The sequence below is a fragment of the Acipenser ruthenus genome, chromosome 5, assembly GCF_902713425.1.
Source record: "Acipenser ruthenus chromosome 5, fAciRut3.2 maternal haplotype, whole genome shotgun sequence".
Lineage (NCBI taxonomy): Eukaryota > Metazoa > Chordata > Actinopteri > Acipenseriformes > Acipenseridae > Acipenser > Acipenser ruthenus.
The window spans coordinates 80,023,932-80,297,513 of record NC_081193.1 but is presented as its reverse complement, the minus strand read 5'-3'; the positions used below and the strand labels follow the sequence as shown (position 1 = coordinate 80,297,513).

The 273,582-nt window shown below is 38.6% G+C and overlaps 4 protein-coding genes across 19 annotated transcripts; 2 read left to right on the top strand and 2 right to left on the bottom strand.

The window, feature by feature from the left end:
- Nucleotides 1-30,337: 30,337 nt before the first annotated feature.
- Nucleotides 30,338-74,305, top strand: LOC117402775 (protein dopey-1-like). 6 transcript variants are annotated; one of them, XM_034004219.3, is made up of 38 exons: nt 30,338-30,647; nt 31,506-31,696; nt 32,791-32,972; nt 33,949-34,119; nt 34,782-34,971; nt 35,148-35,246; nt 37,346-37,445; nt 38,423-38,505; nt 38,962-39,076; nt 42,392-42,512; nt 42,897-43,016; nt 43,457-43,571; nt 49,156-49,185; nt 50,811-51,044; nt 52,801-53,404; nt 53,927-54,201; nt 55,642-55,794; nt 56,450-56,550; nt 58,064-58,344; nt 59,092-60,988; nt 61,423-61,534; nt 62,118-62,300; nt 62,903-63,028; nt 63,583-63,717; nt 63,870-63,925; nt 64,475-64,579; nt 65,020-65,086; nt 65,425-65,569; nt 66,083-66,162; nt 66,878-66,987; nt 67,703-67,852; nt 68,483-68,544; nt 68,756-68,908; nt 69,577-69,713; nt 71,655-71,710; nt 72,110-72,274; nt 72,674-72,803; nt 73,989-74,305. In XM_034004219.3, exons 2-38 carry the CDS (start codon nt 31,559-31,561, stop codon nt 74,280-74,282), a joined length of 7,275 nt encoding a protein of 2,424 aa, XP_033860110.3. In that variant the 5' UTR covers nt 30,338-30,647; nt 31,506-31,558; the 3' UTR covers nt 74,283-74,305. The 6 variants fall into 6 exon arrangements, with proteins under 6 accessions (XP_033860110.3, XP_058880586.1, XP_033860107.3 ...); XM_059024603.1 differs by having other exon boundaries at nt 62,115-62,300; XM_034004216.3 differs by having other exon boundaries at nt 38,396-38,505.
- A 382-nt stretch (nt 74,306-74,687) lies between these two features.
- Nucleotides 74,688-91,418, bottom strand: pgm3 (phosphoglucomutase 3). Of its 2 annotated transcripts, none has more exons than XM_034004221.3 (13): nt 91,053-91,418; nt 85,606-85,814; nt 84,775-84,959; nt 83,951-84,018; nt 83,127-83,260; nt 80,994-81,189; nt 80,183-80,340; nt 79,999-80,082; nt 79,522-79,620; nt 78,987-79,106; nt 78,393-78,515; nt 75,307-75,480; nt 74,688-75,155 (listed from the first exon to the last, which is right to left on the bottom strand). In XM_034004221.3, the coding sequence occupies exons 1-13, from the start codon at nt 91,165-91,167 to the stop codon at nt 75,066-75,068; spliced, it is 1,755 nt and encodes a 584-aa protein (XP_033860112.3). In that variant the 5' UTR covers nt 91,168-91,418; the 3' UTR covers nt 74,688-75,065. The 2 variants fall into 2 exon arrangements, with proteins under 2 accessions (XP_033860112.3, XP_033860113.2); XM_034004222.3 differs by lacking the exon at nt 91,053-91,418 and adding an exon at nt 86,762-86,866.
- Nucleotides 91,419-96,025: 4,607 nt separating this feature from the next.
- On the top strand, nt 96,026-176,759 carry snap91a (synaptosome associated protein 91a). 10 transcript variants are annotated; one of them, XM_059024593.1, is made up of 28 exons: nt 96,027-96,986; nt 127,978-128,120; nt 130,182-130,257; nt 131,973-132,075; nt 135,075-135,168; nt 136,496-136,607; nt 137,320-137,426; nt 138,482-138,523; nt 143,781-143,851; nt 145,358-145,373; nt 145,834-145,937; nt 146,192-146,286; nt 147,553-147,567; nt 147,782-148,012; nt 150,925-151,035; nt 153,130-153,336; nt 153,718-153,801; nt 153,991-154,062; nt 156,374-156,460; nt 158,016-158,084; nt 159,934-160,071; nt 161,943-162,074; nt 162,743-162,770; nt 163,766-163,865; nt 165,964-166,068; nt 168,638-168,745; nt 172,389-172,490; nt 175,399-176,759. In XM_059024593.1, exons 1-27 carry the CDS (start codon nt 96,857-96,859, stop codon nt 172,479-172,481), a joined length of 2,673 nt encoding a protein of 890 aa, XP_058880576.1. In that variant the 5' UTR covers nt 96,027-96,856; the 3' UTR covers nt 172,482-172,490; nt 175,399-176,759. The 10 variants fall into 10 exon arrangements, with proteins under 10 accessions (XP_058880579.1, XP_058880576.1, XP_058880577.1 ...); XM_059024592.1 differs by having other exon boundaries at nt 96,029-96,986; nt 161,928-162,074; XM_059024594.1 differs by lacking the exon at nt 168,638-168,745 and having other exon boundaries at nt 161,928-162,074.
- A 12,989-nt stretch (nt 176,760-189,748) lies between these two features.
- Nucleotides 189,749-197,805, bottom strand: LOC117402685 (inactive serine protease 35-like). The gene is made up of 2 exons (XM_034004065.3): nt 197,575-197,805; nt 189,749-192,126 (listed from the first exon to the last, which is right to left on the bottom strand). Exon 2 carries the CDS (start codon nt 192,105-192,107, stop codon nt 190,980-190,982), a length of 1,128 nt encoding a protein of 375 aa, XP_033859956.1. The 5' UTR covers nt 192,108-192,126; nt 197,575-197,805; the 3' UTR covers nt 189,749-190,979.
- Between the last annotated feature and the right edge of the window lie 75,777 nt (nt 197,806-273,582).

Genomic DNA, 273,582 nt, shown 5'->3' with positions numbered 1-273,582 from the left:
AACAAATACATTCCTTATTATTGTTCCATTCTAATTTAGTATTGAATATTTAGATAATTAGTCCTAATTATCTGTAGCTGGTATCTGGATATTGATTAAAATCAAATAGTAGGCATAGCGTGAGGCTACAGGCTAGGTTTGACACTGAGCATGAGAGTCACAATGGGAATATAAGGCAGCAGTGTGGAGTAGTGGTTAGGGCTCTGGACTCTTGACCAGAGGGTCGTGGGTTCATTCCCAGGTGGGGGACATTGCTGCTGTACCCTTGAGCAAGGTACTTTACCTAGATTGCTCCAGTAAAACCCCAACTGTATAAATGGGTTATTGTATGTAAAAAATAATGTGATATCTTGTAACAATTGTAAGTCACCCTGGATAAGGGCATCTGCTAAGAAATAAATAACCACCATCCAATTAATACTCTAAGAGCCTAAACACAATCAACCATGACAGGATAAACTATTAAAGGGAATCTTTATATCTACAGTTTCATTTTACATGTTAGTAATTTTTTTTTATATGTGTTCTCCATCATTCTCTATTGTTTTTGCTTAGATGATTGCTTACCATGCTTATTAACTATTCCACAACAATTATTTTTATAAGGTACCTGTTGGTGGGGAAGCATACCAGTGCTGCACTGGTTTCACCGATGGGGCGTCAGTTCGCTGCACCACTCTACTATGATTCCTCAACTCAATCCAATCATCCTTGAGAAGAAGCAATGCTTTAACAATGCTGGTTCTATATGAGCTTAAAACAGTCACTTTAAAACCACAGAGCCACCAAGCTTCTTAGAATAGTATAGAAGCACACATATTCTGCTTGTCTATGAATACCTAAATACAGATATGCACCCCCACCCCCAGGGATTCAAATGGGATGGGGATAGAGGGGGTGTCGAGAAAGGAGTTCATGCACCTTCTGCTGTGTTCCTTATAAGATGGAATGTGGTTTTGCTGTCTGAAAACACAGCAGTATTGTCTGTATTTCACCGCAATGTTGTTCTGCCTTCTCCAGCACCCAGCTACCCCTCTGCTATGGAATGCAGCTGCGGTCGGAGAACTTTCTAAAGATACATTGATCTGAATTATTTCTTGCTCAGCTAGCAGGATTTTTACATTACATGTATTTATATAGTTAAAACAAAGTGCCGCTTGAGTATAAAGTCAAAGAAAATGTTATAAATTACAGCTGAACATGGAGAATTTTTATTGCCTGTGAATCTACACTGAATGGTAAATTGTAATGCTATAGTGCGACTTTGGATGTTCATTTATTATTTTGTGTTGTGTTTTCACACTGGACACTGCAATTTCTTACTTGCAGAGATTATGTAAAGTATTTTATTTTAATGACAAAACAGTGGACATACTGCAGCAGCTTTGAATTGTATTTCACCAGTCATTAAATATGTTAACAGCACTTCTGGATTCTTTATCATGACTGTGTGAAGTCATGTCCGAGCATTTCTTTAATTCTTTAATAGAATAAGGGGAAGTAAACAGGACAAATTAATTGCATAAACTCCTATAGTGCGTTGTTCGTGTACTGGCTTACAGATTTTCACATACCATGACAACAGCTAAGCATGAATAATCACACAGGTATTCAAAGTTTAATGAATCCAAGAATATATTTACTCCTTTAGTTTATTAACGTTTAAATGGATTGAGTGATCGTAGGTCTGGTGTCTTTGTAAACTAACAGCATTAATAATATATACAACAATATGGTTACATTATGCACCTCAGGCAGTCTAAGGCACCCAAGTACATTATTATTATTATTATTATTTATTTCTTAGCAGACGCCCTTATCCAGGGCGACTTACAATCGTAAGCAAAAACATTTCAAGCGTTACAATACAAGTAATACAATAAGAGCAAGAAATACAATAACTTTTGTTCAAGTAAAGTACAAGTTTGACAAACCACAATTAATTAACATTAATCGTAAGCAAAAACATTTCAAGCGTTACAATACAAGTAATACAATAAGAGCAAGAAATACAATAACTTTTGTTCAAGTAAAGTACAAGTTTGACAAACCACAATTAATTAACATTAATGCATACAATATAACAACATCTCTAAAGCTAATCCTATAGCATCATGCTTCAATATAGGTGTGTGAATAGGATGGCTGGTGGATGATGTCATATGTATAGGATTTCTTCTCTCCCTTTGTGCGTCAAAAGTCTTAATTTAGCCTAAAACATCTGGTTTGTTAGACAGCCTTTATCTCTAAAAATATACTTTTGGTACAAGGCTATCTCCCACTTTTCTAAGATTGGAAAACCTTTTCTGATTCTGTTCTTAAAGGTTCCTTAAAAACCACCACATGGTCTGGAATCCAGCACTGAGAATTGCAAGTGTGTGTAACAGTCTCAAATACCTGATACCTGCAGGATACCTCAACTCTGTTAGCAGGCTTCCCATCTTTGCATTCTAACTTTACCAAATAACCTCATCTCATCTGGCGAGTCTCATAACATCCCAAACATTAAATTCTCCTTGCATCGTCTAATTTAACATTTCAATGTGAAAAAGATAATCCCTGTGGATCATCAGGGGTACACTCAAGCATTGTACACACAGGATATGGTTTTGGTTCTGCTAGTAACAATCCAGTTCTGCATCTTTGACATCCATATATTAGTCTGCCCCCATTTTCAGAGAGAGTTTCCCACAGGGAGTAATGGTTCTGGACTGATAACTATTTCATGTATACATTTCAATTTGATCACAGAGGGCTATTTTGTTAGGTATTCCTTCCGTCCAAAATATCTGGGTGGTCCAGAACTCACTATTGTTCATGTCAGAGGTTTCCCAAGCTTCTGTTTCTTCTACTTCATCAGTAGGGGACCCCGTGAGAAATGAAGTTGGTTCTATCGAAGGACCAGTTACTTTGGCTTCATAGGCCTTCCACTCAAAATTATCCAATACCTTATACAAGAGAGAAGGGGTGTGAGGTTCACTTGTGACAGTGCTGTGCTCTACCTTTGAATTTTAAGAGTGCCTAATTGTAAACGTAATTGATCTACCTAGTTGACTCGGCAGAATCCGGTACATTTAAACTCAAATGGGAAGGGCAGGCTCCTGACCAGTATGATATACAGGGCGGGATTTTCAAAAAACAGTGTTATTGTAATAAACTCATGGAATAGTAACAAGAGCTTTAGTAGCAAACAAAATGTGTTAATTAAATCAATCCGTTAATTTTTTTAAATTGAGTCGATGAAGTCGTTAATGAATGCATTTCTCGTTAAAAAGCTTAATTGTCGCAGGTCACGTACATCACTTCCTGTCTCAATGACTACATAAGGGGAGCTTGTTAATCAAAATGCATGTTAACGAGATCAAGAAAAATGAATGGACGCAGAATTCGTTGTTATGGAAACTACTAGCATACAGGGAGACGGCTCTCCCACTAGAGAGCAGCAGCCAAATGGAAATCAAAAATAATGGGAAAATCTATGTATAATTTGTAAACTTCATTTAAAATTGTGCATTTTGTCATGCAGAATGTACATTTATTTAGATAACTTCACATATAAAATGCTGATTTACGATTACATGTGGGTAAAAATCGGACCACACAGATTTAAAAAAAGATATATATTTATTTTTTGGATGACCGACACATGCAAATTATTTTTATTGAGCAATTCTGCACATATAAGTTGTACAGTGGGTTCCACAATTATATTATTCCACATTTATTATTCATTTATTACCAGTGCATCAGCTGTTCTTGCCCAGTTAATTCATTTCAAAACAAGCCAAGAGTGTGACCGCCAATTGCGTTTCAGAGATGTGCCTTTGAAATAACAGCCAGCTGGTTTTAGCAGCATCTCACTTTGACATTAATTAACTCCCTATTTTTGGTGTGTTTATTAGTTCATGGATCATAGAAAGCAGTCGTTCAAAAGTTATTTCAATATGTTTTGGAATCTGCACAGACACACACACACTTATGCATAGTATTCGGTACTGCTAATAAGTTTTAATTAAAACATGTAATTATAATATCTTCATTTTTATATAGTGCCTTTCATAGTGGACCACCATCACAAAGCGCTTTACAGAGGTAGGCTGTGAACTGTGCATTATTTGCAGAGTCACTTACAATAGGACATTGATTTAACATCATATCTGCAGGATGGAGCACAAGGAGGTTAAGTGAGTTGCTCAGGGTCACACAGTGAGTCAGTCAGTGGCAGAGGTGGGATTTGAACCAGTGACTCTCTGGTTACAAGCCTTGGACTTTAACCACTGGACCATACTGCCACCATGTAGAAATCTTTTCTCTGATACACAGGTTAAATCAGGATAAACATACTATATAAACACAGCTTTCAATTAAGTATTTTTGTGTCTTATTAAATTCAGTTGAATACAGTTTTAAAATGAAGTGATGTGTGGCACATTTGTCCCTTCTGGTGTTCAGTTAAGTGCACAATTAGCCTGTTACAGTATGTCTAGTTTTGCAAATCCGTCTAGTTTGCCACAGAAGTAGTCACTTTAACCAGAATACAGAGTGGAATCATCTGTGTACATGACTGCCGAAGGAGTGGTGTGAGTTTAAAGTTCAGAAACTACGGAGAAGGAAAGGAATGAAAACTATGAAATTGTAAATGTTTAGGGAATAAAGCCGATTATGGTATCACACAGCGGCGGATTTAGTAAGGACCACCAGGCTTTATTACGATTTTCCTTCAGCTGCTGTGTTAAATACTGGCAGCTGAACCTAGTTACATATTTCCTCCTAACAGCTGAAAGGGGTTAGAGATAATAAACTTAAACATCCTGGAAGAAAGAGGCACAACACACATGAAAAGGGGTCTTTTGCTTGGCCTACAGTTATCAGCAATGTCAGATCACTTAGCTATAGGTTGTCAATAGAAACATTTGTTTGATTAAAAATTGCAAATACTGAGGTCTCACCTATTGCTCTTGACATGGTAGTGGAAGTGAGCATTATACAGGGTGTCCTATAAGTCAGGCATCTGAAGCCCCTTTCACACTGGCACTCCTACCCGGGTCCCGACCCGGGTTCTGGCTAAGCGGGTCACAATCCCACGTAGTGTGAAACCATGTACCTGGGTCATACCCGGGTGGGTTGACGTACTTTGACCCGGGTCGAGCAAGACAAAATGCATGACGGCTGTTTGTAAGCCGACAAAATAAAGAAACAACCATGCCTGCATGAAGGTTTTACTTCCACAAGGAACATTTCTGTTTATTCTGTTTAGCCATATTTTTGTTGATTGAGACACACCATGAGCCAGATTGCAGCAGGGATGAAGAAACATTTGCTCTAATCAACATTTGGGCTGATAGTTCAAGCCAGAGAAGCTTGGATGGAAGCGTCAGTAACAAGTGCTTCCGGGGCATTGATACGCGTGTTGTGTATTTACCCCAGTTGACCCTGCTTTATTTAAAGCAGTGTACAATCACGTAGCCGACCGGCATGACACCAGGTTCCGACTCGGGTAGAGCATGCCAGCGTGAAAGGGACTATAGGCATAATTGTTCATTAAGGGATTGTCGTGGCATTTTACAAGGGAATTATGGGACTTCCAAAGTCAATAAATTACCTCGGAACATGTCACAGCACTGCAATTATTAATATTGTACTACAACCAGCGCTCCAGATAAGGTTTTTGGTCATTGAGTAATTTACTTAAAGACTACTATGTGAGTAAAATGTATTTTGGGTGAGGAAAGTGCTATATTACCTTGAAGTCATGAGTACTTTCAACAAATGCTGTACCTACTTTAATGCTAAACTATGGCGTGTGCATTAATTACAGCCTTATATTATTGTTATGTTACTTTGAACTACTGTACAAAAACTTGGTTTTACATTAAAAACAATTATTCTTATTTGCTTAATTGACCACACACAATGTGGAGCAAATAAACACAGAAACATAACTTTTTTTTTTTATTCCAGCGCTACAGATGGAATATACTTAACAAAAGACCTGCACATACCATATATTTCCAGTGATTAAAACTAAAACAAAAAAAATAGATTTCTTGTGCTCTCCCTTTACAAGTCAACAGACATGCTCCCTAAAAAAAATCTTGGTTAACACTCCTCTAATCCATAGTAAAGTAACACAAAACAAACAATAAGTGCATAATGCAAGCTGTTGGTCAGGCAATTCAATTTACGAATGAGTCCTAAAAATGAGGTCCTAGACTTGAAATAAAAATGTTGTATCATGCAGAAACTGCAGGATTTAATAACATGATTCCAATAATGTTGTGGCTGCAAGGCATTATGGAAAATGTACACGCTGTGTTATCTGCAGATTCAAACTAAAATGCTAAAATCTCTAAAACCAAAATTACAGTTTCTCTTTGCTTCATTTAAACTGTAATCAGTAAAAGCCAGTAAAAGACAACTCCAGGCAAGAGACTGGCTGCTTAATATTTAATATTACCAGTCCACTTCAATATACTACAACAATGCTATTTATCATTTGAAAACAAATATGTCAAACACTTTAATAATAAAATGTGCAGCCAAAATACTTCAGTCATTTAAGAATATAGCCTAAAAAAATAAGCTACTGTTTGTGTTTTCATCTACCAGCTACTCTAGGAGTATATTAGAAAAGCGACATTGAAGCCGTGAGGAAAAATAGAATTTATTATATTGTTTGGTGCCATTATTGTATTTATTGTTATTTTTAATGACAGTGTTCCATCAAGCAGTACCTGTTCTTAGGAAAGTGTGCAGATATCTACTGTTATTAGAAATCCATGCATTTTAGATTCAGCAGCATAAATGTAGCCATGTTGCCGTTGTTTAGGTTGGGTATACAACTGAAGCATTCATTTTGAAAATGTATCTGTTTCAGCAAAGACTGAATCAAATGAAGAATCTGCCAACAAGCAGCTGAGAAAACAAAGAAAAAAAGGGCTGAACTGATCCAAAGGTCTCTTTTAATGCAAGGCATTTCTTTTTCATTGAAGATACAGCGATGTGTCATGGAATAGACCTTGTAAAATATTACTGAGTGGTTATAAAACCTGTACTGGAAGTTTCCTACACCTGGTCTGCATCATACAATTACTAGTCTGTTCTGCTATCTTTTTAGAGATACTGTAATTGATGTAAGGAAAGAATATGTTAAGTCTAGATTGAAAATGTTTTGTGTGTGTGTGTGCTTTGATCACAGTTGAAATGTATTATACAGGGTAGTTTATATTTTTTTCATTTTTCAATAAATTGCACGTCTACAGTAATAACCAGTGACGTAGCTAGGGGGGTGGTTTTAGAAGTTTGAACCCCCCCCCCCCCCCCCAAAATGAATTATTCAACTATGTGGGACAATAAAAAAATATCAGCCATGTGCAAAAATCTCGATCCAACACCAGCAACCCCCCCCACCCATACAACCCCACCACCTCCGGAACGAAATCCCCTGCCCCCCCTGCCCCCACCCCTGTAGAACGAAATCCTTGCTACACCAGTGTTATTAACCATCATCAATAAATCTCAAACCACCCCCGAAACAAAATCCTGGCTGCGCACTGTAACCAACTGTGGCAATGCGCCCCGCCCCTGTGTGCATTTGTGTGTTATGTGTTGTATGGTGCGTGTTTTAATGTTGGTGTATAGTCATTGGTACACGGGATATAAACGGGTCTGTGTTTCACGTGTATTTAAAAAGTGTAGATTTATATTTAGGCACGAGGAGGGCACAAATCACTTCACGTGCTGGTTAAATGTAATATGTGAGCACGGGGTTGCACAGAATTAATTCACGTGCTGGGATTCAAGTGAATAATTAATTAGTAATTGAATCCCAGCACAACAGTATATATAGATGCACGTTTCATTCAGTCAGGGTTGGGTGTTCGGTGAGTGGAGAACGGGATTGGAGAACGGGATTGGAGACCGGGATTGGAGACGGAGGTAATTGTGAATTATAAAAGTAAATAGTGTTTTCACTCACCGTGTTTGTTCGTCTGTTTGTTAAGTGTTAGTTTGTTTTGTTTGTCTGTTTATTTTGGCTACAAGGGCCGTGTCCTGTTTTGTGTTCTGTTCAAACCTTTTATTTTCTGTTCTGTTTATTAAATGCTGAGCGAAAGCATTCGCTCAGCTTCACCAAACCACACCTCTCTGTCTGTTTATTTCCTGCTTCTGGTCTGACGCCACCCACTCCGGCCATCTTTGTGACACCAACATATAAATATTCTATATGCTTTGATGTAAAAACAACTAATAAAAAAACCCTACATATATATTATTACTTCACAACAGAACAGTCTTCATTTTCAGTTTGTTTCCATTTTTTTACTTCTGCATTTAGAAAGTCAGTTTTATTATTATTATTATTATTCATTTCTTAGCAGACGCCCTTATCCAGGGCGACTTACAATTGTTACAAGATATCACATTATTTTTACATACAATTACCCATTTATACAGTTGGGTTTTTACTGGAGCAATCTAGGTAAAGTACCTTGCTCAAGGGTACAACAGCAGTGTCCCCCACTGGGGATTGAACCCACAACCCTCCAGTCAAGAGTCCAGAGCCCTAACCACTACTCCACACTGCTGCCCTTGTGCAATAATAATAGTTTTGCGCTTATACTGTACTTATATCATAACAACTAATTATTATTTATTTATTTAGCAGATGCCTTTATCCAAGGCGACTTACAGAGACTAGGGTGTGTGAGCAATGCATCAGCTGCAGAGTCACTTACAACAACGTCTCACCCGAAAGACGGAGCACAAGGAGGTTAAGTGACACACAATGAGTCAGTGGCTGAGATGGGATTTGAACCGGGGACCTCCTGGTTACAAGCCCTTTTCTTTAACCACTGGACCACACAGCCTCCTAATTAGCTGCAGTCACAGGCAAAATAGTGCTATTGTGACAACACAGAACAAGGGGGGCTGTCATAAGGCCAGGTTTTGGCCAATTCATTAAAACGTGTTTCCAGGAAAAAACCCATCAAGATGAGTATCTGTATTTTCATGGGTTTCACAAAGTGACAAACCTATTCCTAGTCTGTACTAAATTAATTGGAATTTGCAACCTAAGGGAATACTTACTGCCCAGTAGGTTTGGAACTTAATGTGTCTCTTATCGTTTTGACAGTAATACAAAAAGGCTAACTAGTTAAGAAGTTTAGGAAAGAGGTGGCAAATTATTGTCCTGAGGAGCATTCAACTTCAGCTTTAATAAGCTTAGTGAAATAATGAACTACTTTAGAACAGTTTGTACAGCATTATACACCATCACATCCTTTCCAGCCAATAAAATTGCTCCGTTGCCATAAGATATGTCAAGCAAAAGAGCAAAACACATTTAACATTCTTAAATTCCAATTTCTAAAATCAACAAGACTTCTAGATCACTACACTTTATCATACAAATCCAGTGTACATTTTCCAGTTACTCATTTTCACACTACTGTATTTTCTGTTTTTCTTTTATGTGCTATGGTGTGGCAAGATAGCTTGTGTGCTGACGTCAGACCAGGAAATTGATGGATACAACACACAAGGACTGCAGGGGTAAGTAGCAAATGCGCTCTTTTTTAATAACAAATAAAAGGCTTGAGCAAAACAAAACACGTTTCATAAACCTAAAAGCCACGGTGGCCAAAACATAACAGACAATAATTAAACAGAGACAACCAAACAAATATTGGGCTGGTTTTGACCCAGCACGCGTAGCAATTGTTTTAAAGCTTTATCTTACTGGCACTTTCTTTCTGCTCTCTCGTTTCTACTCTCCACTCTCATCCCATTTTCTGGAGCGGCTGCTTCGCTTTTATATATGTGGCCACCTCCCCAGTTGGAAATGACTTAATTAATTTGGGAGACGGCCACATTACGCACGAGTTTAATTATAAAACAACAATAACAAAACAAACACAAAACAGTCCATTTAAACAGTAATATAGCAAGATAACATATAATACACACAGTGGTGTATGGTTATACTGAACATAATACTGTAAGATCTTTGATTTATGTACCCAACTTAAAAGTAGAACATCAATTGGACGCTTAATTTATTTCCTGTTTTTGTGGCTAACCCCATTTATCCTGCTTAATGAAACATAATGTTTAATGGGATTTGTATGTAAGGTTGTGTTCCATGTTTTCCATTTAAAGGATGAAAGCAACATACAGCACATACCCCAGCAGGTCAAGGAGGTAATTACACATTTCAGACATTAGTACCATGTATGTCACCAGACAGTCACAGCAGATGGTATATTATAAATCTTATGAGAATCAACCATCATCGTTAAGGATTTATCAAAATTCCAGATGCCTCTTATCCTTTGTACAGCTGTCATCCAGTGCATAGCACCAACTTCCCAACGTTTCGGTATGTTTAACATACCTTTGTCAAGGAAAAGTGTGTTTGAAAACAAACATTGGAGGTATTTATAGGCTTTTGATGGCATGGTAGCCACACATTTATTTGATGTCATTCACTATATAGCTAATGATGTAACAATCTGCTGTTCCTTTCTATTTAAACCTTCAGGCACCATGGTATCTAGTCTATTTATCCATTTATTTTCTTTTATTCTTCTATACTGTACATGATCTAATTTTATTTTTTTTAAACCATAAACTGGTGTGTCTGTTCCTTGTGAAGTGCTGAACTACTGGTTCCTTTACTTTTTAATTTCTTGTATTTGATAGGTGGTTCTGTATTCTTTTATATAATGACATACCTGTTTCTCTTACATATTTTATTGTATGTATGGAGAGAGAGAGAGAGAGAGAGAGAGAGAGAGAGAGAGAGAGAGAGAGAGAGAGAGAGAGAGAGAGAGAGAGAGAGAGAGAATAATCAGACAGGCGGTTCCCAGGATACAGTCTTAAAATACAGGTCGCTCAGCCAATCAGGTGTCACATTTGTAAGAAAAAAAAAAATAGATAATTATAACTGACTTTCATTGTACATTAAATACAGTACCTTCTAACAGTCCACACAAACTTTCATACATTTTTAATTATAGCTAATAAGGTATGGAAAACATGAATATGGTCATTTTTTCCTGCAAATATGTTCAAGCAATATTTGATTGAATATTCAAATACTTTTCCTTGTAATAACCTCATATTATGGATATTAAATGATTAACCATGTTGCAAATTCAATTAAGATATAATGAAAATATTCCAAATAAAGCTTGCTCAAGTGTCACCCAACATTAGTTACTCACATGTCTTTAACAAGGTATTGATGATATCACCCATCTGTAAAACACTCAATAGTGCTGAATTTTGGGATAGTAAAAGAAACTTAAATTCAAAATCTGACTAGTAGAAATATTGATGAGTGTACTCTTTCCTCGATGTCGCTTACCTTTTAATAATAAATCATTAATACTCAAAGTCCTGAGTGAAAGCATGTAATGTACTGTGATTCAAATATCATACAGTTCAATCAAGCACTAAATAATCATGAATCCAGCAGCAGTTACAAAAGAACTTCAAAAACGATTCCACAGATTAAAGTGCTAGTCCCAGTCATCGTGACTAAGAGTCTGAAAGACAGATAAGTGTGCAGTGATGCTAATGACTGCTGGTGGCTGTTATGTCACTTACACTTACATTAAAACGTATTGGATAATTAACACAGGGCACACTTCAGGTTACATTGTGATTTGACTTAATTGCGGCAAGCATCACTCTAAAAATTAGCAAATGATGATATATTATGTTTGAAGACTCATAAAAAGTGCCTGCAGCTGATGCTTCATAAGCTTAATAAGAATTACCATTCATTACATTTAATGCCACCTACACCAAGACAGATTGGATCAATTTACTGAACCAATAATGTCATAAAAGAATTGCAAGCTTGTTTTTCATTCTGCAGAAGAAGTGGGTCAAACAAACTTTTCAACTGTGGAGTGAGCAATGGGTGCTTTGCCCTTCCCCAATCCCATCCATTTAATTACATGTGAAATGCTTCTTCTGCATGTGTTACAGCAGCGCAGAGCAGCGTGCTTACAAGGCTACGGAATTGAACCTGTGGTACGGTAGCACCAGCGTTGAAGTCCTATCAAGAGATCAGGGTTAATCTCATAATGGAAAGTGCCACATTTTAGTTTTTAAGACACTGAAAGGGGAAAGCCATGCAGGTAGATGTAGAGATGACAACTTTCTACCACAGCTGCCTGCGAAGCGCATAGCATGTGTGTGGGACGGGGACTACAAGCAATCATCCTTGTGGATGTTTGTACCATAATGCCAAGGAGAGAGCCAATGATTTTCTATTTCACAAAGCAGTCATTTCCATTTTTTTTTCTCGTTTTCTACTTATTATTATTATTTATTTCTTAGCCGACACCCGTATCCAGGGCAACTTACAATTGATACAAGATATCACATTATTTTTACATACAATTATTCATTTATACAGTTGGGTTTTTACTGGAGCAATCTAGGTAAAGTACCTTGCTCATGGGTACAGCCGCAGTGTCCCCAACCTGGGATTGAACCCATGACCCTCCAGTCAAGAGTCCAGAGCCCTAACCACTACTCCACACTGCCACCCTTACTTGACATATGTATTTTTAACTTTCAAACTACATTGTTCAAGTAAAGGCCAATATATTATTTATTGTTGTTTGTGTTTATTGTAATCAAGCAACAGTTCATAGAAGTGAAAAACACTAAACGCACAAGTTAATATATATATATATATATATATATATATATATATATATATATATATATATATATATATATATATATAATGAATGCAATTGAACAGCATTTTAAAACTTTAACACTGAAGTTTAACTTCACTAGATATCCCACTATAACCATCACAATAACCTAGATATCCCATAAAGTTTGATCCTGAATAGTGAGTCACGGTAGTGTAACTATTTACATATTTTTGAGGATGAGGAAGAGGGGTGCTCAGGAATGCATCGAAGCGTGTTATCTATGATTTGTTTTTCAAATTTGGCCCGTTTTCCGTGAATGTGCTACAGACTCAGGATCTTTGATTTTCATGACCTTGGCAGTTAATCAGACACTTTTTAGATCAATTGAATACAGCCCATAGATTGTTATGCTGGATATTTACATATTACCATTACCTGACATGCTTTCAACTAAAAATAAATAAATAAAAGTAACGCTTGAGAGCTCAAGATTAAATGCAGGAGAATCCTATTTGGTGTCCTGTGCTATAGATTTATAAACTCATTTGCATTGTAATGGGACTCTTGAGTGCTGTTCTGTCATTTCTGTAAATTGAACATAAATGGGCCCTATTTTTAAGAAAAACAAACAAGGGCAAAAGCAAAATCTCTGAATGAATCTCAGTAATTTCTTGCTAGTTTTTATTTGCATTCCTTTCTGCTAATTTGCATTTTTGGCTAGGAGGTCACAGCAAAGACTTTGCAGAGGTTCTGAGGGTGGCTGCACTATTCTCTGGTTAGATACTTAACACCGTGCAATTTGGATGGATCAAAGTGAAGAGAATATGTGCTTAAAACCATTAACTACAAAAATGAATACACTCATTTCATGTCTTTTGATGTCGTGCTTGTTTTGGCATTATGCTGATTTCCTCAAAAAGTAATCGGTTTCCAAATTGATAATTACCGCCCAGCTGAACAACAGCAGCAGAGGGAAAAGATGACAGTATTCCTGGACGGAGCCAATGCAGATTCTGCTTCACTGGAGCTGCAGAGCAAATACACAAGCGTACAATGGTCACACAAATGTTTCTCATTAATAACTGATGGCTGGAAACTGACCAGTTTCCTGAACATAATGAACTGCAATTATAAGGCCGATAAGCAGTATTCAATCCACTTTTCTTCAATGTCTACAGAACGCATTTTTTTAGGGTTTGGTCATGCTTCAAAGCGTCTGTTTGGTGGAACCTTAATGCATTATTGTACTTCAATATATATATATATATATATATATATATATATATATATATATATATATATATATACTGTATATAGAGAGAGAGAGACAGAGAGAGAGAGATAGAGAGAGAGAGAGAGTAATTTAAAAGGATTTATTTCCTCTTTGCCATCCGTGTTATGTTTGATTTTCCACTGTTGTTTCTGCTTAGAGCAGTATTTGCCATGCATACAAACGATGCCAAAAAATGCATCTCTTCAGGCTGACAGTGGGAAAATGAGTGGGGAAAGCATATCAGTGTTGCACAGGCTTCAATGCGTTTATTGTGCAACGCTAGCATACTTTTGACCCTCACTTCCACAAATTGCCTTGAGTTGGCTTTTCCATAGTCTCTGTAATAGTTAGTAAGGATGGCAAATAACAGTCTAACCATAAACAACCGAAACAACATAGAACCACAATGAACACATAATAGGTAAGAATATTTTATTAGATGAGTTACTTTCCATTCCGATGCCCAGAGGAAAGGCAAACATCTGTGATGGGTGACGATTTCAATGGTATTCCTTTTCTCTGAAAACGGCTTTTGTCAGGAAAATAAAAAAAAAATACATAATACTAATCCAAAGGGGAGTCTTATGTTGCCAGTGGCAACAACAACTGACTTTTTTCTTATATCACGCAATAAGTCTTTGACAGCTCTATCTGCTCTGAGGTTTAAGCAATATGGTCAAAGGAGATTAATAAATAGTTTGGCAAAGCTGTGGGTAATTTATGCCACACAATATATGATCCCTGTGTCATTCCTGTTATGGAGGGTCTTAGTGCTATTGCAGTGCAACCCTAATTCCAAATTTAATTTTTAACATTAGACTGTATATTTAATTAAAATACAACACTAAAACACTTTTCTTTTAAAGAGCAAACTACAAGAAAATAATTAGCTCAGCCATCCTTTGGGTGGTAAAATAAATGAAGATTTAGAGCTGACAAAACAACTGAAACCAGCAGGATCTGTTAAAATGTACTTCTAACGATTCCCTGTGCATACAAATACATATATCACTGACTAACAAAAAAAAAAAAAAAAGTTATTGTGGATTTATTGAATTAGAGCCCTGAGGTGTTGTTTGTGTCACATTAAAAAAACAGAATGACTTTCTCCTAGTTCTCTCTGTGAAAATAAAATAAAAGTTACAATGTTTAAGACATAAACCAAGCAGTTCCTCAGTTTTATTATTTTTCAGGAGTGAATTTAGTGCTGGACAAAAGGTTATTCTGTGCAGAGCAGTAGCTCAACATGATGTGTATCTCTCTTATCATCTGTATCTAAATGATCTTTTCCTAAATTTGGTCTACATAGAACTTACCTAGCTGTTGCTTCTATTTCTTCACTTTGTTACATGACAATGTCCTTGAGTTAAAACATAATATGTATGCAAGGAAGTAAAAAAAACAACAACTTGAGGCCCTTTTCTTTATCAAATGTGGCACTAGGGCTGCCATTGCTGGTACACTAGTGGCAGCACCTGTGTTGTGATTAAATCTGTACGCCTGTGCGGCGTGTCAACACCCAATGCTCTGTGTCTGACTCAGTATTTATCAGTGACGACCCACGCACGTAACACTTCCCCCCGTTACAGGCCCCCTCAAGAATTTTCTTAACAATGATCACAGCCTCCAATACACCTACCTCCAATATTTGCATGACAGTATAACAAACTCACAGTCTCTATTTTTCTCTGTTTTAAAACCCACCTCTATTATCTTGAGCTTAGGTAACTTGTATCAAAGCTGGAGGGAAGTCTCTGTGTATGTCCTATATATCTCTGACTCATACTGTCAGAGTGAATGGATGTGCGTGGCGTGGAAAATATATGGAATCATTTTTTTTAGCTACAATCAATTTAAGTTATACATATCTTGGACTGCATAGAAACCCTTTCTATTTTAAAAAAAGTGTCTAAGAGTAAGCAGGAAAATAATGTTATGTTTTAATAACACTGAAAAGTAGGGTTTGGCTCAGTAGAGCACTAGATTTTGGCTGGCATCTCACTTTACTGACTTTGTATTTAATTGCAGTTCAGTTGGCAAGGTTTTAAGTTCCCTCTTACAGCAATCTATTTCAGGTTGCTATGGCTTGGTAAACTTTAAGCAAACAAGCTAGATATATACCGGTAATGTGACAAAGAGTAGGACAGGGAAATAAAACACAAAGCTCTTTCATATTTGCAGTGTCCAGGAACTGACATCATTCTGTTTTGCTTTTGGATGGCGTGTGTCTCAAGCAAACACAATTCCCAGGATTTGAAAGGATTAGGGCTCAGGGATGGAGAAACACCCCCTGAACATCCTTACCAGTCTACCGAACACCGAGCACATCTGTTCTTTATCAGATATTCAACATGGTGTCCTCATGTAAAGCAATTATTCCGCTGTTAACAATGAAAAGCAATGTGCTGGTACAGTGTTATATAAAACAGCAAATATGTGCTTGGATTAATACGTCCATCTGACCTTAGTCCAAAAGTCGCCATCCTCTACCTGCCCTTGCTCAAAGTCAGTGACTGTTAAACTGGTCCCAATGTAATACCAAAGAAGCAGTCAGATTTGTACATATTTCTTGACTAGTAAAAACTTTTGATATCCAGGACATACTGTTTTTATTGATGCCCAAGAGACCTTAAATTATAGAAAACAAAATCTACCTGTGGCACTGCATCATGGCAAAGCGTAATATGCGAGGGAGAGCAGGAGGAGAATGCTACTTCATCTCAGTTTGGATACTTCAAATCTAATCATTTCTTATAAAGGTCTTCTTTTATTGGGTTGCAGTAAAAAACAAAAGGGAAACATGATAACTGTGTGATGCTCAGAGCTTTGCAGCATTGGTTTGTAGCTACTCCAGTACATCTGTAAATGTCATTTACTCTTTTGTGCCTGCTCTTTATGCAAGGAAGGTACATAACAGTATGATTTATGTTCATTGCAGGAACTGTCTTTAGACAGGGTGAAGGCACTACCACCAACACATGTCTTTGAAGACACAAGGATTTCAAAGTCTGCTGAAGCGCTGTGGCTAGCTTCAAGATGTAATCTCTCCTACTGATATTTTCCCTGGTGTTTTCCTTGTACAAAACGAAGGAATTGATGGCTGCCAGGTCCAGTAGAGATAACAACAGGATTGTAAATACAGAGCAAGGCCGTCTAGATAACATGGTCCACACCCAACAGCAGCTCATACACACACACACACACACACCCACACTACTGAAACTAGTGGTATGGTCCCACACTGGAACAATACAGATAACGTGAATGCACAGGACCAGATGAAACAAATGTCTTGCAACCTGAATTGACCAGGTTACTACAATATATTGAACTTACATTCATGAAGAGATTTTATTTAAATGTTTTCGAGTACTCTAGTAATAAATTAGTGATCAAGTAATTATAATTATTTATAGAACTCTAACCCACCACTAACCAATATATTAATTATTCCTTCTACACTCAATTTTATTAGATTTTTTAAATATTATTTAATGAAGCACCGACGCTTGGTTTTACATGCTTACTGAAGGCAAGCAACTGTTTTGGAGACACTGAAGTGTCCGATGCCCGGGCCCCCTTGTACGGCCTGCAGTACTTCAGGGCGAAGGCTCCGCGGGACCACCAGCTGCCAGCAATGGTGATCCTTGGCCAGGTCTCACCAGCGGCAGTAGAGGACTCCTTCCTTAGTTTCCAGGGCGTTCCACTGGCAGTAGAGTGTTTTGACTGAGGGCGAGACCCAGGCGAGGTCTTCTTTGCGGGACTGCTGTGCTGGCAACTTTCACCGGAGGATGGGGCCCACCTCCGGGTCATCGCGCTGCCATTGGCTGAGGGCTGAAGGGGCGAGGGATGCTGACGGGTTGTTGCTGAGGTCACTGGCAGCCCTCACCTCGGACTCTTGTAGTCGCTTGTGACAGGCTGAACGAGGTAAGGAGACTCAGAGTCAGGATGTGCAGGGAAAATAAAAGACTTTTAATGAAACAAAATACACAAAACAAAAGGCACGATGGCCAACCAAAAAGACAAACACAAAAACAGGCTTTAAACAAACTATACCCAAAAAACCACTCACTCTCTCATACAGGTCTACTCACAAACACTCACCAACTAACATACCCAACCACTCCATTAGCCCAGGCACATTCCACATATTCCTCACACAAACTCACTCACTGAACCACACCCCAAACTCACTCATATCTACTCTAAACAATACAAAAAACACAAAACCACCACAAAATAGGCTGCACCCCATCACATCGCTCCTTTTGTTTTAGGCGGGAGCAGTATTGGCACTGGGTATCTGCGCAGGGGCGACGGCAGAGGGCATCAGCATTGGCGTGCCGGTGGCTAGCTCGGTGGTGGATGCGGAGTCGAACCCTTGCAGGGCCTCTATTCAGCGGGCTACCTGTCCCTCTGACTTTTTAAAGGCCAGAAGCCACTGTAGTGAGGCGTGGTCAGTCCGTAGATTGGAACCGCTGTCCGTACAGGCGGAAGTGCTTGATTCCTTTCACCACAGCCAGCAGCTCTAGTCGATTACGCTGTAGTTCCGTTCCGCCTTCCCCAGAGTCTTGCTGAAGTAGGCCACCACCCGTTCACCTTCCAGCATTTCCGCTACGTTGCTAGCGTCGGTGTCCAAGATGAACTCTTTCTTCGGGTCAGGGAAAGCGAGAACCGGAGACCAGTCACCTGTTATATATAGCTTTAGAGTATCTAGAACAAAATAATGTATACAAGATAAACAAGTCCTGTCCTTCCTGTCAGGAGACATTATCATAATTGCCAATTTTTTTCATACCTGAAATCCAGTTACCAAATGCCATTGCAGCTAATAAGTCCAGCATCACCGCCTGCATGTGGGATATTAATGGGCTGGCCTAGCTACTGTCAAAGTGGTGCAAATGATTGTTATACCTTGAAAAAACACCAGAATTTATGACAGAATGCAACTTTAACAATGCCAACCTTATTTAACTGCACAATACAATAAATACAGTCCTACTGACATATATACAAATAAATAGATACAGTTCAGGAGATTAATCTTTGTTACCAATTATGTTTTGTTTATTTAGAAGTTATGTCAACTGAGATTCAACATCCAAGTTCCAGTTTCTTATTCAGTTTCTTAGCTTCAGTTTAACACTGTCCCACAAATCAACCAATCACGTCAGAAGGAATTGTCAATATTCTTATCATGTGTGAATACTATTATTATTATTTATTTCTTAGCAGATGCCCTTAGCCAGGGCGACTTGCAACTTATCACATTATTTTTAGATACAATTATCCATTTATACAGTTGGATTTTTACTGGAACAATCTAGGTAAAGTACCTCGCTCAAGGGTACAGCAGCAGTGTCCCCACCTGGGATTGAACCCACAACCCTCCGGTCAAGAGTCCAGAGTCCAAACCACAATTAAAAAACACTTTTTTAATGCTTTATAGCAGTTCCAAAATGAAATCTTTGTTTTTTGTAATTTATATGTAGAAGAGTACAACGGTTGCAGTAAATTACACACAACTAAATTGCATACAGGGATTCTGATATATTACTTCTCCAAGCATCCCCCTGCCAGACCTTCAAATCACTCTGACATGTTTGTTTGGTTTCTACAGGGATGAAGAAAAAGATAAATATTTTGGAGGTTTTAGCCCCCTGGGGGTTGGGAGACAGCTACTCCATCTTGGTGAGGGTGGCTGCAAGAGGCAGCTATCTTGGGAAGGAAATTGGGTAATTGTTGAATTAGCTATGGGGTTAATTATTAGTTAATTGAAACACCTGTGCACACAGACCCTGCATAAAGGGAAGGGAAACCCTGTGGATGGGGAAGAGTGAGGCAATGGCCGAGAAGAAGGAGAAGGAGAAGGAGAAGGAGAGAAACAGAAACACAGTGAGAAGCCAACCATTCTGTGTGAGGATTTGGGTTTATTAGTCCTGTGTGGACTGCAACCTATACTTGTGTGGTATACTTTGGCTGTGTTTGTGGTAACAAAAACAGTTTAGTTAGTACTCCAATGGGAGTTTGGTTTTTGTTTGTTTACTTGTTTGTTTTGTGCAAATAATAAAAGTGCGCAAAAGCGCTTAACTACAGTTTTGTCTCTGAGTGAGTGCTATTTCTGCCACTGGCCAGCCTTGACTGCCTGTCATGTTACCACATATGGTGGTAGAAATGGGATAGTGCCACCTAATGACCAAGGACAAGCGGTGCACAAAAAAAAAGAGATCTCAGCGAGATGGATTTCAGACCCCAAGACCATGGTCAGATTGCACTTTGAGCAACAATGATGTGAAAATGATGTCTCTTATTGAATGTATTAACTTTCGTATTGAGACGCAAGTTCTTTGCATGAGATGACATCTGTGCACAGGAAGAGATGTATTGGTTTTTTTTGACATATCCTTAATATGTGATTGCTTATATGTGATTACCAGTTAAACACGGCTCTCCTGGCTTATTTGCTGTTATTCCTCAAGTTAAGAACACAGACATTTTATCAATACTGTACACATATGTGTAATTCATGATATATTAACTCCCTCAATGTCCAATGTGCTGATACTTTACTGTAATAAAATACTATAACCCAAGCATACTGCACACGCAACCCATATATAACATGCAGAAATTCTTCTAGAAGCTTGTAGAAGTACAGAGGGCTGATTGGGCAGCCCGCATTTAGGACACAACTAATAGAGAGATTGGTCAGCTCAACAGTAGGCATTGGTTGCCTTTGTTTTGTCAATTGGAGATAGTTAAGCAGTTGCCATCCAGCATGCCCTTTACATCACTTTTCTTTTTTTTAATGAATTAGATACAACTGTTCTAGACTGTTGTTTAACAACACATTCATGAATACCAAAATGTGTTAAATAAAAAATCTCCCAATAACTCACAGGTGAATAGTGACCGTTATGTCACCTTTCATATTAATGGCCCATTTCATGTACAGTATATTGTAATGTATGTGGATAAAAGATAGCAGAAGGTCAAACAACCTGTATGGCAGGTGTATGGATCAAGTGTTAGCTTTTTGCAAAATAAGCAAGCACCAATATTCTACTGTGTAAATGACAATGAGGCCACTGGCTTATAGTTTATTTGTTGAAGAAGAGTAAACAATTCTATCCAGGTTAATGATTGTGTTGTTAGATGTGAATGGAAAAAAAGGTAAACTTTGGTCAATAACCTGTCTTCTGGAAAACAAACTGGCAATTAATTAGACTTTATTAACAATATTTAAAATTTCTGCATATTTCACCTCTGTTTTACACTCTTATTCATACTAACTCTCAAACTTAACAATATTTAACATAAACGAATGAATTAATTACAGGTAATTAAATAACTCTATCTATCTATCTATCTATCTATCTATCTATCTATCTATCTATCTATCTATGTGTGTAGTCAAAAGTTTACATACCCCAATGGAAATGTATAATTTCTAGAAATTTCTCAAAAACAAATAATTATAGGAAAAATCTTTTGTAGCAAAAGTTTTGCTTTTGTGAATGAGGAAAAAAGTTACAAGAAATAGATGTCTACAATTATTTATTTCAGCATTTTTTTTGCAAAACTCCAAAAATGCTAATTCAAAAGTATTCATACCCTTTGATGCTATGATAGTATTGTCTACAAGGTGCTAGAAATTTAAATATGATAATGCAGAAGTCTAGAAAATGCTGGACTGTAAGTGAACATTCTTAGAGAGTATAAAAGGGTTAGGTATAGGATGATTGCTGTCATTACCAATAGGTCAATATGGGACAAAGTAAAGAGATATCTTAAGATCTTAGGCAGAAAATCATTTATTGTCATAAAGCTGGAGAAGGATAGAAGAAGATTTCCAAGCATTTGAGTATCCCAATTTCAACTATTGTTTCTATTAATTTCTGTCTCAGTGGTCACATGGCAAGGAAAAAGCCACTCTTAGGACGTCACACGGACAATTGCTTAAAATTTGCAAAACGGCATTTGAATGATAGATATGAGTTCTGGTCAAAGGTTTGGTGGAGTGATGAAACAGAAATCGAGCTATTTGGTCACGCTGATAGTCATTTACATTCTTTGTACGTCTGGTGAGGCGTACAAAGAAAATAACACCATACCTACTGTCAAGCATGGAGGTGGTAATATCCTTCTATGGAGCTGTTTTTCCTCTAATAGCACCGGAAATTTAGTTCCAATACATGGTAAAATGCATATTCATAGCATACCAAATGATATTGGCCAATCATCTGAAACCTCCACTACAAAACTTAAAAACTTTAAAGCGCAACTGGACGTTCCAACACGACAATGATCTAAGGCACACATCAAAATCTACTTCAGAATGGTTAAAGAAGAATAAAATCAAGGTTCTGGAATGGCCTAGTCAAAGTCCCAATCTAAATCAGATTGAAAATCTTTGGTATGAGTTGAAGAAGGCTGTGCACAAGAGAAGACCTCGGAATTTGAATGAACTGGAAAATTTTGCGTTGAAGAATGGTCAAAAATCACTAAAGAATCATGCCAAAAGCTAATTGACAAATATCCTAATCATTTGAAAGAGGTTATTATTGCTAAAGGTGCCTCAAGTAGCTATTCATTTCATTTTCCTTGCCAGGGTATGAATACTTTTGAATTAGCATTTTTGGAGTTTTGCAACAAAAAAAATTGTTGAAATATATAATTGTAGACATTTATTTCTTGTAACATATCTATCTATCTATCTATCTATCTATCTATCTATCTATCTATCTATCTATCTATCTATCTATCTATCTAAGAATCGTGCTAGCTTCCGGCACCTCCAGCGGCGATTCCACGGGTGGACTGCTGCACCTCCTGCTCCTCCAGCTGAGTGCAGTGTCTGCAAGACCGGGGCATTCACGAGGGCCTTGCACAGCTCTCCAAAGGCAGCCATGCAGTCAGGGGTCCAGGTGAATCGGCCCACCTTCTCGTGAGGCTGTGCAGGGGAAAGCTCCTCACCTCCGCTGCTCTGCTGCTGCTACCTTGGCAGGGTCTGTTGCGATGCCGTTTGCCCCAATGATGTGCTCGAGGAAGTGCACTTCTTCCCATAGTAAATTACACTTCCCCTGGTGCAGTTTCAGGCCTGCCTCCTGGATTGCGCTCAAACACAGTCCTCAGGTTCTGCAACGCATCCGGGAAGACATCATATCGTCCAGGTACACGACACAGGCGGCTTGGGGAACGTCGGACAACACTCGTTCCATGAGCCACTCAAACGTCACTGGGGCATTGCACAGTCTGAACGGCATGACAGTGAATTGGCTGTGCTTCTGGGGCCTGCACAACTTGCCAGTATCCACTGCGTAGGTCGAGGGAGCTGAACCAACAAGAGCCTGTGATGTTGTCCAGGCCTCATCGATTCAGGGGAGTGGGTACGAGTCTTACTGGGTCCTTCTTCTTTATCAGCACTGCCGGTGTGTCCTACAGGCTGGTCGATGGTTAAGCAGCGTGGCCACTTCCGGACTGGGCCCGCGTTTCCCTTTTTAATGCTGTGCTGGACCAGGCTGGTACAACTACAGTCCTCCACTGTGGCTGCAAAGATGTTTTTTCACCCCCTCAGCGGCTCCTGTAGCTGGTCCTGCTGGCCCCGGGACAGGCCCTCCCGACTCTGCCGCCATAGTGCCTTCACCGCATCTTCAGCTACTACGGCAGCTGCTGGATACAGCATACTTTTTCATTCAATTATCTTTCATTTTCCGCCTCCTAGATACCTGTGTATTGACCAGTGTTTTTCTCTGTGTGGGATGCATATGCACGGTGACAGGGACACACAGTACAAATGCCACACCTACATTTTTAATTACATTTAGAGAACCGTTATGCAGTTTTGACAAAAATTGGTAGGGACATTGTTTTACAGTTATTGAGTGTGTCAAAATCTTATACTGTAATATACTGTAAATGGAGCAACTTTTCCATTTGTTTTTAATTTTAATTTTATTTTTTTTATTATGTATTACCTTTTTAAGTAATTGTCAAAAAATAAGCAGGTAAAATTATGATAGAAAATTATTAAAGCGCTTGCCATTTTCAGTGTTGCATAAAATCAATAAAGGCATTAGCAGAAACATTGTCAAAGCATTTTACCCAAAATAAGCAAAATAAGTAAATACACATTCCTGAACCTCACCTGTGTCATGACCGTTCTGGAGCTGCAGGCATCCCCTGAAACCCTTTGCATTTCTCTGCAGGATGGAGGGGTAATGCTGACCCCTTTTGGTAGATCTATGTTACTGCAACTGTTAGCTGCCTTAGTTCATACATGATGCAATATTAAAGAGAAAGAATCTCTTAATCTTCTTCTTTTTTAAATATATATATATATATATATATATATATATATATATATATATATATATATATATATATATATATGAATATGTCCGACTAATGTATGCAAAAAATGATAGATCTATTTTCATGTTGAAACATCTGAAAGCACTTCTGCTTAATTATAAGAGTAATATAACAAATATATTGGGAATTAAGTAATTCCATTGTTCCTTCACAGTCAATTTACCTCCTGTATGTGTGTGAGTGTGTGTGAGGGGAGCAGTCTGGCTTAATACACATTAAATTAATATTTTGAAAAATTCATTCTTTCTGGACAGAATTCAGGATGCAGTTCATTTATTTCCACAATCTTGCTGCATACATGCCTGCTCCTTGCTGTGTCACTGGGCTGGACTGAGTGAGGCCAATGCCCCCACTAGCCCTTAGCTGTCAAGGTCCCTCTGTAATTGGCCACCTATGGTTTAATAGAGTGGGATATCCCTTTTATTGTGAGGAATTAGATTATTACATGCCCTTATTTGCTGTTTTAATAAGCTACTTGCCAATTAAATTTTGCGTGGAGCAGGAGGGGTGATAAATTACTACAATACTGCGCATTTTTCGTTTAGGGCATTCCCTGTCCACGTAGCATGGTTTGTTTAGTTTATATAAAAGTTTTAAGGAATGCTTGCAGGAGCTGCTGCTGCTTCTACCTCCACCGCCAGAGAGAGAGGAGCTGCAGCTGCTTCTACCTCCACCACCAGAGGGAGAGGAGCTGCTGCTGCTTCTACCTCTACCGCCAGAGGAGCTGGAGCTGCCTCCCACCACCAGAGGGAGAGGAGCTGCTGCTGCTTCTACCTCCACCACCAGAGGGAGAGGAGCTGCAGCTGCTTCTACCTCCACCGCCAGAGGAGCTGGAGCTGCCTCCACCACCAGAGGGAGAGAAGCTGCTGCTGCTTCTACCTCCACCGCCAGAGAGAGAGGAGCTGCAGCTGCTTCTACCTCCACCGCCAGAGGAGCTGGAGCTGCCTCCACCACCAGAGGGAGAAGAGCTGCAGCTGCTTCTACCTTCACTGCCAGAGGAGCTGGAGCTGCCTCCACCACCACAGGGAGAGGAGCTGCTGCTGCTTCTACCTCCACCACCAGAGGGAGAGGAGCTGCAGCTGCTTCTACCTCCACCGCCAAAGGAGCTGGAGCTGCCTCCACCACCACAGGGAGAGGAGCTGCTGCTGCTTCTACCTCCACCACCAGAGGGAGAGGAGCTGCAGCTGCTTCTACCTCCACCGCCAGAGGAGCTGGTTGCAGGGAGACAATTGATGGTAACACTCCAGTGATCCAGATTAAATTAGCCATGCTTCTGGAGTTTTAAAAAGTCACCAGGATGCAATGACTTTAATAAATTATACAAACTGGATCTAAACAAGAAGAATACATTAGATAACTGTGATATTAACACATACCAAGTGGCTATTAAAAAAAAAGCCTTTACATAACTCACAAGTTAAATCTTTGCGAACAAGATCTATAATATTGCACAATAAAAGTGTGATAGTGTAGCTAATGTCCCATGTGATGTTTTGGGGTATTGAATTTATGTAGTTCCATTCCAGTCAGAAACTGTTTAAAAATGTACCATCTTCAATTTTTACTGAATTTGTCAGAATTTCAGATTCATCATTTGAACATTTTCACCCTAAAGGTTGTTTCAGATTAATATTTTTAATTTTTTTGGTGCATAATAAAACTCTGGGAATAATTAAACTAGCCAACTGACCTTTTCTATGAAAATGGCCGAGTGACAATGTCCATTGTTATTAACAGTTTATGAAAATATTTTATCACAAAAACTTTAGGCTACTTACAATAAATTGAGATTTACCTTTACATTTGGTTTTGCTTCCCTGTGCTACAGCAAAGCTTGGAGGTCACATTTATAACCCCTTCTGTAGCAGGTGGGTCCAGTAGCATGCCTGTTACAAACCATCTTGCCTGACTTATGGGACACTATGTAGTTCACCAGCCACTCAGAAATAATATATTTACTTTAAAATTTGATTGTGAGAGACTGCAGCTTTAAGTAAGCAGAAACTATTTTTTAACACATAATGGGACACAAAAACCTTTAATATATTGACATACTGTAAGCCTTATTTAAGTAATCTTGTCATTATCACAGCAGATGCTTTACATTCGGAAGTAATAGGTTCCTATCCCCCGTAGGGGGTGACTCATGTTAGATGAAATGCTAAAATTAGTCATCTGGCACAGCAGAACTGTCTTGAAGGAGTGCAAGAGAAATATTAAATGATAAAAGGAAATCTATTTCACGGATCCAGTCAGCTGTTCGGTCCTATCCCTTATGCTTAAGAGGAGATGATGCAGGAAAGTCCATTGGATGAAATACTGCAAGGCCCAGAGCTTCAGCCCTGTACATTCCTTATATTCAGTTGGTCATGTTGTCTTTGTTGGTAGAAGCTTTAATTTTTCTATATAACATTTACTTTGTATAATCTATGTGTGTTTTATCTGTTGCAATAAGCTTCATTTTCTATATAACATTTACTTTGTATAACGTGTGTATGTGTTTGAAAACACATTGTTACAGATATTAATTTGTAAAACCTGTTTTGTATAACCAGTTTGGGTGGCGTCCTGTGTGCTGAGAATGTTTACAGTTGGGGGAAGGGAATCAGATCAGAGAAATCAGATCAGAGAAGTCAGAAAGGCTGCGGAAAAGAACAGGAATGTCAGTCCCTGAAGGTAACCACACCCATTCTGCATGCTCTAAAAAGAACCCTCTCACTTGAGGGCATATTCTGGAACAAAATGATTTGCACCAGAGAATTCTAGCAACTATTTTGCACAAACCAGGCAATCAACATTCCTCCAAAAAAAAAAAAAAAAAAAAAGCAAACCAATTGTATGTGAATATTGTATATTGAGGTGCAACCTGAACGCTTTACATCAGGGATGGCCAAATCTGGCCCTTCTTGACTAGGCCTTTGTTCCAACCTGTTTTAGTGGTTTTAATTGGATCCATCTAGGTCCTAATACTGGTAACTACTAATTATACCCGTTACATTTGGTGTAGTATGGCCTTCCAGGATCAGAGTTGCCCATGCCTGCTTTACGTACTTTATAAAGTACTGCACGATCTGTGGCAGGTCAGTAGTAAATATAGTACTGCTACATATACTTTATAAATCAAGCAGCTGTAGGGTTTCTTATCAAAGTAATTGATACAATGGAGATAGGATTCATTTCTAATTATTATTTTTTTTTTCAATTCAGAAACTTCTTCCAACCAGGTACTATGTAATTATTAATTATCTAGGTTCAATTTGACAATTAACAAGGGCAAATTCATGTGACCAGCTACACAGGAAGTGACAATATACCAGGAAGAAAGAGTTTGATCTTCAACACAAGGGGAACCAATACTGCGGCTGCTAATGTTAAAGAAAAGAACATTATTTTATTTCAATTACTGTTTCCAGCCTCAATAGATGCCTAGATTATGCTGTGCACTTTGAAACAGAACTGGAGGAGACCCACTGCTGGGGTTGTACCATTGCATCTTAATGTAAATACAATTGATACATTTTTTATACCACATTCAAATGCAATATTAATATTATTAGGCTTAACTAAACCTATAGGCTAATTAAACTTTGGACTACTTCAAGTGGTCTGACATTATTTTCTTAACATCTGTAATGGGCAGCATCTGCAAAATGTTATCAAACAAATGCTTACAAAGTAGAACAGAACTTGTACTGAAATATACTGAAATAAAAAGTAAAATTGATTGATCATTTCTACACCTTGATGTTTTAAATGGTACAGCGCCATGCTCACTGAGAGCAGTTTTCAGAAAGGGTTTAAGACAGTATAGATAAATCTGTGCAAATATGCTGGATATATAGAATTCAGGGTTCAAATGTGAAAAAAATATCGGTAACTGTTTTTACAACATCCAGAAAAAAAAACCTTATTTGCATTGAATTCATTACTAGGATTTATTATTTGGACACTGTAAACTACTTGATGTATACACTACCGGTAACTGTATTTTTTGTGTAAAGGTGTAGAACCAGAAAGTGGTACATCATCAGAAAGTTCTGCGCATACCAAAACCTGACAGAAAAAAGGTACGCTGTCGATAGTGTGATCGATGACAGCACAAATCACTACGAACAAGACAAACTGTAGATCACCCACAACATCGGATATGTCTACAATTTTAGATAACCCAATTTGTTGCTCATCGGTTAAAGTCACATACATCTGCTAAATTGTGAAAAAAAAATTATATTAAAAATAACTGTATGGGCCAAGCCAGTACATCGTACCGCTGTTTCCTTTTTTTTTTTTTTTTTTTTTGTTAAAATCCTTTGAGCAAGCGCAGTACACGATGTACCACTTTTTAAAGTGTACCACGAAATAACATAACAACAGTATTTATTGTTTCTGTACTACAATGTTATTGGCTCCAGGGAACAATCAAATTAAATAATAAAAAAATAAATAAAAAAAAGTGAACGCATAAGTAATATATTATTGCATCTGTATGTAAACTGTACAGTAAATTATACACTGACATGTTTCAGCTACCTTAAAACTAAATCCCACTCTGGAGTCTTTTCCTGTGTTCCAAGAAGTATTCTGCCTGGTATCGCAATCGTCCATTTGAATTGGTAACATTTCTTACCAGTTATGCAATTAATCTAAACACAACAAAATAATTGAAGCAAACAGTGTTACGATTCGTAATACGAAGCAAAGCTTCACGTGGTTCATTTGAACCACTAGGTCATGTGACCCATGAACGGTGTTTAGCAGTAGCTTATTTTTACCCAATACATACCCTTTTTGTTAACAGTGCCCACAGTGAGGTGTTTCAGTCGAGCTGAAAGGAACATTTTTGTTTTTTTAAATCAAGCTGCAGCTTTTTGTTTTATATTTCATAAAATTACGTATTTTTTCAAATTAACCACAAAAAAAAGCATTACATATGTACAAACAAAGCTCTTTATGAACATTATAGGTAAAACAAAACAAAAAACTCAGAGATATTATAAGTGTATAAAGGATACAGAGTACACAATTTCTGTAAAAATGGAAACAGCAGGGATTCGAACCCACTATTTTCCACGTCTCTATAGCTCGAGTACGGAAGCGGGTGCCAATTAAAAAAAAGTATCTCCGACGTAGGCCTTTTTTATCTCCTACATTGGACTTTATATCTGCTATGAGGTCTTAAGTAGAGGGTATAAGTCCTACATATGAGACGCATCCGTACTAGAGCTATACTACATGCACCACCGAAAAATCTGTATGTATTGAGTTGTGCAGATGGCACTGAGAAGCATGAAGCGCTTCATGTGGTTTGGCTCAGTGAATCTTTTTGCGAACCAAATGATCAGAGTTCAGTGGTTCAGGAGGCTTCACTTTTCCCATCACTACAAAATACAAGTGCAAATGCTTAACTTTGCTGAAATTACATCCACATTCTTGTTGTAAACACTGACGCGTTAAATATTACTGTGCAAGAAAACCCTCGGAGGAAACTGACACAGGAACCTAAGACGTCACAAACTAGATACCAGACGGCGCTGCAGTGACACCTATTGATTACATATTCAATGCCTCGAGTGACAGTCTGTCTTGTCACAGTGCAGTACCTCCATAAACTCCTGAAAGTTTTTATGACGAAAACCAAATTAAAGTTAAACATTGGATTGTCAGAACTATCCCCCCATACCCCGTATTACTGATGCATTGGTGACCTTACAGGTTGCACTGAATAGAAAAAGTGCATCTCCCAAGCGTTGATAAGTGCAACTTAGACTGTTTTTAAAAACCACATAGTTTGTATTCTAACAAAAAAAATAACGCATTTTACTTCTTTCTTTCTTTTTTTTTTACACTTGTCACTTAAGAATAGTAACCACGAGGAAGATACTAGATTACTAAACATGAATAACTTGTCTTTTCTAAATGCATAATGAATTAGGGGGAACCTCGATGCAGGGAGTGAATGTTGAGTCCGTACTAAGCACCGATCTGTAGTCCGCAGTGCAGTCTGGGAACTGTCAGGTGGTCTTGTGTGTCACAGATACAAAACACATCCTACTATAAATCGTTCTGTGGTATGTTACGCGCACCCTGTTTGTGACTCAAAATGATGATGTAGCAGAAGACATGATTAAATAAATACCTATTTTGTTTGCTTCCTATTAAATTGTTAATGCTTATCAGAGTGATAAGGGCCCAGTGTTTCCTGGATACTGTGTATTGCTGGATATTCAGACTCCCTTACTGCTTAGCTGAGACAACACAGCACACCACCCCATCGTTTGCATTTGTATCATTTGTTTGAGTGAAATAACGTAGAAACGGTAAGCAATCTCTATATTTGGTTAAAGACTCAGGTCTGCAGATTCTGTTATTTGAAACACCATTGTTGTGAAACTGAAGCGAAATCCTTCATTGCGAATGGCATTGATTTCATCATGCTGAGACCAGTCGCACATTCATTATCTAGAAAAATGTGAGGACATTCAGTACAGAGTTCAATCGGAATTCGGGCGACATCCATTTTTACTTTTCAAAAAGCCTTTTGTCATGTTATGTTTCAAATCCAACGGCACATTAAAGAAAATATAACGTTCCGCACTGTTTTCTAAATACACTCTTTAGTGCTGGGGCAAATATCCGAATATTTGAACTAACACTTTTTACATGTATTCAAAGTCCAACATTCATATCTGTGTCCGCCAAAAATTACTGTACATAATTGATAAAAATTAAAAACGTATAACAACGTGTTTTGCTTTGCTAAAATGTGCGCGACAGTTTCTAAAATTGAAAGAAAAAAGAGCAGTTTGATGTGTTGGATTATATATATATATATATATATATATATATATATATATATATATATATATATATATATGAGCATCAACACAGGTTCTCTTGACCCACTATTTAAAAAGTTTTAGACAGCAAGAAGTAAACAGTAAACAGCGTGGGTTAGGATGCGCACAAGTAAGTGACCACTACCTAAACCAGAAACAGGTAGTCTACGTCACTCAGAAATGTCTCAACAGCAGTTTTCGCTTGTTTGTGCATCTAAACAAAATCATAAATAAGCTTCAGTAAAGGATATTTAGGAAGAAATACATCTGAATTCATGATGGTGGTGACTATTTACAAGGTGTATGGTTTTGTATCGGTGTTTGTTTCTCTCTTGTCAGGTAATGATTTTGCGTGAGTGAGAGGCTTGCCAGTAGCAGAATTCTACAGGAGGATGAATACAGAGGAATTGGAGCTGTTGACTGACTCCAAATACAGGAACTATGTAGCAGCTGTGGACAAAGCCCTTAAAAACTTTGAGTACTCCAGCGAATGGGCAGATTTGATATCCGCTCTGGGGAAGCTGAACAAGGTTAAGCTTGCTCTAGTAAAATGATCCTCGAGTGCATGTTAACATATGCAGTGAGACCTGTCTATAAACATTTTATTTAGAACCAGAAATGTGTGCATGTATCCTAGTGGGGTCAAGACAAATCTGTTCCACTCAAACTATACATTAGGGGCATATGCATATCCTGACTTACTGTAAATTGCACTATATGATGAAATATAGATGATAATGTTATGGGCAAACCTGTTTTAATCAAAACACTATTAGGTTTTCAGGTTTAATTTACTAGACAAGGATAATATGGGGTTTTTTAAAGTTATTTATCATCTGTTTTATATGTCTGCAATAAGACCTTTCAATATTGGATTACTGAAAGCTTAGACTGTGGTTTGAAAAATTTCTTCTACAGAATAAATCCTATTACATATCAATGGACTGAGAATTGGCATGGGGATTGGCTAAAAAAACTATCCTAAATACATTAATAACCTTTCTGAGAGAGGTAATATTCCTACACAAGGAGAGCAAAGGAAAATAAATATGCCTACAAAATAAAATGTAAAGCATATTGTAAGTAAAATGCACATTCCATATCTTCATCAGCGTATAATAGCAATAATACTCTCCACATCAGGAATTACGGACAGGTAATGCAAATAAAACACAAGTCTGTCTGTAATCTATGGTATTGCTATTTAATTCTACTGCTTAATAATAATACAAGAACAGTCCTGGACTAAGGAGAATGAAGTCATTAAACTAAACCACATATTACATTACAGTGTGCGTCCTGTGTGCGCCTCTTTTACTCTACACATGTGCATTAACTGAATACTGGAAAATGTGAATTATCACAGCATGGCTAAATCACACCAGAGTGTACACTTGAGCTTTACTAATAGGAGTCTAAGGGAGTAAACATTTATGTATCGTCATACTCCTGGCTCGTGATCATTTCAGAAATATACTTAATTGAAGGTCGATCTGAAAGCCAGCACTGGCTGCAGGGCTAGTCTGAGTTTCAAGCCCATGTTAACTGCATTACATAGCCGGTCCTATATTTGTATTGACTACATTCTTAGGATGATTTTAAATTGTATTTTTGTTGTTTCCAGGTTTTGCAGAACAACGCCAAGTATCAGGTTGTTCCCAAAAAGCTCACGATAGGCAAAAGGCTTGCGCAATGTCTTCACCCAGCGCTGCCCAGTGGAGTCCACCGCAAGGCTCTGGAGACCTACGAGATCATTTTCAAAATCATCGGACCAAAGCGGCTGGCCAAGGATCTCTTTCTGTACAGGTAACGGTCAGCTGTGCCTGATTAGTACAATCAAAGCAGGTCTATAAGTATGTCTTTTTTTGTTTGTTTATTTTAAAGTCTGTTTTTATGAATTCAATGTTTCATGCATATCTTTGCATAGCAGTTTTATCCACTCCTGGTTTCCTTATGAGCTTAGGACGACACATCTGATTGACACCTATAAACTGTGTCAAATCAAGCTCGCATTAAAACCTGGAATGGGTGAAACTGCTATGCAATAGGAGTCTTATTTCTGTCCTTGTATTTAAATAATGAAAATAGACACAAAAAAAACCATGGCTGGGGCTCCCGAGTGGCGCATCCAGTAAAAGCACTCGCTAGAGTGCAGGATGCGCTCTATAGCCTGGACGTCGCCGGTTCCAGGCTATTCCACAGCCGACCGTGGACGGGAGCTCCCAGAGGGCGGCGCTCAATTGGCCGAGCGTCGCCCGGGGGGAGGGAGGGTTAGGTCGGCCAGGGTGTCCTCGGCTCACCGCGCACCAGCGACCCCTGTAGTCTGGCCGGGCGCCTGCAGGCTTGCCTGTAAGCTGCCCAGAGCTGCGTTGTCCTCCGACGCTGTAGCTCTGAGGCGGCTGCACGGTGAGTTCGCAGTGTGTAAAGAAGCGGGCGGCTGACGGCACACGCTACGGAGGACAGCCTGTGTTCATCTTTGCCCCTCCTGAGTCAGTGCAGGGGTGGTAGCGGTGAGCTGAGCCTAAAAAATAATTGGGCATTTCAAATTGGGGAGAAAATAATAATAATAAAAAAAAAACTAATTGGCAACGACTAAATTAAAAAAAAAACCAAAAAAAAAAACCCATGTCTCTCTTGCGCAGTGGTTAAAAAGCTGACTTGTGCCAGCTTGCGCGTAGCCTCCACCCTGTTACACATGCAGCCCAGACCCTTTGAATAACCAATGATAAGTGCGAATGAATTTTAATTCAGGATCTGGTGTGTGATTCATGTTTTCCTTCAGCTCTGGACTGTTTCCTCTTCTTACCAATGCTGCCATGTCTGTGAAGCCTGCACTGCTCGGCCTGTATGAGGTCTACTACCTGCCCTTGGGTAAAACACTGAAGCCAGGTTTGCAGGGGCTGTTAACTGGAGTGCTGCCGGGTTTGGAAGAGGGATCAGAATACTATGACAGGTAGGGAAATAGCTGTGTAAAACACAGAGTGCACAGCAATGTGTTGCCATCAAAACAAATGAAACTTTGTCCAAAGTGACAGATCATTAGATGGAGTAGGGTCTTATGAGTTACTTTGACTGATAGCCTATGTTGCACATATCCATGGTAGAATCCTAGAAGTGAAAAGCAGCTCCTGAACTCTGATGAAAGCACCATAACACAGACACAGCATCTGAGTATTTCATCTAAGAACCACTCGATTGCAGACATCGTTATAAGGTATTGGGACAGTAAAAAACTTTCTTGCTTTTTTATGGCTATGGAATGCCTCCTACAAACTAATCTCTCAGTATTTACAATGCATATTACTGTAATAATTGCCATTCACACGTCTGCAAGGTTTTTGTATAATACTGCACGTGCAAAACAGAACCATTAAGAGATCCTTCGCATTTTACCACTTGGTGGTGGAGTCCGCATCACCTAATGATATAAGTATGTGAATCAAAACTCATTTCAACATTGAAGACATTTAAAAAAAGTCTTCTAGTCGAATCTTTCGTCATTGAAACTGTTACGTTTCTTTGAGCACTTCACTTACCACTACAGATTGTTGTATAATTATTGATGAAATGCAGTACACAGTTTACTAACTTTCTTTCCTGTTCTCGTGCCATTAGAACCAATACCTTGCTGGAGAAGGTGGCTGCAGCTGTGGAGCAGTCTGCTTTCTACAGTGCTCTGTGGGGCAGCATCCTGACCAGCCCTGCAGTCAGATTGCCAGGAGTCACATTCGTGCTCTTTCATCTTAACCGAAAGCTTTCAATGGAAGACCAGCTATACATCATTGGCAGTGACATTGAGCTAATGGTAATGCCTCCCCACGAGCTAAATGCTCTCATATTTTTTATTTTGATGTAGTGCCGGCAGTGTACGCTAGATGGCAGTTGCAGCAAGCCATTGCATTTGGTGATGATGGATTAATACTGCCTGCTCTTTTAACATTGTCCAAACATATCTTTTTTCTTTTTTTCTGTTGTTCTCAGGTGGAAGCAGTAAGCGTCTCCGTACAGGACTCCAGTGTGCTTGTGCAGAGGAGTACGCTGGACCTCATACTGTTCTGTTTTCCATTCCACATGAGTCAGGTAGTTAAGTGCGAAGCGAAATAGATGTTTTTAGTTTATTTCAATTAGAAGACCTCACAGTACTGTGTGTGTGTGTGTGTTTTACCTGTGTAGTAGCAGAGGTTTAGTATTTGAACTGGGAGCTAGTGTAATTTGAAGTGGTTGCATAGCCAGACTGTGGAGTGGCTTATATTGTGACTTTTTTCCAACCATCTTGGATATCTCCCCACGTTTTTTACAGACAGTTAGAAAAGAACAGGTCAGTTTCCAATTCAACATGTGTGCTAGTTTTTCATTTGCAGCCATGGTTGGGAATGTAAGTTACTGACATACTAACATGCTTGTTCCATCTTTGATTCATTCGTGATTGGTAAGGCAGGAGATTTGACAGGCTTTGATAAAGGGCCTCACTTGGCAAAGGCTTTAGTAATCCTAATCCCTGATTTTTCACAAGGGCTCAATGGACTGCATTCTGCACTGCAGGCAAAGTATCCACACCATAGTAAATGTGTAATGTGGGAAATTTGCTTTGTGGCCCAATTTGTTATTTTATAAGGTTATAAAAGTAGCCAGGAAGCAACTCAGTGCAGTAGTTTGCCTGCTCTTACCTGCAAAGTTGTTTCTTGCTAGATTTGGCAGTAAACTTTACTCTTGTTTATCAGAGGTGCTGTCAGCAACCAGTTTTCTAATAGAATACCAGTCAGGTAATAATCAGCAATAATCAATCCATTGAGAACATTTTATTATTCAAAATCAAAAAGCCCAAACAATGTAGACTCTAAGGGGCTGATGCAAGCATATGTGCAAAGTGATTTGCGGCTGCAAAACACCCATATTGCATCCAAAATCTGCGTTTTGCACGTGCAAACCATGTTTAGTGGACATAAAGTGGGACTTTAGCGGCCACAAAAAATGCGGTGTATGTAAAGAATGTTTTTCACCTGCCGTTCTGCACCCGCTATTAAATTAGCACTTCATTAATGAATTTAAATGATATTGACATGTATTCAAATGAAGAAAAGAGCACAGAGTTGAGCGGAGATCTGGAATACTAAGCGGGCACAAACATTATAATGAGATGTAAGGATCTTGCCTTTTTCCACTACGCCTATCCTTACATCAGCCCCTTAATATGGTGCTCCAAGTAGACTTTTCGGAAACGGCTTCAAATACATAGTAATATAATCTATGCACTGAGAAAGAAAGAAGCAAAATAAATGTACTCTCCAAATGTAGTGCTCCAAGTAAGGCACCAGGATGATTAATGAATCAATTACCATTTTCACACAGAAATGCAGCTACTGTGCCATCTCTGAAACATTTTAGCGAGTGTGTAAAATACCCTTTCACACAGCATGAAATTGCACAATCTATGCCGGTGTAATACCGTCATAACCCTTTCACACAGCCAAAGAGATTGCGTGAGTACAACTTTGAAACCTGTCAATCAACAGATTTTTCTCATGGCAACCTGAAACCAAATCATGGCGCTATCTTTTGTCGAAGAAGTACATTTGGCTGCATTTTGTTTTCTTCTCATTTTAAGTTACATCATACAATCTAACAACTTGCTAAGTGTGAAACTGCCAGAGCTTCAGTCACAATGCAGGTCGCGCAATTTTGTGCAATGAAGGCATTACAGTATCTGCAAAAGAAAGAGGGTCCAGCACTTCAGGAAAAATCAGAAAATCCGGTGGATGATGGCATTTGCTGTACTTGAAGGAAGCTCGTGCAAACGCTCTACTTGGGCAATGGAACCTCCCTACACTATAGTGACGTGGCATGTTGACTTTGAAACCACACCCGCTATAGCGCTTCAGTGGCGGTATAGCCTTTCACACAGGCAGTTATGACGGTTCAGTGCCGTCTCTGAACCAACTCTCGCGAGGTGGTTCAGAGACGGCATAGAATATGACGGTTCTGTGGCGGTATAGGCAACTCACACAGACCTATAAACCACTTCAGTGGCAGTTCTGATAACTCCTCTGTGTGAAAGCACCTAATGAATGTTAAAAAGCATCGGTAATCAATATTAGACTTGTTGCATCTCTGCATATGTTTTTTTTAAATACATGTTTATTTGTCTCTTTTATATACTATATTTGTTTTTTTTACATCAGGCAACCCGTACAGATATGATCTGGATCCTGTCGGCAGCATTGCATGTTGTACTGCGCAGAGACATGTCCCTCAATCGCCGGCTTTATGCATGGCTTCTTGGTAAGCTTTACTTCTCACCTTGGTCATTGTGATTTTTACAAATACAAATACAGTCACACCCTGCTTTTCATGACAGGTAAAGTGATGGAGGCTCAGTAACCTGTGTTTCACGTCCATTAGCTACATAGATGTCAAATGTGCAGTTTCAAAAGAAACACATGTTAAAGCAAGCATGTTTTTTTGGTTTTTAAACATGATATCTGATATTGCATTAGGTTAAAGAAAGTTATCAGTTTCCATGGCTTGCTCTCAGGAAATGTGTTGTAGTTCCTTGGTCATTTCACCTCGGCAGTGCTTTCTGCATAACCTTTTTTTATTCCATTCAAATCGTGTGACATTGTGACCTTTGCTAAATCCTCCTTTATCCTACTTTACTCTACTCTACAGCTATGGCCAAAACATTTGCATCACCTAGAATTTTAGGATTGAGACATTAAAAAATATTAACATAATTTTAGATATTTTAACATCATTTAATCAAAGAAACTACAAAATGATATCGCAATGAAAACTGCTAATAAAGCCAAACAAAAAAAAAAAGAAAGAAAATAAAATCCTGACCCTTCTAACGCCCCCCCCAAGATACAGTCTACCCTGCCCCCACCTCCAGTTTGAGAACCACTGTTCTAGTGGTAAGTGCTGAGGTCTTTGCTTTTTTAAGGTCTTTGATTAAAAAAAAACAAAAAACACACTGCTTCCTCTCAGCCTGACTTCAACAAAACGTGAGCCTTTGTGACGTTTGTTTATTGAAACTAGTGTGTGTTTAATTTGTAAAATGAAGAATAGTGCAATTATTGTTCAGTGATTTATTTTTGTTTTGTTTCTTGATGCTGACTGATTGTGGCCCACCTCTTGGTAAGTCCTCTGTGCTTGCGTGACATGTACTGGTTTAGAAGAAATCCGATAGGTGTCTCAATCACAGACTAAATGTAAGATTTTTCTTTGTGTAGGCTTCGACAACAACGGTGTCAAAACAGGCCCCAGGAGTACACGGCACAGTAACCCTGAAGAACATGCCACCTACTATTTCAATACCTTCTCTAAGGATATGTTGGTTCAGGTATCTTTTTAAAATTTAAAATGTATAATGTATTTTTTCTCTTTCTTTTACGTTTCCTTATTTCACAGTTTTGCAATCAACAGCCGTCCTCATTCTTTTGTAATCATGTGATGTAGTAGTGGCCTTCAAATATGACAGCCCTGCCTGCTTTTTATATAAAAAGTTAAAAGGCCATATTGTCACATGATTATATGGAATGTTATCAAGTCCTGTTACTGAGGATTCACCAGACAAGTTCAAAGCAGATATATAGTGGATATATGTATTATAAAACTAGAAATGAACACAGCAAGTATTTAATTTAGGACTGTATTTATTTTATAATTATTATTTTTTTTTTTTTGCTTTTGAAAATAGCATCCCGTTGTATTTATTACATTGTAATGAATGGAACAGTTTTTGTTTTTTGTTTTTTTTAAACTACTATACCTGAATTGCATTGTTTGTATTTCTTAGGCAATGGTGGGGATTCTGCAGGGTAAAGCAGTCGGAGGAGAAGAGGAGAGTGTGCTCATGCATGACCTTAAACCTTTCCGCATCTTAATTAGTCTTTTGGACAAACCAGAACTAGGTATGTACAGCCAATAAATATCCTTACGGACAGGTCTGTGGTTTCAACAACCCCAACAGTCACCGAGCTCTGAATACCAAGCCCTGGTTACAACAGGTGTAACTGTCTAAATGCAGTCATGAATATTGTGACAAATTTAATACAGGTCACAGTTTTTACAATATGTGAACCCTTTATCAGTATCGCTCTCTGAAAACGACACTAAATTTACGTATCTAATAAGTTTGTATAACTGCCTAATTTTTAATTTTTTTTCCCTCTAAAAATGTAGTAGTCGCCATTTTTTAACCAATTTTTCCACCAATTTGGAATCGGCAATAGTATGCATTAATGTCGGTCCACCGCTGCAACCCCCGCGCCGACTTAGCGAAACGGCGGCAGACACACGCGTCCTCCGAAACGTGCCCTGCCAAGCCGTCTTTTTTCGCACTGCAGGTCCACAGCGAAGCCATCAGATCTATAGTGCCAGAAGACAACACAGATCTGAATGGCTCCTGTCAGCCACAGGAGTCGCTGGTGCGCGGTGCACCGAGGATTACCCTGCCGACTTGAGCCCTCCCTACCTGGGCCAATTGTGCGCCACCCCCTGGGAACTCCCGGTCACAGTCGGCATGACATAACCTAGATTCGAACCAGCGATCTCCCGGCTATAGGACGCATCCTGCACTCCACACGGAGCGCCTTTACTGTATGCGCCACTCAGGAGCCCTGCATAACTACTTAATTTAAAGTTTTATTACACAGAGTGAATGAACTTACAAGGAATCTGTTCAAAATAATGGAATTTATTAAACATGCAGTCATACAACAATACATTCAGAAAATCTAATAAAACAATTACACAGTCAATATTACACTAAAACTAAAGCTTTAGGCAACCATTGTTCTTCATAAAATGGTAGTTAATTCAGCCATAGTATGTACTGACGTTATAACAAAGCACACACAAATCACACCACACTCTATGATTATGAATTATACTTGGTTTGTGTGAAACAGTCCCTAGTGGTCAGGATGGTGTATGGCACCTTTGATACAGTTATTTAAGACTCGGGTTCCCAAACTGTGGGCCGCGGGAGCAATGACATTCTATGTATTTTTTTCTATTAATAGCAAAAAGCAGGCACCGGCGACACATGTAACTACAAAAATAAAGTGTAGCAAGGGAGTCTTGTTGGACTGTCAATCAAAGCAGAAATGAACAAATCAGAGCCAAAAGATTGCCTACCTGTAGGCGGGGTGTAATGCGAGAGCTCTGACAATAGGGCAGTGTTAAGGTCATGTGATCGCTCTGCAGGCAGAGTGTTCAGTATTTTATAAAATTACAATATGTCGAATCTGCTACCAAAGAATAAGTTTGGCAAAATATAAAGAACAAAAAAGGCAGCTACAGGAGTTTGAATGCATTTGTACCGTGGGCTCAGTTTTGAGGTGCTGGAATGTTTTTTTTTTTTCTTTTGTAGAAACATTTTCATACTAACTTTTGTTGATAACAACATTTGTTTCAAAAAATTCAATTGATGCTTATGATGAATACGTTTTTGTGACTAATTAGCTATTAACATTTAAAATATTGAGCACTTTGATATATGTTTCAATAGTAACTAAATCAAGTTATTAATCAAACTCATAAATCCTGTTGCATACCAGTAATTGATTTATTAAAATGTTTGGATATACTGCTATTTTATTAATTACTGGCTCGTTCACAATCGTCTTAAAATAACGCTAGAATATGTTTTGTTGGAAAATAATAATAATAATGATAATAATAATAATAATAATAATACAATTATTTTTGACTGATTCAAATTTTGCTGCAGATGGATTTATTTTCATAAGTTTTCTTTTGGTTAAATGGCGCAGCTGCGCTCTGATATTGTGCGCATTTGTCTTTTTTGTGCTTGACAGTTCAGCGTGAGAGGTAGCTTTTAGTTAAAGTGTTCAGAAATTAGAATTTAATTTCTGTTTTTGTGCACATTGTACTGGTTTTACTCAAAGTGATTCCTGTTCAGGTTTTTATAAATGGGAATAATAAGAGACATGCACTTCTTTCTTGTTTGATGACCAAGAAAACTAACTTCATTTCTAAAATGTTCAATTATACAAAGGTGCCTAATTTAAAGGTTTGATAAAAACGTCTGTTTAGTTTGCATTATTTTATTTACTAAAATTAAAGTGTTTCTTTTTTTTTTATTTTCACTCACTGCATATTCTATATGATTTCCATCTTTCACAATATTTATTCAAATGAATAAAGGATAGTTTAGATTCAGTTTATTTACAGTGTTACAGGTTTAAACATATAAAATGTTTTTAATTTGACATTTTCCCAAGGAGTGCTAATAGTGGGCCCAGTTCCTAATGCAGCTGAACAGGTGGGCCTCAGGTAAGAAAGTTTGGGAACTCCTGCTTTAAGTGGCAGAAAGAACTTTGAAGACAGAGTCTCTTTCAAAGTTTTATTGAAGAATTAGGCTGCTGGCCTTTTAAGCTTAAACAAACAAAACAAACACTTGCTTCAAACAGGGAGCCTTATAAGCACTTAATTGAAACAAAGATATATCTGTACCTAAATATTGCAGCAAGCTGAACCTTACTTCACACAACTGAACAAATCATTTTCTTTTCTTTTACCAGTCTTTGTTTTTTCTTTTATCAGAGAGCTACACACAGCAAACCTTTCTCCTGGTCTCTCACATCCCTATTGAAACCCAGCCTTTTAAATATAGGCAGCCCTGTTTAGTCATTTACTACTGGTTACAAAGGACTGTGTACACTTAACCTGTTTGAATTTCAATCAGTTTACAGGTAGCATGGCTTCCTGATAAAATACTTCAAAAACGGCTGACCGTGGCACTTTCTTCTCCTGGGTCCTAATGCCTTCAGTCATCTTTATTTTAATGTGTGGGGCCTATGCCCTGCCACAGAATGATTTCGATGAGACGGTCAGGATGAGCGGCACAGCCTTTTGTTGTTTTTTTTCCTTGCGTCAGGGGCAAAGCAATCTTAGAAGATGACCAAAATGTGGCAAGATGCATTTATATCAATTAAGAAAAACATATGCTAAGTATTTAATAGTTTATCTTAACATTCTTTTACATTCCCCAGAAGAAATTGCCTTTCTTTTGGTACTAAACATGTCAGGGAATGTTTTAGGTTGGGGATTCTAAATTATTTTTGACTTGTGTAAGGGATTCTCTAATTGTGATAGCCTGCGTTTGTCAGGAATATGAGAGTAATACTTTGTGCTCGTAGTGATTATACATGGAGATGATATTTTGTATCCCAGTTTTATACATGTTAATGTCATTTCAGGGCCTGCCATTTTGGAAGATGTGCTGATTGAAGTATTCAGGACGCTGCATACACAGTGCAAAGCTGAATTGGACTTGCAAACGCAGTCTCCTTTCTGTAAAGACCGCACACAGTTGAGCAGGTAGATATTTACAGCTATATGTTGGGTTACATTCTGTTCTGTTTCCGGTGGGAAGCTATTTGGCAAACTATGTAACATCAGTGTTTCCTGTCCCCTTCAAAGGGTTTTACCATGTTGCATACAGTTGGCCCTATTTCCAAAGCTTTAACTTGTTAGTTATTTCATATTTTTCAGTCATTTGCTTTATGGATATAATTAAGGTTTCTGTGCATGACACATTTCTAATTCTGTCATGAATATCAAACTTTATTTAATCTATCTTTACTTTCTCTCTTTGACCTTTGTCCTGATCCGATGTAAGATGTGTCATGTTAGTTGGACTTCTGTATGTCTTTCTATCCTCTATTGTTTTTTGAGAAATATATGTTTACCACGCCTTTTTAGCAAGCTGCGGGAGAATAAGAAAACTGCCGAACTGATTAAAACTGCGAACCTCCTGTTCAACTCATTTGAACCGTACTACATGTGGGATTATATTGCTCGCTGGTTTGAGGAGTGTTGCAGGTAGGCACATTCATAGTGATCATAAGATATTACATTGGTGAGCATGACGGGTGTAATACTGCTGTATGCAAGTAATTCAGCTTCTACACAATAATGGGCCTTTTTATTAACTGCATACATAAGCTAAGCTAAGTGCACTGATTTACTGACTGGTATATTATGATTTTTTTTCGTTTAACATGTGAGCCCAGTTGCACAACATGTCAGGGTCTTGCAGCCCAACAGTCAGAACATGCGGAAATCAGAGATGAATTATTTATTTATATATATTTTTTTGTGATTGGAAACGTAAATATTGTATATTTATAATTACAAATCTCTGTTGAGACTTTCCCTTTAAAATGTATTGCTGTACATGATCTGTGTCTCGCTTTAGTATTGCTCAGTAAATTAAATTGAATGGTACTGTATATAATACATGTAATAATTGATTTTTGTAGGAGGACTCTAAATGCAAGGCTGCAGGCTGGACCTGGTGGCACCAGTGAAGCATCAGAACTGACCCTGGTAGAATTCTGTCAGCTGGTCGACTTCCTGTTAGATATAGTATCCTTGGTAAGAACTGTTTTTTAAGTTCTGGTTTATACGACATGGTAATGTGCACAAAGACTTATTTAGCCCTATGTTTATGTATTGTGTTTTTTAACAGCTGTGAATGACACCTGTTCAGATAAGGTAGTGCAGTACAGTTCTATTACCATTTTGTTTTGGCCAGATAAATTAAGATTCCGATTTGTATTGTTGGGAAAATAAAAATGTCTATTACAAGTAACTTGGAAGGTTATACAGGGACTCAAGTATAGAGTGCATTTAATTGTTTTATTTTCTTATACTGTATATATTCTTTGCAAAAAACTTCATTAATGCATCAGCTAGGGTTGATATTAAAACGACAAAAGTAAGGAAATGCGATGTTAGGTTTTTTAACCCTAACTGCATTCCTTCCCACCCCCTTACAAGCAGCAGAAGGGGCAAGGCAACACAAGCAACCACAGACAGCCATCATCAGTTAAGACGAACAGCATACAACTCTCTGCAGATAATGCATGTGTGTGCTATCTGCCAATATAGTCCTAAAACACTGGCGAATACAGAACATGCTGGTATTACAGCACAACGTATACAGCCCTGTGACAATGAGGCCATCCCTCCCATTAAACTGTATTCTGTTGCTCATCCAGTATGACACTGAAAAACTCTCAAACTGACATGACACCGCACATTCTACCTATGTAAACACATTTCATAACAGTGTACCTCATACAATTCAATTTTTGCAGGTGACAGTACCATTGTGTCATATATCTGTCGCATGGGTGTCCTGCTTTTAAAGTTCTCCCATTCCCCCTATCCATGTTACTGTCAATGCTAATGCCGGCCATCACCCCTTTCTCCCTTGCAAAAAATTGTATTATGCCATTGAACATCTGCAATTCCATACAACAGAAAGTTATGCTCGGCCATAGATTCATATTACAGCACTACTGGTAGTCCTGTTATGTATCTCTGTCTCATGATTTACTATACATATACACTTCCCCTCATGCTGCCTTGTATGCAGTTCCCCACCCCCCACCCAACAAACTGATGCACATCAAACATGTGGATGCCACACTAGGGTCATGGCAGTGGAATTCATGGAAGTACAGTGTGATGTTGGTGCCACTGTTATGCATCCGTCTTCTATTAGCTTGCATAAGCAGTGCCCAGATATACACAACCCCCAACACACTGGCATGGCAGTAGGCCTCATACACCTAGTGGACCATGATGTGTTTTCTGCAGAGAGTTGTATGTTGTTCGTCTTAACTGATGATGGCTGTCTGTGGTTGCTTGTGTTGCCTTGCCCCTTCCACTGCTTGTAAGGGGGTGGGAGGGAATGCAGTTAGGGTTAAAAACCCTAACATCGCATTTCCCTACTTTTGTTATTTTAATATCAACCTTTAATATCAACCCTAACTGATGCATTAACAAAGTTTTTTGCAGATAATTTGCTTTTTGAGAATATATGACTAGCTAGAAAGCCTGTATATTTTATTATAGAGCTCAAAAATTAAAACTGGCTATGTTTGTAAACTTGTTTAAATACGTCACCGGTGGATATATGTTAAACACTGACACAGGTTTATATGTAATACACAGGATTAGTTTTTCTTCACTTATTGACACAAAGTGTTTAGCGATTTTAACCCAACCCCTGCTGCAGCACAACCTAAAGAAAACCTTTTGAAAATAAATACATCAACAGCAAAATCTGAATTGGTCAAAAATGTATTATTTTTCAACAAAACATATTCTAACGTTATTTTAAGATGACTGTGAACAAGACAGTAATCAATCAAGTAACAGTATATCCAAACATTTTAATAAATCAATTGCCTAACAAGATGAATCAATCTGATTAATATTAATAACTCAATTTAGTTAATATTGAAACATATTTATGGCTTCAAATTAGTCACTTATTAAAATAATAATAAAATAAACACTTATTAAAACCTTTTAATCATAGGTATCAATTGGATTTTTAATGTTATCAAGTACAAAAGTTAGTACGAAAGCGTTTCTATAAAAAAATAAAAACATGTGCATGTCAAAACCTAGCCCACAGTACTAATGCATTCGTTATAACTCATAAGTGAAAACATCATTCTATGAACAAACAAGAAATTAATATCCCAAAAGCATGTGTTTTTTATTTTTTTAAATACTGAATTTTGACCATCTGTTAGTAATATTCAAAGTTTGAGGGATTTTGTGAGGCAGGCAGACTCCGACATGTTCAGCTTGTTCGATGTGGAAACATGAACACATTTTATCCTTTTGGCTGACAGCAATGTGGGGATGCTGTTTGTGCATTGTGGATATTTTGTTTATACAAAAAGGTATAAGCAGTAGTTACATAATATAACTAAAACATTAATATTATGGGTCAAATATATAAAAAAAAACATCTTGCTATACAGTACAGACCATCGTAAATCATTTATTGCATGTTGCCAGTATTGCATGTACAGTTGTCATTTATCTGTTAGAATACAGTGAATTAGCAATATGGCCAAAAGTTTTGCATCTCCCAATATAATCATTTTGCTTCACGGGAGTCGAATAAAGCCTGTGGAATAATGGTATGTTAACATACTGAATTACATACTGCTTTGTAGTTTTCCATACTTAACGAAAAACTGTGACATTTAAAAATGTGACATTTCAAAATCCAACATGCCTTAAGTACTACTGTACAACTATTATGGCTTCCGGTAGTATCGTTCTGTAGTTTCTTTGATTACATGATGTTAAATAAAACATCTACATTTTGTAAACTTGGTTGTTTTTCTGGAAGGAGAATCCACCCCTAACCAACATGTCATCAGCAAGCGCATAAAGGCTCTGTATGTTATTCTCCCATGTCACTGCTTTTGTTTCGGTTTCTCAGTCACGCGCTGGGAAGCCAAAACGGGAGTCGACCGCTTAGAGTCGAGAGGAAGGGCTACCCTCAGCCCAGGTTCCCTGAGGTTTCCCCTTACATCAAAAATTAAAAATATGTGAGGTAGGGAATTTTTCCTTACCTGAGAGCTGAGCAGTTCGTATTTAGTTCTGCGGGCTGCGTGGTCAGGCTCGAGAGACTGGGCTCTTCCCCCGGCGCATTCATGCTCCTGGGGATGGGCTGTGTCTCAGCTGCTCATTTTCATTAACTTGTCCGTATTTTGGGGGGTAGGTGGCAGTGCGTCATTGTGGGGTGCGTTAATTATTATTATTTTTCCATCATGGTTTGCGGCCTCGCCTTTTGGGGGGAGGTGGCCTGTAGCCACTTCCTATCTGCAGCACTGGGATGCATGTAACATGTTTTTCCAGCCAGCCTCGTGCAGGTAGCCGTCGAGTACCCACGGACGAGGACTTTGGCCAAATTTTATCTTTCACTCTGAGCACCCATCAGTCGTCGGGCCCTGAGCGCCCATCACCGTTCATTAAATCATCTGCAATTTCAAACAATAAATCATTCATTCATTGCGGATTCTCCGTGCTGAAATGTTAATATAGGCTCTTTTTTAATTTTTTTTTTTTTTAATTGTCTTAGTCCAAAAAAAAATATAGGTGATGCAAAAAAAAAAAAAAAAAAAAATGTAAAAACGTAATAGTTGATCGTTTTCGGTTTTCACTGGAAAACTAAACAAACCATTTCTATATTCCAGAAGGGAAGGGAGGTTCCTCACACTGCTGCCCCGGGAAGTGCTGTCTGTCTTGGGCAAACCTCTCCCGAGGACTCGGTGGTGGCTGTCCACATTTTTTTTTTTGGCGATAACGAAAGAACCTCACAAAAGAATGTCCCCCTCACGACAAAATAAATGAAATTCTAAATTATTTTTTCACAAGAGTGGCGAAAAAAGATTTTAAAAGATAAAATAAACAAATTTCCCACTCACAAAATGAAGACAATGTTACAGTCAATCTTATGGAGTCCCAATTGTATACACACATGTCATAGTTTACTAAAGATGTATGATTTTCAGGCAGTTTTATTTATTTATTTATTTTTTTAAACTGAAAACAAAATGCCAACCTCACGAACAAAGATTTATTTTCTGACGAAAAAGGATATTTTGTCGTGAGGCCAATTCCTTTTTTCGAGATCAAAAATGGCACTATTCTGGGCCAGCCCCCTTGAACCCTAAAATTGTCAAACAAAAATTCCAAACCTTTTTGGAGCTGGAGACTGACAAAATAAACTGCAAAAAACTCAGATTTCTTTTTTTTTTTTCTCACTATTTGGCTCTCGTAATCCTCATAGCCTAGTAGAACAAAATGGCCCACATCAAGAGATCTAATAAAAGGGACCACACATCCAAATTTTCGTGCAAATCCATTGAACAGGATCAAAGTTATTAAAGTACAGAAATTGGGGTTTAACACTCAACCGGACCACTATATAATATATCTTTAGGCTTCTCATCTATCACAAGTGTAGCTCTTCTATAAATTCTTCAAATCAAACAATATTCTTTAAAAAAGGAAACTGGTTACAGCTATTCAGCTCATTCTTCTGCCAAGATGATGGGTCATGCTAACACCTGAATAGGGGTAGATGTTACTTTGGGATTTAAACAACAGAACATGCAGAGGCACTTATAGAGCCCCCCCCCTACGATATCTAGACCCTGAAATTAGTGTCTTGGGGTCAGAAGAAATGCATAAGTACATAAATACTGTAGGTTCAAATTTAAATACATTTATGTACAGTGTTTAGTTAGTTCAAAATTTAACTGACAAGCTCATGGATAAACAAGGGCAATGACGGGTAAGAACAGTAGACCATGGGAGGATAGTGGGGGTGATATCCTGCTTTATAGGAGGTGCTATTGAGCGCTGTTGACATTGAACACAAGAGTGCTATGTACCACCCACTTTCTGTTATGTTAACAATTGTAAATGACTTGTAATGCAAGCTGTGTTGAATAGTGCTCTTTCACCTGCCTGCTTCGTTTCAAACAATCATTTTTCAGTCTTGTAGTTTCAGACGGTAGGGCTATGAAAAAAAAAAAAAAAAAAAAAAATTGTGTTTTTTGTCCCCAGGTTATAGAGTGCTTTCTCAGTATCACACAATTTGATACTTTACAGATTCAGTTAATTCACGGTATGACCATATTGATGTTCTGTGTAAGGGCATTTCACTAATCTTAATATTTCTTTAGGTGTGTAAATCAGCTAGTGAAATAACACTGTCATCTATATAATGTAGATGTTTATATTAAGGTTGTATTTACTTTTATTGTGCTCTGGAAAAAAAAAAAAAATCTTGTGTGAGTCTAGGATTACATTTGATTTATGGTGCTACTATTCTTATATCGGCTGAAGGTACAAAATAAGTGTGTTTTTTGCCACATTAGCTGCATTTGGGATTGTCTTTCATCGTATTTTTTCTTACTCTGTACTTTTAAGACAGTAGGAATCATGGCTTCATAACTAAAATGTAATCCCAGCCAGAGATATCTTGCTAATCTGCTATACCGGAACCCTGTCTTTTATATCTGATGTGTACTGAGGCAGACAAGTTTCCTCATTGTAGCTGGTGCTTCTGTGCCTTGTGGTCATCTGCAGATGTGTCTTCTCTATTCAAGTCTTTGCTTTCTTGTTTTTCAAGCCTACTAGAAGTATGAGAGTGATCTGTCAGGTACAGTACTTCTGCCACTTTTCTTCCTGTCCATTTGCTTCGTTGTGCTTTGTCTTTGTCTGTCTGTTTGTTACTTTTTGTAATAATTTCAGAAATTGGTACGGGTTCTGAAAAGTTCGGAAACAAACAAAAAAATATATATACATGTGTTCAATAATAATTTATTATTATTTTGATTTGCAGGCATTTTCTCAAATTTTGTCTCTCTGGTTTTTTATGTTTTGTATTTTTTTTTTTTTGGGTAGAAATATTTACTTCCCATCTTATGGATCTGACGCTAACACTAGCATAATAAAAAAACAACCTAGAAGTGAAGTGTCTGGAGAAACTTTGTCTGCGTTGACAAACAAATTGACGTACTGACAAATTATAACCATTGTGAAATGTAATGCTGACATCTAGAGATTGAATTAAAATAGTTTCCTAAATGCCTTTGTTAGTTACAGTATATCCCGACATAATGAAATACATTAATACTTGCAGCACAAACTTACACTGTTCTATGTTTGCTTGTAGTAAAGCACTAAGCTGTACTATAGTATATACAGCACTTATAGTACTATACTGTACTATAGAATATACAATAGTATGAGATTACCAATACACATGCATACACAATATACATAATTCTTGGTGCTGCATTAGGTACTACAGAATTCTATAGATTCCAAAAAAATAACCAGTGTAGTTGTGTAGTTACTGTAGTGTAGTTTTTTCTATAGTATAGCACAAATAAGATTTTGAAAGAATACCATAGTATAGGTTTGTCTATAGTATATACTATATAGTACATACTACAGTTTTTAGGTACTAAATTCTATAGAATTCTATACATTCTGCAAAAATACCATAGGTACATACTACAGTAAATGCTATGGTACTTAATATAGATTGTTTTCATATTGGTGGTAAGGTCGCTGTACAGCCGTGTGTGTATTGGCTGGAACATTCAGTATGACGCGCATTATATTATTATTTATAACCCGTTTTTTTAAAAGAGACCGGCTTCTATTTACCATATTTCCCAGCAGCCCCGACGCCTATTGTAGACCGGCGATTATTTTTAAGTTTTACAGTATACACAATATTTCACTTATTCATTATATAGAGTCAGTTGACAGCTACCACCAGCAGCATTTACAGTATTGTCTACTGTACAGTAATGTTTCTGTAGCCATCTGCAGTTACAAGCTTTTGCCACAAGATGGCAGACAGAGAATGTTTGGCATAAAATTGTCATTTTTCTGGGCAGCCCACATTTCAAATCGGATCACTACAAAAAGTAATAGCAACTAAATTCAAATATATTGGAAGAGCTAAGCGAAAGAATCGAGTTGATCGGTAGAAAACTGTAGGAGGAGATACCGTTACAAAATTAAGGTGGACTGATAATAAAGAAACCGAGAGAAAACAATGTCTGCGTTTTACAACACAGACAAAAAAAATAACAGCATTGTTTAATTCTTTTTAAACTAATATTTCATGACAAAGCCAGTACTAAAATGTTGATCATTTCACAACAATTTTCTCGTGGTGGGAGGAAAGCATCCTCCTAAGTTTTTAAAGGAGTCAGTGTTATTTACTAGAGACGACGTTGCTACAATGGATGTCCTTTCGACCCCCAGGAAACATACATTGAAATCCAGACAGAGCACCTGCCCCAGCTGCTGCTGCGGATGGTCTCAGCCCTGACTAGTCACCTCCAGGCGCTGGGGCTGGCGGAGCTGACGGACTGCTTGCGGCTCTGCTCCAAGATCCTTAGTAAGGTCCAGCCACCCTTGGTGTCGCCCGAAGCGGAGGGCAGTTTGCCGTTTACATCTGGGCAACCGAGCTCTGCCAGAGAGAAGGAAGAGAAGAAGGTGAGTGAAGAGTAACTATTCCATTCTTTTTAAAGCCTATTCCTAGTAAAGGTAATTTAAGTAATTTAATATCTTAAAATTGGCTATACACTGCCTGTTCACTTTATTAGGACCTGTACCTAACATCAGGTTGGGCCCTTATTTTGTTCTGGCTACAGCCTTGATGAGACTCTGCAAGGTGCTGAAAATGTTTGGAGAGATGTTAATGTATTCAGATTTATTTTTCACACAATTGCGTCATTCAAGTTCAACCCAAAGATGCTCAGTTGGATTGAGATCCAGGGATTATGATGGACATGGAAGAAGATCCTCAAATCATTTGTGCACAATTCTGGCTGGATGGGTGGGTGCAGCATTGTCATAATTTTAGCCATCGACATCAGAGTAATGGTACATTACTGGGTGGACTTGATCCAGTGCTTACTTACAGAGTAATCAAGAGAGCCAGGGTATACCAGAGAACATGCCCCACAACAGGGCAGTGCCAAATCCAATGGGTCAACGGGTCCTAAAAAAGTAGTGATGTATAGCTGAAGTATCTCTAACTCTTACTAATTACATACATTTTTTGTTAAAAAAAAAAAAATACTTTCGCCTGAACCAAAAATGATTATTGTATACTGGACTTTATTCTGGGCAAAATTGATTTCAGGACACCATTTCAGGATTATTTTGCTTGGAAAACATCCTTGAAGCTACCCAACATAGACACTTTATACCAGGTGTTTTAAACTTGCTTGTCAGCGTAGTAACAGCTGATATTGCAAACTTCCCATATTGATTTCAGCCCTTCGTGTAATCTTTAAATTAAAACGATAATGATTTATTTCTAGCCTCTCCCACCAAAAAAAAAGGTGTATTTTATAGTACAAACACGGTTAGCCATTTCAGCATATTTTTCAATTTTTGGGCTTTAGTGAGCCGTTAAGTAGTTCTGGATTTCCCAGGGTACTGTCACACTGCAGGGGTCCAACAGCTGAATCCTTCAGTGCGCCTCCGTTCATGCTGAGAATGAGTAAATCCATATTACAGGGCCTGACCGCACGCATCAGTGTAGGTCTGGGTCGTGTGGCTGCATATCACACGAGGTTTCAGCTTGTTTGTCTTTTCCTTTTGTGCTTGAGCTGGCCTGGCCTGGGGGGACTGAGGCACTGTAATGGCCATCTGAGCAAGTCTGCCAGCTGGAGAATGGGCCTTGTATCTGCCTTCATTGAAATAAGCACAGGCAGACCTGAATACTTTAATCACTACCATTAGACCAAACGGTAGTATTTATTCCCCTCCTGTTGTTAGCGAAGAAACTTCCTCTCCTGCAATTGAGTTCAAAAGTGGGAGGCAGAGATGAAGGTCTACAGGTTTGCAGTTTTCATTCTGCACTAAGCATTAGAAGTGATTTGCTTAAAAAAAAATGAAAGAGCCTTTCCAATGTGAATTTTCTATTACAGCAGCCCTAAAACATGTAAAGCTGTGGACATCTTTTTACAGTACTCTTATTATGTTTTAGTGATTTTAATAAGATGGAGAATAAATCACCCATTAGGAAAGCACTATTTAGATATGTCACCGTTTCGAAAATTTAAATTAAAATAGACCCCCTTCGTGTGGTTTCAGAATGCAATATAGCATAAGGGCCCGAGAAAATGTTGTTATATTTATTTTAATTCAATGTTAAGGTTTACAAGCTTACTTGCGGCAGAATTGTTTGTACATTTAGGTTGAACCTAGCTTGTATAATGTTTTCTCCCCCTGCCCACAGATCATCCCATTCTCCCTGGAAAATGCCAGCGAGGTCTTTGAAGACAGCGAGAATACCCTGAGCAGTCGCTCCTCTGAGAGTGGCTTCACAGAGTTTGTGCAGTATCAAGCCGACAAGAGCGAGGACTTGGATAGGGCTCCGGGTGAGGGCCATGCAGTGCTAGATGCTCAGCCGGTGGGCAGCACCTCCTCGGAAACGGAAACGGCCTCCACTGTGGGCTCGGAGGACACCGTGGTGCACCCCTCCCCCACCATGGGGCATGCCTCCTCAAGCCACGGCGGGAAGGCTAAGCAGAAGACCGTCATGCAATGCTGCCTGGAGTACTTCCAGCAGTTCCTGACACGGCTTATTGCGCTCTACATCACCCCCTGCATTGCGGCCACGCCTGCCTTCACCAGCGAGTTCAGCAGTGTGCTGAAGGGGGACAGGGCCGGGAGGGGGGGCGTGGCACTCAGTGACGCCGCCAACACTCGGTCCGCTCAAAGGGAGTGCCTGGGTGCCTTCACCGCCACCTGCCAGCTGTTCCTGGAGTGCTCCAGCTTCCCTGTTTACATTGCCGAGGGCAACCTCAAATCCTCACCTCAGGCTGAAGAGGCCACACAAGGTGAGCCCCTAAACACTGGTTTTGCACAGCTTACTCTCTCCTGTCATTTTCTTTTTTTTTATGAGGCAAGTGTTTTCAGAATCCCTAGCTCCATTGCTGAGGGAATTTGTCACTAAGTTCTACTTTTTTCTCATTCTGGCTTTTCTTGTATTCTGTGTGTATAACGTGTGGATAAGATTTGGAGAGTGCAGAAAGAGGTGCAGTGCAATAGGGCATTTTTTTTAACTTTGTACTCCAGTCTTTAATGAACTTGTATTTTTAGAAAAGGGACATTCCAGTTTAAATGAATGCAATTCTTTCTAGAGGTGTTGCCTCCTTTTCCTGCTAACTGCATGTGATGGAGAAAAGGGTCCCAGGGTAGGTGTTGTGTATGTGCAAAAGAAGAGCTCTATAACTCATGCCCCTACATGGTTAGAATGTATTGGGAAATGGTTATCTTGGTGATCTTTGACCTCATGTCTGCACCTCAGTGGTGCTGAAGAAAATTATATTCCATCTAACACAAGCTGTTTCTGTCGACAGACTGCGAACAAGTAAAGACACCCCTGTGGCTCCAGACCTTAATGGATGCCTGCTGCCTTGCCAGTGAGTTCAGTATCCAGGCTGTGGCAATCTCTCTGGTGATGGACCTGGTAGGCCTCACCCAGTCGGTCGCCATGGTGACAGGTGAAAATGTGAACAGTTTGGAGACGGCCCAACCCATGAGTCCAAGCCAGGGGAGAGTGGCTGTGGTGATCAGGCCTCCACTTACGCAGGGAATACTGAGATACATTGCTGAAAAGACTGCATTTTTCAAGGTAAATGTTTCTTCTTAAAAAAAAATATTAACGACAGTTTAAATATTTTCACAAATTAACGTTCACATATTCTTTCATTTTGTAATTATTTCAACAAAAATGTGAAATATGTATAATATAGCTCTGCATTTCAACAAATAAACATTGCATGAGTAAATTAAAAACTCTGAACCTTACAAAATTAACTTACAATACAATTAATGGAATGACACTCAGTTTTTCATGACATGCTGTATAGAACCTGCTGACTGGGTGGCTTATTTCTCTAGGATTGAAAGTGTTTGGTAGGTCTACTTGCCGCAAACATAAACATTTTTGGCATCTGTTTGTTTGAATTTACTAATATTATTTAGAAAACCATTCATTATCACCAGCCAATCAGCTTCCAGCTCTAGCAGGCTTCTAATAGGCAGTAGATGCCTGTTGGAACATCACTACATCAACTGTGAATCAAACTTAAAATCAAACTGCGCAAGAGCCAGCTTTTTCATTTTGACCAACTGTATTGAAAGCTCAGTTCACATCTGTTGGACAGCAAATACTAAACGTAGAAACAATTGGTCCAAATTTATTTTATTATCCACCAAAACCAGCCAATCAATACTTGGATCACAGCTACAGAATGAAGGACAGGCCACGCTGAGAGCTGGAGCTCAGACCGCATCTTTCAACAACAATAGACAGAGACACGGAAAGTTCAGTAGTATTGCTTCATTCAGATATCTTGCACTGTCCAAATAAACTTTAAGCAACTCTGGCAAGTAAAAAAGTTATTTGTTTAATAAAGCTATTTGTTTTTTTTCTCTAATTATGCATATGATCCTTTATGAAAATGTTTTGGGACTATTTTCCTAAAACAGTTTGAAGGGTACCCGATGAATCATTACAAGTTCAAGGCAAATGTTAAGGACAGCAGTGTGGAGTAGTGGTTAGGGCTCTGGACTCTTGACTGGAGAGTCGTGGGTTCAATCCCAGGTGGGGAACACTGCTGCTGTACCCTTAAGCAAGGTACTTTACCTAGATTGCTCCAGTAAAAAAGTTAAACTGTATAAATGGGTAATTGTACGTAAAAATAATGTGTAAAAAATAACGTAATTGTATGTAAAAATAATGTGATATCTTGTAACAATTGTAAGTTGTCCTGGATAAGAGAGCCTGCTAAGAAATAAATAATAATAAATGTAGGTTTTAAAGTTTGTTTTAAAGAAAATAAGGAGAAAAATTGTTTTCTAATAGCAGTAGTGCCTAATCGATCATGGCTGTACCATGTGATAGTTGACCTTGACTTTCGTTAGCGCCCTCGCCTTCGGCTTAGGACACATAACTTCAGTCGCAGTCAACTACCACACGGTAAAGCCTTCATCGACGGGCACTTTTGCTTAATCAAGCACGAGTTATTGGCACGGTGCCATTTTTTTTCCTTTGTTTTCGCTTGGTAAGCATGTTGCACTGACATTGTGGGACCAGCTGGGCGAGGGAACCCCACAGCATCATCAGAGGAGCGTGGAGCTTTTCTATCAGCTGCACAATCTGGTCCCATCTTCCAGCATCTGTGAGGATGTTATCAGCCAGCAGCTGATTCACAGAGACAAGGTAAGCATCTCAGGGCTGGGAGGGAATTACAAATAAAAAAACAAATAATAATAATCTTATTAAACAAAGGGAATTACTTGGGGGAGAAAAGTGTTTAACAGAATGCATTTAGCCTGCATTTTATGGGAGTGAAAGATGGGTACTACAGTAACATATTTTATTCATCCCAATCCATAACTTTACTGTGTTTTCCAATTTACAATTTACAACATGAAATGATGTGACTTGTTGAATAACTGCTGGTTTCACAGACCATGATTTGCAATAAAATTGGACTGCCTTGTGTTATCTTAGGTAAGGAAGGTATGGGCAGCAGTGTGGAGTAGTGGTTAGGGCTCTGGACTCTTGACCGGAGGGTTGTGGGTTCAATCCCCAGTGGGGGACACTGCTGTTGTACCCTTGAGCAAGGTACTTTACCTAGATTGCTCCAGTAAAAACCCAACTGTATAAATGAGTAATTGTATGTAAAATAATGTGATATCTGTATAATGTGAAATAATGTATAATGTGATATCTTGTAACAATTGTAAGTCGCCCTGGATAAGGGCGTCTGCTAAGAAATAAATAATAATAAATAATAAAGGAAGTCCAAGATTAATGAAACCAACCAGTAATCATAATCTGTGGTATTTCTTTTTTTTTTTTTTTTTTTTAGAAAATTCGCATGGAAGCTCATGTGAAGTTTTCTGTACTCTGGCACCTGACAAGGGACCTCAATATTAACAAGTCTTCTCCATTCAACCGCACTTTTGACAGGTAGGTGCCTTTTAATGGTGTATTGCAGCTGTGCAATAAATAAATGGACATGTCATTCTCTGGAAACTTTGGTGAGATCTATAGATGTTTATTAAACCACACACGTAGTAATATGCAACAGTGGGATGGATTTGTATAGTGTTTGACTGGTTTTTTTTTTTAAGATCAGAAACATCTGTTAAAACTAGAAATAGAAGTTGACCCTAACCTGTGCTTAACCTCAGCAAGGTTATTGTGGATTTTCTGGAAAATCCGCTATAATTTGTAATTAAAGAGCATACAATTAAACTACACATATATTACTGTTAATAATAAGTACCTGTAAGATTCATCATCTTTATAATCAAATAGCCTGTGAAAGATAGTCTGTGTTTATTTTGGAAACAGCAGAGAACAAAATAGAACCAAATACAAAAATGAAGGTAGGCTCCTCTGGCTTGCTGTTATGCTGAGCTGCAGAGAGCGTTTCCTTATTGGCATCAAAAGATGGTCATGTGAGTTCTCATGGCATCAGAGATGTTTGTTTGTGAGCCCTCCTCTGGCAGAGATGTTGTCTGAGCAAAGAGCTAATGATGTACACAGTATATAAAGGTTAGCTAAAATCTTTTTTTATCCATCCAGTGTACGTGACAAAAATCATGTCTGCTTAACAAATTACACTCAAAAACAATACCCCCCCCCCCCCCCCCCTTGTCTCCTGTCTACTGTCTCCTGTCTCCTCTCTCCTGTCTCCTATCTCCTATCTCCTCTCAGCTTGCAGTCAGCCAACAATGTCTTGCCTCTCTACTATCTACTTTACAAGCTGAGTGTCATATAATACAACCAGCCCTCTACCTCCTCCTTCACACAAGACCCAATTTTATGACCTGTGATACATTCCAGGGCATGTGCTGAATTCATACTGTTTAAAACTAGCTGTATGCAAACCTTGTCTAAGAGTTTAATAAACCTTTAATTCAAAGTTTACAAACTTTACGTTTCCTTGAGCAGGGTACAAATGTATATAATAAAAAGCTGAAGGAAGCAGTGTGTTGCTACTATAGTATTCTTAGCTGGAACTCCAAACATTAAGCACATACAGAATATCAGTGTTTGTCATTTAAAGGGGCACATATAATTATTACAATGTATATAAAACCTTACATACCCCACTGGAAATGTCATGTTCCACCTCAGTTGTCCTTTTTTTTTTCTTCAAAAACAAAGACAGATTCCAAGATGTTGTAATGCATTAGCCTATAGTACTGGCAGAGTAATTCTATAAATCATGACTGTCCAAGGATATCTCATTGAGCTCCACAACCTGGCTCTTTTAGAATAATCCCATTTAATGTGTTTTTGAAAAGACAGAAAGGACTATCTGTAGTCAGGTAGAAAATGCAGTGATGCAGTAATATATATTATTTTGTATGGCTCCATACCAACTCCCCGATAAACAGTATGGCTCTTTTAGCCAAAAAGACTGGACAGCTGCTTTAAACAGTGACCCCTGTGGTGGCGTTGTGATCTGCAGGTCCCTGTTCATCATGCTGGAGAGTCTGAGCAGCTGGGATGGTTCCACCTGCTCCGTTGGCCAGGCCTGGCTTAACCAGGTGCTTCAGAGACACGACATCGCCAGGGTGCTCGAGCCTTTGCTGCTGCTGCTCCTCCACCCCAAGACCCACCGAGTGTCGGTGCAGAGGGTCCAGGCAGAGCGGCACTGGAGCAGACCCAGGAAGCTCCCTGCTGAGGAGGAGGAGGAGGAGTGTGACAGCGGCGGGCCCAACTACAAGAAAGAGATCAGCTACGCTAACAGTGAGTGCGATCACGGATTACAACGCAGTAGAAATCATCACAAAGCTGTAATAAAAATAAAGAAACACCTTTTTGCTATCTGCTAAATAATAATTATTATTATTATTATTTATTATTATTATTATTATTATTATTATTATTATTATTATTATTATTATCACATTAAAGGCTACTTTTATATGTACTACATTTTCTTAATATTTCATTTTATATCATGTTATGTGTGTTCTGTTTGGATTGTCTTGTTTTTTCTGCTTAGATCATTGTTTGCCAGGCTTGCTAACTGTTCCAGCACAAAAAAAAAAAATAATTCTAAAAAGACTCCACAAGGCTGTGGGGAAGAATACTGTAAAACATTAAATGTTTGCGAGACACTTTCACTTTTATATATGCAAAAATTTCTTGCCGTAAATATGTCTATAGTGGGACATTGCAAAAAGTAATACACTTCGCTACCTCACTTCTCCAAAGGGGAATAATTAGCAATACCTTACCTGTAAGCTTCGTCTCACCACAGTCCTTGGGAGAAATTGTTGCTGGAATAGCTCGAAAGCATGGCAAATAATGACTTAAGTCAAAACAATAGAGAACACACGTATGAAACAGAAAACACATGAAATATTAGAGTATAAAGAGTATCGGTTTAATGTGCCGTTTAAATTTTCTGTTTGTCTCCAATATAAAGTAGTGGGTCTTGGAAGTCTGCTTGCTTTTAAAGCAAATGTTACTTCTTGCTCTGTTTTGAAGGTTTCAGCCAGGCGCCTGTTGAGAACGGGAAGGCAGGCCCTGTAAAAGAGAAAGCCCCGAGCCTGGAGGAGATGGAGCCCTTCAGCCTGACAGTGAACCCATTTAACGACAGCCTATCTCTGCTCAGCACCAGCAGTGAGAACCTGCAGCTGGCCTTCGACCTGCCAGACCAGCAGATGGAGATCCTCCAGAGCTCAGAGTCTGTCGGCTCCCACTCATCTACAGGGGACAGCACTAGCTTAGAGGAGCCTGACTACACCAATGCTGCAGGGACACCAGAAAATGCTCCGTCTGCTCTCATCGAAGACTCTGTAGAGGCTGTCATACAACAGGTGGTGTCTGAATTGGTGGACAGAGTAGCACAAAGGCTAGAAGGTCCTGAAAGTAAGGAAGAGTGCCATCATGTAGACTCTGACTCCTCTAAATTGGAGTCCAGCTTGTGCCCGCAGCTCCTGGATGAAGATGAGGGCACACACGACAGTATCACCAGGCACAGCTTATTGCCTTCCATCATCGTGAACCTAGAGGCCACCCCTCCAGAGTCCGGCCTTCAAATTACAGAGCCGCAGTCCCACACGAGGAGCCACAACAGCGTCCAGCTGAGCATGAAAGGGAAGATCATGGAGAAGCTGACCGACAAATCCCCAGGGGCCAAGCCCAAGGTGAAGAGCAGCAAGAAGAAAGAGGAAGCAAAGAAGAAAGCGCAAGCTGAGAAGGCCAAGCACCCTAACATCTTCTTCGGGGACAGCTTAGACTTGGAGAACTGGTACAGCTGTGGGGAGGGGGAGGTGTCGGAGATAGAGAGCGAAGTGGGCTCCCCTGAGCTCTGTAGGTCAGCCTCGCCCACCCGGTTTAACATCCACCCCCTCTACCAGCACCTGTTGCTCTACCTGCAGGTGTACGACTCCTCCCGTGCGCTGCACGCCCTCTTGGCTCTGTCTGCCATGCTGAAGGCCAACCCCGTGGGCTTCGTCAGTGCCATCTCCACCACCAGCATCAATAACACCTACACTCCGCAGCTCTCCCTCATGCAGAACCTGCTGGCCCGTCACCGTGTCTCTGTCATGGGCAAGGACTTCTACTCCCACATCCCAGTAGACTCCCACAGCCACGTCTTCCGCAGTTCCATGTTCATCGAGATCATCATCTCCCTTTGCCTCTACTTCTTGCGTAGCTACTACCCCAACCACTTGGCAGCCTCCCAGCAGGACCTGTCAGGAAACCGCAACATGCAGATCATGAGCATCGAGGTCCTGACGTTGCTCTTCACGGAACTCGCCACGGTCACAGAGGCTTCGGCCAAGGGCTTCGCCAGCTTCATCTCGGACGTGCTGTCCAAGTGCAAGGTGCAGAAGGTGGTCCTCCACTGCCTGCTGTCCTCCATCTTCAGCGCACAGAAGTGGCATGCAGAAAGGACATCCGGTAGGAACGTGGCCGCCTCCGAGGAAGGCCTATCCGAGGACAGCATCATCAACTTCTGCGAGGACGAGATAGACAACTGCAGCACGCTCCAGTCACAGCTCCTCCGCCTTCTTCAGAGCCTCATCATCCTGGAGCACCGGGTCCTGAGCCTTCCCGAAGAGAGCGAAGCCGGCTATGAGTTCGTCAGCATGGATGTGGAGCACATCAACCCGCAGCAGCCCCTGACATCCCTGCAGTACTTGCCCTCCCAGCCCATCACCTCGCAGGGCATGTTCCTCTGTGCAGTGATAAGAGCCCTGCACCAGCACTACACCTGCAAAATGCACCCTCAATGGATCAGCCTCATCACCTCGACGCTGCCGTACATGGGGAAAGTGTTGAGGAGGGTGGTGGCTTCCGTGACACTGCAGCTGTGCCGTAACCTGGATAATTTAATACAGCAGTATAGATATGAAACTGGGTTATCCGATAGCAGGTAATTTGAAGCTACTTGCTAATTTACCTGTTACCACTAAAACTACAGAAACAGTACCGCATGATAACTAATTAGATTTCAGTTTCAGTGTCATGTAAGAAGAAATACATACTATGAGGCTAGATATACAGTATTACTTTTTTTTTTTTATTGGTCTGCTAATTTTGGTCTTTTCTATATTACTCGAGCAGTTTATCAGTTATCTTTTCTGCAGAGCTGTTTGTTGCGATAATAATTTTGTAACATTAACATTTTTTTATTTTTAAAGTCAGATTACCGCATTGTTTACTTTTAGCTGGGAAATGTAACAATAAAAAAATAAAAACTCTTGGGATGGCTCCCCCTAGTGGCAAAGTGTAATTCTACTTGTCATTTAGTAAAATTCAACTGGATTCATAACCATACTGATTTGTTTCCTATTGTATCCACTTCAGGCCCTTATGGGTGGCATTAAGCATTCCCCCAGATATGATCCTCACTGTTTTGGAGGGAGTGACCACTATTATTCATTACTGCCTTTTAGATCCATCCGCTCAGTACCACCAGGTAAGTTCTGAATTTAAACAAGGTTACTGTATTTTAGGATACATCGGCAGGGTTAACTGAGTTGTTTATTAATGAACTAGTGTGTCAGTTACATTTTTAATAGTCCTGCTTGGGTGCATGAAAGACAGGTTTGTGTATCTGGAAACCTCATAATAACGTGCCTTATATGAATGAGGCTTATAACTTCTGAATGCCATGTTAGGTTGGTTTAGAAATGTGTGTGCAGCTTCATATTATGATGGGCAACCAAACATGAACTAATAATAGATCTCCGAGCATGAGAATCTTTTGCAAACACACATACTGTAACAGAACACTTGCAGGAAATCACCGCGGAATATTATATTGCACATGTACACTACCACAACACAGAGCAGTAATTTAAATAGTGAACGTAGTTATACATACATGGATTGTTAGATATATTTTTTTTGTCAAGTTTCTTCATACAGTTTTTAAAACTAAACGGAGTAGAATCCTACTGTTGCTGCAGTATGTAGCACAAGCACACAGTGTTAGCCTGATAGTTTAGTCTGATCGGGGCTGGTAATGTGGATTATTTTTTTTTTTTTACTTGCAGCAGCTGTTGGTGAATGTTGATCAGAAGCACCTGTCGGAAGCACGCAGTGGGATCCTGTCCATCCAGCACACCATCATGTCCTCGGTGACACTCCTGTGGAATGTGTTATACCTGGTGGACACGTCAGAGCGCCCAGCCACCACCTCTGCATCCTCCCCTACCATCATCAATCTGGGATCCACTAAGGTACTGTCTGCTTTGCTGATGGACATTAGATGCATCTATTAATATTACGCAGTTACTAAGAACATGAGAAGAGTTACGAATGAGGGGAGGCCACGTGATGCATGAATGCTCGTCTGGTTTCTAGAAACCGATTGATCCTAGAACTTTGTCTAGTTACTTCTTAAAGGATCCCAATGATTCAGCAGCAAGAGTGTGGCTTGGTAACCCATTCCATATCTTCTCCGCTCTCTGTGTGTTTCTACCTACCATCCTAAGTCTGTCTCCACTCACTAACAGGCTATAGCAATATAGTGTTATAAGCACATAAGAACATAAGAAAGTTTACAAACGAGACAAGGCCATTCAGCCCATCTTGCTCATTTGGTTGTTTGTAGCTACAGCATTTATAAGAAACCTTATTTCTTTTTATAACATGACATGTCACTTTATACTAGAATTGTGCAGTAAAACATTTCTTGCAGTAAACTGTAATTCTTGTTAAGAGTCATCAATGCCTTTACATTTATAGATGGTGTTTCTTTAATTTTGTTATTTAAGTGTGACCCAGACCGTGGCGGCTTGGAATGAGAACTGTAGCCTTCATTGTCCCTTTGTTGTTGCAGAATCTGAGGCAGCAGATTCTCGAGCTTCTAGGACCCATCTCCATGAACCATGGGGTGCACTTTATGGCTGCCATAGCGTATGTGTGGAATGAAAGGAAACAAGGCAAAAACACGTCCCGGAATAAAGTAAGACTGAGCTTTAAAGCACAATACAGTAATGTACATCACAATGTGTTATAAGCCCCATCGCACTCTTTATGACTAGTGGCATTGTATATGATCTAAGGCTGGAAAGATTTTATTTGTGTCTTTTATTTGTTTATTATTTTCTTTTAGATGGTAAACAAAAGTAAAAATCCAAAAGGCTGTTGTATTTTACTAAATGTTTAATCAAAACTTGTTTATCAGGATCCTGCATTACATACGTTACTGTTTGTGAAAAATCCATATTAAATTTGAAACAAATACAACAGTAAGATATAAAGATGACAATAGATACTTCATCAGGTCTGCTTCTGACTTCTACTTCGACTGTTTCCACAAAATGTTTTAAACATTGAATCTATTAACTGTAGATTTAAAGTGTGATAAGGAGCAACCCTATTTCAGATATATGCACAGTACTTAGCTACCTGAGTCTCTCACGTGAAGGGGCACCTCAGAATGCTGTCAATTTTCTAGGAACGCAGTTTTTATCTTATTTATCTTGGATGACGTTAAATATCTCCTTTGTTTTCCAGGTAATTCCCACAGCTAGTGAAGAACAACTGCTGCTAGTGGAACTAGTGCGTTCTGTCAGTGCAATGAGAACAGAGACAGTGATGCAGACAGTGAAAGAGGTTTTAAAGCAGCCACCAGCTATTGCAAAGGAAAAGGTTGGGATTGTTTGGTTTCCAGCAGTGTAGCTCAATTACTACTGTATGTAATGGGATAATGGGGACTATTTCAGTGACAGCAATCTCTTCACCACTACATTTACTGTAGCATTGATTAACATATTTTATTTTTGTTTCTTTATGGTTTTAAGAAACATCTCTCTCTGGAAGTCTGTATGCTGCAGTTTTTCTATGCTTATGTGCAAAGGTAATACTTGGCTTTCTTCTTTATGAAGTGGTTGCTATGAAATTGATACAATAATGCGTGACCAATTACAGTTTTCGTTCCGTTTTTTCGGGTTGCAAATACAGGCACCCACATTCCTGCCGAAAGTCTTTTGTGTGCCACTTGTTTTCAAGCTACACTTATAATTATGTGAATCAGGCTTCTCAGCCTTAGTAGTGAAGGCGGTCATACGTACAGTCTGTTGCACTTACATTTTTGCATAAATCTGGAGAACTGCTTTTTCGCTTGCCATGAACCTTGGTATTAACATTACTAGGCATATGTCTGCAGAGTATCAGATTCTGGGGATATATGGAGGTCTGTCACATGTTTGCATACAGTACATCTGGAAAACCGCTCATCAAATTGTGATAAACATTTCTAATTCTATACTATTCTGTATACACTGTTTCCTGGTCATCAACTTTTTAATCATACTGATGCCTCAAATTTAGAATTTACAGCCTAATGTCACGGACATACTTGATAATAACATCAGTTATAAGTTTTTTTCTTTCTCTGTCTTTACAGGATACCTGTGTCAAACCTGGTGGATAGCTGGCCATCTCTGCTGGCTTTACTGAAAGACTCTGTGCAGCTTGGGCTCCCGTCACCTGGCCAGTTCCTTATACTTGGGTACAGAGGCCTTTTCTCTGCATTATCACACATTGCGTCCGATGAAGGCTTTTATATCTTAGTAAAGAATTTATATACGGTATTTTGTTTGCCGTTTTTCTTTTTGTAGCAATACTGTTATAGTTATGTGTGTTATTTAATGCAAGTACAAGCTGTAATGTGATTCAAGGGTGCATATTGCATAGCTTAATACAGTGCAGTATTTCTCTAGGGCCATAATCATGGGTTTTCAATTAATACAATATATGCCAGTGTGCAGGAAACAAGAACGTGTTAAATATGAACTCAAACTTAATATTTTAGTATTACAACATTATATGTATTCGATGTAGTGTTAAGTATTTTCATAACAAAGTATTGCTCATTCTTAAAGGGCTTAAAACGTTACCAACATAACTACTTATGTAATTACAGTATCTCTTTTTTGTGTGTGTTTGAAGAGTTCTCAATGAATTCATCTTGAAGAATCCCAATTTAGAAAATAAGAAGGACCAAAGAGACCTGCAGGTGAGAGAGTTTGTCTTATTACAGTCTGCTAAGTTATTATTTATTTATTTATTTATTTATTTATTTATTTATTTTTGACAAAACAACCTCACCCTTAGTGCAAAATCACATACAACTAAGATCCAGAATTCAATTTAAATACTTCTGGATCGCCAATTTTTAAGTGGGACCGCATGGAAGACATTATTTGAAATTTGGTAGTCAGATGGCACCATGGTCCAGAACTCTAAAACGGATTGCAAGTTTATTTTACTGTCAAAAACCACTCAGAGTGGCCATCTGTTTGCGGCAGAACTATTTCCAGTTTAACAAGGTTTATTATTACTTGTCTCCGACAGGATGTTACATACAAAGTAGTTGAAGCCATTGGGACCATTGCTGGCTCTTCCTTGGAGCAGACTACCTGGCTGAGGAGAAATCTGGAAGTAAAGGCCTCCCCACAGATTGTGGTAGATGGAGTCAGTCTTGAACCAGATGTTGAAGGTGCGATCGCAGTTTAGCCCCAGTATGCTGTACGCTGATTTACTCCGTTGGTCATCCTCAGTGTTCCTTGTATTGCTCCTTTAGAAATGTCTCATGTCTTTTCAGTCTCCCTTTGTAAGTAACCTTTCTGGTGCAGTTAATCACTTGGGCATTAGTTTTTGTAGACTTCCAAAAGCGTACGGTCCTCCAGGTTGTAATTTTACACATTGTATTCTCAATGGAAACACTGATTACAATTCTAAAATGAGTTTGTGTTTGCATATTTTCTGATCTGAAAAAAAAAAAAAAAAACTTTAGTAGTAAAAGGCTCTAAGGATTTCACTTGCAAGGACAAGATTCTCAAAGCTTTTTACTCCAAATCATCATTAGAACAAATGGTGCTGATCGTGATTTGGAGTCAGGGCTTTCAGAATCTGTCCCAATCTGTCCCTCAGTATTAAGGACATGTTATCCTTGTTGTGTATTAGAATGAATCAAATTATAATTACATTTTATTTAACATTTGTGTTTCAGGTCTCATGCTCACTGTGATGGAGGCTTCCAGTTTTACACCATCTGTATACAGCGTGCATGCATTGACATTGCTGGCTGAGGTAAGTAATGTATTTAATTACCTTTTCATAAAGACCTATTGTAACCATGTAATTCATTTAACCCACCACAGTACAGTATGCTTGAAATGAAGTGACAGCTGGTAGCATGCTAGCCTGTGGGATGGGGGTATATCGGGTTCTGCTGAGGCATACTTGTAATCCATAAATGCAAAACACATAGTCATAGATTCTAGGGTGAAAATTAAGTCAAGGCGGCAAGTGTTTCAACTTGGGCCGTCTTCAGCTCAATGCAAGTATAACACGCATCATGAATCCCAGATGGACTACGAATACGTGGGGATACTATTAACTATAAAGTACGAGATAAATTGTGTCTGAAATGTTCCCTAAAGTGGGTTTCAAACAAAGCACTGTCTACAGAGATCTCCAGGATGCCTTTTATATATACGGTAATCGCACGTGGTCCTTGTGTGAATCTCTTTAATTGGACAATTTAAAAGCTATTTTGTTGAACACATATTGTATTTTTTTTTATTTTTATCTCTAACCTGATTGGGTTAAGAATGAATTAATTTGGAATAATTAACTCATTAGATAAAGAGCTGAAGTCCAGTACATGCATGTGTTTGTACCATCATCAGTTTTTTGATAGGTCTCCAACCCAAAAGCCAAACTATTTGCATAGTGGACTATTGCTATAGAAAGCTTTTTTGGTGATTTGCTCATACATTTCAGCCCTGTGATGATATTTCAGGTCCTGGCTCATCTGTTGGACATGGTGTTTTACAGCGACGAGAAAGAGAGGGTTATTCCTTTATTGGTTAACATTATGCATTACGTAGTGCCCTACCTCCGCAACCACAGGTAACTAACTGCTGGGATGAATCATTAGCTTAGTAATGCATATCTTTACTGGTACAAATAATCCTTATCCTTGTAGGACACATGAGATGTTAGTGTAAGAATTCTGTGGAACTGTTTGAAGCCTCACTTGTGATGTAATGCAGCAAGTAAGGACAAAGGTCCAAGTTTGAGTACAGTTAGCAATGGGAGTGTCATGTGTTGAGAATAGCAATGGTGTTTGCTAGAATGTTGTATGTTAAGTTTGAACAAATGTAATGTAAACTCTTTACATGTTATTAAAAGCTTTTCAGGATTGTAGCAATTTGTTTTCTAGTGGTGTCGCAGGAACATATTCTGGCAAAATGCTTTGTAAAGTTTTGATTTGAGGATTTTAACTCATTAGTTAAAGACAATGTAGAAGGCCTGCCTATACTGTTTGTATTGCAAAATATTGATATCTACAGTTTGTGTTTTTATAAAGCGATTTTGAACATTGTCAGAGAGCCAGAAAATCATTTCATCCTTATAAAACAAGCCAGAAACTACTTCAAAACAATAATCTAGCTGCCCCTCCCTACAACTACTTTGTTTCTTGCTAGATTTTACCTTAACAATGTACCTGTGCCTTTTCTTATGCATTTGCTTTAGAATAGGGCCTATAGTCAAGGTATTGCTGTACCTGTGTTTCGTTTGGATTGTAGCTACTTATTGAACTTTAATCTTTTTCCAATCCCAGTGCCCATAATGCACCCAGCTACCGTGCCTGTGTGCAGCTGCTGAGCAGCCTTAGTGGATACCAGTACACCAGGAGAGCGTGGAAGAAGGAAGCCTTCGACCTCTTCATGGACCACACATTCTTTCAGATGGATTCCTCATGTGTCAGTCAGTAAGTTAAGCAAGGCTGTGTGCTTGGTAGACTACCGCTTGGATCATTTATATCTGTTCTGAGTTATTTAAAGCTATACAATCTCTATTTTTTTTTTCAATCTTTCAGCTTCAGAAAGATATCCTGTAATAAAAATAAAAATCAGTATACAAGCTCCATGCATACAGTCTTCAGTTTGCTGCTCTGCAGTTTTGAGTGGAGTTATTTTTCCTGTATTACAATAGCAGTCTGCAGTTTTGATTGTATCTTTCCTATACTGTCATGCTGAAAGAGTTATGCCTGTATATGTATCAATTCAGCTAAAATACCTTTGTGGTGTGTGTGTCTGTCAGAGAAAGAGTTAAGAACATAAGAAAGTTTACAAATGAGAGGAGGCCATTCGGCCCATCTTGCTCGTTTGGTTGTTAGTAGCTTATTGATCCCAGAATCTCATCAAGCAGCTTCTTGAAGGATCCCAAGGTGTCGGCTTCAACAACATTACACAGTTCATTACAGTTCACAGAAGGCCAAACTATATGAAGAATATAGTAAATAGATAACAAATAATGATATGGCAATATAAAAATGGTGCATTAATTTGGGCACTGCAACTTAGTCACAACATCTTCAACCTTTTCTTTTTTCTTCTAGCTGGAGAGCTATCATGGATCACTTGATGACCCATGACAAAACCACATTCCGAGACTTGATGAGTAAGTCTATTTTGGGAGACAGCGGATAATTTTAATTGTAATTGAATCATTACGTTTAAAGAAGAAAACAAGTCCTACAAAAAAGAAAGTTTAAATCTATGATGCACATCAGCTGCTGATCCAGTGTTTAAAGTTCCATCTGAAGAATGAAGTCTGATTAACCTTCCTGCTGTTTGTTTGTTTGTTTGTTTGTTTGTTTGTTTGTGTGCAGCGCGGGTTGCCTTGGCGCAAAGTAGCTCCCTCAATTTGTTTACAAACCGAGATGCCGAGCTGGAGCAGAGAGCCATGCTCCTCAAGCGCCTGGCCTTCACCATTTTCAGCAGTGAGGTGGACCAGTACCAGAAATACCTCCCAGACATCCAGGGTCAGTTCAGTCTCGTCGCATCCCCCTACATTTTAGTTTTTTTTTTTTTATAGGTGTCCACAAACTCTCCTGTCCAGTAGTGCTAGCTGCCTATAGGTGCCTTCTAATGCTGACCTGAAGAAAATCTGATTCGCTTTTTTTTTCTCTGCTTGAATATGCTTTTAAAACAATTATTCAAAAAAAAAAAAAATATATATATATATATATATATATATATATTTTTTTTATTTTTTTATTTTTTTTTTAATAAAACTGCACTATAACCTTTTAAGGTACAAGGGACATATCTGTCCCACAAATAAAATGATGCTAACATTCTTATTTTTGCAAATTGTCAGTAAAATGTATTTTAAGAAGAAACCGTTCAAACAACCTCTCAATTCCTTGTGTAGCTTAAGGGGATAAAAAAAAGCAGAATGTTTTCTATGTACAGCATTTTATACATCATTGACACAATCTTTTCATGGATTCAAATCCTTTTCAAGATTCAGACTCGTACCATTAGAGTACAGAACAAATGTGTTCATGGCACTACCTATTCAATAGGAAGTGTTCTCCAAGAGTATAATGCGTTTTAAAATGGATGTAATTGACAGACTGTTCTGAAGGTAACGTGTCTTTTTAAAGAGCCCCCTCTTCTATTTTTGTATGCACTTTAATCATTTCAGAGAGGCTAGTGGAGAGTCTGCGCTTGCCCCAGGTCCCGACGCTCCATGCACAGGTGTTCCTGTTTTTTCGGGTGCTTCTCCTAAGAGTGTCTCCACAGCACCTGACCTCCCTGTGGCCAACAATGATCACAGAGCTGGTAAGGCTACGTACAAACATCATAGAAAACAAAATACAGTGATTTCTGGAATCATTTTTCTTAACCAGACGCGATGCAATTTTTTAATTGGCGATGAGACATTTTCGCAGCGACGTGACACAGAGGCGACGCAACAGGTTTGAAAACTGCCAAAACTGTTCAAAATTGCTATTGACAAAACTATGATCAAGACTGGTACGTATTCGTCAACCTGACATGGAAATTACGAGTGTCTTCTCTGACTGTATTTCAACATGTATGGCAATGTATCATACACACCAGGCTTTTCCAGTACCTTTGAAATGGACTCCCATATATTATCTTTCAAATCTGTATCTTTATAATTGTGATGCCCTGGGTATTTTTTCAGTGACAAGTATTATTGTTTTCTCCGTCACTTTGGATACTGCTTCAACCTGCTGGACCACGTGCATTGAAGCTGTTCTTTGATTGCTCAATGCCCTCGTTGACTGGCGTCAAACCCCCCAAAAATAGGATTCAATCCTATTTATTTCGTGCCACTCCAGTGCTACCCCTGCGTTGCCTGTCACGTCACGTGTGGTGTGAAAGATACTTATCAAAAGTATAGGTTTGTGACAGAAATACAGTGATTCTTGGTGGTAAATCTCCCTGACCTGTGAGGGCACTAAGTAGCAAGAACAGAGTTTCTTGGACGGGCTGGCCAGACAGTTCTTTCCCAGGGTTCAGGGGAAGTCGGCTAGCTAGAAAGGGGGCGCAACTCCGGTGCATTAACTCATCGACCCGGAAGGGAATGATGTGGCTGTCGCGGATTGGAGGGGCGGCTGCACTCGTTTACCAAGGGGTCATTTGTGATGGCATAAAAGGGGATGGAGAGACGTAATCTGTTCCTTCGTTTATGGCTACAGAAACGACCCGGAAGGACCATTGTTGTGATATCGTACGTGAGTGTTTTGTTTGTTTTGTCTCGTCTCTAATTGTTGATTATTGTTATTAGTAGACATCTAACACTAACAGAGGCCAGCACAAACCCGGACATCACTACACCTGTGTCATGATAATTATTGTATTTGCACCACGAGCACTACAGCACTCACCCAGGACTGGTGACCATGTTTGTGTATTGTGCTTGTACTATTGACTGTGTTTATTATTTGGGACTGCAACCCGTTTGTTTATTCCAGTCATTACACATTGCTGCCTATTGCCTGGAATTATTGTTTGGTCACCAGACCTGGATTATAATGAAAAACCTTTTCATTGTGGATTACAATTGTCTGTCTCCTGATTACGCACCGCATCACTCCTGCACTTGTACACTGCAGTCACTTTGCCACATGGTTCTATTCATTTTGAAGCATTGCTGCACAATTCCGCTTGCAGCATTGTGTCTGGTGTGTAGCAGCCTTTACCAAATCGGCCACTAATTACCTTTTGCATTTATTTGCATACATGCATACATAAATAAAGAAATAAATACACAAACTACAAAGCGCAGATTAGAAAACGTTACATACTGTGAGAAAAGGGGACCCTACAAAGGGTGATGCTAATGGGGGGGGAGGGTATTAATGGTACTAATTTGTACAAATATATAAACTTAGAAATTTTCTAGAAATAATGTATATTATAGTTAGATTTTTGTGTTTACTTTTAGTAGTGATTTGTCATAGATTTTTTTTATCTCATTGTGGAATTTGAACTGAAGGGGCTTGGCCCCCTAAGGCCCCACCTTGGTGCCGGCCTTGGTTTTATGTATTTCTTGACAAATTGTAATATACTGTGTTTGAAATACTCTGTATGCATACCATACTACCTAAGAGAAAAGATCGAACCAGCTATGACCGGCCATATCCAAAGCAGTTAATATTAGTGAATCGATTACAGGACAGTTAGTGGATTTGCTCTCTGTTTGTTCCTAGTTTGCAGGCTAAATATTTTAGTTTCTTCTTATTCCTTCAGGTGCAAGTATTTTTATTGATGGAACAGGAACTCACAGCAGACGAAGATATTTCAAGGTAAAAAAAAAAAACAGGTGAAATGCTTTTTTTCTAGCATACAATATTTAGAATATTGTATATGCATGGATCATATTGATCTATAGTACAGTACACATCCTTATTGGGTCCTACCAGCTAGGACCCAATAGAATAATAATATTCTATAAATTATTTAATTGTGGAAAGTACCTGAAACAAGCACACAACACCTATACTGTCACCCTTTTCTCCATCACATGTGGTTCATGTATCATCTACCACAAACACCTGCCCAGGATTTGGTCCAGTTGATCAGAATGTCCCTCCCTCTTGCAATGGACCAGTTCTCAGTATACAATGCAGTTCGCAGATTATGGAGCCACATTGGCTTGCCTGAGCAGGTATTTAGAGTTGTGCATTTCCTCTTGCCTGTTTTAGGACTTCGGGCCCATCAGTGGCTGGGTTGGAAACGACTTACACTGGGGGTAATGGATTCTCCACCTCCTACAACAGCCAGCGCTGGCTCAACCTCTACCTCTCTGCCTGCAAACTGCTGGACTTGGCCCTGGCTCTACCTTCGGAAAGCCTGCCACAGTTCCAGATGTAAGTTTAACATCTAACTTAGCTAGGAATCGACCGTGTACTGTATGTTTACTACATATATCTTAGGGGTGATTTTGAAAGGTTTTTACTCCAAAATACTCCAAAAAGTACAGTTAGATACTGAATGAAAAATTAACCCATATTGCAAGAATCAAGTAAAAGAATATATTGTATGCTTTGGTCTTTGACATGTGTTCTTGACTCTTTCTGCATTCATTGATATTTGCCATGTTTAATAAAGACACAAAAGCATTGTGAAACTAGGGATGTGCATTGGTATTTTCTTCCCCCTGAAACAGCAAGTTTGTTAAAGATTTGCAATGGTAATTTTTATATACAGAAATTCCCCCTTGTTTAGAGATTTGCTCAGATATTAAAAGTATGCATTTCCTGTCACAGGTATCGTTGGGCTTTCATTCCAGAAGCATCGGATGATTCTGGGTTGGAGGTCCGTAGGCAAGGCACTCACCAAAGGGAATTCAAGCCCTATGTTGTTCGACTAGCAAAATTGCTAAGGAAGAAGGCAAAGGTAATTTAGCATGAGTATTTATCCTATGATAACTAAATAACGAGCTTCGGTATCTGATACTGAAAAGGAAATACAAATTGACCAAGGTATGGTTATGAATAAGGCCGTTTTTTTTTAGTTTTTTTTTTATCGACGTTGCAGGCACTGTGTATTAAAGTTGTGGTTTGGGCGCGGTCAGAAATATAAACAGTTTGCACGCATATATATACTTGCTTTCAAGATGGATGTTTGTTAATTTGTTCAAAAACAACAACAAGAAAAAAAACATACAAGTAGATAACCAGAACATAAGTTCTTAAGACTCTTTATCACCATTTGAAATAAAATGTTGTATGCTGTGTTTCATTAGGAGTTGCAGCTAACAATGACACATAACACACAATACTTGCATAATAGTAAAAGCTCACTCACAAAATTGAACAGCCACTACAGTATTTACAAAACAGCAATAAACCTTCAGTCACAAACTTTAACAGTAAGTACGGTGCTTGCATCACGGCCCAGTCTTCTTTCCCACTGCTAACCATAGCAACGGGAAAGAAATCACCGATTAGCTAGAGAGGATGATAAGGCATACCAAACCCCCACTAGCAGAAAACAGAGAGTGACATTTCCTTTTCTGTTTTAGTTTATTTTTCAGCATTATTTTGCAACGAAATTACATATAAATAATCAAAACATTGTAGTCATATTAAAAGTTGCGGCAACTATAAAAAGTTGTGGTTTGTGTTAAAAGTTGAGGTTTCCGCAACAAATTCACAACCCGTGATTTTCTTAGTCTTAGTTATGAATATATATATTTGCAGACCTGTATATAGGTCCTAGACCTATATACAGGTCTGCAGTGTTGAAAGTGTTAAGACATTTATAGCATTATAGGAGAAGTGTTAAACTGGTTCTTTCGAGATTTGTAATGATGGGTATAAATCTAAAACATTCATTTTTAAATGTGGTTTCATATCTCAATATTAGATGGTACTTAAACTAAACCTTATTGGACTGCTCTTGATTATTGCAGTCCAATTGCAGGTCCAGGATGGTCAATATTTTGGAATATTTTAATTTATTTTTACGTGACTTGCAATGACCAGACTTGAATTTGGGCAAGAGTACCATAGATACATTTATTTTACATTCATACCACATCCTTCTGCCCCCATCATTTATTTGCATTTCTTACAACAGAAAAACCCGGAGGAGGACTGCTCAGGCAGAGCCTTGGCCTGGGAGCCGGGTCACTTGTTGCTGACTCTCTACACCATCCGTAGCATGGAGCAGCTGCTGCCCTTCTTCAACGTGCTCGGCCAGGTGTTCAATTGCAAGGTGACGAGCAGCTCTGCAGGACACTCAGGGAGCCCGGTCCTGTACCCCAACAAGGACATCAAAATGGAGACCCAGAAAGTGTTCTGGAGCAAAGCCAGACAGAAAATAGAGGAGATGGTCGAGAAGGACTTTCTTGAAGGGGTAATAAAAACATGAGCAAAAGAAAAAAAAAAAAAAAACGTGCGTACATGCAAACAGTCTGACTGAGAACCGACTTTAAAAAAAATATATATATTTCTTTTTGTTTTTTTTAAATGAACACATTTCACAGTTTTAAAGCTGTATTTATTATTTCATTTAAATAATATTATTTGTATATATGAAACAACCACTGCTGTGAAGGGTGATTCAATTATGTATTGTTGGCTATAGTTTATTACCTATGGCCTACTTGTAAATTATTGTACAATTCTGTCTTATTAAATAAAAACCATAAAATAAAAATAATTATGGGTACAACAATTTTGCACTCCAGATAACACTGGTGTCATGACCATATAAAACAAACGACAGTAGCTACAATTACCAAATCATATATTTATTTATTTATTTATTTAATTTTTTTTAATCTTGAGTCTCCCATTGTTAATCAAACACAAAATAATAAGGCATCTTCCACATAAACAACTGCAAGCAGCATAAATGGTTTGTATACACGTTGTATTTACTGAGGTTAGGCACAGTCCTTCTGAGGATCACACTACAACTATTATTTGAATAACTTTCCCTAAGTACATGTTTGTTTGTTTTTTGCTTTTTTTATACTGGATTAGAAAAATAGTATAGTACCGCACAGAATGGAATTCTGATGTAAAAGTCTTTCCTTAACATTATTTTAAACATTTTGTTCCATCTCCTAAAATACACCACAGCCTTTTATTGCATGCATCCCTAAGTTAATCCATAATGGTACACTATGTGGGAAGTGCATCCAGCCAGTTACTGCAAGGGCTTAGGCTCCTCGCCAACTCCTCCAGCTAGCTGGTACACTGCCAGGCTCACTTCATATGCCAAGGTGTCAGCATTGCCCTGTACATGTGAAGAAATACAAAAGGATTATTGTGCTACAATTAATTCTGCACTTCCAATATTAGCATACACAGCATTAAAATGATTAATTATACATTAATATATACAGTAGAATAGAACTCCTATGTTGGTTACCCAAAGTATCCCCTACCTGCGTGTCTGCTTCAGCGTACACCCGGACAACATCTTCAGTTCCTGATGGCCGGACGAATGCCCTGGACAGACTGTACTTCTTCACTAGAGCATTGATTGCTTCCTGCAGCCCTGGTGGGCTAACTGCACACCTCTCTGCATCTGCGGTTTCAATAACTCTCCTGTCTGCCACCTAGTGGACATCACAAACAAATCCTGAGCACTTTCCAAAGTAAAATTAACATTATATTTACATTGAGTGCCGATTACTTTGCTAGAGTACAGAATTGCTTTTTAAAAAATGACTGTCAAAACATGGCCAATTTGACAATTTAAATATCACCGGCGGCTGCCACTTTCCCCCTCACCTTTATAGTTTTCTGTAAACAGTTATTAATATATTTGTATTTTTTGTTTGATATTGTATATTAACCCTTTGCGGTCCATTGTCGGACCTGGTCCGACATTGCAATTATTCCTATCCGGTCCTTTGTCGGACCCTGTCAGACATCATCAAAAAAACGCAAAAAACGGGTTTCTAGTCGTTTTTATTCCGGAAAAAGCCGAGAAAACCATTCAATGGCTGAGTGGGAGTGACAGGAGCTGAGACAAGCCGAAAAAAAAAAAAAAAAAAAGGCGTATCTCATGATTAGTCATACCTGCCCCTGGCATCCCATATGGGCGGTCATAAGGAAACAAGCTGTCTGATACTGCATCAGCGCACAGAGACTATCACAGACATTTGCAGAGCTTTTTTGAGATGTTATAGTAATAAAATAATGACTTGGATTGCATTATTGAGGAGTTTGGAGATAAAACGAGTGATCAGGAGATGATTGATCGGTATGTACGACTACTATTATTATTATTATTATTTATTTCTTAGCATATGTGAAAGCGATAGCGAACGAAAGGGTGGGGTGGGGTTGGAGATGCCTAGTGAGTGCTTTGTTGATATGCAGGGCCTTTTAAACCCGTTTGACTGAAAAAAAACAACTTTTAAACAGCGCGTCTAAAATTAACTGCGCGTGTGAAAATTAATTGGACCTGACGTGCACTTAATAAATGGACTGCAAAGGGTTAAGAAAATAAAAAAAACAGTACTAGATTTCCATTACACGAGAGTAGATGTTAAAACTTCATGCTGATTTGAACTCGGCTCTCGCCAAGATAAGCACCAACTAAGACGTAGCTTTACAGTAAACTAATGTGATCCATATGTGTCTCCATCCATTTACGTTTCCTTCCATATGATGATGTAGATATCCTTCTGTCTGGTGTTAATGGCTGAAGTGTAATGCTGGCTCCAGGGATCAGCTTATTTTGCCTCCCTGGCGCATCAGCACACACAACGGCTGCGATGCTGGCTCCGGGGATCAACCAAAGTGCGGCCTCCCCAGCGCATCAGCATGACAACCGTCTGGATTGAGCTAAGTAGGGTACATCTCTGGGGTTTTCAAGTGGGCACCTTCCATCCTCAGTGTTTCGTCGACTAGCCCACGACACCTCAAGAGGGCTCGACGGTGATTCTGGCGTCCCAGCATCACCCCCCTCCGTCCCCCACTCAACTCAGCCCAGCTTACTTACCTGTACATCAGCGTTTCTTTCTTTCTATTGTGCTTGAGATCCCCAGCCAGAATCTTTCCGTCTCAACCACAGCCAGTTGCTGCTCCTCTCTGCTGCTTCAGATAAGTTCTTCACTATGCGACGCAACTCTCGGCCACTGAATCCGACGTCTCTGAGAAACCGGGTTGTAGAGTGTGCCACAAATCCTCGATAACCCACTTCCACTGGGTAAACCCGAACTCTCCATCCTCGCTGTTCCGCTTCAGTGGCTAGTTGAGCATACCGCAGTCTCTTCCTCTCATACGCCTCATCTACAGCATCCTCCCATGGCACTGTTAACTCTACCAGGTGAACAAGGCGTGCTGATCCAGACCACAAGACAATATCTGGTCGAAGGTTAGTGGTGGCAATCTCAGGTGGAAAAATAAGCCGTTGACCAACATCTGCCAGCATTTTCCAGTCTCTAGCAGCTTCCAGTTGTCCTGGGCGAGGATTGGTTTTAACACCTTTTCTTGGTGGTTGCTCTCCTGGGCGGAGGAATGTTGTCATTTGTGTGTAATGTTTTGATGGAACAGGTGACAACTTATTGGTCATGTTACGCTTGTCTTCCAATGCTAAGGCCAAACATCGCAGCACCTGGTCATGGCGCCAAGTAAACCATCCTTGGCTAAGAGCCACCTTACATCCTGTCAAAATGTGCCTTAATGTTGCAGGTGATGAACACAAAGGACATGAGGGATCCTCTCCTACCCAGAGGTTTAGGTTCTGTGGTGATGGGAGAACATCATATGTTGACCTGATGAGGAAACTGATCCTGCTCTGTTCCATTGACCATAGGTCTTGCCAGCCAATCTTGCGTTGTTCCACACTCTCCCATCTCATCCATTCTCCCTGCTTGGCCTGGGAAATGGCCTTTATACACCTCATCCTCTCCTCCTGCTTTTGCACCTCGTTGACTACCAGCTTCCTCCTTTGAGCTGGGGCTGCCTTGTGCCATGTAGGAGGAGCTGAACTGAAACCAAGACCCCCTCTTCCATGCTGAACTTGCCCCATGATATCACCAATTCGAAGGGCAGCCTTTGCATCTTCCACAGCTTTCTTTGCCGCCCACTTTCGTCCAGTTTTCAACACAGGTGCTGCCTCCCTTACGCATTTATCGCGTGACTCTACTAATGTAATTTCCAGTCGGACCTTGGCGCACTTAAACTCCTCGGTTAGAGCAGAGACTGGTAGCTGCAGATACTGTATTTAATAAGAGAACTGTTTTGATAAACACAACAAAAATAAAACCAGTAACTAGTAAGCTGTAAAGAAAAGATTAAGCGCAACATGCAAGAAGACATCCATAGATTCTGATATTCTCAAGCATTTGTGCAAAACAAAGTTTCAACACAATTGTACAAGAGGTTCCTTTACATGTGTAAAAGTGTGAAGTACCAGTGCCACCACGGACATGCACCCCAGCTGATAGAACATGGTGAGTCAATATATCTGCAAGACCTTGAAGTGCTTCGCAGGGCTGTCATTTTTTATACTGACCTTTACTTTGAGTTGTCTATTTGGAAGGTCTGTGTACATTGCATCCCAGTGGTTAACTGCCAGGCCTTTCAGTGCCAAGACTGCCTCAATTACCAACATGTCTGAAATGGCATCACCAACAGTCTGCAAAGACAAGCAAAAAAAAACTAAAAAAAAAACTTGAGACAGACACAGGAGTGATCTAAATATGTAATGCAAAAGCACCTTTTTCATTGTTGTTTAACTTAAACGGCATTAGAACAATTAATCCATGATAAAAGTATTATTTTTTATAAATGATCAAAAATGGATCATCCATGAACACAGTTTTGTATAGATATATACTTTTATTTTATCTTTAATAGTCTTAATGCTGCATCATCTTACAAACTTTGGTCTAGATTCTCAAAGCTACAGTATTTACTCCAAATTGTCATTAATTGCTATTATAAAACAAATAAGAAAACAATTTAACTACTGCACGAACAAGCCGCTGAATCAAATGTCTGGTTGTTTATTACTGTTTTGGGTATGTTTTAATTTTTTTTAATATTTAGACATTTCCCAATAAGAATAAAAAGTACATGAAATACATTCTCATAATCGCAGTCTCACCTGGTTGATCAGATTGATGGTACTCTCCAATATTTTAGCAGCTTTTCTTTTTTCATCAGCAGCATTTTCATTTTGTGCCTGCTGTTTGATCTTCTCTTCTGCTCCTTTACTGAACAGAACCTGTGACAGAGGGTCAGACTAGATCAAAGTCCTCACAATGACATAAATCTACATAGCCGCTTCAGTCCTAGGAACGTGAAGAAGATACGGAAAGATGGAAGACTGTTGCAAAAACCTACATCCAAGTTATATATAAAGAAATAAAAGATCAATATTTCGATCACCAAAACAAATGTACTTTAAAAAGGTACAGGCATCATACTTTCTGTAATTCCCCCATGTTGCTCTATGATGTAGGGCCTCTGTAGTGCACAGAGAATTCATATAATACATCTGAGGGTACCTGTCTTTTTGAAAGAGTGATCTTCAGGATCATTATGACCACAATTTACACTGAAGAGGGGTTGACCTTGCGAGACACAACATGCACAGTTGAGGTTATCACATTATATATCACATGGGTTCCCTTACTTACAGTGCCATGGCCATTAGCCTCAAAGTAAACCCCAATGTCAAACTCCTGAGCCTTGTGGTGTAAGTGTTTGACCCCAGTTTTGGCACAGTGCACTTGGACCTGAAAGGACAAAAGCATGGCTCTGAATCAAAATTCCACAATTGAGTATTTTCACAATTGAGGATGGCGTTAAAATGCAGAACAAATAGGCTGTATGCTATTTTATCCTTGAAACTTATTTTTAAAACACTCAGCAAGGTTCATAACAATATTTTCTCTACCAAAGACCATTACAAGATGCTGCTAGAGCATTCCCCACAAGGGCTTCAGTCTGACGTTGATGATACAAGAAGCCCTTGGGGGAACTCCCTAGAAGTCGTCTTTAGTTGAGAACATACTGCTATAAACCGTGCTGAGCTAAAACTTCTTGAGAAAAAGTTAAGGATGTATTTAAAAAATGTTTAAGGACATTTAAAAAAAAGTTATAAATGAATTTACCTTCATAGTTTCCTCAAGGTATCGTGTGGAGCTTCCATTTGCATAAGCGGTTTGTACCACTGCAATCTGAAGATCCAAACCTGCCTGAACACACATTAAACACAAAAGCAAAACACAAAATACATCACAAAAGAATAAATATATAAATGAACATCCTAACACTTCCACCACATTCTCGTCATACCTTTGGGAGGAGCTCTTTTAGGAAGGTGCCTATCAAGGTTGCTATTTTATCTCCATCAAGCAGGTGGAAGTGCCCGGCATCGTCATTGTAATAGTAGACGATTCTGTCAGCGTCCCCGTCAAAAGAGCAGCAGCGTTCACCTGCCAGCATCTCAATACCTTGATGACAAAATTACAGATGTTTTTAAACCGCAAAAGCAAAGGAACATTTCTGAGAGTATATTTAGCAATAAACCGCTTAGTACCAATAAGGAGCAGTAGGTTAAATGTAATACCTGCTGACGAAAAATGTTAATGGGAATTACTCGAGAATCTGAGTATCTGCAAGGCCCTAGTTAAAATTATTCTATTCCTCTTGGAAAACATGTCTTTTCAAACAAGACTGTATAGATTATTAACTAGGTGTAAACCAACAAAAAAACAAACACAGATTGTTTACCTGCTCTGCTGTATTTTAAGAACTTGTATGCCCTCTTCTGGCAAGAGGTCAAGGTCATACTGTTGAGATTTATATTACTGTATATTATTTTGTATCTATATTATTTGCTCTTGGACTGGGAGGGTCATGTCAGTCTAGGACTTTGTTCCTAATAGGTTCTTATATATTTAATTGAACCTGATAAAAAGTGAACACAGCTGATTTAGTACGTCACTTTCTTTCTAGCTGACTGTACCATTTAAGTGCAGAGTTGACACAGGAGTAATATGTGATTACCACAAAACAATCCAGTTTCCTGAACTGTGTTTGTCTGTTCTTTCACCAGGAAGTCTAATCATTTATTAACTTTTACTGTAGCAAGTTATTTACACACCTTGTGGAGATTTCTGCTGGACTTTGACAAAATCTGCCCCGCAAAGATAGTTGAGCTTCCCGCTGCTCCCGTCATTGTACAGAGACACCAGTAGTTCTTTTTGCAGGAACCCCTCCATCTCCTTGAGTTTAAGAGCTCCAATCCCATTTGCTCCGTCCACCTTCAGGTGCTTGTGGTCATCAGTGCGATTTGGGGCCTTAACAAAGAATAATGGAAACTGAAACCAAGGGCAATGCAGGTGTAAAATAACTGTGTACCATCTCCATCATCATTTCACCTTTATAAAATGGCAATGTGTTTACAGCAAGACCTCCATTCCTTAACTTACAATATTCCCATTGCTCATCTCTTCTCTACCCCTGCCAACCTCTCCAGGCTGTAGGGGCTCCAAGCATGTTGATCCTTCTAGCACGAGCACATTGCACTGTACAGTTCAGTAAGGAGGGTGGTGTGGCAGGGCTGAGGCAAAAGTGTGCTTTGGAGATTGTAAATAAAGTTTGTTGAAATCTGAAAGTTTCTGTTAAATATGGCAAGGTGGAAGTTACGATCCCTTGAAAACATGTGCAGTATGTGGTCAGACGCCAATTGGCTAATTGATTGCAAATTAGGATTTGACTACATGTACAAAAAAGCAGCTGGAAACTAGCTTCTCTGTTCCAATACAGGTTGAGTAGACTGTGGACAGTTGAGGTGATTAGGCACTTTGCCAAGAAGTCTAGTAAATTAAAAGAGTTTAGTTTAGTTCAGTTCAGTTTTGCATGCGTCTAACTGCAAACTGGAACTTAAGTTTAGCTGAATTAGAGAGGTTCCTCTCTGTGTAGGTGGAGTCGTGCGCAGCCAAACTACTGTAGGCCATCTTCTGTTTGTAACTGTGTTTTTGTACAGTGTTTTATTTTTAATGTTTTTTTTTTTATAAAGAAGCAACACCACTGGTGAGAACACGAATCCCAAGATTGAAAACTTGAAATTCCGGGATTTTGTGATTGTGGTTAACAAAAAACAATTGACTGCAGCGGTGATTGTGTGACTCTGCGCTGACTTGCTGAGCAGAGCGGGCCGACTGCTGTCTGTCTGCAGTGAGTGAGTGACGCACACGCACACGCACATGCACACACACACCGGCGTTTTCAGCGTTTTAAGTTACGTAGTGGTTTGAAAGATGAGAACTGATGCATTGAGCTTTCTTCTTTCTTTTTTTTCTTAATTGTTGAATTACAAAAAAATATATTGTTGCATAATATTTACCTGTTTATTATAATTTTTCTAGAGTAGACCTACACATGTAGCCTAGGTAACACTGCTGTTTATTTGTTACTCTCAGAGTTTAAATGTTCAGTGTTTAGTTAGTAATTCAATCCATCAATGTTCAGTGTGATATAATTAAATAAACACGTAAGATAACAGTTTTAGTGTTGTTTTCATTGTTATTATTGTTTTTATTATTACATTTGTTTAGTAGTCCAATCCTTTCAATGTTCAATATACTTAAATAAACACATTTACATAATTAAGAAAACAGTATTATTGTTGTTTTCATTATTATCGTTTTTATTATTATTGTTAAATTAAAAACCAGGCTCCCTTAATCAGGAGATCTAAAAAAAAAAATCAATCCCGAAATCCCGGGATTGAAAACAGTGTCTGGGATTGGATTCCCTACACACCACCCTAAATAAAAACATTGCTGGTTGCTCGGTGGTGGCTTGTGGTATTGCACCAGGGATTTAGTTTTGTTGTAAATAAATAAATACTGTAAAACAGGCAACTTAATTTCGCTAATGGCCTTCAAGGTCCATTTTTGCTGCAATAAATGTTTGCGCTTCTTTTTCTTTTAATGTACGGCACATGTATGAATAATATATTTCACGGCACATTAACTCTGCGGATTTTTAATAAATGCGAAATTACCAAACATTTCTTGCTCATGAAATGTTCTTGTTTTTACAGTAGATGACACAAGAAAGAAAGCAGATTAGAGAGCTCATACATTCTTATTCCCAATCTTATTTGCATACTGGGACACAAAATAGAACAAATTTAATGACAAAGACACCAAACCACCCTTTTGTGTGTGAACTAAAAGTATCAACAGTGCTACAAAAATGTTTGTAACAATTTATTCAAAAGCTTTACCTGCTTTGTCAGCTCGACAAAAGCCTGGGAAACTTTCTGGTAGTATCCTTCCACACTGGCTGTACCGTACAGGCCATTAGTGTTTCGGCAGCAAACCATGAAATGCAGCTGTGGCGTTGTCACAAGGCCGTAATCTGTCAATAAAGCAGCAGTAAGCACATCTGAGTCACCGGGTACTGTGATTACTGTTCGAAACGATAAGGTTCAAGCCAGTGACACCAGTCTACAAAGTTCTTTCCAGTCCAAGATCTTCTTCCAATTAAACTGAATGGACTTGGATGCGAGTACTGCTGGTCTAAGTCAAGGTATCTAATGCAGTTAAGTAGACTTAATGTATGCTTGCTGCAGAACAAAAGATCTTAAAATCAATGCAGACTTTTTATTTTATTTTTCTAAACTGCAGCCATTGTTTTCCCCAGCAACAGAGTAGTGTCAAAACATTCTAGAAATCTGCTATCTGTAGTGGGGATGAGTAAAAAAAACACGACTGACATGTACTGGCTTTTCACATGCAATTAAAATAAGTAACCTCTCAAGCCTCTGTTGGAAGCAGGAAGGGTAACCTGTTTTTCTGCACCCTAGCTCCAGCAAACAGGTGGGCAAACCCATAATGCAGGTATTATTTCATCAAAGCATGTGCTAATTGAAGGTGGGGTTTAAGTTGCAGCAGATCAGGTAAGGCAACATTTGCATTCAAGAAAACCTTCTATAGCTAAGTACTTGTCAGTTTCAGGAGGGTAAGGTCTGGGTAGGCTCTGTAAACGACTGGAATGGATGACACAACACTGACACATTCACATTTTCGTTTTTCCACAGAAACATACCATGGTATTTGCCCCCTAGAGCCATCACACCATCTAAAACTGCCTGGGAAAGTTTCTCACTGCTGGGCCTGCAGACAGACGGAATATGATTTTTAGGGAGCAGAACATTTCACAACATTTCACTGCAGGGTTTTATATAGCATCTGTCCCATTTCCTACTACAATCGTTTTAGACAGAATTTGCTTTATTTAAATACTTACAGACTGCAACGACAGTTGACAACCACAACTACATCTTCTACTAAATAATTATCATCCACAGAGACAAGGCCCCCTGTTTAGGTTTAGTTGGTGAGGTGGGGTTGCTTTTTGTTTTTTTGACGACAGTTGTGGTAGAAATTGTTAACCCCAGCACTAAATAATGAGTGTAATAGTAATCACTACCAAAACATTGTAATTAAAAAAAAATCCCACAATGGAAGTGTATAGTGTGACAAAACCCATTAAAGAGTTACTGAACACCCTGTAATAACAATCACATTTCTACTGTGTTAATCCTCTACCATGTACAGTACATATCACGAAATACATTTTTCAACATAATCTTGCCTTAATTATTCTCTTATCCTGGTTGATAAAACAGAATCAGTATCTCTTTCTAAATTAAAGGTTGAGTGTTATGAAAAGATACTCTTCTAAAATGGAACTTCACTTCACACCTCAGTACATTTTCCAAGAAAAAAAAGGGGGGCAACTTTTTTATATAATAATCAAAACAAAATAAAATCCAATATACTGAAAGAAAAAAAAAAAAAAGTTTCCTGGTGATTTCAGTTAAAGTCTCCAGACCTCTCCCAGTGCTAGACAGAACTGTAAGTGGTTACCTGGTGTCTCTCCCAACCACGACACACGCCTCTTGCTGCATGTTCACAGCTTCTTTTTCAATGACATCTTTTAAGGCAGTCAGCAGTCCTTGTTCTTCTGCATTAGCCAGCTGTGTGGAGTACTCTTCCCAAGAAGGGGCCAGCATCTCCCCCAAAGGGTCCACTAGTTTGACACCATTGTCTTCCTGATTGAAAGAAAAACAAAAAAACAGAAACAATCATAGCTGAGATTAACTAAAGACAATTGTTGGATTTTGAATAGCATAAATACTATGCGACAATTACATTTAGGAAGCCTGCTGCAGCTAACACTGTCAGTTTCAATCAGTACGGCTGAAACAGATGGCACCAATATTGAAATGATTCACATTTTCATTATTTCCTTCTACGAAAACACACAGTACCTCTGCATTTGCCTCCTAAAGTAATTGCAATCAACGCTAGTGGAACTGGGCCAAGCAGTATTCAGTCTAACATAGCAGAGGTTTGAATAGATAACTGAAATGTTGTGGGTTCAATGTTTGAATGGGTTTACTCTCCATTAGTTGTACCCAAATTAAAAGGTAAAGCAGAAATGTCCACTTTCAGTCAGTGGCAGCTTCCAATAACATTCAAGTCAGGGCAATCTTTTTTTAGCAGACTGCACCCTGGTACTGGGTTTCATCCGATATCCTAAGCAATAATGCATTGTTGTGAAAGACCCCACATTACTCAGGGTAAGGACATTTAAAAGGCTGCTACCTTCATTATCAGTAGTTAGTATACTATTCACAAAGAAGTACAGTAGTGAGCTCCAGTTTTAAGTCATCTCCCTCTTGTGGTAGTTATTACCTCTGGGTTGTGAGAGGCAGTGACCATGATCCCGATGGTGGATTTGGTTTTTTTGGATCTTAGCACAGCCAGCAGACCCATCCTGAACATGACATGGTCCAGGTCTTGAGCCTTGGTGCGGAACCCGGCCGTCCCATACTGAAGAACCAGTCCCACTGGTTTAGGGTGAAGAGAAGACCTCTGCACAACCTCCTTGAACTGAGCCATGTCTGTCAAAATAAATACATAAATACAACATTACTGATTTCAATAGAAGCTGTCTGTATTTACCTCCGGAAACATTTACACAAAAATATGGAAAATTACTTTCTTGAGTTGCTGCATACAAAAAAATAAATAAACGTATTGAATCACTTAAAATGTCAGCTCTCTGTGCTATTTATATAGCATTTTCGTGAAAGGATATTAACACAAATCAGAATATTAGTTTTTCATGTTTATTTTTTCGTTTCCGTTCAATTACTATTTCATTATGGATTTTTTTCCCCATTTTTTGCCATTTTCGTTTTAGTTAACTGAAAAAACACTGCCTCTAATGCAACTCAGCTTCTAACTCCTACACACTTTGCTTGCTGCTTTGTCAGCGAGGAGCTTTATGATTCAATTGCCCCTAGTCTGCTGCACAAATCACTGTAACGCCCAATTACAACATACTGTACCATACAAACGTCGTATAACGTCAAGCAGAAAGTAAGTTGGTGGAATTTGAACATTGCTTCCGCCTCTACCTACAGTAACACCACAGTTACAGTAGCGCGAAAAAAGAATACTCTGACAAAAACTAAACTACTAGAAAATCTGCAGGGCTGTAGTGAAATATATTAAACTCCACTGTCATTTTACTTTTTCTTTTACAGTATTTTTAGCCGTTATTGTCCAGAGATGAAAACGAAGAAACAACTTGAAGTTGATAGATCTTACTGACCCAGCATACGGCGAAAGAAAGCTTTATCAACACCACAGAACCCGATTCATTCATCATAACGCTAACATTTGTATTTATTGTCTTAGTTTAAAAAAAAAAAGATAGCACCACGTATACAAATTCTTCTTGATAGCAAACAAACATAAATGAAAACTTCAGGTACTGTGCGAAATATTACGTGTAACCGACTATTACAATAATATGAAAGTACAATTGTTTCATTCAACCTACCCGAACAACTTCAGCGTCTAGTGTATGGAATTCAGAGATACACCGACGCTGCCCAGAGCTGGAGACGTGGCTTCAATTCCGGGTAGCAGGCTCCGCCTACACACACTCAAATGACATGCTCAATTTCAGGGAAGTGTGTACAGTCAGAGAAATATGCTCTTTGGTACAGGTGAGTCTAATGACTGACGCAACGTTGTGTGTTTAGTTACAATAAGCTAAATAAATAGATTAAACAAAAGCGATATCGTTCATAAGCAATCATCACTCTGTTGTGTTTTTACCAGCTTTTCCATTAAGCTTCGTTGTCCACCACACTGTTTGCGAGACAATTTGCCTGAGATGGAAAATCCATTGTTTTCCTTTTTTTTAAAGCAGAAAATGTTTGATGTGTCACCTCTGAATACAATTTCATTGAGATTGACCACCTGAGACCGCGATTAATACCACTCTTATGCTTGTTAAATAATAATAATAATAATAATAATAATAATAATAATAACTAGAGTTGCAAGCAACTTTACGGCTTCCTAGCAGTTAAAATTTAAGCGGATTGGTTGTTACAGATGAAACGTTATCATCACAAATCATTTTGGACACAGCTGACTGTCAATTTTGGCAAAAATATAGGAATCACTGGTTAGATGATCAATGATGAAATGTCACTGGCCCACAGCAGCCATGTTTTGTACTGTAGCAACACATCACATCTACAATAAGAGACATCTAACTACTATAAATACAGCACTTAACTATCAGTCTGTGTATTCTTCAATTATTCAGACCAGAACTTCTTAACCATACTATATAACCCTATTTATGCATTACACATTCCACTATTTGCATTACCTATAGTGCTCATATAAACACACCAGTTTTTGTAAAACAATGAAAGTCACATCTCATAAATTACAAACATACAAAACACTCCACAACAAATCAAAACCAATTCATATCAACACACATCCTACATTAAATAATAAAACATAAGCACTTTATATAAATAGTGAGTATTTCAAAACTATTATGTGTAAAAATCATACATGAACAACACACTGAGCTAAAGTTTACCAGGGGCAGTATTTAATACAGGGTTAAAGCAGGTTTAAGAAAGAGCTGAAGTTAATATTCCAATATAAAAGTAGTATTACTAAACTGCTTTTATGTAACGTTTAGCAGGGGCAGTATATAATACCAAATTAGTTGTGGGTTTTAAGAAATTACTACAATTAAATGCTTTAGCTAAAAAGTATTCACAAGTCAGTTACCATGCATATAAAACAAAGAGGAGGGAGAGAGAAATGCGAGATTTGAGAGACAGTCTTACTAAACTCTGTAGGTATTGCGTGATCACTTCCAGAATTTGTTTCCGAAGCATGTCTGGGTTTGCTCTGAGTAGCAAATTCCCTTGAACAAGCGTAACATACAGAGATGTTTTATTCCAATTTTTGTTTCAATCGGATAAGCGGTTTCAGAGAAGAAGATGTTTGAATTTTGATGATTTTATATTTTTATGGTAATTTTATGTCATTAATCAATGTGGTTGCCAAACCACAGAACCAATCAGCTTCATATCAACACCAGTTAATCATGGACTATCCCTCAACATGTATAGCAATTTTCAGAACTCTGCAGTAAGTGGTTCCCGATAAATAGGCATTTTAACAAATTCCGCAAAATCCAATATGGCTGCCGAACCATGTGACTTGCACAAATTTGCTGAATATCACCGACTATCCCCCATAGGCATCTACCAGTGTACCGGATTTCGTGAGTTTTGGAGCATGTTTTGGCAGAAAATAAATAAATAAATAATAAAAAAGGGAGACAAAACCGAACCAGGTAACTACAGACCAATAAGCCTGACTTCTATTATATGTAAACTTATGGAAACTATAAGATCCAAAATGGAAAATTATCTATATGGTAACAATATCTTGAGAGACAGTCAGCATGGTTTTAGGAAAGGGAGATCATGTCTAACTAACCTGCTTGATTTTTTTGAGGATGCAACATTGAAAATGGATAATTGCAAAGCATACGACATGGTTTATTTAGATTTCCAGAAAGCTTTTGACAAAGTCCTGCATAAAAGATTAATTCTAAAACTGAACGCAGTAGGGATTCAAGGAAATGCATGCACATGGATTAGGGAGTGGTTAACATCTAGAAAACAGAAAGTACTGATTAGAGGAGAAACCTCAAAATGGAGCAAGGTAACCAGTGGTGTACCACAGGGATCAGTATTAGGTCCTCTGCTATTCCTAATCTACATTAATGATTTAGATTCTGGTATAGTAAGCAAACTCGTTAAATTTGCAGACGACACAAAAATAGGAGGAGTGGCAAACACTGTTGCAGCAGCAAAGGTCATTCAAAATGATCTAGACAGCATTCAGAACTGGGCACACACATGGCAAATGAAATTTAATAGAGAAAAGTGTAAAGTATTGCATGCAGGCAATAAAAATGTGCATTATAAATATCATATGGGAGATACTGAAATTGAAGAAGGGAACTATGAAAAAGACCTAGGAGTTTATGTTGACTCAGAAATATCTTCATCTAGACAATGTGGGGAAGCTATAAAAAAGGCTAACAAGATGCTCGGATATATTGTGAGAAGTGTTGAATTTAAATCAAGGGAAGTAATGTTAAAACTTTACAATGCATTAGTAAGACCTCACCTAGAATACTGTATTCAGTTCTGATCACCTCGTTACAAAAAGGATATTGCTGCTCTAGAAAGAGTGCAAAGAAGAGCAACCAGAATTATCCTGGGTTTAAAAGGCATGTCATATGCAGACAGGCTAAAAGAATTGAATCTATTCAGTCTTGAACAAAGAAGACTACGCGACGATCTGATTCAAACATTCAAAATCCTAAAAGGTATAGACAATGTCGACCCAGGGGACTTCTTTGACCTGAAAAAAGAAACAAGGACCAGGGGTCACAAATGGAGATTAGATAAAGGGGCATTCAGAACAGAAAATAGGAGGCACTTTTTTACACAGAGAATTGTGAGGGTCTGGAACCAACTCCCCAGTAATGCTGTTGAAGCTGACATCCTGGGATCCTTCAAGAAGCTGCTTGATGAGATTCTGGGATCAATAAACTACTAACAACCAAACGAGCAAGATGGGCTAAATGGCCTCCTCTCGTTTGTAAACTTTCTTATGTTCTTATGTTCTTCTAATAATAATAATAATAATAATAATAATAATAATAATAATAATAATAATAATCCTAACAAAAACAATAGGCTTCCCCAGCCTACGGCTTGGAAGCCTAATTATTATTACTATTATTATTATTATTTATTTTTAATAATTGTTATAGTTTTTTGGGGAAAAGATCAACAACTATGGTTACACCTGACAAAAAATATATATTATGTGCTTTATTATGTGGTTAAATATTGGTAAAATAGATAACTAACTAAATAAATAAAAAGTCAATTGAGCAGTTTCTTAACCAATCCTTGTTTTCAGTATGCAATACCTCTGGCCTATTAATCATCAACACACATTATAATTTTAAAATAGCTTTTACATATATAATACATTTTAACCCCTTGCTTCTGCAGATAATTGTAGGTGCAAGACAATTTGGTTCTCAGACTTGTTGGACCACAGCTAAAACTAACTATTGGGTATATTATTATTTAGTAAATGCTTTTACCCAAAGCAGCTTACAGAGACTAGGGGGTGAACTATGCACAGAGGACAGAACACAAGGAGGTTAAGTGACTTGCTCAGGGTCACACACAGTGAGTCAGTGGCTGGGATTAAACCTGGAACCTCCTGGTAACAAACCCTTTTCTTAATCACTGGACTACCAAGCCTCCCTCAGTTTGTATATAAACAAACTGGACTACCAAGAGGTCAAACTGCACCACCAACTAGGTTTGCTTTGTATTGAGGTAGGGTTAAAAATAAAACAAAATGTTGTACACCAACACCAAGGAATTATCTTTAAAACCTGAGGTGTCAAATTGTACAGGGCACTGGCTTTAACTACCCATATTGCATAAATACTAAATCTGTTGTCTGTTCTATGTAGTCTAGGTTATAAAAAGCAAGTTTACTTCCTCAATAAGTACAATAGAAGCACACAAAATGAAAGGGCAAAGAACCAATATTCTGTAGATTTCATTTTAAAATCATAAATGAAATTTATAATTAAAGTTCGGGAGGAGGGTCAGACACCAATGTCCGCGTCACCAAATTGAATCATTCAATTTACACATTAGCTAATTAAGATTGTTAGCACTATAAATACACTCTTCACTTACCTCTCAGTTGCGTTTCGATTTCATCGTAAATGCACGCATCATGGACAGTATTCTGGATTATTCCGTTTCGGCGGATAATGATCTGTTTGCCGTTTTTCCCGGAGCCGAGATCCATGCAACCAGTTCAAACAGCCCTTCCCGGGCCAGCTCCACGTCAACTTCGGTCGGCGGTATTACCACTCCAAACTTCTCTGCCCAGATGTCTGCTTCTCCTGTCTGCCGTGGCTCCTGCCTGGCCACTCGTTCTTCCGTAACTCCTGACATCAGAGACTGAACGATCTCCCGGTTCCAGCTTTATCTTCGTAGCAACAACATCCCATTCAAACCTACAGCATGTAAGGATAATTTGTTTACTTTATTTCATCCTTCCCGTCGCAGGCGCTATGACGTCACGACAAAACAAGCCCAACCCATGTTTATACAAATTCCAACCCGCGACTCTCAAGAAACAAGCCAAATTTCCGCTTATTATAAGCGGACTTGAAACACCTCGCCCTGCAACGACTGCATCTCCACGAAGCGCATCTACATCCAGAAAACTCCGAAGTCGGGACCACAGCACCTGTCAATCAAAGGCTCATTCAGCAGTTCCTGAGCATGCTGGCTCCAACTATAACCTTTCAGGTTACCTCCCCTCACTGCAGGCGTCCAGCAGGCCCCTGCAGTGACCTCTCTGGCCACTATGGGTGTCCAGCAGGCCCCCATAGCGGTCGCTTCTCTGTGAGATGCTTTTCTTCTTTCAGTTTATCGGCAGTTTATTCAAACCCTTTCAAAACAGTTCCCATTTCTTTGAATACCAGTCAGGGCCGCAATACTGCATACTCAGGAGGCCGCCAGATTTGTAATAACTTCAATGAAGGAACCTGTGCTATTCCGCCTGTAACTTACTTCATTTCCGCTCACCATAACTCCACCACACCCAGCATCAATAGTTTAATCCCTCATGAAGATTTCTCCCTGCAATATGCAAATCGACCACGCCATATTCTTAATCAAAATTGCTGGGAAACCGCATGGCTGGCTAAGCCAGTATATCAAACTTACTTAAAATCATGCCCATTGAGACTGTCCTCAGGGGATTGTATTGTTTCTCCTATTTTCTGTTCTGAATGCCCCTTTATCTAATTTTCATTTGTGACCCCTGGTCCTGGTTTCTTTTCAAAAAAGTCCACTGGGTCGACATTGTCAGTAGCTTTTAGGATTTTGAATGCTTGAATCAGATCACCACGTAGTCTTCTTTGTTCAAGACTGAATAGCTTAATTTCTTTGTCTGTCTGCATACAACATGCCTTTTAAATCGGGGATAATTCTGGTCGCTGTTCTTTGCACTCTTTCTTACAATATATCCGAGCATCTTGTTGGCCTTTTTTATAGCTTCACCACATTGTCTAGATGAAGACATTTCTGAGTCAACTTAAACTCCTAGGTCTTTTTCAGATTCCTTCAGTTTCAGTGTCTTCCATATGATATTTATAAGGCACATTTTTATTGCCTGCGTGCAGTACTTTTACACTTCTCTATTAAATAGGAATAGCAGAGGACCTAATACTGATCCCTGTGGTACACCACTGGTTGCCTCGCTCCATTTTGAGGTTTAAATATAATAAATATTATTATTATTATTATTATTTATTTCTTAGCAGACGCCCTTATCCACTTACGACTTTCCCATGTTAGCCCATATGACCCATTTCTCTCTTATCCATCTCCGTCTTTCTCAGGGAGCATCACCCTCAGGCCTGCTGTTTATTAACGAAAACTGAACAATCGTCACCCGACATTGGTTCTTCTTTCACCTTGCATGCAGATGATCATTTGTTAAAGGTTGGCTAAACCTTCAAGTGGGCTATATTCACTACTAATCGTGGCATTGAGACCGGCTTGTTCTTTTTGGGGGGCTCACTGCCAGCCTCGTCCAGTGATTAAAGGAGATTGGAGTGTTCTATAAAAAGTCTTGGTGCCTTTCCTTTCTAAATGTTGACAGCTAACTGCAAAATACCACAGCCATGTCAACCAGGGAGTCTGTTTTAACACACTGATGCCTAAATTAAACTTCCCATTAACAGAGCCCTTGCATCTTTATTTACTAACCATCTTTAAGCTAGCTTACTGACATCATTTCCTTCACTTTGATTACTGTCTGTCTCTGGTTATAAATAGATAGGTGGATGGAGATATTCCCTCTCCAAAATCTATATTGTAATGATTAATTTACAAACAGCTTCTGCTGGTGGGCAGAGGAAAGCTAAACTGCTTTATCAAAATGTGGAAACCAGTAATCATATACTTAAATCAAATGTATTTTATTAAGGCTATAGAACACATACAATGATTATGTTCACACATTATTTATTTTTGTCTTCCTGGACTTTGAGAAATCATATGATATTAGCTGAGGTTAGTTTGGAGGTTTACATTTGCCACTGTTATACTGTTTAGAATGTATTTCTTACATTCAGAGAAGTTCTAAGCTATGTTGTTGTTTTTAAAAAACATGTTGTGTATAATAGTAATCTACAAATTGACTTTAAAAACTAGGAATTACAGTTTTGTTTCAAATTCATCTTTATTCATCTTTATAAATTCTTCTCTACTGTAGCTAAAAAGCATAACAGAAGCTGGTCAAACCAGTGTAAAAGGCTACGAATCTCTGCATTGGTCAGACTGGTGAAAAATAACTTTCATTTCTAGCTATACTTATTTTAAAGGAAGACTATTAATAACAATTATTTGCATTCATGATTCTGTTGTTAGACTGCGGTAGTGTTTTATGGCGCTATTTTTCTATGACTCATGTGCAAATCTTTATATACAGCATGAATCATTGCAATAAAAATGCCTTTGGTTGTGATAGCGAAACTGTAATGCAATCCTTACTGAAGTGAGCATCTTTAGGCAGTCGCCAGACCTTCATACTCATCAAGCATTATACTGACAACCTTATTTAAATCGATAGAGTATGCTGACTTATTGTGCTGCATTTTCTGTATCTGTATCTAACTGAATCAATGATCTCCAAATCTATTCTTCCCTTTAAGTATAGAGGTGTTAAAAATAACATATGAAACACCTGTAATATGTTGTTAACCCTGTTGTCTAAATGTTTTATTAATGTATTTGTTGTGCAAATGACATAACTGCAGCCTGTATTCAGTGATATATAAATGATGCATCTTATAAGTTACAAGTCTGTAGATCAGACACCCCTAACTCCCATGAAAAAAATAAAATACACACTGCTGTGCAAGTGTCTAAGACATGTTACATTTTCTACTCTGATGCATTATGAGCATCAACAATTTACTCAAAGCCTCCACTAGTGTTCTCTACTATTATAACAACCTTGACTTGCATAAAGAAGGAAAAACATTGAGTGAAATAGCTCGCATCACTCGATTTTCAAAGTGTGGTATCTGAAGCATAATTAACAAGTACAGAGAAACATCATCTGTAATTGACAAACCCAGGACTGGAAGACCCAAAAAGCTGTCTAACAAGGATGAGCAATATGTGAAGATAATATCCTTAAGGAATAGAAAGAAGACAAGTGTTGAATTGACTACAGAACTGACAGAAGGCACAGATGTCGTTATCCATCCATCAACAGTCCAAAGCACCTTTGACCATTGATCCATAGTCCAATTTCTGTGTTCTTGTGCATATTTTAGCCTTTTAGTCTTGATCCCCTTTCTTAACAGAGGTATTCTTACTGCAACACATCCTTTAAGTCCTGATTTCAAGAGTGACCTTCGTACTGTTGATTTGATGGACAACGACACCTGTACCTTCTGCCAGTTCTGTTGTCAATTCAACGAGTGATGCGAGCTATTTCACTCAGTGTTTTTCCTTCTTTATGCAAGTCAAGGTTGTTATAATAGTAGAAAACACTAGTGGAGACTTTGAGTAAATTCTTGATGCTCATAATGCATCAGAGTAAAAAAATGCAACATGTCTAAGACTTTTGCACAGCACTATGTATACAGTATATATAGGTGATTTCTCTCCAGAGCAGTTTAAACACTTTGCAACCCCCCCCCCCCCCCCCCCCATACACTGCTTGATCACTTTTTTAGGACCTGTACCTAATATCAGGTTGGGTCATTTGCCCAGATTAAAGTGTTGACACAACATGGCAAGTGAACCTGGAGACATATGATCCCTCTATTCCTATCAAATCCGAGACATTGTCGGAGTAGGAAGAACTATCAGACTGAACAAGCCTGGTAGCACAATTCAAAGTTAGTAAGCATCCCTCATTGTCATTGTAAACAATACCAGACAAATAAATATGGATTCAAATGTGCAGTTTTGAAACAAACAAACACATGTTATAGCAAACATGCATGACACGTGGTACCATGCTGTGTTTAAGAAAGTGATCAGTTTGCTTGCCTTCCTTTCAGGAAGTCTGTTACTGATTCACTTCCCAAGGTCATGTCGCTTCTGGATGAAAAGCATGACTTACTGACTGCAAATCTTGTGTCAGTTTTGGAAGCAGCTGATTGTTTAATAACTAGAAATAAGTCATGAAAGGGTTGGGCTTGAAAGTAATGGTTAAAAACAATGTGTCCAATTTAAGTTCAGCCTTGTGTTTTTTTTAAATGTTTTTTTTGCTGGGACATTTATTGTAGTCTTAACAGAATGCAGAACAGTTCCTTATATTCTGTCATTGACAAGCAGATTTTGCTCATCGCCTATTTGTAGTTTGAATTGTAGTTTGAAAATAATAATAATAATAATAATAATAATAATAATAATAATAATAATAATAAAAACGTCGACGGTAAGCGTAACTGGTTACAAATGTTTTGACCTACAGCATTTAAGCTGATATGTCTTTAAAGGAGATAAGCATTTTCAATACGGCTGTACTACTCTCTGCTGTGTCTGTATGTATCTTTGGACTAAACTCCCCTTTAAGAGTGCGGCACGGACTGCTGGGGAGGTGGGATGTTACCGGTTTGTTAATGACGTGTCACCTGACTGTCGGAATACAGACGGGGAGGAGAGAAATAAAATAAATAAATAAAGGAATACAAATTCATTCAAACATCACCATCTTTCAACCCCTTGGCATCCAGCATCACTTAATGTAGACAGGAGAAGAGAGGAGAGAGACATAAATGCATCCCGATGGAGAGACAGGAATGAAATGAGCGGTGCTTTACATTATAAAATACAGGACCGTGGACTGAAGAATAACCCTCGATTCAGTGAGAAGGACATCGACAGCCCTAGTGTCATCCTGATCTAGAACGGTCACTGCATCACCGGGCTCACCGTTCTCTTATTGTTTCTGCATGCATCTCATGGAAAGGGTTTCTTTATTTTTGACAGCAGCGGATTGCAATTTCAAAGGACAATTTAGTAACGGGATATTTTTTTTTCAAAGGAAGCCAATCCTTAGGTTACAGGTACCGAATTAGTGGTATTTGAAGAAAACAGAAGTGCTGTCATACGTTTATCAATTTGATCTTATTTCTTAAGTCAAAGGGGAAAACGCGTTAATCGTGTTTTATTTCTTTATTAAGACAAATAAAATAAAAACTGTTACCTAGACGACAAAATCCGAGGCAGAAAACATTGAAACTATACATAATAAGAGTACCAGTTAATTCCATGTTGAAATAACAAACAATTTTTATTATATTGTCTGCAAATAATTTATATAACATATCCTAATAGGATATTTAAAAAAAAGAACAACCCTGAAATATATAACCATTTGTTGGTTGAAGAGAAATATATCTATATATATTTCTTTCTGTCAGATTAATTTTTGAGGTTGTATCTTTGGAAAGAAGATGTCGGGCCAGACTCTAACTGATCGCATTGCTGCCGCTCAGTACAGCGTTACCGGCTCAGCTGTGGCACGGGCTGTCTGCAAAGCGACCACTCATGAGGTGATGGGACCCAAGAAAAAACACCTAGAATGTAAGTATGGAATGTTTATTGTGTGCATTTACATACATTCATTGCAATTAAAAGTCGTCAATAAATAAATACATATACTGTTACATTATAATATATATATATATATATATATATATATATATATATATATATATATATATATATATATATATATATATATAATGAAATTCTGTGTGTGTCGAGGATGACATTCTCTGTGTGTGTCGGGGCTCTGGCGGAAATGCATTACGTGTGATTTTTTTTCCTTCCCCTGTGTGGCTCTATTATTGTACAAGCAATTTTGCCAAACAATTTATCCATATCAAATATTTAAATATGTTCCACTATTTGGTTCCAAAAACGTTTTATAGTTTGTGTCCCCGAGCACCCTATATGTAAAGCTTTTCAGTCTCGCCTCCAAACCACCCTCAGTTTCAAGGCCGTTTACTAGCTCAGGGCTGGTGATGCTACACTAACATGTCTTCTGCTCATGCCAGGTTTGAACAGTTAATTCAAATGGCAAGATACGCAACATGGCATTCAGTCTGGTGTACCTTGGGCTTTTTTCAGCGTTGCCCGTTGATCTGCCAGCGAAAGCAGTTCTTTGGCAGGTGTGATGATCTCATCAGATTTTCCCTTTCCCTCGAGATGGAATCCACTCTGCCTCGTTATAAAGAACGCTTAGGGCACCAATCAAAAAAGCACCGGAGGCATTATGAAAACGCTTTGTGACCGTTTCCCAGCATTCTTTAAATTACATGTCATTCTGGCAGGAGTGGCATTTTCAAATACTGGATTACTGGATGTCTTTGAAAACTGGCCAACACAGTACTTTTATTTTTCTTAAAAACGTATTTCCAAGCTTCAAAGAAACATTATCTACAGAGTATAGGGAGCACATTGAAAATCATTACAATATTAAACACAGTTGTTGCAGGAGGTGTGCCACACCCATCAATGGCTGCACTGATGTTCAGCAGACTTATGCTTGATAACAAGTGCACAAATTAGGGAACAATAGAAAAACAATACCCTTTCCAACCAGGGTTTCAAAATATCCATGTCAGATACACAGCAAAAAGCCTACATATTCATGGCAGGCCTACTGGTACTGTGTATGATGTTCTGCAATTATAACACGGTTCTATTCAATTAATCTGAACAACTAAGCATTGAAATACCACAGTTGACTAATGCATTAAAATACAAACTTTCCTTAATTTCATTTCCATGTTGTTACTGAGAGAAATGAACTACCACCATGCACTGTTGCATGTTTGATTTTCATAGCATTCTAGGTTTATATTATCTCACAATAAATTGTTCCATAGTTGTAAAGCAGGTGGCATGATATAAACCTAGAAATAATCTCCTATTTGTTAAATAACAAACTTTTAAAAACATAAAAAGTTTGGTATAAGACATCAATTTATCTCACTAATACTGTATGAATAACCCATGTTACTATCTTCGTATTTAACTATATTTATATTAACAATATTGTTATGAATTATAATGTGTTCAAGTCAAGGGTTAACTAATACAAATTGAACCGGATGCAATATCTAAATATTTATTTTATTTTATTTATTTATTCTTAATGCATTTTATTTATATAAATATAATTTATTCTTAATGCATCATATATATATATATTGCAATTATGGATATTTATTGTAATGTTTTTGAAGATTTTCATAACCTTACCTTTATTCATTAATACAAATATTGGCAGCAATTACATTTGTTTGGATCAATTCAATATACCCAGTATTTAAATAGTATAGGCCACGGTAACCATAGACAAATATATTCAGTTGGCTCTCCTATATTGCATTTCCTAGGAGAAAGCTCAGCTTCAGTACCAGTTTTTGAATGCTACTGTATGTTTGCTTTTTTGTCAGGGCTGGCCTTCACAATGAAGTCCTTCCCTTTATTCACCAGTTCACTCAAGATGTTATATATAGGCCTACAGTACCTCTGCAATGTGCATTGGGTTTGAGATCAGGTTTCCACCCTTCCTTATTTCATTTCAGCAGCATGGCCGGCTCCATCATTTGAACTGAAAGTCTTTTCAAGGGTAATTGCATTGCCTTGCCTTACCCCCTGCTTTTGATAAAGGGTGCTTAGGCAAGTGATTTATGACAGCAGCTTCTGTCATTGATTGATGTTTTAGTGCTATTAGAAGAATATTGTTTAAGAGCATTTTTATATTTTCATCAAAATCCCCTTACTTCTTGAAATAATGTGCAGTAGTAGGCATTAGGTACCAGTACTAAAATAATACTGCCCGTTATTGTAGTAAACTGTACAAAAATAAAAAAGCAACATTTTCTCTCTTCCCTAGAACATGCAGCTTATCTTCTAGGTTCAGTACTCCTCTTTTCAATAATGCATGAATTAGTTGAAGCACAACAGGTATTATTTACAGGGTCAAATGGCAAATTATGACTAGAATAGGTTTGCATACATTACATGTGCACTGTACTGCACCACTTCAGCAAGGCAGAGTAGTCTACAGTACATTATTGTTTATGGATATACAGTAAGTGTATTTAATTAGACCACCAAATTCCATTTAATGCGGAAGGTTCTAAAATGTCAAAACTTAAAATAATAAAGTTAGAAATGTAATGTATGGGCTAGTATTAGTACACTTTCCTTAATAATTTTAGCCATTTGCTTTGACTTGCAGGGGTGCCGGAATTTGTTGTTGTTTAGAAACAATGAAGGGGCCGTTTTGCTTCTCCATCTGTTATTTGTAATGGCTTAAATGTTATGAATACATTTCAAGAGCAGAATACTCTTATTTTGTAGCTTTTGGGTTTGTGACTGAAAGCAAATTAGCTACTGTAGTGAATGTCATGTGCTTTTCCTTGAGGTCAAGATCTGTAACGTGCTAGCTAATCGTGATTCCATGCAGTTCTGACTTTTTGAAAGTTAAAGTCAGACAAACATGGTAAACTATGGTATAATAAAGCATGGTAACTGCACAGTATAAACATGCTAAACTGCAAAAAAATGCACAATTTTACCATGGGCATTTTGTATATGGGAAATAGCCAAAAGGCTATCCTGGCATCTCCCCGCCAAACCACCCTCAGGGTGCGAACCTGGAGATCAGCCCTGCTTTTTAGCCACTCTGAATGTGTTCGGTGTCTGGCCAGTAGGGTTCGCTGTTGTGCGATAAGGAGAAGCAATCCCTGCCAGTTTCCCACCCCCCCATCCCGGGAGCGTCAGAGCCAATGTGACGCCCCCTTCGGGGTCCCCAGCAAAGTTCGGCCTCTTTGCACAGCCTGGACGCGAACCGGCGCCGTCCAAGCTGTGTGACTCATCCTGCACTCCCAGCGGCAGAACTTTAACTGGACCCCCCCATGACGTAAGTTTTAAAGGGGAAGGATGTACTGTATTCTTGAACTAAACCAATGTTGATACACTATAACTGTAAAAATAAAGTGTGTGTTCAGGGATCAGAAAATGTCATATATTGAAAGGGAGAATCACTGGCCTTAATAGATAACTAAATAGTGTATAATTTGCCTGCAGCACCCAAACAATCAATTATTAAGTTCACACGGTTTAATGAAAGATCCAGTCCGTGGTCCTCACGAAACAAATCACACACCCTCAAGCCATGCAGGGTGCTAATGAAATAAATATTGTGTGAGTGCAGTAAAATACCTCCTACTGCAAACACAGAAAACTATACAGTAAATTGAACCACACACTGATTGGTTAATTATGATGCATTTGAGAAATAATGAGCTCCTTATTAAACTGCATTCTTTTCAACCATATCACCTGCTGTGATGACAGTGTTGCGGAAGGTGTTTCCAGGAACGGATTCAATCAGCTCTTAAATTATTTACTTTTCTATTTCAGCATTCAATACAAATCTCCAGAAGTATAATATGTTTTTAGATTACTTTTCTGTAGCTTTATTCTTTTTTACTATCCCCAACTTTTTTTTTTTTTTTATCATGTTTGCAGTCGTTCTGAATGTTTTTTGCAATTACTCAAATATTGTATTTAAATTGTACATTTTTTTTGTTAATTGTGTCACAGTGCTTATACCTCATTTCAGGTGCTGCTCTTTAGCAATCAGCTAATTTGGATCAAGTTGTCTTCTGTCTTCTAATACAAAACTGTTGTCTAGTTGGTTATGGAGTTGTACTAATATAAAGACACTTTGGCTGATCTCACCTACATGTATGTTACATCTATAGCAGGTAACTCCTGAAGTCGGGTGAAAGCACCCTAACACAGACTTTGCAAACATTTTAAACACACAATATTGTATTGTAGTCCTTTCAATAAGAACCACTCACATGTACTTTGAGCTATTATTTTTTAATGCAGTGGTATATGTATGTGGAAAGTACCATAGGGGAAAACATACAGCATAGATAAAATAAGTGCAAAATGCTGTATGCATTACCATGATTGGGTGGGTAAACATAAATATCTATTTATAACTATTAAATATCTATTTAATAGTGAAAGAAGGAAGCTACCTGTGTCTCTCTGGTATTTGGAAGGCTTCTGCTGTATAATAAAGAGACGAAACAGGCCTTTTATAATTAGTGACTACCATTTATGATAGGAATGCATTTTGCCCTTATATTTATTTTTTAAGATGTAAAGGTTCTTAAAAAATAAACCTCGCTTAATGTCACTCCTGTTACAGGAAAATCACCGACCCCTGATTACCACTGCAACTGAGTCAGTCCAGTCCAGTCACATTTTACAGTCAACTGATTTCCATTCCACTTACTGTAATAGCATTTTACATGTGTATATTTAAATGTAACTATGAAGTACATTCGTAAAATATAGCATATAGAACACTGTGTATAGTTTTATTTTATTATAGTGTGGTTTGCACATTATAAAAGACAGTTCTGTTCTTGTCTGTTCTATTCTAACGATGTCATTAAACACTTTTGCAATTAATGACATGTATATTTTTGAGTTCCAAAGTAATAAGGGCATACTTTCTTAAACACTGTTAATGCTTATTTCACCAGGTTATCACCTTATAAATATCACAATTTATGTTTAGATCCTTTGGAAGTGATAATAAAAGGGTTTGAATTGAGCAGAATTGCAGTGCTGGTATAGCGTACAGGAGTAGTCTGTTGGAAAAGTATTGGAAAAGGGTTAATTTCATTTTTTCAAATGTATTTACAGCACATAACTGTAATTAGCAGAAAAGGGGCATTCTCACCAAAATAAGTTAGTGTACAAGATCCCAAAATGTATTTAAATGATTATCCAACTGGTACAAAAACAACCTATTTAAGACAAACCATTGTGTTTTGTGGTTCCTGGCTGTTAATTACTGGTTATGTGCACAGCTGCAGTAGAAATGTTTAATTTCTGTCTGCTGATTGATGGGCTTGGGTGGTATTGGTGCACCTGCTACTGGAACAGATGGAAGAGGCAGGGTATTGATTTTCTTTACACTTTGTATAGGGTAAATTAGGCATTAAAGGTTCTGTCATTCAAAATGTATAGGGGGGTAATATAAACCTATACACAGTGAAATTCAGATGCAATGAAAATAATGTTTTTTTTGTTGTTTTTGTCAGATAAACATACAGTATACACAAATGTAAAATATTCTCCACAGGACTGTACAGTACTTTAGTTTTTACACTGGCTTACAGTATCACAGCGCAAGTCATGTTGCCTTGACACACCATTGATTTGTTACAAGTAAGAAGAGGGTTCTGAATAAGTCTTTTCATATATATATATATATTGACCCGTCTTCTGTTAGGATTAGCTCTCTTGGGAGTACTGCACCATATTGCTTTTTTTGGCTGTTTGGCCAGCTGCCAGAATAGAGGTGACCTTTTCTGTTTTGTTATCCCCTGGGGTTAAATATATGGTTTCTTCATCACGGCGCATCATGCTGCGTGTTTTAAAATGAGATCACTTGGCTGCATGGTGTGTAGCTTTGCCATGTCATTTTGCATTTATACTCTATAGATGTTACCGCACAACCTCAAAGCTGTTACCAGTACTTTATGTATTGTTTAAACCGGAAGACGGCTCTGATTTTGCACTGCTTGTTTGATGTTCATTAAGCAGAAAGTCACAACAAGCTTGTGACTATGAACTGGTTTGGTACGGTACAGCATATTTTCAAACCAGTCTATATTCCTGATACAGTACAGTTGGCACCACTTTTATCGGGAAGCCTCGGGAGAAGGAAAAATATCCTGAATAAGCAGCTGTCCCAATTTAAACGAGAGGCAGCTGAGACGACCTTAGTCACTTAGTCACACAATTCTTAATGAAATCACATCACATTATGATTAAATGTTAAATACATAATTGTACTGGCGTTGCAAATATATATGTTGGTACTTTTGAGAATCAGTTTGTGTTGAGTTCAAACTAAAATGGTTTATTTTCTAAAATATCGATCTGGTGCAGGTATATTGATGATGTATTTTTTATATGGAAAGGGACTGAAATATAACTTAAGTAATTTCACCAAATTCTCAATCTGGGGAGTTTCCATTTGAAATTCACCCTTGAACATAGCAACACAGAGATCAATTTCTTGGACATTAAAATATCTAAAAGTGATTTGGGTTTTAAGACGACGATTTACAGAAAAATAACTGACAGAAATACTCTTCTTCTGGCATCCAGTTTCCACCCTAAGATGTTGAAGGATAATTTACCTGTAAGCCAGTTCTTAAATTCTCAAGACTCCGGCGCCTCTGCTCCAGTAAGGAAGAATATATAGATAAAGCAAAGGAAATGCAGGCAAGGGTTATAGAGAGGGGTTATGGAAAAGGAATTGTTATTCAGAGACACTGGCATGTTTTACAATTATACACTATTTTTCAGGTTAGTCCAATTTTTGCATTTAGACGTAATAAAAACATGAGAGATTTTGTAGTTTATGCAGTAAACGAAACAGAACAGAAGCAAACTTTTTTTGGTTCAGCGCCGCAGGGACATCACCCGTGTGGGAGACGCTCCTGCTGCTCAAACACTAAAAACAAAAAATATTTTCAAAATCCCAACACAGGTAAATGCATTATATTGAGAGATTTTACTACGTTCTTTTATTAATGTTGTCTATGTCGTACAGCGGCCGTGTTCATTGATGTAAAACAACACGGCCCTTGAAGACCCGTATTAATGAACACAAAAGTACTATACGGAGAAATGATACCAACTTTAGCTGTACATTTTAATAAAAAAAAAAACAACATTCTATCTGATGTGATATTTTGGGCTTTGGAAATAGTCAAAATTGGTTTTAGAGGTGGCTCAGTTGACAGACGACTTTTGAGAAGGGAAGCTTTTTGGATATATATTTTTTAATTCTGTTGCGCCACATGGCCTTAATGAAGACTTTAACTATGGGTCTTTTTTGTAGAATGTATGTTTGTATGTACCTCTGTTCATTATTCAAGTTGCAGAGTAAAACGAAAAAAGTAACTTAGTAAAAGAATATCCAGTGGTATAGAACATTTTGTGTTGACGTACAGATTCAGGCCCAGATTTATAAAAGGATTGCACATGTTTTACGACCATAAAATGGGTGCTGAATTCTTGGATGGGATGTATAAAACACACGCAATGGCATAAACACGCAATTAATACGTGATTTGCGGGGGCAATGTCTGTGTGCTTTAGCCCTTGATGTACATGCATAGGAGGGGATTTTGCAAATGAGGTCTATTAAATATTCCGTCTAATTTATGAAAGCTGCCGGTAATTGCGGGCCTCGTATTTGCGTGATTATTTTAAGAACTCTGAAAAGCAGGTGTTAATTTGCTGCAGTCAGACAGTAGGCTATATAAAAGGCAAGATGGTGTGGGAGACTCGCAGCAAGAAGAAGACATAATTTTCAAGGACAAAGAAACATTTAATAACATTTTGCAAACAGCTAATTTTTTAACCCTTCTGATCAAGTAAAAAAAAAAGGACAGAGGGACAGTTTTTCGACCATATATACCATACAGATATGCTTTAAAATAATACATAGAGCAAGAAATACATACAAACATGGGAAATAGGAGAGTTGTAACTGCTTAAGACTTTAAGAAGATATAAGTCGTAGTTAAACTGAAGACTGTACATATTGCTGTACAACAATGGAAGGATTATTCACCCGTTTGCGATGGATGTAAGTAAATAAAAAGTATTGTTTCTGAAGTTTGAAAAGTCTGTATACCTGGAATTATTCTATACGAAATAAGAAGTTGAACTAATATGCGAAGCACAGTAACTGGATGATGCGTCGTAAATAATAAGCAGTGCGGCCGTACTGAACACATTACATGGCTTTTTGCGGTCGGTTTTTACCCTTTATAAATTTGGGCCTCAGTGTTTAAAATAATATAAAAAAAGTATGGTCTTTTGCCTTTTGTTTTTGTTTCTGTACCTAATTACTTTTTATTATTTTCAGTTGTTCTTGATTTTCTAATTGTCAATAGAAGGTTTGTGACGTAAAGGTGATTAATCACCTGCGATATTGACACGCCAACTTTCTTTGCAACAGCAGCCTGAGAAACCACAGGAGACTCCAGCAGCTCCTTCAAGAGTTCAACATGGTTTATGCAATTTACGCAAGTCACAGCATAATCACGTACTCACTGCACTGTGCAACGCGACATGTTTTGCTCTGAAAAGTGATCTCCATTCATCATTTGAAAACACTGTATCCCAATTAAATGAAGTGACGTCCCAATTAAACGACATAAATAGCATTGGGAAGAACCGTCTCCCAGAGTTGTATCCCATTTAAGCAGCAATCCCGATTATCAGTATCCCGATTAGGCGGCGCTGACTGTACTTGCTATTGGAGGGTCTTATTTCAATTATATTGGTGAAGGGAAGAAATACAGTAGCCTGGTATTTTTATACCTTGCTGGGGATGCATATCCTAGCTAGGGGATATATTGGAAGCTGTCTGTCTGACTTTACAGTATGTCACTTATATTTTAACATACTGTATCAAGAGAATCACTTTCTGTGCCTTTTTACAGTTTTGAATTTAAAGAAGTGTGCCATAATCACACGGTACGGTATATGGAGGCAGTCTCTCTGTTCATCTGACTGTCTGTACACTGATATTTTAACATACTGTATCTAAAGAATTGCTTTTCCAGTTGTGATGAAACTTGCTAATGTCTTTAGCACAACTGAAGAGTATCAACATCTAGGGGTGTATGGAGGCACCATGTTTATGCAGCGTTGAGTGTCACATTCGGCCATGAATGTCCAATTGAGTACCAGGGTTTGAATATAAATATAAAACATACTTCTAAGTTCAGTTGACAATAGGAATACTAACTTCATTTGTGTTGTATGGAATATCCGATACATTTTTCTGCTAGATCAGTTTTAGGTACATTTTATGGGTACTGCATATTGTTATTTTCTTACTTTAGTCATAGACTAGAGTCATGCAAATAGTCTGTAGTATCTGTTTATATTGCAGCTATTTTTTAAATGGCATCTGCTGTATATACCAGCAATTACAAGAGCACTTAAATAAACATTTTAAACAACTGGTATTTTTTTTAGAACCTAGAGCTACTCTATGGCAGATAATAACTAGTAGGCCTACATGATTAATTTACCTGCATGTTATTGTATATTAATATTTAGCCTATATATAGCAGACATGCTTCTGAGTGTGTGGATTGCAATTAAATTATTAGGTGTTTTGGAAGTTTGGAGTAAAGCTTTGAATATACAGTTATAGAAATTTCTCAAAAACAAAGAATTTTAGGAAAAATCTTTTGTAGCAAGATGGTTTTGCTTTTGTGGATGAGGAAAAAAAGTTCAAAGAAATAGTGTCTATTCCAAAAATGCTAATTCAAAAGTATTCATACCCTTTGATGCTATGATAGTATTGTCTACAAGGTGCTAGAAATTTCAATATGATCATGCAGAACCTAATTCTAGAAAAGTCTAGAAAATGCTGGATTGTAGGTGAACATCCTTAGAGACTATAAAAGGGTTAGGCATAGGATGATTGCTGTCATTACCAATAAGTCAATATGGGAAAAAGTACAGAGCTATCTGAAGACCTTCGGCAGAAAATAATTATTTATTGTCATAAAGCTGGAGAAGGATAGAAGAAGATTTCCAAGCATTTGAGTATCCTAATTTCAACTATTGTTTCTATTATCAAGACTCATGATACTGACACAATGCTCCCTCGGTCTGGAAGAAAGAAGGTTCTTTCACCGAGAACAAGTAGAAGAATTGTGGTGAAGGTTAATAACAATCCGAGATTGACTGCCAAAGATATTATAAAGTGAATTGGCTACAAGTGGGAATGGGTTTTCCATTTCAACCATAGGTTGAGTATTGCGTGGTGAAGGTCTCCATGGTAGCAGGCCAAGGAAAAAGCCACTCTTAGGAAAACGTCACAAGGACAATCACTTTAAGTTTGCAAAACGGCATTTGAATGATGGATGTGAGTTCTGGTCAAAGGTTTGTGGATGAAACAAAAATCGAGGTATTTGGTCATGCTGATAGTCGTTACGTTTGGAGAAATTCTGGTGAGGTGGTTCTGGAATGGCCTAGTCAAAGTCCCGATCTAAATCCAATTGGTATGAGTTGATGAAGGCTGTGCACAAGAGAAGTCCTGTGACAAGCTGGCTTTAGTGGTTAGGTCAGACCAGAAAGGAGTACACAGACAGACGGTAGCTGGTGGTGAAACTGAGACGATGTTGCGCTCAGTGAGTTGTAAAATAAAAGGTTTAAACAGAAAACAGGACACGGCACTTGCGGCCAAAATAAACAGACAAACAAAACAAACAGACACTAACACACAGGGACGAGCAATAAACAAACATGTACCACGTAGCAATTGCTTCTTTTTTATTTCTCTCCTCACTCTCTCCCATTCCTTCGCCCTGAACACACAACCCCGAGTGAGTGAAACGTGCAACTATATATACTGTTGTGCCGGGATTCAATTACTAATTAATTATTCACTTGAATCCCAGCACGTGAACTAATTCTGTGCAACCCTGTGCTCACATATTATTAACTTTAAATGCACGTGAAGTGAAGTGCAATCCCCGTGCCTAAATACAATGATACATTTTAAATAACTCGTGCTGCACACACCCATTTATATCCCGTGCAGCCATATCTATACACCAACATTAACACACCACACGCAACATACAACACAGAAATGCACACAGGGGCGGGGCACATTGCCACAAGTCCTCAGAATTTGAATGAACTGGAACAATTTTGCATTGAAGAATGGTCAAAAATCACTAAAGAATCATGCCAAAAGCTCATTGACAAATATCCTAATCGTTTAAAAGAGGTTATTATTGCTAAATGTGCCTCAACTAGCTATTAATTTAATTTTCCTTGTCGGGGTATGAATACTTTTGAATGAACATTTTTGGAGTTTTGCAAAAAAATGGCTGAAATAAATAATTGTAGACATCTATTTCTTGTAACTTTTTTTGCTCATCCACTACAACTGTATGTGTAATAGAGTAAAAGCTTGAATATTCTGTGTAATGGTGTTACAAGGCGAGGTTACATACATGGGTCGTCACTGAATAATACTGAATCAGACACAGTGCAGTGGGTATTGACACACCGCACAGGCATGCAGATTTAATCACAACACAGGTCCTGACGCTAGAGTACCGACAATGTGCTGGATTTAATAAAGAAAACAAAACAAAACAAAGCTAAAAATAAAAGTTTGCCACACAAGGCGAGCGCTAGTCCCACTAAAAGAACGGATGCTCTCCTCCTTGATGTCAACACAGCAAGCTTTCACTCAGCGCCCACCTGTATGGCTATGGCAGTGCAGTAGCCTCGAGCTGTGCCGAAGACACTTTTTGAGCTGCTTGTAACAATGGCACTGGAACTGAAAGCCATTGAACATAACTGTAACCCCTGTATATGATGGAAGCCTTGCAAAGCAAGGGGGTGCTGCCGCACCCCCAGCACCCCTAGTTCCAGCTCCCCTGGCATGCAGGCTTCCCAGGCACACCAGCAAGCCAATCAGGATCTACTGATAAACTCAGCACTGGACGAGCCTACCAGCTTAATTAGTTGCCTAGCAACCTCCACACTGCTGCCTTACTACTCCACACTGTTATGAGAGACTATGAGAGAGAGAGTACTGTATACATTCACGCCTACAAAACACCCCTTTTTCTTTATTCAAGCACTGCTTGGTGAACTACATTGAGCCATGTTGTGATTTTGGTCTTGTATCGCAATATACCACGGTTCCGATATTGCGTACTGTAAGTATCAGGACTGATCTATACACAATGAATTGTTACACCCTGTCACAAAGACGGCCAGAGTGGGTGGCGTCAGACCAGAAGCAGGAAGGAATACAAACACAGAGACTTGGATTTTGGTTAGGCTGAGCGCGTGATCGCGCTCAGCATTTAATAAACAGACAGAAAATAAAAGGTTTGAAACAACAAAAACACAGGACACGGCACTTGCCAAAATAAACAGATATACAAAACGACTAACCACTAAACAGACGGTGCAGGACAGACGAACAAACACGGTGAGTGAAAACACTTATCTTTACGATTTTACTTTACTTTTACTTTATAATACCCTCCGTCTCCTAACCCGTTCTCCACTCACCGAACACCAACCCCCAGTGAGTGAAAACATGCAGCTTTTATGCAGTTGTACCGAGATTCGATTGCTAGTCAATCATTCAATTGGAATCTCGGTACAACTGCACGTGAATTAATTAAAGTGCAATTCCCCGTGCTCACATATTACTTTTTACTTGCACGTGATGTGATGTGCCATCCCCGTGCCTAAATACAAATATACAATATACACACACGTGAAACACAGACCGCTTATATCCCGTGTACCAATGCCTATACACCAACATTTACACACACACGCATCCAACATACAACACAAATCACACAAATGCACACAGGGCGGGGCACTTTGCCACATATACCCCCCCTTGTGCGCAGCACACATGGCCTCAACGGCCACCTCCCCCCTTAAAAACCCAGCAGTCCAGAACAAAGTCTTGGGCTGGGAAGGGAGGCTTCAGTGGGCCCTTGGCTGGCAATGCTGTCAGCACCCCTGCCGGTAGTGGCACGGCTGACAGCCTGTTGGTCCCGTCCTGCAGCGAAAAAGCTGCGGGGGCAGGTGGTCCCCCGACCTCCCCCTTCTTCGTAGCTGGCAGCTCCCTCCTGTGGGGCTCCGGCCACAAGAACTCCTGCAGCGAAACTGCTGCTGGGGAAAGTGGTCTCCAGACCTCCTCCCCCTTCTTCGTGGCCGGCAGCTCCCCTTTCTGGGGCTCCGGCCACCGTACTCCCTGCGGAGGTACGGGCAGCAGAGGCAGCTCCTGCTCCTCTGCTCCGGGCGGTGGCGGAGGCAGAGGCAGCTCCAGCTCCTCTGCTCCTGGCGGTGGTGGAGGCAGAGGCAGCTCCTGCTCCTCTGCTCCTGGAGGTGGTGGAGGCAGAGGCAGCTCCTGCTCCTCTGCTCCTGGAGGTGGTGGAGGCAGAGGCAGCTCCTGCTCCTCTGCTCCTGGAGGTGGTGGAGGCAGAGGCAGCTCCTGCTCCTCTGCTCCTGGAGGTGGTGGAGGCAGAGGCAGCTCCTGCTCCTCTGCTCCTGGAAGTGGTGGAGGCAGAGGCAGCTCCTGCTCCGCTGCTCCTGGCGGTGGTGGAGGCAGAGGCAGCTCCAGCTCCTCTGCTCCTGGCGGTGGTGGAGGCAGAGGCAGCTCCTGCTCCTCTGCTCCTGGCGGTGGTGGAGGCAGAGGCAGCTCCTGCTCCTCTGCTCCTGGAAGTGGTGGAGGCAGAGGCAGCTCCAGCTCCTCTGCTCCTGGCGGTGGTGGAGGCAGAGGCAGCTCCTGCTCCTCTGCTCCTAGTGGAGGAAGCGGTGGAGGTGGCGGAGGCAGAGGCAGCTCCTCTGCTCCTGGCGGCGCTGGCTCCCTCCGCTGTGGCGGCTGGGCTGGTGCGTGCCGTGCTGCCTTCAGCAGCATGAATAGAGGCTGCTGGGGGACACCAGCCTCCTGCCCCTCTCCCCCCCAAAAATTTCCAGGGGGTTGGGCCTGTAACCCCTCCCCTTCCGGCTCTTGGGGCTGAACCAGCAGGCATTTTACCTCTGCTGGTGGCTTGGGTCCCAGAGCTGTGGAAGCCCTGACTTGCCTCCCTTTGGGCTGTGGACGCACCGACTCCTCCCTTTTGGGCTGTGGACGCACCGACTCCTCCCTTTTGGGCTGTGGACGCACCGACTCCTCCCTTTTGGGCTGTGGACGCACCGACTCCCCCCTCTTGGGCTGTGGACGTTCGGGCTCCCCCCACTCAGGCGTAGGACGTTCGGGCTCCTCCCACTCAGGCGTAGGACGTTCGGGCTCCTCCCACTCAGGCGTAGGACGTTCGGGCTCCTCCCACTCAGGCGTAGGACGTTCGGGCTCCTCCCACTCAGGCGTAGGCCGTTCAGGCTCCTTCCGCTTGGGCACTGGCGAGCTGGCATAGGGGCATCCTGACCAGTCATGTCCCCCTTCCTCACATCGCCCGCACCAGCTCGGTGGCACCTCGGAGCAGTCCCTCCAGCGGTGATCCACCTCTCCGCACCAGGTGCACCAGGGGAACAGGTTCTCTGGCTCCTCTGGCCGCTGTTGCAGTTGTGGTTGGGGCGGTGGGAGCAGCAGTCTACCTCCCCCTGCTGGTGGTGGAGACTGAGGCGACCCCTGCTCCTCCCTCTCCTGATGGACAGGGCAGTGGGCCACGAAGTGCTCACCTCCGCAGATGGGGCATCGTTGGGGTAGCTGTCCGAGGGGGTACCAGGGGCAGTTGGTGCGGGAATGCCCAGGCTCAGCACAGCAGTAACACCCGGGCTGCTGTTCCTCCTCCTCCTCACCTTGGAAGGGGCAGATCGCCACCGTGTGTCCTTGGACCCCACAGGCCATGCACCAGCCTTGGTCCTCGAGGCCCCCGAGGAGGTCCTCCAGGTCCCGGCAGCCGTCTCTCCAACCTTCCATTTTCCCCTCGGGGTACACTAACCAGTCCCATATTTCTCGGGACGGTGGGGAACCCGGTGGCAGTGGGGTGGCTACTGCTGGTTGGGGTGACCGCTGCTTCTGCTGCTTCCTGCAGCTCTTTCTCCCCATCCCTCTTCTTGCTCTTTTTTTTTTTTTTTTTTTTTTTTTTTTTTTTTTTTTTTTTTTTTGTAATCCAGACCCCTCCTGGTCTGACGCTTGGAGGCGCGGCTATCCCACGAAGACACCACGTGTCACAAAGACGGCCAGAGTGGGTGGCGTCAGACCAGAAGCAGGAAGGAATACAAACACAGAGACTTGGATTTTGGTTAGGCTGAGCGCGTGATCGCGCTCAGCATTTAATAAACAGACAGAAAATAAAAGGTTTGAAACAACAAAAACACAGGACACGGCACTTGCCAAAATAAACAGATATACAAAACGACTAACCACTAAACAGACGGTGCAGGACAGACGAACAAACACGGTGAGTGAAAACACTTATCTTTACGATTTTACTTTACTTTTACTTTATAATACCCTCCGTCTCCTAACCCGTTCTCCACTCACCGAACACCAACCCCCAGTGAGTGAAAACATGCAGCTTTTATGCAGTTGTACCGAGATTCGATTGCTAGTCAATCATTCAATTGGAATCTCGGTACAACTGCACGTGAATTAATTAAAGTGCAATTCCCCGTGCTCACATATTACTTTTTACTTGCACGTGATGTGATGTGCCATCCCCGTGCCTAAATACAAATATACAATATACACACACGTGAAACACAGACCGCTTATATCCCGTGTACCAATGCCTATACACCAACATTTACACACACACGCATCCAACATACAACACAAATCACACAAATGCACACAGGGCGGGGCACTTTGCCACACACCCCTACTGAATAGTCCCACCTAATTTAGATTTTGTATTCAGAGCTACTGTGCTACTGTACTGTAAAGCCTACCTAATAGACTCTGTAGTCTGTGAACTGAGTCAGAACTGAAAGATGGGTGGCTTCATGCAGTCTTCTGACTATTATAATTAATATAGGGGGTTGTGTTTTTTTATTCCTTATTTCCGGGTTGGGACTAAATAAGGCTAGTCACAAAACATTAGCCTGCTTACAGCCATTGGACTACAGAGCACAGATTAATGCTTACCGTACTACTTTATATTAACCTGCATGGCCAGTGGGGTCTTATGTATCCCAGGATCCAAGTAGGATACAGATACAGTGATTGTATTAAAGTATGCAGTAGTTCAAAAGTAAAATTAAGTAATAACTTCTACTCTAAGGATGGTGCATCAAATGTATAAGAAGTGGGATAGAGAGGGATATGGTTGTCGCCAAGTACACTCGATGAGTTCTCTAGTACCTTGTTTCCATAGTCAACTCGAGTACACGCCCTAATTGCCCCCCCCCCCCCCCCCCCAATGCTGCGTTTCCATGTTTTTGTAAAACTCGAGTTGGCATCCATTTCACTATGCAGGCTGGCCCAAAATTAATTCGGGCCGAGCAGAGAATACGTCACTAATGATGGAATCCATGGTCTTAGCAACAATCTCTATGAAAGCCAGTGTCAGTTGCAAATTACGGTTAGAAAAAACATGACAGCACATTACGCAACGTGGGATCATGATGAAACGTTATCACTGATTATTGTTTGGGGAGATCGGGTCATTCAAAGTCAGCTTCAAGGATCTTTTCAAAATCAAAAAGTGTTTCAAAATATAAGTCAAGTTCTACTTTCTACGGGTGTGAGTAGGAATGCACGCCAATGTAGGGAAAAAATCAAGGACCATAATAAGAAAAGCGGAAACAATCTCAAAACATTCCGCTATTATGAGCGATTAGATGCGATTTTAGGACACCGTCCAATATCACAAGACAGTCTGCAGTGAATTTTCTGGAAAAGTATCCATTGCTGTGTTTGATGCTAACAATGTTACAATGTCAATAATGATGATAATGTGATTACCTGGTTACTATCTGGCCACCTCTCGCAGTAACATGAGTGAGACTTGTCCAGCTCACCGAATAACTTGAGAAACTCAGGAAACCCTGGAAACGCTATTTTTTTTAGCCAACTCACGTTGCGCTTCAACTCGAGCTTTGCAAAATTCAGGCTAACCCGGGAACACTTGAGTGCACTCGAGTTGGCTTGACTATGGAAACGAGGTATTGTTATAGTTATTATGTGGCACATGCTTTGGACTTTCCTTTTTGTAATGTCCTGTATTAAAAATGTGTTGCAGTGTGCGGTGATTCTGCTCCGAGTCTGACTTCAAGGGAAGTCTTTCTGTGGCAGGCTGTTCTGTGATGTGAATGGGACCCTTTGTGGCGTTTGTAAATTCAAACTAACAATCAGCCAAAAAATAGTAAATTTCCATGGCTTGAGTTTGCAGAATATAACTCTGTTGTTATGTATAATGTAATATATGCTAAAAGGGGTGGGAGTGGGTACTATACCTTTACATGAAATCTTGACTTGTTACACCAAATGCCCTAAAATAGCCAATTAGATAGCCTTTGGAATGCAATCAAACATTGTCCGCAGTATAATCCGTATTGGACCTGCCCGTATGTGCTTTACAAAATAATCTTTTTTGCTACAGTAGGCTACATAAATACAGCGACAGATGCTTGTAAAGGCTGTGCCTACTGCGTACAGGTCATGGTGTCCTACTTTTGCATGAAAAACATATGTACTGTACAATAATTATTGTATTATAAATCAAATAATATAGCTACCATTCATCTTAATTTTTCAAGATAATGCAACATTAAAAACTATTTCTATACTGTATTCAGTACTTTATATGGATTTTTTCCCCAACCTTCAATGTAGGCGGTCGGAATAATAATTAAAAAAAAAGACCAAAAATATATTTTTGCTTGCTTTTCAAAATAAAAGCTCTTTTTTATATTGCATGTTCTCAATGCAAAGCAAATGATTAGATTTGCAGAGGATGCTTTTTTTAATTTCAAACTTACAATAAAACAGAACAGTTTTAGCTCTGTTGGGAGCTTCAAGTCTTTCATTAATGTAGTGTAAACTAGAAAAAAACAACCCTTTTTAGATGAATATTTTTTCAATTATTTTATCTTCGCAGAACTTAAGCTAACAAATATGGGTAGTCGCTGCCATTTTAAAATGTGGAAATGTGGAAATGTGTCAAACCCTGTAGGTAGTGAGCTCTAATCCTAATTGGTGTCATTTTTCGAGAGATGTGCAGTATATTCAAGTGATTCAGTAGTGTGGGCATATTGTGCTTAAAGCCCGATAGATGGGACAACTGAAGCAGCTGAAAAAAAAGAAACATGAAAGTGATTTTTTATTTTTTTTTTCTACTTTATTTATTGGCGGATCCATAAAACAATATTTTTAGTTTGTTTGTTTTAAAAGCCTAAGCTAAAACATTAAATATTAAAATGTTTGACACATTTAAATTGTAAGTGTTTCAAAGATCCTGAAGGCTTTCCGTGAGCCCTAATGTTATCCTAATCCACACCGCACCACACATTTCCAGATGTATCACTGAGCTTTGGATGTGTGTAGAAAGTTGTGTTTATTTTAATAATTTAGTTTTCTGTAATACAGCCAATCCTTTGAAATCTGTCCCACAATTTCCATACATTTATAATTTACACTGGATAAGAAGGGTTGAGTTATGAGATATATCAGTCAGGAAAACCACGTTGAAATATCATAAGTAAACTGTATTTATTATTATTATTATTATTATTATTATTATTATTATTATTATTATTATTATTATTTATTTATTTATTTCTTAGCAGACGCCCTTATCCAGGGCGACTTACAATTGTTATAAGATATCGCGTTATTTTTACATACAATTACCACTACTCCACACTGCTACCCAGCTTTAGCACTCTAAACGATACAGATTTATAGTAAACTATTCTGATTGAAATCTACCTTAACTAACGGCATAAGTACTGCACTATATCGTAGACACACTTGCAATACTGTATATTGCATAGCTTTTTGAGTAAGTGTCCTCACATTATTTCATGTTTTATGAAAACTACATTCCTGCTAAAGTCAGTTTCAGTCACAATGGGCAAGACAGTTGATTTGACGGACTTTGATAGGATGTTAGGAATTGCCCGAACAATTCAAGGACCCTTAAGACATTTGATTAAGGCCATCGCAGCCGCCTATGTTGGCACTTCACCGTATTGACAGTGTTATGGCAGGACTTTCGAATTATGTTCAACCTCTGTATGATAGGCTTGAAAGAAGAAAGAAAAAAAAAGTGACTGTCAAAATAATATATGGAAGATGCATTGTATTTCATTCATCCTTTTGGGTGGTTTTATTTGCAGCTCAGCCAGGCTGTAGTGCATTTCATTCTGTCCTGCTGAAACAATAACAGTGGGAGCAGAGCTGATCCTGCTGGGGACTTGATGCGCACTGCTAACATATAATAAGCTCAGTGAAACGCAGCCTGTGGCCTCGCATCATAGGACTCCACAGGTATCGTTTTGAAATGGGTGCAAGACAGATACACTTTTAAATGGGTCTGCATTCAATTTCTGACTACTACTTTTAATTTTTTATATGAAATATATATTGCCTGCTTGCGTTTTGGGTATTTGGTTTTAAAATAAGAACAGCTATATAAAGAACAAATAATTACTAAAGTGTGCAGTAAACATTCTATAGATCTCAAAACCCATGAAAATGTATTGGACTGTACTTTATTTTTGTATTCAATTTTTTTGTCAAAGAGGCAATTAAATTAAAGCAATTGGATACTCCCTGTACTGTAGGCCGCAAATGCATCCTGAGTTTGCCAACCGCCCAGAAAGGATGTAGTGAGGGGCTAGACTAGAGGACCTGAGCCAGCTGAGTGTTCTGGATCTAGAACAAGACACAGAAGGCAGGACCCCTTGGTCTTTGTTCCATTCTCAATTGAACCAATTTAACCTTCTTTTTGAGTATGAATCTGTTAATTATTTAATGACATTAAAACCTATAAAACTTGGAACACCCTTGAAATGTGTAGCTGCTAACGCTGAAGAAAGACAGGCAGTGCAGGGATGGAAATAAGACTCCCCATTGCATAACAGTTTGAGCCTTTCCTGATTTTACTATGAGTTTATTAATTAATACACACCTGAACTTGTTATCTATACACTGTAGTTAATCAAGCTTGTTGGAAAACTTGGAATGGGTGAAACTGCTATGCAATAAGAATCTTGCTGTAGCTTTGATAGCTTTAATCCTGCAATGTGAAGCACAGGGCCAATAAAAAATGATAGGCTTCTTGGATTGCTAATATTGACCAATACAATCCAGGTGCTTTTAAGAGAGATATTATTGCTACTACAGGAGAGAATTGGCTCATAATTCCATTGTTACCGTATCATAGTCATGAGTTTTATAGTCAACTTTGCTGCAGTTGATTACTGTATCTTTAACTGTGGTATTGGTGTCCATGAGTTGTAGCTTAAAGTCCACACTGTACATGTAGACATTCGTTTTTACTTTGCAATAGTATGACTTTTAACACATCTAGAATAACAGTCTGACCAAGTCACATTTTGTGGCAATCAGTTGAATCACTGAACTGATTTTAGATACACATGGAATCTCATAATATCTGGATTCAAACTCATGATGAGATGCTTAAATAATGTAAGCATTGAGTCAAATTGTGAAGTGTCTGCTTTGAGCTCAGCAAAATCCGGAAAATATGTATTTTGTTTTTTGATGATACTGTATAAAGCTCTAGACATATTTCATTGCGGATAATACGCCAGGGGATTGTGTGGGAGGCCTTTGATAGAAATGCTGCATACAGCTGAACTGGGATCATTGTGGAATATTCCATTTGCTTGCACCTTGTGAAAACATAATATTGTTTGGTGCTGGCTATATTGCCAATACATACACTGCTGCAGGCATTTTCTTGTGTTTTAGGGACCCCTCATTAAAATTAAAAAAAACTATAATGCAGTAAACGTAAATGGTTCGTTAATAGTGTCTGTGGGAGTATCACAAGTCCTCAACACAGCATTGAAAGACAATTGTGTTTTAGAAACATTTCACAGTTTTCTGGGGACCCCCTGTGCAGCCTCTGCGGACCCCCAGGGGCCCCCATACCCCCATTTTGAGAACTGCTGTAGGCTACAATACAGGGCTGTTGTATAGTAAGAAAGTGTGTATCTTATAGAATCCTCAAGCTCTTTATGCTACTACTGTAAGGTTGGTTCTTGAACTACTCCACTTGTTTGGGATTAACAGTCCTAATTTAGAATGTGGCAATCCTATTTAGCCCCTGCATGTATCTGTAGGGTAAGTGACAATAGCAGAGTGTACTGTACAGTAAGCATGGATAATACTGCAGTGCACCAGAGTGCCAACCAGACGATCTGGCCCTGCCTTTTTTTGTTGGTTATTATGCAGTTTCGTTTGCACCATCTACTGTTGTGACTTGCTTACACTGTGTACAATACAGAAGTTTTCTGCGATAGTAAATCGTACTGTACAGTAATGGGTTATTATGACTAGTTAGAAGTGTCTGAGTTTCAGCCCTAGCTGGAGACTTGAATGTTTAATGAAAGCATATGCAGTACCTTGCTGTTTTAATATGTTTATTGTTGTGTGGGTGTTTAACTATCAAAGCTACATGTGTGGATTTGTATTACTTTGTATTTGTGTTGTATTATTATTTTAAATGTATTGTTTAGTTATTATTTATTGATGTTTTGATTGGCAGGAAAGGAGTTAAATACCTTTCCTGCTAGAAAATACTTGTGTAGAATGTGGCTGTCGTCACACTGGCTAATAGATTGCCAGTTTGAGGACAGCCACATCACTATTATTATTATTATTATTATTATTTATTTCTTAGCAGACGCCCTTATCCAGGGCGACTTACAATTGTTACAAGATATCACATTATACATTATTTCACATTATTTTTACATACAATTACCCATTTATACAGTTGGGTTTTTACTGGAGCAATCTAGGTAAAGTACCTTGCTCAAGGGTACAACAGCAGTGTCCCCCACTGGGGATTGAACCCACAACCCTCCGGTCAAGAGTCCAGAGCCCTAACCACTACTCCACACTGCTGCACATCACTATAAAAATCTGCAGTTTTGGCTGATCGAGGAGAGTGTGTTCACAGGCGGAACGTTAAAAATAAGAACTGAATTAGAGAATATAAGCAATTGCTACTCATGCTGGATCTGGACCAGCACGATACTTGTTTATACAGCATTTTGTTTTGTCTGTCTACTTTGGCCAACATGCCTTTTGTTTTAAAAAGTGTTTCTGTTTTGTTCAAATCTTTTATTTTGTTTGTTTATAATTAAACATGTGCAAGCAGCACTTTCATACCCTGCATTACTGACTGTGTGTCCATCTTCTTCTGGGCCTGACGTCACCACCAGCCAGCCTGTTCACACTCCTCTTGTGTTTATTTTGTTGGATGCTTGATGCTATGATGCCATTTCGATCATATTGCTCAGCAAGAGGTAGTTAGTCCTCAGGATATGCAGTACTGGTAGCAAACACAGCAGGAACTGGTTTAGTAAAAAGCCTACAGTATGTGGCCTACAGAACTAACAACATTAAAAAAAAAACATGTTCGTGCCTTGATTATAGAAGAATATATCTTCCCTGACGAGAAAGTCCAGACGGCACAGCTATACTTTTTAATTCTGTGTGGAAATGTGTTGCATGCTAATGTGCAGGGAGGGATATTTGAAACCCGTACTACTGTGCTGCAGGTGTACAATACAATTGGTGTATAGTGTTACCTACCCTGGACTTAAAAGTATTCTAAAGGGGGCCAGAGAAAACAGCAGTAGAAAATCCTGCTAGTTTTTATATCAAATCAAAAGCATACCTACAGTAGCACCTTTATTTGCAGTAAAATGGCCCCTGAATTGGGAGATGTTTATTGGATTCTTTCCACTGGGCCCAAGATTAGGTAGCCTGACTTTCTGCCAACACTAAGGTCTTTTCCACACTACATAACCGATCTCGAGAACCATACTCAAAAACGTTTTAATGAATGCAGCTCAAAGCGTCCACACTAAAGTACTGTTTCATGTTTAGTCAGGCTTAATGCGTACACACACTATAAAATAGTTTGGTTACAGTTCCTAGCAGATAATATGACAGTATCCCACCATGCACTGTATTTTATTTTAAAATATTGTGTTATGCCTCATAGTAACAGAGGTCCATATTGCTAAAAAGAAATTAAACAAGTATTTTGGAAAAAGTAAATGTGAACACATGCACACATACAAGTAGGGCTTGAAGTTTTCTGTTTTTTTTTAATTTTTAATTTTTTTTTTAATTTAGTAGTCACCAATTGATTTTACGCCGTTTTTCTCCCAATTTGAAATATCCGCTTGTATTTTAGGCTCAGCTCACCACTAACACCCCTGCACTGACTCGGGATCGGCGAAGATGAACACACGCTGTCCTCCGAAACGTGTGCCATCAGCCGACTGCTTCTTTTCACTCTGCAGGCACGCCATGCATGCCAACTCAGAGCTACATCGTCGGAGGACAACGCAGCTCTGAGCAGCTTATAGGCAAGCCTGCAGGCACCCAGCCAGTCTACAGGGGCCGCTGGTGCGTGGTGAGCCGAGGACACCCTGGTCGACCTAAGCCCTCCCCACCTCAGGCGGTGCTCGGCACTCGGCCAATTGTGTGCCGCCCCCTGGGAACTCCCATCGACAGTCGGCAGTGGAATAGCCTGGACTCGAACTGGCGACCTCCAGGCTATAGGGAGCGGGTTTACTGGATGCGCCCTGGTGTTATTTTTAAGGAGGTGACATCCCTTTAAACAAATTGAGCTGATTCTGTTTCATAATTAAACTTGCCTGATCCTAACTGTGGTCCCCTTAATTTCATTTCAAACAGAGCTGACAAATGACGTGAATTGTTCATCTCTGATCCTACTTTTAACTTGCATTTCATTTTTGCAGTTGCCTAATTTAATGTTGTGCCTTTGTTATTTTCCTCACTAGTTTAACAGAGATGTCCGGACAGATTTTTTTAAAGCATAAAAATGAATACCTAGTGCGGAGTGTACACGGAGTGATATATATCACAAAGCATTTGGGGATATTGGAGGATACACAAAAAATGTAGTTTGGTATTACAGCGTCTACACTTCTGATAAACCGCACTGCCTGATGCGATCTAATTTAACTAGACTCGAGACTAGCCCCTCAGGTGGCGTAGTGTGGACACTAACAGTATTTAGTGCTTTTAAGCTGGTTTAAGGCAACTAATGTGGTTTAAAGACACTGACAAATTCAATACATATTAAATTAGAGCGAGAGAGAAATACAGAATTTAAAGAAGCTTAGTTTGGTGGTTAGTAATACAGTATTCTAAGAAATGACTGCGTGCTTACTACACTGCTTTCAGTTTCACATATTGAGGATCCTTCCTCTTGCAGGTGAAGTTATCCATTGCAGCCTATTTAACAACATTATTTTGCTCTTTTATTGCAAACTTTAAACCTACAGTATTCATTAGAGTAAATTATCGGGTACAAAAGCTATTCGATCTGTAGCGTTGAACAACAAATGTTGTCCAATGCTAGATACAGTATTATCTAATTTAAGACTTCTGTTGGGTTATTACAGAAGTGGCCCATTTCAGAGGTCAGTAATCAAAATCACTTGGAGATTATTGATTTGTTTCCAGCTGTAGAGTAACAACTAAATGAACTGTGAAGGGAGAGACAGTGTGTGGTTCTCTGCTTTTTAACCTTTGAAAATACAAGATTGTAGTTGAATTCATAACCAATGTATGGCAGTATTTCCTGATCAACTATTTTACACAACTCATTTAACTGGTTTTAAGTCAGATTCCTTATTTTACTGGAACGCTAGTAGTCTTCTGCTCACAAGATATTATGGGCAATTGCAAAATCCCAAATAGACTGTTCAATGTGTTAAACTTAATGGCATTCCAAGACACCACTATGCAAAATTGTTCTAAGTGTATTTGCTACTAATTAGGTTCAAATGTGGACGTGACTTACAATTTACAGTACACTTTAAACGATCACTGTAAAAATAACGTAGGCAAAAAAATGCACAACATCAGCAAACACATAACAAAGTGTGTGGAGGGGAGGCCTTTATTACCAATTTGAAAGTGTGGCTGTTCAGCCTGATATGACTTTTAAACAAATGACACAACTCAGCTGTGGTATGGAATGTTAACAGCCTCATTACCAAGAAAGAGATGCAATCATGTGAATCATTTAAATATTATATGTTGGCAAGGTAATTCCATAGCACAACGACAGTCAAGGTTACGGAAGCCTGCTGTTGTTCCATTATGAAAACTACAGTAAAAATTTACTGGAACTGCAAGTCAATGGCAGCCTCAGAAATCAAAGGGATAGTACTGTGGTTTACCAGGGGCGTGCAGTGGATTTGAAGCCTTATACTTCGTGCTGCAGTCACTGACTGCAATTTCTAGTCTGTCTTGACTTGTGACTGTCGACCCAAGGGAGACTGATCACCAGTTTCATTTTGCTCAGCTTTAACTGGCTGCATTGTACGACTGGTAGTATGAATCAGCTTTACAAGTTGATTCTAACAGCCAGGTTCCCAACACCTCCAAGGACAGATGTGAATGCACAGTAGTGTTGTAGCTGCTGTCCAGTATTGAATTCCTGGGCAGGAGAAAGCCTAGAGCAATCGTTGAATGGTATATCAAAACCAAATTCACACAAAAGCAAAATACTAGTTAATTAATTAATACAAGTTGATAAAAACTTGGTAACTTTCATCCCTCTCAAAAGTCTTTTTCAGTCAGATGAGTGTTTTGGTGAGCCTACAGTACATACTGTACAGTAAAATGCCTATTGTTGGTTTTGGTTCTGGTGTTATATTTTAAAAGTTCATGTAAAGAAACTGTTCTTATAGTAGTACTTTGCCATGGTTGACCCATTTTCTTTATTTATTCTTTACTGTTTTACAATGCCCCATACAGTATACTACAGTAATTAGGATTTACATCACCTAGTTAATTATAGTTTTATTTTAGAGTGGTTATCGAGTGTTAAAAATTACAAGTCTCTGACAGGCCAGAAATTCCATAGGCATGAAGTCTGAACTACTGACTCATAGTACTCATGGTTCCTTCAGGGTAATATTGAGGCACAAGTCTGTTATTACTGAGGTGTGTTATTACTTTCATCCAGGGGGAAACCTGAGTCTCACACATTTTGACAGCCACTTTCACTCTTAGTGCTATTAGAGTAGAACCCAGCCCACTACAGCCTCAATGCCACCCAGTTACATCCTGTACATTCAGTTTTTATATGTGTTGTTGGGGGTTTTATATGTGTTATAGCTGCAAACTGGTGGCTGTCTGTTTTTATGTAGTGGTGGCGGAGCCTGAATGTTTAGCAGCTCCTGAAAGTAGCATGCACAGTACTAGTGTGTTATTGCACTCCCCCCCCCAACACGCCACGGTTTTAGGTTGGTTCACAGAGATTAAAGGGACTACTACTGTGGTAGATGCTGCCACTCAAATTGTCATTTTCATGTCATCTGTGCAAATGTACGCTCAAACAATTGATGGAGATAACAAGATCAAGATTCTATCTGCACGAAGACAGAGGATACAGAGTGGAGTGAGAAGGAGTGAGGAGACTGTCATGAGTAGAGGCATTTCAGATCTGTGGATAACGGAATTCCTCTGAAATCTCGCAGTCTTCCAGAGGTTCGCCATATTCTGCAGCTACATCGTCATCATAATTATCATAAACATGCTGCTAAAGGAGGCCTAAATATATAACTTAGTTGTTCGGTTCTATTTTTATTAGTTGAACGGATCTTTTGTCTCCTTCAAAAAGTAGGAGTTAATTAAAGACTGGAGTTAAGGTTGTGATGTTTTTGTTTGACAGTCCCTAAAGGTTTCACTGAGAAAATTGCTTGATATATTAAATTGGAAGTAATTAAGCCATACATTGTTTGATAGGATTATGTTGACTTGATTTACATTTTTTTAAAATCTATTGTTAATACAAATACTGAATGCTCTGCAGAGAGCAGCTTAATATTTCTGCAGTTTTTTGGCATATATTCCCACAGATATGGACTGCCTCTAGCCAGGAGTCAGTTTGTCAGTGTTTTAGCACTCAGAGGCAATAAGATGTGTTGCTACACTATCTACAGTATCTACAGTATATCCAAGACCTAAGGTGACTGAACCATATACCTACTACTGTATTTTATTATTTGTCTAGAACTTAGAAGCAGTGCTTTGACATTATTTTTTAAGAATCATTTATTAAATGTTACATCACATGTTAATGGATGTAAAAAAAATGGAGCTGGTTGTTACTGTAGGATGGGAAAGGATTGAAAGAAAGTCCCTATAGTTTAGGCCTATACAGTAGTCAAGTTAATAAGTTATTATTCTGTGTCTGGGCTTGGAAGAATTTATAATTTAAAAAATAGCAAACTGATCCTGTCTACAATACAGAAGGTAATTCACCCCCAACCCACACTGATGAACTGTACAGTAATACAGATACTGTAAATAACCTGTTTACTGTGATTTTATATTATCAAGTTGCCTCAATCCTAATATTAACCTAATCATTATGAGCAATCACTTTGTACGAAAGAAAATCAAGTAATCAGCTTATTTTAATGTTGCCCAGTTAATAGGAAGCGTGGCTTATCAATACATTACGTTACAGTAACGACAGTTTTCAGGTACCCTTTTATAACGAAAATTAGTTCTGTGAAAACATCAGTTTGATTTATTTATTCATGTCCTCACAAGTCGTAACATCATTAGACATTTTAATAGCTTCAAGCTGCTGTCTTCACTTTAATAAATTACTGGGATACAAAACCATGACAAACACCCTGCTGGAGTATATTTTGCTGCGAGTTGTACAGTAGATTTAATTGTCCATTTTTTAAATTTATTTATTTTTTTATCTGCCTGGTATTTGCAGTGTAAATTGATCCCCCACTTAAATTGCAATTGATTGTACTGATACACAACATAGCATGTGTATTATGGAGCTGATAATGGTAAGCCAGACAAAACAAGTTTATAAATAATGTTACTGCATACAGTACATGTTAGTGTTTGGTTATGCTGTTCTGTATGGACAGTGCAGAGTGTCATTTAAATTCCACTGGCGGCCTTCAAAAGTGATTTAGCAGGAACATCAGGATGTTGAAATGTTTAGATTCAGTCATGTTTCATATACAGGATTAGTCTGATAGTACAGCATGGGTAATTAAGGTTGTCACTGTAACTGCATCTCACCTGCCTCTCTAGATTTCACATTTACAGGTCAGGCCATGTCTGGCAAATTCACAATCTGGAGCGCTTTACATTTGCTTCATGATTACTGTAGTTTATTTTAATGTTGATTCTTCAGATTTTGAAAGCGACTGTTGGGTCAAGATTAGAATGTAAGTGGGCGGTGAGTAGGCTATGGTAATGGTTCTCAAGCCAGAACAATTGTTGGCTACAGCATGACAACAGTAATATAATGGATTGAATAGATTTTGTGTAGCAGTTACTGTTTCATAAGGACCATTTTACAGTAGGTAATATGTGCCAGCAATTATTTACAACAGTAATAACTGGGCTATAGGATATTCCATAATTCATACACAATATATCAAGCATAATACAACTGGTTTATACAGTATTTCTGTTATTTTTACAGTGCTGCAGCAGAAAGATAAGTAAACATTTTCTTTACCAACATGGTGTGAAGACTCCCATACCATTTTTTGTCACAGATAATTCAACAGTAGATTGCACAGTATATTGTGTAGGTAAGGAAACTGCAAAGCATTCACACGGGAAGCTAGGAGATAACAGCGACTGCTGACTCACCATTGCAATCCAGGCATTAATAATGCTTTCCTTCCAGCAGTGTCTCCCATCACTGGGGATTCTGACAAATCTCATGCTTGTAATGGAAGGTTAGCAACCTGAATCTCAAGACACAGAGGGAATGCGGAACTGTGTTAGACGAATCAATGTTTCTTGTATTGCAAGTATTTTAGAGCACCAGAGCTAGGGGCTGGTTGCTCATTGACAATTAAATGACCTTGAGTGTGGTTTGGTACAGTGCATTTAAAAGAAAACAGATGCTGATACAAGTGTTGTTTTAAAGGCAAAGTCCCCAAATAAAAAGACATTCTGGGAAAAAAAAGTTATTTATAATATAAAGTACACAATAAACATAGTGTAATGGTTATTTAAGTAAAGGTTAGCTTGGTCACTGTGTCATGTTATGTACATCACATTATTTGTCAGAGTGTACTGTATTAAAGTTTCAGAAATAGAGCTGCAATGCAGAGCAATAATGCATTTTCAAAGCCTTTACTCCAGTCTTTAATTAACTCCTATTTTAAAACACCTTTTAATTTGACCAGACTGGACCCAACAAACAAGTACTGTGTAATACATAAATGGCTTTATTAGCCTTCTTGAGTTGTATGTTTCTCAGCAACATTAACATGGAGATTTGCCATTTTAAAAATAGTTAAATAACGAGTAGAGTAAACTCCTTAAAGTGTACAATTGTGATATTGATATAAAATATACAAGGAGGCTTTATTTTAGTTTAGTTTGTGACGGATAATCAAATAAATTGTAACATTGAAGAGATGGGCTTTGTATCAGAAAACTGGCGATTCACACTGGAGTCGGAAATCGTGTGTGACAAGCAGAAGGGCAGCAGTATGGTGTAGTGGTTAGGGTTCTGGACTTGACCGGAGGGTCGTGGGTTCAATCCCAGGTGGGGGACACTGCTGCTGTACCCTTGAGCAAGGTACTTTACCTTGATTGCTCCAGTAAAAACCCAATTGTATAAATGGGTAATTGTATATAAAAAAAATAATGTGATATCTGTATAATGTGATATCTTGTAACAATTGTAAGTCGCCCTGGATAAGGGCGCCTGCTAATAAATAATAAAGAAGCAGCAAAAACATTGCTTTTTTTAATGAAAATCTAAGAACTTCAAGTCCAAAGCACATTACTGTACCTATAACTAGAAGATGTTTCAAATGTACTTGGAGACACCCATGACTTTGTAAATATACAGTATAGAGTCATTTTAGGCTACAATTTACCTGTCTATTAATTGTGTTGTGGTATACTGTTATACGGCAAAATACATTGTTTTAACAACTCACATGCTTACACTTGAATGTTTTAGGGACATTTGTGGGAACAACATAAAATAGTTTTCTTTGTGTATGGCTGATATTAGGTTAACATTTTATATGAGAGAGAGAGAGAAACAAGGTGTATGACAATTTAAAGATGTTGTTTCCTATATTGTTTCAATAAATACAGTTATGTGCAAATGCATTAGAACATCTCAAGATTTATATCCTTTCCTGCATGAAAACCTCAGGGTGTGAGAATTTTAATTTCCGGTCAGTAATCAGTGATATTATTATTATTATTTGTTTATTTAGCAGACGCCTTTATCCAAGGCGACTTACAGAGACTAGGGTGTGTAAACTACGCATCAGCTACAGAGTCACTTATAATTATGTCACACAATGAGTCAGTGGCTGAGGTGGGATTTGAACCGGCGACCTCCTGGTTACAAGCCCTTTTCTTTAACCACTGGACCACACAGCCTCCTACATAGCCTCCGATATAGAAACAATGCAACAATACACTCCTGTCAAAATGCTAGACCACTGCTTTACTCAGGCATCTTAACTTATAAAAAGTCTCATGCAATTTTTTTGACAATTTTCAAAGATTTTCATATGTACAACAACTCAAAACTACAGAAGTAATGGGGTGTTCTACTACATTTGCACAGTACTGTGCATTTTAGTGCATATCATATAAAACAAAGTGCAGTAGTGTTATTGATACTGGACATTTAAAAGCTGTAAGGTCTATATGTTCTGTATAGTTGATGTTTCTTAACCCTCATTTCCTTTTCAGATTTGATCCAGGCCACCAATGAGACCAATGTTAACATCCCCCAGATGGCAGACACGCTGTTTGAGAGGGCGACAAACAGCAGCTGGGTGGTTGTGTTCAAGGCTCTGGTCACCACACACCACTTGATGGTCCAAGGCAATGAGGTAAGTAGCAGGTCATTGAGACCCATGACAGCTACTGACAGCTACTGTATCTTTGCTCACACCCTGTTCTAAACTGTTTAATTGAACCAATGAAACTTGCATTCAGTTGTTTCATATTTCATTTGTCCTGATAAACCTGGAATGGAATGGCCCTCCGGGACCGTGATTGGACACCCCAGGTGAATGTTCTTCAAAAAAATCACAGAATATTTTATATTCAGTAAACCTCTTCAAAACTGTTGTATCTTGACTATAACTTCAGTGTTCATTTCATTTGACTAAAAGTTATTTCTGGGTGGAAAAATTGTAACAAAACTGGCAGAATGTAGGGGAGTGATTTTGAAATATCATAACTAGGAACAAATACCACAAAGTTCCACTGGAAGCTGTCTTCTACTTAACTTAATGTATTGGTTTTGACATATTGACATCTGCATACTTTACTTGAAAATGAACCAGCAGAAAATACTTTAAGGACCTGTCAGGAAAAGGTTTGTGACGGGGCTTGCTGGTGCAGCCTTATCAAGACTTGCACAATAGAACAGGACAGCCAAATGTATTTTTTCTGCTTCCTTCCTACTCTGTTTGGCTTTCTGTGATGGGAAATCACACATGGATTCAAGGCTGGAATAAGACCTACAGTGCATTCCCTGAATGCTGGCCAGCAGGAGATGCTTAATACAAGAGGATGCTTTTCACGGTCTGGTCAGATGCCCAAAGAAAATGTCTGCTGATCTATTCCCTTTTAAAATACAGAAATTATCCACATACAGTACACCTCGAGGTGGTGGGGAGAGGGTCCTTTTTTGAGATCTTTTGAGATACCCTACCCGTAGAACCTGCGATCAGATCTGCTGTATAATGAATGCTCCTCCACTGGTCTGTTCTTGGAAGGCATGTTAAAGATACATAGCAGGTGTTCACTGCTATTTTTGTGTTGATGAGTATCCCACTATAGTTCATACTTGATCGACATGCCGAAGTCACCTTCTTCTTCTTCTTCTTCTTGAAATATTGCATACTCCCCTCATTGCTGACTGCAGCAACCCTAAGTGATTGGGTTCTATGTATAAAGCTAGAAATAGAAAATATGGTGTTTTTCTAATCACAGTACTATTACATGTTTAAGTTTAGACCTTGTCAATGTTTATTTTTTTATTTTTTTTATTAGTCTGCATGAGTTGAAGACTTCAGTAGCCTGAAAAGTGATTTACGCAGATAAATAGCAATACAGTTTCTAAAGGTTGCTTGCAAAGACGCTGTGCAACACCAGCAGAGCTGAGTCGCCATTATCTGGACATTCCATTTCAGACTGAATTGTCTCAATTGCCTGTCATCAAGCAGAAGCTGAAAGTTTGTTCTAGAAATAAAAATGTGAAATTTAACTGAATGATCCACGTCACCAGTTTATGTTGAGGTTCACATAGCTGATCCACAGGGCCTTATGAAGTCATGTGTCTACAGTATGCTCATTGATTCACACATAGAGACCTGCTCTTCAACACTTCTAATTTATTAAAATGGGTCCTGCAGTGCCATGATGTTAGTCTTATTCCCAGAATCAGTTGTGCATCATAAGAGGCGTAAAATGAATGAAACCCACATTGCTTCAATAAGAACACAAGAACATAAGAACATGAATGAAACCCACATTGCTTCAATAAGAACACAAGAACATAAGAACATGAATGAAACCCACATTGCTTCAATAAGAACACAAGAACATAAGAACATGAATGAAACCCACATTGCTTCAATAAGAACACAAGAACATAATGAAATGAGAGGAGGCAATTTGGCCCATCTAAGCTTGTCTGCTTCCTAGTACTGTAGCTGATAGATTTCAGAAGTTGGGTCTTAAAGGATCCAAATGGTTCTGCCTCAACCACATGACTAAGCAGCCCATTCCATCATCACTCTCTTTGTGAAGAAGTGCCTCCTTCAGACTTGTTTCTCCACCACAGAGCATTTTACCAATGTTTGATTATTGTATTTTGTGATAAAACAGTAAGTCACCCCTGTATATTTATTTAAAAAAAAAATCTTATTCATCTTTTGCAGCGATTTATCCAGTACTTGGCTTCTAGGAACACACTATTTAACCTCAGCAATTTTTTGGACAAAACTGGTTCTCATGGTAAGACTAATCAATATTATTATTATTATTATTATTATTATTTATTTCTTAGCTGACGCCCTTATCCAGGGCGACTTACAATTGTTACAAGATATCACATTATTTTTACATACAATTACCCATTTATACAGTTGGGTTTTTTACTGGAGCAATCTAGGTAAAGTACCTTGCTCAAGGGTACAGCAGCAGTGTCCCCACCGGGGATTGAACCCACGACCCTCTGGTCAAGAGTCCAGAGCCCTAACCACTACTCCACACTGCTGCCCTCCAATAATACTTTATTATTAGCTGCTATTAGTTAGTTATGAAAAAGCATCAGGTAGCGTCATTGTTTGAATTCATTTGGATTTGTTCTTAGTTTTTGACCCTATACTGTTCATACTGTGTACATGTTTACTTGTCAGACATCATTTTGAGTTATGATTTTCAGTACAGATTCACAATGTATGCAGAAACAACACATTATACTGTACAAGTGTTGAGAGATAACTTGTTCAGTGCTGCTGAGTGAATATTTTTTTCTTTTGATTTTGGAATCTGTGTCGTGTTCATTTTAATCCAACAACAAAATGACCAGGTGAATTGCATTGTTCCAGATTACACCAGCTTGATAGGCAGATGAGGCCGTTGATCTTTGTAAAGTTATTCTCTGAATTGTTAAATTTAGGTTGAACATTTTTTACCCTACATTAAACTTCCTTTTCTATACATTTTACAGTACAGTGCTGTTGAATGTTTGTGGAGTCCTCTAGTTATTTCACTCATGAGTAAAGCTGTGTTTTTTTCACGGTAAAAGGTGGCTTATTTTACGGCATTTTACGGTCTAGAAATAGGTATTTCAAGAAATTTAATTATTAAACATAATATTTATTAAAGCTGAAAAAATTATTTTGTCACATTCAGAATTGTTTTTCTCCATAGTTATTAAACAATAAATGTTCCAAAATATTTAAATCCTTACCTGAAGAACAGTAAATGCTAAATTGTAGAATATATATATATATATATATATATATATATATATATATATATATGAACCTTTTAAAGACACTCTATTTTCACCTTAAATGAATTATCAAACAAAATAAAAACATCAATAAATGTAAGAATAACAGACATGTGAAATGTCCCCTTCTTGCACTGGACAGAGTGATTTGTAGCAGAAATATTTCCAATCTTTGATGCAGCTGGAGTCTTTTTTGTTGAAGACATTCAGTCATTTACCGGAAGCAAGCTAAGCTGGCTGCCAAGTTCCTAAATGGGGTGTAATAGGTAGTGCTAACAAATAAATGTATATTTACACTATTCTTTCAGAAATGGGAATTTTCAGGGGAATCATGAAATCCGTGAAAATACAGCCTTAACCATGACGATGGACAAAAAAACCAAACAACTTTGCTATTTGTCATCTTTATTTGTGGAATAATGAAAGTGTACAGTATTCTATGAACAATGATGGGGCATCATCTGTTTATTCTGCAGACAATATCATGTCACAGGCAGTACTCACAGTATGCTATGATCTTCACCACTGTCCTGTGTACATTAATGGCCCATAAGCGTAAAAACATTTACTACTTATTTTACAGAGAGGTCTGCCTGTGTGCATGTGTGGTTGTCCAGGTTTTAGTCAATTTTAGATGATGATAATGTAATTAAAGATGTAAGAAGAAGCACACAACAGTCCTATTCTCATGTGCTGTGTTTCTTTTTAGGTTATGATATGTCAACATTCATCAGACGCTACAGCAGATACATGAATGAAAAGGCTTTTGCTTACCGACAGATGGCATTTGACTTTGGCAGAGTAAAAAAGGGGTAAGCCAATACAAAGCAAGTTTGGGGTTTTTGGCTATGTGTATTGAGCGCAGATTGAACAAATGTTGCTTGTGTTCAGTTATGATGAAATATTGCTTAAAGCTGTGAATTTTGTTGACATTTGGTACAATTTGGTCACAGTAATATTTTAAAAGGCTAGAGAGCCCTTCAGAACCCTCCACGACCAATCAGGTAAATCCAAGAGAAACACACGTTTCCAACATTGAAACTACCTCGGCAACAGAGGCTCTCTGCTTTCAATCTTTCGGGCCAAATGGCATTTTCCAAGAGGGAGTCACTGTAAACATCTATAAATCGGCCACCTGAAAAGTCTCCCGTCCACAGATAAAGATGCTTCATAATACACTCTGATTCTGACTGAAAGTAAGTCACTTCTCACAAAAAGGCACACAGAAATGTTAGCAAACACAAACACCCTTGGAACAAACTAGTGTAAAAATGGAAAAATAGTTATAATATATTTAAAAAATCCAGATTCGTCATTGTCCGTCTCTGCTGCATCAGAATCCTTGTTTGGTAAAATTTGCAGTAATTCCAAACACTGCTTTGCTGTCATTAGTCTTCCGCGAATCCATTTTCAATGTGTATTGGGGTTACAATTAATTTCTTAGAAAAACGAGTGACTTGTATAGTAACCAGAGTGCAGGCAGACAGCCTGGCGCCGTGAGCGGTCAAGGCTGATTGATGGGCTGTCAGAAGGCTCTTGAGAAACAATTGAAATGTCAGAAGACTGCTCACTTGAGGAATACAGACTGATATAATCAAACTTCAATACATGGCCGCAAATCCTGACTGATAAATACAAATAATATAGCAACATTTCATTGTTATAATATGTTTTATATGTATCGGTCAATTTGACCGCTCCTGGTCAGAATAGGTATGACAGTATTTTATCTCGCTAATTATTGCAGCTACACGATTCTTTCTTTGTCTGGGTAATTAGTACATATATTTATGAAATGTTAGGAAAGCACAGCTCTGTATCTTAAACACACGCACAGCAATTTACTGTATATTTAAATTCCAAAAACAGTCAAAATGACCGCCTTGGTCATTCTAGTGTTAATTGATCAAATTAACCTTATTGTTATAGTTTATATGGCAATTTAAGTTTTATATATGAGCCCCCACAGCCATTTTGTGGTTGCAATGGAACATGTTAAATAGACTGTAAAAGATGACAGGTCGTGCATTACAAACCTATTGAGGGAGATTTGTTGGAGAAATAAAACAAAATTATAAAATATTGTTTAACATCAGTGGATGACATTTGTCTTTAGCTCTTTCTTCTGTTATACACAGTATTGAATGTACCCCTTTGTAATGCATGTGTGACAAGGCCAGACAGCTTTACACCCTGAGTCTAGAGTGAGGTGTGCTGATATTACAACAGAGACCTGCAGCTTGCAGATTGTATTTGGCTCTTGATTGATCTGCTGCTAGGGTACGCTTTGAAAAATGTAATAACCCTACAGTATCAAGCTTATGCTGCTGATTAGAATTCTTATTGTGCCCTGTAGCCTCTCTGAATTAAACGTTTTAGTTTAGCAGGCAGATACTTTGCACAGGAACACTGTTGCCTAAATGAGCATTCTTCACGTGTTCAACAAATGGGTTTATTTTAATGATCTAAACAGGATCTAAATTCTGCAATTTTTTCACTCTTTTGATGGGGTTAATAGACTCACTTATTAGCATTACTGTACTGTATCTATATATATAAAAAAAAGAGGTTTGAGAAAAATCAGATTTAAAAATGTTCAGATGACGCTTAAGGTCATAAAAATTGACCTCAATGTCTCCACTGTTGAAGGAACGCAGGAATGAGTTGAACAGTGGTCACCAATCCACGTGGGATGTCTCTTGCTCCGTTGTTTTCATTGAGGTTTCCTTTTTCTGCATCATGGATATTTTTTACTGGTTTTCACCCTCGTGTGTAGGCTGTCTGCCAAATAGACTCCTCAAAATTAATCTTTCATAACCCAATTTATATATTTTGTTATTGCAATGGTACTTCTTGACATTTCCACTTGTTTATTCTTTGAATACATTAAGCTGCTCTAGTACCAATACTCTTTACATTTTCAGTCCCTAGATTACTATATATAAACCAGTATAATCACATAATCTCCTGCCCATTGGGCCTGTGGAAAACACACAGAAGGGGATGTGGTCTGTTGAAATGTCAGCTAGTTCATACGGCAGCCTCTTGTGTATCGTTCTCATCAGTTCCAAGTCTAAGCTCTTTGATGTGTTCTAATCAGGCAGTAATTGTCAGCTGAGACCTCTCTGATTAACTAAAGGAAACAATTTGCAAAATCTGTCAGTGAATATTCTTTCAAAGGAAAGAAAATCAGACTCCTAGGATGTGTAGAGTACAATATTGTCACAGAAAGCATTTTTGTGCTACAGCATGATTCCTGTTCTTATCAAGAACTGACTGCATTGCACCGCGGTAATGGTGTCTGTGATAGGAAAGATTTTCAGCTGACTTAATGGCACTGTGCTTAGAAATGTTTTTTGTTTTGTTTTACCAGTCTAGAGCCAAACCACTTTAATCCTGGTCATTTATGCTCTCTCAAGTTGTTGTTTTCTCTTTTTTATCATTAACATTGAGTTTTCTCCTTTAAAAAAATAACCCTTATAAAAGTTTGCCATAGTAAAAGCATAGCAAAGTGTAATAAAGCACAGTGAAAGTATGGTAAAGCACAGATAAGCATTGTAAAGAAGAGAGAGGTATGGTAAGGTATAGATGCAACTCATGTTTAAATGGGTGAACTATGGTAAATGGGAAAAGTGTGGTAAAACTGTAAAATACCATGCGAAAATAAGGTGGCAATAACTTATTTAAAGTTAATTAAAAACTGGAGTAAATGGTTCTGAAAAGAGGACCCAGAATGTGTTTCAGTTTTAGAGTGATACCTGTTTGATGTCTTACTAAGCGATTTACCTTTTCTGCCTTCATTGTGTTTCAGTGTTGATGGTGTTATGAGAACCATGACTCCTGAAAAGCTATTAAAAGGCATGCCAATTTTACAGGGACAAATTGATGCACTATTGGAGTTTGATGTAAGTACATATTAAAATATTGCATTAAACAACAAAGATGTTTCTTCAAATGTGTGGTAAAATGAAGAAAAAACAAAACAACCCTATGTAAAAGCCTAAAATCTAAAATTACACACACCAGGGAAACCTCATTAAGTTGGCACAGCCAGCTTGTTTTCAAGAGGCACCCGAAGTCCGCATGCCTCAAGGTGTTGTTCGGCATGTGCCATTAAATGACCTAAGCCTGTAGATTTCGTATTTTAACAGGATATTTTGCAATGTAATTGGGTAGTTTACAATACTAGCCCAGAAAGTGTTACATCTTCAATAACAGATTAAAATACTTTAGTGCATTGTTTAAATCGGTTCCAAATCATGGCATCTACAATATTAAGGAACAATATTAATCAATGCAGTTCTGCCTTATGACCCATATTGCTTCCCTATTTTATTGCGATGCTCGATAAAACAATAGATATTGGGTCAGATAAATAAATGCAGAACAACTTGGGGGGTGTGAGGCATTACTTGCCCTTTTTACCCCACTAGACTCCTTGCTTATGCATTCAGAGTTGTGACAAGAAAAAACACATGTCCCTCACAGTCAATCTGCAGTAGTGTTTGGGGGGTACCGATGTAATTCAAGAGGGGATTATTATCTGTTTAGGGATACCAAGACATTTAATAATCCCAGGTCTGTGTGGGGTAAAATAAATGCTCCCAGTCGTTCTGAATGTATTCATCTGTCCCAATACTTGTTGTATAGCATCCCATAAAACAGGAATATAATATGCATTTTTTTAAGATGGCCATCGTGACTTTAACTTTTAATTAAGTGGGATATGTTACTTTAAACAAGAAGACAATGGGTAGTGGTTGGTGTCACCTTGTGAGGCTATTAGTGAGAATAGTAACTCACACTCTCACACCCACCAGTGTGTAATAGACTTCATGCAACTCTGCATATCTAGTTAATTTCCCAGTCAAGGAAATAGTGTGGAAACGCTGCCTTCTTCGGCATGCACAGCAGCAAGTTGTACCACCTAATGTGCAACTGTAATTTGGTTTTCTTTTTTTTTTTTATTAACTGAACTGCTGCATTAGTCATTTATGTGCACTCTGTTTCTTCAACTCCTCAATAGAATGTGGCGGTGACAGACGGAGAAAAACGGAGACCATCATTATCCATAATTATTAAACACTCGATAGTGCTGAATTTAGAAATGTTAAAAGAAAGTTACATTCAGTGACACATGTTTCGACTGGAAGTCTTTTTCAATGTCTTCAAAATCATAATTAGCATTGATAACACTTGAAACTGCTTATTTTCTGTCTTTTTGTACAACAGGTCCATCCCAACGAGCTGACCAACGGCATAATAAATGCTGGCTTTCTACTCCTTTTTAAGGATCTTATTAAACTCTTTGCCTGTTATAATGATGGGATCATTAACTTACTAGGCAAGTCTGTACTAAAATTATTATTATTATTTTTTTTAATGACTTATTTCCTGCCTATTTCCTTTCTCTTTAGTCAAGATAGCTGTAAATGTAGCAGCGATGTCAAGCAACATACTTTTCTTATCCTGTATTCCTTTATGGCCATTTTCTAAGCAGGTGAACAAAACTGCAGACACTACCGATTAGTTAGATTAATAGTTTTCTCTGGCAGTATTTCTTGCTTTTCCTGTGAAAAAGTGAACTCTCTTTCCCCTTGATAACAGTGGAAGACATAAAGGACATATTCTTGAGCCTTCACTTCTTCAGCAAGGTTGAGGTTTAAATGTATTTTTGTTTACAACTGTAAGTCGCCCTGGATAAGGGCATCTGCTAAGAAATAAATAATAATAATAATAATAATAAACAATAAAAACATTATTTGAATTGTGTTCAGTGCTTATTGCGTAATTCCTTATTGTGAATTTATTCAAAGTTGATGTGCCTGGTAAGTTTTAAATGTGTGTCATGTTTAAGAAAGCTGTCTCCTTTATACACCAAATTTTGAAAACACAGGAGGTGCAGTTGCTAAGTTTATGCAATCTACATTCTTGTAATATTTAATTTAGTTTATTATCCCATTATATCAACAACTTCATACTAATTCATGTAGTAGCAGAAGCATGCTCTATGCGATTATACATTATTTTATCTTTACATTATTTTATCTTTACAGAGAAATTTTTTGAAATGAAAAAGGGCCAATGTAAGGAAGCACTGGAAATTTACAAGAGGTTTCTCACAAGAATGACAAGTGTCTCAGAATTCCTCAAAGTTGCAGAGGTGAGCTTTTGTTTAAATGAAATGTATCACATACTGGGTAAATTGGAAAGTGTATTACTGCACATTAGTTTATTGTATACATTTATATTCATATTTATAACTTTTCACAGCTAAGAAGTTTAAGCAATTGGACACTAGGGGGTTATTTTCAAAACTTTTGAGTAAATTTGCTTAACTTTAACTTTAAGTGTTTGTTTCAAATTACATTTACAGTTGCATTTCTTCCCTGTTAAGTGAAGTAATTATGCAAAACATGTAATTCACATTTTTAGTTCAAGTTTTGATAATACCCTCCTTTGTGGTATTCTACTTTAAAGGTTTAGTGTAGGTTAAACCCTTTTGTCTTCATTCGTACTTTCTGCCCGTACTGCTGCAGCAACCCATAATGATAGTCATATGTAAACCAAAGCTATTTTCCATTGCCAATATTGACTGTCATTTCCTGTCAATTTGAATCCTGCCAGTGTGGTTTCTAAAGTACAAAACCCATATTTATACAGTATATCGTTACTGTGAAATATAGGAGACCTTGTAAGCGGACTTGGCTTTAAAACAGACGTGTTTTAGTTTGCTGCTCTTGAACGTAGTAATAGGGGCTTGTCATTTTACTCCACTGCTTGTAATGAATGTGCACATTATGGGATCCTGAGGAATTCTAAGGCCCTTTCACAGATCTGTGAAACAGTGCAGCCCCTGAATACTTGAACCTTCAATACTTTACTGTTAAATATCCACTTGATACTGATAGCACATAAGTTCCACCTTTTTTAGAGAATATTTGAATGATCTAAACAGAGGCTGATCTGCAGTAGGTACCGTCACACACATACTCGCAAACCTCTTTCCATTGTATTTGTATTATACTTGGTGAATAATAAGAGTGCTTATGACTCACCCCTGGAAGAAAAAAACCCAGCCACCGTTTAGATCATGAAAATAGTCCCTGTTTGATTGTATTGAGATATCCCAATTTAGTCAGTGAACAAATTCTGTTTTCAAAGATTTTCTTGTGAAATCCCGTAACCAGCTTCTTTCTCTATTTCCTCCCCATGCAGCAAGTAGGGATCGATAAAGGTGATATTCCTGATCTCACTTATGTAAGTCTTGATTTTTCTTTGCATGCTGGCATAATGCATTTAAACATGAGCAGTCCCGTCCTATACCTACGCAGGTGCATAGTACTAACTGTGCATCCAACATGGGAGCTGGAAAAGAGTGCTAACCCAGGCTTTAAAATTAATTTTCTTCCATAATATCAGCACTAGCAACATTATCACTGACCTTTTCCTGTGTTTAAAAGCTTTTTTTTTTCATTGCTTGTTCTTTATTATTTTTTTATTTCAAATACAATGCGGTCTGTAACTTCCAGGTACCCGTTCACTTCCTGTGCTTCGGGTCATTTTTAACCCAACGATCTAGCTGCAGTCACACCTTGTGTGAAAAGCGACGTTTTTTTTGCCTTTTTAATCGATGCAATTTTAGCTGTACTTGTAAAACATGTACAGTATATCTGCAATTTTAAAGGCAAAAAAAAAAAAGAACATGACGATTTTCACCAGTGAAACAGAGGGACCAGGTTGAGCGTGCTAATGAGAATCGATACATTTTAAAGCCTTGGTTATCGCTCCCTTAATAAAACATTTTCCAAATCCCAGATGTCAGGTTTGAGAATTTGTAACCCATCATCTTTCCATACACAGCTGGGGCATGCGTGTGAGATGACAGGAGATTTCGTGCTACCATTCAGATCACAAACCAAGTGTTGTGCTACTATACTATATATTGACAGACAAAATGCCCCTTCTCTTCTCACTTGCAGAGATGCAGATTGATTCCAAAGATTGAAGGTGTGAGTAGTGCATATAAAAGCTCCGGAAACAGCCAGGTGGAATTCAGAATCAGAATATCATCACCACATTCTATTTTTAGTGGACTTTGATCTTAATCTATGATTACTTACTGTTTTTAATAAGAAAACCGGGGTCCACTGAAATATGAGCATAGGGTGTCCGTAATATTAAAAGTGAACACTTACAAAAATATCATATTTTAGTAATGTTTCATCAGTCACTGATACTTTATGGGATCGCCTTTTAGACTCAAGTTTGAGTTGACGAATGGAGTTTAATATTGCGGAAGCTCTATTGATACAGTTGGTTTTATAATCTTTGCAGATTGAGCAGTCTGATGTTTTGCACTAAAGCATGCACTGATCTGTATTACTACAAGCACGATCATTTGCTTCATCAAAACCTAAAGTAGATGCTAAATATAGAGAATGCCAGAGGTGACTCTGCATGTTTCCAATTTACTGTTTGCTTAAGGAAATAGGGGCAAGAAGCTATCGCCAATAAAAGGAAAAGGACGAACTTACAGTGTAATCGCAAAACCAAAAATACATTTACTGGATTTTTATTTTTTTTTCTGGGTGATTTCGGTGAGTATTGATCAAGCGTCCAATAGCAAAAAAATAAATACAGGTTGCAAGAAAAAGTAAATTCTGAGGCCATTATATGTTCTGATTGTGTTGCATAGAATCTATTTAAATGAAATATGTACTGCAATGCAGTCGTCTTAAAGGGGTACCTTTCGTAAACATTTTGCTAATATTTAATTTCTTACCTGTGTAATATCCTATTTTGTGTGTTCTGTGTGATTATCTATTATTTCCACCTAGATCGTTATTTGTCATGCATACGCACACGTAACTGTGATTTTCTTTTTCTTTGGGGGGGTGGAGGGCATTGGCATTGCGCTATGCATTGAAGCCTGTAAGTGAAGCATTGTGCTCTGAAGCTTGTACAACATTGATATGCTTCCCCACCTCCCCACAATCATCTTTTACAGGGGATTTTTTTTTTTTTTTTTTTGCTGGAATAGTTAGTATATGGCATGGCAAATAATGGTCTTTGCAGAAACAGCAATAGAGAACCATAGAGAACACATATAATAGATTACAAATGTAAAACAGTTACATTTTAGGAAAATGTAGATGATGAAAAGTAGCCCTTTAAAGAAAATAATATGATCACACTACTCCGTTTGCATGTGTGATAAATTATTGATTGTACAGCATTAGGTTTCAGAGCTCTGTTCCCTCCACATCTTAAAATTTGATCTAACTCAATGGTTAGAACTTAATAGCCCTCTATGGCTGTTCACAAGTGTGCTACATACAGTATTGCAGATAGTGTGCTTCCAATATTTTGTCCAAATCCCTGTATATCATTAATAAGTCATGCTCTTTTTTCTCCCATGGTCATTGCTTGCTTGTTTGTTTTTTTTATTAACATGCACACCACAGGTATTGCACCGAGGGATCATTATCGATATTAAAGAATCTGACACTGACAGTGAAAACTCTGCCTTTAAAGACTGTAACATTGATGATCCGGTAATCCTGTTTGACTCTGTCAGTTATTCACCAGACCTTAATGTAATGGGATAGTGTGTCGAAAAATATTTGTAATTCTTGTTAGTTTGGTACCACAAGTATGGAAATATGACCTCCATGGCATCACAATTTGATACATTCAATTGAGCTGAGTTTGGTGTTCCTTTCTTGGTTTGCCCTTTTAAGCTCTGTCCTAATTAAAACCTAGAATGGTTCAAACCGCTATGCAATGCAAAGGAATACAAAGGCATGCTAGGATACTTTTTTCTGACCCGGCTGTTAAGGAAACCCTGATAAGATCACACCCGCTAGGATCACACAAGGACATGATTTCAGGACTCCCATTTTATTTCTTCTATAAATCTGCATTGGTGGGTCATGGGTAATGTGATTGCTTATTTTGATAACTGTGTCTTATGCTGTTGGTGTGCTCGTATCTGGGTCTTACCTGGACCAGCTGAAATCTTCTCCCTATATGAAACTTGGTACGGGTAGGAGCTATCTTAACTAATGTATTCTTTTTGTTAAGAATCACTTTTTATACAGTTTCTGTTTCAGCCATCACACCTTGGTAACTTTTTAAGTTCAGCTGGTACACCAGATTGTTACCATTAACCTATACTTCTGCAACAGTATTAAATACATCAGTATAAAATATAGCACATAGAACAAATGTGTTTTTTCTCACATCCTCTGGTTAATGCACCAGCTGGATTTAGAGAGCCCTGTTGAGGCCTCAGAAAGAGCTTTTAAACTCTAAACAACAAGAATACAATAGCTCAGATAACAGTGATTTTATTTTTTATCCATAACAAGTTGCTCTTTTTCTTTCTACATAGGGATTTGACTCTGACGATGGCTTGTATTTTGTTTTCCGCGATCATGCATTTTCACTCGTATGTAAATTCTTGCTGTCTGTTTCCTCCATTCCTCCATAATTGAGGCTTCTGTGTACACAACCTTATCAGTAGGAAGATCTTTGTTCATGTTGCCCAGCTTGTTTAGTTGTGACCTTCTCAAATATGTTAATCTTTTTAACTATTTGGAGGAGCACCACAGTGATTTCTTTAAATCATTCAGGGTACATGCAATCTTCTTTGCGATTCTACTAATGAAATGCAAAAAGGTACATTTTTTTGGAATGATAAGCATGGTGGAGTAGCTGTTTTTGAGGTTATACTGTAATGAGGTTTCTATAAAAAGAAAAATATCTGTATTCATATTTTATTCTCTTATTAAGGTTGAATGATTTTATATTTTTTGGATGGCTGAAATAGATAATTGTTGATGCATTCGTTCAAATTACATTTTTAAAATGTATGCATTTCTCTTTTAAAACATGAAATAAAGTTATTGAGAAAACTGATAAGTTCAGACTTTTTTAAGGTCTTTTGAGAGTGGCAGGTAATTGGATACACCATTGTGAAAGGACAGTGATCTACAGTATATTTTCCAGGGTGGGTGAATTGCTTGTACAGTACAGCGATTTCCCCACAATGGCAAATCAATGGGGGATCAGAGTATACTCTATTTTGACTGCTCACCAGTAGCTCATTCTCTCTGTTCTGTCCTTGATGAACCTCTGTGGGTTACAGTGAGGCTCTTGATACCACCCTTGGTGTGCTGTGCTACACTTTCGCTCTTTTCTCATAGTATCCAGTGAATGCCCATGCTCTTGTTTAGCTATTGAATCAAAAAAGTGTTTTAATCCAGTTGTTCCCAACTTCAGTCCTCAGTGTCCACTAAAACTCCATGGTTTGGTGCAAGCAAAACCTATTCACCACATTTAGATTGGCAATGGTATGCATCATATAAGACCATAATATAATACAAATTTGAAAATAATTTGTTATTTTATTAGTACCTGCTTGAAACAAAAACTTGGATTGTTAGTGATCGATAAAGGCTTGGGAACTACCGTTAAGAGATGGTGAATAACGTTTATTATTATTACTCTGGGTGTTTTATGGCTGTTGCCTTTTCTCTCCAGTCCAGTTTTGTACAGTCAGCTCAGCCTTATGCCAAGGGGTTCCATATTCCATATTCAGTAATATCCATTTGGATGAAATGAGACAAACAAATAATCTGCTATAATTTGAACCTCTTCAATTTGACAGATAACAAGCTTGCGGTGTGCTGTTTGTGCTTGAATAGCATGAGCTTGCATCTTTGACAGTGCGGTGCCGTGTACAGTAGATGGGGTTCTTTAGAGCAAGCATGGGCATGTCCTGTGTTTTGCTCCTCTTTTGATAACCAGCACTTCATTCAAATGTTTTCTTACTTACACATAAGAACATTCTCAAAAGTCCATTATTGCATTTCTATTGATCTTTTTGTTTTCCAGAATTTTATTTCTGTAGAAGCCCATTTATCCTGCCTTTTTAAAAGTTTGAAATAATTGTTTTTCTCCATTCACTGTCAATAGGACCATCCTGTGTCTGACACTATAGGTACAGTAGTAGCCTAAGTGTGAGGCTCAGGTGGGGCCCTATTACTTGTTACAAAGGAAGTGAACTCGCATCACTGTGGCAGGAAAAACGTGACTTAAACTAAAAAAGTAAAATTAGGAAAATTAAAGATGTCTACAGCAAAAACCACTTATGACAATGTCATTAATCTAATAAAACAGGTACGATGATGTTTTAAAGCGTTTTAGTAGAATAAGAGTCCAATTCAATTAACTGAAAGAATGTAGACATATTTTTTTCTTATGAATCGACACACACACACACACACACATCTCCAGTAAGTCTTCACCATGAAAATGTCATTGCAGTGTTAATTGTGTGAAATTATATTTTCCCAATATGCTGTCTTTCCAGATAACAAGTTGAATGAATTGGGCTAGTGGCAGAAGGTTGAGCTGGTTTTCTTTGATGCTGTTTTGGTTTTTTTGCAGTTTGCTAAGCTTCTTGGTGTGCAATTATTGTTAACCATTTGCTTTGTTTTGTTTTTTCTAGGCCCCCAGCAGTCTTCTTGAGACCTTGGAACAACACTTGAATACACTGGAGGGCAAAAAGCCAGGAAGCAAGTAGGCTGTCTTTCCTTCATTCTTACATTCAATCTGCTACTCATGTACAGTATGCGTGTTACAGTTAACCAATAGATTCGTCATAGTCTAAACTGTTTTCAGGTCAGTCTCCTTTCATTGGGGAAGTTGTTTGAGATAAGACAATCTTTGAATTCTTTTGAATATAAAGTGGATGTGTAACAGGGTTTCTTTAATGTACATTGTACGTATAGGGGTCATACACACAAGCCCTTTATTTTCAATCTACAGTATAGTTCCATGCACAGGAACAGAGTTGAACTGAAATCATTAATATTATTCATTTGAGTATGAGTTGAAAAGGGGAAAACCATGTATTTGTTTATCTGTAATTACATTGTAATATAAAACTATAACAAAAGGTTGTGGCTAGCAGCCAGGCCAGACAGTACTGCTGATTTAATTCCAAGCACACTTACATATAAATCCTGATTTATTCCAGTTCAAATCCACATGAAAAATACAACACAGATGGATTCAAATCCTGTCTTCTACTGAGGTGGCTATAAAACATGAACTTAATACAAATAGTGCTGTGTGCTGTTTTTCATAGTCTACTATACCAGGCCTTTAATATAAGCAGAGTGTGTACACCCAATTGGAGACCTGTGCTGAGAGACATTAATAATAGGTGTTGAGGCTTACCGCAGCATTCTGAGCAAGCGCACAGTGAACAGCAGGTCTTCTTAATAAGATGCTGTTTTTGTTTGGATGTCAGGGTTATTCCTGCGTCTGTTAACGAGTTAATGCACACTCTGTACAAGACCTGGCAAAACAAGCAGTCGAAAGAGATGAAGTGTAAATTCAAAAGAACAGACTGTTCCAATTAGGCCATTTCCAATATTCCTCCAGTGGGCAGATGAATGCGAAACCCCTATGGGAAAGAGGATCATTGTTGTGTCTTTCGGATGTGCCTAGAATATTGTCAGAATCCAGAATAATGCAAATAGAAATCTATAATCTTTCTCAGTGTCTTCATTGTGAATCTAGAGTAATGATGGTTGAATGGTATCTTAAAACCTTAGCTACAGACCATAATAATAATAATAATAATAATAATAATAATAATAATAATAATAATAATAATAATATGTATTTTATAAACTGGAATGTTTTTTAAATGGACACACTGGCTCAGAATCTGTATTTACAGCTGAGGTTGGGGAAGTATGTTGCTGCATAACAGTGTCTTAAATAGAAACCCTAAATAAATGTGTTTCTTTTTTTCTGCTTCAATGGAATCCAAGTGAAGAGTAAGTATAAAGTGAACAAGATTCAGTACTGTTTTATAATTTATAACACACACAGTTGGACAGAGTGTCTTTAAAGACCATGCCTATATGACAGTATTTTAATTAATTAATTAATTAATTAATTAATTAATTAATTAATTAATTAATTAATTAATTAATTAATTGTATTTATTTATTTATGTATCTGTTTGATAATTATATAATCAAATAATAACTAAAATTCATTTGTTTTTAGGTCATCTCCTGTGAAGGTATGTGCAATTATTTATTTTTTTTGTAATTTGTTCTCACTTCATTTTGAGAAAGATTTGTATAATGAAACTCTTAATAAAACAAATGCTAGCTAGGTCAATGGCTAGGTTGTCTTCTCTAATTATTGGAGCACTATTGTAGACAAATTATCAGAGGCTATATATCATACAGTATTTTTAAAGTCAAATAATATTCAATATAAAAGATTCTTTAAACTGAAGGTTGTTTTTTAACAAGGCTGAACTGACCCATAAGTTACCTCAGTTTCCACCTCTAAAGCTGGTGTATTTTTTATATACAAAAGGTATCACCAAAAAAAAGTTTTATATGATCATTAGGAAGGGATGATTTATCTGTGGTGAAGTATAGAAAGCATCAGACTTCCATTTCTTCTTTTTTTTAAATCTTTCTTTACATTTTTTTTCTGATATTTTCAAACATTCTACAATCACGTTGCAGGGATCTCCAACAACCACATCCCCCACCTCCACTCCAGCAAAATCCAGCGATGGAGCTCAAGCAGTGGACCTGTTCTCATCTCCATCGTCAGCAGCAGCTTCAAAGTGAGTATACGTCATTCAACACGCGCACAGTGTGAATTCAGATTAGGGGAACTTCAGTTTTATATGATGAATGGCAACCCATGGTAAAACCATAGCGAAGTGTAATACAACATAGTAAAAGCATGATAAAGCATAGTAAAGCCCAGAGAGGTACGATAAAGCATGTTTAAAAACATGGCACATCATGGTAAACTATGGTAAATGCAAATCCCTGGTAAACTTTAAGGGACAGCCCCCTTTTTTTCTTTCTTAAGTGCATCCAACAACCTTCTGGATCTGCAGCCCGACTTCTCTTCAGCACAGCCAGCTGGTGCGGCGGCAGCTCCTGCAGCTTCAAGCGCCTGGGGAGGTAACAACTGATCTGGATACCTCGTAATGAACAGCTCTGCTAGCAGCACTGTAGCATTTATTAGCTGTTAACTGGCCAGTGACTGCTGAAAAATAGACCTTCTTCTAAATGAGACTTGCTCTGTTTATTGAGTGCCAGACTGCTGCAAGAAAAGTGTCTCGTTCCGAGAGGCGACCTTCTGCCAAACTGAATTGCTGTTAGGTGCCTGTGATCACAAACTTATGGGCATCGTTATACACTGTGTTATGTAATATACAGGACTGTTTGAGATCTCCATGAGAAATGTTATTGTGTAGTTGTATATCTATTAGCACCCCGTTTTGTTGCAGTAACATATTTGGTGATTATATAATACAGGTGTGTTAAAATGTGTAATAAACAAGGCTTCTCAAAACGTCTTCTTAGCCTTTGGTAGTTTGACAGTACAGAAACAGTGGGTCCAGACAGTTTCTATTATGCATATTATAAATTAATGGAGTCCCTGTAAGCCGATCAAAGCAACAGATTCCTAAGCCAGTTGCTTGGGACTGATCTTTAAGGTTGCAACCTCCAGTTGAGACATGCATAGACGCTAGAGCAGTTGTGGGATTGCACTGCAGCTGTGCTTTGATTGCTCCGAGTGAATATGGCCAGGAAGCTAGTCTTTACTGAACGCTAGGCCACATGAGACTACATTTAAGAGGGTTGTAGCTGTACATTTTGTTTTGTTGACAGAAAAGGGCTGATACGTGTTAGCTTCTGTGTCGGAGGTCACTTCAAGTTGCCTCTAGTCTCATGCACTGAAGTCCCGGGCACAGAACCACTGTAGTGCATTGAGACTATGCTCTTTGGTCATCGACTGACCATTCATGCATCTTCTGGATTATAATGCTTTATCAGCTTGCATGTCTGGTGTAGACATTTGTCTCCTGGACCTCCCTGTCGTATCAGTTTTGACAGGTAATTAAATGAAATGCTAATGGAGAAAGAATCATACTAACAAAAAAGTAAGGTAGAACTACAAAAGGAGTTCTTAGTCCATCTAAACCTGCAGTGGTATCCAAGATACAAGGGGTTAAAGAGTGGAGTTTTATCTGGTTTCATTTGTCACAAACATCCCCCATCCCTGCCCACTGAACATACACCGTCTATTTTGAACCAGCAACATTGGACTGTGCTAAAGGGGTATGTAGTTTTGCAATGTTTTTTTTTTTCTTGCTAAACTGCTTTTTTTTCTTCAACTATCTTTCACTTAACATTGCTGCCTTGTTCTGGACATTCCTGTAGACCTTCTTGGGGAGGGTGAGTATTAAGCTACTGTACCTCCAAGCTATGTAGATATTAACTAGTGTCTGAATGTTAAACATATGACAGGCACAAGCAGTTTTGTATAGATTTTTTTTTTTTTTTTTTATCTTATGACTTGGTTGGAATTTAGTTTCAGTAGTGCACCTTTCTCTCTCTTTCTCTTTTCTTTTTTTTCCTATTCTTTTTTTGGGTGGTTGGTTGCCCACAGACTCTCTGGTGGCGGCTCCAGTCCGGGCCCATGCTAGTGCCTCTGAGTCACTTCTTTCTGACCCCTACGCAGTAGAGGCTTCCCCAACTCCTACTCCTACTCCTACTCCTACTGAGATTCCTCCTGTACCTGCTCCTGCCACTGCCACCACTCCCATTGCTGCCGCTGCAGCAGCGCCTCCTGTTCCCACCACTGCCGCTAGCACGTCTGGAGACATGGATCTCTTTGGAGGTCAGTTGGGTAACGGACGGTGATGGTTCTCTTCCTGCTTTTCACAATATATAAATGGACGGGCTATAACCCCTCTGCCTCCTGAGAATCGCCTGTTTCAGATCCTGCACCCCCACAAGTGTGTCTCCTGCTCCTGGAGACAGAAAAGAAGCACAGTGGCTAATGCATGCAGCACAAAGCTTGTAGACCTCTTGTCGAAACTTTCAAGTTCTGAGCTGCGGTCAACTACACAATCATTTGCAACCTATCCAGTCTATATTCGCCTATGTTTTGGGAACAGTTTGCCTAGTTCAGCAGCATATTTCTAGTTTTGTACTAGGGAGCCCTATTATCAAAGCTGTAACTCTCTGTGAGCTATTTATAGAATGTTTTTGTCAAAGTAATTTTTTCTTTTTAAATACATAAAATAGTTTGATATTCATGATAGATTTGATTCATAGAAATCTAGAACCGTCTAGAACAGTTACATGAATATCAAGCTTTATTTTATTCATAGAAACAGACTTTTGAAGTAACATTTGCGCTTTTTGAATAGGGACCATTTCATTTGGTGTTTTCTATTCCCTGAAACTGGTCCTGATTTTGTCCTGGAGCAATAGGGTTTCACAGTCAAACATGCAGAGTAGGAAGTGACCGGGTTAAACCATTCTCACTGTCACAGTTCTAGGTTTCAATTACTTCCATTGTTTTCGCCTTCAGCTATAATCAATACATTTTACAAACCGTTGCAATTTACACGTTCCGTTTATATGGCATTTAACTGGTTTGTGCAAGATCATCGCATGTTAAAAGGGATATTTTTTGTCAGCTGACACAGCACAAGCTTCCAGCTAAGCAAACCACTTTTTATTTTTAATGTGGTACTTGTGTACAATGCAAAAGTCCCAGGACCCATGGTAACAGCCAATGGCCAGACATGTGTATGTGTTATATATTTTTATCGGAAAAGTGTTTTTTTTGTTGTTGTTTTTTTCACTAATTACAATTAACTGCTGTTGCTCCTAACCTGCAGATGTTTAACATTTCAGCTGACAAATACAGTAGATTAGTAGTGTATCATGTCCCCTCCCCCCATTTGTAATGCTGTAGTTTTTAGAAAGCTATAGAGAACTCATTTGTTTTTGATATTTTTTTTTTTATTTTGCTGTTTTGCTATTTAACAAAGTGATAGGGGTACAAAGTTAAAGCCCACATACTGTAACCACAAAAAGCTGTTTCAGCATTAAAGCCACAGTACATACTCATTTGAATCTTGCAATTGAAAGCTCACCCAGAGAAACCTTGCAGTTGATGCTTTTAACAGACTTTTAGAATTTTAAAATACAGTACATAGATACCCACATTTCATTAGCATTTTGCACTGAAAGTACACTGAATTGTGGTAGTACACTAGTCAAAGTACATTACATTACAATAATTTTTGGCCAATGTTCACTACTCATTTATAGTTGCTAAAGTCTGGGTCAATATATATTTCTATAAAAATACCATATATATTAGATAAAAATATTATGTTAGGGATCCCCAAGTGACTCATCTGGTAAAGGCAGGGCCACATGGTGTACAGGGTAGGTCACACAGACAGGGAAAAAAAAGTGAATTACAACTCCCCAGCCCACTTATTAGAAAAGGGTAAAGTAAAATAGAGACGTTTTTAAAGCTGATTTTGTTTTTCAGACTGCTAACTGAATGAGTCTATAACCTAATTTGTTTTAGAAAGGTATTTGTCAACAAAAAAAAAAAAAAAAGAAAGCTGTGTCTTCGACTTTGCTGAACTTGATAACAGTACACCAAAATAGCAGGATGGCTTCTTAGCTTCATGTAGTGAGTATTATTTCTCATTTAAACTTTATACCCACTTTTACAGATATCTGTAAATGCATTCCACTATAATGCTGTCAATGCTCTACAGATTCTCTCTTTATACAACTTGAATTGTTCTAGGAAGTACTCAACAGTCCACTTACCTACACTGTCCAAGGGGTCCTTAAAAAGATATATGCTGTATACTGGGTTACTACCTTAGTTGAGAAACAGCTGTGTTTAAAAAAATAAAGCCATATGTTTGGCATTTATTCAATAATAATCAAAATAATTAATAGGCTATTTTTCCAAAGATTTTCTACCAGTAATTGTGGGAGTTTTATTAGTGGCTTAAAGCCTACATTCCCTGTGACATTTGTTTGGTCAAATTAAGATGGCTTATTAGCTATGAGTTCCAAGCCACATATTTGCCTTCCAAAATCAAATCAAATGATTATTTTGTGTAGTTTAATATGTCAAATTCAAAATGCACTAGAAGGCCAAGACCTGTATTAAATAACATAAAACGTCAAATTTAAATACAAAAGGTGAAAAGCCGTCTTCTCAGAGTTGCCATAAGGGGTTGAGATGTTAAATATGGGTGAGATGAGAATAATATTTCTGAGACAAGATTTCCTCCTTCCTGTAAGTTTAACTCTTAATAATTCATGTTGTATACAGAGTCTTTTAAGGGATTGGTCAACATTTTCAACATTTTCAGTCACGTACAAAAAACACGATGAGGGACAGTTTTTTTTTCAAAATGTTGATAGTAAAATAATCCTGGTAACAAACTTGTTATAAATCATAAATATGAAGATATATATATATATATATATATATATATATATATATATATATATATATATATATATATATATGCACACACAGACACACACACACGCACACACACACACACTCTTCGTGGAGAAAGGTGGACAGGGCTGGGAGCTGAAATGAATATGGTTTGTACGTTTTTGAAAATGTTAAAAAATGTTGAAGCACCCCTACTTCTGTCCACGTTTTGCTAACGTCTTTCTTTTTTGCCTGCCTATTTCCCACCCCTTTTCTTTTCTTGGTTTTGTGTTCTGTTTGGCACCGCTCCCTAGATGCGTTCGCAGCTTCTCCTGGTGAGGGCCCCGCGGCTTCTGAGGGGGGCGCTGCGCCTGCAACTCCTATCCCTGCAGCAGCAGCAGCTCTTGATGCATGTGCTGGAACTGGTGGGTCCCGTCTTGTTAGCTAGTCCTCGCGTGAGACACACGTGTGTGTGTGTGTGTGTGTTTGTTTTTTAAATGTTCTCTTGTAGTTCAAGGAGAACATTCTCATCTTAGGTGGTTGTTGTTGTAGCAGTAGCAGTCGCAGTAGCCGTAGTAGTATGAGCAGTTGTAGTCAAATCTTTTCATCTGGACAGTAGCAAACCATTTGACACATCACATCACTCAAGCAACATTCTACTGGCCTCCTCCAACTTCCTCAACCTTTTTTCCATCCTATTTTCCTTTTTTTCAGATACTGCCTATTTTTGATTTAGTTGCTGCTTTTTTTACCCCCCATCTTGCCTTTTAGTATTCACTCTGTGAATAAAATAGGTTCACGAGTCTAACCCTACCAGTTTTTCCATATGAATGTTAGGGCAGGATTTTCAAAAGGTTGTAAATGATAACTCCAGTGTTAATCAATTGTGATATGTAGCATTGATTTGGGCATTTTCAAGCGGTCGTCATGCCTATTTTGTTATTAAATATTCGTCCTAATGTGATTTCCGAAATTATGTTGATTTACAAAATAATGTTAATATCTTAACGAGCAGTGCTTCTTGCGACTATTTCTTTTGTTTGCGTGGGAATTTAAAAGCAAATCCGTGTTAATTGTCACAATTTATCAGGAGTTGATTTGCGCTTGGAAAAGGAGGCTTTTAATTAATGAAACAGTTTATAATTCACCTTAAAACAGAAATTTAAAAGACTGCGGCTGACGATACAGAGAGAGAGAGAGTGTACAGTTAATTTCTTACAGACAACCTAGATAATTAAATATTTGTAGTTATGAAAATATTTTAGCCTTTTCTGTACTTGTGGTTATGAAGGAGATTTATTCACTTGTTTTAACCATTTTAGAACATTTGTTATATTGCTAAAATGATATACCGTTATTTGCAAGTGTAATGTTACTACCAAGAAATGATCAATGCAACTGTAGAATTCTACATATGTACATTATATGACAGCTGACCTCTACTGTAGATTTTATTTGAATTATACAACTGAAATCTTGGTATAGAAAACGGCATATTAGATATTACAATAAAGTTTCCTTCGGTAGGGTTTAATTTGTATTTATTTATTTATTTTTTGTAATCCATGCCGTCCTATTTTTACCCACACACCAGATAATCGTAAATCAGCATTTTATATGTGAAGTGTTCTAAATAAATGTAAATTCTGCATGACAAAATGCACAATTTAAAATGTAGTTTACAAATTATACATAGATATTCCCATTATTTTTTATTTCCATTTGGCTGCTGCTCTCTGGTGGGAGAGCCATCTCCCTGTACCCTAGTAGTTTCCATAACAGCGCATTATGCTTCCATTCATTTTTCTTGATCTCGTTAACATGCATTTTGATTAACAAGTTCCCTTTATCTACTCGTTGAGACAGGAAGTGATGTAGGTGACCTGTGACAATTAAGCCTTTACATAAGAAATTTAATCAACCTCATCGACTCAATTTCAAAGCATAACGGATTGATTTAATTAACACATTTCGTTTGAAAATCTGCTACTAAAGCTCTCGTTGCTATACCTCGAGTTTGATACAATAACACTGTTTTTTGAAAATCCTGCCCTTAATATCTTGCTGACTAACTCATTTTATTAAAAGTATGGAGTTATCCTACTGATGCAGTTATGATAATGCATACAAATGTTTTTTTTTTTTTTTTAGAAAATTAGAAAATGTTTTGCTTATTTAAGCTTAAAAAAATATGGTGGTGTTAACTGGGACAGAGGCCACCATTTTTTTTTTAAGCTAACCATAATGGAGCTATGGTACCAAGGCATAGAATTGCACTAGATTGTAAGTCATTACCTTTATTCTAAAGCCAGCGGCATGTACCCATGCAGACAAACAGACCTAAAGCTACCTTTTTTTTATTTGAAGAAGTTAGCTTTAGCCAGAGCTTGCTTGAGATTGCCCAGTGCTGCAGGACAAATGTTAATGAAGGCCAACCTTTTTTTTTTTGTATGGTAGATTATTAGTTGCTGTGGTTGTATATAACCTCCTCCTCCTCTCCCTTCCTAATACCCTCCAAGACCCTTTTGCACCGTCCGAAGGCAGGGCAGCAGTTCCTCCTGAGTTGGACCTTTTTGCTATGAAGCCTGTTGAGACGAGCGTTCCAGTAGCTACCCCTACAACTAGTGCAGCTCTTCAAACTGCTTCTGCAGCAGCTCTCACATTCATCACAGATACCACCACTACTGTCACCACAACTGCTCCTCCTGCTCTAGATATCTTTGGTGGTAAAATCTTCACATTCAGTTTTTTTTTTTTTTTTAATCAAATTACAGGTTTTTTTTTTTTTTTGTAGGTTTTTTGATGATCCGTGGTGAACATTCGTTTTTCTTCTAGCTTTTTATAAATCGATATACCCTTGTCAAAAAAAATAAATAATGTTGGGCATATTGAAATTGTATCTTTTAACTACAATTTAAAAGTCTATTTTTTGTTAGCTTGTGTATTAGATAATAACTCAACCCTGGTATACTTCTTTAAACATTTTTTAAATAAAGTGTGTGTTTAATATTCAGCACTGATTTTTTTTTCTCTCAAAATTATTATTTTTTTTTTTTACTTGAAAGACTGCTTTTAAAATAAATGTGTGTATGTGTCCTTGTTCGTAGATTTATTTGATTCTATGCCTGAGCCAAATGCCTCCACGGCTCCCAAACAAGACGTTACTCCTAGCATAGACCTATTTGCAACAGGTACATGATCAAATGCTTTATTTAATTTTTCTTGAAACCTTTCCATCTTTGCTGATTGATTTCTGTTCTTCCATTCATTTCTTACATGTCTTAATTGTTTGCCATTGTGGAACTCTAGTGGCGCATGCATATTCTAGGCTTTTAAAAAAAATCTGTTTGCTTTTACTTGCTTTCCATTTACTTCGGAAGACGCTTTTTCATCTCCTCCTCGCGGAGCTTCTCCAAAGCCTGAGTGCAATCTGTCGGCTGATCTCTTATCTGGTGAGTCCTTCCTGGGGAAATTACAAGGCTGCTGCCTTCCTAGAAAGATAAAGGGGAAATCAATTTTTTTTTTTTTTTGCAATTGTTAAATGAGAGTTATAAAATGTCAATGTGGTGACGTTCTTCTTTTCCAGTGTGTCAAGTGATAATGTCAACTTGGCTGATTTGTTATAGTTTTTTTTTTGTTTGTTTTGCTGCTTTGTTTTGTTTTTGTTTCTCAACATTAGAAACCCATTTTAAGTAGGGAGTGCAGATGTTTTTAGTTTGAAATTTTTATTTTGGGAAAGAGAGACTTTAAACAGACCACAACCAAGCCAGTTGCCTGGCTATGGGGTTTTGTTTGCAATAGCAGATTAAGTCTCACTCATTTTTGGAAACTTTTTTGTATTTCAAACCTCATTGTGATGATTTGAGCTTGACATCAATGCAATAGGTGGTGCCGGTGTCAACCATGTAGGCGTGCTCTGTAGGACTAGGATGGATGGTCAGTGTCTCCCAACTTCCAGAGCCGCCTGTAGTGGATCAGTAACAGGTGGAACAGAGGTACAGTAACTGACAGCTGAATGAGGTGGCTATTCCTGAGCGCAGCAACAAGACCAGCTGAACCAGGTCATCTTGCAGTAGGATGGTGCCCCTCCACCTGTTCCAAGGCATTTTGGTGAACAATAAGTCAAGAATCACGATCTCAAGGTTTGCCCCCTGATCATTTCTGGTCGTGGGTATCTCAGAAACCTTGAGTTCTGTTAGTTCCTGCCAATCTTGCAGGATGGCATCTGGCTATATGTTATTGATCTACTATTGGCAGTCACATCAAACAACCGTGATATTGGTATATCCCTTACATGGTTACCACCTGTAAACACAAACCCAAACCAATAATCATATTGGTGTACAAGCTTTTCGTGTTTAGTGGTAGAATCATGGCTGCATTTTGTGGAAAATACCCTGAGATTTTGAAAAAAGAGTCTTCCTCCACTGTAGCACATTTTCCAGCTTATACAGTAGGACTGTGTTCTTGAGTTGAATTTTGTTTTAAAAACTTTCTTTTTATCTTTCACTCGGGTAGACACTTTGCTTATTTGACAAGTGAGTGTTGCATTTTTGGATTATTTATTTTTTTCACTGTACCTTCTGCCGTTAAAGTAAGGTGTAGAAACTAGACCTTAAAAACTAATGGAAAAGACCCTGTTACCTCGCTTCCACGAACCTGCAGCACCGTGCTGGCATTGTTCTGTCACTGTTATGAAAGCGTGCCACATTGTTTCCATGATGTTTGTAAAAACCCATACCGTACCCATAGCATCCTTACCTGACCTGGCACGGTAGCAGCCCAGAGCCAGGGGGGCACGTGTGTGAGAATGTGTAACGAAACTGAAAAAATATTGGTAAACAAACAAAGAACTTCGTAGGAGGACTTAAAAAATTAAAATGTTGATAAAAACATGTTGAGAATATAACATCCAAAAGCAACTGAATACTGCCGTTTGGAACATAAAAGTGTCACTTTATCTCACTAGCCTACTGGAATAGAGAAATACATTTTTCCCGGTATTGTGAAGAAGAAAAAAGATTCACAAGGCATATTGAAATGGAAGAGGGATAGAGGGAAAGTTACAGATTTGCAGCATCTGAAAACCAGTGATTATTTGTAGATTTGCTTGTTTTAATAATAGTAGAAAAGTTTACTATCACACAGTACTGTCTGTGAGACTGCTGCCTTCTATGTAAATACGGTAGTTCATTGATATTTTTATACTGTTTCGGTCATTTTCATTTTTTGTTCATGAAGTTCAATAGTTCAATAATTCATATATTTTCTGTAAATAAGATCAGTAATTATATCTTTATATAAATTAATATTGTTCTGAGTGATAATGTAAATCTTCTATAGCGGGCTTTACGTGGACTTTTACAGGTTTTTTTTTTCTTTTTCCTGGAAGTGTTTTTAATATTAAAAAAAAAACTCAAACCATCGCTTGAAAAACAAAACAAAAAAAACATGATTCAACATATTCTTCTTGACGCGTCTTTGATACCATGTGTTACCATGGTTACCATTGTACGTATTGCGTCATTTCTGTTATCTACACAGAGTTATACATTTCGTGGAGAGAACTTGGCCTGCTTCCATTACTGTGCTGCTTAAGCGTCATGCTGACACGGTATGGAAATAGTAATCATGGAAGCGAGGTACCTGTGACATAGTCCTTAGGATCAGTTTGTATGTGTATTGTCTGCACTAGCTAACATGACTGTATGCCTGCTGATTTCTGTTAAACTTCTCTTCCTCTCTGCTTGCTGTCTGCCACAGTGGATGCATTTTCTGCACCGTCAGCAGCACCAGCAGCTGCTTCTCCTGCAAAGCCTGACACTGCAGGTGTGCTTGATCTGTTTGGGGGTGCGTAAGACATACTGTACCTTATCAGCATGTTGTTGCTTAACATGTAAGAGTGTGGTTGATGTGAACTAATTTTATGAGAGTCGTTTTAAATGTGGAATGGGCCCAATTCATGAAGGTTTCGGAATTCCTTTTTTTTAATCTGTCTAAAGTAGATTATGGTATGTGTGCTGCAATGTTGTACTACAGTAGTTGGGTAATACTAAATAATTAGTGCCTAACAGATGTGCAAACAGGCAAGAAATAAATGCTAGGATGGGGTGGTGGAACGGGTGAGGATTAATAAAATGTGCATTCAAACCCAAAATTGTTATTGAAATGAGTGAACGTTTTGACTGCTTTTTAGCTTTACTCAATAAAAATACATCTGTGATGGGGAAAAATAGAAAAAAAAAAAATCTTCAGAATACTTTGTGAATATGGCCCGTGTGTTTATCAGGTGATGTAGTTACATTGTCCATTTCAAAGCAGTCATCTAAACTTTAGATTGTTTTAAATGGTAAGTTTCATGGACTGGCTCAAAGTTCTGCAAATCTCTTGGTTCAAGTTGTGTTTTACATGCCATCTATTAAATGTAATGATTAAATCAGCATGCCCTTTTATTTCCACATAAGTAGTTTTTATTATTATTATTATTATTATACATTTATAGAGTACACCCATTCCAAGTATGTTAAAAATATATTTTGTTATGTTTTATTTGCTTGTGCCCATAAACCATACAATTTTACATCAGTAATGAAAAAAAAAAAAAAAAAAAAAAACCTTTATGAGATTTGAATACAACAGAAACAATCTCATTATATCTTGCAAAATAAAATCCAACCGTGGAAGCTGCCTCTCTGGGCTTTAATCCACTCAATCAGATTATGTCACTCCTTGTACTACATTGTTTTATTTGCTGTTTGAAGTAGAGAAAAATCTTAATTGTTTTCCTTTCTTTCTTTTTTTTTTTGTTGGTGGTTTCACTTTAGTGTTGTTTGGAGACTATCTTATCTTTTTCTTTTTAACTCGTGTCGTTGCATGAAAAGTTGTGAAGGACAGCAGAACATGCTGTCTTTCTCTTTGAGTTTCTGTGTGATGTCATTCTGAGTTCATTACTTCTACAGAAAAAATGTTTGTTTGTGATGGTATAATCCCTACATACCAGGCCCTCTTAAAACTATGTGTTGCGAATTTAAACAAATATGACTATAAACAAGAATTTTATCTTAATGTAAAACTGATTGTATCTTTATATAATAGGATAAAGTCAGACCCACGGTTTATGATTGGCAATATATATATATATATATATATATATATATATATATATATATATATATATATATATATACATATTTCAATTTTTTATAGTTTTGATGTAATGTTGTGTTGGTATACAAACTAATAATGAATGGACTTTTTTGTTTTTGTGTAATCAAAAATTGAAAACAGTTCACTTCCTGCATCATTTTACAAATCTGTTTGTTTAACATTTCATCAGTGAAAAATGGATAGCTGATTTGAATCCTTGTTTTGCCCTCATGCCTCATTATGGATCCTCATCTGGCAGATGCTTTTGGTGGCTCTTCTGCCGAGCCCCAGCCTGCCACTGCAGCTAGTTCTGCTGACCTGCTGTCTGGTAATCTCTATGCGTGTTTTGTATTACTGTGTGAACAGGATGCTTTTACTCGGCCCTGCAATGTAAAACGAATGAGTGTAAACGCATTGTACTTTCATAGAAACCTTCTAAGTTTTATCCTAAATGTTTATTTTACAGACTATTTCATATTTTAGCTTGTGACTGATTGATATCTTTAGGCCTAGCAAACAACACAAATGTATTAGCCGAACCTGATAAAGGTGTTGTCCCAACTTACCTTGGCCTTTTAGTCTGATCTTTGTCAAATCTCAGAGGCTCAGCAAGGTTGAGCCTGCTAGTGCCCTCCACAGAACATCAGCACGTGTCCGTGGCCCAGTCAGAGGCGCTCTTCCCTGAGAGCCACAGCCCAACATGGTGTCCCGAGGCACCTGCCATTCCCAGCCCCAAGCATGTGGTTTCTCAAGTCTGAGATATAATTGTTGAAAGTGTCCATTGTTAACATTCACAGTTGCACGATTAGCAGTTATGTTTAGTACTTGATAACAGCAGCCCGTTCTGTTCCTAATCAAATGTTGTGCTGGGATGGTGTGCGCGACTCAGTTGGTTTTTAGTTGTTTGGTAGGTGTGAATTTATTAGGGACAGTGCTGCAGCTGTTCTTATGGGTATGTGTTATTCCTCTTTTCTATCAAACACATGTGGTTCTGACAAGAACACTATTTAATAACATTTTAAAGCTAATTGCAGATTTAATATGGAAATGTGGTTAATGCAAGATTAATCAGAAAAGATTAGACAATTTTTATGAAAGCTCAAATTTAGAAGAATGAACTAGTGTTTTTTAAAAGAGAAATCTTTTGAGATATTTGATAATCTAATTAAATCTTACTCACTGCCATTTTCTATGGAAGCTCATTAGTGCCACAGATAAATATATAAATAAATAACTACGAGACAATATTGTGTTATTTCACAATAATTATTGCATTATTACAAGATAGTTTTCGTCAGCGATAAAGGTGTCACAGTGAAGCAGAAGTGAAATGCAGCTGAACAGTGAGAAACTGTGAAGTATCTCTATTACAGTTCCCTAGATGTGAAAAAAAAAAAAAAAGTTTGCAATGGTGTCAGTTTGTGCAAGTCGGAATGCTTGGTTTTGTTGAAGAAGAAAAAAACACATTCAGGGTTTTCTATAACCTATAGCATAGTTTTTGAAAAAATCTATTCCATAATATTGTCACTGCATTAAATTAATACACATTTTCATTCAGCCCATTTCATGATCACATAGATTAGCCCAGGGATTTTCAACCTTTTATATGTCCGGACCCCTAAAGACAAAAAAGTAGAAGCAGGACCCCCCTGCGTGGGGGAGGTGGCTTACTGATACAATAAATACTTTGTACTGGTTTAGCATTAAATACAACCCAGTTTAAAGCAAAATGAAGAGACTGAATGGGAATGGTGTGGTGTGAATTACCAAAACTATCTATTTATTGCGAAATGACACAATATTATCTCATAGTAATGCAATAATTATTGCAAAATAATGCAATATTATCTCGAAATAACACAATAAATATGCTTTTCATTGTGCCTATAATGAACTTCTGTAGCTTTCAGCTAATATATATATATATATATATATATATATATATATATATATATATATATATATATATACTGTAACTGTATTAATAAACACTTTCAAAATAAAAATACATTTCATATAACAGAATACATTTTGAAGAATTTGAATCATTTCTATATTCCATCGATTGGCCTTACAGCAAAAAGCAGTAGCTAGCCCAGTTATTTGGCTTTTGTGAAGTGCTTATATTGTTGTCGTATTTCATGTGGCCCTGCATGCTGTTTTGTCTGTCTCAAAAGGCTTAGGAGGTGCTTTTATGGCGCCCAGTCCAGCTACTGCATCACCTGCTCCAGCTCAGAATAACCTCATGCAGCCTAGCTTTGATGCAGCCTTTGGAACCACACCCACAGCAACCAGCAGCGGCTTTGATTCCTCAGGTAAGAACCAAAGACCTCCCTGTGTAGTACAGTCTGCTGATGATGTGTGTCAGTGTGCCTCATTGACTCTTCAAGGGTTAATAAGCCAAGTCTTTAAAAATATATTTTTTCTATCCCATTATCACAGAACATTACTCTCAAGTCCCTTGTTAAATAAATTCACATCCTGGGATTTGGAAAAATGTTGTTATAAGAAGAAAAAAAAAAAGTTGTTTTAAAGCTGTGGTTATTGCCCCTTTTGCCCCTTTAAAAAAATTGTTGTATGTGTTTCTGCTACTGGCTGAGCTTGACGTTTGCATAATCTTATTGTGATATTGTAAGAAACCCGCTATTCTATACTTTTAGAGTGCTCCCCCTTTATAATGTGTTCTTTTATACTGCAGAACAAGTTACAAGGCAGTGTGGTTGTGGCTCCCAATTGCCCCATAATGCCTTTCCACGAGCCCTTTCATTATCGGTTATGGTCGCCCGACTATAGCGTTATAAAGGGGGAGCCCTATACTACTACTTATGATACTTATAGAGTTCATTGGGTCTATTGCTAGGTCTGGTCTGACCAATTCTTTGGTCAGTACATTCTGAGATTCAATTAAGAAGGAAAAAGTGTGCCCCTTACTAAATGTTAAGGTATTCAACTTTTGCTTAGAAATAATTCCTTGTGCAATTTTGGCAACAAATTATTATGGTCTGTTTTTTGTTGTTGTTTTTTTAATTGTACAATTTTCCACCAAATTATAGTGAATCTTATAAAAATTGTTAATGAATCTAAATTAATCTATTTTCTTATTCTGGAAGACAGGATTAGATGACTGTTCTGCGTGTGTGTGTGTGTGTGTGTGTGTTTGTATGTACTGTACTGTATGTCAAACCTAAGCATGCATGAAAACCAATTCAAACCATTCTGTCTGCATTTTAATCTAAGTTTGTACTGTCTTGCTTCACACATTCCGGTACATGCTGCTGAGATGATGTAATTTATACTGCATACAGCTTAACTCTTCAACGCTGCTGTCTCTCTCTTCCATTCTCACTCTTTCTCTCTTTGCTGGGTCATTGCTTTGCTTCAAATGTATGATTGGTGAGTTTTAGTCTTTACACAAGCTTCATACCGACTTTCTGGTGCAGTCTGTGTTCTGTTTGCCATTGAAGTTGTTGAAACAATTTTTACTTAAGTGCATAAGTTATTAATTTGAGTATTTATAGATGACAGCAAATACTGTACTGGTGATCGTACACTATGTGACATGTTTCAGTGCATAGGTGACAGTCATTCGTACAAACTAAAATGTAAATGGATGCAAAAAATTGGGTACTAAAAGTTCTACAGTTGCTAAGGGCACAAATCTACTAAATGTGGTTTTTTTTTATGATTACTGATTGCAACTTTAGAAATGATAGTGAATTATTTTGTATTATTGAAGCCTGGTTCCCCATAGACAAACAATACCATCAGAAATATATAAGGATTTGCATAATTTAATACACATAGATTTTTCTTAAAATTAGTGATAATGTAAAACAAAACCCATGATACATATCCACAACTGTAAATCATAAAAAATACATACACCATCTGTTTTAGTCTTTTTTAGTATTTATTTTATAATCAATTTTACTGCAAGTACAATGTGCCCCATTCACAAAATCTCAAAAGAGTAATTTGATTCAGATATCATGTACTATGCATTTGCCTTTCTATTTTATAGTGTTAGCTATCATTTTGAGTCCTCCACTGCTGAGTCCTCTCTCCTGGTGCTGTCTCAGTGGTAGAGTAGGTGTATCGTGTGTAGCTGTTCTTTGATGTTTTGTGCTTGGAGCTTCCCTGACACTAATGCCTGTGTTTTCTATGCCTGAAGTATTTGATGGATTAGGGGACCTCCTCATGCCTACAATGACACCCCAGGGTCAGGGAGCTGGAGCTGGACTCGGTGGCATAGGGGGGGCACAGTCAGGTAAAGCCCTGGCAGGGGACCTGAATTCCTCTCTGGCTAACCTGGTTGGAAGTAAGTGGTGCTAAATTAATTCTTCTTAATTTCTGCATTTTGCATCCCCTAGTAAATGGGTTTTGTAAAGAGACTTTGTACAGAGACAGAGATTTTCAATTTTTTTACTGTTGCAGAGGAGGCAGAAATTACAGCTGTACACCCCCTAGTGGTCATTTCTAGAACCTCAACACAGTTTTCTTTTACGTCTCATTAACATAACAGTATTCTTCCGAATCCATAGTCTTTTTAGAAGCAAGCCCCCATAGTTGAAAAAGAAAATTGGATAGTAATCCTGGTACATAACAATCTAAGCAAAACCAGCAATAGAGAATGATACAAAACACACAACATGATATTTGACATGTAAGAAATTCAATATTCCAAAAATCTTGACGGTGCAAAGTATCCCTTTAAGTTTTATTCGCCTCTGTTTTCACATTTTTGTTACAGGGGAATGTCTATAGAATTAACAACCTGTGCTGTCACAAATGAAGTTCCTTTTTTTGTTGTGTTTCCAACATATGCTGCACATAATATTTTAGTATTGATTTTAATTTTAAAAAGCATTTTTTAACATTATGCATTTCCATAAATCACTGGATTGGGTTACTGTTTAATACATGTGATTACATTGCACAGACGCAGCTGGTGGTACTGTACTTAATGTTGTCTGTGTTTCTTTATAGATCTTGGTATTGCAGGCACACAGAAGAAGTAAGTATTTTTAATCATTTTTTTGCAATGTCATTTTAGTTTTTTCCCTGCTTCATTAAAATACATGCTGGTGCTAATACAAATGCAAAATAGGAACAGGTTTCCCAAACGTCTTTAACAGATGCATATCTTAATGAGTCAGACCTGCTGTGTTGTTGTAAAAACAGCTCTGTTTCTCATCCCTGAGAGTCCTCTGCCCTTTTATTGATGTAGCCGCTTGCTAACATGGCATTATATCTACGGTAAAGGATGCAGTTCAGTTGTTTCTGCTTTCTGAACACGTACTTCTGCTTGCAGCACTGGCAGCAGCTTTCCTAATAATGTACAGTAGAATGATGGGATTGCACTTCATGCTGATTGCAGTCAGGGGTATAATTGTAATCTAGAGATACTACAGCCATAGCTGGTTTTTGTTTGCATTTCCTAAATGATGCAGTATCTAATAAAGAAAATATAATCTGTTTTGTATTATTACTGTATTTTTCATGGTCATGATTAGTCTTGTGTGTGTGTGTGTCAGTGTGTGTTGTGTGTGTGTGTGTGTTGCCTTCTGTTTATACCTGCTGAATTCCTGCTGTTTGATCTTCTCACCATCTGTTTAAACCCTGCTACTGTCTCCTGCCGTCTCTCCTTTTAATTTCCAAAAATAAAGATGAGAAAAACTGATACGCTCCTCCTGTCGCCACTTTTAAGTTTGCTTTACCTCTTGCAGGGCTGTTAAATGTAGCCACCATCCCATCCTATTGGTATTTCCATGAAATGATAGTGCCAGTTCATATTTCTGCTAGTAGTATTAAAATGTGAATAGCGGTCCCACCACCAGAATTAAATAGTCTGCAAAGAGAATTCAGATGAGAATGACTTGTGTCTGGCCCCACACTGCAATCTATCCTGGGATTCAGAGCTGAACGGTTCACTTTCCCATTGCTATTTCACACTGAGCAGAGTTTGAGGAAGGCTTTGTTAGGTCTTTTGAATCTCTTTTTGCCTTGCAGAGATCTTCAGTGGAATGCCGGTGAAAGGAAACTGACAGGAGGTGTAAACTGGCAACCGAAAGTAGCCCCAGCTACCTGGGGAACACCTGGATCTCAAATGGTAAATGTTGTCAATACAATGCTGTAACATATGTGTTTTAGGTTCAAAGTCTCGAACCCACGTCTCCAGACGCTGTGCTTCAAGAGCCAGGGTTGTGTGTTGTTGTTGTTTTTTACTATGAAGTGGCTTCTGATCGCTTGAGAGGAAAAGTGCTGTATAAGTGAACAATCTGTAATAATAATAATAATAATAATAATAATAATAATAATAATAATAATAATAATAATAATAATAATAATAAGGTACAAGGGACATATGTGTCCCACAAATAAAATGGCATCTAGCTTTTTTATTTTTGCAGGTTTAGAATTTACTGACAGGTTGGAGCTGGTCCTCCAAATGGCCAGTTTCCTTGTGATACTTGAGTCACTCTCAAATGTATTTTAAGAAGAAACTGTTTGAACAACCGCTCAATTCTTTGTGTACCCTAACGGGTTAGAGGTAACATATGTGACTTAAAAGTAGCAGTATTTTATAAACATTGGAATATGAGGTGGGAATTTGGTGCAATATGTCCCAGTGATATTTATATTCAAGTAAGTCTAAAATTGTTTTTTTTTTTTAAATACCTGTATTGCAAAGTGTGATATAGTGTTTACTCAATAATCGTTTATGCAGTAGGTCGTATAATGTTTCACAACATACTATGTGGCTCAGTACCCGGTCATTAGTCTGTTGGTGATTAAGACTGTATTTTCCTCAGCAGAATGGTTGGCCATTCCCTCATTATGTAAGTGGACCTGTTTTATTGCTGGAACTAATCAAATCACTAACTGACTGCTGGCAAATAGCAGACTGCAATGACTACTGACACTGCTGTGTTTCCTTCCCAGCTTAAATGATATATTTTTATTAGCCATCACAAAGGACTATTTTTTCATGATCTCACTGTTGAGTATTTTGACGTCACTGTTTCAGGAAGCTGTATAACAAGTTATTAGACAATGGAGGAAGTAAAATGTTGGTTTTACAGTACATAGTCATAAAAGTCTGTATAATTAATACACTTACCACACCGTACCAATTTCATCTATATAGTGTCCTTCATAACCAAGCTTGCCAGGGCACTTTAAATACGTAACATAGTGAAAAGGGGTCTTAACTGTTCACTAGTTGAAGGGCAAGTCCACTTGGAAGTGAGTTCAAAAGTGAACTAAATGCCCTCACAACTTAGCTTTTTACTCAAGGTCGTGGAATTACTAAGAGACTGACATTGGCCGGGTTGTAAGGAATAAGGAACATGGGCAAATAACCAGGGCTAAAACCAGGGATCACTTTATATTGTATTTTTATAGAGGGCATGGGCAGTATTTACTGTAAATAGGCTGTTAATTAAAAAGAGTGGGGGACTGTACATTACCGTTACTGCCACTAATGAGAAATGATGGTAACTACATTATTTTTCTGTGCGAGACCTGTTTATGTCAAAATGTTAAAAAAATAAAAAAGCAGATAATGTTTAATAAAAAAATATGTATATAGTTAAAACACGATGCATACTATACTATTATTGATATATCTGTTGTTTTATTAATGTGTATCTGTAATAAAATTAATGAAAATGAAATTTATGAAAAAATAAAATGAAAAATTATAAAAAATAAAGAGAAGTTTCACGGGGCTCTAAATATAAATCCCGCTTTGAGGTAAATATGAAAATGTATAAACTATTTGCATGTTTTCTGGAGTTCACAATCTTCATGTACTATCTAATTTATCCAGGGAGGAAAAACCAGAGACAGGTTGTGTTTATTCAAGATAAATATCTAACTTTTTGAAATACTATAATTATTCCAAACAATATTCAGATCACAAAAGCACTTTTAACAGCAGTCTGCTTTCTATTGCCGCTAGTAGAATATAATAACTGACTGTGCAACAAACCAATGACCAAAAAAAAAACATTTTCTTCTTGTTTAATACTGTATCTGAGCTTTTACTTTTTTTACCAGGCTGTTTTTCTTACTAAAAAATATTTTTTCTAATTGTATATTTTCAGTGGGGTGGGGGTTATACAATGTTGCTTGTGCTTGGCTTGTGATATGCAAAAGATTGTGTTTCCTGGCTGTGTAAGGTCTGTTCTCCTCCCCCCCTGCAGCCTGGAGCGGTTCCTCCTGGTGGTGTCCCACCAGTAGGAGGGGTAACTCCAGTAGGAGCAGCCCCTCCAATGGGTGCTGTTCAACCTCAGCCTGGGTTTGGGATGGTAAGTGGCCTGCCTTGCAATGTTTTTATTCCTTTCTTCAAGAGGGATTTTTTGTCCACTTTCGTCCTTCTTTTCCTTCTCGTTTGTCTGCCGTCCATAATGTTTAACATACAACTGAAAAATATGTAGGAGCTCTGAAACATTGTTTTATTTTAAGGCTGCATTCACACTGGGTTCATTTTTAAATGGACTCGTCTGGTTCGTTTCATTTGAAACAATGTATCAATCTGCTTGCTGTTCACTATTATCCGCAAGCAAAGGGACCGAGTTCGTTTGGATGCAAACTAAAGTTTTTTTTTTTCTGTCCTTTTTCAGTTTTCTTCAGGAGCGAGTCCGTCTGTGTTCACAATGTAGTTTTCAAGTGCACTCGGTTCGTTTATATGGCGTGTGAACTGGATGTTTACAATATCCTGCAAGGCATATTGAAAGATGGCAGCTATTGATGTATTGCTCTGATTTTTAATATAGCATGTTTTAGATGATTATATATTGATGTGAAAGAAATCACTGTGGGAGCACTTCAGTAATTTAATTAATACATCTATTGAATGCCTACAGTAGGAGAATAATGCAGTTTACGCAATTATGCATGGTTCTCCTACTGTTGGCATTAAACAAAGCAAAGACTCAATATATTTTACTATTTTTGTGAGTTTTGTCCAGTTCATCTTGGGTTTTGGTGTCTGACCAAATTTCTGTCAGCGCTTCAGTTTTTTAACACAGTGAAAAACTGGGACTTTTGTTTTTCTTCAATACACTGACGCTGTAGCAACTCTGAAGCCGTTAAAATAACAGTATATAATAAAACATTGGATGACATTGCCGACCGTGACCAGGGGTTCCTAGGGGGCGGCACACAATTGGCCGAGCGCCACCTGGGTAGGGAGAGATTAGGTTGGCAGGCGAATCCACGGTTCACCGCACATCAGCGACCCCTGTGGCTGATAGGGCGCCTGCAGGTCTGCTGTGTTGTCCTCCAGCACTATAGGTCTGGTGGCTTCGCTGTGGATCCGCAGTGCGAAAAAAGACAGCTTGGCAGGAACACGTTTCAGAGGACGCGTGTTTCAGAGGACGCGTGTTTCAGCCTCTGTTTCCCGAGTCGCGGGGGTTGCAGCAATGAACCGGGATAAAAAACAATAATTGGTCATTCCAAATTGGGGAGAAAAACGGGGTAAAAACCATTGACGACCACTAAATTAAAAAAAAATTAAAAATTGGGGGCAGATCATAACAATTCATTATTTTCTTTATATTGTCATCTAGTCAACACATGTTAAATGTACAAAAAGCCAGATTTAAAAAAATAGATCAGTTATTACCATTTCAACATATGGTGTACACATAATCAGAATTATTTAAACAAATAATCCATATAATTGTTTATTTTAGTTTTGAATGGCGCTAACGCAACCTAATACATTACTCTGCTATTAACTTGTAGAGCACACTGATGCAGCTTTGTACTTAATAAAAAAATAAAAAATAATAATGCAATAGCAAAAACCGGGACAATTAACATTTTGGGCAGCAGTGTGGAGTAGTGGTTAGGGCTCTGGACTCTTGACCGGAGGGTCGTGGGTTCAGTCCTCGGTGGGGAACACTGCTGCTGTACCCTTGAGCAAGGTACTTTACCTAGATTGCTCCAGTAAAAACCCAACTGTATAAATGGGTAACTGTATGTAAAAATACTGTGATATCTTGTAACAATTGTAAGTCGCCCTGGATAAGGGCATCTGCTAATAAATAAATAATAATAATAATTTACTGTTTCGACCGGGACAACAAATTAAGGCTGAAACTGTGACAATCCCAGGTTTCACTGGATGTCTGGTAACCCAAAGACATTTTTAGTTTTTTGCTCTACTTGTTTCCTCAGAATATGAATGAAACTATGCACGAAATGTTTACTTCCGAGTCAGGTTACCTTGTATAGTTTGTTTCCTATGTGCAAAAGGACCGAGTCCTCCAGTTGTTCACATTGATGTTTAACAAGCAAGCCAAGACCACCTCTTTAGGTGGACTCGGTACGGTTCATTTCCCAAGGAGACTTTCTTGTTCACACCAAACATACCAAACTGTACCGAGTGCGGACCAAACCCTCGAAACGGATCCAGTGTGAACACACCCAAAAACTTATTACCCTTGAGATGCACCATCTTGTTTACAAAGTCCTGGGGGGCAGCAACCACACGCAGTCGTGTTACCTTTCATACTAAACATTACAAATATATTATTTTCCCAATATAAACACTTTTATATAGTACAAACATAATTCATTTTTTAGTAAGTGTTACTGAATTTCTGTTGGTTTTGGGCTCATTTCTAGTGGACCATTTCAATTGTTAGGTGCTCTGTATTCAAATCCAGAGCACCTTTGCACAGTCTTGGCACTTGCTAACTCTGAAACAAGTAAATGGAATACAATGTGCTTTTTTGCATGTGGGTACAGAGTTTGGCGCACTATATTTTTGGAGTCTCAGGGGTACAAGGTGTGGGTCACACCAAACAGGGAGCTCAACAGAATGCGTAACTATGGTTACAAACTCTGTTGTGCTTTTGTTTCTGTCAGCCTCCCGCAGCAGGAGCAGGTGCCCCCATGATGCCTCAGTCATCAATGATGTACCCCCAGCCCATGATGAGGCCACCATTTGGAGCTTCTGCATCACCTGGAGCACCGGTAGGTTGTACCTTCAGAGCTGTTTTACTGGGTTATCAACTGGGACTCCAGTCGCTTTTCACTGGGCTGTGGTTTGCTACAGTTTTGCTACTGTTCCAGTGGTGTTGAAGGATTCCATGAAATATGGGCAAGAAAGTTAATTATCAACCTTGAAGATCTTCTCGGCCAGTCAGATTCCGAGTCTTATTCCCAAAGCTGACAGGACTTTAGAATCTTGAAACTCGCTTTAAACAGCAACATCATTTTCAAGCAGCCTAAGTGATTCAGACCAAAATATAACCTAAAATGTAAAAAATACACAAAAACAATGCTTAAATAATACACTTTTAGGACCCAATTACAGGGCCTGGATACAACGCTAAGGCAAAGATTTTTATCCCTCAATTATGGGTCGCTAGGTAGTGCAGAATTTGCCCTGAGAAGTGATTTTGGTACCATTGTTTTGCCCAGGTTTCAGCCAGCATTTGCTGTGTTCAGAATCACAACATGGGAGATACGGCAGGACACACTCTTGTGTTTGCACATTGCGTTCCATTGTTTTAGCATTTATCAAAACTGGACCCTAAGCTTTATAACTGCCTGTTTGCATCATTAGGACATGACCAGAGTTGCTTAGAGGCTGCCAGTATCTGAAGAACAATTCAAATGTTACCAAACAACAAAATGAACAAGCCAGCCATTTCAATTTAGGTGCCCTTATTCATTTTATAACTACAATTGGTGTTTTATTTTTCCTTTTTAGAAAAAAAAAAGTGCTACATAGCTTTGAGAATCTGGTCTACGTATAGTTTCTTGTACTTTCTATAACCACATGTATACTAACCAGCATCTTTTTTTTTTCTTCTAATACTTGATAACTTTTTCTCTGTCTAATTGAAGGATGCACTAATTTAGCTGTTTTTTGTAAGGCGTATTCTAATCATCATGGTATTTCAAGGGCTTGTTTATACCCTGAATCTGTTTAGAATCTTTCATACACTATGTCTCTTTTCCATTTTAATATATATCAGACCTTGATATTTATTTGATACAGCCATCTGAAATGTCTTTCTGTAATGAGAAATGAAATGTTTTCTCCAAGTAAGTTAAGAAATTAAAAAAAAACAATTAAGTCCAATTATTTTTCTTTGTTTCTTTAATTTTCATCTGATTAGTGACTGATCAATAAAGCAATTGATTTCACAGTATACATGACAATTCTCAAGCAGAATGGGTCCCTTCCATGAACAAATATTGGTCTTCAAGCAGAATGTATTGCAGGCAAAACATGCTTTAAAGCTTTTTATTATAACGAGGTTAACATTTGCAAGGGAAAAGAAGAATTTCGACAATGCATTCCTGCTAGTAGCACCCCTATATATCAAGAGGGTGAAGTAGTTGGCACTGGCCTTGAGAATCTCTCGGCTATTACAGAATCCAATGGCCTGATGGCAAAACAACAGTAAATAATAACAATGGTAATGAAGCAATACAGCGGTGTGTGTTGCTTATTTTTAATCCGCGGGTTGGCCCCAAAATAATAACATCCCGTTTTTAGTTCACCCACACGTAACACATACGCAAACACAAACACCAGTCCACAGTGCATGCTCTAGTGCTCGTAGTGAAAACTGTTCTTTAGTGACAACAAAAGTGCAGTGTTGTTGATCCGGGTTTAGTGCTGGCCTTTGGCGACAGCTCCGGATCGTGTTAGCCGTCCAAATAATTACACACTGTATTATTAACGAAAAAGAAAACACTCACGTTTCACAACACCATATAACCATTCACAAATGAACAGATCACATCACTACGTCCCCTTTTTATAACGTCACCCATGACCCCTTGGTCAACGAGCGCATCCGCTCCTACAATCCACGAATGCCACGCCGTTTCCCGTCCGGGTGATTGAGTTTATGTACTGTAGCTCCGCCCCCTTTCTAGACTTCCAACTAATCCTGGGAATAAACTGTCGTGCTATTTAGTCCAGGGTACTCTGTTCCCTTTACACAGTGCCCTCGCAGGTTGTGAGGGAGATCTAACACCAAGAATCATTCGATCTCTGTCACACTGCTACGTGTTGATGTCAAACAGCAAACACACAGAAGATATTCATCCCAAAAAGTGTACAGTGACTTGCAGTAGCCTTGCTTTAGTTTATGGAATAAGCTGGTCAGTAATCTAGTATACAAATGAATACACAGATTACCTTGTGGATCTTAAATGTGACACTTAGAGAGAGAGAGAGAGGGGAGAGTGTACAGTTGACTGTCCGTATTGGCTAGTATTATAAATCACTGGACAGCAGACTCTGAGTGGCAGACATTGCAGGGAAATAACATGTGTGCACTGAGGTAGAGCATTCTGCTTCCCTGATATAGGGTGCAGAGGAGATCCATGCAATACTGTTTCATTCCTTTGTGCTGTATGTAGTGATTTGTTTTGATTCATGCTTGTTGTCCTCTTTTGAGCCTTCCAGAGTCAGACCCACCACACAGTGTGCAGCACAAACAACACTGTGTAACAGGAGCCCCTTCCAGAGTCAGACCCACCACACAGTGTGCAGCACAAACAACTCTGTGTAACAGGAGCCCCTTCCAGAGTCAGACCCACCACACAGTGTGCAGCACAAACAACACTGTGTAACAGGAGCCCCTTCCAGAGTCAGACCCACCACACAGTGTGCAGCACAAACAACACTGTGTAACACGAGCCCCTTCCAGAGTCAGACCCACCACACAGTGTGCAGCACAAACAACACTGTGTAACAGGAGCCCCTTCCAGAGTCAGACCCACCACACAGTGTGCAGCACAAACAACACTGTGTAACAGGAGCCCCTTCCAGAGTCAGACCCACCACACAGTGTGCAGCACAAACAACACTGTGTAACAGGAGCCCCTTCCAGAGTCAGACCCACCACACAGTGTGCAGCACAAACAACACTGTGTAACAGGAGCCCCTTCCAGAGTCAGACCCACCACACAGTGTGCAGCACAAACAACACTGTGTAACAGGAGCCCCTTCCAGAGTCAGACCCACCACACAGTGTGCAGCACAAACAACACTGTGTAACAGGAGCCCCTTCCAGAGTCAGACCCACCACACAGTGTGCAGCACAAACAACACTGTCTAACACGAGCCACCAAAACCAGGACCTACACTGAAACACAAAACTCACTGCCAAAATGCAACTGATGCAGTTTCCGAACTCACTTCTAGATTCCCGAATTCGAACGTTTACTTTTTAAACTATCGCTAAAATGGTTTTGTAAAGTCCTGTTTTCATTAATTACATAAAGTTTGCAGTTCACAAAACCCTTTTTTATTGTTTCAGATAAGGTTTATTGTGTTAGTTTATTCTCATTTTTCAAAGCATTGTTTAACCCAAGAGAATGTTTAATAAAACAATCCTTATAAACATTTCTTAAAGGTTTTGTGGACATTGGTTCGAAAAAATGCCTAAAGTTAATTTGCAATATTCAAACTGGAACTGCCTGTAGCTGTAATTGCTATACAGGTGCATTTGTGCTTCTCCCTTTTGTGTTAGTCTGTACACTGTTTGTTAAGCCTGAGTGTGTGTCCTGTGTTTAACTTGTGTTGTTTCTAATGCCTCTGTGTCCCTTCCTTCTCTTTCTGCTTTTCTTGGCTGCCTGTATCTGCTAGCTCTCTCCAAGCCCAACACCTGCAACTCAGAGCCCCAAGAAACCGCCAACAAAGGATCCACTAGCAGATCTTAACATCAAGGACTTCTTATAAACCTTTAAGGTACTTAGTTCACTGGGCCTGTGGCTTGTACCGCAGTCGAGGGGTGCTCCAGTTCTGTTTGTGGCAAGGGGTCTGTTTTTAATTGTGAAGTTAGTCTACTCAACAAAAAAAAAACTAACTTTGAATAGAGGAGCAGTTCATTCCGTGACAAATCAGCCGATTGGGAACACCTTCCCCCCTCCCGATTTATACCAGATTTGGTGCTTAGTGTGTGTTTCAAAGGGTCAAAAGTTACAGAGCGGTCAGAAGTTGGTTGCATTTGAACCTTTAATTGACCCTTTAGTAAAAAAAAAAAAAAAGTTTAGTGCTGGAGACTTGTGTTCAGTATCATTTTATTAGACACATTTGCAAAACAAACAAACAAAAAAGTTAGGTTGACCTTGTGGAAAAGTCAATATATCTGCTTCACGTATACAAAATAACAGGAAGGTAGTATTTCAAACTCAAATAAATCAGTGCTGTCTTTGTCTATAAATGTCTCCAAATGCTTCAAAGAGGTTTTCAGGAAAGAAGCCGTTGAAGGGGTAGGGACAGTTTCACCTTCCAGGTAAATTGATCAAGCAAGTGCAATGCAATCTTGCAAACAGAGGTTTATTTAACCAAGAGTAGTAACAGATAATCCTGTTTTCAAATAAAAATACTATAATATGTGTTTCTTTCAGAACTACACATTTGATACATATAACAAATGGAAATTGAATTATTTTGTTATCTGAAATCACTTTAATGGTCAAGTCTGACTTGAACCTTTGTTCTGGGTTTTCAGCATTGACCATGATTTCAATATGTGATGGTAACTGGGGAACAGCGAAGAGACAGGCATAAGAAACAAGCTTGCTGTGTCGTATTGATGGACAGATTTTAACCCCAGTTGATTCATTTTCATTCTGCAAGACTGCCTTCCACAGCATAACTTTCAACTTTGTCTCTGAAAATGAGATCATGTTCATTGCTGAAAACCTAGATCAAATGTTTAAGTCAGCATTGACCTTTAAGGGCACAGTACCCCTACACAGATTCATCCCCATTTACCAGAACCAGCTATTTGCCTCGCCAATACTGCATCGATGCAGTTACACATTGGATCATTAAATAGAAAACCTTTGTGATGAATTTGGAGACTTTTATATCAAATTCATGCATCCAGGCAGAAATAAGGGCAGTATCACAGGTCCTTCAAGAATGTGCTGCACAGTACCCAAGTTTCACTTCAGCTTCCACAAATCCATAATTTCAAAAACACTGAATATCATTCAGATTTCTTTGGAATGGATGGGGAAGGGGCAGGAGGGGGTTAGATTTTTTCATAGCAAACAAAAATTATTACCTTCCTGTAACTTCATAAATGAACAGGTTTTTAGCTTGAAACACTGAGTTTGGTGTAAATCTGAGAGGGTAGGGTGTTAAATCTAAGATTTGAGTGATTTGTCATGGAATTTATACTTACCAAGTATAAAACCGAGGTCCTGTTGTAAGTGACTCTGTAAGTCACTTTGGATAAAAGTGTCTGCTAAATGAATAATAATAATAATAATAATAATAATAATAATAATAATAATAATAAAAGTACTTGGTAAGTATAAAATCTGCTGCGATTGTTATTGCTTGAACATAAGAACATAAGAAAGTTTATGGAACAGTGTGTCTTTTTTGTTTGTTTTGTTTATTAAAATAATGAAAAAAAATAGGTGTGCATCTTGTGTTCTATAAATTCCAAAATGAAAACAAAAGTTCCAGAATTAGTAAATTCTAAGTTGATATTTTTTTAAAAAAGAAGCTGACAGCCGTGTGGGCTGTGTGAGGACAGTCTGAATTTAAAGTAGGTGTGTCTCTCCTGTTCTTCCATGTGCATCACTGGGAGCCTTTGTGTTATGTCCTGATAGCACATAACAAGATTTGTCCATAAATAGAGGATACAGGGTGATTCTTTGTGGATAACACCAACATAAGCAATAAGCAATGACTGAGGGTACTTGAGCTCACAAGTCGTTTATTTGTACAGTAGAACCTCAGAGTTACGAAACACTTTTGGAACGGAGGTTCTTCGTAAGTCTGAAATGTTCATAACTCTGGAAACTGAATTTTCAATGGTTTTATTAAATGTGGACGCCTGCTATCTACACCCTCAATCTGGTGAATAATACAAGGAGACAGTACAGTTATGCAATACTCATATTGTTATGGTTCTAAAGTCTTTAAAATGTACTATAAATGGTAAAAGGGCTACATTTAAGTTACCATTGAAATTGTAAGAGTAGTAAAACCACAGATTTAAACATCCATGAAAACCTGGGTTAACATTATGCTTGTTTTAAACAAAATGCATTTGTGCAGCTTGCCTCCTTTGGCTTGAAAAAAGAAAACCAACCCTGTGCTTTGTTTAAAACTAAAATGTTCCTAGTAAAATTGCCTGCACTTGCTTTGAAATCTACCTCACCTTTCTGGATACATGCTGCTTATAGGAGCGCCTTTGTGGTTGCATTGCACTCATGATTGAGTGATTGCATACTTCTGGTTGAAAGTGGGGGTTCGGTAGACCGGTCAGTTTGTGACTTTGGTGTTCGTAACTCTAGGGTTCCACTGTACTTTACTCCTTGCAGAACCATCACATTTATTGTTTAACTGAGATTTACTTTTTTTAAAACCTTTTCTGCTTAAACTTCTGTGGTTATGTTGAAGATACTAGCTGGCTTTCTGTAATATTTTAATTTGAGTTGCATGTTGAAACAGACGGCTGGCTGGTGACACCCAGAGCCATTAAGTTATGAAAAATAATTGTGCATTGAAGAAAAACATCAGTACACCTCTAGAGTAAGAATCTTTTCATTGCTGAAACCTGCATGGAATGCACCATTATGATGCTCCTAATCCCCCTGTCACCCCTGTGTTTTTTTTTTCTTTTCTCCAGCTGCTGTTTTTGTGACTGGATCCATGAAAGTGTCAGCTTGGTGGATGCAAACAGTCATTGATAACCAGAAGCTCCTAGCTAGTCACCAGTACACAATTCCATTGAGACTTTTATTCCTACAGTACCTGTGAAAATGTTGTCGCACAACCGTGAAAGTGAAACATAGAAAAATGTGTGCTTATCTAGATGTTAACCCTTCCCTTAACAGGAGTTTGTGTCTTTTGATCATTACTTTTAAGTGTTTGCGAATTTGAACAATGGATGTATGTTACTGATGCCTTTCAGTGCTCCTCTGTACCTCTCATATGGTGGCAGATATGCAGCTGTTATGTGGTGAGCCATTTGGAGAAACGTGTATGTGTATTTCAGAAGGTTTTCAATTAATATAAACCCACTGGCGAATCCTAGGATTTCCTCTGCATTCTGTATCTCTGTTACGAACATATAGTTGTGAATCTGATCATCAAATTTGTATAACAAGTAATGTGACCATAACCTTTATCTCACGTAGTTGGTCTGGATTTATTTGAACACCTCCAGTGTTGTTTTGTGTTATTTTCTGTGCTTTATTCTAAGATTTATTTATACTTTTAAAGTATTACTGAATTTGTTAAATGTCTATATGTATTTCACAAGAATGATCAGATTAGGTATTAACTTTTTTTGTCCTATGTTTCAAATATTATATTTTAGCTATTTCCATAGAAAATAAAAACAAAGCGACATATTCATAATTTACTCTTCCTGCACTAAATATAAGACAGTATTTAGTGGAACCTTTCCGTGAGGGACTGCAGTACAATGGCTTCACTCACGTCCAAGGGAATTAACTTGGAAGTAATTTCTCAGTGAACCAGCAATCCAAAACAGAGCTGGATTTGATGGCTTTAGTTGTCTCGGGATCAGAATTTCCTACATCAGTGAATGTTTTGTGTTTGTTTTTCATAGTTGCTAGTGTTTAATCTTTACCAAACAGGGGTGTGAGTAGTGTTATTTTTGTATTATGTAGAAGAATATTTATCTCCATGAAAGTGACCACATACCCTCCCTTTATAATGTACATCTTGTGTTTTCTGTTTCAACGTTTGATTTTGATCCCGTCTGTGGTTACCGCTTGGCTGAAGGTCTTCATGCATACGGAAGGAGGTCACTGTAATTTGTGACCTCTTTCTGTGTGCAGTGCAATTTGTGTCTTTAGGTTTGACACTCTTTTAGAAACAGTGGGCAGACTGATGGTAGCTCCAAAACACTTTCGGAATTAACTGGATAATCTATGTATTGTACCGTTCCAAGTGACTGTATCAAGAAAGTGTTGTGAAGAGTATAAAACGATGAATACAAAAAAAAAAAAGTTATTTTAATGTTTGGTTAAAATTACTTTTGTTTCTCTTTTTGTTTACTCCCCCTCCCCCCTCCAGTGCATGTTTGCCCTTTGAGATGCAATAAATACATTGATCTAAAAAAAAAAATGGCTTCATGTCTACTTTTGCTTAGTTTCATGTTAACTTTTCAAATTTCCTCCAGAAAGTTGCTTTGAATTGCATAGGGGCTGCTTTTCAGTTATAGTTGCCTGCCATAGACATATGCAATATAGACTAGATCAGCCAAAGTGTCTTTATCTTAGTAGTCGCCAGGAAATATTATCTAGTGTCAGATCACTGAATGCCACTGGCACTTCTATAAAGACACCAGAACTACGAGAACCGAAAAACAACTCCTTCCCTGAGGCGAATATTTGTGTAATTGCAGCAAGAACAATTCAGAATGCATCAGAATGGTAACGAGGCAAACAAACTAAAGAAAGAAAACATTTGAAACTGCGGACTCTTTAAAAGTCTTAGATATCTTGAGGTGTCCCACCTTCATTGCTTTCATGGTGTCTAAACAGGGCTGGGTTGTTGGAAGGGTGTACTGGGTTACACCATTAAACCTTGAAGTGTTAAGAGACACACATTGGAGTGCTGACACTGCAGAGCACAGGTGGAGCTGTCAAGAAGCTGCATGATACCATTGCCCTATGAGCAGTTCAAAAACTTCAAGGTGGAGTACAGCCAAATAAAGATTTAAGACAAATTCAGATCATTTAAATTAGTATTCCTTTGGGTTCAGTGGTTGAAGAGAAGCTGTCAGAAGGTGAATTACAACAACCATCACTATAAGCAGGCTGTAATTTGATTAATGGTCCTTTTCTGGAATGGGTCACAAACAATTATCCTCCTTGCAGCTTGAAGACCGCACTGCCGTTAATGAAAAATAAGATAACTCTTGCCAAAAAAAATATTTTTACAATATGGAAATAAATGTGATACACACACACACACACACACACACACACACACAGTTGTAGTCAAAAGTTTACATAGCCCAATGGAAATTTATAATTTCTAGAAATTTCTCAAAACCAGAGAATTTTAGGAAAAATCTTTTGTAGCGAAAGTTTTGCTTTTGTGGATGAGGATGAAGAAAAAAAAAGTTAAGAATTGTAAATGTGGTTGCTTTTCTGGAAGGAGAATCCGCTTCTAACCAAGCTCTGTGTATTATTCGTCAATGTCGCTTTTGTTTCGGCCGCTCAGTCAAGCGCTGCGAACCCGAAACAGGTGTGACCTCTTCGAGCCTGGAGGAAGGGCTACCCTCAGCCACAGATTCCCTGAGGTTTCCCCCTAAAAAATTAAATATGCAAGTAGGGGTTTTTCCTTACCTGAGTGCTGAGCGGTTTGTATTTTTTCCATGGGGTGAGTGGTCGGGCTGGAGAGGCTGGGCTCTCTCCCCCAGCGCAGTCATGCTCCAGGGGATGGACCGTGTCTCAGCTTTCATTTGCATTCATTTTTCAATATTTGGGGGGTAGGTGGCATACGCCACTGGGGTGCGTTAATCATTATTATTATTTTCCACTTATAGTTCGGCGGACTCTTCTTTTTTTTTGGGGGGGGGGGGGGGGGGTCCTATAGCCATTTCCTATCTGCTTCACTGGGATGCATGTAACCGTTCATGTTTTTCTAGCCAGCCTCATGCAGGTAACTGTCAGGCACCCACGGACGAGGCCTCCGTGCAAATTTATCTTTCACCCTGAACGCCCATCGCCCATCTGCAATTGCAAGCATTCATTCATTGCGGATTCTCAGAGCTGAAATAGATGTCTACAATTGATTATTTCAGCAATTTTTTTTAGCAAAACTCCAAAAATGCTAATCCAAAAGTATTCATACCCTTTGATGCTATGATAGTATTGTCTACAAGGTGCCTGAAATTTCTGTATGATAATGCAGAACCTAATTCTAGAAAATGCTGGATTGTAGGTGAACATTCTTAGAGTATAAAAGGGTTAGGCATAGGATGATTGCTGTCATTACCAATAAGTCAATATGGGAAAAAGTAAAGTACTATCTGAAGACCTTAGGCAGAAAATTATTTATTGCATAAAGCAAGGCGACTTCCAAGCATTGAGGATCTCAATTTCAACTATTGTTTCTATTATCAAGAAGTACTGTCACAATGCTCCCTCGGTCTGGAAGAAAGAAGGTTCTTTCACCAAGAACAAGTAGAAGAATTCTGAGGAAGGTTAATAACAATTGATTGCCAAAGATATTCAAAGTGAATTGGCTGCAAGTGGGACTGGGGTATTCATTTCAACCATAGGTCGAGTATTACATGGTGAAGGTCTCAACGGTCGCAGGCCAAGGAAAAAGCCACTCTTAGGAAAATGTCAGAAGGACAATCGCTTAAAGTTTGCAAAACTGCATTTGAATGATGGAAGTGAGTTCTGGTCAAAGGTTTTGTGGATGAAACAAAAATCGAGCTATTTGGTCACGCTGATAGTCGTTACGTTTGGAGAAAGTCTGGTGAGGCGTTCAAGGAAAAGAACACCATGCCTACTGTCAAGCAATGGCAGGAAATTTAGTTTCAATACATGATAAAATGGATTCCATAGCATACCAAAAGATACTGGCCAATCATTTGAAACTCTGCTGGTTTAAAGCGCAACTGGACGTTCCAACACAACAACGATCCAAAGTACACATCAAAATCTACTTCAGAATGGTTAAAGAAGAATAAAATCAAGGTTCTGGAATGGCCTAGTCAAAGTCCTGATCTAAATCAGTTTGAGAATCTTTGGTATGAGTTGAAGAAGGCTGTGCACAAGAGAAGTCCTCAGAATTTGAATGAACTGGAACAATTTTGCAGAATGGTCAAACATCACTAAAGAATCATGCCGAAAGCTCATGGACAAATATCCAAATAGTTTAAAAGAGGTTATTATTGCTAAAGGTGCCTCAACTACTATTAATTTAATTTTCCTTGTCAGGGTATGAATACTTCTGAATTCGCATTTTTGGAGTTTTGCAAAAATATTGCTGAAATAAATAACTGTAAACATCTATTTCTTGTAACTTTTTCCTCATCCACAAAAGCAAAACTTCTGCTACAAAAGATTTTTTCTAGAATTATTTGTTTGAGAAATTTATATAAAATTTCCATTGCGGTATGTACATCTTTTACTACAAATATATAACTATTCAACCCTCTCTTTGCAAGGGAAAACGTATTGCTTCAGCAATTGCAGACCAGTCCAGGTTCCGTCCAGCTGCTGCTGGCAACTGTAGATCCGGCCTCGGTTCAGTAGGTCCCAGCAGGTAAGTATCACATGTTCATTTAGTTTGATAATCCACATGGGCTGTCAGGTAATTGAGTTTGTAATCCTTTTTCAGGTGAACAAGTAAGTATTCCCAGCAGTATCTCCCTCTGTACCAGGAAGATTTCACCCCCGTGTGGTCATTTTGGGGTTACTTTGGCGCCCTCTGCCGGTGAACACGGTAACATGCAGACTACGGCTTTGCTGGTTCCTGGCTGACTTATTTAAATAAAACAAACTCACAGTCCTTGTTGTTTTATTACTTTTATATTTTTGAACACACAGTTCATTAAACAAAAGTCCCGGTTCAATAAACAAGTCTGGGACTTAACTTTAAACCCCAGACTGCCTCAGCCATTTCAGGGTCACACAGACCGTACAAAGTAAATGCTGTTTCTTTTACTATAGTTCGTGCAACCAGCCTTAAAGAAAACAGTACATTGAAATTATGTGGTTGCTTAAAATAACCAACAAACAGTGCTTAAACCACAGGCTTTTGTAAATATATATTAGGGTTGCCAACTGTCCGGTTTTGGACCGGACATTCGGTGAACCAGTACACTGTGCAAAACTTTTTTTTTTTTTTTTTTTTTAATCGGTCCGTTAAGTTTGAGAACTACACTGAAATGTATTCAGCATTATTTTGCTATTCACTGCTTAGCAGGATCTGATTACTGAGCATCTGTTATTTAAAAATAAATAAATAAATAAATAAATCACACACAGCACAGACAGAAATCACTTTCTTTGTGTTTTTTCTAATTTACTTTAACTGCCCAAATGCTTTTGTCTGCGACTGACTGTGTGTGTGTGTGTGCTGTACCACGGTGGGGGGGAAACAGTGCAGACAGACACCTTTCAGGTGCCGGTGCTTCCTTAGAAAGTGCAAGCAATAGCTGTGGCTCCAGCAATGCTGAACATGAACATGAATTAGGTCATTTAAAATATGCTAGTACAGTAGTTGGTAGAATAGGTAAACCGTTAAAAACTATAGATAATGGGGAGCTCTTTATTTTGAGTGTCGTAAATAAGTTTTTAATTAATATGCAATTGAGCACTGAAGTTTAGCTACGTGTTAAACAGTGAATAGATATGACATGCTTGTGTGTGTGTGTCTGTCATTAGACTGCCGTTTGAGCTCATATTTCATGTGTATGCTGAGAATTTCTTTTTAGGCTTGGGAGTTTTAACATGTAACTAAACTTCAGCAAATGGTCAATTGCATATTAATTAAATACTTATTTATTTTAACCATTGTTGTTTTAAACTACTCAACTGCAATAAATAGCATAATACCAAATGATATAATATTAGTACAGAGACAGCCCTTGTCAAAGCTGTAAATGATCTGCTGATAAGCTCGGACTTGGGCTTTCCATCAGTTCTAATTCTTCTTGATCTAAGTGCTGCTTTTGACACCGTAGACCACTCCATCTTATTAAATCGGCTCAAATACTTAGTGGGACTGTCTGGCCTTGTCTTATCCTGGTTTCAATCTTACCTATCTGATAGGTATCAATGTGTTTCTATTGGGGAGGAAAAATCAGCATTGACCAAAGTTGATTGCGGTGTTCCACAGGGTTCTATTCTGGGTCCATTGCTATTTTCATTATATATGTTACCACTGGGTGATATCTTTAGGAAACATGGCGTGAACTTCCACTGCTATGCGGATGACACCCAGCTGTATTTGTCTTTAAAACCTGCTGATACTTCTGTCAGGGTTTTATCTGCTGCTTGCCTTGCTGACATCAAGTGCTGGATGTCTCAAAACTTCCTAATGTTGAATTCAGGAAAAACAGAGGTTATGTTTGTAGGCGCCCATAACCAACTAAAAAATGTAGGATTGCGTGAGTTTGACCCTAGCAGTCTTTTATCAAATCCTAAAACTGAAATACAAAATGTGGGGGTTCTCTTTGATCCTGATTTATCATTTGAGTCTCATATTAGGGAAGTTTCTAAAGTATCCTTCTATCACTTGAGAAACACATTTACTCACATTACTGATGTCATTACTTCCTGGCCTGACGTCACCACCAGCCAGCCTGTTCACAGTGCTACATATACCCTTGTAGGTATGTTGAGCAGGTTTTTCAATATAGCCATAAACCCTGTAACTGATTTAGAAAGACTGGAATAATATCTAGAAAGGAATAATGCAAACCAGGAATCAAATGACTAATCTCCAATTGCAGCAATTCATTATTTCAGTCCAAAATCCATAATGCAGAATTTACCATAATGTCTGAGGCATCCACTCTGATTATCTACAGTTGCATGAAGTAACAAAGTTCATACATACTTCTAATATATTGCATGTTGTACCAGAAATCTTGTTACCCCTTTTGAGCTGAAGGCTGAGATTGGGCAATTATCACTGCAGGAGAGAGTTTTATGCTGTAGCTTGGCTACAAGAAGTATTTTCCATTAAAGAAAAAATCCTTACTCAGTCACTCATTAGAAGACATTTCATCTTAACTCTAATGAAAACCACAGTTAATGAGAACCTGACACTCCACCAGAACAGTTGCTATTCATCAGAGGTTTATATTCTTGAGGTTTCATCAAAGGAGGACAAATCATAAGGAAGCTGTTTATTTAACCTTGAGGCATGGTCTTTCAACTTGGCTGGTACCTTGGCCTGTCCATATACTGTTCAAAACCAGGTAAATACAGATATAGAGAATATTGAACTCAATATTGGAGCACCAGAACCCAGATTGCAAGCATGAATTAAATCTGAAGCAACAAACTCACTTTATAAGCATGTGGGATGAGTTTGCACAATCCATGCAGCAGAGGGTACTCTTGTTGCCTTTCAAGTACAAAATGTAACCATTACTGAATGGGTATTTACCTCTCAAAGACCTGAATAAGACATAACAAAGCTGTTCAGCTGAGCCTGTGATGCAGTCATGCCCGCCCCAGAGGGTATAAAGGACTACGCGCACAGATCTCAGCGCCATTTTTTCTTTCAAGGACTTACCTGACAGACGAGCCTATTCAGATAAGTACTTGTTACTTTTCTGCTACAGATGTTTGCATTTATTGTGTTTTTACATAAATTATATTTGATATTAAAAATAATGTTTTACTAATTACACGTATATGTGAACTACAGCCTGTTGTTTGCTAGGTCCTGCTGCGGCCTTGTGGCCCGCGTGAAGCCAGCAGCTTGAGTCGCTCCCTCCCTGGGATCAAGCAACGTAAGTCGGCTAACTTTGTGCTTTCCCCCCAGGCTGCAATAGCACCGGCTGGAGTTATTTTATTCTCGTTTTGGCTAATTATTATTACTATATTTGTTGAGAAAAATATTTTTATTTTCTCATTCTGTTTTTCTGTTTTCACACAGACTATGCGCAGGCCTGTCTGGAGTGCGTGCTGCGGCACACGTGTAGTGACAGCAGCTGTTGGGTTCAACAGCACTGCGCAGGACTAGGCTGCTTCGGTTATGATTGCTTGAAATCTCAACCACAGCATCTTGATGCCATTTTTGGTGACAGCTTTTGCATCACCATTACGAGGGCTGTTAGTTCATTCCAACAAGCAGGATTCCCTCAGTTTCGTGTGAGTACTGACTGAGTGGTTTTGCCAGAAGCTTGCACAGGTGGGCATCCCTGTACAGGGCTACCTGCGGTAACTGTGAACTGGTGGACCCGTACTGTACCGGTACCAAGGCCACCGACCCACTCTGTTCCCGACCCGGTACCATAACGTACTGAACCTGGACTGAGGTTACCGCACCGGTACTGAACCGACCAGGTACCGTTCCTGTTCTGACCCGGTGCTAAAGTCACTGAACCGATATAAACCCGTTACGTCCCGGTTCTGACTCGCTTCCGACTGGTGCTTACATCCCTGTTCCGGTACCCCGTTGCTGTCTTTAAGCAGACTGAGGCAGCACCTGTACATTGTTACTGTACTCTGCATTGCTACTAGCATAATGCCTGGGTTTCATCCCTACGACACATGCAAGGCCAGCCTGCCTGTTGAGGACAAGCATGGCAGATGCTCTTCCTGCCTAGGGCCAGAGCACACAAAGGAGGTACTGGTGAACTGCAGTTTCTGTAAGTTTTGGGCACATTTCTCCAAGCCCACGCTGGAGAAATGTCTCTCCTGTAGCTCTACAAAGCACTCTGTATTCCTCTCCTGCACAACGCTCTTCCCTATCACCCTCTGGTAGAGAGGTGGCTGCATCCTCACCTCCCATGGCTCTGTGCCAAGGGAGAGCGGACGACGCACCCGGGAAAGAGGCCCATGCAGGAAGCTGTCTCCACGGTCTTCCTCATCCTTCCTCTGCCTCTCCTTCTCCTCCCCCGAGAAGAGTAAGAATAAGAATAAGAAGAGTCGTCGTTCCAAACGATCGGTGGACTCGGAGCAGATGGTGAAGCTCTGGTAAGCAGTTTCCCACCAAGGAACTGTGTTCACAGAGTTACTGCATGAACGTTCGGCACCACCTGCCCTGCCTGTGCCCTTTGGGTCCCAGGGGGCAACGAGCGCAGATTGGCAGCTGGATGACGGGCTCTCCCTCGCTGAGGAGGTGGGCGAACAGGAGCTCATGTTCCCGTCTGAGGACATGGAGTCAGACAACACATCCCCTGTGGTTAAGCTGTCCCTGTCGGAAGAGTTTATACCGCTGATCAAGAGGACCACTGCAGTCTTGCAAGTGCCCTGGCCTACAGAAGGTGAGACAAGGCAGTCCATCTTTGATGATGAGCCGACCACCTCTCCTGTATCCCCCCCCCAGTTCACCCGGATTTTCTTTATAAGTTCTGAGACTCTACCTTCTCTATTCTAAAGTAAGCATATCTTAAAATCTTAGCTCATGTAGCCATATATTTTTGTGGCCTTTCCGGGTTTTCATATTGCATTGCATTACTGTAGTTCACAGTTTTATTGTTTCCATAAGACATAATTACAATTGCGGGCCAAACTGTTGTCCAAAGTCCTCTGGCCTTCCCCCACGTCATTCATTTCATCAACACCCACACATTGGCACATTGTTGCTCTTTTAAATGAATCCAAAACCACCTCATATAAAACCCAGGGGAAAAAAAAAAAAAACATTTAAGAGATTTTATTTGCTGATTAATCAAGTTCCCATGGAAACCAAAACTGCTGTAGAGAACCAAATTGACAGAAAAGTTTGAAGTTAACTTTTTTTTCTGAAAGAACAACTCTAATTTTATGAAATTAGTAATAAACAACTCTGAACAATACTTTACAGCTCCCAATTACAATTATGTTGCTGCTAGTTATATAATATTATTATTGTTTTTTTTTTTCCTTACAGAAAAACAGAGAGAGGCAGATTGTACCACTGCTTTAAAATTGGTTGCAAAGGTCTTTATTTTCAGACAGTAACCTTGGCTTGTATATCATTGGGTTTTGCAGCTGGGAAATATATTTTATTTGGCTACATTATGAATATTTGTGTGGTCAAATTAGTTACGGTACTGTTTTAAGGTTAATGTATCTTGCCCTTAACATGAAAGAGATTTGCAAATGCTAGGCTTGGATCAACAGTGACCACTATATACTGTAAACTTAAAGAAGGGCGTGCCCTTTACATTTAAAAAGCACTTTCTTATATCCAGTAATCAGGAAGGCTGTTACTGCTCTGCAGCTGTTTCCTGTGTTTTCTGTATAATCTGGAGTAACATGGCTAAATAACAGTAGTACCTGACTCTGTGACATGAAGTTTATACAATTGAATTGTGGAACTTGGCTATGTTTGGGTCTGAAAATGTTGACTATTTAATAACTGTGCTCTTTGCTTGTACCTGCAATCCAGTTCTGTACTCTCAGTGACGCTTTTGGCCTGGACAGAGTAAGTCGTTGAGATAGAGCATCTGATGGAGTGAGAGAGGGGGTACGGCAGAAGTGTGAGGGTTGGGTGGAGGCAGCTGTATTCAGAAGCAGGTAAGGGTTATATGTAAATGGTATGTGTGCCTGAATCTAACCCACCTAGCGCTATATATGATAAAGGATCCTGAAGATGTCACAATAAATCTAAGACTTGCTGCCAGTTGTAAACGTCTGCCTAGTTATTATGGGCCTAGAGGTGCCATTAGCTCCAAACAGAAACAACTGCAAGTATGTGACAACTGGTAAGTGTTTAGCAATGAGATGCAGCTGTCCACACCCTGGCTGAGTTGTTGTACTACCACAGACACACCACAAGAGAGCAGCATTGTGTTTTGGCAGACACATACTGTAACATTTCTTAAGGAGTGTTTCCACAACTAAAACGGCTTAAAGTATCTTGCTAATTTATCAAAAAGATCTTATTGACTAAACTTATCTAGGAACCTGCAAGAAGCCTGTCTAGGGGACAGGAAGCTTACATTATTTTCTGAATGTATATATAAAGAAATAAACACAGGTGTCTAATAATGTGTGTGTTCCTTAGAACATTTTTATGATGTACTTTTATATTTTACGCTCTCATTTAGAACCCCAGTGCCCCACAGAGATGACAAAGATGTAACATATTATACAAATAATCACGTGGTATTTGTTCACTGTGATTTTTCAGTGCGCTCTAAGACCTGGTCCAATTTGCTTATTTGCTATAAGATAGAAACTTGCAAGACCTCGCTCCAGCACTGTGATCAAAACAGGCACTATAAAAAAAAACAAAAAGAAAAAAAAAACATTAAGGTCGGCTAAGGACCAGAAAGCCAAACTGATTGGAGACAGACTTTTTCCACGTGGAGTTTTGAATTTGAGCCACCAGCTATTCTGTTCCTGCGCTGCGCTGATATTAAACATCAGCACATGTGCCCTCAGCCAACCAGACTTAGGTACCAGTTACCATTCAGCAGCTACACAATAACTATGTTGATTGAAGTGTTCTGAAAATATCAATTTTCATGTTTGTTTAGCTCTTGGAGGTTTATCAAAGAGCAAATTGCTCCAAATGTCAATTTTATTGATTTTCTCTTTAATTGATTTCTATTTTTAATAATATTTCCAGTCGTTCTAATTGGTTCTTGGTTCTTTCTTTAATATTGAGTTACTATGTTTATGTGACTGTGAGCCTGCTTGAGACGCCTAACTGAACAGACTTTCTAATTCCATTCAAATCATGCGACAGAGTGGCCTTTCAACTCTGCTAACCCCATCTATTTCCTCTCTCTATTTATATTTAGTGTAGGTGGGGGCATTGAAAGGTCTCATTGTCTGTTATTTTGATGGAATTAGAAAGTCTGTTCAGTGTTGACAGTTAGGATTCTCAGGCAAACTCAAAGCCAGGTAAAGATGAGATGTGTATGTGCGTCACATATTCTACACAATAGCAGATGAGATTTAAACCACTGTCTGCAGTGTCTTATGAGCATCCAATTGCAAATTAAAGGACGGAGACATAGGGAGCACATTGACAGTGATGCATCCAGCCTGGACGTGGAATGTAGCAGAGCCAATAACTGCAAGGACCTTCCCATTAAACAGAGAAAAAAACAGGCCCACCCTTTTACAGACAGGCATACAGAAAATTGACAGTAACTCAATACTGGAAGACATGAACCCAGGATCACTCAGAATGATTGAAAATATCATTAAAAAAATAAGGGAAAAGTTTAAAAAAATCTATTAAAATGAACAAGCTACTTGCTTGTGAACATTTATCCCACTAGTAAAGATCTTCACCAGGTTCTTCAACACAGATCTCCGCCCTTAGTCAGAAAAGGTTCACTGTGTTTGGACTGTAAGCTTGTCATTGTAGAACTGATAAAAACAATGTGATCATATTTTTTCACCACCATACTATTGGATTATTAATACTTCATATTGCAATGTATGTGGCTTCTATTTCTGAGAAAACGTGTCCATGATCAGGGATTACTCATTACTTTACTCCAGCTGAAGTGTATTACTCATTTTGTCATGTACAGGGTCCCTAGGGCTGCCAAGACTTATGGTAGCAAGGTGTTTGGACACAGAGCTCCTAAACAATGCATCAAAAAGTTTGCTTTCAAGTAAAGGCATCTGACTTTTACACTGAGTATGTGAGGGCTCTTATACAGTCCTGTATAGCACATTTAAAATGTACTGTCAACATGGCCTAATCATGAATAATCATCTATAGTTACTGTGAATGAAGTGCTGTTCCCTGGAACCACTTGGAAACTGTTGGATCTCAAGAGGAAGGTGACACTTCTTCACATAGAGAGTGACGAAGGTATAGAATGGGTTAGCTAGTCATGTCAACGATGCTGAATCACTTGGAGCATTTAAGATTGAGATTAATCAATTACTAGGAACCGGACAAGCATATGCAGGCCGAATGGCTACCTCTCGTTCGTACATTTGCTTGTTTCTTATGAATATCCCTGACTGTGAAAATGTAATAAATACATGTATATTCTTATGTATGTTTTTTGTATATTACTGATGCCGCTTTTAGTGACCTGAGACTTCAAAGGTTTATGGCACATCCACACAAGGATAGACCTGACAGCTTTGCCTCTTGCAAAGAAACTGTAAAATTGAAGAATGCACTTTGTGTGAGTGTCTGGCAGCTGGACAAGTTAGGGTTTACCCCATTAGACCCCTTCAGACACCATAGATCAACTTGGCTGTTCCTATGGTACCCTGAGCACCAAAAGACGAACACTAGTTAATGTTAACAAAACATAGCTTTGAGCTTGACTGCTTTCAAGGAGAGGTACCAGAAAAAATAAATCTCTGACTGAATGAGATCATGTCTGCAGTTATATGTATATCTCTTTTATTATACATAAATCAGTTTTCACATTTTAGGCGGTTGGGATAGTGGAAGTTGGAGTTCACACACACACACACACACACACACATATATTGCCTGACACTATTTGTAGCTAGGTTTCAAATTCTTTACAGTGGCCTTGTTGTGTCTGCTGCATTCAATGAAACATCTTTACAATTTACTGCCTCGAAGGACTGAAATTACTTAAAGACAGAATCACTCAATCCCAATGAATGCATACTCAGAGCCGTGCTGTATTGAGCCTTACAAGGAATAAAGCACTTTGATATATTATAAAGGAAAAACATGATATTATTACCTAACTTTATCCAATATGGAGGCATGCACATCTTCCCCCGCATTTTCCACTAATATCAGCTGCTTGCTATGGTTAGGCCGTGTTAATGGGAATGAGTTGCAATAGTGTAATTCATTTGTTAACTGTACAACAATACATACTCTGTTTGAAAGGAAAGATTATATGGTATGGATATCAATACTTCCAAACTATTTGGGACATGTCTTGGTATGTACAAACTGGTCTAGTTTCTAGGGGTACCTGTTTGTAATGACGGTATGATGTGCCTTGAGGAATAAAAGAGTCAGAGAAGATGATTGTCACGATAGAGTGAAGCAATAGCTTTGCTGAATCTTGTAGACAGTTCATTTTATAATCCATGTTTAACAAGGAGATTGGTCGGTGGACATTTTAGAAGTTACTTACCTGGCTGTGCTTTTCACTGTGCTGGACACATGAACAGATTTAAAACACCAGAGTATCTAGTGTGCTTGAACTACTGGTCTTACAGATGTCTTTAAAAGAAAGCTGAAGTGCAAATAAATTGAGCTACAGGGCACAACATAGGTACTCTAGTGGGGTTAAATGCCAGCACTGAAATACTTTGCTTTAAACTACTACCATTTTCATTTATCTTGAGAAACAAAAAGAATACTCATGCAACACCAGAAAACTGAAACAAAAACCCTTTTTTTTTTTTTTGGTAATTTTATTTACTTTTTAATGCCACACTTTGGTAGTACACAGATACAACAAATCACTGTGTAAATTAAAAGCTACTTCTTTAAAACTAAACATTACATTACACGGACAGATATTTCTTACAATACATATATTTTTGTTGTTGCGTGTGGGAACAGGACACATATCAATGATACAAATGTAAATGCGGAGGTTCTTCTCATCACCTCTATTTAAAAATCCTACTTGAAACAAGTTGCTTTATTTTATTGAATTACCAAACCCATTCATTCAATATATCAGCATGTTAAATATAGCAGTACTAAATTATTTAATATTATATTCTGATAGGTCCCTCTTAATTTGTACACATTATAATTAAATTAGCACCCTAAATATGCCATCTTTTAAATTAGAGAGATCAAAAAGCACCATGGTTTTAAAGTACATTGATAAAGCACTATTTTCCCCTTTAATACATAAAAAACAACAACAAAAACACAAAAAACTAAAGAACTGAAACCTGTACAATTTCGAGACTGAACACAAATTTTCATTGAATAATTAATTTGATCCTGTCTTTGACAAACAATTTACAGAAGGTAGCAATTTCAATTAAAAGGAACACTTTAGCACCAGCTTTTAGGGAAGTGAGTGCGGGGGGGGGGGGGGGGGGGGTGAAAAACACATAAGGTGCCAAATAAACCTAAAGAATGAAGAAATCCACTCCAGCGCGAGGCACTGACAATATTCAGAGCTGCTAGGCGTCTACATTTCCATTAAAGGTGCTTTAAACCCTTTTAAATGACCAATCTTTGAATGAACAACAACAGCACCTTGTTTGAGCGTATTGTTTTAAAGCCAGTATGCACAAATCTGGTCCCAAATTACATCATTGAACCAATGGAACCTCCTTCCAGGCCATACAGTTAATAATTTAATGATACCTAGAAAACCTGGAGGACTCTGGACTGTGGGGACCAGATTTCTACACCGCACTTTAAAGGATTAATCCAAGTCTGTATTTCTGGAATTTAATCAGGCTCATTAAGCTTCTGATTTGCCCCCTGTCAATTATAAACAAAATTATATGTTTCAAAAACATTTAAAAAGCATCGAAACCAAAGTTTAGAGATCCTAGATGTGTATTCAACACGTTTTTTCCATTCTCTTTTCTTATAAATCCAATATCAGTACAGGTTTTTTAATGTATTGTAGGTGCTGGTCCTATTAGGTTTTCATCAACCATATTGGCAGTCCGCATAGTTTCCGCGTATCCAGAAACAGATCTGGGCATACTTCAGAGGGGTAATCCGGACGGCCACATTATAATCCTGCTGCATGCCATTTACATCCACCCACTGGTGACCAGAGAAAATCCCGATGATCTTTCTCTTCCACTTCTTCTTTTCTGGTTCCTTTAGGCGGATGTAGATTCCTGAGCCGCTGGAGCCATGCTGAGCGTCGCAGTACTGATACATCAGGTCATTGGACTCATCTGAGACGCTGCAGAAGCGATACACCAACTGCCCTGGCCTGTCATCATCAAACCCAGAAAAGTGGATCCGGCTACCTGGCAATTTCTTTACCGTGGGACTGATTCCAAGTTCCATGAATTTCTTCTTGTGCGGCCGCTTTAGTTCCAGCACAGCATAGTCGTAATCCACTGCCACGTCATCTGTTACTCCTCTGAACCATCCCTTTGGCAACTGGGTGCGCTTGACCCGAGTCCACTGGAACGATGGCTTCACCTCCGCAGCCCTTTTGTTCCGCTTGGATCCTTTCCTTTTTCTGCCTCCACGTTTGGATCTCAGTTTCAGAATCCCCACCCTCAGCTTCTTGGCGCCTTTGATATAGTCTGTCCCGTCGTGGACGCAGTGTGCTGCGGTGAGAACGTGCTTTGGGGATATGAGGATTCCTGTGCATCCTGTGGAGACTTTGACCGTTGTAGAGAAAGGGTAATTGGTCACAAACTGCTTGTCGGATATACTGAATCTGCTGTCCATGCCATAGACTTGCCTTTTCCCCCGAGAGTGAGAGTCCTTCATGACCTCATGCTCTGCCTGCACATCAAAGTCCCTGAAGTACACTTCTGTGGAGGTTCGAGTGCCGTTCTCATAAACAGTCTCGTATGAAAGGAAGTTCTCAAGGTCAGCTACACTTGCCAGTGGCAGTCTGCTTTGGCATTCAATCCCGCAGGTTCCATTTAACACTGGCTTGGCTTCAGCTTTGAATCCTGGGCTACTGAGGGTGACAGTTCTCTTGTTCAACACTTGTGGTACTTTTCTTAGGTGCCAAGTATAATCCTCTTCAGATTCGACCCCAGAGACGACAAAGGAAAGCAGAAGTAACAGTGGTATAGGCCCCATTGTTAAGCTTTGTCTAGCTCTGTTGGGAGAAATAAGAATGTGTTACATATGTAATTTATTCTGATTATTCGATCATCACATTTTTTTTTCCAAAAGAAGTCTGTACTTTGCAAGGCACTTAGAAATGCCCTTTCTTACAGAGTGACTAGCTGGAGAAACAGCATATGTCCTGTTTTATAAATGTATGAATACATTCAAACAACACTGCTTGGATGCTGTACTATGTCTCTGACTGCCCACAGAAATCCATACTATATGTAAGCCAATGCTTGTTCAATGACAGGGTATGAATTGTTATAAATGTTTTAAAACTCTTTAAAACCCAAGGAATGTCTTGAACTCCATGCTAAAGAAGAGAACATTAGAGAGGACCACATATCTTGGATATAACTTGGATATCTGCAAAATAAAACGCATAGTCTCCAGCAGTAGGGGTTTCACATTTAAACATGTTTAAATGCTTCAGTTTAAACCAAAATCAGCTCTAAATTAATTCCATACTTAATTAATGTGCTTTGCTTTAACTTGGAACAATTTATTTTGGTACATTCTGTATTTATTACTAAATGGGGGACACTGTTTTAGTAATGTGAAAGTTAGTTTCACAGTGAGTTGTTCCCTAGAGTAAAAGTGTGTAAGAATGTTATAATGGTAATTTTTTTTTTAGTTTAGAACAGGTTGTGTACATGTTTTATTGGCACAGTGTTTAGCAATAAACTTGTTTTCCAATGCAATAACATGTACAGTAATGCTGTAAAAAATACCTTGAAGATAATTATATCAATTTGCCACAAGATGGCACCAAACACTTTGCACAATACCCCCCCCCCCTCCCCCATCTGTCATCTGTCATCTGTCATCTAAGTATAGTCTCTTACTCCCTTATATTTTGATTTAAAGGGTTTACAAGGCTTGCAAGGAGCTACCAAACCCAAAGAGTAGCCCCAAATCACTTTAACACTTTTAATCAGTGCTTTCGTAACCCACCTCACAGATGGTGCTAATTCAGGAGACAAATGGGGTTGCGTGAATGCAGTTCTGTATATATGAAGCCTTTAATATCATCTCTTGATAGAGTACATTACATATGTATGCTTGCTGGTGTTTTGACACTGCTTGATAAACATTTATTACTAGTATATACATTTAAATGAATGTCATAAATAACATCTGTGTATTAAGCAGTAACTTCCAGCTCTGCTGCCAAGACTGAAGGTGAACTCCTAAGAATGCACAAATACTGGCTCCCCATCAATCACAGGTAATGTTACATTCGTTTCACAGTTTACAACTAACTTAAAGCAGCTGACAACATGCAGTTGTAATTTAAACTCAGCAAATTTACGACACAGCATTTACCAAAGAAATATGGCAGGACATAGTATATACTTTTTGCACAGGTGATCATCTAGTTTGGTGAACTTTTTATAAAGAGGTCATATTTATATGGGCTACTGTTAATCCTGTTGTTTGAAATAATGCCCTTAGTTAATTTTAACTGGCCTTGTCCTTATAAAAGTTTAAATCTGCACAGTGAGTATACTTTTTTTTTTTTTACTGTGCATTTGCTCGCCATATTTAACCTGGGATTTTACAGTGCTTTACCATATCTTTGATTTACCACATTTGCCCAAGCTTGACTGCACATTTTTTCTATGTCACAATGTAATAAGCTATCTTCTTCTTTTTTTTTTACTGCCAACACATCTTCAGGACAACCAAATGCCAATTCTAAGTCATAAAGTCTTCTCAAATACAAGGCTGTTTCTGTCATTACTGAGTAAACCCTAAGGCTCTGTTTTATTTTAGGGAATGGTAGTGCTCTGCTATTATATCCAATTAACGTGAACATGAACTACTGACATTAAAGCATTGAGGCTATATTAAATGACAACCCATTCTTCCATCCTGACTGTTACACAGGGTCAGGTTAATGCAGAGGGATAACTCAGGAGGTTAATAAGAAGACATGTTTCTAAATGCTCTATTTGAGACCACACAGGTACTGTAAGATAACTGATATTTCATAAGCATACCAAGTTGCTTTTTCAATGGCAGACACAAGGTAAACAAATCTTCTCCTCCGCAAAATAATATCCCATTTCCTATTTTCATCAGCCACGAACCCTGACAGCTCGACACCGCGTGTGCAGTAGGTGGCTCAGTACCACGGCTATGAAAAGATGTCCTGCAGTTTTGTGGCTTGTGAAGTAGTTGTCGCCAGAACACTTCTGGCTATTTCCCAGATTGAACCACCAATTGTTTAGCCACACTCTTCACCGCAGACCACAATCAGGAAAAGCAACACACTTCTAAAGTGTCCATGACATCTAGCAATGACCCCCAAGCCACCTTCAAGACAGTGACTGTCCAACATTGTCCCTTGTTAGACATGCTTGACACCTTGCACTTCAAAGAAATATAGTATAGATAAATTCTGTTAAGTAAGTTTATATAAATTATTAGACTGTGCTATTTGTGTTCTGTCTTATAACGAGCTAGCAGAATGGCATTGTGGGGTAAATTGGGAGCCATAACAAAGCAGCCTTATAACTTGTCCTGCCTTATAAAGCATTATCCAATAGGCGTGTCTCTTAGATAAAGGAATAATAATAAAAAAAACAGCACTGGCCTGTGTTACTTCTGTGTGTTAAAGCACCACCCAATTAAACTTTTAGGCTATCAAACCCTGCCATTCACCTCTGTCTGCATCACCCTGAGAGTTAGGGGTGCTTAGTTTAAAACTTAATGGACTGTTGCTGACATGAAACACAATCAGCATAGCAGTCTTTGCTTGGCCACACAAACCAAACAAGCTCCTTCTGGTCCATGCTCACACTGCCAGCGCGGGACCGTATGACAAACCAAATCTGCACTAACAGAGAGGCCACGAAAAGTTTGCCCAGGATTGTACAAGTGTGTGGGTCTTACAGTGTCTGCAAATAAACGAAAGATCACCAGACTAGAGATAATACTGCTAGTGCTAGCAAGAGGGAAGAAGCATGTAACAAATGCTTTTAACAAAGACGAGCGCTCATGTTTTAGCTGGCCGAGGAAAAACCTCAGGGATTAAATTGTTAATAACTCAGGGTTCTGTCACTTTTGTTTCTGAGATGCATGATTGCCTGTTTAAAGTTATAGATGGTAAATGAGAGTTCAAGATATATTTACTACAAACATAAGCCAGATAGCAGTGGCTTCCTGGGTGGCTGTTTGGATCCAGCCTGCAGTCCAATCAGGGCACAGGCGTTCACTTTCTCCTCAATCCTGATCCTCTGATGACAGGACTGCTGCAGATGGCAATCACTAGGGCACGGTATGCACAGTAAGGGTGATGTGGCAGAGCTTCTTACTTTCTGTTCAATAACAGAGACTGGGCAGTCTTTTATCTGGCACGATGCAGATGTTAAACTCAGTAATCTGTACCTTTAGCGATAAGAGGTTCAGAACTACTGAGGAATGCAAAATACGGTGTAATTTCTTGTCTGTCATGTGAAAGTGCTAAGTGTGTATCAAATAGTGCAGTATAACCACATTCAGTCCTTTACCAACTACATACAGTCCTTTACCAACATATTAAATGGTCTTACACTGATATCCATTAAAATGGCTGCGCCCTCCCTTTGTGAATTCTTCACTCCAATAGTAATGTACAGGGGTGGGACAAAAAATTAGAAACACATGCCCTGACACTGCTAGTGTGTATTTACGGCACCTGTCTGTGAAAGGTGCTCCTGCTGACTATTACTTGCCTGAATCGATATTCAGATGTGAGCCCCTCAGTATAGTCTATCAAATGAAATCTAAAACTGACTGCCTTTGGAATGCTTGGCAAAGAGTTAAAAAAAAAAAATCCATTTAATTCCAAGCAATCTATACAAATGGGATTTTCCATTCGACCGAGTGCTTAGAATTCTGACGCTTGAAGAACCTCTTTGTATTTTCTGAGAAACCACACGATGGCGCAAAAGTGCAATACAAAGCTTTCAACAAAAATATCATGCATCTGATTTTTTTAAATTGAATTTAATTTAACGTAATGCCTTACAAAAAAAAACTATTAGCTGATGTTGCATGAAGATATTAATGCAGACAAATAACTGGTTTCTGTCAATTATTTGTCTTGTAAGATCCTAACTAGTTAGTATAATATATTAATGCAAGTACTTTTCAGCAAACAGGTGTTTATTAATTACTTTAAAACTATTTTAAATCAATTTGCTTTCCGTGCAGAATACATAGTGTATACAAAGATATTAAAACGTAGATGCACTAAAATAAAACTAGCTTATTTTTTCTAATTTTTCTAATTTAATATCAGTAACTTTTTAACACTACATAAAACTGAGAAAAAGATAAACGACAAAGTGTTTATTTCAATACACCAATTACAAAAAAGGTTCTAGCAATTTTTGTTTGTTTATTTATTTATTTTTGCAAACCTAATATTTCATTATGTTGCACAATTAATAAAGGCTGCTTTTTCTGGAGAAAATGTGTTATATTTTTCCACCAGACGCCATCCCTCCATCAATTTCAGAAGGGTTCTCCCTGCAAACAAAGGCGTCTTCGGGGTCCTAAAGCCAACAAATGCATACCTTTGCCATATTCTCAATTATATGCTGGGTAGTTTTCTTTTTTCTTTTTCTTTTCTTTCTTTTTTTCACAATAATAATATTAAACGTTTTCTGCTTTTAATAAATCTTAAAAGAATGTCTGTATACGTACTATTATACAATTCTATTACCTGATTGATGCATCATGACTCATAACTTTATTGATCTGTATTAATATTAGCATAATAATGAATGCATGCGCATCAAGTATCAAGCATTACAATTCCAACATAATGATGCTCTGTACAATGCATCTATTGTTCACCCTGGAATATTACCTCGTGTATATTAGTTTGTTCAAAACAGGGAGCTACTGTGCAATTAGACAAGTTCTAAACAGATGTCCTCGAAAACTTAAATAGCAAATCAAATGTCTGCCCCGTCTACTGTTTACAATCGAGTATTGTCTAACAAGATAATACAAATACAGTACATCTAGAATATATACAATTAACACATTACTTTACACCCGCGTGCTGTATTTCTTAAAAATACAGATTTTGCAAGCATGCTAAAATAAACATTGAGGGTTTTTTAAAATTATTATTACTGTAGATTATAACGAAAGTCAAACAAATTCATCTTCCAGTCTATAACAATTTGGTTAACACACAACAGAAAAACATAGAAAACATACCGTAAAACATATATTTATCAATTGCTCAAAACCAATCTAATGAAGCGGGTCTAAAAATATCAAGATGTCCTTCACTATTTCTTCAAACATCTTCATATTATAGTACCGTGCGACTTATAAATGCAGTCTGGTCAATGCATAACTCCATAATAATAATAATAATAATAATAATAATAATAATAATAATAATAGTAAAAAATACATATGTTCATACCTGCTAGCATTCGATAGCTGGGTGCAACAAATTCCTCTAAATGTTTTATTTAATAAACAATATTTTTCTTTAAAATAATAGATGTATATATATATATATAAATATATTCTGCACCAAGAAGACGTCTTATGAATGGCTGAAGAAACTCAAGAGCTTCATTTTTAACATAGCTGGGGACCAAAGACACTGAATGAAGTTGCAGACAATTCGTTCTGTACTGACTGCACTTGATGCTTATGAAAAAAAAAAGTAAAAAAAAAAAGTTTCAAGTTTCTTCCTAGGCAAGCAAGGGGTTTGCATTGGAGGAGGGACCAAAAAAAAAGAGAGAGAGAGAGAGAGAGAGAGAGAGAGAGAGAGAGAGAGAGAGAGAGACCAAGCTGTAACGGCGGCGTTCACAAAATACACACACACGTTGTATTCCAGGTAAGGCTTTATTTTATTTATTTATTATTAAACAGTGTTGATGAACAGTGAGGTGGGGGTACTGTCACGTGTCCCTTTCTTGCAGCATTATATATATATATATATATATATATATATATATATATATATATATATATATATATATATATATATATATATATATATATATATGTTACATTACAGTGTGTTTCAAAATGCAGAAATCTCCTTTACTCTTGCGTCCCGACCTACCACAATATTATATATTTCACAAAACAAATTTAAAATCCATGCTGCATTTGTTGTTTGTTTTGTAATATTAACAATTTCTATACAATTAACCACCTTATAGTTTCTGAGATAATATAAGAACTGTTAGAAGGTTAATGAATGCAAATCGATTTTGCATGTACTCTGTGCAATGTACATGATTTTACCCATATCACTAAAAATGACTTTGCCTTCCATATGGATTTCAGTAGCTTTCTGTGGTTGTACAAAGAACAGGTGTGTTTGGTCCCTAACTGCTGGACCAGGTCTACTTTCAAAGGTTTTCAACATTAACACTGCTCCAATACATTGTTCAAACATTAAATGTTAAAGTCGCTGCTAACCAATGGTTTTATGAACATTTTAAGTGAAAAGTGACCAGGATGTGATAACTAAAAGATAAAATGATATTCAAGGTGATTTTAAACAACAACACGAATACATTAGTTATGATGACTGATATTTCAGAGAGGTACCAAGTTACACTTTGATGGTTTGTTCTTCTTGTCTATCACACTGCCATATTAGGAGACACATACAATAATATTTGATATGGATTTTTGTTTTTTTTTCTCCATAGAGATTCTGCCCTTGGTTGGGGAAGCAATGCAGAAAACCTCTGTGGCCATAGGGAGCAGGTCATCAGATATTTGGTCATGAATATTCTCTATTGTGTTTCCACCTGCACATTCTGGCTACAGAAACAGTTCCTGTTCCTTTAAAGCAGGTGTGCACAGGTGTTAAACAGACCAAAACAGAAACAGCAGATATGGTAGCCACCAACATTACCAGAAAACGAAATCTGACTTGCATAAAACGAAATCTGACTTGCATAAAACGAAATCTGACTTGCATAAAACGAAATCTGACTTGCATAAAACGAAATCTGACTTGCATAGCCACCAACGTACTATGTGAAATATAACATATTTATCATTTTGGAAGAAGTAATAAAAAAAAATGTATTTGTGTTTTTTGTCTGTTTTCGGTTTGTCTGTATTAAAAATTGCAGCTAGTGATTAGGAAATGAATGGGTCCATACCCTCAAAATACAGGGTACTATTTTCTGCAATGAATGCTAATTTAAAAAGCATTACATATGATGTGTTGGTAGTGTCTGCAAATGATGTTGTAGACAGAGTTATTTTAAAAACATGGTTACCTCGTTTTTGTTTTCTCAGTTGGGCCCTTGCAGAATAATTTAATTCAAAAGATTGTAGCAAACAGCAAGTAACAATGATAATAATTTAAGATTGTGTAAAGGGAAACAATACACGTAAGAAACAATTCACTTCATTACTGTAGTAATGTCGCTTTATGTGTGTCATTTTGCACAGTTTGCGCAGCAGGAATGAAGAGCAGATCTTTACATAATACTGCAAGAGGACGTGTAGAACAGGGAAAACACATTAAATGTCTCCAGGCTGAAATAAAAGCAATCTTGCTTTTCAGATTTACATCAGCACATTGTCTTTGGTAATCTACAGAGTTTTAAATGACCTGCAGTGATTAATGACCTTTCGTTAAAGCAGCACCGTCTCTTGTAACAGATTCCTATATTTACTATGAACACTTTAAGGAAATAGTTATCTTTTGACCTAAAGAACTGATACAATGACCATGTGGTCTCTGATAGAAAAGCAGTGTTTTGCTACAGGCTATTTAAAACTGAGTGATAAATGATTCCCCATGAGATTAGAAAGTAAAGTATTTATGTTTTGATTCATGTGAGTCTTCAGACCAGACAGCGTACAGAAGGGAAGTACTTGCCTATTTCACCTTTATTATTATTATTATTATTTATTTCTTAGCAAACGCCCTTATCCAGGGCGACTTACAATTGTTACAAGATATCACATTATTTTTACATACAATTACCCATTTTACAGTTAGGTTTTTACTGGAGCAATCTAGGTAAAGTACCTTGCTCAAGGGTACAGCAGCAGTTTCCCCACTGGGGATTGAACCCACAACCCTCCGGTCAAGAGTCCAGAGCCCTAACCACTACTCCACACTGCTGCCCACCTTTAAAAGTTAATTCTAAATAAAACTCTTTGAAACATAGCGATTAGTATTGGATTATGCAATGGAATCTCTCTCCCTTTTACTTTTATTGGGATTTTAAATCTGGTTATCATGTGATAAAACAACACAGTACAGTTTGGATAAACAAAAGTCATAAAGAGTCCATTGACACCATAGGAATAACAGCCTGGTGTCGAACCAAATGACTGAATCAATTGAAGTCAAACTCAAAAGAGAAGAAGGACTTAACTGACGTTTTTATTAAAACAAGGAAAGCACTTGTCGTTTAATACCTATAACTACAGGGTGCATGTAGTGTGCTTAGAGACAACAGTCTCCTGCACCAGTATATCATCCTTGACTTCTGTCAGATTCTATCCACGCAGAAGAGTGTTGATCGTAAAATCAATGCGTCCTTTAGTAATTACTTAATTCTATAATTCTATAAATCTATGAACTGTAATCTCAATCACAAAATATAGGATAACAAAATCCAGATCACTTTGATCCAGATTAAAAGTTTTGAAAAACTGGCCCCTGGTCTATGTAAAAGAAATATCAGGTCACTGTGTGCTTAAATTACAGGCGTTATTGTAAAGACCACACAGAGCTTTGCAGCAGCACTCAGTAAAAAGGGCTTTCCGCCTGACAGAACTCTTCCCCTGTGTTGAAGCAATAGGATTATGGAAATCAACAAGTCGTTTCACAATGACCCAACAGTGTTCAATCGTATTATCTTGCAAGACAGGCTTGGTTTCATCTTGGTCGTATGTTTCTTGTTGGCAAGCTTCCCTTCTGATGGCAACATGTGTTTGGCCTATATATCAATTACAATGGCAGTTAAAAATGACGAAGAAACATTTTGATACAAAAACAGACAAGTTATAATGAAGGGGTAAGGCAGACAAAGTAGTGATCCACAAAAGGGCCCAAGTTATATATATATATATATATATATATATATATATATATATATATATATATATATATAAAAAACAGGGCTATCTTAAATTCATGTATCACCTTACAGTATTCATAAATTCGTAATTCATGTATCACCTTACAGTAAACATTGCATCTTTCGGATTGTCAACAGTAGAGGGTTCTTCCCTGCGAAACAGCCTGCAAGTGGAAGTTTGTTTAGCGTAGGTCTCACACTTGTAGAATACACCACAACTACAGTTTTGTGAAGTACAGACCTGTATTTGCATTTTAGTTTTAATCATGAATATAGGCTTGTCAGAGGGGCGAGGCTCAGCTTGCTGCACTAATCAGATTCCCTAACCTATATAGTCCAGGCTCACCTTCCACAACTTGCTCTGCAAGTCTTTCTTCTAAAGCCCCTTTCACACTGGCATGCTCTACCCGGGTCGGAACCTACCCAGGTCAGGACCCGGTGTCATGCGGGTCGGCTACGTGATTTCACAGCACACTGCTTTTGATAAAGCAGGGTTGACCTGGGTGACAGACGCAAGTACACAATGCCCTGGAAGCAGCTTGTTACGGACTCTTTCATCGAAGCTTCTCTGGATTGAACCTTCGGCACAAATGTTGATTAGAACAAATATTCCTTCATCCCTGCTGCAATCTGGCTCATGGTGTGTGTCAATCAACAAAAATATGGCTAAACAGAATAAATAGAAATGTTCCTTGCGGAAGTGAAACCTTCTTGCAGGCGTGGCTGTTTACATACATTTTGTCTCGCTCAACCTGGGTCAATGCGTGTTGACCCACATCCTGGCTTTACACTACGCGGCATTGTGACACAGGTAGCCAGTGTGAAAAGGGCTTAAGTAGGTCGAAAGTAGCTACTGAACCATAAACATAGATAATTTACGTGATGATTCTTATGTCTACAGCCAACCTCGATCTCCGAATCGTGTCAAGATCACTCCTGCACCTCCAACCGCTTCCGCACCTCCAATTGCTCCTGCTACTCAGCTTGATCTATTTCGATCGATTTTTTTTCTGTGATTTTGAAACCAATCCCCTATAAACTAACTTTCGTGCATACACAATAAGACCTTCAGCTAGCCACGGAAGAAGGGCTGTCCATCTAGCCACGGATTCCAAGAGGTTACATTTCCCCTATTAACTTTGGTTAGGTTTTTTTTGTTTTCCCTCTCCTGAGCGCTAACGGACCACACTGGCATCAAAGCAAGCAAGCATAGGTGAGCCGAATGGCCTTTCCTCGTTCTGGAATGTCTTATGTTCTTCTGGGAGATTTTCTGTATCCTAAAGTTTCAGCTGCTTCCATTTGAGGCCACCGATGGTCAAGAATATCTATCATCTTCAACTGTGACAAACAATCTTCTGTAGCCATTATCAATTAAGGACAATCCAAAACAGCACTCATAAATAGCTTGCTCTGTCGCTTCACTTGGTTATCTATTAATAGCAACTTTCTCTTTAAAGCAGCTCACGTGTCTGGTCTTCTCAATCCCATAGCTGACGCTCTATCTCGGTTTCAGTTTCAGAAATTCCATCAACTGGTCCTGTCACCTGATCCTCACAGCCGCCCCATTCCCCAAATTTCAGGACCTTATTCTGGATTGAATTCCCAGCTTCTCAACTCAGCAAGATCTTACAAGGCCAATTCTATAGCTCCATCTACCAAAGCCTCTTATAAATCAGGCTGGGCAGCCTATATTTCTTTCTGTGCCATGTCTTCAGTTTTACCAACTGAATTTGACCTTAATCACATACCTGTTTAATCTCCTACTGCTATGGTCATCGCTACTTATGCCTGAAAACCATTCGCCTTTTCTTTTGGGGACATAATTTCTCATCTGTCTCCATGCCCACCTCTCCAGTCTCAACCATCTATTAAAATTCTTCTCCAAGGTATCCAAAAAACAGGACCTTGAAACGCCTGCCCATTACATCAGACATGGTCCTTCATTCAATATCAATTCTAAGGAAGGGTTGCTTCACACCCTATGAGGACATTTTAATGGAGTGCTTGCTATCGTGTTTCTTCTTGGATTCATACAATGTGGAGAATTTCAGATTATGCCTTCAAGATTGCATCAAAACAGGAAACAGCTTTACCTTTCACCTACAATCTTCAAAAACAGACGCCAAGTGAGAGGGTAACCATATTTAGGGCGGCTCCTATCGGTCCAGAAGGAGAGATTCTGGGCCAAAAAGTAAATCATCCCACACTACATTTTATCTTATAATGCTGAGCTTCGATCTTTGAATCACATTTACAGTATGTGTTGTAAATTGAGTACTGTTGATTCATTCATTTCTGTGCTCTGGGGTTCTGAATGAATATAAAAGTGCATTATAAACCATGAAGCCAATCAAAACACAGGATTTCAGAACATTCCTGTACTTCTTATTTTGTCATTGGTATCATCTTTTCAGTGCACAGTAGACTGCAAACTGACATAAATTCTAAAGACATGGATAGTGGCATTAGCTTATTGCAGAGGTGGCCAGTTCAGGTGCGGCTCCTGGTGAAATGCTGGGTGACGCACACTTTGCGGCTCGAATTAGCTCCTGTTTCTTTGAGCCTACATGTTCACTGCAAGGACTTTTGACTTTCGACACCACTCGCTGACGCATGCGTATTTTGATCACCGAGTGAAAGCCGGATATGCAGTTGAAAGTGAATTTCATAATTTTAAATGAAGTGCTCGTTCATTTCGTTGAGACAATGGCATTGAGCAAACCATCCACGAGTAATAAACGAACATATGAAGCTATAAACTAGACTAGGAGAAAGAGTTTGCTTTCACTGAAAACAGTGGTAAACCTGTGTCTCACCTGCAACAAATCGCTTACACACTGTAGTCTGTACAAGGCGAGCAACCTCAAATGTCATTATGAAACAAACCACAACACATTTTCATCTGAATATCCTCCTGGATCAGACTTAAGGCAGATGCTCCTTTCAGTGTTCAGTAAAGAAGCTTATTTTAACGACTCAAGCGGGTTTTGTATGGCAAGCATGGAATATCGTTCGTGCCAAACGTCCTTATTCAGATGAATGAATCTTGTTATAAAATGTTGACTAGAGAATGCATGTTTACATGTTATATTGCAGGTCAAAAATTTATATTATATTTACATATCTTATGTCTTGTCATGAGCACATACTGTAATTCCTTTAAAAATAAATACAGTGCTTTTGTCATCCACAAAGCTCTCAAAAGTATTTAAAACACACAGCATTCAGATTTTCAAGGGAAGAGCTTGTCAAAACAATCCTTACATAAATGTGTCATCAGGTCAGTTATCATATTTTGCTTCATAATAACTGAATATATTTTATTTAAAGCATGTAATACATAAACAGAAAACAGAAAAATTACACAGAAACTGTGTAGGCTCTGCAATGTTCTATCCTTTGTTCTTGTGTATTTTGCTGCCATCAAGAGACACTGTTACAGTACCATAGACAGAATCAACTGTACATATTAACTTACAAACTTAAAAACATGTTTACTGTTGTAACGATCACTCTGCACAACTGAGAAGCAGTTGCACTGTCCTCCCTAAGGAGAAACTACTGGCCCTATTCCTATAGCTAAATAAGTCAGCAAGAGTGACAGACAGCAAAAGCAGGGACGTCAGAGGTGCCAATTTCACGAACAATCAGTTTATTATTGTGAACAATAATGTCAACAAATGAAAAAATGAACAAATGAATGAAATGAATAATGATAAGAAAGTAATTCAAATAATTGCAGGTAATAGGTAAGAAATAAGATGGTACAGATAAATATGTAGGGACAAACAGAAGGCTAAACAGTATCACCAAACAGAAATTAATGTAGGGTCCGGAGGGTCTCCAATAAACCCACACTCACAAACACAACACACACAGATAGACAAAAGATGGTGGGAGAATGACAGGTAGGCCCAACAAGTCCAGTAATAGCAGGGTAATTGAAATCCTTACAAAGTAACAAAATAACAAAAAAATACAGGAAACAAAGTATCAAATTAAAGTAGAAAAAATCCAAACGAAAAAGAAATGATCTCACCCACAAATAAGGCAGTCCAGCAAAGTGTCCCGAAATGATGGTGATTGTAGAAAGTTGAAAACATTGAGTACGTTGAAATTGTTCAGACTGTCCTGTAGTGTTGAGTTGAATGGTGAACAGTTGTTTGGAAAAAATCAGGAGGATCAGGAAAAAATGGAGGCTGTCACACATAAAACAACAAACACTAAACAGACCTAGAAAAACAGCTAAACTTAAACAAGTAACAGTGAAAACAAAAAGAGCAGTTTAGACAAAGCACAGTGACAAAAGAAAATGAACGGATGCACTGGAATTATCTAAGGATGGTAATGGATTCACTGAAATTTAAGTAAAGAAAATGCTGTAGTTAAATGGATTCCTCTGAGAAAGGGAGCCTCTCTCAGGCCTGATTAGCCAGCTTTAATACAACTGCTGGCTACTAAAGGGCTCTGAGATTGGAGGGGTGGAAATCTGAATGAGCCAATGGGGAGAGAGGATGAACAGAGGGTGGTTGCAAGGAACTATGGGAAATGAAGTTTTGACCTGGCCAGGCTACTGACCCTAATTAAAGGGACAGGTGGGTGAGACTTACACCCACATTATGTAGCATGGGAATTGCTACATATTCCCCCCCCCCACACTGGAGGTGCAAGGGACGAACGCCATAGTAGCGTTTTAAATTAACAATATTGACGGTATCCTCTTTGAAATAATCTGGCTCCCCCCACTTGACTTTGTAGTTGTTGGGTCCAAGTCTCTTGGTTACAAGAGCTGGCCCAAACCATTTAGGGGCAAGTTTTGCGGAAAACTTCCCAGAGGCATCAGATAAGGGGTGAGATCTTATCCAGACTAACTCACCTTCTTCATACTGACAGTGTGCTCTCCGGGCATTGTAATTCCGAGCTTGCCGTTTTTGAGCTTTGGCAACGTGATCCCTCACCTCTTCGGCAATCTGCTGCTGGCGATCTAGCAGTTGGTAGGGATCGGTGGATGGAGCAGGAGCAACAGCGATTAATCGGTCCAATGGGCCTCTGATGGTCCTTCCGAGTGCTAGTACTGCAGGAGAGAAGCCAGTGGTTTCAAGTTTGGCGGTGTTGAGGGCGAAACGAAACTCAGGTAGCCACTGATCCCACAGCTGATGGTTTTTCCCGACAAAAGATGCAACCATGGTCTTTAAGGTGCGGTTCACGCGTTCTGTCAGGTTGGTCTGTGGGTGGTAGCTGGTGGTGAGTTTTTGTACTACTCCCCAGGTCTTGCACACCTCTGCGAGTAGCTGGCTCGTGAACTGAGGTCCACGGTCTGAAAGAATGTGTTGCGGTGTTCCCCATCGAGTGAATATTTCCTGCGTCAAAATGTTCACAATTTTGGTGGTCTTACTGTCCCGCAATGGAAACAGCTCAACCCACTTTGTGAAGTAATCAACAATGACCAGGATGTAAGTGTTACCTTTTTTACTTCTTGGGAAAGGTCCCATTAGGTCCAGACCCAGCATCTCTCCGGGCTCCTTCACAGTAGTGGACTGGAGTTGACCTGCAGGTTTGGTGTTGGACGGTTTGTACTTCTGGCAGGTTTGACACTCCTTTATGTGGTGCCATGTATCTTTACGGATGGAGGGCCACCATGCAACCTCCAACATGCGCAACAGGGTCTTCATCCTGCCCAGGTGACCTCCCAAAGGGTTGTCATGGTAGTGGTGGAGGAAGGAATCCGTCAGCTGTTCCGGAATAACCAGCTGGTATCGGAATCCTTGTTTAGGAATGGGCACCCGGCGATACACAAGTCCCTGCTGTTGGATGAAGGAGATGCGGTTATCATTGGCAGTATTGGAAGCAATGTCATTGATGATGTCAGAGATAGCTGGGTCTTTGGACTGAGCAGCCGCAATCTGGTCCATGGTGGTGGGAAGATCCATGCTACTCGCAGGGGCATTGCTAGCACACACTGATGCAGAAGGAGTTGAAGGTGGTACAAGTGGAGCTCTAGAGAGTGCATCAGGTACAAGATTCAGACTACCTTTCCTGTAAATAACGGTAAAAGTGAATTGTTGTAGGCGAAGAGTCCAGCGGGTCAGTCTGGAAGAGGTTTTTGGGTTATTGAATGCCCAGGAGAGTGCAGCGTGGTCAGTGACAACCTCAAACTCCATCCCCTCCAGATAATGCCGCCATTTTTCTACTGCCCACACAACAGCGAGACACTCCTTTTCAGATGTGGAGTAGTTTTTTTCGGCAGAGTTCAGTAATTTGGAGGCGTAGGCTATTACCTTCTCATCATCTCCTTCTAGCTGAGTCAGAACCGCTCCAAGTCCTACATCGCTGGCATCAGTAAAGACTCGGAACGTCTTGTTGATGTCCGGGTGAGCGAGGACTGGAGGACTGATCAAAGCTTCTTGGAGGAGTTTGAAACTCTTCTGGCACTCTCCTGTCCATTTCCAGGGGACATCTTTCTTTTTCAAGTTGTTAAGTGGGGCAGCAATATCCGCAAACCTGGGGATGTACTTGTGGTACCACCCTGCCAAACCTAGGAACCTTTGAACCTCCTTCAAGTTGGTAGGAATGGGATATTCTTGGATGGCTTGGAGCTTGTGGGGATCAGCAGCTACACCCTCACCTGAAACCACATGACCAAGGAAATGGAGAGTGTGTTTAAAGAAGTGGCATTTTTTGAGATTGAGAGTAAGATGGGCCAGATGAAGTTTGTGGAAGACAGCTTCGAGGTCTTGAAGATGCTGTGCGGAGTTTGGTGAATAGACAATGATGTCATCTATGTAGACGAAACAGATCTTCCCTCGGAGGTCTCCTAACACTCTCTCCATCAGCCGTTGAAAAGTGGCTGCAGCATTTTTTAACCCAAATGGCATTACATTAAATTGATAAAATCCAAAGGGTGTGGTAAACGCAGTCTTCGCTCTACTTGCCGAGTCCATCGCCACTTGCCAGTAACCCGAGCGTAGATCAAGGGAACTGAATACCGCAGCACCACTCAGGGACTCCAGGATGTCATGAATGAGGGGCATGGGGTATGCATCAAAGATGGTCTTGGCATTCAGCTTTCTATAGTCCACACAGAACCTGTAACCACCATCTTTTTTCTCTGTGAGCACCACTGGAGAGGACCATGGGGAGTTAGATGGTTCTATAACTCCGTCCAGAAGCATGTCTTGGACGTGTTCCTTGATTAAAGCCTTCTTCAGTGGAGACGCTCTATACAGTCGACCCCGAACAGGGACTTCGTCCTCAGTGGAGATGGAGTGACGGGTGACGGTGGTCATTCCCAACTTATCAGTACAGACTGAAGACCACTTTTGCTGGAGGTTCTGGAGTTGTTGCTCGACAGGAGATGGTTCAGCTGAAGTGATGGTCATGGTCACCTTCGCCGGTTGGCATGGTTTTGGATCAGAGGTGGTAGGTGGCTGGCAAGATGTATGGAAGTAGAGGCTGACACTCGATAAGGACCTGTCCCAGGAAGCTTCCCCCTCATACCGTGGCAAAAAAGGATGGTAGGAGAAATCCTTCTGGTGTTTGACACCATACTGCCTATTGACAATGTCAATCTGGGTATGAGTTTTCTCCAAGAAATCCAAGCCTAGAACAAGGGGAAACGTCAGGTGATGATCCTGTAGGATATATGTGCCTAGAAACCAGATCTCTCCGTGGAGAAGGTAAGTGAGGCGAACTTGACCTTTGGCCTGGTGTGACTGTCCATCCGCCAGCATGAAATACTGGTCCTGTGCAGACTCCAGCTCTTCCCCTGGATGAGCGATCTTCCTCCAGAGACTCTCTCTCATCAGAGTGAAGGTGCTCCCAGTGTCCAGGACTGCAGGCCCTTGGAGCCCTCGAACGCCCACATCCACGATCAGTAGAGTCAGGCTTGCAGCAGGGACTATATTTTTCTTCTCCTGGCTTCTCACCATGCTGACCTCTGCCGGCTTCTTCGTAGCTCCTTTATGGCTCTTCTTGTCCTGAAAGGCTTTGCTGGAGTTTGACTTGACCCAGTATTCCCGCTGGGCAGCGTTGTCTCTCTCCACCTGGGTCCCGATGCGCACCAGTTCTGCCACTGTCTTCACCGTTCCCCTAAGGGAGCTTGCCAGTTTGGGATTACAGCTGTTTAGAATGCGACAAACCAACTCAGTCTCCTCCAAGTCTGGCTTCCAGCGCAGACATAGGGCACGGTAGTCATAGGCGAAGTCAAGGATTCGCTCGTCAGGCAGCTGGACTCTGGAGCAGAGTCGGTCTTCCACTTCGGTCTGGTAGTCAGACGGCAGAAAGGCTTGACGGAAGACAGTCTTGAACTGTTCCCAGGAGTGGATTCCCTTGCGCTCCGCGACCCACCAGCTCTTTGCTGAGCCTTTCAGCACACTGGACATGGTTGCCATGATCTCAAAGGGTGTCATGGGTCGTAGCGCTAGGAATTCATCACATTTGTCCAGGAAGTCACTGGCATCGCTGCTGGCCTCCCCGCCAAACTCTGGGAAGTTGATTTTAATGGGCAGCTTTGCTTGGGAAAGACTTCCTTCAGTTCTGGAGCCATGGTAATCAGCAGACCCACCATCAAAGGAGAATTGTTGTGGTGCAGACCGCTTTCTAGAGGAGAGAGACGGCAAAGAAAGTGGTAGACGAGGGGTGCTGGTCTTTTTGAAGAGTTTCTTAATCTCTTCTCCCCACAGCACATCGCGGCGTTTCAGGCACTTCACCACTTCCTTATCCATTTCGTCAAGGGCCTCTTGCCTTCGATTCTCCATATCTGTGAAGCGTCCTTCGATGTAACCTCGCAGGACCTGTTCACGATTAATGCTGCTCTCCTGTAACTCAGACAGCTGTGTTTCCAGTTGCTCAACACGGTCAGTGAGATGGGAACAGTACTCAGTCAATTGCCCTATCACAACACTGTCAGTAAGGTTCCCTTCATCATCATCGCCTCCAGAAAGATCTGCCCCTTCCTGTGTAATGTACAGGTCACTAATGCGGGTGGTTCTCTCTGTGATAGGCTCTCTGATAGTCACATGGGGTCTATCTCCAATCTCAGAGAAGTTTAGCGAAGTCAAGGTCTGATCTTCCATTTCTGACATTAAGTTCCCAACAATTTAAACTGATGAATTTAGATTTGAATTTAATGACACAAAGGGTCCCCGTACGGGCCACCAATTCTGTAACGATCACTCTGCACAACTGAGAAGCAGTTGCACTGTCCTCCCTAAGGAGAAACTACTGGCCCTATTCCTATAGCTAAATAAGTCAGCAAGAGTGACAGACAGCAAAAGCAGGGACGTCAGAGGTGCCAATTTCACGAACAATCAGTTTATTATTGTGAACAATAATGTCAACAAATGAAAAAATGAACAAATGAATGAAATGAATAATGATAAGAAAGTAATTCAAATAATTGCAGGTAATAGGTAAGAAATAAGATGGTACAGATAAATATGTAGGGACAAACAGAAGGCTAAACAGTATCACCAAACAGAAATTAATGTAGGGTCCGGAGGGTCTCCAATAAACCCACACACTCACAAACACAACACACACAGATAGACAAAAGATGGTGGGAGAATGACAGGTAGGCCCAACAAGTCCAGTAATAGCAGGGTAATTGAAATCCTTACAAAGTAACAAAATAACAAAAAAATACAGGAAACAAAGTATCAAATTAAAGTAGAAAAAATCCAAACGAAAAAGAAATGATCTCACCCACAAATAAGGCAGTCCAGCAAAGTGTCCCGAAATGATGGTGATTGTAGAAAGTTGAAAACATTGAGTACGTTGAAATTGTTCAGACTGTCCTGTAGTGTTGAGTTGAATGGTGAACAGTTGTTTGGAAAAAATCAGGAGGATCAGGAAAAAATGGAGGCTGTCACACATAAAACAACAAACACTAAACAGACCTAGAAAAACAGCTAAACTTAAACAAGTAACAGTGAAAACAAAAAGAGCAGTTTAGACAAAGCACAGTGACAAAAGAAAATGAACGGATGCACTGGAATTATCTAAGGATGGTAATGGATTCACTGAAATTTAAGTAAAGAAAATGCTGTAGTTAAATGGATTCCTCTGAGAAAGGGAGCCTCTCTCAGGCCTGATTAGCCAGCTTTAATACAACTGCTGGCTACTAAAGGGCTCTGAGATTGGAGGGGTGGAAATCTGAATGAGCCAATGGGGAGAGAGGATGAACAGAGGGTGGTTGCAAGGAACTATGGGAAATGAAGTTTTGACCTGGCCAGGCTACTGACCCTAATTAAAGGGACAGGTGGGTGAGACTTACACCCACATTATGTAGCATGGGAATTGCTACACTGTACAAACAATAAACTGAAGATGTTGAACTTCTTCCATCGGCCTGAATCAAGTTTTTTTTTTTATATGTTGTATTATAGCATATGGGTATGGGGACTTGCAATGTTTATCTGCTGAAGGATCAAAATGCTGGCATAGTTGCAATACTGTACAGACCACTTAAAAGATTTTTTTTTATTTTTTAATTCATCATCTAAACATTAAACATATAATATAAATCTGCTTTAGCAATCAATTATAATATGAGAACCAATGTGGCATTGGACTCACATTTTATATGATATTCTTGTCCAGACAGTTTTTTGTTACTCCCATATGCTAACAATAGGATATTTTTGCCAGTATAATAGTACACGAGACCCCTGTTAATAGAATAAATTGTAAACACACAGGGAAAGGATTGAACCATATAAAAATCCTGCATTAGAGAGTATCTTGGTATGGGTAAGAAATACTTGCAAGTTTAAAGCACTATACAGTAGCACAATATATGCTAGCGAGTGAAACCACATGTCAAAACCATGTTAATGTTTGTAATGTCATTGTTCATTCCTGGTTGTTTAATCTTCAATGCATGCCAAATTAATTGTCTAAAAAGTTAATTACTGAAGCATCTTTCTGAAGATCAAGCATTTTGGTGCTGGAGCAATTCACAGTAAGCATGAAGAGACGATTGTTGTTGCAGTGAGCAATAGTTTCATTTCAAAAGTAACCCACCACTTAATTCGCTGTTTTTGAAATACAACTTGAAGTATTTTTCTACTCAGGCTGAACACTTAAAAGAAAGTTATGCATTGATCTTTTTTTTTCACTACTGAGACTCGATGTATTTGCATTCTCATAAATTGGGTCTTGGGTCTACTCATAACACTAAAATGTGAAAAATATAATGATCACTGTATTTCCATGAACCCACAGGGATTTAAAAGCTTTTGCCATCACAAATTAAAATGCAAAACAGTTCAAGACTCTTGTACTAGCATCCAGTTCAAGACTCTTGTACTAGCCTACAGATGCCTTGACCAGACTGCACCCAGCTACCTCCAGACCCACATCTCTCCGTACACCCCCACTCGACCTCTCCGCTCCGCCTGCACTAGAAGACTGGCTCTACCTCCGCTACGCTCCCCTGCCTCCAGAGCCCGCTCCTTCTCCACCCTTGCTCCGCAGTGGTGGAATGACCTTCCTACAGATGTCAGGACTGCCCAGTCCCTGACCACATTCCGGTGCCTCCTTAAGACTCACCTCTTCAAACAGCACCTGTAGAACTCCTCCTGTTTGTATCCTGGGACACTATCACCCTTCATTTAAATGTGCTTTATTTTGCTCTTATCTGCCCCCTATTTTACTGCATTTAATCCTGTACTTCATACTGTAATACTGTAATCTGCCAAGTGTTTAACCTGTAGTATTTTGTATTTAATCATATCCTGATGTAACTATCACTATTATCTGCTGTATTATTGAATTGTGGTTTGTCACACTTGTACTTTGCTTGAACAAAAGTTATTGTATTTCTTGCTCTTATTGTATTACTTGTATTGTAACACTTAATGTATTTGCTTACGATTGTAAGTCGCCCTGGATAAGGGCGTCTGCTAAGAAATAAATAATAATAATAATAATTTAGGTTATGGAGGCAGACTCATTATGGCTGAGAATGGTTGTCATTTTAAAAAGCAAACATGTATGTAATACAGTCAGCACTCAGATATACGACACTCAGATAAACGTCAGTCGTGTTTTACCGTCCTTGTATTAAGAAACAAATCAATTCCCAAATCAATTTTGAATACTGACTTTGGATACTGTTTTATTTCTGGAAACTGTTTTCTTTTTTTTTTTTTTAAATCTTTTGCTAAATTGCATTACCTTTTACGTTTTAAGCAGTTCTGTTGCTTAATTTTACATACTGCTACACTACATACCGGATTTAAAAGCATGTACTATATAACAGTCTACGTTTTGACGTGATATTTTCAGAATCATATCGTTCTGAATTAAAATACTTCTTCTGTTGAAAATATAGTACTGTACCAGCAAAACCAACTACAGTACATCTAAATGGAAGCCCACTGTTTTTAAAATGCAGTCCTTTCAGCTATGTATTTTTGACATTGTATTTTTTTTTTTTTCCCTGAAAATATACAAATATATCTTTAGAAATTGAAAACCTCATCACATGACCAAAACTAGATAGTAAATATGGACTGGAGAGGAGAGCAAAAGTGGAAAATGATTGCCCAGAGAGGTATTGCTATCGAGGGGTATTTCATTTTCCACTATGAGCTGAGTCTGCAGTACATATTTAATATATGAATCAGTCAAGAAAATATGTGTAGCAACGTTGGATAGTAAATATGATTTTATATGTTTTGTTTAAATAGGGCCATGTCACAAAGACGGCCGGAGTGGGTGGCGTCAGACCAGAAAGGAATACACAGACAGACGGTGGTGATGAGAAGCTGAGTGCAAATGGTAGCACTCAGCGTTTATTAACAAAGTAAAAGGTTTAAACAGAACACAAAACAGGACATGGCACTTGTAGCCAAAATAAACAGACAAACAAAACGAACTAACACTTAACAAACGGTGCACGGAGACAAACAAACACGGTGAGTACTAAACACTTATTATTATTATTTTCCTTAATTTTACGTTCTCCTTCTCTCTCACCCGTTCTCCACTCTCGAACACCCAACCCTGAGTGAATGAAACGTGCATCTATTTATACTGTTGTGCTGGGATTCAATTACTAATTAATTATTCACTTGAATCCCAGCACGTGAATTAATTACGTGCAACCTCGTGCTCACATATCAAATACTTTAAATGCACGTGAAGTGATGTGCAATCCCGTGCCTAAATACAATTACATCTTAAATAACTCGTGCTGCACACACCCATTTATATCCTATGCAGCCATCTCTATACACCAACATTAACACACGCAACATACAACATATAACACACACATGCACACAGGGGAGGGGCACATTGCCACAGGCAGTAAATAAATAACATAAATAAATAACAAAAAATGTTTTTGAAGTTCATACCGCATAGTTATCAAAGTATTTTTTGGCGTCCAGCTCTCTGTCTGGCTTGCTGACTGCTGCATAATACAGCTTAGATCCCCACCGTCATATTTGTTTACATCGTCGAGTTGAATTTGTTTGAATTTCAGAAAGTCAGAAAACAGTGACATTTTAATCACCATTTTAGTGTTTGGAGCATCTTTCTTTTCTAGTATGTTTTGTAATTAATTTCCTGTGGAGTCACAGAATCGCTGTTCAGCAGTTTTTTCACAATCAGCCATTTTCTCTTGTTGTGAGGAGTGAAAATGAAGGGCGTTCCTTTGAAAAGGGGCAGGACTGACAGTGATGTGAACAAATCACATCAGAGGGAGACTATTACCCGGTGGTGTAAGGATGTTAAGGCAATAGTTCAGTCTATTTTTGCTCCTATGATGAGATTTTAACCAATCACAGGCCAGAATTTCCAAGTACTGATTCATATATTCAACCTTTGCCCTTGTGAAGCTGCTTATGGTCAATAGTTTTTATACAAACTCCCTCAAAAAACATCATCAAGCTGAAAGTCATTCCTCTCTTCACACAACAAAGCAAAACCTCCACCTGTTTTTTGGCTGTCTAAGGGGGAGGGCAACTATTCTGCCCCCTGCCCATGGCTTCCCTACAGTCAGCCTCTTCACTTGTCAGCTGGAAACTTTATGTGCAGGGGTTCCCCGAGGCGAGGTCAAAGGCCAAAGATCTATTATATGTTTAAATGTGTTATCCAAGAATGTATCATATGCATAAACATGTTATTGTGTCTAATCTGTAATAAATATTCTATCTATCTCATGAGTTCCCTCACTGAACTATAGTTACCTCCAGGGGAAAATGTCCTCCAGCTTCAGGCATTATAGTCCCTTGTTGGTAACTACAGTTCTTCCCTCGGGAGCCATAGTTTCCCACTATACACCTCCTCTCCAGTCCATATTTCTTATATATATATATATATATATATATATATATATATATATATATATATATACTGTATATCTATATATCTATATCTATCTATCTATCTATCTATCTATCTATATATATATATATATATATATATATATATATATATATATATATATATATATATATATATATATATATATACACACATACAATATGAACACTTACAAGGGTTACCAGATTAGGGAATGGCCACATTCAACCCGTGATTGTTGTCAGGGATGGATTAAACCCCATCCCTGCCAAACTTATATTCACACATAACACTATTTACACCGGCAGGGCTTCCACAACAGCATTTGGTATGTAGATTAAATTTAATTCAAAATGTTTCTGTTCTATTCAACAATGAATTGTGACCCAGCAAATATCTATGTCCAATGTAACATACAGTACAGACCTATTTATTTCCTGCAAATTGAATCAGCTTTAAATCAAGTTAAGTGAAACACAATAGATTGTAACAAACATATTTCAACCTATGTTCAAAGTAGTATCTTTTAAATTGTGAAAGAGGCTGTTTAGCTTTTGTCAAATCTACGTTGGTGTGACACATCTAAAATAAGTGTTTTAAAAGTTAACACATTTTGAACACTTATGGGATCTACAGTATGCAATTGTTAATTTTTATTTTTACTTATTAAACATATGAAAGCTGTATATTGCCTTTTATAAGACCAAATATGCCCAACAAACATTTGAATGGTAAAAGTGACCACAAGAAAGTCAAACTAAGGCTTTGAAAATCTTAAAGCTGTTTTCACTGTTTTATTGTAAATACATAAGGGTGAAGATATTCTGACTTCAAAGGTTTCTGTACACAAACAAACAACAGCTGGTTAACTCTTAGAATGCTGCTGACAAGTGCATTTTGTCATCAAAATGTTGCTCCGACAGCCTCAACAACCTTTGTCCATTTGTTAATCTTCTAAAGCCCGTCAGTTGCTTTCATTCAAGAACAATCTGCCGGTTAGGTGGCAAACAGGACTGATGATAGGTGGGTGCTAAGGGTGAGCAACTTCAGGCTCAATGTGGTGAATCCTGAATGTCTGCGAATGCATATAATCCTATAGAGAGTGTGAGGTTAAAAGTATTTAGAATGAGACAGTGATTCAGCGGTTGGAATTGGGTCTTGCTGGACTTACAACATACTTTAGTGTTTAGGTGTTTGCTCTGTTAGGACACTAGGGTCGATCATTTTAACCAAGTGATCTCAGCTGAAAATAAAACAGGCCACAGATATTACTCAGTCTGGCCCTGCTGCTCACTGAGGGACACTTTTATTCTCTGTTGGGCCTAAAACAGCAAACACTCATCTTTGGTATTTACCTGAGCTTTAAGCACTTATGCCAGCGCCAATCTTAATCCACCTGTATATGCCCTGAGCTATAAGCACACTTGTATATGCTCCCTAGTGACATAGTCCAAAGCAACTTCCCCCCAGAGCATATAAATGTAGGGATTCTGTTTAGCAGGGCCTCCTCTCTTATTCTACTAAATTTGAGTAAACCTGTGATTGTTCACTTCATTATTTTGAAGGTACTTATGTACCTCGGTAGCTATTTATTACTCCTACTGTAGTCGGAGAACAGTGGTGTAGTCGAGGGTATACGCAGGTAAACAGCGTTTACCCACTTTTAATTTGGGCAATATAGCGTTTACCTACTGCTCTATAAGGGATACAGAGTTTACTGTCAGTTAAAATCCTAGAAACTAGGTCATGTTCAGTTATCTGTCAGGGGAAATCAGAGGGCTTTAGAATAATATCAACTGGATGGCACAAAGGATTGGCCAAGGAACTCAGATTCAGTCCTGAAAGTGACAAAATGAAGACTTCACCACAGCAGACTTTAGAATAGGCGAGAGACCAGAATCCATTTGAACTCTGAGACCTTACGAGGAGGACTGCAACACAGCTACCACAAGTCAAAGAGGTGGAAAACTTAAGCTGCTGTCTGGATGTTAGGAAAAGCCAAGTATCTTTACGTCTGTGACAGCACAGAAGCGGCTGAAAGGCTACTGGGGATTGTTTTAAAGTGTCAACATCACAATTTGATCCCATGCTAAGGGATCACATCTCTAAGTGGAAGCATATCAACATGAAAAAGATGAGGTCAGAAGCCAAGGTAACAGAGGCAGTGGTGACATCAGAGGAAACAAACAGCTTGGGATTTGAAAGACAGAAATTAAACCTAGCTAGAGATAAAGAGATGGAAAGGAAGAGGGTGATGTTACATTCAAACCAATACCCCTTCAGGCATCTGAGGTGGTTGGAATAATCAATAGTATCAGAATCACCTGTGGTGTCCCTGTGGAGAGGTGTAGAAGGCATTCCACCATCAGGACTGTATAGGAGGTAATTTACAATCCTAACTAGCACTGCCTCCTGCTGCCCGGTGGCCTTTTAAACAGGGCTTTGGATGGCTAGCTACAACCCATTACAATAACCTTATTTAGAAAATAATGATGTGTGTTGTAATTACTTTTGCACATCAGATTCTTTGAATGAAAAAGGAACACATTTATATTTTGTGGAAAGAACAGAATTTGTTCCTTCTCACGCTGGTGAATTAATTTGTAGGTCAGGGGTCAGGGGAAGATGTAGTAGCCCAGACATTGGATTATCAGATATACTAGTACATATTCAAATGAAGGTAATAGACATTCTGCATATTGGATTTTAGTAGTCCATTCAACCACAGACATGCTGGTGATCAGAATTCAATAGGTTTCTAAAGACAGCATCTGTCAGTTAAACCCAACTACAGCCAATCATATTAGTACTTGGTCATTTGTAAAAAGATGGCATTGTGTACCACAAATGATTTCACTCATGAGCTGAAGGTCTTAAACAATCCTTTCAATGCTACTCAGGAGGTCATTAGCCCTCTTACTCATTTGTGGGATAATTCTGAGTACACAATGAAGATTCAGTACCAAACCTCAATTTATTTTTCATGCATAATGTTTAACTAATATGCACTTTCAAAGTGGTGGTCAACACAACTACTGACATTCGACAGGTGAACCAACAAGGCATTGTTGATATTTGGCTGGCCGTTGGCAGAGGCTTGTTAGATGAGTGAGTGTGGTGGGTCTCCTGTCAGGTATTAAGCTCAGGATAAATGGTTGCAGTTGACATGTTTGCTAATTATGTGTTTGCTTATAAGGTGAGTCCAGTGATACAGAAATTGCTTTGTCTCTTAATATTTAGCCCACGCTATCAAAAGCTTCTCTAAACTGAATTTAAACATTGAAACTGGCATCTCAATTGGCTAATGCAGCTCACATGACCAAAAAGAGTTCTGTTGTTGAGCAATAGTGCACTCTGACTCTAACCTACCATAAACACAATGGCAGACCAGCCACAGCATCATAGATTTCTCTGCAAAGAATCATTTTAATTAAAAAAGATTTTAATAAAACAGATTTTGAAGGCAGCTTTCACCTGATATTGAAAGCTGTTACGCTTGGGTTGAAAAGGTGACTACAGTTCTTCCACTGTGAGCCTCAGATCCAGTCATTATTTGTATAATGCATATCTAAAAGCCTAAGCACACTTCATCCTTTTGTTAGTAGCTGGTACAGGGACTCTACGTAATGTAGGCTCTCAATGCAAGTAAAAACATGAAAACCCACATTTGTTTGAAGAGCAGGATTGTCAAATATTTGATGGTATGGTGATGTAGCAGACATGATCCTTTTTTATAGGGATCTCTGGGGATGAAAGCAGTGTTTACACTGAACTGGCTCAAGAAGATATTTGTGTTTGAAGTTTACAGCCGGGTCACGGTTGTGCTTGAACCACAATGTATGAAACATAAAGTTCAATTAAAGCATGCTCAAGTGACAAATAAAGTGCACTTTGCATAATTCCATTCTCCGAGGCAGGCAGGCAATAGTGATTTGAAAATCTGTTTTGTCCCTCCTTCTCAATGTGGTAGCAGTTGTAGTGTTGTGTTTTATTATAATATCCACTGAAGTAAAATAAATACGTCAGTGCATGAACATGTCATTTCAAGTAAATCTTATATATATCTTACCCAGCCATTTATATACACATCATGTCCTAGAAATAATATTACCCAATTGAACCACTATAGCCAAGGTGGACAACTACAGCCCTCAAAGGCCATTTGTAGATAATTAAATAAAAAATGATTTAAGAACGGAATTTTAATAGGTTCAATTAAATTAGTTAGGACATGGTTGGAACAAAGAAACTGACCAGAACTCACTCTTGTGGCACAGAGTCCTATAATTCTAGCCAATCTTTGGCACAGTGGTTTTCTCGTTTGCTCCCACTCTCTCTCCTGTGAGCTGGTGTATTCTGACTCATAACTTGTCACATAATAGAAGACTTTGAGCATCTAAGCCTATCACAAAGCTGCTGCAGTCAGTCGCTGTATGGGAAAGGGAGCTGAATGAAGGAAGGTCAAGATGCCTGACTGTGGGCGCATACAGGAGCACACAGCAGCCCTGGAAATAATAATGTGACTTTGTATGGAAAGCCTTCTCCACTTCAATGGCAGCACAGAAAACAACAGCTGAAAATGAGAACTGTGATTGGCAGAGACCATTAATGGAGCTGAATGGGCATAATGACAGGCTTTTCAAAGAGGTATACAGCATGGATGCTATGCTGTTATAATTGGACACACATTTCTCTATGCAATTCTTCTGTGAAATTGTTTAAAAAAAAATGATAAGTTTGTGTTGCAGTTTTTAATCGGACAAGTCAACTGGACAGCTTCTCAAATCCTTTTTTTCAGAAAGAATGCCCTCAAAAACGTTACTGAACCAGAAATACTCTTTAAATGTTTCTTTTTTTCTGGTGAAAATATTTAAAATGTAGGAAGCACAACATAAAAGATCCTTGTGACATCTACAAAGTTTAAAAGCCAACATTTAAAATATAATATAAAAAGTGCACAATAGATGAAAATCCCCCTGGGATTTAAACTGCAGTCGGATACTTTAAATGAAGGGTTAATTGTGTTCAAACTACAGTTAATTCCTGATAATGTTGATGCTCCAATTGTTTCCTTCCCCTTCGCCAGTACCCAAGAGTCTATGTCTTTCCATTGTGCTCTATAGGGTACAATTAAGTGCTACACTAGCAGCATTAAAGTCTTTCAGTGGGGAACAATTGCGCTCGTGAGAGCATGCACCTGTCTTAAAACAAAGGCAGCAGGAATTACACTCATGGGAGCTTACACCTGTCTTAGAACAAAGGCAGCAGGAATTTTTCTTCATTAGTCATCTAAATTACACCTCTAGAGTATGTTACATATACTGAAATATTTGATTATAGGAGACACTTGTACTGTTATGCAGTTGAGTGGAGGGCACCTAATGACCTTTAGTTATCCTTGGCTGTTGTGGAATGTTTTTAGGGGTAACGGGTGAAATAATTGGACACTAAATTTAAATAAATAAATAAATAATATAAAACTAGAGTTGTGTGATAATGCCTTTATGCTAATTGGAGGTAAGAACTTTGGGCCAAATATTCAAATGCCTTGAGTGTGTCACAAGGGAGTTGTAGAGATTTTTTTGGCGCAAGTCCTTTTTACGAAAAAAGTTGCGCTTATGAGTGAAATTCAAAAGAGACACTCTGTTGGAAAAAAATGGGTTTGCTTGTTGTTCTCTCGCAAGTGCTTTTCCCTCAAATTTGGGGGAGGTGTCATGAATAATCCCACAAGTTCGCCACCACAAGCTAAATTCAAACATTAATTTGCTCGCAAATCACTATGTAGCATGGAAACCACTTAAGACTGGTTACACTCTTCTTAATTATTTTGCAGGAAGTATTTCAAGACAATCGCTGTTTCTAGTTATAAGAGTGAACATGGCTTTCAGACAGCTATATTTGCAAATGCTAGCAGAGCAACAGAAAAAGAGGAAATATTGTGAGGGCGCAATATACAGACAATGTATAACATTCCTTGACTTGTCTACTTAAGAAGTCCTTAGTCGATTTATACTTTGTTAAACATAATAACATTTCAGTTTATTTCTAACTCAAACATTTATTTGTGGTTTCTTTTAAACAATACTAATTACCAGTGCTTAGTTTGTAAAGAAAGAGGTGCAGGGGCGCAAACAATGAAAAAAATACCGTTCTTAAGAAGCGCACATTCAAAATCACAACAAGAGTATTGTACGTACTAGTGTTAGATTTTATAATCACATATATATATATATATATATATATATATATATATATATATATATATATATATATATATATATATAGATATATATATATATGCTTGTATACATAAGCACGTAACCTGTAGGGCAGAGGGGGCAGTGCCACCCCCTCTTTGGGGGGTGGGACGGGACAACAACTATGTATTTTGCCCGTCCACTTTTTTTGCTCTGTGTATATGCACTATTATTCTATGTTTTGTTATGGTTTGGTATTTAAACGGTTTAAAATGAAATAAAAAGTGGAAAGGCATTCAGATGACACCAGAAGGCCGACATTGACAAAAAAAAAAAAAGATATACGCACCCTACACAAACATTGGTTTGACCCATGGTAGCGCTGTAATAATATCTAGCTGTATCTATCATTATTAGCAGTGTGAATGCAACAGAAGCCGCAGTTTGTGGAGATTGCAATAAATAAATAAATAAATACATACATACATTTCTGTTTAGGCTAGATAGTTGTTAGCTTGGTTTGTTTTTATTCTATATTAATGAATTTCTATTCATTAATATAGAGAGAACCAGACCGTTATTATTGTTTCTACATTTTTTTTTTGAATAGGGGATGTTCCTACATGCAGGCAATGTTCCTACATGGGGGTAGGGGTACAGGCAGGCATGAATGCGTTTAAGTTCAACACTAACCCTAAAATGTTGTTCCTGTTATTAATCAGCAGCACTGGTATTTAAAAATAACAGAAGCCAGTTTTCACTTTAGTGAAGTAGGCTACAATATTTATTTTCATAAACACTTGTTGTTTATTGAAATTAATGTTCAGCTTTCATATTGAAGCTTGATGTGTACTGCTCATTCAATCAAACTAGTGTAGGAATTTGCTTGTATCGTTCAAGACGTTTTTCAAATCAAGTAAGCTTATTTCTTTTGTGTATAAAAACTGACAATAGAGTTGCAGTGTCATCTTTATGGCACGTCGCAATGGTAAAGTAATTAAATGTCCCTGGCAGTGGACTGTCTCTGTTTAGCGCATGCAAGAATTTGCAGAATGGATAAAACTGTGTTGAGAATTGTAAGAAAACGCATTTGAGAGCAAAACATTTAATGGCATTTTTAACTTTCATAGCTGAAGAGGTGCTGTGGCTATGCCTCGTCAAGCCTAAATAATGCGCCTTCATTTTGCAAAAAGTTGCGATGATTATATACCGAGAGAGAGTTACGATTTCCTATGTTACTTCATGTTAATTTATTCATGTCTGCAGCGCTGTGATAATTGCAGTTTCTCCGCAACTTAGATTTCACTCACTTTGCAAGACCTTTGAATATTTGCCCCATATTTTTTAAAACCTTTTATTTGAATGTCTTCGTTTGGTAGTTAGGAATTAACCACTTCTCACACCCCGTGCAGGAACAAAGTAAAGAAACTTAGGGACAGTTCACGTCCCATATGTATAGTTAGTTAATCACATTGTGTGGAATATCATTGCCTTCAGGAATGATTTATACATATTTTTATATTTCATACTGTAGTTTCTGTTTTCCCTTGGACAGTAGGAGACTGCCAAAGGCCCTCTGGAGCACATGGTACAAGAAGACAGACAGAAGTATGATGTCTAGACCTAACTACAGTACATAGGCAGCATCAATAATTAAAACGTGTGTGTAGGAGTGGGGGGAGGACTTAAACCTGAGTAACAAAGAGCATTACATTTCTACTCAAGATGCATGTGCCAATAAAGCAAATACCTCAACTACATATCCCTTCCTATTTACATACTCTTTAATTATTGTGTGACCCTCACACTTGGCTATATTTCTGCTTTATTCAAATCTATTTTATACCACACTAGTGGTTTATCACCATATGTTTATCTTCTTGCCAACTGTATTAAGCACAAACTCCAGGACTGCCAATGAAATTGCGGCTTCTGAAACCTGTTAGAATTCCCTGCGAGCTGGCCCCCTTACCCAAGGAAAAAAACTCTCAAAAGTCTACCAATAACATGTGTTATTTAATAAATTATATATATAGTGATAATAGCTATAGATATTGTGATGGAGTGTATCTTCCGAACGTTAATTTAGAGGCTTTAGGACCATGGGGTTAAGAACATATACTCCATCTGGGTAAAGGATATGAAAGGGATTAATTGCTTAATTAATTGTTTAAATGGAGTGTATGATTGGTAATGAAGAGCCCTTTAAAAAGGGCCAGGTTCAACCTGTCTGACAAAGAGGAAGGAGAGCACATGGTGTGCAGTGGAAAGAAAGGCAAACAAAAAGAGAACACACTTTTGAGTGGAAAACAGGCTTAGCCTGTCCTCCCTTAGACAGGAAAAGTACTGTTTAGTTAGGACCCGAAGATGTGCTAGGCTTTGTTTTGTTGGTTTTGGTTTTGTCAGTTGTGTGTATATATATATATATATATATATATATATATATATATGAACTGAAATACTTCATTAGCAACAAAGGATGTTTGTTTGATTATAGAAACAAATATTAGCATAGGAGGGAGAATTGAAAGCCATACATATTTAAAGTATTTGACGGGTATGCCATGCAATAGAAATTAGACTACAAAAAAAACAGAAGACATGTAATAGTTTTAACCAACCAGTGCACTATAATACGTGGGGTGACTGGCTGCTGTCTTCCACATGGCTGGTTGTGCAAGCTGAAGGACAAACTGTGACCTTACACAGCACTTTCACCAAGGCCTGTCTGTTCTTTCTCCAGTCTTATGTAACTAAAGGGAACAAGGGAAAGCCTGTCTGGCTGCTAGGTTCCCCCTGATGAACTACTTTAGTTATTATAATACAGATAATATGCAGACATCTATTCACAAGTTACCTTGACACTTTAGTTTTATGTTCTTTAGTGTTCTTGGACTGCTACTGCTAAAAACCTCTTTAAAAATCTTGGTTAGCTCTTCTTTAAAAGTGTATATTGTAATGACCCTGGGCCTTCTGTAACCGCGTTCGGGAAGGTTCTGTGACCCAGGGTCAACATTTCAATGCAGCAGGTGTTCAGGGACGTCAGAGACGGAAGAATCGCCACCAATCAGTCTCAGTTTACCGCGCGAGTGGTACCAAATTGCAACATTGTCCACAAAACCAAGGAACGTGATGTTGCAACCATCCAGGGATCGAGAGCGGGAAGCTGTGTCTGCTTGGGATTGGTGGCTGGTGCACCGAGGCATGCCTTGGACACAGGTGTAAGTAACGGGCTGCTGCTGCTGAGACGGAGAGACAAGCTGGAGTGAGAGTAAGAATGCAGAAGACAGAGCCAAGTAGAGCAGAAGAGAAGCGTGACTACAGCAAAAAGGAACCAGAGACTGCATGTAGTTGGCCGTAGCATACGGCCAAAACAGTGTGTTTTAGACTTTCTTTTCTTTTCTTTTCTTATGCCACTCTCTGAATAGCACTACGCTTTACAGCTGTAGCTGTACCACTGGCTGGTAAAGCAGCATGCTTTTACCTGCCCAATGTAGAGTCACGGCTTAATAAACCGTGAATTTGAGAACCTGCAAATCCTGTGTGAGCCTCATTCATTTTCCACGCAACACTACAATATTTTTCATTTTAAAATTAATGTTTCCTCAGCATGACCTTTCTGAGATGTCACATATTGTGAAATCCTGTTTGTTCTTAACATTAGGTGAGGATTCAGAGATGATGTGAAGTTGCTAATGATCATACAGGATGCATAACCTAAATCTCCCTTGTTCTTAGACAAAAGTGAATTCAAAGTTTTGAGAGCTGAAATGCTGCCACTCTATAACACTGGTCTTTAGGCCTCTCAGTGCTTGACCCTGTCTATACAGTTTAGACTGTCACTTAGCTGCAGCACTGAGCACAAGTGGTTGTAATCCCCAAATAAACTGGCAAAGCTTAGCTTGCATTTTGACCTCACGTCCAACTTGAGCAGCTTGTGAAATGGAGCAGGCTAAGCATTTGCCTACCTCCACATCCCTAAATCTTAAGGAGGCCTGTTTGAACACATGATTGCACCCATCAATAACTTGCCAAATGTTTCCTTAATCTGCTTTAGTTACTTAAGTGACACATTCATGTCAACAGTATGTCGTTTACATCCCAGGCCTACTACACACACATTTGAAGCTTTACTCTTTGTTAGATAATAAGATACATTCTGCAGAGGTTTGAAGAAGTGTACCCTTGTCATATATTCCTATAATATTAACTTATGGTATGGTGACAGGTTAGGTTTCTTAATCCTTACACAGACAGGGTGATTGAAAGGTAAGTAGGGCAGATCAGCAAACCGTAGTATTAAAGGTACAGGCAGCATTCACATACATGGCAACAGTCCCTATATGGTCGGGACAGTCCCAATTTCCTAGCAAATGTCCCGCGTCCCGATGCATAGGAAGAAAGTCCCGATATTTACCCATAGAAAAAAATATATATAAATTCTGCACAGTAGAATTAGTGAAAACCACATGCTGTGCTCTTCGTGCGGCTGACACATCTGCTGATCACTAACTTATCCAAAGGTAAGAATGCTCATTATGTCTATTTTTACTGTCATGATGGTCCTGTCATGTTGAATTTGGGGGATACGTCTATTATATGATAATGAGTGTTTTTTGCGTATGACTCCTCCCATGTGTATGATGTGTTTGATGCATATGATGATGAACCCCGTCCCCCAGAGATGAGCTTCCCGCTGAACAGTTTCCAAATGTTGGCAAGTAAGCATTCATGTAAAGGACAACAGTACTTGGTATGCATTACCAGGGCACCCTTGGAAGAAAATGCCAATGGTTCTGGTATATGACATGATTCATTAGTGGCACTCCTGGTTTTTTAAATTAATCTAATTACTACAGCCAGCAATAAACTACAGCCTGGTGCACGTAGGGTAACACAGGCTACAGCCTACCTACTGACATAAACGTGCAGTTAGAATTCTATGATTAAATAATTCTCAGCGGCTAATGGTTATGTAAGGGATAACACACGACAGGGCGTGGGTTGTGTTGCATTAACATACGGCTGTGGTTGGGATGGAGGCACGAAGCGAAGCTGATTGACTGGTGTTCTAAAACATATGGCGTTCCACGTCCCCACGTGTTGCTACAACTGTTTAAATAACGTACCTGTCATTTTTCTTTTCATTAACATCCTTTTTACACTTTAAAGTTTTATTTCAAAGGTGCTTATCTTGGCGAGAGCCACGTTTTAACATCTACTCTCATGTAATGGAAATCACGAAATGGCCGCTCTAGTGCACTGGGGTTTGAGATCTGTCCTCTAAATCACTGCAGGAAGAGCGATTAAAAACAAAACAAAAATAAGAAGTGCTCTGGCTTAGATCATAGATTGTTATTGCTGTGTTACCTGTTTGACAATGTGGACAAAAATCCTTATTCTGTCAGTGCACTAGAGTGACCATTTTGAAAAGCACTTTAAACGGCAACTTTGATATCATCTTTGCTAATAATATGGCAAAACAAATGTAATATAAAGACCATCGCTGTAATCATAATGGACTGTTGCAATGTTAAGAGTGCTGGTTCCCCTTTTCCCTCTTTCATCCCAAAAGAGAAACATTTTACTGTTACATATCTTAGTCTCAGTTGGAATTTGGAAATTAGAAGGGAAAGGAGGAAAATAAACTGTAAAAATACAGTTTATTTACTTTACTTCTAAATGTAACTTGAAACTTTACCAAGGGGATGCCAGGCCTTATATGGCCCCAGCCTTATCAGGATTTTTTTTTCTTCTTTACGTATGGAATTGACGGCAGCAAGTCCAGCTGTGTACACACGAATGAAAACACACTTAGCAGTTCATGACTTTCATTTCAAATGTATTTAATACCAAAATAACGTCCACTGTGGTCAAAGTTTCTTTGGCCTTTCTAGTTTTTACTTGTTTGTTCGATTCCTTCTTGAAACCTTTCCTGAACAGGATATTATAGGTGTGTTTTTTTCTAAATGTCCTCTAAAATTAAATTAAATTAGAACAAAGAGGCATCTATAAAATTCCAATAGTCTTGAATAAGGAATCCAATCCCGGGATTCCGGGAACTCGAATCCCGAGATTCTGGACAATTTTCTAGTCCTGAAATCCCGGGATTGAAAACATGAAGTACTTTTGGATTTTGTGATTGTGGTTAATGAAAAACAATTGACTGTGATTGTGACCACGCTGACTTGCTGAGCAGAGTGGGCCGACTGGCTTTCTGCATATGCCTTTCTACTGTCAATTTCACCTACCAGCATGGAGTCCGAAAGGGCATTTTCAGCTGCAGGTATTTTGTGCACCAAGTTACATAGTCGTTTGAAAGACGAGACAATTGCTGTATTGAGCTTTCTTCTTTCATTTTTTTTCTAAATTTTGAATTAAAAAAATATTGTTGCATAATGTTTACCTGTTTATTATAATTCTTTTTATAAATGTACAGCGTTAGTTTAGTAGTAGTTCAATCTGTTCTATGTTCAGTGTAATATAATTCAATAAACACATAAGATAACAGTATTGTTGTTTTCATTATTATTATTATTATTATTATTATTATTATTATTATTATTATTATTATTATTACTTTAGTTTAGTAGTTCAATCCTTTCAATGTTCAGTGTGATATACTTAAATAAACATGTTTACATAATTAAGTTTTCATTGTTATTATTATTGTTTTTATTTTTATTATTACATTAAAAACGGGCTCCCTTAATCCTGAAATCCCGGGATTGAAACCTGTGTCCTGTAGACCGTTGCATTCCACAGGGCTCCACTGTGTTACTGTAGTATGTTATAATAGTGAGATTCATGGGGTTTCCATGCGGGTCAATTTACACATGAAATGGCGATGTGCGTGTACGTTTGGGAGAATTACTCGGTAAATCAGGTTTGTGGCCGAAAAAAAATGGCCAAAGAGAGGGATAGGGTAAATCTCATTTACTCGTGTATGGGCGATTTTATGGTTAGCAGTGGAGTAGCTAATGCTAATGTGGGCCGCCTTTTTTATTATTGTTTTTTGATGTGTCTGGTCTGCCAAGTTGTATATATCTTGTGGGTTTACAGTTCTGTATAAAACCACTTACCATAAACTGTGTTATGCATTTATTATAGTATTAAAGCAGCTGTCTGAGAATATCCTTGCTGTAAAAACTACACTAAAATTAAACACGAAGAGCATGTGAGCTGCTTAACTGAATTAATTCCCATCCTTTTTTTGATCCCAGCTATGTCCAAAGACAACATGCATTTGCCCTCCACGTTAATAAATATAGTTTGTGAACTGAATCTTTAGAGTCACGGGTTGTAATTTGCATAAACACCCATACTCTAACATGGGTTGCGGTTGTTTTGGGCTTGTTGTGAAAGGCAGTGCCGCTTTTTTTTCTTGTGAGACTGTAACCTTCCCCGTCTGTCTCACAGGTAGCCACTGATTCCTGAACACCTAATTTTGTTGTTGACAAGAGTTTGTGCAGGCAGCAGGCAGTGGCAATTTTGGGAACGAATTAATGCACTTCAGTCTGTTTCATCAGTATCTGCCACCTCCCTTTCAAGTGCCCACTACCAGTATTTGCTCAAACGTGATGTTGAATGTTTCCTCAGCAGCTGTCAGCCGTCCGGACGGATAGGGTTTCTAAGCCAGGGTAGTATACGCAGCATCACCTGATCCCCTATATGCTGTATTGCCTGAATGAAAGGGATATACATATATATATAACGTCTCTGCCGGTTTTCAGCCATAGTGTATCTGCAATACCTGTGTTGGTCAGATTCATTTTATACCTCCGAGTTAATTTTTAATTAATGAGTTGTCAGATAAATTAGTTGAAACCGGATTCAATACTAACGACAAGCCAACCCACCTGACATTTGAAAAACAATTTGGTCAAGAGCAGTAAAACACATTATTAACCAAGCAGGCACAGGGTATTTTGCTTTATTACAGCAGCTTAGATTCACTCGTGTACCAGTTCTCTGTGCATGGAAACCACATTTTCACAAAATGTCACTAGTAATCTTCAAAAACAGCACGAGTACTTTACGCACAGCTAATTTACATATCAACCCCCACCTTTCCCATTCATTTGCATGAGATCGGGTGAAAAGCCCGGTTTAGTCGAGTAAAATAAACTGAGTGAATGGAAACCCAAAAAAGCATTTTACATAAGACATTTTTCTTGTGTAAATGTCTCGAGTTTAAAAAAAAACTTGCATGGAAACCCCATGATTCTTGCATGGCAGTATGTAGCCAGCAACACTCCTTATGACACTGGTTTAAAGCCACTACACAGATGTACTTCTACTTTATAAGTTTTCCTAAACACTCAAAATCATAATACAATAATATATGGTGTTAAAATAAGATTAATTAATGTCATTTGACATGTTTTTCACTTGAATGACAAAGTGTTGGAAAGGAAACTGACACACTAGCAGTGAGTCATACAAAGTGTTTCTACTTTACCCATTAAGAGTAAATTGACACTTTCAGGTTTTGTCCCTGTGGCAATGTGCCCCGCCCCTGTGTGCATGTGTGTGTTAAGTGTTGTATGTTGCGTGTGTTAATGTTGGTGTATAGAGATTGGTACACGGGATATAAACGGGTCTGTGTTTCACGTGTATTAAAAATGTAGATTTGTATTTAGGCACGAGGAGGGCACAAATCACTTCACGTGCTGGTTAAATGTAATATGTGAGCACGGGGTTGCATGTAATGAATTCACGTGCTGGTATTCAAGTGAATAATTAATTAGTAATTGAATCCCAGCACAACAGTATAAATAGATGCATGTTTCATTCACTCAGGGTTGGGTGTTCGAGAGTGGAGAACGAGAGCGAGCGAGCGGAGTTAAAAGCGTAAATATAAGTGTTTGTACTCGCCGTGTTTGTCTGTCCGTTCACCGTTTGTTAAATGTTAGTGCGTTTTGTTTGTCTATTTATTTTGGCGCAAGTGTTGTGTCCTGTTTTGTGTTCAAACCTTTTATTTTCTGTCTGTTAATTATTAAATGCTGAGCGCGATCACGTGCTCAGCTTCACTAAAACCCAAGTCTCTGTCTGTTTATTTCCTGCTTCTGGTCTGACGCCACCCACTCCGGCCGTCTTTGTGACAGTCCCTTATTGCCAAATTATGATGTCTGGAGATCACTGATAATAAACTTTTCACAAAGCAAATAAACCTAGAAGCTTACAGCTTACTATATTTAAATGCAGAGTGAACAGCAGATATTTTTTAATCGCATTTATAACGAAAATAAAAAAAGGTTATGAGCTGCAAACTTGATTTAATTAATCAAATTGGGCTTTAAAAAACAAGATTTAACAAAAACGGTCTTCAAGGGTTAGTGAATAGTCTCCTGGAATTGTTGTAATTTGCAATCTTTTCCATCAGGACTGAAACGGAATAGCTTTTCTATTATTACACAATACAGTACACGTGAGACCTATTTGCATAACACATTCACACAAAAGTGTGTGTTACAATCTCTTCCCATTACCTCTAAATTAATTAATTCATTACAATTCTCAGAAGTATACAAGTTGCTATAGAAATTCATTTTAATAACTAAGTATGTATAAATCTTTGTCTGCACTTGGCAGTTCCCCATTTAGTCAAGATTTCCACCACATAGTTGGCAGTTACAAATTGGTAATAATAAATTTGTTTGACAGCAAGCATGTCTTTCACCATTTTTAACTTTTTGCCACCAGACTACAGTTTACCATCTTTGTGGGAAACTATGCAAAAAATGCTTCCAATAGGGTTGCTGTTTATTTTTGTGACCGTGGTCATAAATGTTAGCAATAAATTGTATTTATTTTTCCCGTCTTTCATTGTTGACGGAACCTTTTATTTTATTTTTTTCCTCTGGTGGCATTGCTAATATAAGTAGAACTAATGGTACTTCTGATTTAGAATGAGAGGAGGCCAATCGACCCACCAGTGCTCCTCCGATTCAGAGTAGATGATTCCATAACCTCACCATTCCTCACTCTGTAAAGAAGTGTCTACTGCCCTCTGTCCCTGAGTCTGTCTCCACTTAAACTCCAACTTTTTCCCCTGATTCTGGTTTCTGTGCTGTGCTGATGTATTGGTTAAGGTTTACTTTTAGGATTTGAAAGACTTCAGAAAGTCTCCCCTAATTTGTCTCTGCTCTAAATACTGTCTGGTTGCATCTTGTTTTAAGGCCTGCTTTCAGTTTGCTTGCATTAAGATGTCTACTTACTGTGTAGCTTTCCTGTTTTCCTGTGAAAAACAGGCTTGATATTACCTTCTGTAATTCCTACAGCTGGGTTATTCATTTGGCTGGCGTGTGTTTCAATTGATGACATGATTAAACCTTTTCCAACTGACATTTTTGTTAGAAAAGTGGAGGTCTATACTTGTTAAAATTATACATATCCAACCACATGTCAGTAACAGACTCGGCTCCCCTTTGTGTGATATTTATAAATAAATATGATGCCTGTGTGTATATACTAAGCTCAGCATGTTCCTAGTAGCCGATTGATCCCAAAACTTTGTAAAGTTGGGTCTTAAAGAATTCAGCTTCAGCAACATGGCTAGGTAACCCATTCCATATCGTCACTACTGTGTATAAAAGAGTATTCATTTTGCACTATTAAGTTGCACTAACCTGAAAATACTTTTTTAAATTTTTGATTATTTGTCATTATAACCATTTGTTTACGGAAGATGAAACATTCCAGCTGGCTTTATCCAGTTAATAAATAGATAAATAAATAAAACATGGTTGTCAAATGTGTATAGCTTCACAAGGGAGACTAAAATAAATATTAACTTTAAGTATTTCCGAGTAGCAGATTGCATTTTATGAAATTAATCTTTTTAGATAATTTCTCATGGTATTCAGACTATACTGTAGCATTCTTATGAGTTAATCCTCTTCCTAGAAATTCAGACAGATTGGGTAGTTTTACTTTTTGCAAAGATTGACATCATTCACTCAGAGTACACAAACTGCATGGTTGGCTTCTTTTTTGTATTATGTTTGGCTTCCTTCATGCCTTGGAGGTACTGCGCCAGTAATTACAAAATTATTATGTGTTATTTCAGCTAATGTGGTGCTAAGGTCAAAGATGTTTGGACACAGGGAGCTTTCATACAGGAGGGGGTCTGCAGTCACTTTGGTCTCCACATGGAAATCTTATAACATTGCTCCACAAAGTGTACAAATCATTTTAGCAAAGAAGTTCTTATATAGGCTATATATTAATTGAAATATATAAGCAGCCTTTACATTAGTCATCTGACTGACCCTGTGGTAAAACAAACCTGTTTTTTAAAACGTATCTAAAATCCTCCTAGATGGAAAAGGTAGGTGTTAACAGTTAATACAATTCAAAAATAAAAGTTTCCCTTAAAATAAAGCTTGGCCTCTTTTCTCTATTTTGAGGCAATCAGATTATCAAGTTAGAAAAATGTTGGTCAGTTGCAAGGACTGATAACTCAACATTTCCCCTCAGATAAAAAAAAGTGAATTGAATTTAGTCCCTTAGCACTTGACAAAGGCAGACAAGTGGGGGGCTTAACCTGGAAATACTGAAGCTATCAGAGTGGTCCAAGTAAAATCAAGAGATTGCCGGATTACAGTCAAATGCAATCCGAATGTTTGGTAAAGATCTGTGCAAAATCAAGCACGATATAGAAAGTGACAGACGGAGAGATGGACATTATCATTGCATAAGGGTGGCCATTTTTAAAAAGAGGATCCTATAAACCTAAAACAAGGGTTCTAATTAAATTAATCTTGAAATCTTACATTATTAATGTTATTAAGAAAAGCTAATTAGAATACCTATGTTGGAACACATGTTTTAAACGCTGGGGTTAATGTATTTTTTGTCCCTGTAAACCTATTATTTGACAAAAATCTCATCTTGCAAATCTGGCGCCTGCTGGGCTGAATAATTATATACACTCTGATGTGAATGTTATGGTTCAGAAACAGAGATAACATGAGGGTAGTTAGCTCTTGAAGCACCTCCCACAGTAAATTTCATGATAAAAGGTCAGCATTGGTAAGCTTTTTACGAGAACAAACTTCCCTGAAAGGATGAAAAGCAGTGGTCATTGAAGAACAAATCACATACATATCTCTCAAAAATAATCATTTTATAAACAGGTCCGCTATCCAGGTGCAGAGCGGTCAATAGTAGGAAGGTTTCAGTTCATCCCCCTTTTGTAAAGAGTTCTCCTTGGGGGTTCATTACCAGGAGAGTGTAAGCAGCCCTCTGTGAGCTTGCTATATGTGAAACCTTCCAGGCAAATAAAAACTGAGTCATTGCCCCCAGATTCACTCCCATATATAGAACAAAAAAATCTTCACATTCAATATACTGTAAAAATGATACCACAGAAACAAAGCATTCAACAGCTGTATGCAATTGAAATCATTATTTAATGCAGCATATGTTCCTGTTCTCCCTTAAATGCAAGAAAAACAGTTATGTCAAAACTATGTCATGGGAGGCATTGACCATTTCACATAACTGGTATGTAGTGAAAGCATCTGAGATTCAAAGCACTTGCAGTATAACTATTCAAGCATTCCTAATACATCACAGGAAAACATTTTAGCAAATTTGCCCTGACAAACTGCAGTTTGTGTTGAAAGTTACTGTAAATGTTTATAATTAAGGAATCCAGCACTTTTTTATTACTTTTTTTTATAGGGTGTGGTGAAAGGGTGAACTTTGAAGACTGTTTGTTCCTGTGTTGATTATGTTTTAAAGATAGAATAAATATTATGTGGGCTTTTTTTTTTGTCTGATACTGAGGTCATTCTTAGGACCTTAAAACCAGACATGGTTTGAAAAGGCCTGTCCTAAACAACATGTTGCCTCAGCAGGATGAGGCCTAGGACAAATCTGAGGGACAGGCTCCTATCTGTCATTCCACTAGGTGGGCATTAAATAGCTCAATGGCATTTTCTAAAGGGAAAGTTTTCTTGATTTTGATCAGAGTCAGTGAAATATGCAGTTGGCAGTGTGATAGTCTTGGAGAAATGCTGCCCCCCTTCTTAAGAATCTCACTATTGACAGTATAGCCTTCTAATAGATGTATATGTTTTTATACAACAATAAATAAAGAACCAGATTATTATTTTTGGTGTAGAGTTTTTTTTTTTTTTTTTTAGTAGCCTAGCTCAGCTAAAATGGCTAGATTCTCAAAGGTATTGCTATTAGCGCATTTTCTTTCTGAAATGAAACCATTCACAATTCTAAAACTCAATGATCTATATGATGCTGGCACTTCTAATACAAATATATTTTGGCTGATCTATTATTATTATTATTATTTATTTCTTAGCAGACACCCTTATCCAGGGCGACTTACAATTGTTATAAGATATCACATTATTTTTACATACAATTACATTATTTTTACATACAGTTACCCATTTATACAGTTGGGTTTTTACTGGAGCAATCTAGGTAAAGTACCTTGGTCAAGGGTACAGCAGCAGTGTCACCTACCTGGGATTGAACCCACAACCCTCCAGTCAAGAGTCCAGAGCCCTAACCACTACTCCACACTGCTGCCCTGCTAGGCTAATTCAGTACCAGCAAATGGTTCAACTGTGTTTTATCACATCTGTACTCTGAGTCACCAAATCAAAAACTGGCAAGAGAAATGGCTGAGCTAGACACATTCTGTCTCTAAAGATAAACAGCGACAGACTTTTAAATGTGGCAAGTCTTGCAGAATATGTATATTTTTAACCCACATTTTGGGGTTGTAATGATCCTTTTAAGACTTGTCCAGTGCACTTAAGAAATGTCACTTATAAGACCCATCTCTTGAGATTGTTCTGGAGTGGCAAATGTAGTTCGACTTAGTCAGTGAGAGAGCTTAGGCAAGAATTTGCTATGATTCTGCCCCTTGTAAGAACAGAGGGTAAGGGCAATACTGTATGTACTATACTGTAATGAGCTTTGTTAGGTTTAGTTTTAGGTTTATGTGCAACTGTGTTGCTTGAAACTTAAACAATATGCTGGACTATATTTCGTTCGGAAGAAGCCTAAGTGTTTATACCATGGACTGCTGTACTGTCCAAGCCTACTCTTGAACCCCCACCCACGGAAAATGGCACCACTGGAACTTTTTCATACATTTTATCTATTAATTATTTCAGTTTTTTTGTGCAAGTGCCTTATGTATGGATATGTATGTACAAAACCAGATCCAAGACAGTTCCATTGAATTCTGACACAGATTTTTCATCCTGATCAGAGACCCAAATTAATGATCTTAGCTTAAGAATCAATTTGTTGAAAATAAACATAAAGAGGTCATTCATTTTATGACAAAATATACTGTATAGAACTAATGTTGTCTATATATTTATATTTTTGTATCAAGGCCTCAGTTGCAAAATATCAAAAAGCAGCAAATAGTTAGCAAGCACTTAATAAAAGCAAGGACAACAATTCACAATACATTTTTGTAAAACTGTAAATGTAAATCAAAATGTCCTCAGGCAAAACAAACTCCATTGTTGGGTACAAAATTGAGTGCTAAGTCAATGCTATTAGAGACTATACTATGCAAGCGAGCACTGCCAAAGAAAACAATTTTGTAGCTTGTTCAGCATTAAACGGTTTGCACTGAAAACAAATGTAAAAGGCTTGACTTCCATTTTGCGCTTTCCTGTGTTTGTTTCAAGTGCATGGAATCCTGATGTAATGGCAGCTTTCTGATGCTATTAAAACTATGAAGGATAACGTGCCATTGTAAAAGTAGCCGTTAAGAAAACCTAACGTGTGACCCCTGGCCATATGTTAGATCCAAATGGAAAGCAGAATCCATTGACAAGAATAGAACTACCTACCTTAATAAATCATAGACATTCCGTTGGTTTTAAATGAATTGTGACAAACAATCTGGGGGGTATATAGGCTACTGTAGACTTGTAAAAGGCACCAGTTACCATGAGAAACAAGTAAAGGGAGACTTGTAAATACCTGTTTAAGCTTTATTCATCATCCTCGTTTTAAGTTATTCCTTTTTTAAAACAGTATGGTATGGTCTGTTCTCTTTATCTAAACAGCTGCAGAGGACTCTTTCAGGCATATAGTATTGCATGGTCTGACAGATAGAAGAGAAATACACAACTTACCATAAATATACACAAAATGCTGTATTTACGTCTTTTGTTATTTAGATGAATGAAATGCATACCAATGTTTGTTAATATTTCCAAGTGAATGCTCCAGCTGTTTATTTTACTTTGGTTATAAAGATTTGAAATGATTATTATTTCTTTAGATAGTAGGTCATATTCACAAAGCTTGAACCCGTGACTTATTTATTTCTGATAAAAATAATGTTTGATATTCATCACATTTTGTGGTCTATTGTTGGCTTTTTTAACAATTACAAGTTTTGTAAAAATTGCCCAATACTAAACCTAAAGAGTAAGTAGCTTCACAAGGAGCAGCTCTTCAGTGTCGTTATAGATTTATGTTAAAAACATAAGGAATAAATAGGATAAGCTGATAACCAAAAACTGAAAAATAATGTTCATTTCAGAGTTATACAAAAAGGCCTTTTTCAGGGAACAAGTAATGGGTTAACAACTTACAGCTGTTCTGCAGCAATGGAAGTAAATTAAGCCTTGAAAGTTGATGCTAACAATTCCTACAGGTGTCCCAACTTTTGTTGATTACTTACAAACCCTCTGTCTGTATAAAAGCAGTGTTGGAACAAACTGTGTTACTACACCCTCTTAAGCATTATTTAGACAGTATTGTACTGCAGGAAGTAGTATATTGCTCTCATAATGGCGAGAAAAGGCACTTGGAAACTGAAGGAAACTCTGACAGGAAGAGGTCTGGCAGACCCAAAGCCACAACAGAATCAGAAGACAAGTTTCTGAGAGTCAACAGCTTGCGTGATAGGCGGCTCACAGGACAACAGCTTCAAGCACAGCTTAACACTGGTCGAAGTAAGCAAGTCTCAGTTTCAACTGTGAAGAGAAGAAGTGGCAGTAAGAAAGCCATTGCTAAGATGGCAAAATAAGAAAAAGAGGCTTGCCTGGGCCATGAAGCACCGCCAGTGGACTACTGAAGACTGGAAGAAGGTCTTATGGACCGATGAATCAAAATTTGAAATCTTCGGTTCATCACGCAGGGTTTTTGTACGCCGTCGAGTAGGCGAAAGGATGGTTCCTCAGTGTGTGACACCAACTGTCAAACATGGAGGAGGAAGCGTGATGGTCTGGGGCTCTTTTGCTGGATCCAGAGTCGGCGACTTGCACAGAGTGAGTGGCACCCTGAACCAAAATTGCTACCACAGCATTTTGCAGCGCCATGCAATACCCTCTGGTATACGCCTAGTTGGTCAGGGGTTCATCCTACAGCAAGATAATGACCCAAAACATACCTCCAGGCTATGTCAGAACTACCTTAGAAGAAAAGAACAAGACGGTAGGCTTCAAATCATGGAATGGCCAGACTTAAACCCCATCGAGCTGGTTTGGGATGAACTGGACAGAAGGGTGAAAGCAAAGCAACCTACAAGTGCAACACATTTGTGGGAACTTCTGCAACAGTGTTGGGAAGAACTTTCTGAATATTTGATTTCCATTGTAGAAAGAATGCCACGAGTGTGTTCGGCTGTTATATCTGCAAAAGGTGGCTACTTTGATGAGTCAAAAATTTAGATTAAATTTTGTTAAACAAAACGATTCCATGATTTCTTTTTTATCTCCAATTGTTTATTTGTTCTATGCTTTAATTTCAGAGTACATTGAGACATTAAACTGCGTAAATTTCAATAAAAACTGGAAAATGGAGGTGTTCTAAAACTTTTGACCAGTAATGTATATATATATATATATATATATATATATATATATATATATATATATATATATATATATATCTGTCATGCTTATTGATTTGCCACCAAACTAGGATATATAGGGTTAATTATACTAACATACTCTTGCCAGTTTTTTCGTCTCAACTTTCATTCATTACCCCCAGAGGACTGAAAGTGTCAGACTGTCAGTTAAACTCCAGAAAAGGCCCCAAAAACCACCCTCAGACATGCAATTGTCACAACCTGACCCGGAACGAACTGTTAACCTAGGTGAAAAAATGTCCTATTCCATTTCCAAGTGTGCCGAGCCATTCAGCTCTGTGAGACCAAATAAATCTCTCACTAGTATGACCACTTAGAGGGTGGTCTACCAAGGACCGGTGAGCCACAGTGTTGGAGCATGTATGAGGCGGTTTGCAAAGCAGTTGCCTCGTCTATAAATACAGAATCATATTTTTCCCAGCAATCATATAATTAAAGCTTCCTGTGTTTCTTGTCTATGATAAAAGAGACAGATCCCCTGGCCATTCTGTGAGTGCTATGAGAGTGTAGTGAGACTAAAAATAAGTTTAACCTGTTTTAGGTAACAGAAGGAAATACATCTTGGGTGCAGCAAAGATCTAATTATCCTAGAACGTTATAAAAGGACTGGGTGCACCGGAAATGGGCATGGTCACATTGGAAGTAGACGGGAGCAAAAAACAAAAAGGGTTAGTATTCAGCTTCATGTAACTTCCGATCGACCTTTCCCGTTTTAGCACTGCCCATTTCCGAATCCTGAACACCACAAGTTAATGCTTTAATAATAGTTAAAATACAGTATCAGGGGCTTTCATAGTGCCTTTTGGTAGCCAGTACAGTTCAAGAAAGATTAATGAAAAATAAATAAAAAGTTCTCAAGTAATTATAAAAAATGTTTAAAAAAAAACAACTGTGGGAACAGACTGGAATGAAAAGCATACATTAAAAAGAACATTATGTAAAGGTTCAGAAGAACTAATTGCCTTATACACATCGGATGAAACCCTAATTGAAAATACTATTTTTTTTTTGCTCATTGCTCACCTCTCAGAAAAAAAAAGCTACAACAGAATGAGGCTGTCCCTTAGAAATACAGTAGACATTGTCATATCCGATTTAATTGGTTCCAGGGGTTCATCGGATATTCTAAAAGTATCTCAGAGGCAGTTGTTATACACCATTGTAGTTGCTTTATTAACGTTGGGGCATTATATATTAACAAAAGTACAACAGTGTGTCTAAAACACCAAAGTACAGTACTGCATGTCTACTATACAAGGAAAATCAGTGAAAAGTATTGCAAAAAAAGTATTCAAAACAAAACACTGTAATACAGTATTTGGCCATTTACAAAACAGCATTACAAAAACAGTTCTTTATGTGCTTTTTCTTAGCTTGTGCAATAATAATATTTTTCTTTTTTTTTGGCAAAGTGATTGCGTGTTTTTTAAACAAAAAAAGTGCACACACACAAGCAATAACCAGCTTTGGAGGTCAGAGAAAAAATCTTGAGCTTTTTAACGATACAGTAATTAAATTATTCCCTTGCTTTCTTGTTTTCTTGAGAATGGTAAACTGGGCAGTTTGTTTTACATGAAGTGACTGCATGTAAAAAGTGAAACCGAGTCCATTCTGTCCTGATAAGAGTTGAAATTACTCTTTTAGAACATTAATGAAATGTGCATTGATCAACTTCAATCTGTACCAGCCAGTGGGTAGCTGCATGCAAGAGGTCAATTGTATCTTACAGGATTGGATTTGATAGGTTCTACTGTACAGCCATTTAGAGTTACAAAACAGTAAAGAGCTTTATACTGCAGTTACATGCTGATTCATAAGTTATTTTATGCTGAAACTAAGCTATTAGTTTGGGTAGCTACCTGCTATTTAATTGTCACCTTACAAGGGTGATTGTTTAATTAGAAGTTTAGACTATTGGGTACTTAATAAGATAGCCATGGATGATAAAAGAAAGATTTAAAATTTGAACCTCTTGGCTATTATTGAATAACAATAACAACAACAACAAAAAATAGTATTGTTGTACAATCCAGTAAGTACAACAGTTCTTAGTTCTTTCTCTGAACTTTCATTCATGGCCACCGGGGCACTGAGTGTGTCAGTGATCATGCGAAGGAATTTTTTGATAATCTTTTTAATTACATTGTATTTATACAGTGCCTTCAAGACACATCTGCACTTTCAGAGCCACATGCACAGATACAATAAAAAGCTACATTAAAAGATGCTTTAGCAAGTTAACAGTTATTGCAGAGATAAAATGTATTTAGAACTGCTGTAATGATTACACAAGACTGTACTTATTAATTGCTGTAGAGCACTTCATGTCTCCAATGATGCTTGTGGACTTTAATTTTTTAACGAATAAAAGTTTGTCTCGTAAATATTTCAATATTTGGGCAAAGGGAACATTCGCAGTGCAGGGTGTAGGTCTGTGAAAACAGTTTTAAATAGAGAAGAGGCATATAAGAGGACATTTTGGGTGACGAGAATTTATTATGACAGCCGTATGTGCAGCCACAAATGGGATCCTGCTGGGCTGTGGTTTGAAAACAAATCTAAATTTAAGAGGTGTCTGAAGAAATTAACTACAGCTACAACTAACCGAGATGATGATAAAGAGAGTCTGGATAGTAATGCAATACATCCATAACTATAAAACACTCAGTAGAAATTTCAACTAAAAGCCTTTCCCAATGTCGAAATGTTTGCCATTGAATTTACGTTTTTAGAAAGTTACATACTAAAACACAGTGCTTGCATAATATACTGTACTGTGGTAAAAACATAAATCTTTGGCAATGATCTCTTTAGGCCTTCTGTAGATAGTGTATTACTGAAAACAGTTGAAAGGAGGGGTCAATAAAGTACATGCATGTTTTTCAAGTCACAGCATGAAGTTGTATACCCGATGTGATCAGTTAGTCAGCTGATAAACAGACTGTAAAATACAACATTTTACACACCTTCAATGTAGTTTTCTTTTATTCCTACAACTAACATAGGGTCTCATTCAACAAGGATACAAAGATGACCCCCAGTCTTTCCTGATGTGGTTTATTTGACACTTTTGAAGACCGAACATTTGGCAAATAACTTAAAATTACATCATGGGGTTTGATGACCAGTTCTGTTGCTAAAATAAAGTTATGTACTGAAATGGCACAGTCAGGAGACATTTATAAAAAAATATTTAGCACTCATTATTGACAGCACTAATCCTTACCATATGGTGTATAGGCACCAACACACAAGCCTCTTGTAAATATTTTGACCCATAGAGAAGAGGTTATGTGCAGTTTCTGAGAAATAGGATAGCAGGTTTTTTTTTTGGTTTTGAAGTGTGAAGGAAAACATATTTCCTCTATTGACTGAGTGTGGAAATAGAGTGGAACCTTCTGACAGGTAGTGCTTTTATCAGATAAAGCTGCTTGCACAACTATCAAAAAAGCATGCAAAATGTTTTTTAAAGAATGAGAGACCAAGCCTTTTACAGATGTTATATTCTTCACTGTGTATTTTTAATAGTTTGAGAAAACAATAACATTAATTGACAAACACAGTGCTTTCATTAATTTATTTCAAAATATGTACATGGGTTGATGAATGTATTACCCAGACTATCCTTACTGTACCTGTTATTAGAACTAGTAACATTATCACTGCCCATCCTTTTATTGATTTACTTATTATTTTTTAAGATTTCATTTGTTTTCATTTAACAAGAACAGCACTATAGCTGAAAAGTTGCTGTTGCTTTTTGGTACTGAATACCTTTCTATTCTGTAGTTCGAACTCACTTCAAGGATCTACCTGCAGTCCATGTGACCTACAGCAAGTGTATCAGGATTATCTGTAACGTTGTATTTGAAATATTTGCATGTCTGAATGTAAATCCACATGTGAAGAACCAAAATGTTTTCTCCATAATAAAAGGGGGACCATTAATAATGTTAATCAAGTCAATTATAACCATTGGTTCCCTTTCAGTTCGAAGATGACCACCAATAATACTTTTGGGATATATATATATGCCTGCCACAGGTCAGGTATTCACTGAGCATTTTATATCAGAACTGCCGATAGGCCCCTCCGGGGATTGATGTCCTCGATCCCGCCTTCCGAGGGAACAAATAGTCACTCCACGGAGCTCACTTCCTCTTTTGCTTCTCACAGTGGTAAGGTAAGGTACTAACCTGTCCAGTAGATGTGATTGAGTCTGTATGAAAGATCTCTCACTCAAGTTTTACTGGAGTTCCCCTGCTTTATTTTTGAAAAAAATATTGCTGGAAGTCGGCTTGCCATTCCCGGAATCAGTAACTCAGCTTCTGAAACTGATCTACAGGTAGTGGACAAAAAAATGGAAACACCAATGTAAAGTCACTTAATAGGGTGTTGGGTCACTATGGTATCACACTCTGTGGAGTTCTCGGCAGACCGTTTTTGATGAAACTGGCTGCTTGCGCCCCAGGTTGAAATTTGCAGTCAATTGATCTGCAGTTGCTCGCCTGTTTTGCCTTGCACTTCGAATGAATGCATGGATATCACGATCCTGGAGTATGTGCTTCCGCCCACTGTTTGCGGATGATGTCTTTCCCTCAGAGTTCTATGCCGACATCCCCTTAGACACCGTTGCTCGTGAAACATCAGCAAGTTGAGCTGTCTTGGTCACTGATGCTCTTGCCAAACGCGCCCCAACAATCGCCACTCTTTCAAAGTCACTGAGGTCTCCTCTTGCAGCCATGCTAGCCATAATTATAGGCAACCAGGCCTGTCCAGCATTTTTATACCTGACCCTAAGCATGCTGGGATGTTATTTGCTTAATTAACACATGAGCCACACCTGTGTGGAAGCCCTTGCTTTCAATATACTTGGTGTCCCTCATTTACCCACGTGTTTCCATTTTTTTGTCCACTACCTGTATAATCGTTGCACAACTGCGCTTCATTAATATTTCTCTCTTTTTTCACCAGTCTGCATCTCTTGCATTGCAGACTGCTTTCTAACCCGCAACATCTGCTGTTATATGTTATTTCTCCTGCTATTTGCAGTTCCTGTGATTTCCTCAGCAGGGGCCCAGCTCTGCCTCATCCCGCTGTTGAGTTGCCCGGCTCTGCCGCATCCCGCTGTTGGTGTGGTGACTGCTCTACTGCTCTTGCAGTTAAAAAATAAATAAATAAATAACATTTAGTCAACGTGTGCTTCCTCCACTGGGGACTGGTTCTACCTTGCCCCACTGTTGAGTAGACTTCACTGGCTGTCTCGGCCCGCCCACCTCGGTGCGTTGGGCCTTCAAAAAAACCAAACAAAACCAAGAGTACGCCTTAGAGTCTACTAGCAGTTTAGACCACGCCTACCGCAGCTCTTTGAGCCTGTGCAACACTCTGGCGTATGCTGTGCGCTGTCCCGATCGTGTGACTGCACACGGTTAAGGCTAGGCTATCGCCCACGCTGTACCCCAGTGCAGCACTGTGCACGTTTGCATACTGCTCTCCTGTTGCCTAACTGCAGCCACTCGAGTCTGTGTATCCACCCTGGTGTATGCAATTAAGGCTAGGCATCTGTCCCCAGTACTCTCGGTACTTGCACCCTCAGGGCTCGGTGTCCTCGGCGTCCTCGGTGCCCTCTGTGCTTAGACGCTCTGTGCCTCTGCGCTTTTGCGCCCCGGCACTTTAGTACTCAGGCTTTAGGTGCCCCTGGTGCTTTGGCGCCCGCGGGACCTTGGACCCTTGGTGTCCTCGGTGCTCCTGCACCCTTGGTGCCTGAGCACTCCAATGTTGCCTCGATGCTCCACTGATAAACACCCCCCAGTGCTTTGCACCCTCGGGCCTCAAGGCCTCAGACCCCTGATACCTTCGGTACCCTCAGTGCTTGGACAACCTCGGGATCTCAGAGCCTCGGTGCCCTCGGTGCTTTCAGCTCCCTCGGGACCTCAGAGCCCTGCGCCGGTCGGTCTTCAGGACGCAGGCTGCATTGCCCCTCCTTCAGCCCTTCCCAGCATTGCCTGATTTCCTGGAAGAGGTACAGCCCTCTTGGAACCACCCGGCCTCTGTGCCAAGTGTTGTGAAATGGGCAACCCCGCTGGCTTCCTTAGAAGGCATGGGGGCGCTGGGCTTGGTGGAATTCTCACCAGTGGACTCGACCATTGCGGCCATGGTACGATCCCTTCCAGTAGGTGGTTTACCTAAGGACCCTGCATGCCCTAACAGTCATTGCAGGGTAACAGAGGCCCATTTAAAAAAGGCCTATGCAGCGGAAGTGCAAGTCATGTGCCTGGCCAACACGGCAGGCTTCCTTACAGCTTACCTGGATGGCATACTGCAGTCAGCGTCCCTCCCTTAACCGATGGCTTCGGAGCTGCGTCTAGTTTCAGGCACGCTGCTCCAGATTTCCGGCGTCCAAGGGCAGGCCCTGGGCTGGAGCCTGCCAAGCCTGGTAGTAGCTCGCAGGCAGCTTTGGCTGTCCCAAGTGAAGGTCCCTGATGCTAGTTGCGCCGATATCTCCCGGCCATACTTTTGGGCTAGCGGCGGAGGAGATACTGCAATGCTCCCACTGAGAACCGAGCCTCGATGCTCCCTTCCTGTGCTCCGGTGTGAGATACAATGAGATGCTGGCATCCACCAATGGCACGCATGGTGACTTGGATGGTCCCAATCCCGACTGCCCCGCATGGCAACCTGAGGAAATGCCTTCAGTCTTCCGCGGCAGCTAACAGCCGGGCCTACCCGCAAGGACGGGGGAGCGCCGGACTCCATGTCAAACCAAAAATAAAGGCTTGATTATTATTATTATATATTGTGAGCGGGTGGGTGCACACAGAGAAAACAGACAGTAGTTTCCAAAACAAAGCAAGTTTTTATTCCAGCATTCAATAAGGCTTGCTCTTATACTGCAATGTCAGCTGCGTTATCGAGACGTGTCCATAAAGAAAGTAAACAGTTCAAACAAGATTTAAAACTAAGCAAAACCACCAAAACAAAAATGCTGATGTAAACCAACTGGATCAATAACCACATCCAGTTGGTGAATAGGTAATTCCACCAGGGGTTTGGGTTTTTCCTAGCTTGCTTGGCTGCTTCTTTAGGAAACCCTTCTCCTACCCTTATTCTGCAGTCCAGTCCTTTATGAATCCCAGCAGCGGACGGGCCGTTCCTCGTAGCCCCTGTAGAGAACAGGGAATTGCATATGCAAAGGACCACAACGTTATCCGACACTGATTCCAGTTATTCCATTCCGGTCTTATTGTAGATAAACCCCAGAGGTTCTCAGGCAGGAAAACAAAACAAACAAAAACCCACCAGACTGGCGGCACATGCTCCCTTTTACCAGCCAGGCATTTGGCTGTTACAGGCTACAGGTGTGGGCCAATTAAGGCCAACGATAGTCTAACAATAGTCAAACCATAATTGCCTACCTAACCACACCTGCAGCCTGTTGGCCCGTTAACTCCTTGACGTTATAGCAGGCATGTATACTGCCCACATGTCCATCTGATTATTACTGGCAACCTCTGTGGGCTCATACCAAGCCTGCCATGAACGACTCCTGGTGGTAAACTTGTGAGCTGGCTCACAATATATATATGTATTATATAAGTCCAGTACGTGCATAGTTCAATTGGTGTATAACTACCATTATAAATAGAGGAGAATGTGAATGGCACATAACAGTTATTGTATTATTCACACAGACACGCATTACTGTATGCTGGAGTTGAAGATTTATTGTGCAGCATGCATACACTGTACTGGTCCATTTACATGTAAACTGAATTGGGTGTTAAAGTGACACCCTCTTAATTACTCTACAGTGACCCTATTATATTTAATTAAGGCACTAACGTTAGGTTACGGATGTAACTCTGGTTCCCTGAAAGAGAAGACGACCACCACAAAACTTTTGGGATATGCCTGCCACAGGTCAGGTATTCACTGAGCACATTATATCAGAGCTGCTGATAGGCCCCTCCTACAAAAAGTTGGAAATGGTTCGAACACTAACCTGAATCAGACAGAACGCTGAGCAAATTTGGTATGCGTGTCTTGTATATTGTTGCTGCATTTTTTAACATGTGCAGGGGTGCTGTGTTAATTTATTTTGACAGTTTATTAACGTTAGTTTGTCTGTTACTTCATTATTATAGTTTATTAACATACACTTGCCTATTGCTTTTCTTTTACTTATTCAGTTAAGTTCATATGTTGATGCACATGTGTCATGAAAAGTAATATTTATTTATTTATTTATTGATTGATTGATTCATATTGTGTCTGGTGGCTAACTCTGTCTTAGAGAACACTTCGGCTATAAGAACACTTGGTCACGCTTTATGTTAAGGGATGTATTTGAAAAAAAGGGATTTGCTTGGCCTTAATGTCATTAAAAAGAAATGGCAGCAAATGAACTGCACCTTGGGTGGGCTTGGCTGTATATCCTTTCAGCACCAGAACAAAAGCTGTTAAGCATTCTGACACGCTTTGCTTGTTTAAGCAAACCATTATTTCATTAACTGATGAAGCTGAAACACAGAGCGACCATTGTCATGTTCTCAAGTAGGAGCACACGTGAGCTGATTGGAGATGACTTTGTGCCTTCATACTTCTGCGCAGTATAAACCTGACAGGACTTATTACACACAGTTGATAGCCATTACCTTTAATTGAAGATATTGCTTAGATATGCACAAAATGGTAAGCATGATTAGGTAAAGTTTGCTGAAGAGGTCTATTTTCTTATAATTGTGCCTCAGAGGATGCCGTAGTGTTTTCGATTGTCTCTGTTGGTAGAATGCCATTTAATATGTTCCCACAACATCAGATCCTTGCATACATTTAATAAAGTAAGGACAAGACATTTCCAACACAGTAAGGAACTAATCCCACTTGTGGAAAAAAACTTATGAAACAGATGTTTGCTTTTTAAATGTGTCAATTGTTAACATCTAACATGGTAACAAAAACAAACAAAGGGAAACATTACCATGCATACAAAGAAATAGACAAATCTAGTTTGCTCTCACGTTAGGATGTGCAGTGGGCTTGAGAACTGGGATTGGCAGTGGGGAGTAGTAGAAGGGCTGGCAGCTGGGATTGAGGAAGGTTATTAACTGAAGCCACTTGTTTGAAAGCCATGTTTCAGATGTAAATGCTTATTTACTTTGTGTCTGTACAAAACACATGGAACATAACATTTTATTAACCGTACATATGTGAGGAGAAATAAGCGGTTCTTATTCTTTTTCTTCCTGTCGTCCTTGTTTGGAGACGTCAAACATTAAACGGCTGGTCCCACAGACCCCAATTAGCACTAATTTTGGACTACCTAATATTACCCTAGGTAAAGTTGACCAAGATTAATGCCAATCCAAGTCTGTGAAACCAGTCGATAGTAGGGATTGACTGTTCAATGTGTATTAATCTAAATCTAAATTTGGGAGGCCACCATGGCCCTATAACCATCATATACATTAGGTGTTGTTATGTTTCTTCTTGTTACTCCAATAAACTTAATTATTGTTAGACTGTATTGCTTAATTCATTTATAGAAATAATGCGTTCAATATAGTTGAGTAATAGGAATCATTCTAAGTCTAAATCTAATTATTCCAAGACATTTATAAAAAAAAATTCACATATGATTTGCATTTAGTTTACAAATTGGCATCTAATACAGTGTCAAAGCTGACAAAATAAAACACAGTGCAGACCATTTTCTTAATTTAATAATTTATTTTATGTTTGATTGTGGTGCCCATGGAAGATGACTCTAGTTTCTGTCACGTTCCTCAAACCATTCACACATTGATGGCAAAGTGGCTGGGAGCATTATCATCTTGAAATAAAAGCAGTGTTTAAAGGGTAGTAGTGGTGATCTGAACACTGATGCTGCTTGTTGCTGGAGTTTATTACATATTACTTGGTGCTGGAAAAAAGAGTTTAAAGTATCTCATTCATGCACAGGAAATGTGTCTCATTACTTTGAAAGAATCTGATAAACTCAAGCTTTTTACCCAAAGTATAACCAAAATATGGTTTGGGAAATTTCTCATAAAAAAGATGTGTATTAATAAGAACAAGTGATTGTCATTCATAGGAAAAGTTAAGTACAAGAGGAGGCATTCAACCCAGCAAATTAGTCTAGTAAGTTCATAAAGAATCCCAGTGACTCAGCAGGAACAACATGGCTTGGTAACCCATTCCATACACTCGCTACTCTGTGTAAAAAAGCACCTCCTAACCTCTGTCTTAAGTCTGTCTTGACTCAAAAAGTATACAGCACGGTACTATAACGTTGTACTATTATAATCTTTTCCTTTGTTTACGTTGGAAGACATACAAAAGTTACATTAACATGCTGTTTATTAAACTACCTAGACCAAACTTCCCAAAAGGAATGCACTGTGCTGATTTGCAAAAGTATCCTATAAAGAAACAGATGGAGGGGTTATGTCTACAAATGCATTGGTACCATCAATCGAATATAAACAAGAGAAAAGAAGCAATAATGCTTAGCTGTCTAATTTTTATAATCATTTTCAAAAAAATACTTGGCCTGGCCACTTTATTAGGACTTGTTCCTAAAATCTGGTGGAGCCATGGTTGCCCTGACCACAGCATTTACACGGCATGGCATAGACTTCACAAGGTGCTGGAAGGTGTCTCGAGGGAGGTAGCCAGAAGATTCTGATGACCCCCAAACATGGTCAACTGGATTGTCATCATCAGGATAAGGATTTTCTGCCGCCCTAGGCAAACAAAATTTTGACGCCCTATATACAGTGGCTCTCAAAAGTATTCACCCCCCTTGGACTTTTCCACATTTTATTGTGTTACAACATGGAATCTAAATGGATTTAATTAGGAGTTTTTGCCACTGATCAACACAAAAAAAGTCCATAATGTCAAAGTGAAAAATAAAATCTACAAATTGTTCTAAATTAATTAACAATATAAAACAGAAAATAATTGATTGTATAAGTATTCACCCCCTTTGCTATGACACACCTAAATAAGCTCTGGTGCAACCAATTGTCTTTAGAAGTCACATAATTAGTTGAATGGAGTCCACCTGTGTGCAATTAAGGTGTTTCACATGATTTCAGGTTAAATAAACCTGTCTCAGGGAGGTCCCACATTTGGTTGGTACATTTCCTAACAAAAACTACATCATGAAGACGAAGGAACATTCAAAGCAAATCCGGAATAAGGTTCTTCAAAAGCACCAATCAGGGGTAGGATATAAGAACATTTCCAAGGCATTGAATATCCCCCTGAGCACAGTAAAGTCCATTATTAAGAAATGGAGAGAATATGGCACAAATGTGACTTTGTCTAGAACAGGCCGTCCTCAAAAACTGAGTATCCTGGCGAGAAGGGCACTAGTCAGGGAGGCCACCAAGAGGCCTATGACAACTCTAAAGGAGTTACAGTCTTCCACGGCTGCCACCGACAACGCAACTGCCCTGCTCCTCACAGTGAGTTACAGGACTACATGTCTGATATGTATGTTAATAAACAATATTTACTTATTATGCCAATTATATATAACAGCGACTTAAAGCAGCACATACACCTATATAGATAAACAGGTAGTGATGTATAGATACAGAAGATAAATAGATACCGGTAGATAAGATTTGACATTTTTCATACCTTGGTCGTGTTTTCAGCAACATTTATTCAGAGATTTTTTTTTGTTTTCAACAGCACAGAGAACTTGAATGTGAACCGATGTGTCAGAACATTGTAGCCTACATAATATCCTTTGAGTCTATTTTGGGAATTTGTACTTGCTGTTTGAATTTGCCGCTTCCAACTGTTTATTAATTTTTAATGGTGACATCGTAGAATTCCAGAGGAATGGCTGAGGTTGCATCTAATGCAAATTTGCAAAGTTCTCTTTTGACCAGTCCAACAAATTTAACTTTCAAACCCAGTACTTCTCTCACATGTCTCCTCACTGTCCCGTGATTTTCAGACTCACACATATGGTGCGCTTGCGTGTTGGTGGAGAGACAGACAGCTGTTGTATTTCCAGCAGTTTTAATCTGTTATCACTTAAACCAGGCAAGTGGCAATACTGCAGCAATGATCTTAATATTAACATTGACGTAGGCTACAATATTTTTTTCATTACAACTTGTTGTTTTTTGTTGAAAGTAATGTTCAGCTTTCATATTTTGTTGTGTACTCATTTAATCAAACCAAGTAGTGTAAGAAGATGTTTTTCAAATCAAGTAAGCTTATTTGTGAATAAACAACAGAGTAGCAGTCCTTGTTGTGCTGCCAGTGTCATTAAAGACACCCACTCAGCTAAAATCGTAAAGTATAAAAGTACGAACTTGGCAGCAGACTGTCTCTCTTTTGCGCAGACACAAGAATTGTGTTGAGAATTTTAAGAAAACGAATTTGAGAGATTTTTAACTTTCATAACTGAAGAGGTTCCGGGACAAATTAAACCCAGGCACAAATTAAGCACTGTATATATACACACACAACGTATACACAAATTATTGTACAACAGATTATTATTTATTTATTTATTTTTTTACATCGTCGTAAAACTATATACAACTATATACAATCATCACTCTGGTTACAAATGGTAGTGACATCTACTGTCAGCTCTACAATGACAATATTTATGAATCAATGGATTCTACCACCATGTATGAGCTGAGTTATAAATAGGCTTGCTACTATTCAATTTTAATTGTTTTTCCAAATCGATGATTAATATCAACGTTTATTTTTGAAAGAATTTACCGTAGCAAGCCTAGTTATAAATAACAATTGATACAGGATACGCAGGTTACTTGAAACGCATCGTATTTTCATTGTACCTTATTTGTACAGTATCGTATTGCGTTCCTTAACTACTATAAAACTGGTATCTAACGATCATATATAATCGTGCACAGCAAATCCTCCGGTACTTTTTTCTATAGGCAGTTTTTTGACTTCGGAATTAAAGAATTAAAGAATCTTTACCGATGTGTTATGAAAATGCTTCAATGGCACACAATCGCTCTAATTTCAGTGCCTGGGCACCGATGAAGGATCTCTTCTCCTTGTTGTGTCAAGGCAATAATAAGCCGTACGGAAATCAAATATTTTTTTCTGAGCCTTCAAGCAATGTTGCCAATTTAGCAAATTTCTCGCCAAATCTAGTGCCTTTAAGGGCTGACTTGGCGAGATTTGTTGTCAAAAGTAACTAGCTACAAATCTAGCGATCTCCAGGACAGTTGTCTGAGAATTTCAGAGATATAAAATCAGTAAAACGTTTCTATTATCCTGTATTAGCAACGTGCTTTTTATAAGAATCTTTGTCAGGGTAATTAAATGAAATCCAATAATGCTACGCCCCATTTGAATACGCAAGGAATTTCAATGCGTCCTTTGCTTAGCAACGGGCTCAACAACCACGAGCCTGTTCCCAGGGGAGACCAGATTTTGCACCGGCACGATGGCAGGGGGTTTCTTTGACTAGGATTTGTTATTTACTTTGTACCACAATACTTGATGTACACTATACATTTGTTGTGTTGTTATGAAATGTTATGAGTCATTAATAATCAAAATGGATAGATGATGATTATTGTTTAGTTTTTGGGGAAGTGAAGGGTTGTGATTTGGATTCAAAAGTAATTTACTGATTTTGTATGAAAACCAGATGGGGTTCAGCTGTCATGCATGCTGTGATGAGCACAATAAAGCGTTTGGGATTCCTGCTGTGCTCATACCAAAGGTAACAGAGTGTTAATGAAACGTTTCCTGTGTACAGTCAACCCCAAAGTCTACCGTCTGCTGTCTGTTGAGCATCAGGCTGAGATTCAATGTCAAAGCATTACGATATTAAACTTTATTTGGAATACCCTTCTGTAATCATACATGCTATTGTGAGAACCTTGTTTTATTAGTTTGAATTTTGAGTTTGCTTTCCACATAAAACAATTCAGTTGATAAATTAGGAATCACTAAATAAATGACGTGTTGCATCATTAACATTTCACAGTATTTTCCCAATATGCTTTAAGAGACCCTAATTCATGTGTACTTACAGGGGTACACTGTTTGAAGAAATGTACTCACTTTCTGATTTTCAAAATTATAAATCTAGCACTCCTAATTGGGATAAAGGGTGGGAAAATACTTTTATCTCTTCAAAAAATTTAGCACACCAACTTATTAATTTTAAACTTATACATAGAGCTTACACCACTCCACTCAAGCATTTTCAAATGAAAATATCAACAGACCCGTTTTGTTTCATTTGTAAAAAAAGGTGAAATGGATACTACATTACATATGTTTTGGGAGTGCTCAGCAGTGTGCAGTTTTTGGGAACGTGTGGCTATTACTGTTTCTAAATTATTGAAGACTGAAATTAAACCAACACCCACTTTATTTCTACTAAATGATGATTCCAAACTCTGTCTATCCTTAGTTAATCGTAGGCTCCTGTTAGCCGCTCTTACTGTTGCAAAGAAAACTATTCTACAGTCCTGGTTCAATCCTGACCTTCCATTATATCATACCTGGCTATTACAGCTCCAGTCCATCGCACGTTTAGAAAGATCTACAGCCAAGCTGCACGGTGCTAAGCACAAATCTATGTCATCACGGTTGGAAATTGTCACAGCTGTGAGAGACCTACTTTAATTCTGTATAGGTTTTTTTTTTATTTTTGTTTGTTTTTTGTTTTGTGTCCCAGCCAGCATTGTAAATAGTTTGCTATTACTATTATTATATTGAATAGTATTGTAGTGAATTATCTAAAAACAATAAAAAAAAATTGTTCACAAAAAAAATTATAAATCTAGGTAAGATTCTGGGATATCTGTTGATGTCACAGGGGTGATTTTAAAATTCTGATTTTTTAAAAAAGTCACTTACTTAAGAAGTTCTCAATGTGATTAGCATTTTTTAGTTTCAGATTTCTATTAACAGATACTTAATAGTACAGGATATACCAATTACATCCACACTCGTGGGCTGCCTAGGATGATACTGTTGTTGAGTCTGTACAACTTTCAGGCTCCATAATGCTCAGACTACAGTACCACAGTACTGGCCACAATAGCATTTTTACAGGGGCATGCAAAGCTTCTTTGTTTATGCCTTCCTTCAGTTCGGCTATATACTATATATTGTAATCTGTGCTAATAATACACACACAACAAAAAATGTGGAATGCTAATATGTAGTAGTTTTTTTTTTTTTTCCTTAGCATTAGTTTTGGACCCAACATGTAAGCCCTAAAGAGATGTGGAAATTGTAATGATTATTTTAGATAGGAATCCTTATCTCAACATCCACATGTTGTATAGGTTATTACTTTCAAAGCATTTTTTTTCTAAAGATTACTGAAAATGTGTGGGAGTGAATTCCACAGGTAGAGCACATACTGTGAGATAAGAATGATCTTTTGGGAAAAGTATTTATGATATTTATTTTGTAATGTGAGCTTTCTTTGTATGTTCTCAGTCCAAATTGGATGCTGGAGAGGCTATTTTCACCTGGAAAAAGTGCTGTTTGACTTTTATAGAGTAATACTTAGGGTCCATGGCATAGCTAGAGCGGTGGTTTTAGGGGTTTGAAATTCATTATTCAACGATGTGGAAGAAAAAAAAAAAGTCAGCCCCATGCGACACTGTAAACCCCCGTCCCAACCAATGTAAGCTCTGAACTGTGAGCTGCTTGCTTCACTGCCCACCTAAGCACACTTGAAAAAAATTAAAAGGAAAAAAAGCAGTCAAACACATATCTAGTTGTGGTTGGGCAGAGTCCTGTCATTTTTACACCAGATTCAGCCTTCAACTCCTTTGATTGGACAACGTGTGTACACTTACTGTTGAAACTGACGTGTGATAAGACATCCAAGTCGACGATTAATATAGAAATGATTGCCTCAGCGGACACGGGTGAAAATACAAAACATAATTGGTGACTCTTAAAAAATGAATGCTTTTAACGGTGCATTTGAAGATATGTATGGAAATACAGATCACTCCAAGGACGAAATGGTTTGTGTACCCTTTGGAAAAGAAGGTACAATTAAATTAGTAATTTAAACCCAGTTCATTACAAATCATGCACAAAAGCGCCTTCTCTGGCCAAACCTTGGCATTTCATTTTGAATTTACCGACTTTCCTTGATAAAAACTAATCCACGCCTGGGAGGATACTAGACGTCCTCTGCTTTTGACCAACTCCGAGGACATCTGTTTTTTAGTCCCTTGCAAATCATGCTTCAAACGGCTGTTGTAAAACCGAGACCGAAGTACTCGACAAGTTTGCAATGAAAAATAGGAGGATGGACTTGGGGATCTAAACATCAGGTAAGGTAGGATATTTTTTCTGTTAATTAATGTGCATGTTTGATAACTGCATAGTAGTGGTTCTAAATGGGATTCTGAGGTGCAACATCACGATTCTTAATGGGGCGATTTTGAGTACATTGCAAGTTTGGAGTGTAGTTAATTTTTACATACAGAAACATTTTTATAAATTATTACTCGGCTCGGTTGTCAAGTGATTAAAAAAATTGTCGTGATTAATCATGAGATTAAAAACATCTATCTCAATTAATCTTGGTTTTAATCACATAATTAATTGATACAGTTACTGCATCCATCTCATTTAAGTGTTTTATTACTGATGCTATTGTAATGCATTTTCTATTTTTTTGCTAGGTTACAGTATTTGTACTGTTCAGATTATTTTATTAATGTTATTAGTGTAGAATTAATATAGCAAAAAGTATTTGTTGGAACTCTGTTTTGTACTGCACAACGAATGCAACTGTAGCTTTAACTGGAAGACCTTATTCACTGTGACGTGGCTGCTAAACTGTGGTGAGTTTGAGGTGTCTTAGGACGAGGGGGAGAGAGCGTTACCACAGGGTACTTTGAGCAAGTTTCATTGAGCTCTGTACTCTAATGTTGTAACTAAAAGCAAGAAGCCTGTGCAAAGGAAATAAAGAATATTGCTAAGAGGGACAAAACAGGAGTGCGATTAAATGTGGGCTAAAAAAAATAATCGGCCAAAAACTGTACGCGTTAATCGCAGAAGTTAACTGCGATTAATTAACAGCCCTAATTATTACCCATCTGCAAAAATCTCCACACCCCCCTGGAAACAGAATTAACAAAAATAAACTAATGCAAAGAAATAAAGCTCCTAAAGAGACACACAGAAATGCCAGTGGCTATGGTCAAGCAAACACCAAGACAATTCAGATGCTTTCTTAGGTAAGGAAGTATTTCAGTAGGAATTTCAACCTTGCTGTGGTTGCAGTAATTACATGGGAATTGTTCAGCAGTTAACAATATGGCCTGTCAAAATATTACTACATTCAAATTAACAACATTCATGTAGTAATAGAAACATAATGATGTCCCAATAAAAAAAAGATAACGTTTGGCTGACCTTTTGGTGTTAGGGCCTAAAAGTTTGGCATACAACCAAGGCCAGACCTTTTGGCAGCCTAGGGAGAGATATTCTGAGGGTTTCATGTGTCTGTGGGATGTATATATCAACATATTTTCCAAATCTGAAACCTAAACTTCTGAAAAGTAGTAGACATAGTCAATCAATATCCTGTTGAGGCTGAAAGCTTGTGCAAAACGTTTAAAGCATTAACAGAAATACAGTATTCTCATGCAGTGGTTCTTTTGGATTTCTGCCCTTATCTATTAACTTTGAAGTCCTCAGATAACTATGCCTGCTTATCAACAACTATCCAATTCAAACACAAATAATTTGTATTGCTACAGAAATTCTAGCTGTTTATAATAACATAACAGCAATCAGAAGCCACCTTGGGAGTTTTCTCATAGCCCTTTCTATGTGAAAATGTTTGCATTTAGTAATGAGGTGTGACCACTCTTTGATTGTAGTTAAATTATATGTAGGTCTTGACAAATTTCCATTTCAGATTGCACTGTTGTACAATCATATTGTGGGATTACTCTTGCAGTCTTTGAATATGAATGTGTTCTACTTCCCTCTCTTGCATGCTTACTGCCACTGACTTCCACCACCAGGGCACAGTCTCAATGCAATCTTTTAACTCATTCACACAGAACCTAGTTTTTGCTTTTTAAGGTTATCTTGGGTTGTGAAGCATGTATAAACTGCATAAAATAAACTGTATAAAATTAGTAACTGTCTACAATAACCATTCATCCTTGTATTCTTTCGAAAACCATTAGATGACTTAATAACAAACATTCTGCTTAGTCAACCCTACTGTCTGCACAAACCTCTGATTGGCCAACACACAGTACTGAGTATGGATATAGGTTACTGTAGATTACCTTGCCATAAGTTCTAGATGTAGACAGGTGAAGACCTTGATTAGTTGTACAAACGAAATAAATGCTCTATGGGAGCTTTTTTAGTGTATTTATGGAAAAATAGTCACTATGAAAATCTGTATATGCTGTATATCTTGTGCGGATAATCTATTTAGCTAGTATTAAGAAGTACAGGCTTTAGATTTTATTCTCTTCTTGGTCTATTATTTCTCATAGCGTATGGCATCCTGTGGAGTTATAGCGTATTAAATGGTATAGCTGTTTAGGTTTTAAATCAATTTGATTCAGACAATAAATGGAATGTTTAGTGTTTATGTTTTTTTTTTTTTTTTTGCCATGAACTGAGCAGCTGTTTCCTGTGCTTTAGTGTTCTGCAGCACTGCTGACTTTGAGGAATTTTTAAGACATCTCAATTATAGGAATTGAAGATTTTGCAGGGGGACTACTTGGGTTGCGTGCAGGATGGCATATGGGGAAGAGGTTTTAATGAGACAAAGAATGCGGAACAACGGTCAGGATCAGGTGAAGATGAAAAAATATGATATCCCACCACTTGAGAGAGAACCTTTTGCAGAAGCTCATAATAGACATTAGAAAATAAATAATTGCAAGAGTACACTCACCCCTAGTAGAAATGTTCTTAATTTTAAACCAAGCACTCCAATGGTCCATAACTGCAAACATGACTGCACTGGTCGGAGCGTATCGCCTCATTTTAATTTCTTAGACCTCTCATTTCTATTTTGTTAATGGATTATACTACCAGGCTGGGCAGCAATGGGTGTAATATTGTCACTTCTCGTGCCTCACCCCCAATATATGATATGGGATATTACACAATGACAGCCAGTCAAGTTTGAAACATGCTATTAGAACGTTGCCTCAACAGTGAAACCTGCTTACAGAATCCTGCTGTCTCTTTACACCTGGCAATGATCAGTAGGGGTTGCTGAAGCATGCTGGGGTGAACTGTCCTCAGCCCAAATTCGCTCTCTAACTCAGCAAGAGCACTAAGACTGATGCAGCACTCTCTGTGGGGCCCGCAGCCAAGTCAAGATCAGCAACTCAGCACAAAGGATTCAAGCCACACTGTCATGAGTCACCTGCACTGAAAGCAGCAGTGATTTCACTCACCCCTGGGAACCAAATGACTTGCTGATTTTCTATTATTGTTATCATTTTCTATCTTACAGTGGGAAGCTCTGGTTTATTGGAGATTGTAGCTCAATAAAAATCATAAAGCCCTGGTTTTTTATGTATTTATTTTTTTCCCCAGGTAAAAAGCATTGAGACCAATAGATTACACTACACTTTAAATATTTACCAGATGTTACATTTTTCAAAATGGGAAATATTTTTGAAATAACATGTACAGTATGTGTATAATACGGAGTGCAGGTGCTGGCAAGTATTATTATTATTAGCTGTAAAATGCCATGTTGAACATGCCTAACAAATTCTTACTGTCCATGAGTGATGCCAGACATAAACATGATAACTTGTACGATGTACGTTAGATAATTGCAAAAGTTGCAAAAAAGTATACTTACTTCAGGAAAGTCCATAGAGTACTCGCATCTGAAAATAATTAATTCATAGTCGATCAGGGCTTGGCTGTCACTCCAGCAGGTTGTCAGTGATTCGTTGGTTGTCTTTGTGTCATCACTTGTGGGCGGAGACATGTTTAAACGTGAGCGTGGTTGTGCTTCTAATAGCTGCATGTGACGGTTGGACATTATTTTCTCCATTATTTTAAGACATATTTGGAAGTTTAAAGGGTGTAATCATGATCAGTGAACTCAGAGTGAGGTGGATTCTCCAGGTTGTATTTAGGCGATAGTAATATTATTATGGTATTGACACACAGATTGACTGGTGAATGCAACATAAATAAAAAGTTTACAGAGAGCTATTCTCTTTGGGAGCAAGAAAGAGGGGCAGCACAACTATCTTGGGCTCAAATCTTTCTTGTATTGTTTCCAAACATATGCTTTTGCTGCAAACATGTTGACGCCCATTTAGTATAATTCTTTCCTATTATATATTCCTATTATCATGTAGATCTTAAAATACTTAATTTAACTCCTCAATCATTTTAGCTAATTACTTTTAGGCATTGCCCACTTCTGCCACTGACCAGCCAATTCCAAACGGCCCCGGGCAAAAGCGTGTACCACGTTCAGCCAGTCCTGGATCTGGCGTGCACCCTGTTCTCATGAACAGCCGTCTGGTAGGCCATCAGAACCAGGGGCAGATGTTGGTCCCAGTCCCGCTGATGCCGGGGAATCCAAGCTGAGTGGCGAGGGTCTGGTTGAACCGCTCCACCAAGCCGTCACTTTGTGGGTGGAATGGTGTTGTCCTGGTTTCTGTATACCCAGCCACCGACATACCCCCCCGAACACCTGCGCCTCAAAGTTGTGCCCCTGGTCACTGTGTAGCTCCTCGGGCACCCCAAACCGGCTGAACATGCCGTCCAGGAGTACCCCCGCACAGGTGGTGGCGCTCTGATCCAGCACCGCGTAGGCATCTGGCTACTTTGTAAAGTAGTCCATGGCGACAATGACAAACCTTTTTCCCCAGCTCTGACCGCGGGAAGTCCTGCTGCATCCTTTTCAACTCCTCCGTCATACGAGCGATCTGCCTTCTGCTTTTGATAGTAAATATTTCCAAGCCCTATGCAGAATAATTTCATCCAACTATGCCGGAACAATTACCAACTGTTTTACTAAACAACACAGCGCTTACTGTATAGCTCTATTCCCAATTTGCTAAAATGTTGGTAACATGCCGAACAATTCCCATAGGTCTTGTGGGCCTGTATTTTGCTTTGCTGCCAGTCATGCTTAGACCTTATATCTATGGAAACCTTCAACAACTGACAAGTGTATACACATTCTGTCTAAACATTTTGTTTTGGTTTTCCTACTTGTCCTTCTTGAACAAACACGCTTCTTCATTATGTAGCCTGATTTGATGGATTTATTTTGTGTTTTTCTGTATGATTCTAATTCTCTGGCTTGCTTTATCATGTTTTCTCTGGTTATCAGTTAACATAGGATTATATCATTCTATGTACTATATTATGCCCTTGACTTAGAAAACACTTGGTAATGACCCATGTGTATGCATTCAAAACCATCTCACAATGGGAAGCAAAACAAATGGAGTCTGTTAAATATTATCTCCAGACTTTAAGGAGGTAAATACTTTCAGTATAAAACCGCATCACATGCTTTGTCAGTGATGTAACTCGGAAGAATAGTGGGAGATCCAACTGTTTGATATACCCTGTATCTATGGTAAAAATAAGCGGTCCCCCAGTATGTTGCAATACAGCAAATGAGGATGTACTGCAGTGGGTGATTCTGTGCTTTGGATATTTTAATAATATAGAAGTACATTTTCTGTGTTGCCAAGTCTTAGTACTGTAGATTAACACATACATAGTCACATTTTTACTGCAATGCTTATGTTTATACTCGAACAAAGCAATTCTCTAAATATCCATTATTATTGTTGATCTATTTTAAGTGCAGAGATAAAATTTTGCCTGAAAATACACCATATCGAGAGGAACGGTAGTTCCAAGCGCCAAGTTACAGCGAAGCGCGAGAACTGCCAGTGACTAGCTATACAGCACGGATAGTTTACGTGTTTTCAGGGTATTGGCGCAGCAATAGTAAATCAGCCAAAAGCACCATTCCACATTTCATCTGTAGTTCCCAACACTTATGTGAAATGTACAAAAAAAATACCTGTCATACAGTAAGAGAAATAAGTTGCCAAAGTAAGGTAAAAAATAGCATCAGAGTGGGTCATAATATCATTCTGTTTATGAAATTAACAGAATTGAAATATACAGAGGGGGTCCCAAGCCATTCTCTGTGTCTACTTGGTTTCTGGTCACAAACTCCCCCACTGACAAGGAATGTTTTTAAAAAGAGTAATAAACTAAGTACTGGACACGTGGCTAATCTTCACCATCGCTGAATGAATCCTTTGGCGCCGGCAGTGTCTTGCAAAAGGTACAAACCAGACGGTCTGAACGCTTTGACACCTCAGACAGAAAACAGTCCATCTCATAAATCCAGCTGATGGGGCGAAACAGCGGACCAATTGAGAACAATGGGCCATCTCAGAACGAGAACAACCAATGGGGAAACACTCCACGAGGACCCGGGCACAGCCCAAAATAAACAAACTATCCAATCACAGGGGTGAAGAGAGAAGTTACAAAAGCACAAGCGTGATGTTTAAACAGGGCTCCCGACACAAAATCCAAGGCTCTTGACACACAAACAAGTCTCTGAACTTTGACAATCTGAAGACCCAGCCTGTGACCGGCTTGAACAGAGATACCGTTTTCGGATGCTCTAACATGAGAACTACTCCAGTGTGTGCCTTGGTGTGTGAGTCCGCTGCATAAGATGATCTAAAATCCTAAAAGTACTATCTAGCCCTGATTGATCACGGGAGAAAGAGTTGGATGAACATTTGAAGTCAGCAGAGATTGAAATGTATTCTATCTATTGAGCTAGCAGTGTCGGAGTTTGTGGTGGAATGTCCCAGACATAATCGGACGAAGAGTGCACATCTTGTGGAGGATTTGCTGTTTCAGTGGAATACCTAAATAGTTAATGAAGTGGAGATGAATCGCGAGGAAGACAGAAACCGGAATCTGAACTTTCCTTGCCAGCAGGAAAGCCTTCCAGCACCTGTATTGTTGAAGACACGGATCAGCTGGAAGAGGCAGCGAACGTCCGTTAAGTATTCAATAAGTAATGTTTTAATCTTTTTATGAACTCGAGAATAAGTAGACCTTAAAGTAAAATTAACATTTTGTTTTAGGTAGAATGTAAGAAAAGTATTATTGCTTTCAATTCATGCTTTGAGTTAATGAACACTATAGTAATTGTTTGTATGTGATTTATACAAATTGAGTTGGGTTTTACAAGGCAATTATCATTCTGCGTTTAAGGCTAGAATCCAAATTTAGCTGTCTGATAATAGATCATTCTCAATAGGTTGTCTGGACGCAAAGAGCGTCTTTATCTTGAAAGAGTGAGAATTGCCTTCTGAACCAAAACATATATATGAGACTGATTTTTAACGATGCTTTGATTGTCAGAAAGTAATTTGTGTTACTAACGATACCCCTGTTAAGACTAACCTTCGTCTTAAATAGCTGTCAGGAATGCAGTTGTAACCTTTAAGGGAATCTCTCATAGATTGCGTTGGATCGCTGATCACCCAATGGGAGTGGGGTGTTGTTTAAACTTTCTTTTCTGTACTGTTTAGTTTAGTTAATTCTAACTTTCTGTATTACTTTAGCTTAGTTGTTGCACCTTTTAATTTTTGCTTTATTTAGTTTTATTTCTAATAAATCTGTTTTTATATTCACTAGAAACATTGTCCAGTCTGATAATTTCAATGGTGGTGGGTTCTACATGATTTGAATTCAAATAAGGTATTATATGATTACAACTTAAAGTAGTCCAAATACAAATATACCTAAAACACTACACTGTTCAGTTTTCAAGTTGCCTAAAATTATAGGTAGATGGATGCTATTTGCAATTATTGTGCTTTTAAATATATTCTAAATGACGATGTTTCCGTGATTCCATATTAGTTCAGTAAAATAATAAATGTAGCATAATGCATTCTGTTAACGGTAAAGGTGTATTTTATGTAAGGACTGGGACTGGTAGATTGCTGCTGAACATATGTAGCACCCGGGAGGGGAACTTGTTCTTTCTGATTGGGGTGGGATCAGCCAGGCAGAATACCAGAAGGAAACTATAAACTAGACCACACTACACTACTATGTCAGGCAATGAACATTGTTTGATTATAAACTATATTTAACAAACAGGGCAGATCTATAATACACAATCACGACAAGCGGTTTGCACTACCCGTTAAATAAAACAATAACTAAACACAGAATTACAATTTAGAACTAAAGGGCAGTGCGGCTCAAGATCCGGCTCCAGTAAGCCCAGATCTGATCCTGTTTTTTGATCTCATTAGTACACCGGGCCCCTGGGCTTCCGGGCTTGTTAATTCCTGCCACCCGGACACATCACCCCGACGGACATTACAGCGCTAACCATAACAGCACTACGACATTCCCGTGAGGGACATTACAACTCTGACCATTACAGCGACTTCCCATACATTACAGCGACTTACCCCGAACATGGAGAGCTGCAGCCTTTTTATACAGGTGACTATCTCCCGATTAGCAACAAATTAAATCACCTAATCAATTCGGGAGATGGCCACCTTCTGCACGAGTTTTCTAAATACTGTGTGGATGGCGCTTCCCATCCACGCTACTAATTAATAACAAACAAACGGCTACGCCGACACTTCTATAAACAAAACCATAACAAAATACGTGGTGCTTCGCCGTCATATAAATACACTAACTAAATCATAATACAATAATAATAATCAAATACAAAATAACACGGGCGGAGGGGGATCCCATTCTAAAATAAAATAAACAAAACAATGTACAGGGCACCTCTATGTTTGTTTAACTTTAGAATCGTTCTACCCTGCACCTTGAAAGACTTTGGATGTGCGTATATTTTCTCTTTGTTTACTAGCAGCCCCCCCATATCATTTCTCAGAGGGTCCATTTCTCATATAGGCACAGTGAATCATGGGAAAGCAGGAATAGAGTTTTTAAATAATAAAAAAAAAATTGTGGTTAGGTTATACAGTCTAACTTCACTATAACAGACCCCCTTTTTTAACAACCCAAGCAGCAAGAACTTTTTTTCAATGGAAATTAGCCCTATTAGAATGATCACTTTTACAAAGTCTACCCGGATAAAACAATCTCGGTAGTGACTGCCACTGAACTTTCTCCAGTGCTGTTGTCATAGCAGAATACTTTATGACCTTACTTCTAATTGAATTGATGTGTTCTAGGGTGAATTGTTTATTGGTTTTGCTATAGGTTTTAAAGCACAAATCATTTAAAACAATGTGAAATGCTGTAACCAGAGGAGGTGTGGTACAAAAAATAAATAAATAAATAAATAAAATCAGTAGCTGTGTTTACAGCTCTGTTTAATCCAATTGTATTTAATATACATAAAATCACGGGACATAAGTACAATCAAGGACCCTGCTTTGCAATCATGCCACCCATACAATCCCTTCCTGAGACACAGCTGAACTTGTTATTCTCTGATTTAATAATAATAATAGGTACTCAGGTTTATACTGTAGATACCTGGACCTGGTTAAGGAGAAATGTTCTGTTCCAAATTTCAATGTGTCAAAGTCCTTTTGAGGTGTTTTAAAAAAAATAAGTGGGTTGGTCAATTAGCATTCATTCCACAGTCATAAAAAACATAAAGTATAAATAGAATCTATTACTAAATTGTTTCCTGATCGATTATCTTAGCACACATTTTCTTTGGGAATTACTAACCTGAGATTGATTCTGCTTTGAACTCGGAAGAACTGTGTTTTAACCATTCCCCAACTCGCGTTCCCTGGGTTGCTCAGATGAAGCCAAAACATGACCTACGGAACGGGAGCTGGGGTAGGTAATGGGAAATGGAGTGTGCATGACCTTGTTTTGCACATGCAGGTACATTGCAAGCTTGTCTACCTCACTTTGCCATTAATATATTGTGTTCAGAAAAACAAAAATTCTGCTGTCCAAACATACTTTCCTTTCGCATCTCAGACCAGACTACTGAATGAGATGAAAATGAATTCCAGTTGTGGCTCTGTTTTAGTGTGCTGTCTGCCAGGAGGTTTTGAGTCAGAATGAATTAATGTATTCAAATATTCAGTACATCCCATACTTCTCAAATAAGCCAATGTGTCTGCTGTCACATACTACGAGTGATGTTTGAGTTCAGTTTCAAGATTTTTAAACAATATATTGTATATTGCATAGCAGTTTAAGTTCTGGAGAGCACATTTAATAAATAAACAGAACAAAACAAACACACAGGGCACAAGGGCCAAAGTAAAGAGTTAAACAACACTTATTACTACCAGGCTGAGCAACACCATCACTGGCTTCTCTTTTCCTAAACAACAAAGCGGTTTCTCTGCCCCTTTTTATATAGATGGCTATTCCCCTAATAGCACCTAGTTACCTAATTAGTGAATGGCCACACCTGTAGTTGTTGGCAGGGATAGATTTAATCCCATCCCTGCCACACTGGTGTTTTCACCTTTCAGAATATCTTTTCCCATACCTAACATTTAGCATGGTGCACTCACCACCAGTGGGGGGATATTTAATCTGCCATAAATGTGAACTGAAAACATACAGTGACTCTCAAATGTATTCACCCCCCTTGGACTTTTCCACATTTTATTGTGTTACAACATGGAATCAAAATGGATTTAATTAGGAGTTTTTGTCACTGATCAACACAAAACAAGTCAATAATGTCAAAGTGAAAAATAAAATCTACAAATTGTTCTAAATTAATTACAAATACAAAACAGAAAATAATTGATTGCATAAGTATTCACCCCCTTGAGTCAATATTTGGTAGAGGCACCTTTGGCAGCAATTACAGCCATGAGTCTATTTGGATAAGTCTCTACCAGCTTTGCACATCTGGGCACTGCAATTTTTGCTCATTCTTCTTTGCAAAATTGCTCAAGCTCCATCAAGTTGGATGGGGACCTTTGGTGAACAGCAATTTTCAACTCATTCCACATATTCTCAATTGGATTGATGTCTGGGCTTTGACTGGGCCACTCCAGGACATTGACCTTTTTGTTTTTAAGCCACTCCAGTGTGGCTTTGGCTGTATGTTTGGTGTCATTGTCCTGCTGGAAGATGAATCTTCTCCCAAGTCCCAGGTCTCTTGCAGACTTCAGCAGGTTTTCCTCCAGGATTTCTCTGTACTTTGCTGCATCCATTTTGCCCTCAATCTTCACAAGCTTTCCAGGCCCTGACGCAGAGAAGCATCCCCATAGCATGATGCTGCCACCACCATACTTCACGGTAGGGATGGTGTTCTGTGTTAGGCTTGCGCCAAACATAGCGCTTAGCGTTGAGGCCAAAAAGCTCTATTTAGGTCTCATCAGACCATAGAATCTTCTTCCACTTGGTCTCAGAGTCTCCCACATGCCTTCTGGCAAACTCTAGCTGAGATATGATGTGAGTTTTTTTCAACAATGGCTTTCTTTTTGCCACTCTCCCATAAAGGCCAGTTTTGTGAAGCACCTGGGCTATTGTTGCCGTATGCACAGTGTCTCCCAGCTCAGCTGTGGAAGACTGTAACTCCTTTGGAGTTGCCATAGGCCTCTTGGTGGCCTCCCTGACTAGTGCCCTTCTTGACCAGATACTCAGTTTTTGAGGACAGCCTGTTCTAGACAGAGTCACAGTTGTGCCATATTCTCTCCATTTCTTAATAATGGACTTTACTGTGCTCCGGGGGATAGTCAATGCCTTGGAAATGTTCTTATATCCTATCCCTGATTAGTGCTTTGGAAGAACCTTATTCTGGATTTGCTTTGAATGTTCCTTCGTCTTCATGATGTAGTTTTTGTTAGGAAATGTACTAACCAACTGTGGGACCTCCCAGAGACAGGTGTATTTAACCTGAATTCATGTGAAACACCTTAATTGCACACAGGTGGACTCCATTCAACTAATTATGTGACTTCTAAAGAGAATTGGTTGCACCAGAGCTTATTTAGGTGTGTCATAGCAAAGGGGGTGCATACTTATGCAATCAATTATTTTCTGTTTTATATTTGTAATTAATTTAGAACAATCTGTAGATTTTATTTTTCACTTTGACATTATGGACTTTTTTTGTGTTGATCAGTGGCAAAAACTCCTAATTAAATCAATTTAGATTCCATGTTGTAACACAACAAAATGTGGAAAAGTCCAAGGGGGGTGAATACTTTTGAGAGCCACTGTAACCTAGAAATCTATGGTGTTTTTTGAACATACAATACTGTGTTTTTTTTCTGAGCTGTTCTGAGGTCATTTTCAGATGGAATAGCCCCTATGGTTCAGTATTTAGCTTTCTGACCACAGTGGTTGTTTTTTTGTTTCTGGTGCCAGATTGAGGAAGTAACTGGGGAATTGTAGGAAGCTCTGACTGAGTGATTTCACATGTTTGTTGGAATGTTTTCGAGCTGGAGACTGGTGCAGCCAGTGTGTTAGTAACCTGGGCACGCAAGCAAATTTATTGTGTGACACATCAGTTAAGGGAGTATAATAGCAGTCTATGAAACTATAAAATCTGACTCTGATGAACAATTCTTAAAAGTTCGCAAAACGTTTTTTTCATGATTTATTTGTGTTCTGGGGTGTATCTTCTGTAATTTTAGAAGTCCCATTTTAACAGGATTCAGCTGGAGAACATCCATAGTATTGTCACCGTGGTGTGGTCCAGTGGGCAGGAGAATGGACTCTCCCCCTTCGTCTTAAATCTGCTTGCCATTTAAACTCCAAGTGAAGCAACCTATCTTTTCATTTGCATTCCTCCCCATCACCATGCACAATGCATTAAAATGCTCTCAGTGGAGGCATATATAAAATCAGCTGAACAAAGTATATTTACTTTTAGTACGTTAGCCATTGGTTGGGGGGTGGTAATAACTATTTTGTGATTTGTGCCTCACCTGTCAAAAAAGTCACGAGCCTCCACTGGTGGAGTATTAAGTGAAACCCTGCAACAGAGACAGACTAAACACAAAATGCGGAAGTACAGCGATACGTACTTGGAAATGCGATTTAGTTGGACTGGTAGCGAAGAGGAGCCGCGACCGCTGTGTGTTGTATGTTACGAGGTGTTGTTGAACAAAAGTTTGAAGACAGCTAATCTTCGGCGCCATTTAGAACTGAAATACAGTGACTCTGACTCCAAAAACAAGTGGATTAGAAACCCATTCGTGAACGTTGACAGTGAAATGCACACGAACTTGGCATCAAAGGAGGAAGACAGTCTAACAGAGCTTTCATGTGACAGCACTTTAGAGTTAGTCTTCACGCAATGAAATCTGTCTGACTTCTGGTTACACGTTCAATCTGAGTACTTGGAACTGTCCCACAAGGCAGTGAAGTACCTGATGCCGTTTCCCACTACTCTTGTGAAAGTGGATTTTCTGTGCTTGTTGGTTTGAAATCAAAGCACTAGGTAGGCTGGATGTGGAACCAGATTAAAGGCTAAGGTGTTCTATTTTGGAGGTTCAGAAGAGGTCTGCACACCCAAAAAGGTTGGGAATCACTGTTCTAGAACCTCACTGAGCTGCTAAGCTTGTTGAAGTTTACAGGACATTGCTGCACTCTTTAAACAACTACAAGCTTGCAATGTTTCCAAAGGAATCTTGTAAGCAGCTTGTGGAAAGTTAGCATAGATTTTCATTTTAATCTCATTCCAAAACCTTACTCTACCTTGTGGACATCTTAAAAGGGTAGGAGTCCTTCAAACAAAGTGTAACAGTAGGAGAGGTGACTACCTTTATAATCCCTCAAGAATGGAAACAGGATGACAATAATTTATGACCCTTTACTTTAGTTCTACCCATGTAATATTTTGCGGTTGAAATCCGCATTATACAGCCTTTGATCATTCAAGCTTCTAAAAAAAAACATGTTGCACTAGAACCTTCTCTCTGAATCTAAATTAAAATTAGAATATACCAGAGTGTGATTTAAGGTCTCTGTTTGAGCAGGCGCTTTTACAGATGATCCTTTTGATTTCCATGATGTGACATGCCTTGTGGATTAAAGCACTGGATTGTTTGTTGCCATTGTTTTGTTTATTATTGCTGTCTTGTACTGTAATTTCAGATCACTACAGGCTTCTACTACCCAGAATAGTTCTTCAATACAGCCTTTGGGTCTAACAAGGAAAGAACTGAAAAGATCATAATTATAAATTATAAAAACCTATTATTGGACCATCTCCAAGCTGCATTGGGGTGTGTAATTGTACATTAAGCACTTGAAATACATACAACTCATACAACTATGACAAAACTTTAGTATTTCATTATTTAGCACCAGTTAAGTATCAGAATCTAAGGATCTAATGTCACACTTAAATTTTTACTTATCAAGAGAACTGCTCATCCAATTGTGATACAGTTTATAGAAATGTGACAGCATTTGTTTGATGGTCTTACTTAAAATGCATTTAGAAAAAACAGAATTTGTTCATTTCCTCCTACTCTGGATCTGGAGACGACAGCGGCTCCTTCCCCTCTGGAACTCGGGACGGCAGCTCCTCCCCCTCTGGCTTTCGGGATGGCAGCTCCTCCCCCTCTGGCTTTCAGGACGGCAGCTCCCGGCAACTCCTCCCTCTCTGGCTTTCGGGACGGCAGCTCCCTCCCTCTCTGGCTTTCGGGATGGCAGCTCCTCCCCCTCTGGCTTTTGGGACAGCAGCTCCTCCCCCTCTAGCCTTCGAGGTGGCAGCTCCTCCCTCTCTGGCTTTTGGGATGGCATCTATTTCTGGAGACGGTGCCATGGCCTTTCTTCCCTAACGGAACTCCTCCATTTTCTTTTCTTATTTCCTTTATTTTATTTTCTTCTTGCAGTTACTTCCTGGTTCACTTGTGGGCACTATTAGTGGAGTAATGGTTAGGGCTCTGGACTCTTGACCAGAGGGTCGTGGGTTCAATCCCAGGTGGGGGGAACTGCTGCTGTACCCTTGAGCAAGGTACTTTACCTAGATTGCTCCAGTAAAAACCCAACTGTATAAATTGGTAATTGTATGTAAAAATAATTTGATATCATCTAACAATTGTAAGTCACCCTGGATAAGGGTGTCTGCTAAGAAATAAATAATAATAATAATATCCCACTACTAGCACCAAGTGTAGCGTAGCACTCCCAAGGCCAAGGCTGGTCAACGCTCTTGAAATAATAGACCCAAACAGAAACTGTGCTGCTGTGCACACTTTTATCAATTCACAAACACAACAGGAACAAAACAAAAGGTTCAAACAAAACACTTAAAAACAAACAGCACCCAAGCTTTGGCTATCTCAATGCCTCGCTGTCTCTCTCCAAGCAAAAGCAAGTTTCCCATACTTTTCTACTCCATTTGGTGCCTTAGTTGTACAGTAGTTAAATTTGCAGACGACACAAAAATAGGAGGAGTGGCAGACACTGTTGAAGCAGCAAAGGTCATTCAAAATGATCTAGACAGCATTCAAAATTGGGCAGACACATGGCAAATGAAATTTAATAGAGAAAAGTGTAAAGTATTGCATGCGGGCAGTAAAAATGTGCATTATAAATATCATATGGGAGATAGTGAAATTGAAGAAGGGAACTATGAAAAAGACCTAGGAGTTTATGTTGACTCAGAAATGTCTTCATCTAGACAATGTGGGGAAGCTATAAAAAAGGCTAACAAGATGCTTGGATATATTGTGAGAAGTGTTGAATTTAAATCAAGGGAAGTAATGTTAAAACTCTACAATGCATTAGTAAGACCTCACCTAGAATATTGTGTTCAGTTCTGGTCACCTCGTTACAAAAAGGATATTGCTGCTCTAGAAAGAGTGCAAAGAAGAGCAACCAGAATTATCCCATGTTTAAAAGGCATGTCGTATGCAGACAGGCTAAAAGAATTTAATCTATTCAGTCTTGAACAAAGAAGACTACGCGGCGATCTGATTCAAACATTCAAAATCCTAAAAGGTATAGACAATGTCAACCCGGGGGACTTCTTTGACTTGAAAAAAGAAAAAAGGACCAGGGGTCATAAATGGAGATTAGATAAAGGGGCATTCAGAACAGAAAATAGGAGGCACTTTTTCACACAGAGAATTGTGAGGGTCTGGAACCAACTCCCCAGTAATGTTGTTGAAGCCGACACCCTGGGATCCTTCAAGAAGCTGCTTGATGAGATTCTGGGATCAATAAGCTACTAACAACCAAACGAGCAAGATGGGCTGAATGGCCTCCTCTCGTTTGTAAACTTTCTTATGTTCTTATGTTCTTAGTATGATTAATTGAAGTGCTTCACTGTGTTTGTAGAACCACTTTATGTGAGTGCAGGCTGATTATAAATTATAGCTATTCATCTCATGGGTAACATAACTAGCTCGCTTTCTGGATCCTGTCACACTTTTCTGAATGAAACACTGCCATTATTGTGATCATTAAGCAATTCTTTTAATCATTGTTTTCTTTGAACTTTAAATGCTTTGAAGAAAATAAGGGTAAGCAAGCTAGAAACCCGAGCTGAAAAGCAGATTGTCTTGCCTTTGAAACATACTGTACTCCAATTTCAACTTATAGTGAAAGGTTGACCTCTGGAGTTTCAACCCATCACTTCTAGGTTGATCAGTTGTTGTGTGTTTTGTACATCCTTTTTGGCCATGGATTTTTGTTTATCAGCTCAAAGTGAACTCCAGATGGAAAAAAAACCTTACAGAATCTATCACGTCCCTACTTTCCACTTGTACGCATTGAAAGATTTCGATTGAGTGGACTTCGATATGGGTGGGTGAAGATTCTGCCTATGGAGAGCACTTTGTGCTGCTCATAAACTTTACTGTTTTCAACTTGTCATATAATTTAATACTAATCAGTGAAGCACAATATTTTTTAGAAGTATAACTGCTCCGGTAAACGTAAATAATAATCACAATACTCATACTTTGTAGGTTTTGTTTTATTTTTTGCAAAAGAAAAACGAAGGAAGGAAACAAGAGTACAGAAAGTGCAAAGCGACAGAAAGTTATACTGAGTCCCTTTGGATAATTTTGAGTTGGCTTTAATAAAAACTTTATCAATGTAAGTTATTATAGTTTTATCTTGTGGTTAATGTTTCTGATGTTGTAAACATTTTAAATGGCACAGAATTATGCTGAGATTGGAAGTAAAAGGTAACGTGATAAACATTAACAGTGCAGACTATTTTGTATTATTTATAATAACTTTGCTGAACAGATTCCCGAATACTATCTTTTAAATCTCTGCATCCAAAGACAAGTAAAAGTTATAGAATTAAGTCTACTGTTTGGTATCATGCCTTAAACCAGCAGTTTGTCAGTCCAAAACTGTTGTGACATAAATTATATATTAAATAAACAGGAAAAAATAAATGTGTTAATCAGAATGTTCTGCCTTTTACTGCAACTGTGGTACCATTCAGTCGAGTGAAAATTGTAAAGGGGTACTTGAGCTGAAAACTCCAGACAGAAGAAAAAAGGTTGAAAACCCCTGACCTACATTGTCTGATGAGAAGTTAGAATAAAGGTGATAGTGTGACAACATATGTAACACTGAAAAAATATATTTGGAGAGAGACGCTGTGTAGAGGAGGATGGAGGAGCAATAAAAAGCAGATGGAGGAGAAATGCTTAAACCAGGGTTCAATAGGGGCTCCAATTCATTTGGTAGGGGAATAAAATAATGTAATAATTGAACTGAATAGAATTTTTCAGTCATATTTTTAGTATGGTACGCCTATGACAGTAAAGAGTTAACACTAAATGTAATAATCCAGTTAAAGTTGGAGGTGTATTTAAAATACCTCACCATCAGGGGCTCCCGAGTGGCGCATCCAGTAAAGGCGCTCCGTGTGGAGTGCAGGATGTGCCCTATAGTCTGGACGTCGCGAGTTCGAGTCCAGGCTATTCCTCACCATCATTAAAAGGAGAGCAGAAGTCCTTCAGATATGATGCCTGCTGTGGATACTGTTGTGGACGTCTGTGATAGAATGATTCTAGCTGTCTAACACACATTTGCTGCTAAAAATGTTAAACTTTGACTCTGAGGTGAAAAGTAGGGCCATTAAAGCAATTTTATCCAAAATAAAAAATGTTGTTGTTGTCACAGGGAGAGCTGAGTAAATACCATGCAAAACTCTGAGAGCTCTTTGCCAATTATTTCATTCTTTAAAAGTAAAGGATGTTTTATTAGTTTTAAATGCTGGGCTCACACAGGACTGCAGGCTTGGATACCACACGATACTTTCTTGCAGAATGTTAATTATTTTATGTTCTCCAGTTGAATGGAAGATTTCCATTTTGCGGTTAACAAAACCACGATCGTGTGAAACAAATATACTGGGTGAAAGACCTTAAAAGATTTCAATGATGCAATGAATACCCAGAAACCACATGGTCCTGGTTAATTGAAAGCCTCTCTTTCCATGTAGTGTACATGGTATTTCCTCGAGCACACGTTTGTTTGTATGATTTCATTCCTAATCCAAATGTGAAGGTGACATGTCGTACTCTTTGTCCCTGCAAGGCAAAATTTATTTTTTTAGCATATTTTAAAATTCTGGGAAAAATAAATATAGGAGAGGAAGTCCACACCATTCTCAGTTTTAATGAAGTTGTAGTTTTTCAATTTTGCCCTGTTATCATGGAAGGAACAAAGTGGATTATAGGAGATGACAGAAAATGGAAAGCATTATTTGCAAAAAGTGTCTGTCATACAACATTGGGCCTCATTCACGAAAGGGCACTAAATTTGGAGTTAGCGCACACGTAGTCAGCCTAATGTACATGATAAATCTAAATTTACTGCCCCATTTACTAACAGAAAACGCATGAATTTATGTGCACAGTATTTGGCTAATTTACATACCATACCGTGCACACTACATGTATTGTGAGCGATAATTTAATGTGTCAGAGACTTAACCGTGACCA

Coding starts and splice junctions, on each gene's coding strand:
- snap91a (XM_059024592.1), top strand. CDS start 96,857: ATGTCGGGCCAGACTCTAACTGATCGCATTGCTGCCGCTCAGTACAGC. Junction 135,169..136,495: donor ATGCACTATTGGAGTTTGAT/GTAAGTACATAT, acceptor TTTGTACAACAG/GTCCATCCCAACGAGCTGAC. Junction 148,013..150,924: donor AGACATGGATCTCTTTGGAG/GTCAGTTGGGTA, acceptor ACCGCTCCCTAG/ATGCGTTCGCAGCTTCTCCT.
- pgm3 (XM_034004221.3), bottom strand. CDS start 91,167: ATGGATCTCGGCTCCGGGAAAAACGGCAAACAGATCATTATCCGCCGA. Junction 79,621..79,998: donor ACCTTGAGGAAACTATGAAG/GTAAATTCATTT, acceptor TTGTCCTTTCAG/GTCCAAGTGCACTGTGCCAA. Junction 75,156..75,306: donor ACGCTGAAGCAGACACGCAG/GTAGGGGATACT, acceptor TCACATGTACAG/GGCAATGCTGACACCTTGGC.
- LOC117402775 (XM_034004214.3), top strand. CDS start 31,559: ATGAATACAGAGGAATTGGAGCTGTTGACTGACTCCAAATACAGGAAC. Junction 65,570..66,082: donor TCTTGAACCAGATGTTGAAG/GTGCGATCGCAG, acceptor TTTGTGTTTCAG/GTCTCATGCTCACTGTGATG. Junction 71,711..72,109: donor GCAGACGAAGATATTTCAAG/GTAAAAAAAAAA, acceptor TGCCTGTTTTAG/GACTTCGGGCCCATCAGTGG.
- LOC117402685 (XM_034004065.3), bottom strand. CDS start 192,107: ATGGGGCCTATACCACTGTTACTTCTGCTTTCCTTTGTCGTCTCTGGG.